The following is a 288,358-nucleotide window of genomic DNA, read 5'->3' as shown; positions in this document are numbered from 1 at the left end:
CTAAAATATTTCTGTTTGCTGATGACACTAGCTTGGTAATAAAGGATGTTGTGTGCAACATTGTCTCGGTTTCAAATAGTGCAGTTCATAACATACGTTCATGGCTTGTAAATAATAAACTAACGCCAAATTACGGTAAGACTCAATTTTTATAGTTCCTAACAGACAATTCAACAAAACCTGACGTTTTAATTTCACAGAATTGGCATATCATTAGTGAAACCGAAGAGTTCATATTTATAGATATTCAGATAGATAGTGAACTGTTGTGGAAAGCCCACGTTCAGGATTTTGTTCACAGACTTAATGGTGCTATTTATACTATTTGAACGGTATCTGAAGTAACTTATCGTTCAACACGGAAATTAATGTACTTTGCTTATTTTCATTCGCTTATGTCGTTTGGTATTATATTTTAGGATAACTCTTCCCATTCTAAAAGGATATTTTTGGCTCAGAAACGGACGGTTCAGGCAATAAGTGGTGTAATTTCGCGAACTTCTTGTTAACCCCTGTTCACTAGCATGGGTATTTTCAAATTGTCTTCTACATATATATATATATTCTTTACTGTCGTTCCTTGTTAAAAATATCAGCTTATTCCCAAGAATAACCAGCTTTCACTCAGTTAATACTCGGCAGAAATCAGACCAACATTTGGATCGGAATTCCTTAACTCTTGTGCAGAAAGGTGTGCAGTATACTGCTGCATCCATTTTCAACAAGCTCCCACAAGAATTCAAAAAACTTAGGTGTAACCCACGCGCTTTCAAATCAAAACTGAAGACTTTCCTCATGGGTCACTCCTTCCATTCTGTTGAGGAGTTCCTTGAAAATTTAAGCAGATTCTTATGTTATATTGTTGATTTCGTTTACTTAAACTTATGGCCTGACTTTTCTTGGGTTCATAAACATTTTATTTTCATTTGTTAGTACTTTTATGTTATAACCTCATGTACTGACACGTTCCATGATCTTGGAGGTTTGGTCCTGCGGAACTTGCCGTGTAAATAAATGAAAAAACAAATAAATCGGAAGACATCGTTAACTAAAATCTAGAAGCTTTACAGGGACTCTTGAAACTGCTGGATACCAAGATTATGTTGGCGAGACTTTTGAAAGGAGAAGCGACAGCGTGTTGGGCATGCAGAGAGCAGTGACGAGACTGCAGGATCTTTCCTCACGCTTTATGCGGGCCGCTAGGTACTAATTTGTTATTTACGGGTTGGTTCTTGCTGGGATTACGTAAAGCGCAGAAAGGACTGCAACCAGGGTTGAGTTTGGTAATGGCATCCAGCAAGCAGAACCTTCCATTTTGCTACCACTTGGTATCGGTGGAAGTAAAGGCTGACCGAGCATGAGTATACATTCCGGTTGGATTTCCAGAAACGCGAAATTCTAGAGTTATATCATCAACCTGTCGTATCCTGTAAAGTGAAGTGGTTGGGGGGGGGGGGGGTGGTTGAGGAAGTTCGTGGAAACGAGGACTTAAAGGATATTGCTAATCACGGAAGATAGAGGGAGGTATGATGAAATTTCAAGGGAAGAATTTCAAAATTTCCATAGAGGAGGGACAACTCCGTGCCCATCCAGGGAGATACACATCGATCCGAATGCATATGTGGTGCAATAATGTCAGGGGTCAGACAATTGAACATCTCACAGCCACAGCTGCACTGGCCAGAGTCAACGTTAGGATTTTTGCCCGATCGCAATATAACAGTTCTGAATCGGACTTCGGAGCTAGGCCTAATACTGCCCGTGGATCAATTCGTCGCCGAGCAAGATGGGCGCTTCTCAGCCGAGCGGCTGATGCAGCACGTCGCGCGTTTCAGAGGAGGACAGCAGCGAGTAACAGTCCTTCTGAGCCCCACCGTACCGAGCGCTATAGTGGCCCTGGTCCTGTGTTGCGTTGCTTTCATTCTTATAAGGCGAAAAGCCAGCAAACAAAAGGAAGCATCAGTGGTGAAAATCCAAGTGGACTCTGTAACCTCCCCCTCACTTATCGACCTTAATGACAGTGAAAAATGAAACCGCGTGTACCTAATGGGAATTTTGGAAAAGCAATCGTCACCGAAGTTAACCTGTCGGTAAAGAGGGAGGAAAGGGTTACATCTAAATGAAATGAAAAATGCAAGTGAAACTGGTGGAAATTAATTTTGAAATAGGGATAAAGTTAATAAAGAAAGTAAATGTGCGGCCGTTACGTTAACAATCAACTAACGGTAATTAGATATTTGAGATTTGGGGGAAATTACGGTCGCCAGTCCTATGGACAATTACTATAATAACTAAAAAAGAAAGGTTATTACACATATAATTAGCACTAGAAGCGTGGCAACTGAAGGTTGACACGTGTAGTGTGAAAACTGAAAGTTTGTCAGTAGTAATAAATTTCGCTACACTTAATTTAGCAAAAGAATTAATGAAACCGGAAAATCGAAAGTTAATTTAGTGAGCTTTCTTTCTGAAGCACATCGAAATACAGTTAGTCTTGGACTACCTCAACAATCATTTCTAAAGCTACTTGAATCTACGCAATTTAGAAAGAAGAGATTTAACTTTGAACTTGAATTAAACGATTCTGAACAATTAACAATAGTAAAATTTAGTACGTACCAAGCTGAGCTGCAGTCACAGGTAAGCTAAAATACGGTAACAAAACTCGCACTCTTAATTTGTGCTTGTGTAATCTAACTATTGTAGCCAGCTATGAATACTTAAATTGAACTTTGAAATTAAAGCAGTGAAATGGAATTGTGCTGGCGTTTGAATTTCAACGACACTCGGGTTCCTTTCGGAAAAGGAAGGGACCCTGCTTGGCAATGCAATTGGGACAATGAGCAACAAAGGTTTATGCTAAGTTGCTGTAATTTTGCGAGGCAAATGGAACAATTTGAAAAGCTGAGGTCTGCCATACAGTTCTGAAACTTTACGTGCTTTTAGTCTTCCTTGTTGGTTGATTGAAGGTTTGAAGCCGTCGATCGAGGAGGTGGCGACAGTCACTCATTGTCGGCCGTCGCTGTTGCAGAAGCTGGATGTTGGCGCGCCTTCTTCTCGACACGGTCACCAGGCGAAACGGGCTCTTGATGTGCGCCAGCTAATGCTTCCCGTCCGCGACACCATGTCAGAAACTATCATCGCGAGTCGAGCGCAATTACATGCTGCCAAACCCCGAAAGCGCGGCAACTCGCGGGAGCGTCATACAACACACCTGCTCCACTCGCTACTCCAGCCAGACTCCCACAGCTCTGCCCGCGCTCCACGCGGCAGAGTTAACACTACCAAAGATCCTACACACTTTGAGTCTTCACACGACCTATCGATGTAATCGTTCGATAGCAGTTTTCCCTAGGCAAGACCCAGCGTAAAAATACAAATAATATTTACGAAACAAACCAATTATACATCGACATAAATGCATAAATATATATATACAAATAGTAAAACAATTACAATATGTAAAGACACAGAAATGTCATATATTCAGGTAACAAAAATAAGGAAAAGAAATTATAGTACAATAGATGGAAATAGGAGGATATGCATTTCCGGCGTTACAACTCGATACCAAGGGCGTGTGAGGAGAAGGGAAATCCAGAATTCCTGGTGCTCAGTGCTTAAGTAACAGTGTAACATCAGGTCCCGTGCGCGGGTGGGTGAGACAAAATACCTGAAGTACCACGAAATAGAATACGTTATTATGAACACTTATCGCGGCAGTTACGGTTCGACTCCGGAATCGGGTCTTCCCACGGCAGAAAATAATGTAGTGCCGTCACCGTGGGAGTTTTAATGAGAATTTACGGCAGTGGATTGCAACCATACCCGCAAATCAAGCGCGAATTGTCGATAATAATATTGTGCAACGTGAAGTAGCAAAGTATGTCGGGCCGACATGGGGGCAAGATTTGCTCAGCGTGCGCAGAGGGATTGAAAGCAGCTCTTGCCGCAAGCCGCCATCGAAACCAGCGGACTGGCGCTAAGCTACTGTGTGTCAGTACGTGACCTGAAGAGGTGCAGTCGTAAAACGTATGCACTTTGCCGAGTATAAATAGAGGCAGTCAAATAATACGAGAGTCTGTAGTGCCATAGCTACTTTGGACGACCGCGTTGTGCTACACGGGCGCCCACATGAAGCTTCCGAGGGAGGACCACAGTACGAGTCCTTGGCGGGGACTCAGTGAGACCGTCTGAGTTTGCAAGGGAATTGGAGCCAGGCAGCAGCGCTTGACCAAGCCTTCCAGCAACACGGTCGACTTCTGCTCGAAGGCAGGGAGGTCGCGTCCCAGCTGCTGCAGAGGACTCCCTCCCACCAGCATCCGCATTCCGCTGTCGCTGGGAGCGAATCGGCTTGGCGGAAGCACCATTTGTCACTGGAGGTCGGCGCGAAGCCATCACCGGAGAGTTCGCTGCTGGGATAGCGTGCCTCGTCGTTGCTGTCGCAACTGGGCCACGGGCAACGCAGCTGCGTCCTCTGAAAAGCAGAGCGACTAAACCGCAGGGTGGGCCGAAACTGACGTGAGCGGGACAACGGACGCCTGCCTGAACCAATGCAAAATAAAATGTTAACAGATGCTGCAGCGTCTCTCCCAGCTGTGAGCTACCTGTGGCCCACTCCACAGGCTCCCATCCAGCTTCCCCGTATCTCTGGTGACGTCAGTGGTTATGTGGAATAACAACTCTCGATTGTCGTAGGAGGTAGTCTACTCTTCGGTAGAATAGCAAGCGCGTAATTTGTCAGGCGATGAATCGTTAGCGCTCATCGACGAGTTCTGATAGTCGCTTATTCCTGCTGTCTCTAAATGCCAAACATCTCGGACTGCGTTTTCGAATGACTCAACGGCAGTTTGATGATGTTAACGAAGGCATGATTTAGTGAACGCTTGAGCGGCTTCCGCTAAGGACCCAGCCGTATTTCGAAGAGGGTAAATCCAGTGATAGGGAGACGAATATGGGCGCAGCGTCCTCGACAGTTATCCAGTAGTGATCCCCTCCAATCCGTAGCTCAATGAGGACCTCATCTTATCCTGTTACGGTATCACCGAGTTGTGAATTACTACACTACTGGCCGTTAAATTGCTACACCACGAAGATGACGTGCTACAGACGCGAAATTTAACCGACACGAAGAAGATGCTGTGATATGCAAATGATTAGCTTTTCAGAGCATTCACACAAGGTTGGCGCCGGTGACGACACTTACAACCTGCTGACATGAGGAAAGTTTCCAACCGATTTCTCGTACACAAACAGCAGTTGACCAGTGTTGCCTGGTGAAACGTTGTTGTGATGCTAAGGAGGAGAAATGCGTACCATCACGTTTCCGACTTTGATAAAGGTCTGATTGTAGCCTATCGCGATTGCGGTTTATCGTATCGCGACATTGCTGCTCGCGTTGGTCAATATCCAATGACTGTTAGCAAAATATGCAATCGGTGGGTTCAGGAGTGCAATACGGAACGCCATGCTGGATCCCAACGGCCTCGTATCACTAGCAGTCGAGATGACATGCATCTTATCCTCATGGCTGTAACAGATCGTGCAGCCACGTCTCGATCCCTGAATCAACAGATGGGGACGTTTGCAAGACAACAAACATCTGCACGAACAGTTCGACGACGTTTGCAGCAGCATGGACTATCAGCTCGTAGGCCATGGCTGCGGTTACCCTTGACGCTGCATCACAGACAGGAGAACCTGCGATGGTGTACTCAACGACGAACCTGGGTGCTCGAATGGCAAAACGTAATTTTTTCGCATGAATCCAGGTTCTGTTTCCAGCATAAAGATGGTCGGAACAGTGTTTGGCGACATCGCGGTGAACGCATATTGGATGCGTGTATTCGAAGCGTGTATTCGTCATCGCCATACTGGCGTATCACCTGGCGCGATGGTATGGGGTGCCATTGGTTACACGTCTCGGTCACCTCTTGTTCGCATTGACGGCACTTTGGACAGTGGACATTACATTTCAGATGTGTTACGACCCGTGGCTTACCCTTCATTCCATCCCTGCGAAACCCTACATTTCAGCAGGATAATGCACGACCGCATGTTGCAGGTCCTGTACGGGCCTTCCTGGATACAGAAAATGTTCGACTGCTGCCCTGGCCAGCACATTCTCCAGATCTCTCACCAATTGAAAACGTCTGGTCAATGGTGGCCAAGCAACTGGCTCGTCACACTACGCCAGTCACTACTCTTGATGAACTGTGGTATCGTGTTCAAACTGCAAGGGCAGCTGTACCTGTACACTCCATCCAAGCTCTGTTTGACTCAGTGCCCAGGCGTATCAAGGCCGTTATTACGTCCAGACATGTCAGTTCTATTATAATATATTTGCCTAATGAATACCCATGAATACCCGTTTATCATCTGCATTTCTTCTTGTTGTTGCAATTTTAATGGCCAGTAGTGTAAAATGTTTCATTTTGATTTCTTGAGATACAGACAGTTGTCCCGAAATGTAAAGAAAACTCTTGTATGCGGTAATTGTAGCATGAGTGTTGTTCCGTGCGATTCTCAACGTTAGGCGTATCAGCCGTCGTCAGTGTGACATAGTGAATGAAGACTCATATTTACTTTTCAATATGTAAATAGTCTCTTTTATAGATATTTCTGATTCATTCACATAATTCTGTAACGAGATCAGCTGCATAGCTCAGAGCGCGATTTACTACTTGGCAGTCATTTACAGATTGTAGCAGTGGTTGTAATAAGATATCCCAGAATGCAGAGCCTGCTGTTGAGCCTTATGGACAAACTTTATTGATCATTCAACTGAATGTCGCCAAAGTAGCCGATCACCTAATTACGAGATCTTTACACTAATACAAAAATGGTTCAAATGGCTCTGAGCACTATGGGACTTAACATCTATGGTCATCAGTCCCCTAGAACTTAGAACTACTTAAACCTAACTAACCTAAGGACAGCACACAACACCCAGCCATCACGAGGCAGAGAAAATCCCTGACCCCGCCGGGAATCGAACCCGGGAACCCGGGCGTGGGAAGCGAGAACGCTACCGCACGACCACGAGATGAGGGCTACACTAATACAGAAGTGAGGAGTGAAGACTATATGAAATATTCGTATGCTTCATTTTTTGGAACAACAACTAAATTTCACTCTTGAAACAAATCTTCCAATTCATGACAATGTTCATGTGTTAAGAGATGTCGCGTTGAAATTGATTCTGAAAATTTACACATTTCAGTTACTTCAGATATGGACGAATCGGTGTTACGTTAAATCCGTAAGCGGACCACAACCATCTGTCCAGACACTCTGTGGTCATAATGAAAGCGAAACGGAGAACACAAAAACGGCCGAACTACTAAATGGCTTTTTCCAAAACTGTATCACAGGGGAAGATCGCACTGTAGTGCCTGTTTTAAAGCGTCCCGATATAAGGAACCGTGGGACAGCAAAATAACATTGCTCAACAGAGCGAAGGCCACTGGACCTGACGCGATACTAGTACGATTCTAGATAGAGTATGGGAAGGATCTCGCTCCCACCCCCCACCCCCCCTCCCCCATTCTGGCAGCAGTGTACCGTAGGTCGCTGTAGGAGCGAAGTGAATCTGATGATTGGGAAAAAAGGACAGGTTATTCCCTTTTTCAGTAAAAGTCATCGAACAGATGTACAAAACTATAGGCCCGTATCTCTGATGTCGTCGTTTGAAGAATTATGGAACATATTGTATGCTCGCGTATTGTGATATTTCTGGAGGCCTAGAAACTCTTCTGTGGAACCAATATTGGTTCCGAAAACAACGATCGTCTGAAACCCAGTTCGCTCTGTTCGTCCAGGAGACCCAGAAAGCAGTAGATACAGGTGCCCCAGTATATCCCATGTTCCTTGACTTCCAGAAGGAACTCCATACAATATCGCACTGTCGCCTAATGAACGGCGGAATATCAGACCAACTGTGTGACTGGATTGAATATTTTCTAGCAAGCACAATACAGCATGCCATTCTGAGCGGAGAGGAGTCTTCAGAGGTAAAAGTAACTTCGGGCGTGCCCCAGGAGAGTGATAAAAAAACGCAGTATATACAAATGACCTATTAGGTAACGTCGGAAGTCCCATGCAGCTTCTCGCGGATGATGCTGTTGTATGCAGGGAGGCTGTGACGGTTGATAATTGTAGCGAAAAGCAGAAAGATGTGCAGAGAATCGACGCTTGGTGCACAGAATGCCAATTGACCTTCACCATGAACAAATGTTATGTATTGTGAATACATTGAGAGATGGACCCTTTATGAATACGCAGTTGCATAACAATGACTGGAAGTAGTTATTTCCGTAAAATACCTAGTTATAAGCGTGCGGAACGATTTGAAATGGAACGACAACATAAAATAAACAGTCAGTAATGTAGACGTCAGAAGGAGATTCATTGGAAGGATCCTCGTGAAATGTAGTCTATCAACAAAGGAAGTCGGTTACAAATCACGGGTTCGATCCACAATCGAATATTGCTTATCAGTATAGGATCTGTACCAGTTCAGACTGATAGAGGAAATAGAGAAGATCCAAAGAAGAACGGCGCGTTTTGTTACAAATTCGCTTAGTAAGTACGAAAGAGTCACAGAGATGGACTCCAGTAGCAGACGTTGGTAGAGAGGTTTCCTGCATCACGTTGTGGTTTAATGTTAAAGTTACGAGAGCATACGTTAATGGTAGAGTCAACAATATATTGCTTCCACCTACTTATATCTCCCGAAGAGACCATGAAGATAAGATTGGAGTGATTCGAGTCCACACAAACTCTCACCGGCAATAGTTCTTCCTGACTGGAACAAAAAAGAGTGCTAGACAAAGGACCGTCCGTCATACACCGTAAGACGATTTGCGGAGTATAGATGTAGATGTAGATAGAGATGGAGATCCAGACGAAAGGCTTCTACAGGCGAATACAGGTTAATGCCACGGGGGACATAAATTTGATCTTCTGTTGGACGTGCAGTAGTAATCGAAGGCACCATGACAATTGTTGTGTAAGTGAATGCTATTGCGGACTACATGCACCTCATTCTTAATGTCTTCCCCGAGGGCGATGACATCTTCCAGCAGTATAATTGTCCGTCTCACTAAGCTTCTTCAGTGGTTACAGATGCACGATAGTGGCCTTATGTTTATATCTTGGCCACAAACGCGCCTGATCTGATCAGGTGGGACACATATGGGACGCTATGGGGCGCCAGGTCTGCGCCCACGAACGACTGGCCAGTAGGTTACGGGAATTACGAGTACATGAGCTGCGTGTAGACATCTGGTGCCACATACCTCCGCAAAAGTACAAATGACTCGTCGAGTCCACGCTAGTAATCTGGTTGAAATAAGGTTTTCGCTCACTAGTGTATATTTACAACTACGTATTCATATGTTCTCTTTATAGTGAAATTTCGATACACTTCTTTCTTAACTTTATATTATCACTCCAAATAAAAGAAAAACTTGTAAACTTTCTTACTCATACGTTGTTGTTGTTGTTGTGGTCTTCAGTCCAGAGACTGGTTTGATGCAGCTCTCCATGTTACTCTATCCTGTGCAAGCTTCTTCATCTCCCAGTACTTACTGCAACCTACATCCTTCTGAATCTGTTAGTGTATTCATCTCTTGGTCTCCCTCTACGATTTTTACCCTCCACGCTGCACTCCAATGCTAAATTTATGATCCCTTGATGCCTCAGAACATATCCTACCAACCGGTCCCTTCTTCTTGTCAAGTTATGCCACAAACTCCGCTTCTCCCCAATTCTATTCAATACATCCTCATTAGTTATGTGATCTACCCATCTAACCTTCAGTATTCTTCTGTAGCACCACATTTCGAAAGCTTCTATTCTCTTCTTGTCCAAACTATATATCGTCCATGTTTCACTTCCATAAATGGCTACACTCCATACAAATACTTTCAGAAAGGACTTCCTGACACTTAAATCTATACTCGATGTTAACAAATTTCTCTTCTTCAGAAACGCTTTCTTTGCCATTGCCAGTCTACACTTTATATCCTCTCTACTTCGTCCATCATCAGTTATTTTGCTCCCCAAATAGCAAAACTCCTTTACTACTTTAAGTGTCTCATTTCCTAATCTAATTCCCTCAGCATCACCCGACTTAATTCGACTACATTCCATTATCATCATTTTGCTCTTGTTGATGTTCATCTTATATCCTCCTTTCAGGACACTGTCCATTCCGTTCAACTGCGCTTCCAAGTCCTTTGCTGTCTCTGACAGAATTACAATGTCATCGGCGAACCTCAAAGTTTTTATTTCTTCTCCATGGATTTTAATACCTACTCCGAATTTTTCTTTTGTTTCCTTTACTGCTTGCTCAATATACAGATTGAATAACATCGGGGAGAGGCTACAACCCTGTCTCACTCCCTTCCCAACCACTGCTTCCTTTCATGCCCCTCGTCTCTTATAACTGCCATCCGGTTTCTGTACAAATTGTAAATAGCTTTTCGCTCCCTGTATTTTACCCCTGCCACCTTCAGAATTTGAAAGAGAGTATTCCAGTCAACATTGTCAAAAGCTTTCTCTGTGTCTACAAATGCCAGAAATGTAGGTTTGCCTTTCCTTAATCTTTCTTCTACGATAAGTCGTAGAGTCAGTATTGCCTCACGTGTTCCAACATTTCTACGGAATCCAAACTGATCTTCCCCGAGGTCGGCTTCTACCAGTTTTTCCATTCTTCTGTAAAGAATTCGCGTTAGTATTTTGCAGCTGTGACTTATTAAACTGATTGTTCGGTAATTTTCACATCTGTCAACACCTGCTTTCTTTGGGACTGGAGTTATTATACTCTTCTTGAAGTCTGAGGGTATTTCGCTTTCTCATACATCTTGCTCACCAGATGGTAGAGTTTTGTCAGGACTGGCTCTCCTGAGCCCGTCAATAGTTCTAATGGAATGTTGTCCACTCCTGGGGCCTTGCTTCGACTCAGGTCTATCAGTGCTCTGTCAAACTCTTCGCGCATCTCCCATTTCGTCTTCATCTACATCCTCTTCCATTTCCCTAATGTTGTCCTCAAGTACATCGCCCTTGTATAGACCCTCTATATACTCCTTCCATCTTTCTGCTTTCCCTTCTTTGCTTAGAACTGGAGTTCCATCTGAGCTCTTGATATTCATACAAGTGGTTCTCTTTGCTCCAAAGGTGTTTTTAATTTTCCTGTGGGCAGTATCTATCTTACTCCTAGTGAGATAAGCCTCTAAAGCCTTACATTTGCTCTCTAGCCATCCCTGCTTAGCCATTTTGCACTTCCTGTCGATGTCATTTTTGAGACGTTTGTATTCCTTTCTGCCTGCTTCATTTACTGCATTTTTATATTTTCTCTTTTCATCAATTAAATTCAATATTTCTTCTGTTACTCAAGGATTTCTACTAGCCCTCGTCTGTTTATCTGTTTACCTACTTGATCCTCTGCTGCCTTCACTACTTCATTCCTCAGAGCTACCCATTTTTCTTCTGCTGTATTTCTTTCCCCCATTCGTGACAATTGTTCCCTTATGCTCTCCCTGAAACTCTGTGCAACCTCTGGTTTAGTCAGTTTATCCGGGTCCCACCTCCTTAAATTCCCACCTTTTTGCAGTTTCTTCAGTTTTAATCTACAGTTCATAACCAATAGATTGTGGTCAGAGTCCACATCTGCCCCTGGAAATGTCTTACAATTTAAAACCTGGTTCCTAAACCTCTGTCTTACCATTATATAATCTATCTGATACCTTCTAGTATCTTCAGGATTCATCCATGTGTGCAACCCTCTTTTATGATGCATGAACCAAGTTTTAGCTATGATTAAGTTGTGCTCTGTGCAAAATTCTACCAGACGGCTTCCTCTTTCATTTCTTACCCCCAATGCATATTCACCTACTATGTTTCCTTCTCTCCCCTATCCTACTATCGAATTCCAGTCACCCATGACTATTAAATTTTCGTCTCCCGTCACTATCTGAATAATTTCGTTTATCTCATCATACATTTCATCAATCTCTTTGTCATCTGCGGAGCTAATTGGCATATAATCTTGTACAGCTGTGGTAGGCAGGGGCTTCGTGTCTATCTTGGCTACAATAATGCGTTCACTATGCTGTTCGTAGTACTTTAGTCGCACTTCTATTTTTTATTCATTATTAAACCTACTCCCGCATTACCCCTATTTGATTTTGTATTTATAACCCTGTATTCACCTGACCAAAAGTCTTGTTCCTCCTGCCACCGAACTTCACTAATTCCCACAATATCTAACTTTAACCTATCCATTTCCGTTTTTAAATTTTCTAACCTACCTGCCATATTAAGGGATCTGACATTCCACTCTCCGATCCGTAGAACGCCAGTTTTCTTTCTCCTGATAACGACGTCCTCTTGAGTAGTCCCCGCCCGGAGATCCGAATGGGGGACTATTTTACCCCCGTAATATTTTACCCAAGAGGACGCCATCATCATTTAATCATACAGTAAAGCTGCATGCCCTCGGGAAAATCACGGCTGTAGTTTCCCCATGCTTTCAGCTGTTCACAGTACCACCACAGCAAGGCCGTTTTGGTTAGTGTTACAAGGACAGATCAGTCAATCATCCAGACTGTTGCTCCTGCAACTACTGATAAGGTTGCTGCCCCTCTTCAGGAACCACTTACGTTAATGATGTAAATAATGTTTACTCGTTTCGTGCACGTTATTAAATTCGGTAAAGTAGTTGCAGTACATAGCAGCTGTTTACGCGACGAAGAACTTTGGTTCAAGTCAATCGCTATGATCTTAGAGAGCTGTAAAAGATATACTAGCGTAAACCAGTGAGCAGGGCATTACAGCTTCTCGGCCAGGCTGTACACCGTTGACCATTCTTCCCAGTGGCTTTGTGTCGTGATACTTTTTTCACAGGAAACTGGAGACGATCGCTAAGCAAGACTGGTTAGAAGACAAGTAAAGATTTAGAAGCACACATCACTGGGGGAAAGATACTGCCTACAGCAAAATTAGAGAGGTCTTTGGAGGAAAGAGAGTTGTATGAACATCAAGTGCTCAGAACGAAAACTATTCCTAAGCAAAGAAGGAGAAGCTAAAAGGTGGAAGGAGTCTTCAGAGGGTCGTTGTAATGGAGATAAACTTGCAGGTAACATTATAGAAAAGGAATAAGAGGAGATGAGAGACATACTGCAAGAATAATTTGACAGAGGACTTAAAGACCTATGTCGGAACAAACCCCTGGCAGTAGACGACATTCCGTCAGGCATACTGATAGCCTTGGGAGAGCTAGCCATGGCCAAACTATTCTATCTGGTGTGTCAGATATATGAGACTGGCGAAATACCCTCAGATTCAAGAAGAATGTAGTAATTCCAATTCCAAAGAAAGCATTTGCTGACAGCTGCGTGGTATGAAAATGACCGAACTATCAGTTTAAAAAGTCATGGTTGCGAAATATTAAGACGGATTCATGACTGACGAATCGAAAAACTGGTAGAAGCCGATCTCTGGAAAGATCCGTTTGGATTCCGGAGAAATTTGGTCACACTGACGCTTATTTTAATAGAAATCATTCGTAAGCTTATAGAAACCTTTTGACAATTTTGAATGCAATACTCTCTTTCAAATTCTGAAGGTAACAGGGGTAAAACACAGGAAACCAAAGGCTATTTTCGTTTTGTACAGAAACCAGACGGCAGTTATAAGAGTCGATGGGCACGAGAGGGAAACAGTGGTTAAGAAGGGAGGGAGACGGGGTTCTAGCCTGACCCTAATGTTATTCAATCTGTACGATGAACAAGCAGTAAAGGAAGCCAAAGAAAAATTTTGGGTGGGAATTAAAGTTCATGGAGAAGAAATAAAAACTTTGAAGCTTGCTGATAATGTTGTGATGCTGTCAGACACAGCAAAGGACTTGGAAGAGCAGTTGAACAGAATGGACAGTGTCTTAAGTGGTGAATATAAGATAAACATCAACAAAAGAAAAACAAGGGTAGTGGACTGAAGTCGAACTGAACTAGATGATGCTCAGGGTATTGTATTAGTAAGTGATGGATGAGTTTTTCTATTTGTGCAGTAAATTAACTGATGATGGTCGAAATAGAGAGAGTATAAAATGTAGACTGGCAATGCCGAGGGAAGCGCTACTGAAGAAGAGAAATTTATTAACATAGAATTATAGTTTTAAGTGTTAGGAAGCTACTTGTGAAAGTGTTTGGATAGACTGCAGCCACGTATGGAAATGAAACATATCCGATCAACAGTTTAGACAAGAAGAGAACAGAAGGTTTTGAAATGTGGTGCTACAGAAGAATGCTTAAGATTAGATTGGTAAATCACGTAACTAGTGGGGAGGTACTAGGGAGACAAGAATTTGTGGCACACGTTGACTAAAACAAGAGTTGGGTTAACAGGACACATTCTGAGACTTCAAAGGATCACCAATTTCGTGTTGAAGGGAAATGTGGTGCTTAAAAATCGTACAGGGAGACTAAGAGATGAAGCATAATAAGAAATATGTAGATTGCAGAAGTTATTTGGAGATGAACAGGCTTGCGTAGGATACAGTAACATGGAGAACTGCATCAAACGAGTCATCAGAGTTAAGACAACAACAACAGGTGTTTTAATTCCCGCGTACTTTGGAAGAACAATAATAATATTATTTTACTGGTTAAAATTGCCTAACCACCTTTTTAAGTTTTATGCCTTTCCTATAGCAGCTGGCGTCCAGATTATCGGATGAAACGGTTCCATATTAGGCTGAGTACTTATATCATCCCTGCAAAGTAATAATTAAATTGACAAGTACATTTACTGTTAATTTTCTGTTCCTCTTTCAAATTGCTGTGAAGTAAACTCTTTTTCAGATATATTAAACATTCCTTTGGGGAAATAAATAAATAAACTTATGCCTTGCTTTCTTTTATGACACTTTGATTTTTAATTTGTCCTATTCTAGCACTAGTAATGTATTTTGTGGGATTTTTTCTTCCTGAGACATTTACTCCCTCCTCTCATTAATACAATCGCCGTATAACTAACATGAATGAAAATTATTTAATAGTTTTCATCTGTGACCGCTAGCAGAAGAATGCAATTTGTTCTGATGTAACTATAAAAAAGGCTCTACTGCACTGTTGTACATTTTTTCGGTGTACACACTGAAATTCTCTCGGGTTTCCAGGTAGGTAAAAGTGCTGAAACGATAAGGTTTCGACGTACGCCAGCTTGAATCTACCTCATCTCGTAACTACACCCTTATATATACAGGATGTAATGGGTATAAGTACGGATATTTCTATTGGTGACAGAGAACAGTGTGTTGAACAACATTAGATCAGTACTTACTTAATTTGCAGACTAAGAATTACAGCTATTAGTTGTAGTGTGCTTTTAAGTTGGTTAGTACTACAAGTACATGTGTGAAGCGTAAGCCATTAAGCTTTCTTTCCCCTGACTCTATACTGACAGGCGTAGTCCACTTCGTGATGCAGTTACAACGGTGCAGAAAACATTAGGCAGTAAATTATATGATACATTTGTGCGAAGACTGCTCGACGCAGAGAAAAACCCAACACCCTGATGTGTGCGCATATAAAGGTAACACATATAAAAATATCTCCACTTATATCAGTTACATCCTGTATGTGTATTTGCCTCAGTGTGTGTGTATGCGTGTGTACGAGCGAACATAACGCAAACTGCTTTTACAAGAACTACACTCCTGGAAATGGAAAAAAGAACACATTGACACCGGTGTGTCAGACCCACCATACTTGCTCCGGACACTGCGAGAGGGCTGTACAAGCAATGATCACACGCACGGCACAGCGGACACACCAGGAACCGCAGTGTTGGCCGTCGAATGGCGCTAGCTGCGCAGCATTTGTGCACCGCCGCCGTCAGTGTCAGCCAGTTTGCCGTGGCATACGGAGCTCCATCGCAGTCTTTAACACTGGTAGCATGCCGCGACAGCGTGGACGTGAACCGTATGTGCAGTTGACGGACTTTGAGCGAGGGCGTATAGTGGGCATGCGGGAGGCCGGGTGGACGTACCGCCGAATTGCTCAACACGTGGGGCGTGAGGTCTCCACAGTACATCGATGTTGTCGCCAGTGGTCGGCGGAAGGTGCACGTGCCCGTCGACCTGGGACCGGACCGCAGCGACGCACGGATGCACGCCAAGACCGTAGGATCCTACGCAGTGCCGTAGGGGACCGCACCGCCACTTCCCAGCAAATTAGGGACACTGTCGCTCCTGGGGTATCGGCGAGGACCATTCGCAACCGTCTCCATGAAGCTGGGCTACGGTCCCGCACACCGTTAGGCCGTCTTCCGCTCACGCCCCAACATCGTGCAGCCCGCCTCCAGTGGTGTCGCGACAGGCGTGAATGGAGGGACGAATGGAGACGTGTCGTCTTCAGCGATGAGAGTCGCTTCTGCCTTGGTGCCAATGATGGTCGTATGCGTGTTTGGCGCCGTGCAGGTGAGCGCCACAATCAGGACTGCATACGACCGAGGCACACAGGGCCAACACCCGGCATCATGGTGTGGGGAGCGATCTCCTACACTGGCCGTACACCACTGGTGATCGTCGAGGGGACACTGAATAGTGCACGGTACATCCAAACCGTCATCGAACCCGTCGTTCTACCATTCCTAGACCGGCAAGGGAACCTGCTGTTCCAACAGGACAATGCACGTCCGCATGTATCCCGTGCCACCCAACGTGCTCTAGAAGGTGTACGTCAACTACCCTGGCCAGCAAGATCTCCGGATCTGTCCCCCATTGAGCATGTTTGGGACTGGATGAAGCGTCGTCTCACGCGGTCTGCACGTCCAGCACGAAAGCTGGTCCAACTGAGGCGCCAGGTGGAAATGGCATGGCAAGCCGTTCCACAGGACTACATCCAGCATCTCTACGATCGTCTCCATGGGAGAATAGCAGCCTGCATTGCTGCGAAAGGTGGATATACACTGTACTAGTGCCGACATTGTGCATGCTCTGTTGCCTGTGTCTATGTGCCTGTGGTTCTGTCAGTGTGATCATGTGATGTATCTGACCCCAGGAATGTGTCAATAAAGTTTCCCCTTCCTGGGACAATGAATTCACGGTGTTCTTATTTCAATTTCCAGGAGTGTATTATTCGTTTTTGACATCTAAGAAATTGTATCAACGCACTGTTATTGAGCCACACATTGATTGAAACACTGAGAAGATGAAACTGGTGGAAAATATTTAGAGCTTAGGTCAGGATAATTTGTAACAGATGAACCTATTAAGACTGCAACGTTGGGAATTAATAATCAATAAAATTCGTACCAAACGTGTGATTCTCCCACAACATTTTTGACATGTATGAAATCAATAATCAGTTGTGAAGGAAGTTTATTTTACCTATTTACGTTACTACGTAAAACATTTCTGACTTCATTGGCATTGCATTATTAAACGTATGATGAAAATAAATGTATATGTATAAGATCCACTACTACAGCACACGCTTAAATTAGTTTGGTGAAAACGAAAGCCTCTGGACAGTCAGTCCGTCCACAATAATGAAACCTCCTTATTATTCTGAATGAATTTTCGTGGATCAACATAGTTTCACGTCTTTTTGTCATTTATTTATGAAATACTGTCTTTGTTCCTTATAACCAGTTAGTGCACCAATTCATCAAAATGAGCTAAAGTTTTGTATGCAGCAATAAAATTTTTAACCACAAAAATTGTCGTAATTTAATGTCACTTGCTGCAAAGGATATTAACACAACCATCACTCTATCAGGCACTGAAATACATTTAGTGAGTTATCGAATCTGGTTTGACGATTGATGCACCAACAACTGTCCAGTAAACTCAGATCAGGTTAAAGAAAGAGGGAATATGCTCATATGCCCAAATTTTTGGGAAAACTTTTAAAGCTGCTGAGGGCGTTAGAGTGAGGCTTTTCCTTGAGAGCCTTTCAGTTTAAATAAACAGCAACATATTTTCGATAGGAGTGGTTTTTCGCTGATTCCCTCCTTTTCCCTGCTGCAGCAGGGCATGTATAGGATATGAAAAGAAACGTAGTGGTCAGGAAAATTTAGATGGTTTGTATACGTGAAACTTAAATAACGCGAAACTAATTTTACACCTCAGATCGGGTTTTAAGTGCGTGTTTTACGTGTACAAGCAGGCTAACTGGGTATCTCGAAAAGATGAAGATGTGAAGAAAATTTTTAAGGTTGTTCGAAATCAGATCATAGGAATACGTCGTAAAAATTACAGCCATTTGCTGTGCATAGCGGTCTCGGAATCCATGGATGGGTTTTGGTACCCAAAAAACAAGTCCTTAAGTTGTTTCTCGATAAATAATAAACATTTTTCAAAAATTAGAGATGGGTCTTCTAGAGAAGATACCATTAAAATTTTAGCAATTTGCTGCGGTTATTTATTATTTAGATTTCACTTCCAATAGGATTTTACGTGTAGAAGTTAGGTAATTTCGAACCTCTGTATCTTGGAAACTGGAAAATATCTCAAGAAAATTTTCAGGGTATTTCGAGGTCGGGATCTTAGGAATAAATCCTGAAGACTTTAACCATTTTCTGTGCATAGCCATCTTGGAATCTTTGGCTGGGTTCTCGTCCGCTATGGCGGCCGAAATATGGTAAAAGAATCTTTTTTGGGATTTTACTAGGAACCGTAGATGAACTAATGATGCCTCCAAAATTCACATTAAGCGACCGAAGCCCACATCAAATGCAAAAAGAAGCAAGCAATTTTCTCCTTTTGCCTAAGCAGGAGAAAGTGTGTAATATTTATATCTTACTCCTGTACCGCAGGATGGTGACACTAAGTTGGTCCTTGTGTAGGTATACATGCTGTCGCACGCATACCAATTACCACAGATTTTTTTTCATTCAACATTTTCTATTGCAAGATGAGGTTTTATTTGCCACAGCAGTTGTAAGATATCTCTCGTGTGAACTCGCCTCCAGAATTCTGCCTGGGGGACAAGGTATGGAGCCCTCGGAAACACTTCATGTAACGACTTAACTAGATCTCAGCAGCAGCTACTCTGATGTATGCCAGGTCATCACTACCGCGATGCTCTCTCTCTCTCTTTTTCTTTACCTTTCCTATGACTGATCTGATGTGGCCTACTACGACTTCATCTCCTATGCTAATCTCTTATCTCAGAGTAGCACTTTTACTCAACAGCCTCGATTATTTGACACATTACAATCTCTTTCTTACTTTACATGTATTGTCCTCTTGTGGCATTGAAATTATTCCTTGATATCTTAACAAATTTCCTATTACCATATCTCTTCTTCTAATCAGTGTTTACACACATTCCTTTCCTTTCTGATTCTGTAGAGAACCTCTTCGTCTCATATCAGTCCACTGGACTTTGAATACCTTTTGTAGAATTGCATCTCAAGAGCATATAATTTTTATGGCTTTTCCATAGGGCATGATAAACTTTCATTCAGTTCTGTGCTCACCTTACATACTCAGAAGCATCTTTTTCAAATTGAGGCCGAAGTTTAATGGCAGTATGTTCAAAACTATCTAGACATGTTGTCTTTATCTGTGCTAACCAGGTTCTTACACGTATCTTTTTTATATCGTCCGTTAAGCGTTAGTTTGTTTCCAAGATAGCAGAATTAGTTCCTCTACTTCTGGGTACCCCATTTTTGATGTTAAGTTTACCACTATCTCATTCTTGCTGTGTCTCAAACTTTCGTCCTTCTTTGGTTTACTACTCTCAGTCCATATCTGTGTTCATTAGACTGTTCATTCCAATCAACAGATCCTCTAATTCTTCCGCACTTTTACTGAAAATAGAAATTGATCACCAGATATTGTGTTCTCCGAATAGCGTATAAAAACAAATACATGATACACATTGTGCTGTCTTATAATACATTTATTTACTACTGGATTTGGTTATGGATCTTCTTCACAGTGCTAGCACAAAAATGAAAACGAAGCGAAAACTGTGGATCTCAAAACAAATTACATTTTCATGAGAATTATTTGTCGGAAACTAAGTGTACTTACGAAAAATATCTAGTGCAACAACTTCACATGACATACAAGCTATTTATGCCGTTCTTGACTTGAAAACGTAAGAGAATTAATTCTTAACACCATAGTACAGGCTTAACCAAGTAGAAAATAGCGTTGAAAACATGAAAACATATAAGAGCAGTAAGTATACAGCGCCACTGCACAGGCACGACAAGTCCCAGTACACTAACACAAGAGCTGATCAAATAAGCTACAGGCTGAAGTCAAAGACCTTACATCAAAGAATAAGGCACAAAATATGTGTACACTATAGTACAGCAGCACAGAGATACACATGCACTCTAATTAGAATAATGGAAGACAGAGTTGCATAAGACTTTTTTCAGTATTATGTAGTATAACGTTACATGATACTATTATAATGTCACATGGTATTACAATGGCAAATAATAAAAACGAACCAACCATTTGGTGAAGATGATCACATGTGAAAATGTACATAGACATGTACAATATTATGCAATACAACAGCCACATGACACAATGTCACATGATAAAAACAAATGGACCATTTGGTAGGAACTACAAAATATACATAGACATGTAATGTTGAAAATTATATGACACAGTTCAACTACTATGAACCGTTAGGCCAGCAGCAGCAGCAAAGCAATATATACATAGACACCTAATGTTAAAACATTATGAGATGGTGCCTCTAAAAACAAACAGCATAAAAACTTAACGACATTAAAAACAGTTCCAACATCAAGTCCATTCCAGAAGTTATAGGACACGTATAGTGCAAGTAATTGAGATAGTAAGGCTAAAATAATTGTTAATGGTGTTACACAGAATCTGTTATTAATCATACTATTACAACATGTGTGACCCTGCCATCAATCACTATCCCATGTTATTGAACTAATTTACCAGAAATCTGAACCTGGGATATGCCCAATATACCTTTTATAACCCGAAAGCATCAATGTGAAAAATCTAACAGTGACTTTAACTATCAGAAAATTTGAACACATCTGTGATCATAACCAAATGACCCTCTCTGTGAAATCATTCCTACATCTTAAAAGTGTAAGAGTTTTAAAAAAGTGGGTGGTAGGGATATGAGTAACATAAGCTCAATGTCTCAATGGCCTATCCCATAGTACGTAAATTATTTAATGTATATGAACCCATTGTAGTACTATGTTCCTAATGACTATCAAGATACATATGAAAAGTAGCTAAAACATTCCTACATCATGACATGTAGATGTTTAAAAAGAGGAGAGAGTGTAGAGGCGTATCCATAGCATAACCAGCAGTGTATACATTATTAATAACTTGCAACACGTGTGCAGAACAAATCTGGTATTAAGTTCTTAATAATAGAAAATGTAATATGCTATAGTATCTCTGTGTGAATAAGGTGTAATAAAAACATCATGTAGATACCAATAGAAGTGGTAACTTGGTTAAATGTCCAGATAATATTTAGGTAGAATCTGATATCAGCAGTTAACAATGATGTGACAAGGGGGACCATTTTATAAACATTTATAAAATGTAAATCTAAATGTAAAATATTTACAAAGTTGGGAGGGAGGTGTGTAGAGTCTGAGAAGTTAAGTACATACCAAAGAACTATGGCTTAACCCTATTAAGTACCTTATATATATTGTACTTCAGAGTATAATCATTATAATATTGCTGACGATGCACCATAGAAAACATTGGATGACAATAACAAAACACATTTGCTACTAATTAATAGCTAATTATGTAAAGATACACGATAAAAACTGCATAAGTAAAAAAATATGTGGTGGGTGAAAAGGGGAAAGGGTGTAAATTAAAAATAAAACTATATTTGGGTCATTATCGTGGCTTAGATAGTCATAAGTTAACTTTTGAATGTGTCAGAAAAGTTATTCAAGTAAGTTTTATTTTTTAAAATGATTTGTTCATTGAGAACTTTATCAGGATGTACAATCAAGTTTCCAAAAATCTAAGTCTATTCAAACAGGTTCATGATACTAACTCTATCTACTCTGTGTAATAATCTATCTGGAATGAGATGTTCCCTAAAGTGTGATTATTTTCTCTCAAGTGGGTACCTAAAGTTCTCATCAAACGGTATGTTTGTTGTTATTGTGTGACATTGTATCACTGGATTTTTTAGTAGTATCATGTGTCAATTATATTACAGAACACTGTTTGCAGTATGGAAGTCCTCATTTGGTTACACTACCCGTATCCTTGATCCTCTGATATGAATTTGATATTTGAGTTGTTTTGCTGCTGCTAGTCTGAATTATTCGTGGTGGTTGGATTGTGTCATGCAAATGTTCAACATTAAATGTCAACATATATTTTCATATTTTGTTGTTCCTACTAAATAGTCCATACGTTTCTGTCATGTGATACCGAATACCATCATGTGGCTATTGTATTGCAGAATATGGCACATATCTGTGTACATTTTCAAATGTGATGACTTTCACCAAGTTGTTGGTTTGTTTTTATCATGTCCCACTATAATATCATGTGACATTATAATGGTGCCATATAACATTATATTACATAATACTGAACTGAAAATTCTTACGCAACTGTGTCTTCTTTATTGTATTTCTTTTATTGTAATTTGAGTGCATGTGTATCACTCTGTGACTACACTATAGTACACAAATAGTTTGTGACTTGTTCTTTGGCCTATGATCTTTGACTGTGGCTTGTAGCTTATTTGATCAACTCTTGTGTGTTAGTCTACTGGGATTTATTGTGCCTGAGCAATGGTGCTGTATACTTACTGATCTTACAAGTTTTCATGTTTATAGCGCTATTTTATGCTTGGTTGACCCAGTATTACAGCGTTAAGAATCAATTCCTTTCCGTTTTCAAGTCACGAATGGTATATACTTTCCTGGTTAAATAGCTTGTACGCCTTGTGAAGTTGTCACACTAGATATTTCTCGTAAGCACAGTTAATTTTTCCGACAAATAATTCTCATGAAAATGTAATTTGTGTCGAGATTCACAATTTTCGCTTTGTTTCCATTTTTGTGCTAATACTGTGAAGATGGTCCATGCTCAAAACCAGTAGTGAATAAATGTATTGCAAGACAGCACAGTGAGTATAATTCATTTCTGTAAGTATATCGATGCTGTTGACAGTTGCCTGATAAACAAAATAGACAAAACAAGAACATGCGAAAAATGAGTTAGAAAACTCTCGATAGTTCTGAGTGTGAAGCTGGAGTGGAGCCCGGTTGCACTTCAGTAATACTTCACTACGTTGAAAGCTGCCTGTTCCTGTCCTCCGGCACGGCAGTTTCCATTTCTTCCCAAACACCGTAGCAGCCTCTTTGCTTGTAAAATGAAGCAATTTTAGACCTCTAGCGAGTCAGTTTCGACCAATGGGAATCATTCGCGGTTAGCAGCCCGTGTGTTCTTTGTTTGAAAAGAGAATTCGGCATTATTTACTTAGTTTACATTCGAGCCTGTGTGCTGTTCAGTGTCTGGTGGACGCTCGTCGGAGGAGGTATGGTTGGAGAGAAGACTACTTTTATCTCTTGGAGGTCTATGGTGTCTTGTAGATTCTACAGTACAATGAATCAAGAACTGGGTGCGACCATTTCAGTTCACTTGTCATAGTGAAATTTAGTTATTGTTTGGTGGTTTTATTGACATTGCTTCGTTATGATAAGAGCTGGCCACATGCCCGTGCACAGAAAAGTGGAGGCTTATAGGTTTTTTTAGCTCTAGTCTGAATGTATCTTGTCGGATGACGTACAAGATCGCCGTAGTTCTAGTTAAAAAGTTACCTTTTCCTGAAGTATCAAACAGTTTTTAGTTTTTCAGGAAACCTAAGATAGGAGTAATATGTTCTTTTGCTTTTTGTGACTCTTAAGCTTTTACTAATATGTTTTAGTGTCCCTGCGGGAACGTAAAATAATTTTCTTGTATTCATTTACAACATAATTATTTATATTTTTCGCTTTGTGTTAAGCCACTGAAACGTGTGATGTTGCATGGCGCCATCATGTCAAACCTTGTAATGTAGCTTTACGATCCACAACCACTAATGGTGTATTGGTTCATATGAACTGCAATGGAAAAAAGTATCATGTAGATCTTTCCATTGCCAAATATTCCGGACTAGTCCATGTCTGTATTCCGATCTCACACGCTATCGACAATAAACGACTTTCCTTTGCATGATAAAAGGGTTTCAGGTCCAGTCAACGTTGGTGATCGGAGCTGTTACGACGGTTTCTGTGCTATCAGATTTCACTGCATCATGTTTATGCTATGTGAAAGAAACATTAATTAATTTTTTTAATGTCATAAGATTTACAGATTCCTTGTATTCTGAGGCTACAACTACTAAACTGATAAAACATCCTCTTTCCACATCTGGACGCTGCAGGCAGAAAGCTTACGCATGTCCAGTGTAATTCACTGTCCTTTACGAATCAGTTTTCACTGTGAGATATTCAGAAACAAGCTCTGCAGGCCCTATGTATTTTTCGTTGAGCTGAATTTATGACAGTACGTCTGTGTGTGACTATTTCTCTCGATATTCAAGAGTCAGATGACGTTTCCAGATGTTTTTCCGCAACATGAGAATGGTGGATTTTATGCAAAAAGCTTGAAGACATCAGGTCTTGATAATCACTAATTTTGGGAGCATTCTAGGCTATTTTATCACACTAGCGGCATTCGCCATGTAAAACAGAAATCACAGCCAGGCTGTGATAGTAGCACAATTTCTTTTTGAAACTTCTTGAGGACTGAACGTGGGAGCTCAGTGTGGATTCCAACACGGATGTTTGCCTTCTCGAGCAATGCACTGATTTATACAAGCTTGACATACGATTCTGCCAACAGAGTGGAACCGACAAGGAATAATACGGCTCGCAACGAGATCGTTTAGTAAGCAATAGGACGTTATAGACTTGCCCAAAAAACTATGGAAGCAGATGGGACAAGAAAGACATTGTGTATCTCGAAGAAGCTTAGTGTTGAAATTCCGAGAGTGTTCCAAGGAAGAGTCGGACGAAATATTACATTGAAGGTGAAATCGTGTAGGATGTTACTGTGGAGGTAAAACCAGTGAACCATGAAGAAGGTCCAAACAGAGAGATCGAAACGCCGATTGTGTAGAATGAGTTGAAGACATGACACAGCCAACCAACCTCCAAGATTTACCTTCTATGACGATGGCCACGAAACCCTGCAGACTTACATGAAATATTACTTGCTTCCGTATCTGGCCATGAGAAAATAAGAGATGGGTCCATTGATACTGGTATCAGTAGTTCACTCTGTCACTCACCTAAATAAGGTTTGCGGAGTATAGATGTACCACAGAGTAAACACGGGCTCTAAAATGCATACCTTGAGAGCTATGATCACTTCTTCATCTTCGATACTGTCAAAGAAATCTGTTTCACCAAAACCAGAGAAAATTGCATAATCGTGGGCTCTGTAGCGATTACTGTAAGAGCTATGAGCATTTCTTCGTCTTCGTTACTGTGAAACATCTCTTCTACTGAACAGATGCTCGCAGCTGTTACTGTACCAATTTAAAAGTTCATATTCCTAGACTATTATTCTGTTATTTTGGAAAGCAAAGAACCTGTAGCAGAAGAGATTTGAAAAGATTTGTTTCTCATGTTTACTACACTTTTTTGCTTCGAATGGTCCTCCTGTCATGTCCCAGAATATGGCCAATTCTCCTGGGACACCACATATATGAAGTTATCCTTTATATCTCGCTGAAGAAAAGCAGTTTTCTGTTGGTACTGGGAAACAGTATGCAATACCAGTTTCTTCACATTATTCTGGGTTCCTGCGTATACGGAATGAGATTTTTACGTATTGCAGCACTTGCTTCTGATGATGCACGTTTCTGGTGACAGGGGAGTGCAGCGCCTCCTGATAAAACCGGGTCAACTGTGCGCGGACACACGGGGGCTGTTAAGCGGCGCCCTCGCAGTACAGAGCCCAGGGGACGGCGCGCACCGCGTGCGGAATGAGCTGCCGGCCGACCAGCCACAGGACTGAGAATACGAATGCGGGCCGGTGTTCTTCTCGCACCGCGCGACACGCGCCCCCAGTAAATCAACCGAGCAGCCTGCGACTGTGTCGGCACGCCGCGCCTGGAGCGCTGCAGCCCACCACGCGGCTTTATAACGCACCCGGCCGCAGGGCAGCGATTACCTCAGAGATGGATTGCTCCGTCTGTCTTCACAGTGACAGTCGGCAGAAAATCTTTACTATGTGAAACTACAGTTCTAGAGAGCTTTTCCAACAGCAAGCTCATAAGTCCAGGTTATACTGATTTTTCTCATTCTTAAAAATTTTAACGTTAGTTGAATTTTTCGTTGTTGTTTTCCAGAACATGTCAACAATATTGGTTAGGAAGCATTTTCTTAATTTTCTGCAAAATTATATTTATTTGCTTATAGGTTCTTATGCCATTGTCAGTTGACAACTAGATGTTGCAAACACAGATAAAATGGCGTGTGACTTACACAGATATTACTTGTAAGGAAGCTACAATAGTGATGACATGTAGAGAGTTTAAAGATAAAAATCATTAAATTTTAAAATCACACAGAAATAGTTATCTAACTAAAAATGAAAGAAAAACCCTGTCATTTTATGTAAATAACTTTAAATTTAAAAGAGATGGAAAATAAGATTCAGTGTAATACTTGTATATAAAAATTTAATTTAACAAATGCCAAAAAGAAAGCTAAGGTTGTTCATTTAAGACTACGCTGCCATTCTGTGTCAGATGATTGTTGATTTAAAGTATTTCCAATAGATTCAACTTTCTGCTTTTCTTAGTAATAGGTAAAACTTTACAATCTACATATTATGAGTCGTTTTTGGTAAACGTTCCGCAAAGGCTGAACTTGTCTTTCTTAATCTGCAGCTTCCTCGCATTCAAATAAATTAATTGCCACACCTCTGCCGATTGACATAGATATACTTTTCCCCAGAGTGATTATATACACTGTGCTGAAGGTTGCAGTCTCAAGCCTTGTAACACAAGAATGCTTAAGATTAGAAGGATAAACTTTCAAAAGCCAAGTTCACAAGTAAAGCATCTATCAGATTTAGATAACAAATTTTGGCAAGGCAGTGTGCCGTCTTTGGTCTTGTGCTTTATAACATAACATCATCTTTCTTCTTTTTTCAGTCAGTTGACAGCTGTTGATGTGCGTGAATGCAGCATATTTCTATCATGTTTGTAGTTATTACGTTACGGTCGCAGGTTAGAATCCTGCCTCGGGCATGGATGTGTGTCATGTCCTTAGGTTAGTTAGGTTTAAGTAGTTCTAATTTCTAGGGGACTGATGACCTCAGAAGTTAAATCCCATAGTGCTCAGAGCCATTTTGTAGTTATTATTTCTTTTATGTTTGACATGCCGATTTCTAAAGAATTTTAGGACGCCAGTATACGTGGTGTAACATCACTAACAGTATTGATAAAAAAAGGCATTGTAACGTTATAAAACGTAAGATGGCCACATAGCCTTGCTGAAACCCATTATTAAAATTTAATAAATGCTTTACTATCTAGCCTTAGTTCTACAGTATTAATTGCCTCCTTTCCGAAACTGGAAATGGTCGGCCTGGAAAGGTTTGATCTCTTTGTAAACGAGGGATAGACGTTTTTTGAGGGGTAGATGCTTTTTGCCAAAAATACGGCATGCTTACCGAGAGAACGACGCCTCCCTAGTCTAAAATCTTGTTTTTTCTGACAAGAGGGATTTGAAGTCACTCATAGACTACTCTCAGGATATACAAAGCGGAGGCTGAATTGGCTAGCAGAGCAACAGAACAGTCAAGAGGGGTTTTTGCAATGTGGGGACGGTTTGGTTTTTGCTAATTCGGCTCCCGTACCGAGGCTTGGTGGAAAGTAGTTGTGATTCTTTGCCTTCTTCGTCTTCTGGCCCTCCTCTGATGGTGAACTTCATGTCTTTCCTTAGTAGGTGAGATTTGTGGTCTGTATCTCGTGTGGACTAAGAGACAGTGGTAGTTTCCAACTGTACCAGCAGTGGAACTGCATCTCATATCGGACATATCGTATGTCACGATGGTGAACTTATTCGCCCTGAGCCGGCCATATGACGTTTAAAAATTCTAACACGCAACGTCGTTCCTGTGAGTCATATTGGTTTGGCCAGACCAGCGAACGGGTGCACTTAACATTGAAATCTACCGGGATCTCAGAGCCGTGATAGGGAAGTTTCCCGCGCTCTGATAATCAGAACTCCAGACCGCCTAGTTTGCAAATTTTCGTGGATACCTCAGAACAGTACAGCTGTCGCAGCGCGCTGCTCCTCGTTCGCAGTGGGCTGTTTTCTGCTGCCGCCTGAATCAAGGTGAAAGCATAAAATCCTGCTGCACTGGCGGATGGTCGTTAAACGATATCCGCAGCTCCCTGTTCCCAGGTGAACCATAGTTTGTGGTATACTTAATCGTAGTTAATTCCATTTGAATACAGGTCCAGTCTTATTAAATTAACTAATTTGATTATTAATTTCTGTTCTGACAGTGACCAAATGCATAGGAAACAAAAGTGCCACAAGTAACTTTACTAAGTTCATCTATAAAAGTTAAGGGTGTAGCTCACTATTTGAATGTTATTGACAAGATAATAATTTTCTTTATGTGAAGATAATAACATTTGACATCACTCAGACATATATTTATGATCAAAGCAAGCGATGGATTGCTGTCTTTGTTCATTTGTTGTTAGTTAAACTAGTAAGTACTAAAACCTCTGATTACTAGTCCATGTACACATACATCTTTCGGAACCGAAAGAACGGACATAACACATATACGAGTATATACGACTTGACAGCCATTAAGATCATTTCAGTGTGAATGCACTCTCTCTCCTAAATTTTCGGGGGAATCCAGCGTGATGTGGCGCGCAATGAGTGTGGTGGATAGGGGGCGCTAGATAAGTAGTGGGCGACAGAACGGGAATTTTGGTTGCACGGAAAAATGCTAGGAGAGCTGAAGCGGTTAAGGCGACCGCTCGCGAAACCCGGTAAATCGGGTTCGTGTCCCGGTCCTGCACACATTTTCACTTACAGCCATTGGTTTCACTTCAACATCCATCTGCGGCCGATGTCAGAACTTATTTCATTTCATCAATAAAATACTGTTAGAATCCAGATCTGCAACAATTTGTCCATCCTTCATGTAATGTATCTTAAACGTTCCAGCTGTGTAGGTGCAAAGAGAGACTGGTGAGCGTAGTCAAACTGGTGAGGTCTTTTGTTGTGTGTCATCAGTCTTGCGACTCATTTGACCCTGCCCCCCACGACTTTTTGTCCTGTGCCAACCACTTCATCGCGGAGTAAACGTGCGCTCTACGTACAAAATTATTTGTTCGTGTATTTCAGTCTCTGTATTCTCCTATAGCTCTTACCCTGTACATCTCCATGGAAGTTATATCCTGCTGTCTTAATACGTAACTTACCATCCTGTCCCTTCTTCCGTTAAGTTTTCTCCGTATGTTACTTTCTTCGCCCATTATACGGAGCAGCTCCACATACCAATCAAGCAATTTTCATCATGAGAATGAAGTCTGAGAATGTCTCAAACAATAATCAACTTTCTATAGTTCCAAACCTCGAAGACTGATTATCTTCTTTTATGAATATCCGAAAGTACTACTGTACTAGAAACGTACATTGTCAGAAATTTCTTCCTCAAATTAAGGCCTGTGTTCGATACCAACAGACATCTTTCGTCCAGGAATCCCCTTTTTCCCAGAGCTAGTTTGCATTTTATGTCGTCCTCGCTTCGTCCCTCATTTGCTTCCATGGTAGCGGAATTCCTTAATTTCTTCTACTTCGTTGTCACTAATTTGATGTTAAGTTTTTCGCTAATCTCATTTCTGCTACTCGTCATTACATTCGTCTTTTCTCAGTTTCCTCTTAGTCCATATTCTGTAAATTGTTCACTCCTTTGTACAAGCGTTGCAATTCTCCTTCACTTTCTCCGAGGATAGCAATGTCTTCAGCGAATCGTATCATTGATTTCTTTTCACTCAGGATTTAGAATCTCTCTCTTTGCTTTATTTAGATAGTTTAATTTTCCATGTATTCACTGATTGATTGGGGCGGAAGAATGCATCCATGTCATAGAATTTTGAAAATGTTATACCGCTTTACATAGTTACAAGCTTTTCCAAGAGGGTGCCTTAATTTTTCTTAAATCTTGCTTCCGTTATCATGCTAATCTTCAGAATATTTGAAGGGTGTTATAAGACTTAGGTTCTTATGAAAGGAAAGGAAGTTTATTCTCCATGCGGACGCACACATTGGTTTGTAAGGTGATAATCAGATATGGTGGTTCGAGACTTGTCTAGTTAGAAATGTAAGAGTCATGGCGGATCAAAAGCCTGGAAAGACTTTAGGAGGGTAACGTACGTCCTAGGTTGCTCGGAATTGGTTCTCAAGGGATAGCTTGTGTCTTGAAGACGACGCTCATCGGTAGCGGCCAGAAGTAAACTTATAACTACCAGCAGTCCTATCTTTCCTGCCTCGTAACTTACATGCAATAATGCATGACGTTAACACGTGTATCTAGTGTCTACTACTCGAATCAAACTTGCCACAATGGTTATACGTACGTGATGAAAACCAATGTTTAAAGAAGTTTCCAGAATGAGATTTTCACTCTGCAGCGGAGTGTGCGATGATTTGAAACTTCCTGGCAGATTAAAACTGTGTGCCGGACCGAGACTCGAACTCGGGACCCGCGAAAGGCAAAGGTCCCGAGTCCGAGTCTCGGTCCAGCACACAGTTTTAATCTACCAGGAAGTTTTTAAAGAAGTTGTCTAATGTTGGCACTTACCGATAGTCGCGTCAAAGGGCGATGACGCATCTTCAGGCTGGGCAGCTCCGGAGATTCTCTGGCGCGGTGGTCGGCCGCGAGAGACAGAAATGGGGTAAGCCATATGAGTGGTACGCACAGCCCTGCTGGTGGGCCGAGGGAATCGACCGGGAACAAGTGGTGTACTTGGTGACCTGCTCAAACAGTGGTATTTAAGAAGTAACAGTGCTTGATCGGAAGAAGTGATAGCTGCAATTTTTGGCGATGTAAGCACATACGAAGCCGATGATTGAATTAAGCCATGATTGTACTGTACCTCTGCTGACAGTTTACTGAAGAAGTCTCGTTGAAGTGATCACGCTGCTAAATACCTAGTATTATTATTTGTCGTTCAGAGACAAGGTTCTGACTTTAACTGTTGTCAGTCCTTTTCAGTGTGTCAGTGATGTTTCAAAAGGAAACTGAAGTCGTTTTATGAGGCTTCAGAGTAACAGCTGGTGTTTCTCTAATAATTTTTGTAGCAGTCTGACATTACTGACCTCACTACCGGTGCTTGCATATTATAGTTTTGATGAAATGTTGTCGTGTCCAATATGCACTTGTTTCAGGTTAACAAACCAGTGTCTAAACCCTATGTATTTGTGGGCACAGTCTGCGCCGATGAACTCCATGTACTGTTGCTTCTGCAAAAGGAAAACACGCGATATACACCATCTATTCTACTTAACTACTGGACAGGATGGTGGCAGCGGCTGAGCAGTGTCACAGAAGAAGAGAAGCATCATTTTGGTATTCTCTACAGATTTCTGTATTTCTGTAAAGGGTATTCAACTATTGGCTTCTAATCTGAATCGAGAGACTAGTGCCGGCCTCTGTGGCCGAGCGGTTCTAGGCGCTTCAGTCTGAGACCGCGCTGCTGCTACGGTCGCAGGTTCGAATCCTGCCTCGGGCATGGATGTGTGTGATGTCCTTAGGTTAGTTAGGTTTAAGTAGTTCTAAGTTCTAGGGGACTGATGACCTCAGATGCTAACTCCCATAGTGCTCAGAGCCATTTGAACCATTTTTGAGAGACCAGTGGGTTGTTCACTAGAGGGAATAAATGAAGAAGATTGTATTATGATTTTATAAAGGTAGTGATTTTAGATCTTGTATTTGTTGTTTTAAAATATTATTGTCTTAACATACTTGTCTTTCATTATCAAAAATGGTTCAAATGGCTATGAGCACTGTGGGATTTAACATCTGAGTGCATGAGTCCTCTAGTACTTAGAACTACTTAAACCTAACTAACCTAAGGACATCACACACATCCTTGCCCGAGGCAGGATTCGAACCTGCAACCGTAGCGGTCGCGCGGTTCCATACTGAAGCGCCTATAACCGCTCGGCCACCCCGGCCGGCTCTTTCATTATCAGAAACTATGTTATGGAAGTTGAAAAATGAAATGATCGTATGAGATTGTTGCCCGGGAGAAGTTAAAAATTGGAAACAGTTTTTTTTTCTGCAGTAATTCAAATTTTTTGTAGCTTTATGCTGTTTTGTCATTCTTACATTAATTTGCAGTCATTAGGTTGTACTAAGTATGCTATTTATACCTGGAGTCAGTATTGTGTAGTTTGATAAATGAATTTCACCTTGTATTGTATACTCAATGGACTCCGAGAGTGATTATTTGGGGCCACAACTTCCTGCTTCTGCACCAAAGTCAGACTGTATCTTCCGGATGATCGGAGGATAAATATTCGTATAAATCGAAATATTAGTGAATTTTTGAGAAACGATCTGCAGTAGTAGTCATTAAAAGCACAAAAGAGACAATAAAATCACTGTTCGAAGCATTTCTCTTACTTTTGGGAAGAAACCTCACTCCGGATTCTCCTGCTGGTTTGGTGGAGAGTGTTCCCTGAAGGTGATTAAGAAGTTTCTGTGGGAGGAGGCAGCCTTCTGCGAGAGCCTCGCCGCGCCGGAAGGCGGCAGAAGATTCCCGTCACGTCGGCCACCGGCGCTTCTGCAGCTGCGTCGCCGGACCGCCTGCTGCAAACGGCGAAAGTCGGGCGAGCGCAGCCTGGTGCGCGTGCGCGACTGCGCCTACCGTGACGTTCCCGCCTTCACAGCGCGGCTGGCTGAGGCAACCGCCTCCTCGCCGTCGTTCAGTCTTTTCTCAGGACTGTTGAGAATTCAGGTTATGTTCGAGGTGCAGTCATAGAGTTTAATTGCCGTCGCGAAAAAATTAAGAGAGGTAATTAATTTTTTGTTTGCACGTACTCATCTGCAGTCCTGTCAGACACTGATATTCCCCTGTTAAAGTACCGTAGCACGTCGCTGGAGTAGCCAAAACAGAATGGCGTAACCCTCTAAAAAGTGGAGCATCTTGCGTTTATTCGTTTCCAGCATTTGAAGGGAACCACACTGCAGAGATGGTGTCAAAAATGTGTAAGTTTTTAGATGCGGCCTCCAGCCTGAATTAAGGTGAAGAGGTTACAGAGCGTCTTTTGGGGACGAACTGGGAACAGCATGATGTTCGAAGACCGGCATATCACAATGGAACTAAAAGTGCCCTCCCGTCGGGTAAACCGTTGACCGGGTGCAAGTCTTTCGATTTGACGCCACTTAGGCGACTTGCTCGTCGATGGGTATGAAATGATGATGTTTAGGACAACAGAACACCCACTCCCTAAGCGGAGAAAATCTCCGACCCAGTCGGGAATCGAGCCCGGGTCCTGAAAAGTGACAATCTGTCGTGCTGACCACTCGGCTACCGGGAAGCTGACACAATAGAACTGGTATGGATGAACTTGAAAGTCGGCAGTGAATCAGTCTTCAGTATCTTGCACTACCTTTCGGATGCGGCTAGATCATCAAGAGCGGGATTAAAATTCAAGGTGAAAGGATATCAGTGACAAGGTGCACTGATGACATTGCTATCCTCAGTGAAAGTGAAGAAGAATTACAGGATTTGCTTATTGGAATGAACGCTTTAACGAGAACAGAATATCGATTCAGAGTAAATCGAAGAAAGACGAAAATAATGAGAAGTATGACAAATGAGGACAGTGAGAAACTTAATATTAGGGTTGCTGATCACGAAATAAATAAAGTTAAGGAATTCTCCTTACCTGATGAGCGGAAAAAAGGAGGTTCTCTGCAGGATAGGCGTAGAAAGTAATATATGGAACAAATTGACAAGAAGCATGGGCGGGATGATACGACATGTGTCACAACATCGGTATATAATCCCCCTTGTTTTAGAGGGAGTTGTAGAGGGAAAAACTGAAGGGAAATATATCCAACAAATAATTGAGGACGTAAGTGCAAGTGTTATTCGGAGATAAAGAGACTGGTGAAAGATAGGAATTCGAGGGGGGCCGCATCAGACTAGTCAGAAGACTGATGACTCAAAATAAAAATCTTGAGCACCTCTAGTTCACTACTTGATATTCTGACAAGAAATGCAATCGCTATGACTTACAGAAGCACAGATAGAGGTCTACCTTGCCGGAAGCCGGAGTAGATCGATGGCTCTCGTGAAATGCCCGTTAACGAATATTTTTGCTGTCATCCCAGTAACTATATTTCTTAACATTCGTAGAACTGTATCCGCGAAACCCATTGTCTCCACTGTTTTACAGAGAAAACGGTGATTAACCCTGTTTAAAAAGTTTCGGAAAAATCGCTAAATAATAGGGAGCCCTTAACTTTAAATACTGAAAATACTGATATTATATTTCTGTATTCATAAGAGCTCTAACTATAACTCAGTCAACAAACACCAAAATAATTTCCTCTGGGAGAAATATAATTCGTGTAGCCACAAATTTTTGTATAGTGGCAGAGGGAGTGTCAAGAACAACGTGCTAAGCATTCTAACCGGTGGGGCGTGAGCGGCACGTAAAGGTTACTTTTTAAAGTTTTTCTTCAATATCTCGAAAACTGCGGCAACTGATGAAAATGTTTTCCGACAGAAAATTAAACTACATTAAATTTCCTAGAAAAATGTTCCGGTTCATTATATCTCTAGGGCTAATAATTCCCGAAGCTGCAGCGTATGGAAAAATCTTAATTATTAATAATTGTGTTTTAATGGTATAACGTTTATGGTTATTGTTAAATGAAATGGGTCAGTAAAAAATATTAAACTTCGTATAAATATCTAAGTGCTACAGAACCGTATTATGGAAGAAATTGTGTTCTTGGGGTGTAACATAGCCGAAAAGTGGAGGTGGAGGTTAGGAGTCAGAGGGAACCTAGGTCGCTGGATTTTTGTCATGCAATTTCCTGCTTCATAGATCTGCAAAATGAAGAGCGAGCAGGTAATCCCCCATTCTCTCTGTCGCACTACGTCAGAAAAAGCAACTATAGGGTATTTCACGACAGTATAATTTCGATGCATCTATTCGGGACTTAGAAACTATTTAACCAAATGAACTATATGTCTTCGATTCAGTTTGAATGATCTGGATACACACACAATTTCCTTTGCTTACGTTTGTTATTGCCTGCGAATACTTTTCTAAGTAAGTCAGGTAATTTATTATTGCTTTACTGTGTTTAGACAGTAGTCTGTATAGGGTCACCATTCGAAGTCACCTTGCGAATGAGTAATTGTGAACATTAATCCTGTCGTTAGGCTACATTTTTTCCTGGGGCGTTATTCTTTAACTATCTCGTTTATTTATAAATCTATTTATTTACATACGTTGTTTCATAAACATTTCATCGATTTTCTGCTGAATGTATCTGATAAATTATAGATGCTTTATTCATTAACTATCTCGTTTATTTATAAATCTATTTATTTACATTCGTTGTTTCATAAAAATTTCACTGACTTCCTGCTATATGTATCTGATGAATTATAGATACCTGTATAAGGGGTAAAAGCAACAATGCATGACCGAACCCATAGTTTGTAGATGAGCCACATACAAATTTAAGGTCGTGTACGCGTCGTCTGCTGTTTTGGTGGTAATAAATTGCGCCAACTGGCGATAAATTTCACATAATTTTTCAAACCCCCAGTGAAGTTGCAATGTTATCCTGTCCTGCGGTTGTTCTTCCATCCCTCGTTTTACTGCATTCCATAGACGTAAATATTTCGTCGGTGTTACTGATTTCTGACGTAATAATATACACAATCACCTTTTTAATAACTTTCCTTAGTAATTTTCAATTTTTTTAGTGTGCAAGTAAAGAAGTACTATTACGTGTTCTTGCAAAGAGATACATTTCACTTTTCTTTTCAGAAGATACTTCAATCTGTGTAGTGACACATGGTTTTTTTTTACATGGCTGTTTAATAGCCTTCCATATTAGCTTATACAGAAAGCTGTTTTCAGATAATGACACGAATTTGTCATAGAATAGATGAAATTTTATGTCAGCAATTGGGTGATTACAAATTTCATCCCTGGTCATCTCTTACAAACTATTCATAAAAAAAGGCACTTGTCTGGTAGTGATTAATTATTCTGACACCCATTGAGGAGTATATGTAGTGTAAGGCAATATCTTATTTATACTAACTGTGCATCATGATCAGAGAGACCATTTGATATGGGGTTTACGGTTATTTTCCTGCCTTGAGTTTAATAAAAGAAAACATTATTAATTAACGTCCTGTTGTGTTTATCCAGGCGTGTTGGAAGTTACTTGGTGAGTTCAAATTGTAGGGTCTACATAATGTTTCCATATAATTTTTCCTACCAGAACAGAGAATGTATACTGAAATCACCATAGTCATTAACTGCTTCCTGCTGTCTAACAGATGGCATAGTAAGGAATCCCTATTCCTCATGAACATTACAACAGTGGGGATCTGTATAGAGCTTCAATTAAAATATAAGTATTTTTCAGTATTAATTCACTAGCACACACTTCTACGTGATCACCAACACAAAATATACTTATTTTGATCTTGTGTTCTACCTTAATAATGGGTCGGTGCATAAGGTGCCTGAGTTCGTAGTGTTTTTCCATAAGTTTAATGAACGCAACAGATACACTTAAAAGAGACTTTGGTAATCGATAATATATTCTTCTTCACTACTGACAACAATCTGCCAACGCTGGGGTATCTTTCGATTCTACGACTGTAGAAATCACGTGGTTCTGAGGCGAAGAACTCATCGAGCCATGTTCGGAGCCCATTTTCATCTGGAAAGTAAGTTCTTTGAGGGTTGTTCGATAGAGAGCAGAAAAGGTGAAAATCCGAGGGCTCAAGATCATATGACTAATATGGGTGCGGAATGACTTTCCAACTCAACTCCTGTGTAGCGTTCTTCGTCAGTATATCAGAATGCGCGCGGATATTATCGTCGAGTAGCATTACTTCAGGCAGTTTTCCTAGCCGTTATTCTTGGACTGCGTCGGCAAGACTTCTCAGTCGTGGACCATGAATGTCAGCAGTGATGGTTATACCTCGGAGAAGCAATTAGTAATACACCACAACTTCGTTTGGGTTCAGCTATTCCTTATTTTTCCTTTATCACTTTGTTCAAAAACCATTTGATGACGAGCAAGCAGAGACGCACATATGGTCGTCAGCTGATTTTTGTGATTTTGCCTTAGAGCATGTGGAACTCATCACACCTACATGTTCTCGAGCACACTGACTGGATAATTGTGAATTACTGCGTTTAAACGATCTTAGCAAACCGCGAAGGTTTTTCTGAACGTGGAGAGTCGCTAATGTCGAAACAATCCTCCTTAAAACGAGAAAATCATTTTCTTCTGTCCAATGGCATTGTGCCCATACACAGCGCAAATGTTTCTGGCTGCCTCTACTACTGCCACCCCTCTATTGAACTCAAACAGAAGAATCTGTCGGAAATGTTCCGGTTTCTCCTTTTGACGCTCCATTTTCTAGCGTCCATGGCGCCATTCAATATCTTCAAATGACAAAATGATAATATCTAAGCTCAAACAGCAACAGTAAAGTAAAAACAGAAAATGGCAATATATAAATAAACCCTTAGTAACCGGAATACCAACATGCAAAACAAAAAAAGCTAAGAACTTATGCACCAACCTAATACATATAACAACTCCTCCATTGCCAATATTTGTTCCCCACGAGTAAGATGGTAGAGTGCTAGAAAGCAGCCAGAGCTGTAACTAGTATCGACATAGCGCCATCATCGGGCATACTTCAGAACTGAAAGTGGTATAAAACACGTGTCTATGGTCACAATGTACTTCTGATATACGTGATATTTCAAGTAAGATGTTTTTATCTGTAACTTACAAAATAGTAAGTGTAAGTAATATTTATTTATACAGGTAGACGAATGAAACGTTACTTTTCCTGGGGAGCCACGAACATTGTTTAGTTATTTTCCATAGATTCGCAGATATGAGTTATGATTTCATTACATTTATGCGCGTGTAGAGATCAATTTAAATTAATTTTCTATCAATTTCATTAGGGGAGCTAGAAACGCTCCAAGTTTGACTGGTGTTCAGACGGATGTTATGACTGCGGAATGTTCATTTAAATGACATGTCCAACAAACGAGAGCTCATTTTCCTAGTCTAGATTACAAAGTTACTTTTAGACAGATCTATTTTACAAACTTCCTGGCACTTTAAATATTTCTACCTGAAAGGAATTCGAACCAAGAACCTTGCCTTCCATGAGCAATTCTCTTACACACTGAACTATCAAGATACGATTAAGGACCCGCCCCTAAAACTGCAATATATAAATAAACCCTTAGCAACCAGAATACCAACATTCAAGACAAAAACGCTACGAACTTATGCACCAATCTAATATCTGTCACAACTCCTGATTTTCCCATATTTGTTCCCCAAGATGGTAGAGTGCTACATCTTCCTCCTACTTTCGAGACTCTGGAATACTCCTACATACCCCCCTGCTCAAGGACCTCTGGAAGAGGATTCAAACCCTCGTCGGGCCATCCGGATTTAGGTATTCCGTGATATCTCTAAACCGCTTTAGGCAAATGCCGTGATAGTGCCTTTGAAAGGTCACGGCCGACTTCCTTCCCCTTCTTTCTCTAATCCAATGGAACCGATGACCTCGCTATTTGCTCCATTCCCCCAGATCATCCAACCAAAGAAGGCATAATGCAGAAAAATGACAGCTGCCGACCAAGGAACTGTTTTAAAAATGAATCTTAATCTCTGAAATGAGCACTGATACGAAATTTTCTTTCGGGTTGAAACTGTGTGCCAGACGAGGATTCTGTTTCAGAAAGAAAGCACTGTTAGGAAATTTTCCGTCGGGTTGAAACTGTGTGCCAGACGAGGATACGTATTTTTCTTCGTGTTGCGTTTTGTAGTTTTAGGGTATATCCCGTAGTGTTCTAGTGTAGCTGCAGCATGCACCGAAATGTTAGTAATTATCCACATTACTTTGTGCTGGAGGTTGTCATCCTCCTTCGTAAGGCGATAATTTAAATTATACCCTGGGAAAAAGGACGAGTTATTATAGCAAGAGAACGTGCGCTGTGGTAGAAACGTGTCGGATTAATAGACCCGATACGCAGCTTACTCGGCAGACCACTCAAAGGAATTGCAACGACGGTACTTGCGAAACGGTTCCTCTGCGCGAATTGAGGAGGTCTTCGCCATCCGCCTCACTCCCCCGATTCCGTTCATTTCATTTGACAGCGCTCCGCACTCCTGTGAAATATAAAGGGAGCGAACAAAGCATCTGAAGGCAATATTTCAGCGGCCCGTTGCAGGGGAATCACTGAAGTTGTTAACAGGCTGATTGGTGGTCGGCTGCAGCACCCTCGGCACGCCCGCCTCCGTTCCTCGGGGCTGGGGCGTGCGACACCGCCCCCTCCGCATCCTCCATCGCAGTTTGTCCCACCTCACCTACACCGCTTCCCACCCCGGCGTTATCCCGCTTTGTGGGACTCCCCGGCCCTTTCATTTTGCTTCCTTTGTGCGCTACGTTGACAGCCCGTGCTATGTTATTTCCGAAATGGAGACAAGCGTTAACGACTGTTCAACGTGTGGAGTACGTATCCACGGTTGTTTTTGCTATTCTTTTGCTAGCTTTTATTGAAATGTTCGTTATTTCCATTATGCACAAGTTCAGTGAAGCGAAATTATTGGCGGCAGTTGCTATGATTTTCGTTATCTATATGACTCTAAAATTGTTTTTTGACGTATTTTTTTCGTTAACAACATATATCACTTTCGTAACTTCAAATATCCCCGGATTACTTGTAAAAAATTAGAAAAGTAATTAAAATGAAGCGCAATCGCTAAACAGGGCATTTTCAAAATTTATCGTCAACTTTTCATTGCCTACGAGAGTAGTTTCACGCTATTTTCCCTGCATCGAAAAGAAAGATGGGTTAGTGTGTTATTATCATTTATTGTTATTTACTAATTGATATCATGGGATGACGAGAACCATTCCAGTAGACCTCTTTTAAACGGTGTATTTTACGTTGTTGTTGTGAAAAAGAGAGAGGATGAAACCTAGAAGTGAAGGCCTTCGAAATTAACTTCTCCGGTTGGTGGAACACAACAGTGCCAACACTGCTTGTGAGTCTCTGGAGATGTTTGGAACTTATTTCAGGATCCAACGACAGTGTAATACCCAATTGTCATTGTAGCTGATATTTGTGTTTTATCCCAGAAGATTAGGACCGTCTCTCCACCACGGCGATTAATTGAAGAGAAAACTATCTTTTGTCTCACGTTTGAGGCAAAGGTCTGACTGAAGAAGGAAACAAATCGTGTCGTTTTGAAAGGAATAATTCCGGCATTTTGCTTTGAGCGATGTGAGGGCAAACGTAAATATGGATGGCCAGACTGGAGCTTCGATTTTCTTTCGAGGGAAAATGTGTCCAATGTATTACTACATTGCTATCTTGTGTCCTAAAATGTTCTTAAAAATTTTTCGTTTGGAAGTTAAAAACGAAAAACACCTTTCTGCTCTAATAGTGTTTGTTACTAGCCAGTTTTCAGATTATCACGGCATCTTCATGAAAAACTGACCGCGTTGCCGAAAGCACTGTGGTGCATGAAAGGAACCTTGAAAACGTAGATATTATCAACCGTAAGGAGTTCTTCGTCGTCAAAGTAGGCAGGAAATGTATGAGTGCTTCCAATTAGTATTAAGGTCATATACATTACAAGCAGTCGGTCGTTTCCTCTTACTTTACTGATAGTGTGCTACTGGGTTGTGATTATTGAAGTACAGCTACCCACAGAGGTACGCCGTGGACTGTAATTACTGTATGACAGCGAAACTTGTTAGATATGCTAATACGTTAGTGCGAAATTGACTTACACTGGAGAAAAGTAACTCGAATTTTCGCCACCAGGGCCAAATCTGGCGCTACGAGTGCAAGAAATGTTTCCATACGTAATGGACGTTGACCTTATTATTGACTGACGCTTACAAAATTTATTCTAAACACATCGATGAAATGCTGCATCCCTGAAACAACGTGGTCAACAGTTGCTCGCAGCAGTTCGGCTAGAATCTACGCAACGTGTTCCTGTATACTGGCCCTCAGATCAGAGAGCGAACGTGTCTTTGGTAAACGCGTTCTTTTAGATACCCCCAGAGCCAAGAGCCACTTTGATTCAGATAAGGTGCTCTTGCAGGCCAAGCATCTGGAAAACCTCTGGAGACAAGACGTTCGAGGAACGATGCATTACCAGATCTCTCAGTGGGCGAGCAACATGAAGTCTTCCCCTACCTTCCATCAAAAGAGTGGTTTCCACACAGTCGCGCTCTTCCAACGCAGGAATCGCATCCTGTACAAAGAGGTCTCGATCACGTCCAAACGTCACGTTACACCAGTCAGGCCCTCTGTCTTCTCTTCAAAGATGAACAGCCCGAGAACAAAGGTGCTTATGAATCTACACACACAGTCACATAAGGCGAGTGCAGTGGTTCTTCGTGCACAAAACGCGGTTTAACAGTACCAAAAATTCGGCAGCTGTGTGTATTCACTGCGATCTGTAGTGTAGAATGTGTGTCGTTAATCCACAGAATGTTTCCCGGCCACATGTCATCAACTTCGATCCGTGCCAGATACAGAAGAGAAATTTGAAAACGTTGCTGCGGATCATGAGGTTTCAGTTGTTGCACCCTCTGGAACTTGTACGGGTACCAGCGTAAAATAGAGAGCAAACCTTTCCGTAATGTTGACCACGGGATGTACAATTCTCGTTACACTGCACAAGCACTAGCACTAGCCGGGCATGTGCTGCATGGTCAGCTACAGCAACAGCAAATTCGTCAATAAATTTAGACAACATTGTCCCTGGAGAACTGCGACCTGGTGCTATATTTAGCTGTAGCAAAAATTTAGTACAGTGCTATTACATATGGCATTAAAAGAAAATATAGAAAGGTAGTAGGTTCATCCGCCAGCACCAGCGATTGGGGTAAACGCTACAACCGTTCTATATTTTCTTTAAACGACGTATGTAACAGTAATATTTATAGCATTTGCTACAGTTTTTTTCTATATTGTTTTAACGCCATATGTACACTACTGGCCATTAAAATTGCTGCACCACGAAGATGACGTGCTACCGACGCGAAATTTAACCAACAGGAAGAAGATGCTGTGACAATCAAATGATTAGCTTTCAAGATCATTCACACAAGGTTGGCACCGGTGGCGACACCTACAACGTGTTGACATGAGGAAAGTTTCCAATCGATTTCTCATACACAAACAGCAGTTGACCGGCGTTCCCTGGTGAAACGTTCTTGTGATGCCTCGTGTAAGGAGGAGAAATGCGTACCATCACGTTTCCGACTTTGATAAAGGTCGGATTGTAGCCTATCGCGATTGCGGTTTATCGTATCGCGACATTGCTGCTCGCGTTGGTCGAGATCCAGTGACTGTTAGCAGAATATGGAGTCGGTGGGTTCAGGAGGGTAATACGGAACGCCGTGCTGGATCCCAACGGCTTCGTATCACTAGCAGTCCAGTCGAGATGACAGGCATCTTATCCGCATGGCTGTAACGGATCGTGCAGTCACGTCTCGATCCCTGAGTCAACCGATGGGGACGTTTGCAAGACAACAACCATCTGCACGAACAGTTCGACGACGTTTGCAGCAGCATGGACAGTCAGCTCTGAGACCATGGCCGCGGTTAACCTTGACGCTGCATTACAGACAGGAGCGCCTGCGGTGGTGTACTCAACGACGAACCTGGGAGCACGAATGGCAAAACGTCATTTTTCGGATGAATCCAGGTTCTGTTTACAGCATCATGATGGTCGCATCCGTGTTTGGCGACATCGCGGTGAAAAGCACATTAGAAGCGTGTATTCGTCATCGCCATACTGGCGTATCACCCGGCGTGATGGTATGGGGTGCCGTTGGTTACACGTGTCGGTCACCTTTTGTTCGCAATGACGGCACATTCAACAGTGGACGTTACATTTCAGATGTGTTACGACCCGTGGCTCTACCCTTCATTCGATCCCTGCGAAACCCTACATTTCAGCAGGTTAATGCACGACCGCATGTTGCAGGTCGTGTACGGGCCTTTCTGGATACAGAAAATGTTCGACTGCTGCCCTGACCAGCACATTCTCTAGATCTCTCACCAATTGAAAACGTCTGGTCAATGGTGGCCGAGCAACTGGCTCGTCAGAATACGCGTCACTACACTTGATGAACTGTGGTACCGTGTTGCAGCTGCATGGGCAGCTGTACCTGTACACGCCATCCAAGCACTGTTTGACTCAATGCCCAGGCGGTGGTTGTCCTGGGTACCGATTTCTCAGGATCTATGCATCCAAATTGCGTGAAGATGTAATCACATGTCAGTTCTAGTATAATATATTTGTCCAATGAATACCCGTTTATCATCTGCATTTCTTCTTGGTGTGGTAATTTTAATGGCCAGTAGTGTATTAGTATTGTTTGTAACTTTGTTGTTCCTAACATTGTAAGGCCAAAAACTGTGAAGATGGCTTTAACACATGCCGAAACTGGTAACTAAACAGTTATTATTGGGATCTCGACTGTTGATGTTAACCTAAACTTCGTCAATAACTTCCACCGGGAAAACACGCCTTCCTCTTCCAAATGTCACACCAAACTCACCAGTGTTTTCGAGATTCCTTATAATCTTCTCTAATCCATTTAATGATGTCGGGTGTCTCCTTGTACCTTCCAGTCGGCGATGCTCTCTCAATGCAGCACTGTAACTGATGCCGTTCGCATAAGACAGTTTCACCAACAGCACATGACCCATAGTCTTGATAGCCATACTCTTCACTCACGTTACTGGTTGTCAAATGGTAGCGTGGATGTTATACAGTTATACAAGTAGTCTACAGCGCCAGATTTGCACGTGGTGGTCACAGTTGAAACTAATTTTGTCAAGCGGAAACTGGTTCCGAATTAACGCATTAGCGTATTTCCCAAAGCTCGTTGCCAATCGCTGATTACAGCTCACACTGAACGTCCATGACAAGCTGCACTTTAATTATAACCACTCTGTACAAGTGTATATCGAAAAGAAATGGGCATAAAACCACAGCATAAATACAGGGAGCACAGAATAACCGGAATGTTTGAAATGAGTAGTGGCTGTCATAGGTAGGTGGCAGCACTGCGGGTTCGTGACAGCGAGTAAACAGTCCACCATTTTAATAATAATGGATCAGTAGAACGGACAACGGGCGTGCGTTAGCCATAAAAATTGTTTTATAAAAACAGTAATAGTTTGGTAGCGATGCAGCGAGAGTTTCGACGTTTTTATAATTTAGGACGTCATGATGCTGTTCCGCCGAAACACGCTATAAAATGTTGGATTAATAACTTCGAAGAGACTGGATCTGCCCTCAAGAAGAAACCAACAGGACGACCAAGAAGTGTGCCTTTTCCAACGAACATTGATGTTGTACGCGAGCCTGTCTTATGGAGCCCATGCCGTTCAATTCGTAAGCAAGTAGCAGTGATTGGAATGTCCCGTGAGAGTGTTCGCAGAATTCTTCACTTGATTTAAAATTTCATCTGTACAAACTACAGATGTTGCAACAGTTGATGGACAACGATTACTGGTTACTATTAGGATTCTGTCAACAAATGACAACAAAAATAAACATTGATGATTAATTTTGTAAACAAATTGTGGATGTCAGATGAGCCACATTTTCATCCCACAGGTTATGTGAATAAACAGAACTACCGTTACTGGCAAACACAAATCCTAATGTGCCCTTTACACACTAGTAAAGTGACAGTATGGTGTGATGTTTCACCACATGGGATTATCAGACCGTATTTTATCGCAAATGAACAGGGAAGCACAATGCCGATCGTTACGTGGAGATGTTACGAACTTTCTCTACACCTGCAACGAACAACTTTCCAAACGTTCAAGAAGCCTGGTTCCAACATCACACATTCACAGCAATCAATGGCATATGTGCCAGAATTGTTTGTCAGCTGTGTGATCTCACGATTCGATAACATTCCCTGGTCCCCTAGATCGTCAGGTTTACCCGTTTGTGATCTTTTTCCTTGTGGGGCTACCTCAAGAGCAAAGTCTACACGACTCAACCAAGATCCCTGGATGAGTTGAAACAGAGAATTCGGGATGTAATTCAGAGTGTCCCACCTGAAATGTTGCAACGCTCAATGAGGAATCTCAACAGCAGATTTCACGAATTTATTCTTATAGGAAGAAACCATCTAAACGAAGTAACTTTTAAAAAATGATAAATGCCATCAATGTATCGTAAATCGCAAAGTTGTAAGGTTTTAGTTACTACGAACGCAATTTCTTTCCTTCGTCATTCCTAGTTTAATGGATTGTGGAAACGTTCCAGTTTTTCTGTCACCCTTTAAATACCCAGTCTCTCTCCTACTACTAGTCAGCATGTTTTTCATGCTACGCCAACTGTTGGCAGGAAAAGTCATACAAGAGAACTAGCTGCAATAGGTTAATTATTACTGTTAAAAGAGTTTTTTGAGTATTGTTTAGAAAAATTTTATTTGTTTATTTAGTTTTAATTTATCACTGTCTGTTTTATACAGTCCAGTGTATTGGCGTATTGGTTTGGCGTTGAATAACGATCTAACGCTGGATGTTTTAGCTGTCGTCGATTATCCCTACGATTTCGATGACTTGATGAGCAGTGAATCTTCGTTCATGATCGTTGCTTGCTGTTTTGTCGTACCGAATGATGATTTTAGTTGTCCAAAACCATTCGTCCCAGAGAAATCCTTGGACGCAGACGACGGATGTTGGTGCAAAGCTGATTCACTTCGAGTCTTTCATGGGTGACATTAATAATAAGGCCGTGTGATCCACCGCCCTACTGCATGTCCTTAAACTGGACGTCACTTCGGCGACTTGCGTGTTCCTGGGCCAGATGGTCACCGATCCAAGTACCAACGATGCCCAACGTTGTTAATATTGGTACTTGCTTAGCTTCGGTGATCGGACGGGACGGAACCTGTGTTTTCAACGACGCAATGCCGTTGACACTATGGACGAAAATAGCTGCTTGTATGAGTTGAAACGTTTCTTTTGATGTTAGCTGTAACATACCCACGCAACAGGGGAAAATTTGTTAATGTGGGTATCAAGTTTTATTTTTCACGTAATGGTACTTTCTTTTGGATTATTGATCATTGATCTCCACTGAGAACTGTAACAAGTTTTATAAATGATGCATTCGGATCTCCGGGAGGGGACTGCCAAGGGGGAGATTACCATGAGAAAAATAATGAATAATCAACGAAAGGATAACGTTCTACGGGTCGGGGCGTGGAATGTCAGAAGCTTGAACGTGGTAGGGAAGCTAGAAAATCTGAAAAGTAAAACGCAAAACCTCAATCTAGATATTGTCGGTGAAGTGAAATGGAAAGAAGAAAGGGATTTCTTGTCTGACGAATATAGATTAACACAAACTGCAGCAGAAAATGGAAGAACGGGAGTATCATTTGTTATGAATAGAGGGGGCAGGGCACAGAGTGTGTTACTGTGAACAGTTCATTGATAAGGTTGTTCTTATCAGAATCGACAGAAAACCAACACCGACAACGACAGTTCAGGTATACATGACGATGTCGCAAGCTGAAGATGAAGAGATACAGAAAGTGTATGAGGATAGTGAAAGCGTAATACAGTATATACCGTATATGGAAATCTAATAGTCATGGGAGACTGGAATGCAATAGAGGAAAAGGTGAAAGGAGAATATGGGTTCGGGACAAGGAATTAGAGAGGAGACAGACTAATTGAATTCTATTATAAATTTCAGTTAGTAATAGCGAATACTCTGTTCAATAATCACAAAAGCTGGAGGTGTACATGGAAAAGGCCGGGTGATACGGAAGATTTCAGTTAGATTACATCATAGTCAGACAGAGATTCAGAAATCTGATACTGGATTGTAAGGCGTACCCAGGAGCAGACAGAGTCAGATCACAATATAGTAGTGATGAAGAGTAGGCTGAAGTTTAAGACATTAGACAGAAAGAATCAATACGCAAAGAAATGGGATGCGGAAGTACTAAGGAATGACGAGATAGGTTGAAATTCTCTAATGCTATAGATATAGCAGCAATAAGAAATAGCGCAGTAGGTAGTAAGGTTGAAGAGAAATGGACATCTCTAAAAAGGGCCATCACAAAAGTTGGGAAGGAAACCATATGTTGACAGAAGGTAGCTGCGAAGAAATCACGGGTAACAAAAGAAATACTTCAGTTGATCGATGAAAGGAGGAAGTATAAAAAGAAATAGATAAATATAAGTCACTGAGGAATGAAATGAATAGGAAGTGCAGGGAAGCTAAGACGAAATGGATGAAGGAAAAATGTGAAGACATCGAAAAAGAAATAATTGTCGGAAGGACAAACTTAGCATACAGGAAAGTCAAAGCAACCTTCGGTGACGGCTGGCCGTGGTGGCCGAGCGGTTCTAGGTGCTTCAGTCCGGAACCGCGCTGTTGCTACGGTCTCAGGTTCGAATCCTGCCTCGGGCGTGGATGTGTGTGATGTCCTTAGGTTAAGTTAGGTTTAAATAGTTCTAAGTCTAGGGGACTGATGATCTCAGATGTTAAGTTCAAATGGTTCAAATGGCTCTGAGCACTATGGGACTTAGAACTACTTAAACCTAACTAACCTAAGGACATCACACACATCCATGCCCGAGGCAGGATTCGAACCTGCGACCGTAGCGGTCGTGCGGTTCCAGACTGTAGCGCCTTTAACCGCTCGGCCACTCTAGCCGGCAGATGTTAAGTCCCATAGTGCTTACAGCCATTTGAACCATTTGAGCCTTCGGTGACATTAAAAGCAAGGGTGTTAACGTTAAGACTGCAACGGAAATTCCACTGTTAAATGCAGGGGAGAGATAGTACAGGTGGAAAGAATACATTTAAAGTCTATATGACAGGAGAGATTTGTCTGAAGTGATTGAAGAAGAAACAGGAGTCGGTTTAGAAGAGATAGGGGATTCAGTATTTGGAGGACTTAAGATCAAATAAGGCAGAAGGGATAGAATCAGAATTCCTGAAATCATTGGGGGATGTAGCAACAAAACTACTATTCACGTTGTTGTGTAGAATGTATGAGTCTGTCGTCCTACCATCTGACTATGACAGAAGCATCATCCACACAATTCCGTAGACGGCAAAAACTGCCAAGTGCGAGAATTATCGCACAATCAGCTTAATAGCTCATGCATCCAAGATGCCTACGAGAATAATATACAGAAGAATGGAAAAGAAAATTTAGGGTGCGCTAGATGACGACCAATTTGGCTTTAGGAAAGGTAAAGGCACGAGAGAGGCAATTCTGACGTTGCGTTTACAAAGGCAGAAAGACTAAAGAAAATTAAGGCACGTTCATAGGATGTGTCGACCTGGAAATAGCGTTCGACAAGGTAAAATTGTGGAACATGTTCGGAATTCTGTGAAAAGTAGCGATAAGCTATAGGAAGAGACAGGTTATATGCATTATGTACAACAGCCAAGAGGGAATAATAAGACTGGACGATGAAGAACGAAGTGATCGCATTAAAAAGGGTGTACGACAAGGATGTAGTCTTTCGCCCCTACTGTTCAATCTGTACATCGAGGAAGCAATGATGGAAATAAAAGAAAGGTTCAGGAGTGGAAATAAAATTCAAGGTGAAAGGATATCAGTGACACGATTCGCTGATGACATTGCTATTCTGGATGGAAGAGAAGAAGAATTACATAATCTGCTGAACGGGATGAACAGCCTAATAAGTACAGAGTATGGATTGAGAGTAAATCGAAGAAAGACGAAGGTAATGAGAAATAGTAGGAACGAGAACAGCGAGAAACCTAACATCCGGATTGATGGTCACGAAGCAGATGAAGCTAAAAAATTCTGCTACGTAGTTAGAAAAATAACCAATGACGGACGGAGCAAGGACGACAACAATAGCACACTGGCACTGGGCAAGAGAAGTTTTCTAATATCAAATATCGGCCTTAATTTGAGGAAGAATTTCTGAGAATGTACGTCTGGAGTACAGCATTGTATGGTAGTGAAACGTGGACTCAGGGAAAACCGGAGGAGAAGAGAATCGAAGCATTTGAGATGTGGTGCTACAATGAATTTTGAAAATTAGGTGGCCTGTAAGGTAAGGAATGAGGCGGTTCTGCGCTATATTGGAGAGGAAAGGAATATGTGGAAAACACTGATAAGGAGAAGGGACAAGATGATAGGACATTAGTTAAGACATAAGGGAATGACTTCCATGATACCAGAGGCAGCTGTAGAGGGCAGAAGCTGTAGAGGATGACAGAGATCGGAATACATCCAGCAAATAATTGAGGACATAGGTTGCAAGTGCTACTCTGAGATGAAGAGGTTAGCACAGGAGAGGAATTCGTGGGGGGCCGCATCAAACCAGTCAGAAGAGTGATGACCAAAAAAGGGAAAGGATACAAAACAACCAATAATATTTATTGTAAAACGAAGATTCACAAAAAGCTCATAAAATGGAACGAAACGAAATGACGTGCAAATATGGGCCTCCACAAAAAACCACAAATGTTTGCTAAAATATTTTAATAAACTTTGATAAAAAATACAAAACAGTTGAATAATATGAAAAGTGCAACTTTTATATATTTAAAATTTAAAATGGTTAGCAAATCTAAAATAATTCACGGAAATCTCAAATGTAAAAAGCATCTTTAGCCCTTGTAAAATGTATTTGTGTCCTCACTTAGCACGTAACAGATTTAAACCAAACCTCTCGTCAACTACCTTGGGAGATCTTTGCATCACAAAAAATGTAAGTTGCATTTGGTGTAGCCTCATAGTTGATATAAAGATCATAATCGGCGTCCGCTAGTGGAGGATAGCAGGAGTCTGATGATGAAAGATGTCATTTCGTGGAATAAATTTTTTGTTTGTGAAGGTGTTTGGACTTTCCCCGTCTGCCCACAGGACTAACTGCAGCCCAATAAAAACTCAACGATCTTTCCTTCATAGCACTTTTGTTAAGTGACTTGCTCTTCTGAACCTTGTCTGGCGGTCCAGTGATAGGCAGCCGGTTCCTGCTTAGCGGCCCGAGTGTTGATTTGTTCTTAAGGCTGGGAGCAGTAGATGTGTCCGACAGTGAAACTATTTTTCATTCTTTAACAGAAAGGATGTTGTAATTATGGATCACTTTTAAAAAGGGCCCCATATTTACCACAGCCGAACTTAAGCAAAACGGTCACTATCTCATCTAACTTTAACGCGTGTGTAACTATAGTCGTGCTTCTAAAAGCAGATAAGTATTATGTTTTTCCGGATATCACCGAGAAACTATTTGAAACTAACCAACAGGATATGAAAAATAAGTCTGCAGTCCAGAACAAACACGAATTCGGAAACCATGGTTACAACTTCTCACGCCCCGCTGGGTAGCTACGCGCAGTCTGCGGATCCTTGCCACGGTTCGCGTGGCCCCACCCCCTCTCCCCCCCGCTCCCCTCCCCCGTAGGAGGTTCGGGTCCTCCTTCGGGCATGTGTGTGTGGGTTGTCCTTAGCGTAAGTTAGTTTAAGTGAGATTATGTAGGGTGTAAGCCGAGGGACCGATGACCTCAGCAGTTTGGTCCCACAGGGACTACCACAAATTTCAACTCGTCACCTATCTTCTACCAATAATAGGCACAGTAACGTCCTGCAGACTGCAACACTTCCCATACCTCCTTGGGGTGTGGCACCCATATTCACACCTGCGTCCGTTTTTACAACTTCCCCTCTGAATTTAGCCACGAACCTAAAAAATTGTTCTGATGTGTCTTCTCTACGTATAAGTGCAGCCCTGATTTCATTGGGGAGCAGGCATTTTAACAGCGTATATTTTGTAGAAAATTATTTGATGCCACTGTCTTCCAGATCATAAGCGAATAGGCCACGTGATAAAGAAGAGAAAGCTGAAGCCAGAAGCTATGTAGGTCGCTAGCTGCTGCGGCAAGTTGTCTCACTGCCTGTTGCGTGGAGAAAGATCAATGGTAATGTAAGTCAGAAACTGAACTGTTAAAGCAAAAATTATCTTCAAGAAGATCTTAATTTGAGTTAGCGCATAACCGACACGACCATCAACCATCGAGCCGTCAGTGTAAACAATGCCAGAGCCCTGATACGTTGCAAGGATGGAAAGAAAGCGGCGGCGGAAAGCCTCCGGAGGGAGGCCAATTCCAGCTGAAGGCGAGGGCGAGGCACACACCACGGGGATGTACGCAGAGGTGCCCGGAAAGGAGGCGGAAGAGGTAAAGCCCCAAGCCCGGAGAGAAGCTCTCAGACGCGGACCGCGATTGTACATCCAGCCCTGGGCCGGCGTTCTGGAAGACGAACGTGCGACTGTGGGAATAGTAGCCGATAGTTAGGATGCCCGGGCAAGCTGAAAACATGGGCAGCATAAGAAGCCAGCAAACGTTGGCGGCGTAACCGCAGCGGACGGACACCCGCCTCCACAAGTATGCTGTCCACTAGGCTGGTCCGGAAGGCACCAGTGGCAAGGCGTATCCCGCTGTGGGGGATTGGGTCCAGCATCCGCCACGCAGATGGGGATGCTGAGCCATAAGCCAGGCTCCCATAATCCAGACGGGACTGGATTAACGCCTGGTAGAGCCGTAACAGGGTAGATCGGTCGGCGCCCCAGCGGGTGTGGCTCAAGCATCGCAGAGCATTTAGATGCCGCCAACACATCTGTTTAAGCTGCCGAATATGAGGCAGCCAAGTCAACCGAGCATCAAAAACCACCCCCAAAAACCTATGTGACTCCACCACTGCAAGGAGATCGCCGTCAAGACAAAGCCGCGGCTGCGGGTGGACAGTGCGTCGCCGGCAGAAATGCATAACGCAGGTCTTGGCTGCCGAAAACTGGAACCCATGAGCTACAGCCCAAGACTGCGCCTTACGGATAGCGCCCTGTAGCTGACGTTCAGCAGCTGCAATGCCAATAGAGCCGTAGTTCCCACAACCGCAGCGAGCCCATTAATCGCTATTAAAAACAGGCAGACAAAACAGATCCCTGTGGCACACCGTTCTCCTGAACTCGGGAGGAACTATGGGAGGCCGTGAGTTGCACGCGGAAGGTACGATACGACAGAAAATTTCTGATAAAGATCGGCAGAGGGCCCCGAAGACCCCATCCATGAAGCGTAGAAAGGATGTGATGACGCCATGTCGTATCGTACGCCTTCCGCATCTCGAAAAAGACAGCGACCAGCTGCTGACGGCGGAAAAAGGCAGTACGGATGGCCGACTCCAGGCTCACCAGATTGTCGGCGGCGGAGCGGCCTTTACGGAACCCACCCTGAGACGAAGCCATCTGTTCAAGCAACTTGCAAAGAACGTTGGTGAGGCTAATGGGACGGTAGCTGTCCACCTCCAAAGGGTTCTTGCCCGGTTTCAGAATGGGGATAACAATACTTTCCCGCCATTGCGACGGAAACTCACCCCCGACCCAAATACAGTTGTAAAGGTCGAGGAGCCGTCGCTGGCAGTCCACTGAAAGGAGTTTCAGCATCTGACAGTGGATGCCATCTGGCCCAGGAGCGGTATCAGAGCAAGTGGCTAGGGCACTGCGAAATTCCCACTCACTGAATGGAACATTGTACGATTCTGGATGGTGGGTGCGAAACGAAAGGCTCCGACGTTCCATCCGCTCTTTAATGAAGCGGAAGGGCAGGGGGTAATTCGCAGAAGCGGAACTCATAGCAAAATGCTCTGCCAAGCGGTTTGCAATGACGTCGGAGTCAGTACAAACTGCTCCATTCAGTGAGAGCGCAGGGACGCTGACAGGGGTCCGATAGCCGTAGACGCGTCGAATCTTGGCCCGACCTGCGATGGAGTAACATGGAGGCCAATGGTGGACACATACCGCTCCCAGCACTCCTGCTTGCCTTGGCGGATAAGGAGGCGGGCTCGCGCACGCAGCCGTTTGAAGGCGATAAGGTGGTCTATGGAGGGATGTCGCTTGTGCCGCTGGAGCGCCCGCCGACGATCTTTAATCGCTTCAGCGATCTCAGGCGACCACCAAGGCACAGTCCTCCGCCGAGGGGACCCAGAAGAACGGGGAATGGCAGATTCGGTGGCAGTAACGATGCCGATGGTGACCGATTGAACCACAGCATCAATGTCATAATTAGAGAGAGGCTCAATAGCGGCAGTGGAGGAGAACAAGTCCCAGTCAGCCCTATTCATAGCCCATCTGCTAGGGCGCCCAGAAGAGTGTCGCCGTGGCAGTGACAGAAAGATCGGAAAGTGGTCACTACTACACAGGTCGTCATGAAACCTCCATTGGACAGACGGTAAGAGGCTAGGGCTGCAGATCGAAAGGTCGATGGCGGAGTACGTGCCATACGCCACGCTGAAGTGTGTGAAGGAACCATCATTTAGAAGCGAAAGATCGAGCTGTGCCAAGAAATGCTCAATGGTAGCGCCTCGACCTGTCGCCACCGACCCACCCCACAGAGGGTTATGGGCGTTGAAGTCGCCCAGTAACAAGAAAGGTGGCGGCAATTGGGCTATCAGCGCAGCCAGGGCATGCTGCGCAACATCACCATCCGGTGGAAGGTAAAGACAGCAGACGGTAACAGCCTGTGGCGTCCACACCCGAACAGCGACAGCCTCTAAATGGGTTTTTAGAGGTACAGACTCGCTGTGAAGAGAGTTAAGGACATATATGCAGACGCCACCAGACACCCTTTCAAAAGCTGCCGGTTCTTATAATAACCCCGATAGCCACGGAGGGTGGGGGTTCGCATTGCTGGAAACCAAGTTTCCTGAAGAGCAATGCAGAAGAAAGGGTGACGGCTGATAAGTTGTCGGAGCTCAGCTAGATGATGGAAGAAACCGCTACAGTTCCACTGGAGGATGGTATTGTCCATGTCTGAGAAAGGCGTGACGGGACTTGGAAGGCAGATCACGCTGCTGGGTCACCTGCTGCCTCCGATTGAGCACCTGTGCTAGTGCTATCCATGGTGTCTGAGAGACTGGCGAGATGGAGGTCCTCAGCGGACGCCAGAATCTCCACCTCGTCCTCAGACGCAGAGCTGGAAGGTTGCGGTGGGGTGGCTGCCACCGAGAGTTCCTTGGGCTTAGAGCTCTTCTTCTTGGGTTTATCACGCTGCTCCTTGGGTTTCACTGGCTGGGAGGGCTTCACCGATTCAGTCTCTGGGACGGTACGCCACTGTCGGTCGTCAGCCTTCCTGCTGGTGGAAACCTGGGAAGGGAGGGACGCAAGGGACCCCTTGCGAGCCTGAGAAGCCGAAGAAGTTGGACACTTCTCCGGCTTAGAAGCGGGGACGGACGTCCCCGATGGGTGGGATGGTGTTGCTCCTGAGGCAGGTGGCGCAGGAGCAACCCGGTGGGTAGAGCAGGAGGAGTTGTACTACTCGTCGATCCGGCCGGAATTCGAGAAACTGATGGGGCTAGCACAGATGTAGCAGCGGCGAAGGAAGATGTCATTCTCACAGGATGGAGTCGGTCGTATTTCCTTTCTGCCTCAGTATAGGTCAGTCGGTCCAGGGTCTTGTATTCCATGATTTTACGCACTTTCTGGAAGATCCGGCAGTCTGGCGAGCAAGGTGAATGGTGCTCCCCGCAGTTGACACAGATGGGAGGCGGGGCACATGGAGTATTGGGCGTCCGCATTCTCGACATGTGAGGCTGGAAGTGCAGCGGGAAGACATATGGCTGAACTTCCAGCACTTAAAGCACCGCATCGGGGGAGGGACATAGGGCTTGACGTCACATCGGTAGACCATCACTTTGACCTTTTCCGGTAATGTATCCCCCTCGAAGGCCAAGATGAAGGCACTGGTAGCAATCTGTTTTTCCTTCGGACCCCGATGAACGCGCCGGACGAAATGTACACCTCGGTGCTCTAAATTGGCGCGCAGCTCGTCATCAGACTGCAAAAGAAGGTCCCTATGGTAAATAACTCCCTGGACCATATTTAAACTCTTATGGGGTTTGATCGTAACGGCAACATCCCCCAACTTGTCACAAGCAAGTAACCGTCGTGACTGGGCAGAGGATGCCGTTTGTAACAGGACTGACCAAGAGCGCATTTTGGACAAGCCCTCCACCTCCCCAAACTTGTCCTCTAAATGCTCGACGAAGAACTGAGGCTTTGTGCAGAGAAAAGACTCCCCATCAGCAACTCGTACAAACTAAGAATCGGGGCGAATAACTGCTACTGCCATCCTGAGACTTACGTTCCTCCCATGGTGTGGCCAGGGAGGGGAACGTTTTCGGATCGTACTTCTGAGCATTAAATTGAGCCCGAGAACGCTTAGAGACTGCTGGCGGCTGGCCACCAGCGAGAGACGATGTACCACGCTTCATTGCGGGTCATCCGCCCTGATGCCACCTACTCCGACCAAGGGCCCTCCCCACGGGTGCCACCCAGACGCAGCAAGAGCCACCTGGCAGGATGGCCGTTGCCGGGAGTCCCGATACCCCAGGAGGATAGGCATCTACTCCTTGGCAGACGTGGGAGTTAACGGCGCAGGCATCAGTAGAGCGATCCCTGTGTTGTCAGGGGGCTATAACCAACAGGGTACATGGTGGCCCCACCACAACGAACTAGCTACCGTGCTGGATGTTAGGTAACATGTGGTCCATGGTCGCCGTCAGTGCAGAAAGAGGCACCGCACAGCGCAAGGTGTAATCTGCACGCAGAAACGTAGTCATGCTCAAGAGATGGAGAGCGGGCAGGACTGCAGTTCAACGGCGAAAAAGCTGGCGAAAGGTCTGATCGCAAGATGGACAAAGTGCACCAAATAAGGCGCCCTTCCCCAATCGGCTCGTTCTTCGAAAAATGTTGAGAGATGGAGGTCAAACCCAACAGGGGACCATCACATAAGGCCGAAAAGTTTGAGACTCCTTTTAGTCACCTCTTACGACAGGCAGGAACACCGCGGGCCTATTCTAACCCCCAAAACCGCAGGGGGGAATGAAGGGATAGTATCGTGTAAACCAGAGATATACGAATCCCCGTTATTTGATATGGTTATGGCTGCACACAAGATTGCATTCCTCTCAATTCACATTGCTCAAGGAGCCTGAAAACAATGTAACGGAACGCTGGAACTGGTTGCGTAAAAAAATTAAGTGCAAAAGAGGCGGCTGTAGGTGTTACAATTTTCATTTTATTATGATTTTTTCGCGTCAGTGAACGCTCACATGAATGCTGTGAGTCGGGACTAACTTCGGAAATACGGTGCGTACCTGGCAGTCGGATAGATTTGTATTATTATCTTTATTATTATTGTTATTATTGTCGCGTGTAGACCTGGTCTGCTCTTGGGACTATTTTGGCAGTTTTCAGATCCATTCAAATTTATAGTTATCTTGAAACAGTATACTGGGGCTCAAGTCATATTCTGGTCGGAACTGCAACAAAAATTAGGTCAGTCTTCACCAGTTCAATCTTGGGTGTGTAGAATTGACTCAATAAACAGTGGGGAATATAAATTGCTAATCACTCTGTTGCGTGATATTTATAGGTCACACGTGCGTGTATCCAACACGACAAACTTATTTGTCTGATGAGGCACATCAGTGAGAGATAATTTAAATATTATTGAGAGGGCTGGTCATCGATCAGTGCTACACGTCTCCGATGATGTATGTGAGCCAAGCACTTTATTTACTGATCGCACCAATGCAGCAAGAGAACAGCTTAAATTTATTACCATCTCATCAGACATGGAAAGTTATAAGAATTTCAGGCCATGACTACGAGTCTTTTAGAAGGATTACGTTATGCCAGACCCGTCATTTGCAAACTGGAGAAGGCCACGTTCCGTGTAAAACGGGACTCGGGTCCGGCATTGACAGCAGCGGAAAGGTGAGTCGAGATTGCGGCCAGGAATTACATGTTCCAGTATGTACACTGAGGCGACAGTAGTCATGGAATAGCGATATCTAGCCATACAGATGGTGTTAGTATCGTGTACACAAGGTATAATAAGGCAGTGCAATGGCGGAGCTGAAATTTGTACTCAGGACATTCATGTGAAAAGGTTTCCGACGGCCGCACGACGGGAATTAACATAATTTGAACGAAGAATGGTAGATCTAGACGCATGGGCTATTCCATTTCGGAAATAATTATGGAATTCAATACTTGGAGATCCACAATCTCAAAAGTGTGCCGACAGTAAAAACTTGCTCTCACCACGGACAGGGTAGTGGGCGACTGTTCACATAACGACCGATAGCAGCGGCATCTGCATATAGTTGTCAGTGCAAACAGGCAAGCAACACTGCGTCAAATAACTGCACACATCAATGGGAGACGTGCAACGAACGTATCCTTAGAACAGTGCCGCCAAATTAGGCTTTAATGGGCTATGTTAGCAAACGACCGACGCGAGTGCCCTTTGCTAACAGCACTGTGTGGCCTGCAGCGCCTGTACTTGTCACCATATCGGCTGGACCCTAGTCGACTGGGCAACAGTGGCCTGGACAGGTGAGTCCCGACTTCAGAGGGTATGGTAGTGTTCGAGTGGGGCGCAAACCCCACGAAGCAGTGGACGCAAATTGTCAATAAGGCACTGTACAAGCTGGTGGTGGCTCCCTAATGGTGTTGGCTGTACTGAACTCGGTACTTTGGTTCAGTTGGGCCGATCACTGACTGGAAATGGTTATGTTAGGCTACTTGGAAACCATTTCCAGCCGTTCATGGTCTTCATGTTCCCATACAACATGCTCTTCGTATTCCCATACAACGATTTTTGGGGATGACAATGCTCCATGTCAGCGGGGCACAGTTGTTCGTGACTGGTTTGAAGAACGTATTGGTCAATAAGAGAGAATGATTTGGGTGTCGAGATCGCCCGACGTGAAGCGCATCGAACATTTGTGGAACATTATCGAGAGAACAATTCGTGCACAAAATTCTGCACCGGCAGCCCTTTCGCAGAGGCAGCATGGCTCAATATTTCCGCAGTGAACTTCCAACGACTTGTTGAGTCCATGCCATGTGGACTTGCGGCACTACGCCGGGCACAACGAGGTCCGGCACGATATTGGGAGGTATCCCATGGCTTTTGTCCCCTCAGCGTCTAAGAGGAAGTTACATCGAAAAATAACTACATTGCAATACTTTTATTGTACCTTTAATGTATCAAAATTCCTTTGATGCAAAGTATTATATGACTATAGCTTATTAGTATTACACTAGCATAATTGTGGAATGAATAATAATTAAACTTTCCTGCAGCGTTCCCTTTGAACCTGCGCGGGCAATGTGCTTATTGAAACGCCACGTATTTCCTATGAGACTTCCGCAGCGGCTCTAGAGATTCAGCCGCCTTATTAGCGGTCGGTCCCGAGTGTTAATATTTATCTAACGATCCACGATGGGCGGGGGGAGAGGGAGACCTCGCCGCATGGGTCAGCGGCCGCGACGTAAGCTGGCATAGCGCCGAGTGCTGCCCGCGCTTAATGAGAGAGACTGCGCTAACCGGTGTAATTTGCAGTCAAAGAGAGCGCCCGTCTGACGGCTAACGCGGAGATTTAAATTTCCCGTATAATTAGAGGCCGTCACAAAGGACGCTATCAGTTCGTGTAATTAATTTTCGCGGTTTCTTTGTCGGGCAAGAAAGCCGCCTTAATTTCGTTATAACGACAAGGCCGAAGATTGATGAGTTCTAGAGTCGTGCGTCGGCGCTCCCGCAGCGGTGAGAATTTTTCACCGCTGGCTTGGTGGAGGGGTGGCTTGGCAGGCGCGGCCGCCCGGGCTCTTGGACGCAGCATCAGCGGCTCCGCGCGCACGGCTGCGGTTAGTTATGGCCTCTAATGCGGCGTGGCGCTGGCAGTAAACGGCAATAACACGTTATGGGCCTTCCTAACTCTCGCTGCGTCTCCCCCGAAGGAATAACCGTCTATATATTTGGTGCCTGCTGCGGCTGCTGTACGATAACACCAGTTTGCTCCTCTCAGAAGAATGAGAAATCGATGCGTTGTATGCATCCAGAAACTCCCGCGATATGTGACTGCTTCCCTACGTATCACTTTAACCAGAATATGATGTACTCTGAGCAGCAGGAAGAAAGATTACAATTCAAGTTCCGTTGACCCACGCCATCCGAGTGGGAGCACAGTACTGCGGAGCAGTCGAAACGTCGATCTGAAGGGTCACGAGAGGTCTTGGCACTCCTTTGATTCACTTCTGCAAAATATATGTACAGAGCAAGACTGCAGTACCCCGTGTCACGTTTCTGCTTATCGGACACTGCACAGTTTCTGCACGTAACATACCGAAAAGGAAAGTTTTTAAAGATTCTGGGACGAACAGGATTCTGTTCCGCTTCCAAGTAGCTACAATTACTGTGCATTTCTGGAGTCGCTCAGTCACTCAACTGATTGCAATAATTATATCAACTGCGAATCTCCGTCCGCGCCTGCCAACGTGGCACACTGTTATACACACCCTCTTTTACACATTCCAGTAATAGAAGTTCTTTTACAGAACAGGAGAAAATGCCAAATTTTACTTTGCTGTCTGTCACATGTTTCCTATCCCTGGCTAAATCACACACATATATATATATATATATATATATATATATATATATATATATATATATATATTCCAGCATTATGCGCCCTTTTTGTGCTAAAGACAACCTTAACGTGGAGTAATGAATGTCATTTTTCCTTCTAGTGTTGTAATTATGTCACCTTTGTTCCGTTTGAACTGCACTGGATTATTCTACATTTACATGATTACTCTGCAAATCACAATTAAGTGCCTGGAAGGGGGTACATGGAATTACCTTTAAGATATTTTTCTGCCGTTCCACACTCTACCAGAGTGCGGGAAAAAGAATATTTAAATCTTTGCGTGTGAGTTCTGATTTATTTTATTTTTAGTATTTCCAACGAACTTAGTAAGGGAATAGGTATACTCTGAAGCAGTAGAGAGAATGTCTCACCTTTTAAAACAGCTGTCTACATGGTGATCGTCGGTGTGTACTACATATTACTCTTACACAATTTTTCCAGGAATAGAGGCTCTCTTAAAGATGTGTCGCCCCAGAACGTTATTCCGTATGGCATTACTAGATAGGCATTCTATTAGTAAAAGTATTAATGTCCTTTCAGATCACTATTCACAAATTTTAACACTAAAAGTCTTTTTCTACTCAAACAAATGTCGTATATAATTACAAACTATGTAGGAAAGTTAATTCAACGGCAATAGAGATTTTTTTAAAGCTCGTCAAGGAAAAAGAGTGGCAGGATGTTTATAGTGCCGATAATATAGATGACAAATATAATGCTTTCCTTAAGACATTTCTCACTAGCAGTAAAAGGCAGCCTGGGTGGCTGACTAGTGGGATAAGGATATCATGTAGAACAAAGCGAGAATTACATCAAAATGTAAGTAGTCACAATCAAGCTACAGTAGCCCATTACAAACAGTATTGTAAGATGCTTAAAAGTGTTATTAGGAAGGCAAAGAGTATGTGGTAAGCAAATAGAATAGCTAATACACAATATAAAATTAAAACCATATGGTGACCAGAACAAGGTCGACGACATAAGGTCAGTTCGTAGTAAAAATATTTCTGTTACTGATAAATCATATATGTACAGTATTTAACAATAATTTTCAGAGAATTGCTGGTGAATTAAATAAAAATTTAGTTTGTACCGGGAATCATATAACGCTCTTAGCAATTACCTTTCCGGGACTGATGTATTCCAATCTCTGTCTTTCTCTACAGTTTTTGCCCTCTACAGTTCCCTCTAGTACCTTGGAAGTTTTTCGCTCGTGTGTTAACAGGTGTCCTATCATCATGTCCCTTCTCCTTATCGGTGTTTTCCACATATTCCTTTCCTCTCCGATTCTGCGTAGAACTTCGTCATTACTTACCTTATCAGTCCATCTAATTTTCAAAGTTCGTCTGTAGCACCACATCTCAAATGTATTGATTCTCTTGTGTTCCGGCTTTTCCAAAGTCCAAGTTTCACACCATACAATGCTGCTCTCTGTTCTTAGAAATTTATTCCTCAAATTGAAGCCTATGTTTGATACTAGTAGACTCCTCTCGGCCAGGAATGCCCTTTTTGCGATTGCTAGTCTGCTTTTGATGCGCTCCTTGCTCCATCCGTCAGTGGTTATTTTACTGCTTAGGTAGCCGAATTTCTTAACTTCATCTACTATGTGACCATCAAACCGGATGTTACGTTGAAAGGGTCCTGTAGCCACCTTTCATTGCCAACTCTCGTAGTGGTCAAGTCGGCAAAGAGGTTTCCGCTACTTGTGAGAAATCCACCTGCGTTAGGTTGGTGGCGGAAATGGCATCCTGGGGTTTTCCGGTCCACACGGAGCGTGGAAGAGGCTGGAGAAGCGGGAGGCTGTCTGCCGCCGGTACGGGAAGCGTACACAGCTGTGCTCCAGTCGAAGAAGGGTGAGTTGGACTGACCGCGTGGCGCGTTGTCACATAGAGAGGGGAGCTTTTAGCTTTTGGTCTCGAATTTCGTCTTATAAAGATTTACTTGTTGGGTTGCAGCAGCTAATGCAAGGCTTTTGTAGACTTTCAGTTTGATTCCCAATGCAGTCTTGACTGATCCGTGAGAGGAACGCAGCACAAAGGAGTTGCATATGTTGAAGTGCCCTCGGTTCAGTGTGAATGTTTATGTGCCTACAACTGTGTGTGTATGCTTCTAATCTTTTCCGGATCTTGGTAATTTTTGTGTATTTGTGAATTTTCTTTGTATCATGTGATTAAAATTTGGCCACGGTCCATAGAAATTGTCTCCGCGGACCGAGTGGGCACGCGAGTCTGTTATGAAACGTGTAGTATTTCACAAGCAATTGTACATAGTTAGCATGCAGCAGCAGTCTATAGATGCACTACATCAATGTTTTAAGGAATAAATAATTTTGCCTTCAATCTTATCTTGTGTACCGATGTTACGTCGCCGTTACCTTCGCCATTTACCTTGTAGTTTTCCTTGTTGGCCCACCTATAGCGTTTCCATGTGCACATGTGTAGTGATTAGTGTCCTTTTTATCTGAAACAAATGCTCTGGAATAGATCGTGTTTTCACGAATCTTGCTGCAGGCTGCACTTACGCATGGTGTTCACGCCCTCTTTACTTTACTCAATATTTGATTCACGGGAAGAATGCCTGGATCATATTAATAACTACATCCCAGTCTTTATCAATGACTTTACAATGAATGTTCTTTTGTGAGTTTTTCTTATTAATAAATTAAGTAATCTTCCGACTCAGTGCTACCTCTTCTTTGTCGTGTGGCTAGAGTTGGTGGCGACCCTATCTTTTATATTGATTTCAGTGTCAAGTAGCATTTTCTTATTCAAAGTGCGCGTGGCTCTTTTAGCTATCAGGATACATTCAAAGGGCGCTTCATGCTTCTTGCACATAGCGTCCTTTTATTCACGCCACTTACAACGTTTCTCGCTGTTTTCATTCCTACTACTTCTCATTACCTTTACCTTTGTCTCTCTTCGATTTGCTCTCAGTCCACATTCGGTACTCATTAGATTGTTCATTCCATTCAGCAGATCATTTAATACTTCTTCACTTTCACTCAGGATAGCAATGTCATCGGCTAATCGTATCATTAATATCCTTTCACCTTGAATTTTAATTCCACTCCTGAACCTTTCTGTTATTTCAGTCATTGCTTCTTCCATGATTAGACTGAACAGTAGGGGGGAAGGACCTCATCCCTGTCAAACACCCTTTTTAATGGGAGCACTTAGTTCTTTGTCGTCCACTCTTATTATTCCCTCTTGGCTCTTGTATGTATTGTATATTAACCGTCTCTCCCTATAGCTTACCTCTTTTTTTCTCAGAATCTCGAACATCTTGCACCATTTTACATTGCCGAGGCTTTTTCCATGTCGACAAATACAATGAATGTGTCGTGATTTTTCTTTAGTCCTGCTTCCCTTATAGACCACCACGTCAGAATTGCCTCTCTCGTGCTTTTACCTTTTCTAAACCCAAACTGATCGTCGTCTAGCAAACCCTCAATTTTCTTTTCCATTATTCTGTACATTATTCTTGTCAGCAACTTAGATGTGTGAGCTGCTAAGCTGATTGTGGGGTAATTGTAGCACTTGTCAGCTCTTGCAGTCTTGGACTTGTGTGGATGATATTTTACACACCATCTTTAATAGTCGTTTTGTTTTCATTTGCCCCAATGATTTTAGAAATTCTGTAGGAATGTTGTCTATCCCTTCTGCCTTATTTATCTTACGTCCTCCAAAGCTCGTTTATATTCTGATTCTATAATTGGGACCCCTTCTCTTCTAAATCGAGTCCTGTTTCTTCTTCTATCACTCAGACAAATGTTCCACCTCATATAGGCTTTCAATGTATTGTTTCCACCTATCCGCACTCTCCATTGCATTTAACAGTGGAATTACCGTTGCACTCTTAATGTTACAACACTTGCTTTAAATTGTTTTGACTTTCCTGTATGCTGAGCCTGTCCTTCCGACAGTCATTTCTTTTTCGATTTCTTCACATTTTTCATGCAGCCATTTCATCTTAGCTTCCCTGCATTTCCTATTTATTTCATTCGTCAAAGACTTGTATTTCTGTATCCCTGAATTTCTCTGAACACTTTTGTACTTCCTCCTTTCTCGATCAACTGAAATATTTCTTCAGTTACCCTTGGTTTCTTCACAGTTTCTTCTTTGTACCTATGTTTCTCTTTCCAACTTCTAGTTGGCCCTTTCCAGAGATATCCATTCCTCTTCAACCGTACTCCCTGAAGAGCTGTTCCTTATTGCTCTATCTATAGCCTTAGAGAATTTCAAGGACATCTCGTCATTCCTCAGTTCTTATATCCCACTTCTTTGCGTATTGATTCTTCCTGACTAATGTCTTAAACTTCAGCCTACTCTTCATCACCACTATATTGTGATCTGTGTCTATATCTGCTCCTGGGTACGCCATACAATCCAGTATCTGATTTCGGAATCTTTGTCTGACCATGATGTGATCCAACTCAAATCTTCCGTATCAACCGGCCTTTTCCGAGTATACCTTCTTTTGCGATTCATGAACAGAGTATTCACTATTCGTACTTATAATAGAATTCAAATAGTCTCTCTCCTCTCCAGTTCCTTGTCCCAAGCCCATATTTTCCTTTGACCTTTTCTTCTACTCCTTCCCCTACAACTGCATTCCAGTCTCCCACGAATATTAGATTTTCCTCTCTGGGGAACTTTTCGGGGAAAATTTAAACAGCTTCAGGGTGAAGATCAGTATTAATATGTTCTTAGGATTTGTACAATCCATAAGGAGTGTTACCTGCTACGCCAGTCACACAACATAGAGTGCTAATAGGCAATCCTCCGCCAGTATTTAGAAAACAGTAGAGGCTAGCTAGCATTTACAGCCTTTAGTAGAGGAAATGGTGCATCAGCAATTATCAGATGGGATTACAGAGCGATAATCCATGGTCGGAGGGTATTGATTGTGGGCAAGAAGTTACCAGATAGAACAAAGAAATATCGGCTTTGTTACGACTATAGATTCTTAACTGAAAAAAGCAGTAACAGGTACGTACCCGATCCCTGATATTGCTGACGCATTAGATAATTTGCAAGTTATTTTTATCCCTAGATTTAAGAAGTTGATATCATTAAACTCAGGTACTTCCTGAGGATAGACCTAAAACAATATTTACCACGACTCCTGATCACTGCTAATATTGTAACATGTCATTTGGGCTGAAAAACGCACCAGCTACATTTCAAAGTTTATTATATGGAGTCCTCGGAGGTTTAAAACCAAATTCATGGTGCATCTTGACAATATAATTATATTGGAAAAAATCCTCGAAGAGCATTTGGAAACCGTATTTCACGGGCTGAGAAAGGCTCGACTTACACTAAACGTTAATCACTTTGCACAATCACTAGGGAACTATCGGGGGAGGGGGGGGGGGGGGGACATATAATTAGCCAAGATAGAGTAAGGACAGATTTGCGCCTTACATCAGCAGTGCATGACTTATGACTTTTCGGTCTCTCAGACAGTTGAACAATTACAATCTTTCCTTGGATTAGCAAACTAATATAGAAAATTAATGAAGGCATTTTCTGAGGTGGCACGATCATTAACAAAATTACTGTGGAAAGGTATTACGTTTACGTGGACGCCTGAGAATTTAAGAGAGCTTTGGTGGGCTAAAAATGAAATAAGTCAGTAGAGATAGATAACACTCCATCAGAATTTCTAAAATCATTGGGCGAAGTGGCAAGAAAACAACTATTCACGTTGGTGTGTAGATTGTAAGAGCCTGGCTGAATACCATCTGACTTTCGGAAAAATATCGTCTACACAACTCCGAAGACTGCAAGAGCTTGAAACGTCCCCTTCGAAAAATTTATGAATTACTGTGCTGATAAATCTCTTACGTTATTTGATTTTCAAACAGCTGAGCAGAACTGAACGTACTCAGACATTTCTCTCTTTACTTATTCTGATCAACACTAAACGGACACACAATATTTTTAGCACAACGAAATCTGATTTTCAATAATCCCTACAAAAGAATGGCCCTGACTAACAATAACCTACACCTTTCATGAATGACTTACCTCACAAAAATCTTCGTTACTCGAACTACTGCAATACAGCGAGCGCCAATACTGCCAGCTAAATAAAAGATTCTAACAACTGAAGGCACTAACTACCGATAGGCATAGTTAGCAAATGAAAGATTTTGATAGAGAACAAACAAAGTATTTACCTTAATAATATTCAAAAGTCATCATATATGTATCAGTTCATGATATACAGTATTACAAATTTACTCTTTCTGATGGACACACGTCCAGATCGTCCGCTCTCAAAATTCTGCCATCTCTCCCCCCACATCCACCACTGCTGGCGGCTCACCTCCAACTGCGCAACGCTATGCGCTGTTACATCCAACTGCCCAACACTACAATAGCAATATTCCAACAACACAAATCAGCCACAGGCTGCACACAGCACAGTCAGTGATTTTCATACAGAGCGCTACGTGGCGTTACCAACATAAAAACCTAAACAGCCTACTTAAAAGCTGACAAGGGCGAGAATTATCGCACAACCAGCTTAACAGCTCGTGTCCTAGTTGTTGACAAGAATAATATACAGAAGAATGGGAAAGAAAATTGAGGATGTGTTAAATCACGATCACTTAGGCTTTAGGAAAGATAATGGTACCAGAGAGGCAATTCTGAAGTTGCGGTTGATAATGGAAGCAAGACTAAAGAAAACTCAAGACACGTCAGTTGGATTTATCGACCTGGAAAAAGCGTTCGACAATGTAAAATGGTGCAGAATATTCGAAATTCTGAGAAAAATAGGCGTAAGCTGTAGGGAGAGATGGGTAATATACAATATGTATAAGAGCCAAGAGGGAATAGTAAGAATGGAACACCATGAACGAAGTGCTCGGATTAAAAAGAGTGTAGGACAAGAATTTAGTCTTTCGCCTGTACTGTTCAATCTGTACATCTAAGAAGCAATGGTGGAAATAAAAGAAAGATTCAAGAGGGGAATTAAAATTCAAGGATTCTCTGATGACATTGATATACCGAGTGAAAATGAAGACGAACTACAGGATATCCTGAATGAACAGTTTAATGAGTACAAAGTATGGACTGAGAACGAATCGAAAACGACAAAGGTAGTGAGAAGTAGCAGAAATGAGCAAAGGGAGAAACTTAACACCAGGATTGATGATCATAAAGTAGATGAAGGTAAGGAATTCTTCTCCCCAGGCAGAAAAATAACCAATGGCGGACGGAGCAAGGAGGACATCAAAAGCAGATTAGCACTGGCAAAAATGCACTTCCTGACTAGGAGAAGTATGCTAATATCAAGCTTAGGTCTTAATTTGAGGAGGAGATTTCTGAGACTGTATGTTTTGAGCACTACATTATACGACCGTGAAACATGGACTGTGGGAAAACCAGAACAGAAGAGAATCGAAGCATTTGAGGTGTGATGATACAGACGAATGTTGAAAATATATGGACTGATAAGGTAAGGAATGAGGAGATTTTGGGCAGGAACGAAGAGGAAATGAATGTGTGGGAGACACTGGCGAGGAGAAGGGTCAGGATGATACGACATCGGTCAAGACTTCATGGAATGTCTTCCATGGTACTAGAAGGAGCTGTAGAGGGCAAAAACTGTAGAGGAAGATAGGGATTGGATTGCATTCAGCAGATAATTGAAGACCTACTATGAGATGAAAAGTTTGGCACAGGAGAGGAATTCGTGGTTGGTCGCATCAAATCAGTCAGTAGATTGATGACTCGATAAAATAAAAATAAAAGATAGGGTGACGTGTTGAGTTCTGTTTGCAAGGAAGTCTTGAATGCAGTCGCAAATCTGCTCCCATACTCGATAAGCTCGTATTTTTTTTTTCATTAAACGGCAGTGCAGGACGTAGTCAAATGCCTTCCTTAAGTCAAGGAACACGCTATCAACTTGAGCGCCATTGTCTACGACACTGTGGATCTCATGGAGGAACAGGGTCGCTGCGGAATCCATGTTGATTTTTATAGAAGAGAATTTCCTTGTACAATAACGTGATAATTCTTGCGCGTCAAACATATTCCATTATTCTACAACATATTGACGTCTATATTGTGTGGATCTGTCCTACCATCTTTTATGAAAACGAGAATGACTTGCGCTGTCTTTTAGTCGCTAGGTACTCTTCGTTGCTCAAGCGATCTACGATAAATTACTGCTAGAAGGGGAGCAAGTTGTTTCGTATAATCTGTGTAAAATCTTATAGGTATCTCATCTGGTCCTGGCGCCTTTCCACTACTAAGCGATTGTAATATTTACGGAAGGCAAATGATAGTTTATAAAGTAATGAAAATGCTCAACAAACATAAAAAAATAGATAAATAACATCCAACAAGAAAAATGGGTAGAAAATTACAAGAAATAGTGATTTGAAGAAACATGCTTCACAGGGAATAAAGAGGATGGAATTGAAATATGATGCGTAGATGATTTATGTATGGATGAAATAAGAGAATCTCTAAACTCCACAATGACTAATACGGGCTGGAGAAATGGAGCTATACAGGAAGCATGGTCACAGCCAAAGGTCATATCACTATTTAGAAAAGAAAACAGCAATAATTGCGAGAACTGATAAACCACATCCAAATTTTATGCAAGAATAGTAAAAAAGAGGTTAAAGGTTATATATGAGAGTTTATTAGGCGAAGTACAAATGGGAATTCGGAGGGGACGGTCGACAACAGACACACTATTTATAATTAAACAAATAATCGCAGAAAAGAGAGTGTGAGAAGGAAATCCTTTTGGTATTCATTGACTTTATAAAGGCATTCGATAATGTTGATATGATTTTAGAGGATTATGAGGAAGAGAGGATATCCAAAGCAACCACTAAACGTTTTAAAAACTATTTAAAAACGCAATACTGTGAGTTTAGATATAAATGAGAAGGGTGCAGCATTTCGCCCACATCTTTTAATATTTATGTAGAAGACGCTATCTAAACATGGAGGGAGTCTTTAAATGGGAAAGTAGAGATCATCAGAAATTCCCGCTTGAACTTCCATTTATGTGCAGACGAAACCAAGCTGACAGCGGACAATGAAGATGACCTACAAAAGGAATACATTTAACAGGCAGGACATTTGAACATTGTAATTTGACGACTGCAGAAAAGACGACAAAATCAAAGGCTTTTATTTTATTTATTTATTTAGTCATGGTTCTTCTGTCTGGTTTGATGTGGCCCACCAAGAATTCGTCTGCTGTGTCGCAGGAAGCAGCTACGCGGCTTGCAGGGCCTGTGTGTCTTGGAGTGGGCACTTTTTTAGGTTAAAGGGCCTTAGGGAAAGAAAAGGAGATCTTCAGTCTTAAAGGGTGCAGATCGAACATATAAGAAACATAGATCTAGGACACAACGGTATAACAGTAGTAAATTGTGGTGGCTGTGTTGGGGGAGTACCAGAGCTTCAAGCGCTTATAGGAAACACTGATGCTCAAATCGTTATAGGTACTGAAAAGGTCGCTAAAGCCGGAGATAAGTTCAGCCGAAATTTTTGCGAAGGATCTAACTGTGTTTAGAAAGTATACCCTAAACGCGATTGGCGGTGACGTTTACTTCAATTTACCCTCGTTATGTTGGCGAAATTGCATGTTTAAGTCCGGAGGTACCATTAAAACGTCATCCGAAATTGTGCTACACTCATTCTCGGAAAATTATTTCGAGCAGTTAGTTCATGAGCCAACTCGAATTGTAAACGGTTGTGAAAACAAACTTGACCTCTTTGCAACAAAAAATCCTCAGCTTATAAGAAGCATCAAACGGTTTACTGAACAAGGGGTTGTCATAGCGAGACCTCCAGAAATAAACGAAAAATATAACTATTCAAAAAAGGAGATGAAAGTTCACTTGACGCCTTCCTGAGAGACAATTTCCACTCCTTCCAAATTAACTATGTAAGTGTAGGTCAGATGTGGCTTGGATTCAAAGAAATAGTATCGACAGAAAGTGGGAGTTTTGTACCAAATAACACAACAAATGATGGAGCTTATCCCCCTTGGTATACACAACGGGTCAGAACATAGTTGCAGAAACAACAAAAAAAGCATGCAAATTTTAGTGAAAGCAGATTGGCCATCTTTTACAGAAGCTCAAGTTTTTGCTCGCACTTCAATGCGACATGCCTACGATAGTTTCAACAAGAAAACTGTGACTCGAAACCTGGCAGAAAATCCAATGATATACTGATCGCATGTAAAGTACACTACCGGTAAGACACAATCAACGCCTTCTCTGCTCGTTAGCAATGGAAATACTATCGATGACAGCGCTCTTAAAGAAGGGTTACTAAACCAAGCTTTCCGAAATTAATTCACCAAAGAAGACGAATAACCTTACCTTGGAACTCTTCCATTTCGTCCGTGGTTGCATATAAAAACAATTTGGGAACAAAGAAGACGAAGTAAATATTCCAGAATTCGAATCAAGAACAGCTGCCAAATTACGTAACTTAGAAGTAGATATCCTCGGAGTAATGAAGCAACTTGAATAACTTAATAAAAGCAAGTCTTGCGGTCCAGACTGTAAACCAGTTAGGTTCCTTTCAGAGTTTGCTGATGTTATAGTTCCATACTTAACAATCACATACAATCGCTCGCTCAGCCAAAGGTGAGTACTCAAAGTCTGGAAAGTTGCACAGGTAACACCAATATTCAAGAAAGGCAATAGGAATAAACCACTAAATTACGGGCCCACATCATTAATGTCGATATGCAGCATCGTTCTTGTGAAACAAAAGAAGTGCTGAGTGCTATTGATAAGGTATTTCAAATTGATGTAATATTTCTAGATATCAAGGAGGCTTTCGATACTGTATCCCATAAGCGACTTGTAATAAATCTGCCTGCTTATCGAATATCGTCTCAGTTATGCGATTGGATTCGTGATTTCCTGTCGGAGAGGCTACAGGTCGCTGTAACTGAAGGAAAGTGATTTCTGAAGGAAAGTGATTTCTGAAGGAAAGTGATTTCTGAAGGAAAGTGATTTCTGAAGGAAAGTGATTTCTGAAGGAAAGTGATTTCTGAAGGAAAGTGATTTCTGAAGGAAAGTGATTTCTGAAGGAAAGTGATTTCTGAAGGAAAGTGATTTCTGAAGGAAAGTGATTTCTGAACAGAAGTGATTTCTGAACAGAAGTGATTTCTGAACAGAAGTGATTTCTGAACAGAAGTGATTTCTGGCGTTCCCCAAGGAAATGTTATCGGCCCTATGCTATTCCTTATCTGTATAAACGATTTAGAAGAGAATCCGAGCAGCCGACTTTGGTTATTTTAATATGATACCGTCGTTTATCGTTAGTTAAGTTATCAGAAGATCAAAACAAATAGCAAAACGATTTAGTAAAGATATCGGTATGGTGTAAAAATTGGCAGTTGACCCTAATTAATGTAAAATGTGAGGTCATCCATATGGGTGTGAAAAGGAACCCGTTAAACTTCGATTACACGATAAATCAATGTAAGGTCGTGAATTCAACTAAATACCTAGGAATTGCAAGTACGAACAACTTAATTTGGAAATACCACATAGAAAATGTTATGGGGAAGACGAACCAAAGAATACGATTTATTGGAAGAACACTTAGAAGGTTCAACAAATCTACTAGACTGCTACACTACGCCTGTTCGTCCTCCTCTTTAGAACTGCTGCTCGGTACGAGATCCTTATCAGAAAGTATTAACGGAGTACATAGTGAAACTCCAATGAAGAGCAGCACATTTTGTAGTATCGATAAATGAGGAAGAGAATTTCACGGACATAATGCAGGATTTGGGCGTTTCTCGTTGCGGTGGTATCTTATCACAAAATTTCAATCACCACCTTTCAACTCCGAATGCGAAAATATCTTACTGACGTCGACCTGCAAAGGGAGAAACGATCTTCATAACAAAACAAGGGAAATCACAGCTGGCACGGAAAGATATATGTGTTCGTTTTTCCCACGCGCTGTATGAGAGTGGAGTAATAGACAATTATTCTGGTTCGATGAACCCTCTGACAAGCACTTAAGTGTGATTTCCACAGTATGAACTAACATCACACAGATCCATGCCCGAGGCAGGATTCGAACCCGTGACCGTAGCGGTCGCGCGGCTCAGACTGTAGCGCCTAGAACCGCTCGGTCACACCGGACGGCTCACAGTATCCATTTCATCTCCGAGTAGGAATCTAAACCTACTTTCTCAGTTATTTTCTGGATGTATTCCAATCTCTGTCCACCTCTACAGCTTTTATCGTCTACTTCTCCCTCAAGTAACATGGAAATTATTCCCTGATATCTTAACAGATGTCCTGTCAATGTGTTCCCGTCTTGCCAAATTTATATGTATATTCCTTTCCTCGTCGATTCTGCGGAGAACCTCCTCATTCATTACACTATCAGTCTAGCTAAAGTTGTAGATTCTTCTGTAGCATCACATCTCAAATCTCCGATTGTCTTCTGTTCCGGGTTTTTTCCACAGTCCATGTTTCATTTCCATTGAAGTCTGTGCTCCAAACGTACATTCTCAGAAATTTCTTCGTCAAATAAAGGGAAGATATCGTTTCGACATTAGTGGCTCTCCACTTTCAGGAAAGCTATCTGGGTTTGATCAAGATCGTTTACACGGATTAATCCATAAAGATCCACGTCATTGCATTCGTCAACTGGCAAATGTGTTGAACTGTGATCATTCCACGATCGTGCGACATTTGCATTAAATATGGAACATTCAAAATCGGGTGTATGTGTACCGCATGCTCTAAGCAAAAATCACAAAAATCAAATTATATGCATATCTGATTGCTCGTTACCAATCGGCTCGTGAGTGTCACTGACCATTCCTAGCCTGTAACGTCACCCGTGACGAGAAATGGTGTCTTTATGCTATCGTAAAGAAGAAAAAGGAATGGATGAGCCAAGACAATGCAGAAACTCCCAGTACAATGACCAGCGAACATCCACAAAAGATGCGACTGTGCGGTGTACTACGAATTGCTTCCCAATGGTGCACTGCTGACATTTATTGTTGTGTCTAGGCAAGACAGCCTAGACAATGTGAGGAAGCCGAAAAGGCACGCGCTAAGCTCACGCAGGATGGCGTGAGGTCTGAAACAGGATACGTAATGAATGCTATAAAGAAAAGTACGTAGCTTCTGGAATACTTAACTTTAATCCATCCTTGGTACATCGCTATTGACGAGACAAGTGAGACTCTTTAGATACAAGCTATGTAAGGCTAATGGCGCCTTGCTAGGTCGTAGCCATTGACTTAGCTGAAGGCTATTCTAACTATCTGCTCTGCAAATGAGCGAGGCTTCGTCAGTGTGAATCGCTAGCTACGTCGTCCGTACAACTGGAGCGAGTGCTAGCACGTCTCTGTAGATCTGTCGTGTGGTGGCGCTCGGTCTGCTATCACTGAAAATGGCGACACGCGGGTCCGACATGTACTAATGGACCGCGGCCGATTTAAAGCTACCACCTAGCAAGTGTGGTGTCTGGCGGTGACACCACATTTATCGTCAATAACTAAGACGTCTTTCAGACGCAATCCAAGAACAACGCAAGGAAGACTGCTTGAAGTGATGGTACTCTAACATCCCGCCGCATTCTTCTAGACTGACAAAAAGTAATATACAGTAGTTGGATTGGGAAGTCATTCCTCGCCCACCTTCTACACCTGAGGTAGCGCTCTCAAATTTTCACCTTTTTCGCTCTCTATCGAAAACCTTTCATAGAACTTCCTTTAGGATGAAAATGCGCTCCGATTATGATTCGACGAGTTTCTTCAGTCGTGGAATCGAAAAGTTTCCAAACTCCTGTAAAAAGTGAAAGAGAATATATTATTGATGACTAAAGTCTCTGTTATATGTATTTCTTGTGGTTATTAAATTTACGGAAAAACGCTACGAACTTACGCACAACGCAGTACAAACTAATGAGTCAAGCGGTGGACAATGAAACAGTCAAATAATCCTAACAAACGTTAAGTCCGAAAACCAAAAGTTTTCCCCGAAACAACGTACTTGCAGATTTTTTTCGGAAGCTTATGTTTCTGTTATCATGTGCCGGAATGACCCAACTACTAAAAACTGTCGAAGCCCTCCCGATGCTGCGGTCGGCGTTCAACATATATCTGATTGGTTTTTCTACTAAACCTTAAAAAACTTCATCTGTATTCCACATGCGGTAGTAGGCGCCGACCGCTACTTGGGGACGAATGTGTTTGGCGGTAGCCTTGTGTGTGGAGTGCGGTCATTCTGGTGTATATGACAATGACAATGCAAATATAACTTTTAGTAATCAAACTGCGAATAAAGTTACAAAATATTAAACGTGCTGTGGAACTCATTCCCCTGTGAAAAGAACCATACAGCAACGAACGCAATCCATGCAACCAACACGTGACAATGCATCGAGACATGGAGGTAACCTGTTATCAATGGCCGGCCGGGGTGGTCGAACGGTTCTAGGAGCTACATTCTGGAAACGCGCGACCGCTACGGTCGCACGTTCGAATCCTGCCTCAGTCATGGATGTGTGTGATGTCCTTAGGTTAGTTAGGTTTAAGTAGTTCTAAGTTCTAGGGGACTGATGACCTCAGAAGTTAAGTCTCGTAGTTCTCATTGCCATTTGAACCATTTTTTGTAATCGAAGTTTGTATTTACTGTTTTTCTGTGTGGTCGTAGGTGGCGGGCAAAACTGATTACACGGTTTTATACTGTTCGGTGCTTTTCGGATCTGTTTTAGAAATTTTCTGTCACTGAAGTAAATCTGGACGACTACACAGCGTAAGTGTAATAAATACCAATAAAGATTAAAAGTACTGCGATTTTTTGGAACGTGTCGGAAAATGTAATACAGCTCCATACTGTGTGGATTCTAATTTTTATGCAGTGGTCTAGATCGCTTACACTGTCATACAAAGAAATTTCTAAAGGTTCTCCAAAATACTACTGAAAATTTACCCACTGGTAGCATGGGATAACAAAAGGAATCTGCTATACAACTACGATAATTCCATTTAACTATTGAATACCTAAAATATTTAACAAATGAAATAAGTTTGCGTATGATGAAATATTTTCGTAACAGAGTTTGAGCTAAATACAAAGTATGATGAAATGCTTGAGAAAAGCAGGCAAAGAAAAATAGAGCAACAGATTAGTGTCATCTAGAAATGAAAAAAAGGCACTGTAATTTACTACCTCAGTTTTCAAAAAGACGGTTAATGGTAGGGTGAGCTAAAAGATGTAGTACAACATAATATATTTAAAATAGTATCGAAATTTTCTAATTCGATGGAAGACCTGCTTTTCTCGTCAGCGTTTGTTTCTCAGCATCATAGCCCGCTAACGATGGAAAATGTTCCATCCGTGATTTGGATTCTTTATATTTCTAATTATACTGCTGGACGGCCTTCCGTATGTCACAATCATATGTTAACTTACGGATAATCGCACGAAGACTTTCTTTTCCGTGTATATTTAAATATTTACATTTTATATATTATGTTTCTGCATGGGAACGAATCAAGCACTTGCCTAGATGATTTTTAGAAGATCTCGTAAAAAATAAACACCGAGAAATTACGGTATACTAGGCCACAAGCAGTTAAGCCGGCACCCGGGTTCGAACCTGATCTGCTCATATTTTCTGTATTACATGCTAGTACGCTGTGTGTCTGAAGCTAGACAAATGGGTTAGTGCTTGCAAAGATTTGTAGAAAATACCAGGGTCGAGTAAAAAGTCCTTGTCACATGTAGATGGACAGACACGTTAACTTCTTATTTATAATAAAGTCATATAACAGCACATTCATATTATTCTGAAACATGCCATTTTCTCTTCCAAATACACAAATTATTTTCTTTCATGCATATCGTTTAAATTTCAATCGATTATATTATATTTGAGAACGAAGACTGTTTTGCTGAATATTTTTCGTCAACTGCTGAAATTTTATGAAAGAATGTGTATCTGTTTATCGGAAGCCGACGGCAACGAGAACGTTGTTGGAAAAACGTATGGAATGTGCGAATAATATTGACAGTCGGAATTATTTCAGAATTATTTTTAATATACATTCGAAGACCCATGACTGGAATGAAACTCTGAATATTGCACACGGATAATAAAAAAATCTTTTTAGTATAATTTCAACTAATTTATTTTCGAAATAGTGAAAAGTTATGCTGTAGCTGAAAGAACGGCAGTTAACATGCACCTAAGCAGTAATTTTCGCTGCTGTTGCCGTGTCATGACGTAAATGGAGATGGCGTGGCTTTGCTTTTAGGCCCTTCAGTATGCAAGTGGTAGCGATTTTGCGATGAACCAGTAATATAGTAAAATTACTGCGTCCTGAATTACTTTGGAAGATTGAAGTTACGGTAGTTATTACATCCGCAGCGTGGCACAACATTGTAACTGTACCTTAGTACTGCTCGTCAGTCTCGGATCCCTACGAGATTCATAGAGGAAATAGAAAACATCCAAAGAAGAGCAGCTCTTTTCGTTACAGGTTCATTCAACAAACGCTAAAACATCACAGAAATCCTCAGTCAACTCTAGTGGCAGACGCTCCACGAGAGGCGTTCTACAGCACGGTGGGGTTTACTGTTAAAGTTTAGAGATCATAAATTCCTGTAAGAATCGTCCTCCCACACATATCTTGCGAAAATACTATGAATGCAGAGAGATTCGAGGCCACACGAAGACTTACCAGGAAATTTCTGACACCGGTACATAAATTACCCCGCGCCACACACCATAAGCTAGCTTGCGGTGTACTGATGTAGATGTAGATGCAGTGACCTCTGTTGTGAAGTGTGTGTACTAAGAAACGTTTTTGTAGTATGGCGATAATTAGGCCGAATTCGCTGTAGTGGAAGAATTAGGCGCACACATCCTGTAGTAATAAGCGCAAGTCGTCGCGTTGTTAATGTTCCTCAAGCAATATGTCTCATACAAATCAGCCGTTTGGGTGCGTTAAGTGCGCAGAAGGGAGGTGGTTGGATATCCGGTATTCATCTGGCAAGGAGGGAGGTGCACTGAGAAAGCACCTGTGTAATGCCCTATGATTTCAGGTTCACTGCAGTATAGCCATTACTCGTCACAAAACGCACAATGCTCATGTTGTTCTTTTCCTGCGAGTTTTTTTATAATACAAAATAATAGTACGGTAATAAGGTGGAAGTGTTCCATCTGAGAGTTCGCATGTTCACAACGAATCGTTTTCCATATTTCTCGTTGCTGCCAGAGGAACGTCCGTAGTGATGGTTAATGTGATATCTTAATTCAAGATTACAATTCACACATATTCAAAAAATCTTGTTGTTGGAGAAATTTCTATTTTGATACTATTATTTATCGCAGCCCTCACGTACTTTCTTGTCGCCAAAGAGACATGGTTTAATTTTTAATATTTTGTACACGCAGTATACGAGGGAAAGTTCCTTAAACCAGAAGTTTGTTTTAAGAAAAAGATTTAATAGCTTGATTCTATTGGAGGTTAAATGCCATTCCCTTACTCTGACCTTTTGACCTAGCTTGCCTAGCTAGTTATAGGGGGATGGGGGTGGGGGTGGAGCAACATTTTAACGTAGACACCAGACCATGGTAACCTCATCACCTCAACACTTTTCACGTTATCACATAATTGTCAGAAATGAAGGAAGAGATAAGTGAGAGAAAAAGTAATTCTAGGGCATGCGTATTGACAAATAGTAAATAAGGGTGCCATCTGTTATGAACAACACAGTGCAAAAGATGGACGTAAATGAATGATATTATATAAATTGAAGGTGCAGGAGGGAAAAAGGAAATGAAAGGGAAGGGACATATCGAAAAGAACAGACACAACGCATTCATATAATTAATTCACCTCGATGGCCAATGAATCCACCTCCTTTAGTGCGGATGCACAATTACGTCCCACCTCCCGCGGGAATCTCAAAGTAGTGAAGATGGAGGATATGGACGGAGTGTGTAGGTAGGTGGCGCTGACTGGGAATGTAGGTTGGCCGAAAGGCGCGCCGGGGTAGTCCGCCCAGTTGTGGTAAACACTGTGTCCAGGTGGCGCAGTGGTTTACGCAACTGTCTAGCAAGCAGGAGATCCCAGGTTCGAATCCTGGTCTAGCACACACCTTACGTCGTCGCCGCTGATTCCGCGTAATGTCCCGATGCAACAGATATCAGTAGCTCCTTCCCTTTACTTTCCTATCTCTCTCCTCCACCTTCAATTTACATAACATGTATCACAGCTGTGGACTGGGCGTGGACATGTCTGTTCTTTTGGACACGTCCACAAGAACAGACACCATGAATTCACATAAAAGTAATTAAACCTGCATCTGCCATATGACAACGCTGCCAACCCAGACCTTGATCTAAGGACGTGCTAAGAATCTGGTCAGTCTTAAGTCAATTTGTGTTCTTTATTTGTACTTTTGATTTCTAGTCTGTCACCTAAATACTAAGCTAAAAATGTCGGAGATTATTTATGGGTTCTGGCAGATGGTTTGACTTGCTTAAACTGTACAGCGTTTCAGATGAAAGTGGAAATGCCGTGTGGCTAGGGCCTCCCATCGGGTAGACCGTTCGCCTGGTGCAAGTCTTTCGAGTTGAAGCCAATTCGGCGACTTGAGTGTCGATATGGATGAAATGATGATGTTAAGGACAACACAAAATTTAGTCCCTGAGTGGAGAAAATCTCCGACCCAGCCAGGAATCGAACCTGAGCTGTTATGTATGACATTCCGTCGTGCTGACCACTCAGCTACCAGGGGCTGACAGCGTTTCAGATAATTACTGCTGCTCTGACACTACTTTTAAAAATTCTCAGTCTGACATAGGTGCAACATAAACGTGACCAAAACACTGTAATTATCAAAATTTCGGCGTTTATGTGGCGCTCTACGAAATTTAAGATATGTATGTTTGCTTTCCTGTTTATAGAGAAAGTGTAGAAAGTTCTGTGAAAAAAAAGAATAAAATTGTGTTACAAGAAGAGATAAAGTAATCTTCAGAATATTGTAGCCATGGCAATGTATCAGAAGTCCACATAAAGCTAAAGAACACAGTGGGCGATTGGCATAGCACTGAAGTCACATGCACAAGTTAGAAGTTGGCCACAGTATTCAAACACTCCAGAACAACAACACTTAGAAACCACTGCTCAAGACGGAGCACACATGACAAAGAGTAAAATCTGCTGGGAGGGACCTGACAAGGGAGGGGAGGTCTGACAGAGGCGAAAAGAGGGGATAGAGGGGGCAGAGGGTGGGAGGAAAGGCAAAAGGCAGATGAGTCGGTGGGGGGCGGGGGGGGGGGGGGGCACCAAGGGGCAGGAGACGGGTGCACTAGGAGATGAGGAGGGAAGGCAAATCAGGAGGGAGTGCAGAGGCACACAAGGACGTACTGGAAAGGGTGGGGGTGGAGAAGGGAGGAAAAAGCCACTCAGGGGAACAGAAGAGTAGGGGAGCCCTGAGGGGGGAGGGAAAAGGTAGGTTTAGAGTTGGTAGGAAAGGTAGCTATCAGGGTGAAGCTCATCATCTGGGAGGGGTAGGTGCTTTGAAGTCCTGTATCGTTCAAGAACTGTGGGAGGAAAGGAGTAATCAAACGGGGATCGTTGGGAATGCAGAAGGCCTCAGAGAGGTGGGAAGCAAAATGGTTAGCTTTATTGAGGTTGTCAGGGAAGGGGCTGTCATTGTAGAAAAGGGGATAGTGCAGGATGGAATGGCTACCAGTAAGGCGGTGGAAGGCAGACCAAGACTTGGACGAGTTGACTGGGAGGGTGGAGTTGAGGCACGTACATGTCTGGCGCCAGTCACAGCGTTTCTTTGCTGTTAAGAGGTTTCGGATGTGTCATTGTAATTGCCAGTGGCAGAGGAGTGTATACCGATCATGGGTGTGGAGGAAGGAGTGGCAGAGCCTGCAGGATTCACTGAGAAGAAGGACAGCCTATGGAGGAAGAACAGGGCAGTAAGGGTGGATAAGTGGGCCTCCATGGCGTTAGTGATGGACTTCTGGAGGAAGGACGAGGCATGGGTGACATAAGCAGGATGGTGAAAGGTAATGGGCAGCTTTCAATCTGTGATGCAATGGATTCCCATTAGGGATCCCCATTGGCGGAGCGGCATTCATGGACGGACTTCAGTGGGGCATCAGGTTGGGGGCAGGAGGTTTTTGCTGCCAGTGGGGTCGAGGACATCCGCAGCAATACGACCGAGGAGGGTGGGGAAGTGAGGACATCCAGGGTGGAATTACTTTTGGGACAGTTGGGCTGTGGGAGGCGAACAGGATCACCATAGAGAGTGGCGAGGAACTGATACCACTGCCGAAAGGTGGCAGGGTCATGACTGTGGATGTTGAGATCTGAGGCAACACGTAGGTGGAGAGGTGTGCGTAGGGGAGAGGAGTTGTGGAAGGGAAAAAAGACACTGAGGATGAGGTGTTCGGTTGGGTCATTGAGCAAGGGTTGTTGCTAGACAGGGATATTCCGTGGCCAATAGCGACCCCAACTCGTGCTCAGGGAAGGGGATTCTCAGTGCAGTGAAGGAGGTAGTGAGAGGTGTAAACGTTTGGAGGAAGGTTTCGTTATTCAAGTACATCATGTCCTGCTGCAGTCCCACATTCCTTGATGCAGAGCGCTGAATAGCGGATTATTTGTACCGCTACCAGCCTCCCCCCCTTCCGCCCCCGCCACCTATAAGTGGCGACGGGGGCGAAATAAAGTCAGTTTTACTCCCTGACGAAGATGAAGATGGATAGCATCGAAGGCTTGAAAATTTATCCGAATTAGACGCTGAAGGTGAACCAAGAAATTTTTATAGAAGGACTCAGTCGCGAAAAACTTTGTGCCATAAGAGGAGATACCTGAAAACGGTGCATTGAAGGCCTCTACGAGATGGAAAACTTATTTAATGGCGTGTCAGAAGACGAAATGAGAGTCGATGTCAAAGGTATATGGAATCCGCCATTACTGTCAGTGTTATATATAGTTTTGGAAGACTTGCGTTCAATAAGACAACTCCGTTGGATTTTCTAAAATCGTTGGGGTGGAGTGGCAACCAAACGACTGTTCATGTTGGTTAATAGAATCTATGAGGCAGGCTGCATAATATGAGACTTTCAACCACGCAATTTAGAAGACAGTAAGAGCAGGTGAGTGCGAGAACTATCACACCGTTAGCTTAACATGACAAGAATAATATGCACAAGACTGGAAAACAAAACAGTGGATCTGTTGGATAAGGATCACTTCTGCTCTAGGAAAGACAGAGGCACCGGAGAGGCAATTCTGAAGTTGGTCTTTATAATGGAAACAAGGCTTAAGAAAGATAAAATCTCGAACATTGTCGCCATATAAAAAGCGTTAGTGTAAAAAGGCGCATCATATTCGTAATTTTCAAGAAAATGGATCTAAAATGTAGTGAAAGATGGGTAATATATAACAACTATACGAGAACCAAGACGGAAAATAACAATGGAATACCTAGAACTAAGTGGTCAGATTAAAAGGCTTCAAGACAGGGATGTACTCTGTCGCCCTCACAGTTCGATCCATACATCGAAGAAGCAATATCGGAAGTAATAGAAAGGCTCAGGACTGGGATGAAAATTCGGACTCGAAAATATTAATGATGAGATTCGCTGATGTCATTACTATACTGATCGAAAGCAAGGAAGAATTACGGGACATACTAAACGGAACAAGCAGTCTAGCAAGTTAAGGACTATGATACCCTAGCAACAAAATTACGCATAACGGACGAAGCAAGGGGGGCATAAAAAATAAAGTAGAAAAAATATAGACGGCACTCCTATCCAAAAGAATTATTAAACATAGTACATGTTTTGAGGACGAAAGTTCTGGGAATGTGTCTTTTGAGAAGAGCACTGTATTGGAGCGCATCATCTGCTGTTGGAACACCGGAAAAAAAGTAATATCGAAGTGTTTGAGTAGTGGTGGTATAACAAGACCCTAGAATTAGCGTAAGCGATAAGAAATCAGGAAGTCCTCCACAAGCTCGGAGAGGAGAGAAAAATATGAAAACATTAGCAGAAAGAAAGGACAGGATGGTAGGATATGTGTTAAGGCACCAAGTAATAATGTCCACGGTATGTGAGGGAGATGATGAGTGTAAAAGATGTAGCGGGACACAGAGACTGGAATACCTCCAACAAATAATTGAAATGGATGGGTGCAAATACTGCTCTGAGATGAAGAGGTTGGTGCAGGAGAGGAATCCGTGGCGAGTCACATCAAACCGGCACAGAGACTGATGACGGAAAAAAGAAAATGCTGTAATATTAAAAAGACGTTCTTCTAAAATTGGTGATAAATTTGTTCGGCCGTGACAGGTTAAACGTTTTCATACTGATTGAGTAAAAACATCTCTGGAAGTTTTTTTAGACCAGACTGTTACGACCTGCGGAAAAAAAGCTTGAGATATGGAGTTTTTACTCCCTTGATCAAATGTAGGTACACTGGATTAAGAGTTTCGGCAGGGACAAGCTGCCATCTTCAGATCCTCTGTGTACTGGATATGAAACCATGCTGTACCGGTAACTGCACGTTTGTTTTTGTACCCTAAACGCGCGGTTTATTGCACAGTATGAATGCATAATCTGTACACCGAGGATCTGAAGATGGCTGCTTAGTCCTGCCGCAACTTGTAATCCAGTGTACCTACATGCGATGAAGGCAGCAAAGACTTAACAGCTTTCTTTACACAATTCATGATCGCTCTCCAGCTCGCAATGCCAGGTATTTATATTAATGTTATGAAATGTATTTATTGACCGACGATCGCTATTTTAGCTTTGTGCCATTAAAAAACACAGCAGAATCCACTTAAGATGAATGAATAGCACTAAGGCACTCTATAGTCAGCTGTTACTGGGGAATAGCAATATAGGCGAAATCGTGATCTTTAGTCAGTAAGTAGATTTAACGACATGCAGGCGGAAAATGTTCTCATGTTTAAAATATAGCAGAACTATGTACACAGATAAACAGAAAAGTTAATAATAGGTATATTTCTTGTAGTTACGAAAAGATCAACACGAACTGAGAGTAGATTGGGTACCAAATCGAAGGGGCCTATACACTGGTAAAGTTATATCTTCTGATTATAAATAATTACAACCACTTGTATTACATTTACCTCAAAGATACACGCATTTAATTGGTTATGTGGATAATTTTAAACACTTCTTAAAGCTCTATTTGTAAGCAATTACTTGTAAAGCTAACAGATCAATTCTTATGCGCATGATGGAGAAAGGTGCTTTAGTCAAACCATATATTTAGTTAAAAAAATACGAAGTTAAAATGGAAACGAATTTGATGAATATAAGCCGCCAGAGGCGACCTTAAACAGATGAGTTAGGGGGTAAAATGTGTTAATTAGCTGTTAGATAAGGCGGTATCTTTGTTGCGGAATAACAAAGTGGAGCGAGGCAGCGACGCGGGCGGGCTGAGTTAGCATCGCTCGTTAGGCGGAGTGCCTGCGCCGGAGATTACCACGGTAAATACGCGCCTCCCGTGAAAGCGCGGGGGATGCCGGTTAACTTCCCCCGGGGTCGCACCGCTCCCGCAGGATTTGCGAATATAAAAGCGAGCAGTGGCTGCGGCATCGCTCCTGCGTAGGAGGCGCGCCAGGTAGGGACCATTAGGTGCTGCTACCTACCTCACGGGTCGCCTAGGCGCCGACTAGAGCCATACTTACACAAGCGACTCTCTTGTCTCAGTTGGTTACTCTTCGCAAGTGAGTCTACTACAACACCACCGGAATACTCTCTGTGCTGAATGAAACCTACAATTGCGCTCTACCAAAACGACAGTTCGGTAGTTTTGGTACAGTTCACAAGAAACATAGAAAACAGAGGATTACCTGTAATACTGGTAGCATTGGTAGGGAAAGAAACGACTTCTCTTCGTTTTTTGTTTGTATATGATTAGAATCACACACCGTTCAGTGTTAGTGCATTGTGTACACTACTGGCCATTAAAATTGCTAGACCAAAAAGAAATGCAGATGATAAACGGGCATTCATTGGACAAATATATTATAGTAGAACTGACATGTGATTACATTTTCACGCAATTTGGGTGCATAGATCCTCAGAAATCAGTACCCAGAACAACCACCTCTGGCCGTAATAACGGCCTTGATACGCCTGGGCATTGAGTCAAACAGAGCATGGATGGCGTGTACGGGTACAGCTGCCCATACAGCTTCAACACGATACCACAGTTCATCAACAGTAGTGACTGGCGTATTGTGAGGAGCCAGTTGCTCGGCCACCATTGACCAGACGTTTTCAATTGGTGAGAGATCTGGAGAATGTGCTGGCCAGGGCAGCAGTGGAACATTTTCTGTATCCAGAAAGGCCCATATAGGACCTGTAACATGCGGTCGTGCATTATCCTGCTGAAATGTAGGGTTTCGTAGGGATCGAATGAAGGGTACAGCCACGGGTCATAACACATCTGAAATGTAACATCCACTGTTCGAAGTGCCGTCAATGCAAACAAGAGGTGACCGAGACTTGTAACAACCCCATACCATCACGCCGGGTGATACGCCAGTATGGCGATGGCGAATACACGCGTCCAATGCGAGTTCACCGCGGTGTCGCCAAACACGGATGCGACCATCATGATGCTGTAAACAGAACCTGGATTCATCCGAAAAAACGACGTTTTGCCATTCGTGCACCCAGGTTCGTCGTTGAGTACACCATCGCAGGGGCTCCTGTCTGTGATGCAGCGTCAAGGGTAAACGCAGCGATGGTCTCCGAGCTGATAGTCCATACTGCTGCAAACGTCGACGAACTTTTCGTGCACATGGTTGTTGTCTTGTAAACGTCCCAATCTGTTGACTCAGGGATCGAGACGTGGTTGCACGATCCGTTACATCGTGTCATCTCGACTGCTAGTGACACGAGGCCGTTGGGATCCAGCACGGCTTTCGGTATTACCCTCCTGTCCCCGTCGACGCCATATTCTACTAACAGTCATTGGATCTCGACCAACGGGAGCAGCAATGTCGTGATACGATAAACCGCAATCGCGATACGCTACAATCCGACCTTTATCAAAGTCGGAAACATGATGGTACGCATTTCTCCTCCTTACACGACGCATCACAACAACGTTTCACTAGGCAACGCCGGTCAACTGCTGTTTGTGTATGAGAAATCGGTTGGAACTTTGCTCATGTCAGCACGTTGTAGGTGTCGCCACCGGCGCCAACATTGTATGAATGCTCTGAATAGCTAATCATTTGCATATCACAGCATCTTATTCCTGTCGGTTAAATTTCGCGGCTGTAGCACGTCATCTTCGTGGTGTAGCAATTTTAATGGCCTGTAGTGTATTTTATACCCTTACAAATATAAATTGCGTATTATAAGCAATAAAAATTAGTTGATCGCTTCTCCGTTTTTATGTAACTGAAGCAATTACATTTGAAGCTAGTACAGGCTACATGTACCAACATAAAAAAATCTATACAATTAATGTTGGTATTTTGTACTCATGATCAAAGGCAAGTGTTTCTGTTATTGATGATAAGTGTGAAAGCATTTTATGAATAACAAACACACGTTTTGTATAAGCTCGACGAAGAAGTGAAGCAATGTTTTGTGTGGCGTTTTTTTTAAATATTACCCCCCCTTTTTAAAGGATATTGCGTCTTCTAGCACTGCGTAATAAATATTCATTTTTTTTCTTATTTTTACTGAAACATCCCTCTCTTTCACGTTGCAGATTAGCGATATTTTAAAATAATAGACGTGAGGATAGCTATCTAGAACAAAATTGTCCCGTAGGTTACGCGGCCGTTTCTAGACCGTTCACTGCCTCCGATTTCTAGGGGAATCTGGTAAGGCACTGATTGCTTATGCAAACAAAGCGATCCAAATGAGGTGACACCCAGTACGTATGCAACACACCTAACGTGCAGATAACGCAGATACGATCTTAACTGACCAAAGCTGCTAGCAAACTACTGTTGCCTACGCTTACTTACGACAGTCTACGGTAGCCTCCATTAGTTTTACAACTCTGGTCCCATCTCTCATTTTTGTTTACATGTCGGCGTCAAAACTATGTGGCTGTGATTGCTGCCTACTATGTAGTTTGGGTTCTGAATGGTGAAGGTGAGTTAATTAGGAACCACAACTCTTAAGAAAAATCCAAATCTGGTAACAGAATTAAGGGATTTTCAACTTAAATAGGTTCTGTTAATGACCACAGCAAAATTAATTGTAGGTGTTCCTGACAAAGGTGTCATGGTAACTGAAGGAAAGGAAAAGTTGTGTCCGAAAGATCTCAAAATATCAATATTTATTTGCTCGAAAAAATATGTACTTACTAAAACATCAAACAGTAAGACTTTCGTAACCGAAGTCCATTTCAATAAAACTCTCCTGTGTATGTGACCGATGGTTTGATTGTTATCTCCAGTAGCCTCAAATAGAACTGAAATGTCTGTAATTTTACTTGATATGTGACGCAGAAAACTGTGGTACTGCAAAGTGGATGGGGGTTGTGTGGATCCATATATTTAACAAAGCTTAAAAAAAGTTATGTAGCAGGAGGCAATAAATCAGATTGCTCGAACAAGGTTAAATACAAGTAAAATGTCCAGTGTTCAACCACTAAATATATATTAATTTAACAGGTAGTAAAAGCATGATAAAGAGTAAGAAGTTCCTTTCTTTTGGAGTAATTTTAGCTTTACTATAACACCAAGCCCACAAAAGAATAGCAAATCCAAACCACTAATAACTACAAAAGCTGTGGCAAACAATAATGGATGGATGGTTTTAAAACTGTTGGGCGTTATGGAGCGTGGCCATCAGCGCTCTTTATTAAGATCGTGGTACTGGAGTACGAGTTGTTTTGTTAAAACGAGAAGCAAAGCCCGCAGAATTAGAGCTATAGTAATAAAAAACTTTCAAATACCATCTCCAGTACCCCTATCCATGCCGTTGTCAGACGTTAACAGTGTTAATGAGAAAGTATATGGCAGTCAGGTGGCTGGATGATCGAGGAACTAACAGGATGAGGCAATCACCGTAAAACACCTTGAAACGTTCGTCCAATAAAATTGGGCACGAGTTCAGACGCCACCCAAAAGTCAAAAATTTACTTCTTATTGCTTCGTCATTGCCTAAAACTGAAGGCAAGTCCCTCGGTAGATCAAAGTCCTCCCTCCTGTCAGCATTCAAACCAAACGACGTTAAAATATGATGCACCATCTTTTTGTGTGACGGTACAAACACTGCATTCCGGTGGAGAGTCATGCCGCAAGGTATAAGCATCCGTCATTGCGGTGTCCAATATGAAGCCGAATGAGGATCATTCCGTCCCCCATTGGACTTCGAAAGGAAGTGCGCACATGCGAATAGTTGGTTTGATTGACCGCAGCATGTTGTTGGCTTTCCTACTCAGCCAAAACTCTCTTCGTCATTCAGAACTTGTCAGCCCGTAGGGGACACCAAGGTGAACTTTGATCTTTTCCTGGCTGGCTGCTTTCGCTGCTCTAGTCCAGTTCTTGGGCCTCATCTTTGATCAGGGCTTAGCTTGGGTTCCGCTTCTCCATGATATGAAGTGTAGATATTTGATGGCACTACAAGCCTTAAAATGTCTTAGCGGTAAGAATTGGGAAGTCCAGTTTTTCATAACTTTCGCCTGCCCACGACTTGGCTATAGCATCATAGTTTATGGCTCGGCTAGACCTTCCTGTTTCGAGATAATGGATGCTGTCCACCATGCAGGCATTATACAGTCTACAGGTGCCTAGGAACCAGTAAATTCTTAGCCTGTGCACAGACTGTGATGAGCCGCCTCTTACCATGTGGTGAGAACTCCTGATGGTGTGGCATTTATACAAAGTGAGATCCATCTACGAACATCCTGTTGTCGTTATTGGAGCTGAACAATCCATACAATTAAAGTTAACAGCTCGCTGGGCAACTAAGTCTTTTTCTATCCTTGTGAAGGAATATCTCGTGCAATTTGGTGTAGCCGATATATCAGTTCTTAGGAAGGGATGGAGCAAAGACACTTCCCGGATGATCGATAGCCACATTCTTAGCATGATGGAGCTATGGGCACTGGAACTCATGTGATTTCTTGGTGGAGAGAAGTTTCTTGCCTGCACGTATTCTCTTAGTGCTCTGTAGGCTATTACCCAATGTTTACACCATTTGGAACAGTTGAGACGGTCCGGGAAACGAGCCACCTTCTCCACAGGCAGCAGAGAGATGTTGCCTTCTGCCGGGGCCATGGATACATGGGAATCGAGTGGAATGAGAAACGATATCCAAAGCTCAACCGAATACCAATAAGACCAATTAACAAGAGAAATAGTAAACAAAATCAAGGCACATTGAAACAATTTAAACAGTGCTGGCTACAGGCGAAGGGAATGTTGTCAATAATTCAAACAACGCCACAAATTTAAAGGCACGTAGTGCGTCGAGTACACGTGACGATAAAGCTGTGATTAATTAGGGTTTAATTTGCTTTGAATCCATTCCTGTATAAACTTGTTGCCGATAACACACTAAGCCTTGCAGTGGCCTCGTCGTCACGGTATATAATACCTCGTACAATTTAAACAGAAATCAGACTTGTAGAGCCGACACAACCAGAATTTCTTCCGAACACAACTGTCATAACATTCTTCTAATGAACCCCCGCGTCCGAGCACATACCACAGTAAATATCTCCTTATATCTCGTCAGCAGGATCTTCCAGAGCCAAAACGCCAAACACCGTCCGTTCACTTGGGACAGGAAGCTGTGCCCTGTGTTGATAAGTTGCCGCTAGCTCACACGCAACCTCCAGCAGGTTACCTCCACTGCTGGTTCCTTTCCTTCTGCCAACTACCTCTTCAGATATTCCTCTCCATTGCGCCTCCTCATCGACCCACTCCGAAACTGTCCACGTTCCTCTTAAGGCTCCCCGCAGTTCCATCGTGGCGGCGCTGGCGATCGACTGCCATGATTCATGTGATCCCTGCTCTACTTGTCGGTAAGTAGGAGTACGCGATAGATGCGCCTCACTAGCGGGTGGGAATACAAATACGCCGGAAACCACAGCACACATACCGGATGGTTATAATTAACGTGCCGCTACTCTCGGTTGTCGAATGTGCTCTGTAATTAACGTATGGCAACGAAACTCGTTAGATATGCTAATGCGTTAATGCGGAACAGATTTATGTTAAAAAAAATCAGTCCCAGTTTTGACCACCAGGTGCAAATTTGGCGCTGTGTATTGTTCTTATGATGGTATGACATCCAAGCTGTCATTGGCCAGCCATAACGGGAGTGTACAATAAGGATATGAAGGAGAGCTGGTTGAAGCCAGAGATAAATTCTGCCGAAATTTTTACAAAGGTACAGACGGTGTTTAGAAAGGATAGATTGCATGCAACCGGTGGTGGAGTGTTCGTCGCTGTTAGTAGTAGTTTATCCCGTAGTGAAATAGAAGTGGATAGTTCCTGTGAATTATTATGGGCGGAGGTTACACTCAACAACCGAGCTAGGTTAATAATTGGCTCCTTTTACCGACCTCCCGACTCAGCAGCATTAGTGGCAGAACAACTGAGAGAAAATTTGGAATACATTCCACATAAATTTTCTCAGCATGTTGTAGTCTTAGGTGGAGATTTCAATTTACCAGATATAGACTGGGACACTCAGCTGTTTAGGACGGGTGGTAGGGACAGAGCATCGAGTGACATTATACTGAGTGCACTATCCGAAAATTACCTCGAGCAATGAAACAGAGAACCGACTCTTGGAGATAACATCTTGGACCTACTGATAACGAACAGACCCGAACTTTTCGACTTTGTATGTACAGAACAGGGAATCAGTGATCATAAGGCCGTTGCAGCATCCCTGAATATGGAAGTTAGTAGGAATATAAAAAAAGGGAGGAAGGTTTATCTGTTTAGCAAGAGTAATAGAAGGCAGATTTCAGACTACCTAACAGATCAAAACGAAAATTTCTGTTCCGACACTGACAATGTTGAGTGTTTATGGAAAAAGTTCAAGGCAATCGTAAAATGCGTTTTAGACAGGTACGTGCCGAGTAAAACTGTCAGGGACGGGAAAAACCCACCGTGGTACAACAACAAAGTTAGGAAACTACTGCGAAAGCAAAGAGAGCTTCACTGCAAATTTAAACGCAGCCAAAACCTCTCAGACAAACAGAAGCTAAACGATGTCAAAGTTAGGGTAAGGAGGGCTATGCGTGAAGCGTTCATTGAATTCGAAAGTAAAATTCTATGTACCGACTTGACAGAAAATCCTAGGAAGTTCTGGTCTTACGTTAAATCAGTAAGTGGCTCGAAACAGCATATCCAGACACTACGGGATGATGATGGCATTGAAACAGAGGATGACACGCGTAAAGCTGAAATACTAAACACCTTTTTCCAAAGCTGTTTCACAGAGGAAGACCGCACTGCAGTTCCTTCTCTAAATCCTCGCACAAACGAAAAAATGGCTGACATCGAAATAAGTGTCCAAGGAATAGAAAAGCAACTGGAATCACTCAATAGAGGAAAGTCCACTGGACCTGACGGGATACCAATTCGATTCTACACAGAGTACGCGAAAGAACTTGCCCCCCTTCTAACAGCCGTGTACCGCAAGTCTCTGGAGGAACGGAGGGTTCCAAATGATTGGAAAAGAGCACAAATAGTCCCAGTCTTCAAGAAGGGTCGTCGAGCAGATGCGCAAAACTATAGACCTATATCTCTGACGTCGATCTGTTGTAGAATTTTAGAACATATTTTTTGCTCGAGTATCATGTCGTTTTTGGAAACCCAGAATCTACTATGTAGGAATCAACAAGTATTCCGGAAACAGCGATCGTGTGAGACCCAACTCGCTTTATTTGTTCATGAGACCCAGAAAATATTAGATACAGGCTCCCAGGTAGATGCTATTTTTCTTGACTTCCGGAAGGCGTTCGATACAGTTCCGCACTGTCGCCTGATAAACAAAGTAAGAGCCTACGGAATATCAGACCAGCTGTGTGGCTGGATTGAAGAGTTTTTAGCAAACAGAACACAGCATGTTGTTATCAATGGAGAGACGTCTACAGACGTTAAAGTAACCTCTGGCGTGCCACAAGGGAGTGTTATGGGACCATTGCTTTTCACAATATATATAAATGACCTAGTAGATAGTGTCGGAAGTTCCATGCGGCTTTTCGCGGATGATGCTGTAGTATCCAGAGAAGTTGCAGCATTACAAAATTGTAGCGAAATGCAGGAAGATCTGCAGCGGATAGGCACTTGGTGCAGGGAGTGGCAACTGACCCTTAACATAGACAAATGTAATGTATTGCGAATACATAGAAAGAAGGATCCTTTATTGTATGATTGTATGATAGCGGAACAAACACTGGTAGCAGTTACTTCTGTAAAATATCTGAGAGTATGCGTGCGGAACGATTTGAAGTGGAATGATCATATAAAATTAATTGTTGGTAAGGCGGGTACCAGGTTGAGATTCATTGGGAGAGCCCTTAGAAAATGTAGTCCATCAACAGAGGAGGTGGCTTACAAAACACTCGTTCGACCTATACTTGAGTATTGCTCATCAGTGTGGGATCCGTACCAGATCGGGTTGACGGAGGAGATAGAGAAGATCCAAAGAAGAGAGGCGCGTTTCGTCACAGGGTTATTTGGTAAGCGTGATAGCGTTACGGAGATGTTTAACGAACTCAAGTGGCAGACTCTGCAAGAGAGGCGCTCTGCATCGCGGTGTAGCTTGCTCGCCAGGTTTCGAGAGGGTGCGTTTCTGGATGAAGTATCGAATATATTGCTTCCCCCTACTTATACCTCCCGAGGAGATCACGAATGTAAAATTAGAGAGATTAGAGCGCACACGGAGGCTTTCAGACAGTCGTTCTTCCCGCGAACCATACGCGACTGGAACAGGAGAGGGAGGTAATCACAGTGGCACGTAAAGTGCCCTCCGCCACACACCGTTGGGTGGCTTGCGGAGTATAAATGTAGATGTAGATGTAGAGATGTCATGCGCTGCTATGAAACTCTTTTATGTGAACAGCAGCAATTGCGATGCTGCATTGATTGAGTATCGCCGACTTGAAGGTCTGAGAAGAAGTCCGACGCTATTAAATGGTTTAACGAATGTGATAATGAAATTCGAGTACAGGAGTGAGTTGAGTGTGACTACCAGGAACAGCAAGCAGCCCTATCCCGGTGAAAGATATTGACAAATTGGCTGCTGCTGTAACTGACCATGCCACATCAGTGCCACTAGAATTGTGATCAACAGTGCAGAACGCTTTGCGATCTGTTTGACAATGGTACCTGTACCAGATCCAGAGGATGGAGCGACTGGAACCTCATGGTCCACAGCAACGTGCTGAATTTGTTCCTAGGTTACTGGTAGGTATCGAAGTTGATTACATGTGGCCAGGAAATATTGTGAGAAGCGACGAGACAAATTTTACAGTAAAGGGGGAAGTGAATACAAAGAACTGCGGAATATGGGTTACTGTTTTGCACTAAGAGTCATTGCTTTGGCCGTATGTGACTGTTGGTGTGGATTCTCGAGCACTTTTATTCTCTGTTCGTTCTTCTTTGAAGAGAATACTCACGGAGGGCCTGTCGGGTGTATGGTGACGTCTGCACATTATAGAGCTCCCCTGACAAAACATGTGCTTCTTGCTTTGGAAGAGCGCAGCTGTGTGGGAATCACTGTTTTCACGCAACTTGGGGCAACACTACATGTCGCTCGCCAAGTAAAAGTTCTGCTTAATTGTAGCTTCCACGAACGTGTTATCTCCAGAAGTTTACCAAATGCTTGGCCAGCAAGATCACCTGTCCGAGTCCGTGTGACGTATGGCTCTAACAATGCGTTTACCAGGAACACGTTCGGTTTCTACCTGACCTGAAGGCCACAATACAGGAGCACGTTGCTCGGATACCACTGGAACTGCAGCGAGCAATTGTTGATCACGTTGTTTTACGGATGCAGCACCTCGTCTACGTCTCCGATGCTCATTTTGAGAAAAAATTATGTAAGGGATGGTTATTAACGAAATCAACATCATATCTTTCTCACTTGTTTGACCTTTTGTGCCCAAGTTCCGCTGCTTATCCTTTACATATGGATACATTCCTGTATGTCTTTCTTGCATTCACACTTCCAGATTTGCAACTGATGGCCAAAATTGGAACTAATTTTTTCCAACATTTTTTCCAGCATTAACGCATTAGAATTCGCTGCCTTGCGACAATTACAGCCCACGTAGGACCTTTGTGAGTAGCTGCACTTGAATTATGACCACTCGGTATGATGCGGTCACACTATCGCAAGATTTTCGTTGAAACTTACAGCATTTGGAAGGCAGTAAATGACGCTTTGAAACGTTCATCCTCGCCTGTCTTCTCGGAGCTTCCATAGCGCCGGACTCGCGGCCCTGGCTCATCCACGCGCTTCTAGCACCGTGCTTTACCTGACGCCACTCACACGACGCATTTCTCCGTAGTGTTTCTCCGAAACGTTTATTGATGGACACATGCCACACATGCACTGTCATTCTAAATAAAAGTTGCCAGCCTTACTTTGACCCGAGAGGTAGGGTTACAATAACCACTTCTAATTTAGTACTCTGCAATAATCCAGTTATTTTCCAAAGATGCTCATATCAGATCTCTGCATTGCAAAAAAGCACTGCAAACCGTCACTACACGGTTCCAAACCGGTTTACAGTGTTGTGTCCGTCAGTTTAACGTTGTGGATGCTTACTATAGAACACATCAGACACTGTTGAGTGATTAAAACCTAAATGCATTTATTTTTAATATACGCAATATTAAGTATACTTAAGGTTTGTATTGTGTATTCTTTCTGTGGTTTCTCTTTCTGTTCTACTAGGACTGGTCCCCTGCCAAACTCTTTTAAGTCCCGCGCTACGGGAGACGTGCAGCTCTGTGTTGCGCATGCGCAACCGAACATCCGCGCCGGGCCACTGAGCAACTGAGGGGTGCCCCTCACACAGAGACTGTACCTTGGCAGCCTAGAGAGCTACAACACCAACAAGAACCGCTTTTCGTCTTCTGTCAAGGTCAGTATTTCTTTTTTAATCATGAGGTTCAAGATCACGTGTAATGATGATACTGAACAGTACAATCCCCAATTACAGCAACATTTTCACAAACCCCATGTCCTTTAAATCAAATACTAGCGATTACTTTACGTCTTTAGTCTGCTACGGAAGTGGAGAGTCAAGTCGTATTGAAAACATAATACGATTACCAGCCGAGTTCACCCAGCGAGTGGCTAGCACACTGGACTCGCATTCGGGAGGACGACGGTTCAATCCCTCGTACTGCCATCCTGATTTAGGTTTTCCGTGATTAACCTAAATCGCTCCATGCAAATGAAAAGATAGTTCCTTTGAAAGGGCACGGCCGACTTCCTTTCCCGTCCTTCCCTAATCCGATGAGACCGATGACCTCGCTGTCTGGTCTCCCCCCCCCCCCCCCCAAACAATACAATCCAGCCAAGTCTTTATTCGTCAACTCGCCAATATGGTAAGTGCGATAAGCAGTCGCATTACGAGAATCAAAACTCTCCAACCCGGCATTACCAGAGGCAGTACTACCTGTTCATATAATGGAAACTGTCAGCGAACCATTTTTTTAGTCATCTTTCTTCTGACTAATTTGATGCGACCTGCGACAAATTCCTCTTCTGTGTCAACCTCTTCATCTCAGAGTGGCACTTGCAACTTACGTCAAAAGAAATGGTTCAAATGGCTCTGAGCACATCTGTGATCATCAGTCCCCTAGAACTTAGAACTACTTAAACCTAACTAACCTAAGGACATCATACACATCCATGCCCGAGGCAGGATTCGAACCTGCGACCGTAGCAGTCGCGCGATTCAGGACTCAGCGCCTAGAACCGCTAGACCACCGCGGCCGGCAACAACTTACGTCATCAATTATGTGCTTCGTGTATTCCAATGCATGTCTTCCTCTACCGTTTTTTCCCTCTACAGCTTCCTCTAGTACCATGGAAGTCATTCCCTCATGTCTTAACAGATTTCCTATCATCCTCGCCAGTGTTTTTCACATATTCCTTTCCTCTCCGATTCTGCGCAAACCTTCCTCATCTTATCAGTCCACCTCATTTTCAAGATTCGTCAGTAGCACCACATCTCAAATTCTGTTCCATTTTTCCCACAGTTTATGTTTCACTACCATATAATGCTGTGCTCCAAACGTAGAGTATCATAAATTTCTTCCTAAAATTAACGCCTATTTTTGATAGTAGTTGACTTCTCTTGGGTGGGAATGCTCTTTTTGCCAGTGCTAGTCTGCTTTTGATGTCCTCCAAGCACCGACGGTCATGGATTATTTTTCTGCCTAGGTACCAGAATCCCTCCATTATTTCGTGATCACCAATCTTGATGTTAAGTTTCTCGCTCTTCTCATTTCTGCTACTTCTCATTACTTTCGTCTTTCTTCGATTTACTCTCAATCTATATACTGTACTCAATTAGACTGTTCTGTAGAGGATTTTTAGCCCCATCTTTTCGTTCCTTGCTGAACGTGTCAGAGTTTCCAAGCCCTTCGTCACCTTCGATATCTCTCCTTCCGAAAAGATTTACCATAAATGAGAGAGGTAGTAGGGTCCAGAATTACTGTTTTCTCAGTCCAGACAAAAGAAATGAGACTAAGAAGGAGCACTTCATAACACCAAAAACTGATAAATACTGTCACAAAAACAGTACTCTCTGGCACTACTTTGACATTTCACAATATTAACTCAAGGTGATAAAAGTAGGACGTGCCTCCCCTACGAACTGTTATTACTACAACCCATATGAGTATTTTCCTGAAGTTCAAAACTTCATAGATTTTTCCCCTATTTGCTGTTTTTCTTACTAATTTGCCTGGGTTAACATGCAACATGAAACATCCCCGTTTAAATTTCTTATTGTGTTTTGTGTAATTTATCGTAGCCGCCAAACAGTTAATTACTATAATTTTATGACCGTGTGATTAATGGAAGAAAGGCTATCGGTTTTTCTGCTGGTTTCAGGGGATATTTCAACCGAGTGCGGCTGTTCTGAGATTGAATAGTGGAAGTGATAGAAAGTTTGTCTATTATTAAGGACCGAAAAGGTTGCGATGTACCAACTGATATATATTTCCTACTAACACACAAATGCTGAGGCAGTTGCTACCTTCGCCTTACACGTCTAATCACAGTTACATCTTTTTATTGGTTGTTGATTTTCAGTACTTCGTCACACGCAATGCTGATGGTTAACATTCACAACAATCCTCACTGCAATCCATGGTTGTTGCTGGCCGACGCGGTTGACGCGAAACACGTAATTCGGCACTTGTCACTTTTAGTTTCATATCATTCGCGAATCGGTATCGGTGAGGGTCCACCCCACGACGATCAGGGGGACGCGCTCACTCGTCATACTCCGGTGAATTTACTCGACCACCATTCTTGCCCGTCTCTCCAGCACCATAGCTCACTCGACACTCTCCCGTGCTACTTCGGACTCGACACTCGTCTCACTGCCTACTGCAGCGCTTGACAATCGACTGCTGTCTATTATCGACCTGGGCGTCGGATACTAGCATCTATGTTCGTGGAATCACGGATCCCTTACACATTGCATATTCAAAAGCCTTGCAACCTGACGTATCCTGCATTTCAGATTACCTTAGAGTACTGTGCAATAGCCGTTTGCTAAGCAAAACAATTTAGTCTAATCAGGATCATCTTTGGGCGGGGCCAATATTGTATCATGCTGCTTGTAGAAAGAACATTAGAAACATTTTGCCTAAAATTTAATGAAGTGAATTCCTTAAATTAAAAATATAATATCAATTGCCATATGAGAACATTAATATCGTCATCTTACTATGTGTACATTATGGAAGCTTCTTAAGTAAAATTCACGTAACTGCGTAAGTCACAAGCAAGTGAATTATTATCTTCTTATTCATTTTATTTTAACTACCAAAATTCTGAAGAAGGTTGCAGTCAGTATCAATCTAACAGTTACAAATTCTAAGAATACGAGGTGAATTCAATAAGTAATACAACACAGTTTTTTTCCCCAGCCAGTTTCGGTTAAAAAAGGTTTAATTTGTTGTGGTACGTCTAGGAATATTCCCGCATCTGCCCCTATAGTTTCATGAAATTCCGATAGGTGGCGACGCTATATTTAGCCTTGTAAATGACGTCTGTAACTGAGGTGCATTCCTAGCAGAGAGCTGTCACTGAGTTTCTTTTGTTGAAAAACGAGAGCATCGCAGTTATTCTTAGGGGCTTGCAGAGAGTCAGTGAGCAGTGAGCACATTGAGTTGTCGGAAGAGGTGTCTGTCATGATCGCAACAAGGGCGCGCAAAGCCACCATCGCTTTAAATCTAATTGACTGTTTGAATCACTGGTGTCAACAGAATGCGAAGAATGAATGCATCTTCACCTGTATGAAAAAACGATTAGTTGCGCCATCTATTGTTACACTTCGCGATAAGTATCTGGCTCTGAGCACTATGGGACTTAACATCTGTGGTCATCAGTCCCCTAGAAGTTAGAACTACTTAAACCTAACTAACCTAAGGACAGCACACAACACCCAGCCATCACGAGGCAGAGAAAATCCCTGACCCCGCCGGGAATCGAACCCGGGAACCCGGGCGTGGGAAGCGAGAACGCTACCGCACGACCACGAGATGCGGGCGATAAGTATCTCACTGAGTTTTTAGAGAATTCGTCTTTTATTGTTTCAGCTCAGTTTTCACGCTTCTAAATAGGGCTGTGTTGGAGCAAGACTCGAACTATTAGAACAGTATACGTCACAGCTCGGGAAATCTTGGCTTCTGTTCGACGTTTTGATAGATCCGCGACTAGTGATTTTCGGTGGTACTACATCCACGACCTGTCTTAGCGTTTGTATGGCCCTTTGGATTTTAATAACAAAAATAAGAGTGAAACATGCATTAAAATACCTTCTAGGTTCTATGTCATATGTAACAACGACAACTAATCAACAAATAAGAGTTTTAAATCAGATTTATATCAAATTCTGAATCTTTCGCTCATCCCGCGGTCTAGTGACGTCCGATGGTATTAAGTCTAAGACGTCATAATTTATTCTGTCGATAGGAATAACAGTCAGTTTACCACACTATGCCCGCATCTCGTGGTCGTACGGTAGCGTTCTAGCTTCCCACGCCCGGGTTCCCGGGTTCGATTTCCGGCGGGGTCAGGGATTTTCTCTGCCTCGTGATGGCTGGGTGTTGTGTGCTGTCCTTAGGTTAGTTAGGTTTAAGTAGTTCTAAGTTCTAGGGGACTGATGACCATAGATGTTATGTCCCATAGTGCTCAGAGCCATTTGAACCATTTTTTTTTTACCACGCTATATTTTGTTTGTTAGCCATTTAATTTTTCTGTAATTTATTTCACTTTTTCATCTGAATGTAGATCTATGAAGTAAATCGCCCAAGAACTTTTCGAGATGTCTGGTAACAACGCCTTTATATACACTGCATATATTAAAAATATATTCAGGTCATTCGGAAATAGCCATTAAAAACTCTAGGGCTTGTAGAGGGGAGTGAGTATATAATGTTTTGAATAGGAAGCCATGCTCGGAAACGTACCGTTTCCGTTCTACTACGATTTCATTTCATATGTGGAACACGTCCAATCTGCTGAAGGAAAGACAAAAGTCTCAGAGTTGCTCGTCCTGGTATGCAGTAGGGTAGACAGGACGACGTGCACTACTTCAGACGATCACGTGATGTCGCTTAAGGTCTGCCTTGCTGTGAGGCTTCTTCGATGCCTGTGCGGCTCCGATGCAATAAACGTAATGTTGAAGTGTTAGTAGAAACAAGTGTGTGTAAGCGGTAAATGGATATTTCGTTATCTTTCCTTTCGAATTGTTAGCTAATAAATGTCCTGCGTCACGTCTAATGCAGTTGCTGAAGAAGAAGTGAATGAGTTAAACATCTGAATTGAAACAGTTGTAGGAAGCGTTACGTTTCCAGACACGGATTCCTATTCAAAATATTATGTATTCAATCCCCTCTACAAGTCCTAGATGTTTGTAATGGCCATGGTAACGTCTTATGGGACCAAAGTGATCGTAATGGGAATTTTCGACACCTTGTATATAGCCTATATCTGCCCAAATGTTCATCGGGGTTCGTGTAGAAATGTGAATAAATCGGCCAAGAACTTTAAGAGATTTTTGGTAGCAACGTTTCCCAAATCTTATGCAGACAGCGATTTTTCTCTTCTCTTGAAAGTAAAGCCGGCTGGTGTGGCCGTGCGGTTCTAAGCGCTTCAGTTTGGAACCGCGTGGCCGCTACGGTCGCAGGTTCGAATCCTGCCTCGGGCATGGACGTGTGTGATGTCCTTAGGTTAGTTTGGACCAAACTGCTGAGGTCATCAGTCCCTAGGCTTACACACTACTTAATCTAACTTAAAATAACTTGCGCTAAGGACAATACACACACCCATGCCCGAGGAAGAACCCGAACGTCCGAGGGTGGGGTGGCGGGGGGGGGAGAGGAGGTAGGGGGGAGGGAGCCACGTGAACCGTGGCATGACGGCCCTGACCGCGCGGCTATTTTCAATGAATTAAAAAAAAACTGACACTCATATGTATATATATATACACTGCTGGCCACCGTAAATGCAACACCCTGAAGGAAGCATCCGAATCAAGTGAAATTTACACCATGGGTTTTCAGCGATGAGATATGCAACTGATTAGAATTTCAGCGCAGACGCACATCACGCGCGCCTGTGGCGCCACCTCATAGCGCCATTTAAGGCTTGGCGATTTCGACGAGTGTACGTTCGGCACGTGTGTTTACTTTGTGGTTGTTTCACAAGACGATCAGTTATGCCTCGTAGACAACAGCGAACATCGTTTGATCAAGTATCCGAGTTCGACAGAGGAAGGATAGTGGCTTACCGAGATTGTGGATTATCATACAGAGAAATCGCTCGTCGTGTTGGACGAAACCAAACAACTGTAATGCGGATATGTGACCGTTGGATACAGGAGGGTACGACGAACCGACGTGGTCGATCGCATTCACCTCGGTGCACCACTGCACGTGCTGATAGGAAAATTGTGCGCATGTCAGTGACGGATCGCTCAGTGAAATCCCGAACCATAGCACAGCACATTGCGTCTGGAACGCATCATCCAGTGTCTGCGCGTACCATTCGACGCCGTTTACAGCAGAGTGGTCTGTCCGCAAGACGTCCATTGCTTCGTCTACCATTGACGCAGAACCACAGACGTCTCCGTCGCCAATGGTGTGATGACAGACGGATGTGGACGGCAGAATGGAATGACGTTGTCTTTACTGACGAGGCACGCTTCTGTCTGCAGCACCACGATGGTCGGATTCGAGTGTGGAGACACCGTGGAGAGAGGATGCTGGACAGCTGCATTATGCACCGCCACACTGGTCTTGCACCGGGTATTATGGTATGGGGCGGTATTGGATATTACTCTCGCACGCCTCTAGTACGCATTTCCGGTACTTTAAATAGCCGGCGCTACATATCCGAGGTGCTGGAGCCAGTTGTCCTTCCTTACATTCAGGGCTCGGCCACAGCCATATTTCAACAGGATAATGCGCCACCACACGTGGCACGCATTGTCCAAAGGTTCTTCGTCAATAACCAGATTGAAGTGCTTCCCTGGCCGGCTCGCTCTCCGGATCTTTCGCCGATAGAAAACATGTGGTCCATGGTTGCTCAATGAGTGACCCAGATTACATCCCCAGCTGCCACACCAGATGATCTTTGGGAACGTGTGGAAGCTGCTTGGGCTGCTGTACCCCAGGAACACATCCACCGTCTCTTTGACTCAATGCCGAGACGTGTGGCAGCGGTGATCTCCAACAATGGCGGCTACTCTGGCTACTGATTCTGGCAGGAACCACATGTCACAGACGTCTGTAAACGTAATCATTTGATACTTGGTCAACATGTTATCTACAAAATAAATGTTGTTGTGCTACCTCTTGTCTTTCTTGGTGTTGCATTTACGGTGGCCAGCAGTATATATATATATATATATATATATATATATATATATATATATATATATATATATATATATATATATATATATAAGGTCACTCCAAAAGAATGCACACTATTTTTTTTTAATCCATCTTTTATTCCACATGTTTGAAAGTTACACAGTGTGTAGATACATCCTTTAGGAACAATATTTTCATTTCTCCACATAATTTCCATCCCTCTCAACTGCTTTACGCCATCTGCGAACCACCGCCTTTATGCCCGCACGGTAAAATTCTGGACCAACCTGTTGGAGCCACTGTTTAGCAGCGTGCACAAGGGAGTAATGATCTTCAAACCTTGTCCCACGAAGAGAGTCTTTCAGTTTCCCAAAGAGATGATTGTCACATGGAGCCAGGTCAGGACTGTAAGGCAGGTGTTTCAGTGTTGTCCAACCGAGTTTTGTGATCACTTTTATGGTTTTTTGACTGACATGCGGCCGTGCATTGTCGTGGAACCGCAGAACATCCTGCTTTTGCCGATGTGGTCGAACACGACTCAGTCTAGCTTGAAGTTTCTTCAGTGTCGCCACATATGCATCAGAATTTATGGTGGTTCCACTTGTCCACAAGCAAGAGTCCTTCGGAATCGAAAAGCACCGTAGCCATAACTTTTCCAGCTGAAGGTGTGGTTTTGATTTTTTTTTGCTTGGGTAAATTTGCATGCTGCTACTCCATTGATAGCCTCTTCGTCTCTGGTGAAAAATGATGGTGTCATGTTTCATCACCTGACAAAATTCTTCCAAGAAATTCATCTCCAACATTCTCGTACTGTTCCAATAGTTCTCTGCATACCGTTTTCCTTGTTTCTTTGCGAGCCACTGTCAACATCCTGGGAACCCCCTAGGCACAAACCTTTTTTAACGCCAACACTTTCAGTATTCTGTGAACACTTCCTTCCCCTATCCCAACGTAGCGTGACAGTTCGTTCACTGTGATACGTCTGTCAGCAGTCACCAATTCGTTAACTCTCTGCACATTGTCTGGAGTGTGTGCAGTACGAGGCCTGCCGCTGGGAGGACAATCCTCAATACTGCCGTGCCCGCTTTCGTCACGTAACCTGCTTGCCCACCGACTAACCGTACTGCGTTCGACAGCAGCACTTCCATACACCTTTTTCAAACTCTTGTGGATGTTTCCCACTGTCTCGTTTCCACAGCACTGGAATTCTATGACAGCACGTTGCTTCTGACGATCTCAAGTGTAGCAGCCATCTTGAAGACATGCTGTGACGGCGCCACTCACGGGAACAGGTTGAACTAAGTTTGAAAACAAGCGGGAAGGATGTTCCTACACACTGTAAAACTTTCACACATGCAGAATGAAAACTGTATTTTTACAAAAATAGTGTGCATTTCTTTTGGAGCGACCCATGTATACAGGGTGTAACAAAAAGGTGCGGCCAAACTTTCAGGAAACATTCCTCACACACAAATAAAGAAAAGATGTTATGTGGACACGTGTCCGAAAACGCTTAATTTCCATGTTAGAGCTCATTTTAGTTTCGTCAGTATGTTCTTCTACCTACGCTCAATGGAGCACGTTATCATGATTTCATACGGGATACTCTACCTGTGTTGCTATAACATGTGCCTTTACAAGTAGTTCATGCACGATGGAGCTCCTGCACATTTCAGTCGAAGTGTTCGTACGCTTCTCAACAACAGATTCGGTGACCGATGGATTGGTAGAGGCGGACCAGTTCCATGGCCTCCACGCTCTCCTGACCTCAACCCTCTTGACTTTCATTTATGGGGGCATTTGAAAGCTCTTGTCTGCTCAACCCCGGTACCAAATGTAGAGACTCTTCGTGCTCATATTGTGGACGGCTGTGATACAATACGCCATTCTCCAGGGCTGCATCAGCGCATCAGGGATTCCATGCGACGGTGGGTGGATGCATGTATCCTCGCTAACGGAGGACATTTTGAACATTTCCTGTAATAAAGTGTTTGAATTCACGCTGGTTAGTTCTGTTGCTGTGTGTTTCTATTCCATGATTAATGTGATTTGAAGAGAAGTAATAAAATGAGCTCTAACATGGAAAGTAAGCGTTTCCGGACCTATGTCCACATAATATATTTTCTTTCTTTGTGTGTGAGGAATGTTTCCTGAAAGTTTGGCCGTGCCTTTTTGTAACACCGTGTGTATATATAAGAAGATACATATCGTGTGTAATAGCTGACTGCACATTGTGCATTTCGACACCAAACGTGCGTAATGTGACAAAGCCAGTTTAGTTTGCTGTAACGTGAAGCATGTATTTCTGCCCGTAACTCAATATCGTTGTCATAAATTTGGAAACGACGTTAAGCTGGATTTTTAGGCCACGCAGTACAGACGTCTGCGTTCAGTGTTTGCGATACTCCTCCTCCGTAAGCGAAATCCGCAAATTGGAAGCCTGTTTCACTAGACGGGATGCCTTTCCGACGGCCAGTCGCTGCCAGTGTCATATTCGATTGGACAGTTTACGGATGCTTTCAGGCAGAATGCGACATGCACGCGGAAAGCTGTACACCCCGTAGCTGCGCGGGATTTGTGAAATTACTTCAGAACGTGTACGCGCGTGTCGGTAATCCTGTTTCGGCCGCGGGCTATGATCAGCGTCCGGATCGCGCAGTGTATCGCGGCCGGCGGGACTGACTGTATAGCTTCAGGAGGGACGCGAGCAGAGCTGAGCTGCGCTACGCTGCGTCGCGCCGCATCGCGCCGCTCCCTAATCCAATGGTGACCCGCGGCGCATCTGATTCTGCGTGGTGATTGGTATCCGCTGATACCCAGGAACGCAATTCGGCGAGCGGCGCGCTGATTGCTACTGTTGGCGGCGTGCGCGCAGACCTATCCAATAATGCGGCGGTGGTGGGTCTGCTCGCCGCCACACCAGCCTTCCGCCCGCCTGTGGTTGCCAGGGCCGCAAAAGTGGGGATCAGACCAGTGGTGGTGCGGGGCTGACGGCTGGGGGAGGACACTAGCTGCTGCTGTAATTTTTCTGCGGGAATCCAGCGTACACATCCAAAAAGTGCAGGGCAAAACAACTACAGGGGCCCTACAAAATACTGCGATCTCTATGATCAAAAAACATTGTCATCGGAGATTGTAACGAACTCGTTTTTAAGAGTCACTGTGTGTCCAGAAGGACTGGAAGTAGAATGACAGAAATTGAAAGACTTGCACTACGATCACCCTGAGCGTACGCTACCAAACTGAAACTTCTGTATTTCCACGCCCATGGAATGTTGTTCTCGTTGTGTTCTTCAGTCCGAGGACTGGTTTGAAACAGCTGTCCACGCTACTCTATACTGTGCAAGCCGGTCGGTGTGGCCGAGCGGTTCTAGGCGCTTCAGTCTGGAACCGCGCCACCGCTACGGTCGCAGGTTCGAATCCTGCCTCTGGCATGGATGTGTGTGATGTCCTTAGGTTACTTAGGTTTAAGTACTTCTAAGATCTAGGGGACTGATGACATCAGATGTTAAGTCCCATAGTGCTCAGATCCATTTGAACAATTTTTTGAACTGTGCAAGCCTCTTGATCTCCGAATAACTACTGTAACCTTCATCCTTTTGAGCATGCGTACTGTATTGACCTCTTGACCAGTTCTAAATTTCCAAATACGCAGCAACGAGTCGCAAAATCATGTTTTATTTATTCACTTTTGCAAATCGATTTCAACTGATTAACAGCCATCATCGGTGCTTTCAACTAATATGAGCCCTGAGTAGTAATACTGTTTTAAGCAGAGGTCAAACATAAAGTTAACGTTTGACCTCTGCTTAAGACAGTATTACTGAGTATTACTAATCAGGGCACATATCAGTTGAAAGCACCGATGATGGCTGTTAAACAGTTGAAATCGATTTGCAAAAGTGAATAAATAAAACATGATTTTGCGACTCGTTGCTGCGTATTTGGTAATTTTATGGTTTACGGTCGCAGCAAGACTTGGGAACCACGTGGAGCCCACCATTCATGAGTTCTGAATTGATCTTCCCTGGATGGCTCAGAACGTGCCTTGTCAAGTTCTGCCACACATTTCTTTTCCCCCTAGTGTTTTCAGTATCTCCTTAAAAAATGGTTAAAATGGCTCTGAGCACTATGGGACTTAACATCAAGGACATCACACATATCCATGCCCGAGGCAAGATTCGAACCTGCGACCGTAGCGGTAGCGTGGTTCCAGACTGAAGCGCCTAGAACCGCTCTGCCACACCGGCCGGCCAGTATCTCTTTATTTATTCATCATTCTTCTGTAGCACCACATTTCAAACGGTTCTATTTTCTTGTTATCTCAACTGCTTATCGTCCACGTTTCATTTCTATGCAAGGCTCCAGTCCAGATAAATTACTTCAGAAAAGAGTTCTCTCTACTAAATCTATATTTGATGTTAACAAAGCTCCCTTCTACAGAATCGATTTTTTTTGCCATTGTCAGTCTATTTTTGTGTCCTCTCTACTTCCGGCATCATCAGTTATTTTAATGGCAAAGCTACAAAACTAATACACAACTTTTAGTACCTCGCTTCCTAATCTGATTCCCTCAGCACCGTGTGATTCAATTCGAGTACGCTCCACTGCACTCGTTTTCCTTTTATTGATGTTCATCTTATATCCTACTTTCAAGAGGGTGTTTGTGTTGTCTTCCTCATTTCATCATCATTCATGAAAGTGGGGAGATTGGGCTGAGAAAAGATTCGGAATTTGTACGGGCGCTGATAACCGCGCAGTTGAGCGCCCCACGAACCAAACATCAACATCATCAGGATCATCCTTTCAAGACACAGTCCATTTCGTTCAACTACTGCTTCAGGCCCTTTGCCTATAGAATACGGTCATTAAAATATGATCCTTATGCTTCTTTTCAGGCGAAGAATAATGTGAGTACGTGAAGGTTTTGTACTCTGGTCCACTTTTCAGAGGTTTGTTGTTCCATTTTAAAACGATGGCATTAACTTTTTATGCACTGCGGTTTTTTTCTAAAATTACGAAAATTGCTACGGAAAAAGAAGGTTTTTTCAAATTGGAAAACATGCTTCAAGGTACAGCATGACATTGTACCAGTGAACAAGTATTGTATTAAAATTTACAAGTGTTACAGTCGATAAAATCTCATGGACGTCGTATTTAACCACCCATATGTGTTAGATTATTATTCTGTTATGCACAAATAATCAGTAAGTAAAATAAAAAACCAGTTACAAGTTAAATACGTTTGAAATAGAAATAACTATAATCTGAAACCAGTTGCCATGAGCAAGAGAGCTAAAATTATTAAGACATTACAGAAGTAAAGTAAATTTGCAAGTATTCAATGTTTCAAGTTAAAAGCCCGTCTTCAAATCAAGGCACAAGATGGTGCACGACCAATAAAGTATCGCTCAACTGCCGACATGTTACATAACTGGTTCTAGAAATATACAGAATCTTACTCACCGTAATGAAATAGCTTTAATGTATTATACAGCACTTATATGTGTAGAATCCGAAATACACTCATCAAAAACTGTTTTGATCACTTCGGTTCCAAGAGTTCCAGAAACTGTACAGAAAATTGGAATAGACATCAACATATACATCATTTCCACCCTTCTTAATGCTCACGAAAACCGCACATTGGATGTTGTACCAACATAGAGCGAGACCTTCAGAGGTGGTGGTCCAGATTGCTGTACACACTGGTACCTATAATATACAGTAGCACGTCCTCTTACATTGATGCATGTCTGTATTCGTTATGGCTTACTATCCACAAGTTCAAGGCACTGTTGGTCCACATTGTCCCACTCCTCAATGGTGATTCGGTGTAGATTCCTCAGAGTGGTTGGCGGGTCACTTCGTTCATAAATAGCCCTTTTCAATCTATCCCAGGCATGTGCGATAGGGTTCATGTCTGGAGAACATGCTGGCCACTCCAGTCAAGCGATGTAGTTATCCTCAAGGATGGGGGCGCGAACTGTCGTAGACGAATGCCTTGCCAGTATGCTGCCAATATGATTGCACTATCAGTCGAAGGATGGCATTCACGTTTCGTACAGCTGTAACGGCGCTTTGCCGCACATAATGCCATCGCAAAACATCAGGGAATCTCCACCTTGCTGCACTCGCTGGACAGTGTGTCTAAGGCGTTCAGCCTGACCGGGTTTTCCCCAAACATGTCTTCGACGACTGACTGGCTGAAGGCATATGTGACACTCATCGGTGAAGACAACGTGATGCAAAACCTGAGCAGTCCATTCGGCATGTTGTTGGGCCATCTGTACCGCGCTGCATGGTGTCGTGGTTGCAAAGACGGAGTTCGCCATGGATGTCGGGAGTGAAGTTGTGCATAAAGCAGCGTATTGCGCACAGTTGAAGTCGTAACACGATGTCCTGCGACCGCACGAAAAGCATTATTCAACATGGTAGCGTTGCTGTGAGAGTTCCTCCGAGCCATAATCCGCAGGCAGCGGTTATCCAGTGCAGTAGTAGCTCTTCGGCGGCCTGAGCGAGGCATGTCATCGACAGTTCCTTTCTCTCTGTATCTCCTCCATGTCCGAACAACAGCGCTTTGGTTCACTCCGAGACGCTTGGACACTTACCTTGTTGAGAGCCCTTCCTAGCACAAAGCAACAATGCGGACGAGATCGAACCGAGGGATTGACCTTCTAGGCATGGTTGAACTTCAGACAACATGAGCCGTGTACCTCCTTCCTGGTGAAATGACAGAAACTGATCGGCTGTACGACCCCCTCCGTCCAATAGGCGCTGCTGAAGCATGGTTGTTTATATCTTTGGCGGGTTTAGTGACTTTTCTGATCAGTCGAAGGACTGTGTCCGCGGTGCAGTATCCACAGTCAACGTCTATCTTCAGGAGTTCTGGGAACTGGGGTGATGCAAAATTTTTTTGATGTGTGTATTTTCACGTTTCACAAAAGACTGTCTCATGTCTGACAACAATTAAAACTGTAAAAAACAGTGCAAACTACTCATGGGGCTCTCTAGTGCGCACCCTCTCATATGGTTCTAAGACAATCGATAGGCTGCAGCACCGACCAAAACACATCACGTGTTTCTGTGTAACTCATCTGTAGATAAGACACCGTCCCCTGCGTTATAGCTGTTGTTAGAGTCTACGGTCGCTGGAACTTCCCAGGTGGGAATCTCTGCACAGCATTCCCAGAGGCAGGCATGTGCAGCTTATCGCTATTTTTCTGGCTTTGGGAAGGGTCATATCTTTGGCGTGTAGGACGCAGGAAAACATGTGAACGGGTCCCCCAGACAGCTGGCTACAGTGCAGTGACCTTAGAACGACTGGTGTATGTTTTCCAAAAGCCAGGTGGTATTTCACTAGTCTCATACATTTTTTACACCAACATGAATAATTATTTTGTTGGCACTTTCCCCACTGATTTTGGAAATTCTGATGGAAAATTATCTATCGCTATTGCCTTATTTGATTTTAAATCATCCATACCTCTTAAATTCTGATTCTTATATTGGATCCCCTATCTCTTCTAAATCGACTCCTCTTTCTTCTCTGTCACACTAGACAAAACTTCCCCCTCATAGAGGCCTTCAATGTCTTGTTTCCACCTATCTGCTCCCTCTTCTGCATTTAACAGTGGGATTCCCACTGCAGTTTTAATGTTACTACTTTGCTTTTGATGTCGCCGAAGATTGTTTCGACTTTCCTACAGGCTGAGTCAGTCCATCCGACAATCATTTCCTTTTCGATTTCTTCTCATATTTAGCAACCATTTCGTCTTAGCTTCCCTGCACTTCTAATTATTTCATTCCTAAGTGACTTGCATTTCTGTATTCCTGCCTTTCCCTGATCGTTTTTGAACTTCCTTCTTTCATCGATCAACTGAAGTTTTCCTTCTGTTACCCAAGGCTTCTTTGCAGTTATCTTCTTTGTATCTACGTTTTCTTCTTCAGCTTCTGTAACTGCCGTTTTTAAAGATTTTCAGTTCAACTGAACTGCCAAATGAGTTATTCCTTATCGCAGTATCTATAACGCCAGAGAACTACAAGCGTGTCTTTTCATTCCTTAGTACATCTATACCGCGCTTCTTTGCGCATAGTTTCTTCCTTCTAGTCCATTACACTTCAACCTACTCTTTATCATTACTAAATTGCGATGTGAGACTATACCTATCCCTTCGGAATCTCTGTCTATCATGAAATGTAATGGAAATCGTCCTGCTTCTCCCCGCCTTTTCGCAGTATGTCACTCCCCTTGTGATTCTTGAACACAATACTCGATATTACTAGCTGAAACGTATTGCAGAACTCAGACAGTCTTTCTCCTGTCTCATTCCTAGTTCCAAGCCAATATTCTCCCGTAACCCTTTCGTTTCATCCTTCGGCTGCAACCACATTCCAGACCCCACAACTATTAGATTTTTGTCTTCATTAACGTATTGGATTACTCGTTCAGTATCCTCATATCCTTCCTCTACGTCTTCTACAGCTTACGACATCGGCATTTGTATCTGAAATGTTGTTGTAGATGTTGGTTTGCTGTCAACTCTGATAAGAAGAACCCGATCACTGAATTGTTCACAGCAACACAGTCTCTGCTCTACTTTCCTATTCGTACCGAAACATATTCCAGTTATACCATTCTCTGCTGTTGTTGATATTAGCCTATACTCATGTGACCAGAAATTCCTGTCTTCTTTCCATTTCACTTCACTGTCCCCCACTATATTTGGATTGAACCTTAGCTTTCCCCTTTCCAGGTTTTCCAGCTCCCCTACCACATTCAAACTCCTGACATTATACTTTACGTTAGAACGTTATCCTTTTGTTGGTTATTCATTCTTTTTCTCATGGGAACCCGTCTCTTGTCCCATGGATCTGAATACAGGTCCGGAATCTTTTTCCTATGAAGGGTTAATGAGGACACTTTTTCAATTACAGGCTACGTGCCCTATGTATACATATTATGTGTCTTTAATGCAGTGACTTGCTTTGCCTTCTGCACCCCTATACCGTTGATCATTGCTGTTTCTTCCGCCTTTAGGGGGAGTTTCCCACCCCAAGGGCAAGTGAGTGTCCTGATCCTATGTCCGCTCTTCCTCCATCTTTGACAAGGATATTGGTGAATGAGGGTATTTTCTTACGTCAGAAGTCTTCAACTGCCACTGAGGATGATTTTTATTCAAAGTTTAAGCGTGGTTGGATTCTAACCATGAATCGAGGACGTTTTGATTGGTAAGCAATGACGCTACCCATATGTCAAGGGTGCACTTTTTTCCATGCGACCCTATGAACGGAGTAATTTCGCACCTTGTACGATCGATCGGCGATAGATGAGTCTCTATGATGCAGGCGAAATCTATGGTGTGTCGGTCTAGAACAAACTGTAACTCAAGGAATTTGGAAGAAATGCCATCGGCATTCGATGTTAAATTTCTGAACATCCATCACTTCATTAAGTTCTAGCTCAGAATATGTTTTAACGTTCTATAACGGATGGATTTCAAAGATATTAGTACATATGTAGATCACTGCTGCTGCCCTTCTTGTAAACGGTTGTGCTTTACATTAGACACGGTTTACTGTTCGTATGTTCTTGGCCAATAATTCAGCTGAAATTCCTTATACAATCTGATGTGGGTTCCGAAGGACCTTGGAGCATTGTTTAGTTTTGTCAATTTCACCTGTTTCTCAACACCATTGACAATAGTAAACTGTTGTGCATGAAGTGTTATTATCAAGTAATATAGCTCGATGATAGTTGGACCAGACATTGAAGGAACTGGTACAGTATAGTACAGATGGACACTGAAAGAAATCCTCAATGAGACGAACAGAACAGCTTTATTGAAAGACGACAGTTACACTGAAGTCACCGCGATACATGATTGGGGAACGGGCACTCTGGTCCATTCGCCGAATATCCTCTCATTCCAAGAGCTCATCCACTTGAGCAGTTGCAAGCGGTGGCACATTGTCATCGAGAAGAATCAAGTCAGAGTCGAATGCACACCTGAAAAGACGCAATGAGGAGGAAGTCTAGCGTCACGATAACGTTGACGGGTGAGTCTACCTCCGATCTGGAGGCCACTACACCCACGTAACGTTATGCCTCCCTACAACATAAAAATGGACCACCAAAACGATCACGTTCGAGAATATTCGTGGGTGTTTGAGAGTGGAGGCTTTCTCAGCGAATCTCGATGATGAAATTTCTCGAGTTGACAGCCGAGTCAATCTGTGGCTCTCCAGCAACGTTGCAGCAAGTTTCTTACTTGCTATCTTCAGGTCAAGTGTCGGGTTCACGTCTCGTCCGGATCTTGGTGTTTGTCTTTCGTCATATAAGGATACGCCTATCATTATCGTTTTTGTGGTCTCGGTGTAGGGAGGCATTATGTTGCGTGGATCTGCTGACCTCCAAATCCTTGACTGCGGTACACTCATCGGTCAAAGTTATTGTGACACTGTACACTTTCGTCATTGGCGTCTTTTCAGGGATGCATTTGGTCCTTGCTTCATTCTTAGGGATGGCAGTGCATGACCGCAACAGACAACGCAGATGGAGGGTCTTTGGAAGGTGAAGAATTTAGCCAATGGGCTAACCTGCTGGTCCCGCAGCCTTATATCCCATCAAGCGCTTGTGGGTTGCATTGGACAGTTGGGGAGACGCAATGCAGCGCTTCCAGAGGCATGAAGGGCTGTCCAGAAATTGTGAACCGTGGTGATGGCGGAATGGAAGGTCTTGCAACAAGAACTCCTTACCAACTTGTGGTCAACGTGGAAGCACGTTGCACAGCATCCGCTGCCGTCTGTGGTGTTCACACACCCTGTTACCGCCTTCTGTAATGTCAAGGAGATCATCATAAATCACGATGACTTCAGTGTAGTTGCTGTCTTTGAATGATACAGTAATTTCTATTTGTCTAGTTGCGTATTTCTTTCGGTTATTTTCTGTACTTCGCAGTAGCTGTTCTTTCTATGTATGGTCCCAGTTTCATAGAGCTATGTTACTTGGCAGTGACGTATCACGCGAAAGCTATTTCGTCCTTGCATTTTGCACACCAATATATCTACCTGCGCTTGCCTGCAGATTCACTATCCTATATATTATGTTTTCAGTCTTTTTAATCTGCCACACAATTTTAGTGTGATCGTCACCACGATCTTTGACTTGTCTACCCTCCTATTAGGCATATTAGCTTTCAGGCGCATCTGTCTTAAGCATTTCCAATTCGAACTTTCTATTTCACTGAACATCTACTCATGTATCTCAGAGATGGCAATTAATTTAGCTCACGTATCGCCTTCTGTAATGACATAATAAACACATTCAGAAAAGGCAATTTTTCAGTACTTTCAAAAACACTCTGAAGACAAAGGCTAAAAGAAGGTGTGTATGTGTTGAAAAGGATATGAGATCGTCTTCTTCCATGGTTTAATTGGTTTGCTACAGAAGGAAGGCATTAACAGTAAGCAACAGTAAACAGTTACAAAAATTTTAGCGAATTTTAAACAAAGAACTGTGTTGTGTAAAACAGAAAAAAAACTCTTAATATTTAGAAACTAGGATTCGTTATGAATAGGAAGGTAGGGCAGAGGGTGTGTTACTGTGAACAGTTCAGTGACCGGGTTGTTCTAATCAGAATCGACAGCAGACCAACACCGACAACAATAGTTCAGGTATACATGCCGACGTCGCAAGCTGAAGATGAACAGATAGAGAAAGTGTATGAGGATATTGAAAGGGTAATGGAGTATGTAAAGGGGGACGAAAATCTAATAGTCATGGGCGACTGGAATGCAGTTGTAGGGGAAGGAGTAGAAGAAAAGGTTACAGGAGAATATGGGCTTGGGACAAGGAATGAAAGAGGAGAAAGACTAATTGAGTTCTGTAACAAGTTTCAGCTAGTAATAGCGAATACCCTGTTCAAGAATCACAAGAGGAGGAGGTATATTTGGAAAAGGCCGGGAGATACGGGAAGATTTCAATTAGATTACATCATGGTCAGACAGAGATTCCGAAATCAGACACTGGATTGTAAGGCGTACCCAGGAGCAGATATAGACTCAGATCACAATATAGTAGTGATGAAGAGTAGGCTGAAGTTCAAGACATTAGTCAGGAAGAATCAATACGCAAAGAAGTGGGATACGGAAGTACTAAGGAATGACGAGATACGTTTGAAGTTCTCTAACGCTATAGATACAGCAATAAGGAATAGCGCAGTAGGCAGTACATTTGAAGAGGAATGGACATCTCTAAAAAGGGCTATCACAGAAGTTGGGAAGGAAAACATAGGTAGAAAGAAGGTAGCTGCGAAGAAACCATGGGTAACAGAAGAAATACTTCAGTTGATTGATGAAAGGAGGAAGTACAAACATGTTCCGGGAAAATCAGGAATACAGAAATACAAGTCGTTGAGGAATGAAATAAATAGGAAGTGCAGGGAAGCTAAGACGAAATGGCTGCAGGAAAAATGTGAAGACATCGAAAAAGATATGATTTTCGGAAGGACAGACTCAGCATACAGGAAAGTCAAAACAACCTTTGGTGACATTAAAAGCAACGGTGGTAACATTAAGAGTGCAACGGGAATTCCACTGTTAAATGCAGAGGAGAGAGCAGATAGGCGGAAAGAATACATTGAAATCCTCTATGAGGGTGAAGATTTGTCTGATGTGATAGAAGAAGAAACAGGAGTCGATTTAGAAGAGATAGGGGATCCAGTATTAGAATCGGAATTTAAAAGAGCTTTGGAGGACTTACGGACAAATAAGGCAGAAGGGATAGACAACATTCCATCAGAATTTCTAAAATCATTGGGGGAAGTGGCAACAAAACGACTATTCACGTTGGTGTGTAGAATATATGAGTCTGGCGACATACCATATGACTTTCGGAAAAGCATCATCCACACAATTCCGAAGACGGCAAGAGCTGACAAGTGCGAGAATTATCGCACAATCAGCTTAACAGCTCATGCATCGAAGCTGCTTACAAGAATAATATACAGAAGAATGGAAAAGAAAATTGAGAATGCGCTAAGTGACGATCAGTTTGGCTTTAGGAAAAGTAAAGGGACGAGAGAGGCTATTCTGACGTAACGGCTAATCATGGAAGCAAGGCTAAAGAAAAGTCAGGACACTTTCATAGGATTTGTCGACCTGGAAAAAGCGTTCGATAATATAAAACGGTGGAAGCTGTTCGAGATTCTGAAAAAAGTAGGGGTAAGCTATAGGGAGAGACGGGTCATGTACATTATGTACAACAACCGAGAGGGAATAATAAGAGTGGACGATGAAGAACGAAGTGCTCGTATTAAGAAGGGTGTAAGACAAGGCTGTAGACTTTCTCTGCTACTCTTCAATCTGTACATCGAGGAAGCAATGATGGAAATAAAAGAAAGGTTCAGGAGTGGAATTAAAATACAAGGTGAAAGGATATCAATGATACGATTCGCTGATAACATTGCTATCCTGAGTGGAAGTGAAGAAGAATTAAATGATCTACTGATCGGAATGAACAGTCTAATGAGTACACAGTATGGTTTGAGAGTAAATCGGAAAAAGACGAAGGTAATGAGAAGTAGTAGAAATGAGAACTGCGAGAAACTTAACATCAGGATTTATGGTCACGAAGTCAATGAAGTTAAGGAATTCTGCTACCTAGGCAGTAAAATAACCAATGACGGACGGAGCAAGGAGGACATCAAAAGCAGAATCGCTATGGCAAAAAAGGCATTTCTGGCCAAGAGAAGTCTACTAATATCAAATACCGGCCTTAATTTGAGGAAGAAATTTCTGAGGATGTACGTCTGGAGTACAGCATTGTATGGTAGTGAAACATGGATTGTGGGAAAACCGGAGCAGAAGAGAATCGAAGCATTTGAGATGCGGTCCTATAGACGAATGTTGAAAATTAGGTGGACTGATAAAGTAAGGAATGAGGAGGTTCTACGCAGAATCGGAAAGGAATATGTGGAAAACACTGTTAAGGAGAAGGGACAGGATGATAGGACATCTACTAAGACATGAGGGAATGACTTCAATGGTACTAGAGGGAGCTGTAGAGGGCAAAAACTGTAGAGGAAGGCAGAGATTGGAATACGTCAAGCAAATAATTGAGAATGTAGGTTGCAAGTGCTACTCTGAGATGAAGAGGTTAGCACAGGAAAGGAATTCGTGGCGGGCCGCATCAAACCAGTCAGTAGACTGATGACAAAAAAAAAAGTTCGAAGGATAGAACGAAAGATTTAAGGATGACCACATCAAGAGAAAAACAAGTGAAGGCTTTCTAGAAAGAAGAAAATTAATACCATCAAATGTTGGAAGATGTGTAAAATAGAGATTAGCTGAAAGAATAGAACTACAAGCAAAATTTCGACTCCAGATTGCAAGGGAAGAAAAGAGAGAAAAAGAACTCGTTGGGTTTCAAATATGCTACTTCAAAAAAATGTTAAACGTGGTGGTAGATCGACAAAATTCCTGACGAAAACAGGATGAATGAAGAAATCCAGGCCCTAAAATTAAGCAGAAGAAGAAACAGGTAGCTGGAAAATTTGCTAAGGCGTTGTTGATCAGTAAATCTGTCAGTGGAGGGTGGGAAACAGAGGTATAATTGCTAAGATATTCATCTATACAAAAGTCAACAGGTTACAAAATACAGCCTGAAGAAGCTCGCCTGTTTCTCTGCAGATACCTCGGATATTCTGCAAAGTACAGAGATCCCCCGGCTCACTCACGAACGCAGATCCCCGCTGCATCAGACGCGGTACATCTAGGGGTCAACTCGGCGCCCGTGGCGCTGATTCCGGCCGCTGATAATATTTATTTTCAATCTCTCCTACAAACATCGTTCATCAAGCAGGTCGTCAGTGGCGCGCGATGGGAAATTTAAATTGCCCAGCGGCGACATCCCGGTAGGCTGCTGGCGTTATCTAAATGAGCTCAGGTGCCTGCCGTAACTGATGGTGAAAAATGAGATCACCGTGTGGACTTTTGAGCGCAAACATTGTCACAAAGTTGCGTGATGATCACGTACTACTTACGTGATATAATTGTCGAAATACTGAGCGAATTTGTATGAAATATGTTTCATTACCTATTGGGAGATTTCCTAAACTTGCAGTTGTATATATGGAAGGTTTAAATATCAAAAATTCTGTAATCAGTGAGACATAAAAAGTCGCAAACTCTCTCTCGATTGTTGCTGTCCGTCTGTAGCAGAAGCTACATAATAGCAATTAAGAGAGAGAAAAGCACTTACTATGGTCAGTCTCATACCCTTCCCTTAAAAAACTGACGTATGTGAGTAGTGAAACGAAAACTCACACCTTCTTCCAGGCACACACTTCTTTTGTTTCTCAGTCATGACGTTGATCCTGTGTCACTGTTCACTCCATCCCTTGTGTTTTATCGAATTCGTGCTTCTATCCTCTCATCCCTCCTGTCACGTACATAATTGCCAGTGCCCAACCTGTCACTAATCCATCTGTATATTCTACGCTTCGCAAAAGTACATAAAATACATATTTCTGTAAGTATAGATATTTCCGTTTTCATAAGTCATGTTATAATTGCTGGATATTATATTAGATGCAATAACTCCTGTAACATAAAATACGGCAACGGAAATGTAGCCCTAAACCACGAACGCCTTGATCGAACGCTACCCATTTGATACTCAAATATTTCCATGCCTAAGGAGTACGTTGACTGAAATTTAATCCGTATTGAAGCTTGTGTGACTATGTAGACTTTCTCGGCGTATTAGTTTATCAAAATCTTGTCGGGTTTCCAGCCGGATCAAACTGTCATCTGAGCACAATATTTCAGCGGTCCACCTGGGACCGCTGAAATATCGTGCTCAAATGACAATCTGATCCGGCTGGAAACCCGACAAGAATTTGACGTATTGAAGCTTCTTTCCGGTACAGGGAAAACCATTTCTACCGATAAAACACGGTGTGAGTACATGACGGCCCGTGTATGTGTGTGTGTGTGTGTGTGTGTGTGTGTGTGTGTGTGTGTGTTTTGTTGTTGTTGTTGTTGTTGTTTTTGTTGCTGGAAATTTAACGTGGTAATCTCGGCGCAGTATGCGCAGAAGACGTGTAAGTGCAGCTTAACGCCGTCTTTCAGACTATGAGACATATCGGAACACTGACGTGGAAGACATGCGAGCACCATACCGGCAGGTCGCACAGACAACTGGATTTAGTAAATGAAGAAAGGAGATTACGATTTAATGTCCCGTCGGCGACTTGCAGATCAGAAATGAGCTCTGAATATTCGCTTCAATCTCGCCAGTGAGTCCTATAACGTCGTCTTGTAGATTTATTATTTAAGCAAATAAATTTATTCTTCATAAATAGGATTTATTCGGTAAGCAATATAAAAACAGAAATGAAATTTGTAATATTAACTGGCGGTTTCCATGTGCCCGGAGACTCGAGTCGCGATTCTCCGACGCCGCCTACTCGTCGCTTTTGCTGGCGGGTACAAGCGGACTCGTCCCGCGCACCAAGGAGAGCGAGTACACGATTTCGCACGTGTAACTGCAAACTCGCGGCATTCCCGCTACAAACGCAAACTTTTTGTAGCTTTATATCCATATGTCACAAAATGTCCTACCTGCCTAAATGACGTAAGCAATAATTCGGCATGACGATTATGATATAGTAATACAGCAATTCGTTGATTAAGAATGAACACACATATGTACTCATACATGAACTTTTTCGAAAACTGCTGTAGATTTATTTCAGTATTTAGTATCTGTTCCGAGAATGCATAACAATTATGCTCAAATCTAACACTTTCGAGACGTTAGCGAGTATGTGAGGTACCAGTAAACATGACGTCAGGATGAAGTGCTGTCTCTAAATAGTGATTATTATTATACAGACTGATTTTTTCCACTGTGTACAAACTCTAGAGATTGATCGACGGGAAGATACGGAACAAAAAATGTCTAATGAACTTATGTCCGGAAATGCATTGTTTCCGTGCTACAGACCATTTATTTAATCATACTTTGTTACAGAGACTGCGGTCTAGTACGTGCTGTAGCATGCAGCCTCAACTACAGTATATGTCTAAAATTGTTTTCATGTGCCTCAACGCATGCATGTACGTCCCGTAGTATGTTCTGTCTCACAAGTTCACATCGTCCAGGCTGCATTCGAACAGTGTCAACGACAGCATGAATACGCTTCTCTATTGTCACCCCATCTTGAATAGGCTCTGCATACACGATAGTTTTGAGATGGCCCCATAACCAGAATCGCACGGGTTGAGATCCGGTGAACGAGCGGATCGTGAAACTGGACCCCCCGTCCGATCCATAAACCATGAAAGACAAGAATGAGATGCGTCCGGACGTTAAGTACGAAGTGGGCTGGAACACCATCATGTAGCAGCCACATAACCCTTAGAATCATCAATGTCACTTCGTCCAGCAAGGGAGGCAGTCACCCGCTAGAAACGCCGATAATTCCGGCCTGTTAGGGGACGTGGAAGGAGGAATGGTCCCAAAACACGGTGGCCAATTACCCCGGCCCAAACATTCCGAATGCAACGAAGCTGATGATTCGTCCTCACCATGCAGTGGGGGTTCTGCTTACTATCCCACAGATAACTGTTGTGAAAGTTGAAGATACCACTCGGCGTAAAGGTTGAAACATTTTTTAAAGATGTTACTCGGACTGAAATAACTGAGACGATAAAACTTCAAAAAAATGGTTCAAATGGCTGTGAGCACTATGGGACTTTGAGGTCATCAGTCCCCTGGAACTTAGAACTACTTAAACCTAACTAACATAAGGACATCACACACATTCATGCCCGAGCCAGGATTCGAACCTGAAACCGTAGCGGTCGCGCGGCTCCAGACTGAAGCGCCTAGAACCGCTCGGACACAGCGGCCGGCTGTGAAACTTTTTGATAAAGATTTTACCTATATTGCTGAGTGCTTAAACTGCTAATTAAAATTGACGTACTGTCTCTTTGCTTTTATTTATCGTTTCAACACTGACCTACTGAACTTGCCCTGACAGACAGAACTCAAACTTTTCCTATTCATGAATTACTCACAATACTCAAGGATAACGCGATCTGACTGCTTTAAAATTGATAATCTGACTTCAAATAATTAATACAAAAGAATGGCCCTGAATTAGTAGAAATCCTAACAATAACCTATACATTTCACAAACTACTGCAATACAGCAATACAGCAAGAGCCAATACAGCCAGCTAAATAAAAGATTCTAACTACTGAAGGCTCAAACTACAAATAGGCAAGTGGTTAGCAAAGGAAAGGTTTTGTTCCAGAGCAAACGATGTATTTACTGCTACAATGTGACAACCAGTTCAAAAATAATATAATCTTCAGTAATAAATCTCAGTGACGGATATACATTCAGACAGTCTGCTCGGTCTAATACTGCAAACCTCCAACACTGCTAATTATTAACCTCTAACCTCCATCGCTGCTGACTACTCAGTCCCAAGTTCCATCACTGCTGGCAGTTCAACTCCAACCGCGTCCGACCAGCCACAGAGTCTCTTACAGAGTGTGCGCAGCGCTGTCAGAGTTATTAATGCAGCCTATCGCGCTGCCAACATACAGACACATAAACAGGCTACTTACAAGGTGGTCTCATTTGTGAGTAGGATGGATGACACAAACCCTGGAATCGCTGTTGCCTGGTGAAGAAAGCAGTGACAAAACTGCTGTTGATGTCGATAGTCTGTCTCTGGTAAGCCTCGCACAAGCTGAAAGGGTAGTAACAGTTGTCATGGAGAATGTTCCACACGATAGTCTGGCTTACCCTGTACTGGCGGGTCAACTACCTGGTACTGTCACAGCGGTCGCTATCCACAGTGTTCACATTTTTCTCCAAGTCTGGTGTCCGAACATTTCGGCTAGGTGCTCCACGTTTTCTTGCTTTCTGGAACGACCCTGTCTCAAACAAACGGTGAAAAACTGTTGCAAACATTGAATGCTGTGGTTGTTGGCGGGGTTACGTCTCCTGATACAACCTTGTTGCCCGCCTTCCGTTGCCATTTGTCTTTCCGTAAGTAAACACCACGTCGGCAAGCTCTCGATGCAGAACCATTGTCAACAACGCTGTGTCACATCCACTACAAGGTGAGTCAGCAAGATAAGTGAATCGAACACAACATTTCAATTACTATGGCAGGAGAGGGCGCTAGGGAATGACGTATGAGGAACAGTACCATCCCCTCTAGGAGGAAACCGTGCATACTGCAACTGTGGCCGCATCGTACAGAGCGTATTAGACTGCAGTCTCTGTAACAAAGTATGATTGAATAAATGGTCTCTAGCATGGAAACCATGCATTTCCGGACATAAGTTCACAAGATCTCTTTTGTTCCTTATTCTCTCATCGACGAATACCTAGAGTTTGTACAGGGTGGGAAAACCTCCCTTTATGACGTCTCTGCAAAAATGTACAGACATGAAAGATAAGATACATAACTAGCTGTTGGCTTATAAATGCAAGTTGTCATGGCCAATAAAAAACAGAAATAGCCCACATTTTGGTCGCAGGGATATAATAGATAATTTGTGGTGTGTTCAGTTTTTGTTTGACGCTGAACATATGTTTGCTCATGATGGAGACCGAATAAACAAGAATTAACCATTTTGTTTGGAATGGACCACATTTGTATTTTTTTCGGCTTAAGCATGGATTACAGCATGAGACTTATTCCTGTCATCGCTGATCCTCTCATGCAACAAATTTGCGGTTGTATAAACGGCATAAATTAATTTTCGTCTTATGCCCTCCAGAGTCTCCCCAAACATTGCTTCGTTAAAAGCCATCCGATACCGACAATCGGTGGTTTCATCATGTCATTGCTACTTCACAGCAATGTCGTGTACTCGTCTTTCACATTAACAATACGTCAGGACTAGTCTTACATGCTTTAGCGTGAGAGGATTAACTTTATTTACAATTTTTATACGTTTAGAGGATTCTTGGGCACCCTTCGGCTTATTAGAACCACAAGGCGAGGAAAGTACGGGGTGAAAAGTCGAATTCATCATTGAGTTAAATGGATTTCTAAGTGTCCAGACACCTCTCTTTGTACTTCTACAGGACTTTTCTGCATTTAAGGCGGGTGCCAGTGCAAAATGGCTATGGCCACTCAGTGTTTATACCACCATTGTGAATGAATGGTGCCAGCTTAATTGGAGGTGGCGCAGAACGTTCCTTGACACGTCGATCTCCGTGAAAACCTTGGCAGTCTTAGCCTGAAGGTATGGTTTGTTCAATTCGTGGATTATCCTCGTCCATCGTGGTGATCCCAGTTTACCGCAGGCACCCGTTTTGGAGTGTCTGAACAGATCGAATAGGGACCCCACGTTTTTCACCCACACATAAGTTATAGTTGCATCATAGAGTGATATAACTCAAGCTTTATTCGGACATTGACTTCCCTGCTGATAAGGAGAGGTCTTATACGTGGCCTTTTTTCCGTTCCTGTGTGTGCAGATTGAAGGTAAGCGATTTATCCAGTACAATTCCCTGGTACTTTGTGGAGGGCGAAGAGAGAATATGTTGACAACGATCTGGAGTCGGTGTCCCAATATTGGCTGCCGCTTTTTCGTAAGATACACTGATCTCTCAAGAAGGAAAACACCCCGAGAATGTAGCACTGTTCGACTGGCTGTGACGAAGAGACGTTTGACAGCAGCTGAAAATGGGGCAGATAGAGACACTATGACCGTCAGGAACAGTTTACTGGTACTTAGATTGAGATCTCGAGTCGCTACGCTTTACTAATTGCACCATACCACAGACAACAGGGACGTGCATGGCTTTGAACCCGGGTCAGTAGGGGCGCTGAGTGGCATTCTAAGGTGTACAGCGATGAGTCTCGCTTCTGTCTGTGGCAGTCGGATCGACGGCTAAGTGTATGTAGACGACATGTTGGAAGGTCACAGAAAACAGCAGTTCTCTTCATCTCTTAGAATCGTGGTGTGATGTGTTATTGGTTATGAAAACAGACTGATTTTATGATTATTGCAAGACAGTGGAAAGTGTGGTATACCTGTTGACATACATTTCAAGATCATGGTACAAAACAGTATATTTCAGCAGCATAATGCAATACTACAAACTGCAATTCACTCCATAGACTCCTTGAGTAATATATGGATTCTTATAGGGCCTGCCTGGTCCCTTGATTTGTCACACATACAGCATATTTGGGATCCAGTAAGTAGTCGTATACTTTCAAATTCCTGCCGTCATTCGTCATGAAGTGACACAGCACTTCTTTTAGTCACGGCAAGAAATCCCTCGAGATAACATTCGGAGGCTATTTGAACCCACACCAAAAACCAATACAGGAATGTATTCATCCTATTGTGGGCCACACCTCTGCTGATATTGATGATGTACATGAGTTCCAGATGCAAAGAAAGTTTATTCATTTAATACGTGTTATGTGGTGACCAACCCCAAAAAGTTTGATAAATATCGAACTGATGATTCCTTTAGTGTGTGAAGAATGGCGAATAAACTGTAAGAGACGATAAAAAAGTAGTTTGTAAAAGAAAACATAATCGTTGTTGACTGTTGTTCTTTATTTAAATCATGCGATTAGCTAATTTCGATCGTAAGTCATTTTCAAGCAAATGTTTGATGTCATGTATTACACACCGTAGCTACCGGATTCTTCGCCTTTACGAATTCAATGTCATATTACATAATTATGTTAGTACTGAACCCAAATCAAAAACGTTACGAATCACATATCACATATTGGTGGTTGTACCTCCATCCTGACAACAGCAGCTTCCATTGTGTGGTACATGGGCATATGCCACTGCATCCTCCCACAAACGTGCACCTTGGTACTTCAACATCAGTCCACCTCAGCATATGGAAGATACAAGGCGATACAACAGACTAACCTGAAACAGATCAATACCAGAAACAGAAAACAACCAACGCTGAATTTGTTAACATACACTACTCGTAGTGCCACCAACTGGTTTTACAGCAGCGTTAATCACAATGTAAAAACCGAAACAAATAATAAAACAAAAAATTAAAAAAGACCAAGCCAACCACCTATCCAACTGATCACACACAGTCATCACTAGATCTGTATCTTATATGGCATATACAGCTAACAAAATACACCGTTGACGGGGCTTAATGCCAACAGTAACGAACATAGTCCGGCGGCACACTGTTCACGGACGGTTGTCAGACAATGTCGATTAAACAAACAGCAGATTACAGAACGGTACCTGTTCAGAAGAGAAAGGTGACTAGCACAGCTAGCCACTTACACAGCATGTATACACGATGTCCTCAGTGCGTCTAACATAGAAGGACCACTGACAGATTCTAGTGGCTTAAGTCTGCTCGGCTCAGACGGCCCACAGCCGCTGCTGTGGGTCCGGCGGCCTCGCACAAACAAGCCCTACTCTCGGCTCGTGGCTACACTTTCGCATTCGACCGAACAGCGCCGTGAAGCCAGCTCGCAGTGCTCAGCGTTCTCTCATCCCTCCATTCGCGCCGGCAGGTAAACATTCCATCAACCAAAGTACCATGTTACACTCGTCAGTGGCAAAACGCAGGCATGATGTAATGTCAGTCTGGGAACCTGGGCAAAAAATTGCCACACTTGGTACAATCTCCTCCCTTAAAATGTTGGTTAGCGGAGTGCACCATTCCTAAACTTAATGTGACGAAAATTCTATTTCTGTAGCACATGTGGAGCATAATCTGTGCTAGGCCTAACCTTGGAGATAATGAAAGTAGAATAAAAAGCTATATTAGCCAGTCAACAATACCATGCTGCGGTGTGTTTGGGAGAGCTGAATATTTGTTTACTGTAATGCAATTTGCTTGGGGGCTCTCTAATTGGCCTATCTGCAAGAAATTAAATAGAGAATTGGGGAGGACGGGGGAGGTGTGAGTGTGGCAGAGGGGAAAGCCCGAGGGACATGATGACATCATGGCGTTGCCCTGAATGTAGGCATCCACAGATAAAATAACGCTATTACCCTACTACTGACAGCAATTCAGAGTGTTCTACTAAGGAAATTTAAAAAAAAGGACTGATCCCACAATGTGTGTGAGGGTACTGGGTACTGATGTTGCAGAAGCTACGAGAAGGACATGTCACTCGTTAAAGAACGCGAAATCTCAAAGCTTGGCAACGGTTTAAGGAATGTCGAAACAGTGCGGACTTCAATATGGGATGCTTGTAACATTTTGCACGACGTACCTGGCAGAAAATCTGAATACATTCTGGTCGTATGTAATGCATGCGGTAATAAATAGTTAACAGGTTCATTGCGTGGTAGCAATGGAAATATTTCCAACAAAATCGCCACTAAAACTGAGTTGCTAAACACATTTTCTCCAAAGAATTTCATCAACGAATGTTCCACAAATTTTCCAGGATATGAGTAAAGAATAGCTGTCACTAACGGTAAATTGGAGATACGTAACCTCGGAGTGTGATTAAAAAGGGTGTAGGACAGAAGTATGGTCTTTGTTGGTCCATTTTGAACATGGGACGGCAGCTGATCAAATATTTAACTAGGAAATTCACTACTGTTCGATCTATACCTCGAAGAAGCCATTAAAAATGTAATATAGTTTCAAGAGAGAGATATCAAGGATAAGATTGCAGGATGACGTTGCTGTTCTCAACGAAAGTTGGTTGGTTGTTTCGGGGAAGGAGACCAGACAGCGAGGTCATCGGTCGCATCGAATTAGGGAAGGACGGGGAAGGAAGTCGGCCGTGCCCTTTGAAAGGAACCATCCCGGCATTTGCCTGGAGCGATTTAGGGAAATCACGGAAAACCTAAATCAGGATGGCCAGACGCGGGATTGAACCGTCGTCCTCCCGAATGCGAGTCCAGTGTCTAACCACTGCGCCACCTCGCTCGGTCAACGAAAGTGAAGAAGACTTAAGAGACTTGTAAAATGGAATAAATGGAAAGAATATTCTCAGATGTGGTGTCACAGAAGCATACTGAAAATTGGGTGGACATAAAATATGGACTGATGATGGTCTCTGCACAACCGACGAGAAAAATAAGCTGTGTTTGCAGTGGTGCTGTGACCGGGAAACACGGAATGCCGATGAATGGCGTCGCATTGTGTGAAGTGAAATCGACAGAAGATAAGGATTTCTGGTCAGATGAGTATAGGGTAATATTAACAGCAACAGAAAATGGTGTAATGAGAGTAGGACTCGTTATGATTAGGGAAGTAGAGCAGAGAGTTTGTTACTGTGAACAGTTCAGTGATAAGGTTATTCTTATCAGAATCGACAGTGAACCAACAACGACAACATTAGTTCGGGTATACATGCCGACGTCGCAAGACGAAGATGAAGAGATACTGAAAGCGTATGAGGATACTGAAAGGATAATACAGTACGTAGAGGGAAATGAAAGTTGAATAGCCACGGGGTCTGGAATGGAGTTGTGGGGAAAGAATAGAAGGCATGGTTACTGGGTTCGGACAAGGAATGAGAGAGAAGAAAGACTAATTGAGTTCTGCAATAAAATTCAACTAATAATAGCTAATACTCTGTTCAAGGATCACAAGAGGAGGAGGTATAGATGGAAAAGGCCACGTGATACTGTAAGATTCCATTTAGATTACATCATGGCCAGATAGCGATTCCGAAATCAATATTAGATTGTAAGGCATACCCAGGAGCAGATATAGATTCACATCACAATGTAACAGTGATAAAGAGGAGGCTGAAGTTTAAGAGGTTAATGAGGAAGAATTAATACGCAAAGAAGTAGAATGACGAGATACGCTTGAAGTTCTCTGAGGTTATAGATACAGCAATAAGGAGCAGCTCAGTAGGCAGTACTGTTGAAGAGGAATGGGCATCTCTAAAATGGACACTCACAGAAGTTGGAAAGAAAAACATAGGTACATAGAAGGTAACTGCAAAGAAACCATGGATAACAGAAAAAAATATTTTGTTGACGCTGACCTACGTAGAGAGAAACAACCACCATAATAAAATAAGGAAAATCAGACCTCGCACGGAAAGGTGTAGATGTTCGTTTTTTCTGAGCGCTGTAAGGGACTGGAATAATAGAGAATTAGTGTGAAGGCGGTACGATGAAATCTCTGCCAGGCACTTAAATGGTATTTTCATAGTATCCATGTAGATGTAGAAATACTTCAGTTGATCGATGAAAGAAGGAAGTAAAAAAAAACGCTCAGTGAAATTCTGGAACACAGAAATATAGTTGATAAGAAATGAAATAAATGGGAAGTGCAGGGAAGCTAAGACGAAATGGCTAAACGAAAAATCTGAAAAACTCGAAAAAGATATAGACTGACTCAGCATATAGGAAAGCCAAACAATTTTCGGTGAAATTTAAAGTAAGGGTGGTTTAAATTAAGAATGCAACGGGAACTCCACTGCTAAATGCAGAGGAGAGAGCGAATAGGTGGAAAGAGCACATTGAAGGCCTCTATGAAGGGGAAGATTTGTCTGATGTGATCGAACAAGAAACAAGAGTCGATTTAGAAAAGATAGGCGATCCAGTATTAGAATCACAATTTAAAAGATCTTTGGATTACTTACGATCAAATACAGCAAGAGGGATAGATAACATTCCGCCGGAATTTCTAAAATCATTAGGTTGGTTTGCTTGGTTGATTTTGGGTGCGGGACCAAACAGTGAAGTCATCGGTCCCTAAAATCGTTAGGGGAAATAACAAAAAAACGACTATTTACGATGATGTGTAGAATGTATGAGCCTGGCGACATACCATCTGACTTTCGGAGATATATCATCCTCAAAATTCCGAAGACTGCAGGGACTGAAAAGTGCGAGAATTATCTCACAGTCAAGCTCAAGTATCCAAGCTGCCGACAAGAATAATATACAGAATGATGGAAAAGAAAATTAAGGATATGTTAGGTGACGATCGGTTGGGCTGTACAATAGGTAAAGGCATCAGAGAGGCAATTCTGAAGTTGCGGTTGATAATGGAAGCAAAAATAAGGAAAAATGAAGAATTTTCATAGGATTTGTCGACCTGGAAAAAGCGTTCGACAACGTAAATGGTGAAAGATTTTCGAAAGTCTGATAAAAGTAGGGACAACAGCCAAGAGGGAATAACAAGAATGGACAACAAGAACGCAGTGCCTATGAGACAGGGATGCACTGGTTAATCTGTGCAGCAAAGAAGCAGTGATGGATATAAACTCAAGGTTCAAGAGTGGGATTATAATTCGTGAGGATATCAATGATACGATTCGCTAATGATATTGCTATCTTGAGTGAAAGTGAAGAAGAATTACATGATTTGCTGAATGGAATGAACAGTCTAATGAGTACACACTATGGAGTGAGAGTAAATCGAAGAAAGACGAAAATAATGAGAAGTAGTAGAAATAAGAACAGCGAGAAACTTAACAACAGGAATGACCGTCACGACGTAGATGAAGTTAAGGAATTTTGCTGCCTAGGCATCAAAATAACCAATGACGAACGGAGCAAGGAGGAAATCAAAAGCAGACTAGCAATCGCAAAAAGAGCATTACAGACCGAGAGAAGTCTACTAGTATCAAACATAGGCCTTAATTTGAGGAAGAAGTTTCTGAAAATGTACGCTTGGAGTACAGCATTGTTTGTCAGCGAAACATGGACTGTGGGAAAACTAGAACAGAAGACAATCTAAGCATTTGAGATGTGCTGCTACAGACAAATGTTGAATATTAGTTGGGCTGATAAGGCAAGGAATGAGGAGGTTCTGCGCAGAATCAGAGAGGAAAGGAATATGTGGAAAACACGGACAGGGAGAAGAAAAAGGATGATAGAACATCTGTTAAGATCTTTGTAGTAACATCACTTTTATTTCTCTTTTCTCGCTTCTCTTATGACTATTTAAGATTTTTCTGTCAGGCAGTGTACTTGGAAGTATAGTAAGTATGCTCTGACACATACTTATAGTGATTTGCGTAGTTTTGGAACTGGGAAGACTATAATGTAAGCTGGCCAACGATAAATAGAGGCCTCAGAGCACGTCTGCGTGACATCAATAATGTAGAATGAAATTAAAATGAATTCCAGACCATTGGCTGCTTACAGGCTTTGATGAATATCAACGAGGAGAGTTGAACATTCGTGGACCGACCGGGACTCGAACCCAGGATCTCCTGCAGACGCTCTATCCGACTGAGCCATGAAGGACACAGATGCTAGTTCGACCGTCAGTCTCACATTTCCAGCTTACTGTCCACTCTCTACAGTTGTAGTGCCCCTGCCTACTATACTCATTACTCGCCACAGTCAATCTGCCGATTCCCGTAAGCGTTTGAGCAATGTGAGTGCATCTGCACTAAAGAAGATCACTGGCCGGTAAACCTTATCTATATTATGAGGATAGTGTCTATTCTTTCGGACATGTCCGAAAGAACAGATACCATCTTCATTTATTCATATATCAGTAATGTAGTGTTCATGGCCAACGATAAATACTTTTCAAACCCGTGGTAGAATCTTTGAAAGCATAGTAGGGAATCTTTTAGCAAAGATCTTTGATAAAAGAGCGAGGGCCATTGTTTTCATATGGTGTCACATTGTTTACATATGGCGTCACTTGCTTTGGTGCATTTAAGCTGTAAAATGAGAAAGTATATAGCTGCATGGCTGACACCACCGTGATCACTGCAAAGTATGAAAAATATGAAATTCTGAACAACACAAAGCTGTCTGCCTACAAAAATCGTAATAAGCTGTTGGAATCTCACAAAGAAATAGCTGCAGTAATCAGCTGCATTTGAAGTTGGTGCACTGTGGATGAACTGTAGTGCACTGTGGATTTTAAGCTTATATATGAAAAGAATGGTTGTGGAGGGTTACAGAGGTGTGAAATGCCAAGTGTGTTCAAAGCGGCCGGCCGCTGGTGGCCGAGCGGTTCTAGGCGCTTCAGTGTGGAACCGCGCGACCGCTACGGTCGCAGGTTCGAATCCTGCCATTTGACCCATTTTTTGGTTCAAAGTGCACTTAAGTGAAACAAATGTATTTATTTGTACTCTGAACTGTGCTATCATAGATCGGTACCACCCTCAACGACGTCTCAAAGTTGGCAACGAAAACGCACGTTTCCGACAGATGGGGACTGTGAAATGTAAAACCAAGTAGTATGCAGTGCGATTGCATTGCCATTCAAATACGAGTATCGTGCATTTCCCCCTCTTCTCCTTTGTCGCTGACAGACGGCAAGGGGAGCGGTGGGGGAAATGTGCCAGCCAGGTTGAGCTCATGCCAGGTCATCATTATTGAGCCGAATTCTTGGCTGCCACTGGCATAATAGCTTTAGTGAAGTAATTTGGTCAAAGTATTTGTAGTTGGCCACGAATCTGAGCAAACGACAGGGTCTGTGGCCGGTAGCATGTCTATATTGCATGCATGCATTCACTGAGTGCCCCGTGCTGTGCGGCAGACAAGTGCTCAGCACAACAGCGCTGCCACTGAAAGGAACAGCGCCGCTGCCGCCTCCGCTGGCGCCGCCGCCCACAGCGTCCGGCTTAGACCGCCCACAATGAGGCGGCAGCCACCCTAAGCCCGCACCGCCGGGAGTTAGCACTGCGCGGCCCACGCGCCTCGCCGCCCTCATTGTCTATTCCATTAAGCGCGGCTCACCTCGCCTCACCTCAGTCACCGCCGCGGTATTGCGACATTCCACCTGCTAAACACCCGCCCACCGCCCGTTTAATTGCTCACTCGCCCAGCAAGTCTTCCACCTTTACTTTCCCCACGCAGTTAATTTTTGGCTAGTGCCAACTACGCAGTACAATTACTGTGTAGTAGCGCTCTTAAGTATTCAGTTCAATTACGTTAAAATTATAATTTTCTTGAGTCACAGTATCTTCTCTAACTTCACGTTGACCTCCATTTGCTCCTCCTCACATATTCTTTATGGGTACTCCAAATTTCCCTTGAAAATGTGCTTAATTTTTGAACAACTCTAAAATACACTGACGGAGAAAAATCGTAACGCCAAGAAGGAGTTGTGCGACATCTGAAAAATGCGTTGATAATCTCGGCGTTGTGTGGTATATGTACAACTTGCTAACATCTGTGGATGCAAAAGTGTCATCATTCAGTACTTCTCTACTGCTGATGACAATAATTAGTACCAGATTATTTTAAATAGAGAAAATCCTTTGCAATAAAGTTATATTTATATCATTGAAAGTATTTTTAACGCTTTTGCGATAGTATTAATACATATTTATAATTCACAATATTTAGCAGTGGCGTACTTTAACGAAATCGCTGTTATTTTCGTTAAAGAATAATTATTAATTATTATTGCTTTTAGTTACTTAATTTGCCTCTCTCTTTAACTGTCTTCTGTAAGTACGAACTTTGTTGTAGAACCTCTCTCTTATTTACGTGTGGTAATAAAAAAATTCACTTTCAAAAGAATTACGTACATTTAAGAATTACGTGAACTCATATTAACTGATTAAGCATATTTAGTTGAGAATTAAATCCTTTACATAATCCGGCCTTGGCACACATTTTCTAAATGCAGTGGTTTTTTTTGTTAAATATTTACTGAATTCTATCTCGGCGTTAGCTATGGAACACAAGATTATCTCTATTAGCAGAAAATGGTTAATTATTGCCAAGCCGACATTTAATTATCGCTGATCAAACCTACTTCTCTATACATTTAAGTTATTTGAAAGAACCAAAATTGTTAAATTTCAATGTTAACTAACATTAACTATCCGCCTACGAATGCACAAACGTATAATTAGTTTAAAAATTCATCAGTCTCAGGATCACTGTAAAAGAAGAACATTTTCTTAATTCACTGTTAATTTTTAACTGTTCCCGATTTACGGGTTTGGTTGATTTTTCCTTTAGCGGAACAATTTTTTAAATGTGCCGCCGCTGCAAATCGATCGGTCGCGGCACAGCCCAGCAACACCGCTAAAAATGCTGAAAATTCTTTAAAGAAATTTTATAGATGACATGGGCAAGCTAATTTACATTAATAATACACACTTTTGATAAATTCTGATATATTTAGATCCAACAATAATTCAACTCACATTAATTTGTAACGCCTCCTCTAATGGCGGCTAAATCTAGACAGAGACAAAAGAAGTCTACCCATTCATAAATCGCTTCGACACAGTTTCCTCTCGCATTCAGCTCTACACAGAGAAGACCAAAGAATACGCTGTACATGGTTCTTTTATACTACTGCTGACTATTAACATTTCTTGGTAATTTGACAATATTATTCTCCTCTGGCTAGATTTCACATCTCTGTTATCGCAGATACTGACACATTTCACAATCACATAATAAATATAGAAAAATTACTATCCTAAATACAGAGAGAATATTACTACAAAAAATATTACGATAATAACAAATGTCTTTTACACAAAATTCAATAATATTTTTTGTTCAATAATTACGGTATATACAACTTGCTCAGAGCGGCGTATATGGTACAAATAAACTCTTGTTCATTAATAGCGTGAGTTTGCCAGGGAACGTTACAGTACTCGTTGCATGAATCTTGCAGCCACAAAAGGGGTGTGATCAGTTTATTAGCTACGACCTTCTTTCAGCCTGTTCAAATAAAAGTTTCTTATTTACAAGATGTCCTTCAGTGTTCCAGTATGGTTGATGCAAGTCTTAAGAATGCAGTTATTAAAAATTTACTTTCTCTTTCTCAAATATTGTTTAGGCTTTTTCTCTTTCAGCTTTCAAAATTAAAGCCTAGTTTCCATATAATCTCAAATTATTGGATTTAATAATCCACAAAAAATTTAGGTATTTATGCAGGCATAATTATCCAAAGAATTGCAGCGTATATTATCCTGTCATCACTATCGTTATTATCATCATCCTCATCTTCATGATCATACATCAACAACAGCAAAACAATAACAGCAGCAGCAGCAGCAGCAGCAGGAGCAACAGCAGTTTTTCACACACTCCTCAGTAAAAATCTTCCCATGGAATTTTTTCGTCTTATACTATTCAGTTACACAATTCCAGTTTGATCCTGCTTATGTTCAATGTATCAAACGCAACTACGGTTAGGATGTTTTATTATCTCGTGGAATCCTGCGAAGAACACGGAGGTGAGAGTTGGCACTCATGGACAGAAAAATATGTAAGACTAACTTATTTAGACGCGCAATGAAAAGGTATAATAGTTTAAACAGCGAGTAGTTCGCCTTCCGTAGTTCGCACATGCATTGACAATGGCCTGACGCATGTTGTCAGGCGTTGTCGGTGGATCACGATAGCAAATATCCTTCAACTTTCCCCACAGAAAGAACTCCGGGGACGTCAGATCCAGCGAACGTGCGGGCTATGGTTGGTGCTTCGACGACCAATCAACCTGTCATGGAATATGCTATTCAATACCGCTTCAACCGCACGCGAGCTGTGTGCCGGACTTCCACCATGTTAGAAGTACATCACCATTCTATCATGCAGTGGAACATCTTGTAGTAACATTGGTAGAACACTACTTAGGAAATCAGCATACATTGCACCATTTAGAATGCCATCGATAAAATGGGAGCCAATTATCCTTATGCCGCACCGTACATTAACCCGCCAAGGTCGCTAATGTTCCACTTGTCGCTGCCATCGTGGATTTTCCGTTGCCCAATAGTGCACATTATGCCAGTTTACGTTACCGCTGTTGGTGAATGACGCTTCGTCGCTAAATAGAACGCGTGCAAAAAATCTGTCATCATCCCGTAATTTCTCTTGTGCCCAGTCACAGAACTGTACACGACGTTCAAAGTCGTTGCCATGCAATTCCTGGTGCATAGAAATATGGTACGGGTGCAATTGATGTTGATGTAGCATTCTCAACACCGACGTTTTTGAGAGTCCCGATTCTCCCGCAATTTGTCTGCTACTGATGTGCGGATTAGCCGCGACAGCAGCTAAAACACCTGCTTGGGCATCATCATTTGTTGCAGGTCGAGGTTGACGTTTCACATGTGGCTGAACACTTCCTGTTTCCTTAAATAACGTAACTATCCGGCGAACGGTCCGGACACTTGGAAGATGTCGTCCAGGATACCGAGCACCATACATAGCACACGCCCGTTAGGCATTTTGATCACAATAGTCATACATCAACACGATATCGACCTTTTCCGCAATTGGTAACGGTCCATTTTGACACGGGTAATGTATCACGAAGCAAATACCGTCCGCACTGGCGGAATGTTACGTGATTCCACGTACTTATACGTTTGTGAGTCTTACAGTGCCATCTGTCACAAAGCGAAAAAAGTGGTCCAACTAAAACATTCCTATTTCTTTACGCACTACACGAATAGGTAATAAAAATTGGGGTTCCTATTTAAAAAAACTCAGTTGATATCCGTTTGACCAATGGCAGCGCCATCTTGCTGGCCAACCATAGCTCCATCTGGTTTCCCCCTTCAAGCTAGACGAGTTTCGTTCTTTGTAGTTTTTTCGTTTGATGCTTATTTCGTGAGATATTTGGCCCGGTCACTATCAATGGACCACCCTGTATATATATTCGTGCCGTAGCACGTAGGGGATCGAGCCAAACTATTCAAACTTCAGTGTGTAGAGCCCAGTACCGTCTTACCTTCGAACTTTGTTGCACCGGGTATATGTTGAGTCTGGTTGAGACAGCTTATCAAAGGAGCTGGAACACCTGGAATCAGTGTTCACTACAACAGGTCAGGACAGCTTGAAATGAAAAGAAACGTGACCACCCATTAGATCAAGAGGACAAGAAGCGGTTTGTCCAGGGCGGTCCTTCCGTACGTCGGCAATGTTCCGTCGAAATTAGGCAGAATATTAGGAAAAATAATGTCAATGTAATTGCGGAGGGCTGTGTGCCAAAGTCTACATTGATCATACAAAACGCGCGATACGTGAAATACGCATAGAATATTATCGCTACACTCGCTCTTCTCAGCTCAGTACCCCCAGCCATTATCGAGCATTGTATCCATTTCATGGATTATTCTGCCATTGAAATCTTGACTTCTACGAGATCCTTCTGGGATTCAGTTATTAAAGAATCGGTGGAATCGCGTGTAGCGAAAAACTTTATTAATCGCGATGGCCGCTTTCAACTGGATAGGGCGTGGGGCCGGGGAATTCTTTAACTTCTTCAATTTCGTGACCAATGACACATCTAATGAGAGTTAATTTAATTGATTTTGACAGTTGAATTTGAACTCTGCGAGTGTGCATTTCGACAGAGAGTGCGCATGCAGTGTCATCATTACAAATGAGGATGCTTCTCATCGACGGAGCAGTATTCGAGGAGGGTGCAAATTCGACAGAGGCTTTGTGCATGGGTCTTTGCATAAATTTTGGTGTGAAGTTAGCTATGTGAACTAGTGATAATGGTTTAATGGTTGTCAGGCGAAATATCGTGACAAGAAGTGGACCTTATCCGATTGCAATCCCGAAACTTCATGGAATGCTCTTCACACCAAGGAAATTTCAAGAAATAGATTTATTGTATTACTTCCTTAATTCCAATTTCTTAATGTCGACTGGAGTAACTGAAGATGAACAAAATGTATGTCGAAAGCGATCGTTTTTTTGTGTTTGTTAGGTAAACTACAACCTACGGTCAGTATCCGACTAGATAAATGTGACAAATCTTCCAAAACCATTCTCATATTTGCCAGTAGAATCAACTCTTAGCAGCCTAGTCCTGCATCGAGGTAATCCTCGTCTCTCCAGTTTGTCGCATTATTATGCAGTAAGCCAACTGGTATGCAGGTTTCGTAGCTGCCTGGCTTTGTATGGCGCTGTGTTGCACTCATAAATTTTCACAAAATTCCAATCCCGGGAAGGAGATAATAAATGAATAGCACCAGTTAGCTTTTGTTTTACAATATTACTTTTATTGTTAACCGGTTTTCCTACAAGGCCATCTTCAGACATTTACTGAGTACGAATACCGTCGATGATGCTTTTGACCTTGAAATTTCAAATTTGTTTTCTTCTCTTCTGGCGCAGATAATGGAACAGCTATTTTCTTTTTCTACTGTTGTGTTTGGCATTGGGTATAGAATTACATATCAGAAATACAGGTTGTTTTTATGAATGTGCCGACCGCTGTGGCTGAGCGGTTCTAGGCGCTTCAGTACGGAACTGCGCTGCTGCTATGGTCGCAGATTCGAATCCTGCCTCGGGCATGGATGTGTGTGATGTTCTTAGGTTAGTTAGGTTTAAATAGATCTAAGTCTAGGGGACTGATAATCTCAGATGTTAAGTCCCATAGTGCTTAGAGCCATTTGAAAAATCTTCCGAATGTACTGCAATACGTAGGTCATGAAAAAGCGTATGCAGAGTCAGTAACCCATCATAAGTTTAGTTTTTCCACAACCGTTGTTGTTACTCTGTCATGCATCAAGGAGAGGGAGTGACCTTGTAGGAATTGGGGACAGATAACTGGTATGTATAATGCTGCCATATCTGTGTTAGCAGTCAAAGACGGAATCAACGCGCCAGGGTGGAAGACCGACTCCTTCCTGCAACTCGGTAAGGGCTGAACGAGGAAGCGATAGAAAAATATTGAAGAGATTATTCCGGCTCGTTTCTGTAAAGGTTCGTATCTCTCTTGACTGAACTTAAATTGCACCAAGGAGTAAATGTAATTGGGCATGAACAGAGTTACAACTAATAAAACCCCAAATATATAGTGATCACTAGAGTACAGTATTTTTCATCTCGTTAATTTGTAGTTTAGAAGAGCTGCCGACAATGACACCTAGAAATTCCAGAGAATTGTGTAATGAAAATAAGTCTGTAATCAGAGTCTAGGAGTAGGCAGGCGCCACCTCTTGAAACCCTTAGCGGATGCCTATGATGGTGTGCAAAATTGACGAACCGTGATTTTTTGGTTTTAGTCTCAAGCTAGTTTTAGGTGTCTTGTTCAGAGTATGATCGTTAGGCCCCGAGTGCCTGTCAGGATCCGAAGATGAAAGATTTTATTTGTACAGATATTCTAAATTCCTCCTACGTGCAAGTTACTTATTCATTTATTCATTTCGTCAAATTCAGTTGGGGTTTTCTTTATGAGACTAATTGATTCTGGTCACCCGCGGTCATGTGCTCTCAATTTCAATGGTAGTTTGTTTAACCACGATAACTGCGCAGATCTTTTGTCCCTGAAATTGATGAGCCATCATGCAACTGTCGAAACTGAATATTTGAGGATGTTATACAAACTTGACGTAAGTCATAGATTTTAGCGACCCGCGACTATGTGGTCTACAAATTAACAGCAATGATAAGGCAGCACCTTCGTCTAGCAATAATTCATGAGATAAATTTTCTATTCGAGAAATGATCATTATATGGGTCCCGCACACTTGAGCAATGTTGTAAGATTGGTGATAAAGTTGATGTGTAAATAGCCTCTTTTCTAAACTGACTGCATTTTTGCAGTATCCTGCCCGCGAACTGTGGTCTTCCATCTGTCTTACCAACAAATGAGCTTATTTGATTTTTAGTTTTACATATTTGTACAAATTAGTACACCTGAGTATTTTTACCATTTGAATGATTCCATTGATGACTCATTGATACTGTAGCCTCACAGGATACCTAGATGCTCGTGTGGAAAGTATGGCGGTAAAATCGTGCGATGGTTTCGTATTAAATTCATAGATCACTCACGGAGTAAAAGATTGGCCGTATCGACTGAGGAGTGACAAACAAAGTGATCAAAGCAGTCCATACATGACACATTGTTAGGGAGCATTTTCTACTAACTATGAACGACAAAGTAAAGTGCCGACTCTGCTAAGAACTGGACTTCAACAAAAGAATGTGGAATTCGCGTTAACGTGCACCCATAAGAGATAGAGCTCACCACCTGATTGAATTATGAACCGAAGTGAAGTTTTCGGAACCACATTCAAATAAATCATCCCAGTACCCGTGTCAAACAGTTGGGGAAACCACACCAATGTTACATTTTGAAGATCTGATAGAGGTTTGAACTGAGAGATTTGAAATCTTCTAGAATGCTACTCCAGTGACTTTAACTTCTGCGTCATCTCGCTTAGAAAAATTGCACTTTTATTGTGGTAATGGAGCTCTGAAGAGAATCATTCTTTCTAGAAGATTTTTGCCTTTGAAAAAGTGCCAGTCCAAGCAATTAATCACGTTAGAACGACAAAATATAATTATGATTGGCGGATTTTGCTTTATTTTGGTCTTTAGCAGAATTAAACGACAAGCAGTTCATTTATAAGCTTATTGACGAATCAGTGGCGTTCAAATTTTAATTGCTGCTAGGCGTTTGATGCGACTGCACTTTTATGCACATTTGTAAGAATTTCGGAGTACATCCTCCTCATACATCCATATGTCTTTCTTTTGAGCTTAAACATGACAACTCTGAAACACTATCTGGCAGATAGGTGTGCCAGGTCATCCACACCAATGAAAGGTGCGGGAAGGTTTTATTTGCCAATTATAAATGTCGGGAATGTATATTCCTAGTATTTGTCTTTTTTGCTCGTTTCCTTCCTGTGAGGCCCATTTAAGCGCAAAGACCTCTAACATCCAGCATAAGAGTAAAACTGACCAATTTAATTGATAATTCAGATATTTAATGTAGTGCAAAATAATCGCAAGTGTCACAGACATGTGGAATGAGTTGTGGCTGTATTAAGAAGCCGTAACACCTTCAATTTAATTGTTACAGTGATCGCAGCAAGTCAACATCTGTACAACTACCTGAACTCCAGGTGTGTAACCAACATTACTTTTCCTCCCACTTCTACTATTGACTTCTCTAACTTCTGGTGTTATGTGTCATAGTCGTGATGATAAAGTGACAAAGAATGAAGTAAAAGATGAACCACAGTTTCTTGTGTGGCTGCACTTGTCGCACTTTTATTTCTGAAAAGCAGATCGAAGTTTGTTTATTGTCTTCACTACAGTATCACAGTGTAATTCTTCAGTTGTAAATAATGGGGCAACAGGGGCATCAGCACACACTGCGCTTTGCCTACATCAGGGAGCAGGTATACATTTAGAGACAAACCTATTGTTCTCCTTTGATTGACAGGTCCTTAACCTATTGTTCTGCTAAGAGGATTATGACCACCTGGGAATAATCCATCCTTTTGATTGGCAGGTTCTTAACTATTTTCGTTTAAGTGGTTTCCCAGGTCACCTTTCCCCTCCCCCTCATTCTCTCCCTCCCCCTCGTCCTTTCCTCCCCTTTGGGAATTTCCGTCACTGGTACAAGCACACCTTTGATATCACCTGTTTGACTAATTATTTAAATCAATCAGTTAATTAAATCCCCACACTGAGAGACTCCCCAGCCCTTCCCCTAACCTCCCCCACCCAAAAACTGGTGGGAAAGGATTCAGATGATCGGTCATTCGAAGTGAAATCGATTGTAGTGTATGGAAAGTTGTTTAAAAATTTAGACAATATAGTTTATTTGTTTATTTAAGGAATGTGGTGGGAATCGATTCCATTGTATTGTTTAAATAATTTAGACAGTATGTGGAATATTGTTTATTTGAACAATATATGCAGTTGAAGGTGAGTTATGGAATATTTAAACAATTGCAATGTTTTTTCATTCTGATCATGCAAGGAATACCATCAAGAAACACCCATCACACATAGTTACACTGTTAAAAATCTGTCGAAGCACGCACTGTCCACCATCCCACACCCAGTACTGGCTCACACCACCATACGCACAGGTCAATCAGGGTCTCACATTGCGGCGTGTTCGTCAGCAAGAGTATCTGCTTGGGCGCCACGACTGAGACTGGATGTGACGCTAATCCCCCCCCCCCCCCCAAAAAAAAAGCATTAGGAGGCGGCACCTATTTGATACTTGACACCTGAGAAATTCCTGCTGAAACAGCTGCTCTCTTTCCCTCATATTGTAGCATGGCATTGCCGGGCTGGTTTTGGTTGGACTGAACCACAAACAAAGCAGCATTTGCCTGGTAAACTCCTATGGAGTACCAAAGCACGTTAGATGCCTTCCTTCCAAGGCAAATTTCTGACTGAGAATCGATCCAGAAATATTGCTGAAGTTAATAAATTATTAATTTCTGGTCATGTGATCACGATGCCGTGCGGGATTAGCCGAGCGGTCTGAGGCGCTTCAGTAATGGACTGTGCACCTGATGCCGGCGGAGGTTCGAGTCCTTCCTCGGGCATGGGTGTGCTTGTTTGCCCTTAGGATAATTTAGGTTAAGTAGTGTGTAAGCTTAGGGACTGATGACCATAGCAGTTAAGTTCCATAAGATTTCACACACATTTGAACATTTTTTTGATGATGATGTTGGGAATATAAGGCGGACAGAGTAGCTATCTCTCCCACACAAATTGATGATGTAACGAAACTAGTAGCCGGCTGACTCGGAATACACTTTAAGAAAGATCATTTCATACAGAGAGAGAGAGAGAGAGAGAGAGAGAGAGAGAGAGAGAGGGAGAGAGAGCTGTTGTTTGTTTTGCAGATGAGATAGGAACTAGCATGGCATATGGCATATATAATTCAGCCATGGGCTCTGTTCTGTCCAGACTTCTCCGATCACATTCTTGTGTTACGTTTCACGATCTGCTTCAGGAGTTATATCATACCTTGAAGATGTCACAAATTGTGCTTCAAAAGATGTGGCACAGGACTGACAACTGGAATTTCAAATTTCGATATGAATTTATACCGCCAAGGTTATAGAATTGCCGACCACTACAGGTCTGCTAAATATATATTCTTTTTTAAAGTATTATAAAATTTCTAAATTGGTTCTCCCCGTTACATTCGGTAGGAAAAAGCCTACTGCACGGCAGGACAGAGACGATAGCAAATACCACTGCAAGGCAGAATCCATTGTAAAGTACTGAGAAGCGCTAAACGTAGCACACTTAAACCACTATCTATCCATAGCAATAAGTTGTCATGGCTATATGTCAGAGATCGTTATCTGTCGGCAATCTGACGTCGTGATTGGGATTTTAAAGCACTATACAATTCCTAAATTGGTTCTCTCCACGACATTCGTACAGCGTGATAGACAGAGTCCACTGCGATGTACTGAGAAGCGATAAATACGACGCATTTAAACCACGGCCCAGCCTGTAGCAGGAGTTTCCATGAGTACATGTCAGAGATCGGGGTCACACTCGGACATCCTGTGCACTCACCTCCCAGACGCCCACACACGACACACCCGACCCTCGAATAACGTCACCACCAACGTTTAGGAATTGGAAGAAACTACTGCTGCGGCTGCAGCTGCAGGCATGGACACATGTGTATGCCAAAGAGCATCACCTCTGGCCCTTGAGGGCATCCAGACATAATTGGAGTGGTAAGAATTCGGATATTATCAATATGTCCAGCTCAGACATTCATCATTTTTAATCTTCTCACAGAACACACGTACTTCCGCCTCTGTCTCGCTCACCCAGGCGACTTCGCTCGTCCTCGCTCCGTGGGCGATATCAGACAGGTCTGCCCATTCTTCGTACCCGGCCCAGGCTGAGCTAATCAAATATTTCCGGTTGCCTGCTCCTCACGACTGCCGCTGCAGCCAGTCGAAGTGCACTGCGAAACAAGCAACTGCAGCTTGGACATATGCAGTAGGTCTAAACAAGTCCACCCCGACATACATCCACCAGTCTAGAAAAATTCACTTTACTCAATCGGAGACAGCGATGTTGTTGACCATACACTTCGAATTTCTCACGCAAAATGTAGATTCCTCCCGTTAATACTAGTTATTTTCGAAGATAGAAGAAATTGAACAATACACACTTTTTCGCATCACTAAAGTACCGTTATTGTTGTGAAAATCCTGTACGGGCTGTATTGGCATAAGCTATAGTCCCTCCAAGTATTCTTTCATCAGGTAGAAAAATTTCTTTCCCTATCTGTCATGTCCTGCATCACAGAACTAGAATATTAAACATACTCTTGGCTCATGATAGAGTGCTGAGGCTCACCACTGCCACGGAATGCCTCCTCATATAGGTAGGTTACTATAGTTCCAACGACCTAGCTTCAACTACTTTCTAGGTCACCCGACTACATACTTTCCCCATCCGAAATACATGCACATGGATCAATGTACACTATGTAATCAAAAGAATCTGGACACCTGGCTGAAAATGACTTGCAGGTTCGTGGCGCCATCCATTGATAATGCTGATATTCAAATGGTGCTGCTCCATCCTCAGCCTTGATGACAGTTCCCACTCTCGAGGGCATACGTTCAATGAAGTTCTGGAAGATTTCATGGGGAATGGCAGCCCATTCTTCTGGAAGTGCTGCACTGAGGAAAGGTATCGACTTCGGTCGGTGAGGCCTGGCACGAAGTCGGTGTTCCAAAAGACCCCAAAGGTATTCTATAGCATTCAGGTCAAGACTATGCAGACCAGCCCATTACGGGGATGTTATTGTCGTGTAACCACTCCACCACAGGCCGTGCATTATGAACAGGTGCTTGATAGTGTTGAAAGATGCAATCGACATCCCCCAATTGGTCTTGAACAGTGGGAAACATGTAGGTGCTTAAAACGTCAGTGCAGGCCGGTGCTGTGATAGTGTAACGCAAAACTACAAGGGGTGCAAGCCCCCTCCATGGAAAACGCGACACCATAACACCACCGCCTCCGAATATTACTGTTGGCACTACACACGCTGGCAGATGACGTTCACCGGGCATTCGTCATGCCCACACCATGCCACCGGATCACCACATTGTGTACTCAACGTTTTCCCACTGTTCAATCGTCCAATGTTTATGCTCCTTACACCAAGCGAGGCGCTGCTTGGCATTTACCGGCGTGATGTGTAGCTTATGAGCAGCCGCTCGACTATGAAATCCAAGTTTTCTCACCTCCCGCCTAACTGTCATAGTACTTGGCAGTGGATCTTGATGCAGTTTGGAATTCCTGTGTGATGGTCTGGATAGATGTCTGCCTATTACACATTACGACCCTCTTCAAATGCTGTCAGTCAACAGTTGAGGTCGGCCTTTACGCTTCTGTGCTGTACGTGTCCCTTCACGTTTCCACCTAACCATCACATTGGAGTGTGGAAATCTCGCGCACAGACATATAACACAAATGATACCCAATCACCTGACCACGTTTGAAGTCCGTGGGTTCCGCGGAGCCGGCCGGAGTGGCCGTGCGGTTCTAGGCGTTACAGTCTGGAGCCGAGCGACCGCTACGGTCGCAGGTTCGAACCCTGCCTCGGGCATGGATGTGTGTGATGACCTTAGGTTAGTTAGGTTTAATTAGTTCTAAGTTCTAGGCGACTGATGACCTCAGAGGTTAAGTCGCATAGTGCTCAGAGCCATTTGAACCATTTGAACTAGTTCCGCAGAACGCCCCAGTCTGCTCTCTCACGATGCCTAATGACTACTGAGATCGCCGATATGGAGTACCTGGCACTAAGCGGCACTACAATACACCTAATATTAAAAAAGTATGTTTTTGTTGGTGTACGGATACTTTTGATCACATAGTGTACATAGGTTATACATTAGGATTTTTGGGAGGATAGTGAGTAAAACAACTAAACATTCTAGTATAAAATCTTTATTAAATTTTGCATGTGCATTTACATAGAGAAAACAAGTCTCTTTATTTTTTGTCAGATGTAGTTTTAATAACGTACAGTTTATTTTTTAACTTGTAACTTAAGTCCTCATCTGAATCTATTTCTTTCTCCAGCCAGTAATTTGACAAATACAGAGAAGGTATGTTCCCGAATTCCAGTACGTATCTAATTTTTTCCTGTAAGCTATCTCTTTTATGGCTTTAACAATTAGTTCTGTTCCTTCTGGCAGTTCTTCTAGACGAGAGGATTTGGTGTTTTTAGTTTTTCCTCTCATTTTCTGCTGTTGTTATAACACTCCACATCTTCCACGGTGCAGGCCATTCCTTCTTCTGTTATACATTGCAGTAGAATTTTGGTGTAGAACTATAAGTTCAGACTTTTACAAACGAACTGCCATTAAAGGTTGCCATTGCGTTGGTTTTAAACTATGCAAGCGATTGTCCTGTTGCTAAGTGCATGACATCAAGCACACCTTATTTCGATATAATTTAACCATCATTATTAAGCAGATCCTAGGAGGAATGGAATGATAAACAGACTTTTTGTGTGTCTTTTAACATACACACATCAAGAAATGTTTTGCATCACCCCAGTTCCCAGAACTCCTGGAGATAGACGTTGACTGTGGATATTGTATCACAGACACAGTCCCTTTGACTGTTCAGAGATGTCACTAAACCCGCCCAAAGATGTAAACAACCTTGCATGAGCAGTGCCTATTAGACGGCGGGGGTCCGACAGCCGATCAGTTCCAGTCATTCCATCAGGAAGGAGGTTCATGGCGTGTGTTGTCTGTAGTTCAACTATGCCTATACGATCAATACCGTGGTTCGATCGCGTCCGTATTCTTACTTTGTGCCAGGAAGGGCTCTCAACAAGGGAAGTGTCGAGGAATCTCGGAGTAAACCAAAGTGATATTGTTCGGACTTGGAGGAGGTACAGAGAGACAGGAACTGTCGATGACATGACTCGCTCACGGCGCCCAAGGGCTACTTCTGCAGTGGACGACGGCTACCTACGGATTATGGCCCGGGGGAACCCTGACAGCAACGTCACCATGTTGAATAATGCTTTTCGTGCAGCCGCAGCACGTCGTGTTACGGCTCAAACTGTGCGCAATAGGCTGCATGATTCGCAACTTCACTCCAGAGGCCGGCCTGTGTGGCCGAGTGGTTCTAGGCGCTTCAGTCTGGAACCGCGCGACCGCTACGGTCGCAGGTTCGAATCCTGCCTCGGGCATGTATGTGTGTGATGTCCTTAGGTTAGTTAGGTTTGAGTAGTTCTAAGTTCTAGGGGACTGATGACCGCAGCAGTTAAGTCCCATAGTGCCCAAAGCCATTTGAACCATTATTTCACTCCCGACGTCCATGGCGAGGACCATCTTTGCAACCACGACACCATGCAGCGCGGTACAGATGGGCCCACAACATGCCAAATGGGCCGCTCAGGATTGGAATCACGTTCTCTTCACCGATGAGTGTCACATGTGCCTTCAACCAGACAACCGTCGGAGACGTGTTTGGAGGCAATCAGGTCCAGCGAGTGCAGCGAGATGGAGGTTCCCCGCTGTTTTGAGGTGGCATTATGTGGAGCCGACGTAGGCCGCTGGTGGTCATGGAAGACGCCGTAAGGGCTGTACGAACGTGAATGCCATCCTCCGACCGATAGTGCAGCCATATCGGCAGCTTATTGGCCAGGCATTCGTCTTCATGGACGACAATTCGCGCCCCCATCGTACACTTCTTGTGTATGACTTCCTTCAGGATAACAACATCGCTCGACTAGAGTGGCCAGAATGTTCTCCATACATGAACCCTATCGAACATGCCTGGGATGGATTAAAAAGGGCTGTTTATGGACGACGTGACCTACCAACCACTCTGAGGGATCGCCGTTGAGGAGTAGGACAATCTGGACCAACAGTGCCTTGATGAACTTCTGGGTAGTATGCCACGACGAATATAGGCATGCATCAATGCAAGAGGATGTGCTACTGGGTATTAGAGTACCTATTTTGGACGGTATTGAGGAGAACAATGTTGTACAGAGAAAAATAAGTTTCTCCTGCTTTAACATAACACTTCCGTGTATTAGTTATATCGTGTTTATTGGAGTCAGAGTTAAGAACCTTCACGTAAAAGAGGAGCACATTGTAAATACTGTTTGTTGGCGTCTCATACACGTAAACACTCTTGCACAGAGTCGAATACACGACCCATTCTGTAGCTATATTGTAGCCTCCAACCTGGTAATGCCATGGTGCTTAGCCAAGGAAGACCTACAAGTTTCTTGTAGACGCATTTATGAACACTTTGTAAAATCTGTAATTTGGTTACCAATATCCTTATTCACTCCCGGACTTGTGGCATATAAATTTATTATATGTCTTTACTGTTGGAACTTACCCACGTTAGACAGTCTATTCCAATTGTCTTAGCGTTGTCCACAATCGCATTGCAGTCTCCCAGGCGATCTCCTTCCATGCACAAGTCATGCGTTGACATGAAATAGTGTCACATCTCCATGTTGTTAAAAATCTCGCCAAAGTCTTACGTTATGTCCAAATCCTAAAGGTAATAGTCGTCCTCACGTAGCTGCTGCAAAATTCCAGGCAACTCTTCCATTAGAGCATCCATTTCAGCCAATTCCACTTTATATGGTAAACCACAGTATTTTAATATTTCCTAGAAATAGTTTCCAATGCTTCCTTGCTGACTTCTTTCCCGTATCCTTCTTGCCGTCACACTGTCGTTCTAGCGTAGGAGAAAATTCAGCCTTGCCTTGACGCAATGTGTCGCAATGAACGAAATTGTAGAATTTACTATGTAGGTATTATTTAAACGAGCCACACATCTCCTTTAACGTTACAGACAGTCCTCTTTCTAATTGTTCTTGACAGTTCACTTGACCACAGATTTTAACCACCATAATGTTATAGCAAAACGGATCTGTAATAGGGATAAGCCTATTTATACTCTTATTGCTAAGCAGTATACCATTTTCGGTATAATTTATGTTGCCAGTGTCAGTAACCGTATTATCCAGGTTTTGCTGTAATATCCACTGAGAGGCACCCACATACCTTGCTCATACTGTGGCATCAAGCAGTCAGGCCTGCAAGATGAGTGGTCTGCCAAGCGAGTGGATTCATTCTTATTTATCGAGTAACATGAACTCTCGTACTTACAATTAAGTTACGAATTATCCTCCTACATGAATAATACGCAACGGATACGCACCCCCGACTATCAGTAATTTACAGAACTCTGACTGTTCACTACGCACTGGCAATACCACATTTTCTTTTTTTTATTTAACGGCTTTTATCAACACGTGGCCATCGCACTGAATATGAGTGGCGCACACATTATAAATTCTGGATATCATGACAACATACAATTCGAAGGAAAGGGCCACCAATCTTTTTCTTTTCACTATCTTATTTATTATGATAAATTCTATAACCTAAACACACAAATTCTATAACCTACAACAATAACACATGAGAAATTCCCCCAGTGGGCATGGCTTTACATTGGTGATTCTCTACCTTATGGTCTCGTAATTATTTAACGCTACAGTGCACTTTCTGGATAGGATGGTGGATCTTTTGCTATATCTCACACTTCGACTCTCACAACCATCATCACGAAACTTTCCTCCAGACCGAGCAGTACAAAAGGAACACGCATAACCCACTACCTCTGAAACTACCTTGCTACTCTCCCATGCAAACCACACATACTTAAATTACATAACATACACCACACTACATCATGAAATACAACACAGGGAATAGTCACAACATTATCACTTTCAGCTTTTCCACTTCAATTAATATTTATCCCAGTTTCACACGACACTGCCCCACTTCGTAATTCTACTTTCCTACTATGGACTCTGGAGATATATGCACGTCTTCCTGTGCAATGCAAGCCAAGTGGCGTTGCTGGATAGACGGCTGACTCGCCTTGCTTCTCTCTCAGAGTATTATAGTTTGAATCAAGCATCACACGGATACATATCACGCAAAGTAATATTAAGAACATATTCATCACACACACGAGTCCTCAACTGATACCATGGACGAGCACTTCTCTTTATCCTTTGTCTCATACACAGATTGAGACTCACACAGTACTCACCACGTGGAAGTACTCGTCTCTAATTTCAAGTCCTGCACACGCTATTTCTTAAATATTTCAACTTATAGTACACACACTAGTAATTCAGCTTAACTTAAGCACACGGAAGTACTTCAACTTATTGCTACACGTGGTTTCATTGTGACCGTTGGTCACTTCCGAAGATTACTACGATCCCATTAATATTACCTGCCTGACATTTAATTCTCCCCACAAAAGTTCCTGAAATAGGGAAATTATTATTTCAAAGTACTCTTAAATATTCCACATGCATACCATGTCTCCACTCTTTTGTCTTTACGGAGCACACCTATGACAGGTCTTAACAGCACAAGATCCAGTGGCAGAGTGCCGAAACATGGCCGTTCTTCAGGTTCTCTCGCACCTCTGCCAAAGTGGGGGAGCACCTTGCTACCGTATTGGTCAGCCACATTTCAGGCGCTCAAAGCTCAGGTAAATTTCATCTCTTTGGTCCCACCAAAGGTGGCCAAAGGATCGTCTCAAAGATGATCATATATTCACATTCACTATCTGCGGTTAGCAGACGACCATACATTCATTCATTTCACAGATCTCACCAAACTGGATGTAGGGATTTATTTTGTGGGAGTGCACATGTGATCAATTAAATAAATTGTCATTCTTTCCCACACTGGTATCTGGCTTCACTGTTAATTGAAATTGAGCTATTATTAGAAAAATGTGTTGTTCTGACAAAAATAATGAAGTATGTTGTAGCTATTTTCAATGTCGGGCGGCACTGTATCCTTTCACCACAAACCGAAGCGTTCGTCGACGGCCGCTGTGGCCGAGCGGTTCTAGGCACTTCAGTCCGGAACCGTGCTGCTGCTACAGTCGCAGGTTCGAATGCTGCCTCGGGCATGGCTGTGTGTGACGTCCTTAGGTTAGTTAGGTTTAAGTAGTTCTTAGTCTAGGGGACTGATGACCTCAGATGTTAAATCCCAAAGTGCTTAGAGGCATTCTGAAGCGTTAGTCCGTTGGTCTTGTTTCCTCCCTGATAGCTGAGGGATCTTTAGCACTTTGGAGGAATCCATGTTGAAACTTTCAACTACCATGGAAGACCTATCAGCTGCGGCTCTCAGGCATTCTTTTATAGCGGCACTTACTGTCACTTGTCTTCTGGTCGTATACTCTACTTAACTCCTAGCCCAGTTCGGTATCTTGTCTGCAACGTGTCCATGGATGGGAAAGAGACGGGACTGGGTCATGGTTTAAGTGTGTCGTGTTTAGTGCTTCTCAATACATCGCAGTGGATTCTGTCTTGCGGTGTTATCTGCTCCTGGTTTGAGTGTATCGTGTTTAGTGCTTCTGAATACATCGCAGTGGATTCTGTCTTGCAGTGTTATCTGCAGTTATCTCTGCCCTATCAAGCATCTCCTCCTTCTTCCGAAGAACCAATTTAGGAAGTCTGTAGTACCTTTAGAAACCCAGTCACGACGTCAGATTACCGACTGATCAATTTATTGCTTCTGATAGTTGTACTACGTCGACGCATGCGTTCGGCATAGACGGGCATGGCCGGGGCGGATGTGGGTCTCTCTCTCTCCCAGCCGGCGCGGCCTGGTCTACCCTGCAGTTGGCGGACAGTGTGCTTCGATATTGTGAGTTTGTGTGACCGTCAGGATTATTTTTTCATCAGATATGTTTAGTGGAAACGTTGTGGTGGACAAGAGTGTTTATGCTCTCAAACATTGGTGTATAAAGACCTCGGATATATTTAGCGCTACGATCGTATTTGTGACGGAAATTTCGTTACTTGTTTTGCATAATGTTTGCGTGTGATACTCAAACGTTGAAAATACGTTTAATTATTATTACGAAAAAGGATCAACGTTCGGTGGAAGTGAGTGTTTAAAGCTATTTGACTCCTGTAAATTGTTAAACAGTTAATTTGACAAGGTAGTGCAAATGGATTATTCGATTCTGTTTTTGATATCGAAATTGCGTCAGCTTTCCTTTTGTCTCCAGCATTAGTCAATAGGGATACAATATTCTGAGGGGTGGGGAGGGAGGGGGCGAGGGGCAGGAGGTGGGATGTTCTCTGTGATGGCACTGTGCACTAGTTCAGTCGATCCCCGCATATGAAGGTGAGTGCACACATGAAAATATCCCAAACTGCAGCAATGTAATTACATAATTGGAACATGTATTTGCTAGATGTGAGCTTTTGCCACCAAATAAAAGTGAGATCCAGCCCGTGCGAGTTGAATTTTATAAATAAACAGTAAAGCCTATGCTATATAATTAAATTTTCTGTCGTGAGATCCTTCCTTTCCTTCACAGACGGCAGCTTGGAGCCTATGGCGGAATCCATTCTCAGCCAGGCATTTGCCTTGCAAGGAGTTCTCGCTTGTGTTGGTATTCCGCAGGGGTTCACTGGGAAAATGCTGTTTTATTTGGAGTTTGGTCTGACCATGACCGACAGTACGTGCAGGCTCGTTAGTGGACGCTACAGCACGAGTAAGAAACAATTTTTGATAGGAGTTTCTCTGGTGTCAAGTATAAAAGGGTTGCTGCCACATGATGCTTTTGTTCAGGAATCAGCGTGACATCTGGTCTTTCAGTCGCGGATCCCGAGCAGACCAGTAAATCGCGCGAATACTGACAGACATGTCACTTTGAAGGGTCTCTGGTGCACCCTGACTGTGGGCAACTTGCATGGGTGGCATTACATATGGGCAGTTGGTTGTTGCATTGTTCATGATTGAAAGATTTTTTTAACACTGTAATTATATATGATGGGTGATTCATGACAGTATTCCTTTTGTGATTGGAATAAAAAAGTGATCTATTTAGTTCTTTTATGTATTTTACAAGACCTGCATCTTCCCAAACTACAGTGAATGATGGGCAAGAGAGATCCAAACACTGCAAAATGATTTTTTTAATAAACAATATATCTTCTGCTATATAATTCAATTTCCCGTGTGAGATCTTTCCTCTCCAGCACAGAGCCGCCAACATCCAAGTAGAGAAAGGGGGGGGAGGGAGGGGAAGGGGGAGGGTGGGGAGGGGAGGGGAGGATCAGGGGTTTACCAGAGAGGTAGGGGCTAATTAATTGATCAATTTGATTAAGTAGTGAATCTAATTGACATAAAAGTGTGCTTGTATCGATGTGGTGGAGTTCCCAGAGGCATGGGAGGTGAAAGAGGGGGAAGGGGTGTAGGAGGGGGAGGAGGATGTGTGGGCAACAATTGGTTATGAACCTGTCAATCAAAAAGAAGGATTATCCCCAGGGAGTCATAATCCTCTTAGCAGAATAATAAGTTAAGGACCTGTCAATCACAAGAGAAGAATAGGTTTGCCACTGAATGAATACTTGCCCCTGAATGTAGACAACCTGCGCTAACAAAACGCCCTGTAACGAATTTTGTCCCACTATGGCCACAGCCTTCAATAAAAATCAAATACCTCTTTTTATTCACAGAGAATACATGATGACTCCAACTAGAAGTTTAAGTGACAGGAGATTACTGCAGAGAACTGTGTTGTTTATCGCCACAAAATACGAGCTTAGATTATTGCTAGACGAAGGTGCTGCCTATGCATTGCTGTTAATTTGTAGACTGTGTGAACTGTCAATGATATTCGTACAGTTTATTGCTCAGATATGACGTCTGGTGCGACAAACTGTGCAGTTAAAATGAAGATTTCTAGCCCCCAATAAAGATGTCAATATGAACCAAAATTGAATGTATCGGCCCTTGGTTCAGATGGTTCAAATGGCTCTGAACACTATGGGACTTAACATCTCAGGTCATCAGTCCCCTAGAACTTAGAACTACTTAAACCCAACTAACCTATCCAACTAACCTATCGATGCCCGAGGCAGGATTCGAACATGCGCCCGTTGCGGTCTTGCGGTTCCAGACCGAAGCCCCTAGAAACGCTCGGCCACACCAGCCGGCCATCGGCCCTTGAATTGGCTGATGAGGTTAGAGGATGTGCAACATTTTGCTTATTGGTGTAGAATTACACAAATGGTATAGGGAATATAGTTTATTTTTGGACGAAAAGACCTGCATGGTACCACTCTAACGGTCGACGTCGGCGCCAACGTGTTGCCGCATCAATAATCTCCTCATCACTCGTGTACTGTGTCTCGTGAAATGAATCCTTCATTGGGACAAACAAATGGATGTCGGAAGATGCGAGATCTGGGCTGTAGGTTGGATGAGGAAGAAGAGTCCAATGAAGTTTTGTGAGCTGCTCTCAGGTGTGCTGGTTTGTGTAAGGCCTTGTGTTATCATGGAGAAAGAGAAGTTTCATGTCAGCGCACACTCCGCTGCAGAGTGAAAATCTCATTCTAAAAGAGAAGTTTGTTTGCATTTTTGTGGCGACGATCACGCTGAAGTCGTTTCTCCAATTTCTCGTGCATAACAAAATGCTCTTCAGAGTTGATCGTTGCACAATTAGGGCGGCGCACATCAAACACAATAACCCATTCAGTGTCCCGGAAGACCGTCGCCATGATTTTATCGGCGGTGGTTGTGGCTTTAAACTTTTTATTTGGAAGAGGGGTGAGGTGGCGCCAGTCCAGGGGTTGCCGTTTTGTTTCCGGTTCGCACTTATGAACCCAAGTTTCATCGCTTGTGATGACATTCGACAAAAAATTGTCAAGATCTGTCTTGTAAAGAGTAAGCAATTCAGCACAAATGGTCTTTCGTTACTCTTTATGGTATTTTGTTAGGCGGTGAGGAAGCTATCGGGCACACAACTTTGGTTATACCAACTAGTGGGTGACAGCACTACCAGCAGAATCGTGCAGCTGACCCACGAAGTCGATCACATCGAACAAAAGTGTCCACACTTTCCAAAACTGCAAGAGGCACTATTGTGTACGGCCGGCCGGCACGCTGTAGATCGGACGGGCTTGCGCGACATTGTTGCGTTGACCACACTCGCCTGCCGGCTGTTGTGGCCGAGCGGTTCTAGGCGCTTCAGTCTGAAACCGCGCGGCCGCTACGATCGCAGGTTCGAATCCTGCCTCGGGTATGGATGTGTGTGATGCCTTAGGTTGGTTAGGTTTAAGTAGTTCTAAGTTCTAGGGGACTGATGACCTCAGATGTTAAGTCCCATAGTGCTCAGAGCCATTTGAACCATTTTGAACCACACATGCCTCGCCCAAAGACTCATCGCACTTTTATTCACTGCCAGGTTTCAGTAGACATTGTGCAAGATCCTATGAAATGAATGATAGTTCCCTACTTGGAACGCAGCTCCGTTACAGACGCCAATTTGAAGGCTACGTTTGGTGCTGCCACCTGTCAGAACTTCATGAAATTATAGGGGGTGAAGCGGGAATATTTCGCGACGTTCCACAAAACTGCCTAATTTTTCCAACCGAAAGTGGGCGAGAAAAAGTATTCTGTATAATTAATTAAACGCCCCTCATGTCTCTGGCATTCCAGTTGTTGCATTTGTATAATCTAGGCAACGTATTAACAGTATGGAAATGAGTTATCGCTTTTGAGATAAACATTGTGATACATGAAAATCTTTTATCTTTTATAACGAGCAATATGAGGCGACTTCCTTTCTAGTTTTTCCGGGTGTTAGAGCAGCCGCGGATCGGATGTCACCTGCTACAAAGGATCCTACAGAAACGAGACAAGAGGTAAGGATTTAATTAATTTCCACCGAGGTGTGATTGCCTTAGTGCGGAATAGGGATCGAGAGCCCACAGCAACGAGAAGCATGAAATTGTGCGTGTAGCTCCGTGTATATGGTTTCTTCCAGTCAGCTGGTGTCAGGTTGGCCGTCGCTCGCGCTCCCGCGCACGCCCTCTCTATGTCGTGTAGTGTGGCGTCGCGGCGAGCTACGCAGGCATACAGGCAAGGGTGGCGGCGACCGCAGCTCCGCCATCACCGGGCGGCGCGCCCTGCAACTTGCCGCGGGAGCTCCCCGGGGCCTGCAACTAGGGTCCCGAGTTTCTCGCAGTTCGCCTCCCGCTTCGGTTTTGCTTTGTTTGCCTGCAGCTGCGTCTGGGAAGACATGTTCACAAACAAGTTTTAATTGACAAGGTTGGCAACTCTCGGAAGCCCCGCTTCTCGCTGCCGCGCGCCGGATTCCAGGCCGGCTGGCTGATGAGGCGTGCGACGGTTCATCTCATAATGTGCCGAAAACAGCGGGGGTGTTCGGAACTTAGAGGCTCACAGTTAAAGTGCGCAACATCTAGAACATTCTCCTTTGTGATGCTATGATATTTTACAGAAACAAGTTCCTCATAGTATTCGTCTGGTGCACAGGATTTCACGGTACTTGGGGAAAATGCGGAGAAGAGGAATCTGGAAACATTTCAGGCATGTGTATGTACTGTCTGTTCTTTCGGACATGTCCCGTAAGAATTCGAGCTTGGTGTGCATCTGCAGTGAAGGCATCATTGGCCGTCATCGCCTTAATTACAGAAATCGGCGAGATGGAGCGAATAATGAAGCTAATGAGCAGTGCCACTACATCATTAGTGTCTAGTTTAAAGTTGAGAAATTTGGTATAACGGGAGGCGTGCTCAGGCAGTCCCTTCGGTTGTGTAGACCGCTGTGATCGGATGGTGTAGTGGTCAGTGCAGCTGTCTAATAAACAGAAACCCGGGTTTGAATCCCAGTCCAAGATACCAGAATGAGATTTTCACTCTGCAGCGGAGTGTGCGCTGATATGAAACTTCCTGGCAGATTACAACTGTGTGCCAGACCGAGACTCGAACTCGGTACCTTTGCCTTTCGCGGGCAAGTGCTCTATCAACTGCCAGGAACTGGCAGTAATCTACCAGGAAGTTTATTATCAGCGCACACTCCGCTGCAGAGTGAAAATCTCATTCAGGAAACATCCCCCAGGCTGTGGCTAAACCATATTTCTGCAATATCCTTTCTTGCGGAAGTGCTAGTCCTGCAAGGTTCGCAGGAGAGCCTCTGTAAAGTTTGGAAGGTTGGAGACGGTGTACTGGCGGAGGTAAAGCTGTGAGGATTGGACGTGAGTGGAGCTTGGGTAGCTCAGTTGATAGAGCATTTGCCCGTGAAAGGCAAAGGTCCCGACTTCGAGTCTCGGTCCGGCACACAGTTTTAATCTGCCAGGAAGTTCCAGTCCAAGATACATTTTCCTCATCTCCTACTGATATAAATCAATTCCCATTGACAATTAATGTCTTTAACTTCTTTGTGTCTTGATTTTAGATGTTGTTTTAACGAATAATATGAAAAAAATTGCTCTGAGCACTATGCGACTTAACATCTGTGGTCATCAGTCCCCTAGAACTTAGAACTACTTAAACCTAACTAACCTAAGGACATCACACACACATCCATGCCCGAGGCAGGATTCGAACCTGCGACCGTAACAGTCGCGCGGCTCCGGACTGAGCGCCTAGAACCGCTAGACCACCGCGGCCGGCCTAATATGAAAAGGTTGGTAAACATTTACTGTGAGAAATAAAGGAGAAATAATTGCTGGGGATATGAGTTTATGTAAGACACTTATCAGAAGAACGAGAGAGTTAAAAGAAAGTTCAGGAACAGGTACACTGTCGGTGAAAGGATCAATAGAGCGGAAAATAGCAAGGCCAGGTGAACGTACAAAGCAGATTATATACGAAAATTGTAGAAGACGTTGTGTTTAGTTAATTATGTAGACTTGAAAACATTCGCACAAGATTGTAAACTTTGGAAGACAAAAGAAAACACTTGTTTTCTCATTTTCTTTAAGGTTAACAGTAACATATAAAGCTAAAGAATATTAAAATGTTCGCGTAATAACAGGTGAAGTTGCTTTATAATTTAACAGATGAGCAGTGCTAGTTTATTTTGGTATATCATACATAAAGGTTGATTCAAAAAGAAAGAACAGATTTGAATTGTTTATCACAAACTATGAAAGGCAGAAACACTTGGCGCTAGTCATTGGATGGAGGAAGATTCAAAGTATTACCCACATCATATGAATTCGCAATTGCGAATAATGACTACCATCAGCTGTAGAATGGAATGACGACAATGAAAATTTGTACCGGACCGGGACTCAACGCGGATTTCCGGCTTATCGCGAGCGGTCGTCTTACCACTTGGCTATCCGTGTGCGATTAACGGTTAAACCAAGACTTCCTTATGTCGTAAATCAAATAATAGACGTATGGTTGACGACCTATCAGTCGGCTTTCAGCCGCGATACGGTGCGGACGAGCTCGGCGCACCGAGCAGCGCTCCGCAGGCGTTGTTGTTTACCCGCTAGTGCGCGGTTACGTCGTTGTATTGCCATATAGTACAGGTACCGACCTGTCATGGTGTTCTCATACCGACAAGCTACAATCAAACTAACGTTCAACGCATCGTACACGAGACCGAAGTCCCATGAAACTGAACCGTTTCTTCGAGACATCACGCACATAGAACCGCAAGATCTGATAGGCATTCATTTGTCTATTGTATCCAGCACAGTGTACCTCAAACTGATTGACGGAGCGGCCTGCGACAGACTCCTACAACGATCTGCAAACCGCTTTCGCTTCTGCCACGCAGACGGTAATGTGAGCGTGGTAGCAAACGGACCTTGCTGGCTTGGGGATGCGTACCGTGCGCATCTTTGAACTACCGTTTAAAGTTCCCGCCAACCTTGTCGTTGATGCGCTGCGGCAATATGGAATACTTTCGAAACGTATGCTGCTCTTAACGAGTTACAAGTGCGCATAGGACTTAAGATGCACCTTCCATCATATGTTTTCGTTAGCGGCTGCCGAGCAATTGTTATATATGACGGCCAACCGAGGACCTGCTCGTGCTGCGGCCAGGAGGACCATATTAGAACTGAGTGTCTGCAGCACCGGCACGTTCAGGTGCCCCGCAATGAACTTCCCCAACGATCCACGATGACCTCTGTCTTACTAACGTATGTGGAGGCGGCACGACATGATGTGACGGATGATGAAAACCTGCTACCACCTCAAGCCGCTGCGACTTCCGTTGGAGAGTTAGGGCCGACGACGACGACGAGGACACCACCGTAGCCAAACGGTGCAGAGGTTCCTGCAGCCTCTGCCCACCGCGGCGTTGTGGGCACCCAGCCGCCTTCACTGTCGGGATCGGACACAGGGATTCCCGATGACCGAGATCGTGTCGAGCGCCGCCCTCCAGTGGATGTCGAATCTCGGACCCGCAAGCAAATATCACCCAAGTGACACAAGAAGAGGCGATTGTCAGCTGAAGAAGGGGACAGGGGTGTGAGACTGGCGGAAGACATCGATTCCGTCGACGTGTCTACATTTGCAACGGATTCCAGTGGCCTCATGCAGCAGAAGGCGACTGAAGATAAGGAACACTCTCCTACATCTGGTGGCCCTGAAAACGAGGCGCATCGGGTCGGCTCCCAATAGTGGGCTCATGTGAAAGTGGCCAACCACTACTGAACTCCCAGTCCTCTCCTAGTGGTTGGACAGACAACATGGAGACCAATGATGCACAGCACACATCGATATCTGCTCCAGAACCCATGGCTGACATTGAGCCTGGAGTGCTCTGCCACTCAGGGGATCATTTGGCACAGTAATGCACGTCATGCAGCTAGATGGCTGTGTGGTGTGCTAGCTCACCGTGGGCTTACACCAGCACACCGCCTCTACCACTTGCTATGTCTCAGTCATACCACGTGGGAACAGTCAATGTCAGTGGTGTCCACTCGACTGTCAAGACCCGCATGTTACACGACATGATCAGAGTGGCAGACTTGGACATTGCCCTTTTCCAGGAGGTCCATCCCGAGCTGCGTTTAGACCTATGTGGCTACGTCACCTACAGCCTACCCGCTGGTGGTGGCACAGGAGGAACGGCCATCCTTCTCCGAGATGGCATGGAAGCGACTTACGTGACTTACTTGCAGAATGGGCGAGGCATCGCTCTCACACTTGGCCCAGTCTGTCAGCTCGGATATACGCACTTTACCAGCCACTCTGTCAGTCGTGTGGACCGGATATACGTCTCGCGTGTCCTCCGCACAGCAACCTGTGATGCAGAACTCTGGCCGACGGTCTTCACAGATCATCTCGCGTATATCTGCACTTTCACATTACCCCGACAACTCACAAGACGCAGCAGAGGCCCGTGGACGCTGAACGCCACCCTCCTTCACGAGGAAGCGTGTCGGCAAGCAGTTACTGACAAGTGGCGTCGTTGTTTCAGGCGCCTGCCCATGTATGCTTCCACGTCGCTGTGGTGGCTGGGATGTCTCAAACCTGCACTCCGGAAGACCCTGATGGCCTACGGGCGTGACAGAACTAACTGGCAAAGGACAACTTAGAATTTTACTTTACAGCGTTAGATGAGCTGGCGACCCAACCGCCGTCTCCCGAACATTAGATGTCCGTACAACGCATCAAAGCTCGTCTACTTCGCATCAGGACACAGCAGCTAGAAGATGTCCGCATCCGTGCGCGAGTACAAGACTGGATCCCAACGAAACGGCATCAGTCTATGACATCTTTCGCTTGGCGCCACCGCAAACGTCAGCTCATTAAGGCGGTAAACACGGAGGAGGGCGGCCGCGCGGTGACGCAAACGGACATAGCGCATACGTTCCCCCAACACTATGGGACGTACATGGAAGATCCGCGAAAAATACGTGATTATGACGAGCTCTTGCACGAATTTACCGCCCCTATGGATGTGGCACCCGATAATACTCTGCTGTTGCCCATTACATCCGACGAGCTGACTTCGGCCTTGGCACGTGGAGCACCGAACAAATCGCCTGGACCAGACGGTTTACCCCTGGAATTCTACCGCACATTTTATAAACTCCTGACAGACAAGTGTCTCCAAATGTTTGAAGAACTGATCCGCCATGATTGCACAGTCTCCACGGAATTCACGGACGGCATCATGATTCCAGTACCAAAACTGAATGGTGGCTGTAGGTGGGAGGACTCTCGCCCAATCACACTCCGCAACAACGACTACAAGATCTTCGCCCGCATCGTCCGCGCGTGTCTCCACAGCGCTATTGGGAAAGCCATCCACACTGATCAGACATGTTTAGGTGGTGTCAGCTACATTCATACAGCGTTAGGAGCATACCGCGACGTAATTGCTTTGAGGCGGCCTGCAAGATACGAGGCACCCTTGTTACCGTCGATTTTGACCACGAATTCGATTGCGTCGACCATGGCTTCCTACCCGCAGTATTGGAACACATGGGCCTCTCTACAGAGTCTGCACAGGTAGTCCTTTGACTGGTAGACGGAGCGAACTCCCGCATTATGGTCAACAGTTACCAGTCTGGTCACATTGTTGTTGGATGGTCAGTGCGACAAGGGTCCCCCTTGCCGGGTATATTATTTGCGGCAGCGATAAGCAGGCATTTCCATGCAGGACGTGGCCTTTCGAAGTGGTTCATTCGCCGATGATATAGTGTTCCCGGCCAGATCAGAGGACGAAATTCATATGGCGCTTCAGTGGCTGCGCCATTACGGGGCGGTCGCTGGGAGCGTCATCAACGTGAAGAAGACAAAATACATGGATGTCGGAGGGGGGCTTTCCCACGCAACGGCGGTGCCCTTTGATAAGGTGTCCGCACTCAAATGTTTAGGAGTCCAGTTTCTAAGTAGGCTGTTTAGGTTCTTATATTGGTAACGCAACCGCCACGTAGCGCTCTGTATGAAAATCACTGGCTGTGCTGCGTGCAGTCTGTGGCTGGTTTGCATTGTTGTTGGCTATTGTAGTGTTGGGCAGTTGGCTGTTAACAGCGCGTAGCGTTGCGCAATTGGAGGTGAGCCGCCAGCAGTGGTGGATGTGAGGAGAGAAATGGCGGAGTTTTGAGTGCGGATGATCTGGGCGTGTGTCCATCAGAGACAGTAAATTTGTAAGACTTTTGAACACTATTAAGGTAAATACATTGTTTGTTCTCTATCAAAATCTTTCATTTGCTAACTATGCCTATCAGTAGTTAGTGCCGTCAGTAGTTAGAGTATTTAGCTGCAGTAGTGGCGCTCGCTGTATTCCAGTAGTTCGAGTAACGAAGATTTTTGTGTGTGACAGGTGTGTGTGTGAAAGGTATAGTTTAATGTTAGTCAGGGCCATTCTTTTGTAGGGATTGTTGAAAGTCAGATTGCGTTGCGCTAAAAATATTGTGTGTCAGTTTAAGCACAGTCATGTGTAATTGTTGAAAGCGGATGTTTCATATGTCGACCCTTAGCCGAGGATACCTCACTGGAATCTTCTGATTTTTTCTTGTAGTTTGTGTAATTAGTGTAGCTATTGTTTATTGCTAGCATGTAATTATAGAGAGAATTTCCTTTGTAGTTGTAGTTTTTCATTGTTGCACAGTAAAACAGTTGTGGCATGCATGTAGATTTGCACCAAGTATTCCGCAGCTGCGCTTGCAATTAGGTAGATATTATTTTCAGTGCTATGTTCTTATTCTGCTCTTCAAATTGTGCTTTTCTGTGTTATAGTGTGAAATATTGTGACAATGGCGTGTGGAAAACGTAACACTAGGCTCCAAAGTAAACTGAGAAATAATAGTGACGATGAGCGTAGCTCATCAGCACCGCTGTGTAGTGAATTAACAGACATTCAAAATAGTAATTTGGTAATTGTGCATAGGGAAATGGAGTGGGCGGCAAATAATAGCGTAGACAGTGAAACAATTAGTGAGCAGGGAAGCATTATCGATCGATCGGTCGGCAACAGCTCGCCTCAGGAATCCGAAATGACACGACACAATCTCGCAAGTACTGTAGATTCAGGTTTTGGGTCCTCACCGTTTTCTCAAATAAGTCAAGACACATTTTCTGCTTGTCAAAATGTGAATGTTGGCGGTGCAAATTCACTGCCGAAAAGCACTGAGGAACATGTTTCAGACACCAGTGCATTGTTATTACAATTAATACAACAAATGGGACAAAATCTTCAAAAGTTAGACGCAATGGAACAATACCAGAGACAAACACAGCAACAGTTAGACGCAATGGAACAAAATCTTCACACCACGCTTGAACAAACACGTGAAGATTTAACTACTGAGCTACATAAAATCGAATCGAAATGTCAAAAAGTCTGTAATGACGTAAAAACACAAATTTGTGAGCATTTCCAACCTATTTTTTCGCGGCATGAAAATACATTACAAAATCACGAAGCAGCCATAAAGGAACTGCAAACTATTGTTCACGAAAATCATGAGACCTTGCAAGCTAAAATTGACTCAGTTACATCTACCGATTCGGTTACGCAACTTGCAAAAACTCAGGAAAACTTAAAGGACACAGTAGATACGATTTCAACACAAATTGACACTCTGAAACTTGGTTCAGAAAAACACACTGTGGAAATAAGTACACTATCGGAGAAAGTAGCCGAACTTTCGGATCAGTTCACTAACTTATCTACAAAGGTAGATGATGATCTGAGTGACAAGACCTGTAGCCATCACTGACCCAGAAGAGTATGAACAAATTAAGAAATTCAAACAAAATCAGAATCAAATTAATACGCAACACAAAAGAGAAATTCGGGAAGTACAAGATCAGTTGGCACAAGTAATACAAAAATTACATCTTTCAGAGGAGACTCGCGCTCCAACACGGGAAGAGGGACTTAGAAATACGGAAAAGCCGCAAAATAATAACACAGGACATTTCGGAAATTATGAAAGAAATTGGCAAGGTGCGCCAAATTTTGAGATGGAACCGCCAACACGGCGTAACAATGACCGACATGCGACTCGCCGACACGATGATTTTGACTATAAGCTGTTCATTACTACACGTAAATTCAAAACATTTAAGAATTCTGGCAACGACATTCATCCACAAGCGTGGCTCCATCAATTCTCTCATTGTTTTCCTCCCAACTGGTCATTAGAGCACAGATTAGAATTGATGTGTGGCTAGTTAGAGAATGAACCAGCTGAAAGAAAGCGATCGGTCATTCACGATTGTCACAGTGAAGGAGAATTTTATCATGCCATCCTCTCAGTATATTGGTCTCAAGCTACACAAGACCAAGTAAAACATAGTATCGTAATGATGATACATTTCGAACAATCTGAATTTTCCAGTCTTGTGAAATATTTTGAAGACACGTTGCACAAGAATCAGTACCTGTCAAACCCTTACAGCCCCTCAGAACTCATTCGTATTTGCTTAATCAAATTGCCTGAACATTTACGACATATTATTTTGGCAGGACGTTGCAAAGACGACATTGAAGCTTTTTAGGGACTGTTACAAGAATTGGAAATTGACACTGACAATCGCGGAACGCGAAAACAGGAGCACAACAATTACAGGTAACATCCGTCACAATTCCGCGATGACAGAAATAATAAATGGACACGACAAGGCTATTCTTACAACGTAAATCGTGACCAAAACAGACAACACCCGTATGACAACCGTTGGCAGAGTAGTAATAATTACAGGGAAACATCACCTCTCTGCTGTAATGACTATCACAGAGACAATCAGAGAAACAGACAATATGGGGACCAAAATAATTATTATCAAGGGAGACAGAATAACTTCAGATGCAATGGTCCAGCGCGCAGTTACGATTCAGGGAGAAATTCTCCACCACGTGACCGACAAGAAAGAAACTATGGAATCTACCGATATGACGACAGACGATATGATCGTAACGACAGACCTGAATTGCATCAGAACTGGAGGGATTCAAACAGGGCAGGGCCCTCTCGACAAGGTGAATTTGTATAAGTTAGGCCTCCTAATGCCAATAACGATGCGCGCCAACAAAGAGACAGTAGGCAATGACTCACACCGCTGATGACGTAGCTGCCGTGGCTAGTAATTACGTAAAAATGGAAGAGATTAGGGACATCTTACTCCAGGAACACGACGTAAAACATAACATTGCATATCCTGTGATACACATTACAGTAAATGACGCAAACTTTACGGCAGTACTTGACTCTGGCAGTCCCATTTCAGTAATTAATGAAACAGCTTTTAGCAAATGCAACAAATCGAACGATTGCCCCACACTTCCTTTGTGTAAGATTAAATTACAAGATGCAATTTTTGGAAAAAGTGTAGATGTACGCCAACAAACTAACTTAGAATTCTTTTGTCAAGGCCAAAGCTTCTCTATGAACTTTCTTATTGTTCCATTATTGTCGACGGAAATTATATTGGGAGTAGACTTTTTGAATGAATACAAAGCAATCTTAAACTTTCACGATGCTGAAGTAAGTTTAGAGAAAGAACGTATGTCAATTGCTTTGACATTTGAAGATTGGCTCTCAAACCATGACGAAATTAATCGGCTTTACCTTCTGTTAGACAACAGAGCGGAATTTTCGACGGACCTTGACACTAACAATCACTCTGCAAGTACTGACAGGGATGATATCGACGGCGTATTTGATACTAATGAGTTAATTCAGAATAAAATTCAAACAATTGAGAAGTGTAATGACATTGATAGGCAGGACCTTTTCGAGATTTTACAAGCACATTCCACAGTTTTTACTCACAAAACAGGAACAATCAAGGGATTTCAATACCAATTTCGTGTTCGTGAGCATACTAATTTTTGTGTTAGACCATACGTAATTCCAGCACATTATAGGGACCGTGTTAGAACAGAAATACAATCTATGCTTGACGAGGGCATTATTGAGCCTGCAGTAAGCTCATACAACAATCCATTACATGTTGTTGAAAAGAAAAATGGATCGATAAGACTTGTCTTAGATTCGAGACAAGTCAATACTATCATCATTCCTGAAACAGACAGGCCGCAAACGGTGGAAGAAATTCTTCAAAATTTTAATGGTGTAAAAGTGTTGTCTTCTATTGATCTCAGATCCAGCTTTTATCAGATCGAACTTCATCCAGAATGTAGAAAATACACTGCTTTCCTTTGTTTCGGCGTTTGTTATCAATTTCGGAAACTTCCTTTTGGTTTGAACATTATTTCGGCAGCGTTCATTCGCGGGCTAAATTCCATATCATCTCATTTCTTAAAACGTCACATCACCTTATATGTGGATGATATTCTAATAGCAGAAGCCTCATGGGAACAACATAATCACATCCTCAACAGTTTGTTACGTATTTTTGCAGAATCTGGAGTTACAGTTAACTTGGAAAAGTCTGAATTAGGTAGGTCAAAGGTGAGGTTTTTGGGACATTATTTCTTGTGAAGGCATTCAGCCAGATCCTGAAAATTTAGAAGCAATTAGAGCCATTCCAGTTCAATCCACAAAGAAACAAGTCCGCAGTTTTCTATATCTCGTAAATTTTTATCGTCGTTTTCTGAATATGCAAATTCTAGTGACACCAAAACTTTGTTCTCTCACTGCAAAAATACTACTTGGAACTGGGACGAACAAGCACAGTTTGAATTCAATTCTTTGAAACAATCGCTACTTAACGCGCAAATACTAGCTCATCCAGATCTGTCACAAGATTTCTGCCTTAGCACGGATTCTTCTAAAGTCGGTCTTGGTGCCCATTTATTTCAAGAAGCCATAGAAAATTACACAACTGTTCAGAAAACCATTGCTTTTGCTAGCTGACGGCTAATAAAATCTGAAAAAAAGTTATTCCGTTACTGAATTAGAAGCTTCAGCTATCGTTTGGGCATTTAACAAATTCCGTTTCTTTCTTTCTGGTACGCACGTAAAAGTATACAGTGATCATCGTGCTTTACAATTTCTTATGTCTTCAAAGTTAAATCATAACAGGTTAAAACGTTGGGCATTGTTTCTGCAAGAATTCCACTTCACAGCAGTCTACATTCCCAGCAAGGACAACATTGTTGCGGACGCACTGTCACGCGCACCGGCTGGGCATGAGAAAAGTAACACAGAAGGCAACCTCGAGAAAAATTTCAGTATTCTTTATGATGTGTCGACAGAAGTGCCGACACAGTGTGGTTTGAGGAGACCGAAATACACGCTATAAGCTCACGCAGGATAGCGTGAGGTCTGAAACAGGATACGTAGCTTCTGGAATACTTAACCTTAATCCATCCTTGGTACATCGCTATTGACGATACAAGTGAGACTCTATAGTTTCAGACAATATACTACTAATGGCGCCTTGCTAGGTCGTAGCCATTGACTTAGCTGAAGGCTATTCTAACTACCTGCTCTGCAAATGAGCGAGGCTTCGTCAGTGTGCATCGTTAGCTACGTCGTCCGTACAACTGGGGCGAGTGCTAGTACGTCTCTCTAGACCTGCCGTGTGGTGGCGCTCGGTCTGCTATCACTGAAAGTGGCGACACGCGGGTCCGACATGTACTAATGGACCGCGGCCGATTTAAAGCTACCACCTAGCAAGTGTGGTGTCTGGCGGTGACACCACATTCCTTCCCCGCAAATCGGCGAACGGTTGTATTATAAGGCTTCCGCCCGCCGTGGGGAGGACCCGATGTTGACGTATGCGATGAGGTGGGGAGCCTAACAACATGCGAGGCTGTGCCACCAGCACCCTGCCATTCGGTCCGAGGGGAGCTAGGAAACCCCTGAAAACCTAGCCCAGGGTCTCGTCAACATGCGGTGTATGCGTCCGTAGAGAGACAGGAAGGGCCGAAGGGTCGACCTCCATTTGGTCGGGGCACCCGACGGGCGAAGACGACATCTGGTCCGGAGCGGGCAAAAGTTCCATGGCGGAGGACATCTGGTCACGGGAAGCGATCGGCGGCGCGTGACCCAGGGAGGCGCCAGGCGGTTGCAGCGACGCGTCCACTGCGGGCAACGCCGGCGGGAGAACAGGCGGCGGCGGCGGCGGCGGCGCGTCGCCATGGGGCAAAATGGAAGGCAGCGGCGGTAACACCTGGGGATGAGGCGAGCCAGTAGATGGGTCCCCAGGGCGCAGACCGGACGGCACCGTCGCTGAAAGCAGACGGGGAGCGGCAGAACCCGTGCGACGACAGAGGCGCAGCTGATTGAGATGCCGACGCACCTCACCAGAGGCCCCCAAAACCAAATACATCGCGCGCCGAAGGCAGCGAAGAATGCGCCCTGCGAGCCAACGCCGTGAACCTCGATAGTTGCGATAGAATACAACGTCGCCTGGAGCAAAAGCGGGAGGCTGCCGCTGCACAGGAACCTGAAGCGGCGGATGCAGCAAAGACATCAAGGTGCGATGAGGACGACCGTGGAGCAACTCAGCCGGCGAGCGACCATCTCGGGGCTGAGAGCGATACGAAGACAAAAAGAGCAACAACGCGTCCTCCCGAGAATGCGACTCTTTCAACTTCAACATCTGTGACTTGAAAGTCCGGACCAATCTTTCAGCGGCATCGTTTGACTGAGGCTGTAAGTAGGCTGTTTATGTTTTCTCTATGTAAGTAGGCTGTTTATGTTTTCTTTATGTAAGTAGGCTGTTTAGCTTTTTTATTGGTAACGCCACCTCTGTATGAAAATCACTGGCTGTGCTGTGTGCAGTCCGTGGCAGCTTTGCATTGTTGTAATACTCGCCATTGTAGTGTTAGGCAGCTGGCTGTGAACAGCGCGTAGCGTTGCGCAGTTGGAGGTGAGCCGCCAGCAGTGGTGGATGTGGGGAGAGAGATGGCGGAGGTTTGTAATGTGTCATGAACTGATATATATATTATGACTTGTGATGATATCAAGGTAAATACATTGTTCGTTCTCTATTAATATCTTTCATTTGCTAACTATCCCTATCAGTAGTTAGTGCCTTCCATAGTTTGAATCTTTTATTTAGCTGGCAGTAGTGGCGCTCGCTGTATTGCAGTAGCTTGAGCAGCGAAGATTTTTGTGAGGTAAGTGATTTGTGAAAGGTATAGTTTAATGTTAGTCAGGGCCATTCTTTTGTAGGGAATTTTGAAAGTCAGATTGCGTTGCGCTAACAAAATATTGTGTGTCAGTTTAAGGACAGTCGTGTAAGAATTGTTCAAAGGGGACGTTTCATATTGCTGTTTGCCAGGCATAGTGCTACTGAACTTTAATTTGTGTTACTCTGCTAAGCCAGATTTATTTTTTTGTTGCTGCACATTGGCTCATATTAGTTGTAATGTTGCATTGCTTGGTAATTTAGATTTACTGTAGCTTGCTTTGCAATTTTCCAATTTTTTGGTCATTGCTGTTTGTGTTACTTATTTTGTGCTGCTGCATTGCCTCGCCCCTTAGTTTAGCATCTGAGCTCAGTAGATTTAAGTTAGCTTAAGAGGGGGTAGCCTCTAAGAGAATGAGTTGCGATGAATTGGAAGAAATTCATTGAGAAAACAGGTTTAGGTAGGATTTTCTTGGAAATAAATGTTGAGGTAAGAAATGTGTGAACATATAAATACAGAAAGCATGCTTAGATAGAATTTTTTTTGGTGGAAACAAAGGATGAAATAAGAGGAAAGATATATGAAGTTTTGGGTTGGACTGCAGTACCAAATGTTACACTGAAAACGAACCCTGTCCTTTCCTTTTGTGTTATCCCAGTACGTGTTTGTGTACCCTTGTGTATTTGTTTTCTTCCTGTCTCTGTGTAGTTTCATAGAATTTTTTTCTTCTTTTAATATTAAGCTACATTCACTATGGTGAGGAATACTGTTATCCTCGAATATAATTGGCATTAATAATATGTTATTTACTTTGTAAAGATGTTTAGACATTATTTACTCTGTTTTGTGTTAATGCTAATGTGTGAAGTTGATGTTTCAAAAGTTATTGTGATCTTTTTTGTATGTACTCATGTCATAATTCCTGTAACACTGACGTATATGTCTATTTCTATTCTATTGTAACGCCTGTTTTACTACAAATGTTATCTGTATTGTTATGTTCTTTAATGATGTATTTTGTACCTTTGTAATTGTATTTTCATGTTGTAAATTTATAATGTGTACAGACACCAGTTCTTCAAATTAAGTTACATTTCACTGCACACGTTTCTGTTGGTCATAGTATATGGACAATATGTGAGAAGTAGGGACTGATAGTGTTTGCATGTGTGTTAATGATTCAGCAAGGGACTGGATAACAGCATTGCTCGTTCTAAGGACAATTAAAAGAAAAACTTTCTGAGTGCACAAGTGGTGGTTTATGGACTTGCTATATTCTCTGCAAGAATCTTCGATGGTGATTGTGCACCTGCACAGTCGCAACGGATGGCTGCTGGCCGTCTATACCAGGACTACAGTGGGTCTGCACCTCAGATGGCCCACCAATACCATTATCTCTACCAGGACTACAGTGGGTCTGTTCTGTGATGACCTACCTACCAATATTCTTCCAAACTACGACTGACTCTGCTGTGGGTTTGCTCTGTTGTGGCCCATTATCTGTCAGCATGTCAAGAGTCAGCACTGTCTTTCCGTTGGAAGGACAACACTACTTCTTCAAGACTGCATGGAAATCCACTACTTCTGTGTGCATTTTCTTTTACTGCTCAGACTTTGAGAAAAACACTGCTATTCTCCTGTTATGTACGATTAGGACTGTCTTTATGGACTGTGAGAAAATTTGAGCTTTTGACCAACATAATATCAATAAGTGTGTGCATTTGATTTCTTTGTTATTGTAATTATGAAAAATTTTATCAAATCATTATTGGCCACTGCCCAAAAAAAAAATTTGTAAAATTTTTTGTGGGGAGCATGGGGGCTATGTAAGTAGGCTGTTTATGTTTTCTCTATGTAAGTAGGCTGTTTATGTTTTCTTTATGTAAGTAGGCTGTTTAGCTTTTTTATTGGTAACGCCACCTCTGTATGAAAATCACTGGCTGTGCTGTGTGCAGTCCGTGGCAGCTTTGCATTGTTGTAATACTCGCCATTGTAGTGTTAGGCAGCTGGCTGTGAACAGCGCGTAGCGTTGCGCAGTTGGAGGTGAGCCGCCAGCAGTGGTGGATGTGGGGAGAGAGATGGCGGAGGTTTGTAATGTGTCATGAACTGATATATATATTATGACTTGTGATGATATCAAGGTAAATACATTGTTCGTTCTCTATTAATATCTTTCATTTGCTAACTATCCCTATCAGTAGTTAGTGCCTTCCATAGTTTGAATCTTTTATTTAGCTGGCAGTAGTGGCGCTCGCTGTATTGCAGTAGCTTGAGCAGCGAAGATTTTTGTGAGGTAAGTGATTTGTGAAAGGTATAGTTTAATGTTAGTCAGGGCCATTCTTTTGTAGGGAATTTTGAAAGTCAGATTGCGTTGCGCTAACAAAATATTGTGTGTCAGTTTAAGGACAGTCGTGTAAGAATTGTTCAAAGGGGACGTTTCAAGGCGAAAACGGCGCGGATGTCAAATGTTGAATACCATTGGCCGTGCAGAATGACCGAAATTCTGCGGACATGAATTGTGGGCCATTGTCGGAAACAATAGTCTGTGGAAGGCCTTCAATGCAAAAGATAGCAGACAACGCTTGGATGGTGGCAGAAGACGTCGTGGAAGACATCCGGACAACAAAAGGAAAATTACTGAAGGAATCCACCACAACCAACCATCGAGCATTCCAGAACGGACCAGCAAAATCGATGTGCAAGCGTTGCCAAGGGGAAGTGGCTTGCGGCCATGCAAAGAATTTCCGCGGCGGTGCTGATTGTTGTTCGGCACACGCCATGCAAGAAGAGCACATATTCGCAATCGCAGCATCGATTCCGAACCAAGTACAGTGCTGACGAGCAAGTTGTTTCGTTCGCACTATACTCCAATGTCCTTTGTGAAGAAGCCGTAAGACAGAGGACTAACGAACGTGGGACCACGACTCTGAACTGATCATTATCAGAACGCAACAACAAAACACCACGTCGTACAAAAAGTCACTCCTTGTGAGCAAAAAATCGGCGAACCAACGGATCCTCGATCCGTGACTTTGACAAGGGCCATTGCGTAGCAACAAAACGCAAAACGGTAGCAAGGACAGGGTCAGCAGCTGTGGCTGTAGCTCCACTACGAAAATCAATCGGAAACGATTCGACCACGTCATTGGTTTCCGCATCAATGAACATGCAAGCAAGTTCGGAAGAACCGAATGCTTTATTCTCAGCAACAGGCAAACGGGACAACGCATCGGCGTTGCCGTGCTTAGCAGTGGACCGATACAAGATATCGTAGCTGTACTGCGAAAGGAAAATAGACCAGCGAATGAATTTCTGCGCTGTACGTGGAGGTACAGGCTTGTTCGGATGAAAAAGCGATGTCAAAGGTTTGTGGTCTGATGATGGTAAAGTGACGACCATACAAGGAATCGTGAAACTTTGTAACACCAAATACGAGAGCCAAAGCTTCTTTCTCTATCTGTGAATAATTTCTTTGCGCAGACGAGAGCAATTTGGACGCAAAGGCAATAGGGCGATCATGCGATCCATCTGTGTGCGCAAGCACAGCACCGATCCCGAAATCCGATGCATCTACCATCAACAAAAGGGGTTTCTGGGGATCGAATGGCGTAAGGCAAGTATTAGAAAGCAACGCCGATTTCAACTGGCGAAAGGCGCGTTCGCATTCCGTCGTCCAGACGAACGGAACACCTTTACGGCGTAAGCGATGAAGCGGAGCTGAAAAGGAAGAGGCATGCGGGATAAAGTTATGATAATAGTTAATTTTTCCCAACACACTCTGTAGCTGCTTCAAATTCTGCGGCGAAGGCAAGTCGTGTATGGCACGGAGGTGCTCTGGACTCGGATGTATGCCTTGTGCATTTATGACATGTCCCAGATATGGTAAGTCACGAGCAAAAAAAACACATTTGTCCTTCCGCAAGCGAAGACCATTTTGTCGTAATACCTGAAATAACGTTCTTAGATTTGCTAAATGGTCTTCTGCTGTCTTTCCGGAGATCACAATATCGTCCAGATAGTTCGCAGCAGTAGGGACCGACGCACAAACAGTTTGTAGGTATTGCTGAAACAATGCAAGGGCGGACACACACCCGAATGGCAGGCTTTTAAAGCGATACAAACCAAGATGCGTGTTAACCACCAATACGCGCTGGGATTCTTCGTCCACTGGTATTTGCAAGTACGCATCTGCTAGGTCCAATTTCGAAAAGTATTTACCCGGGCACAGTTTGTCAAAAAGTTCTTCTGGGCGGGGTAAAGGATAAGTTGCAATCACTAGTTGTGGATTCACTGTAGCTTTGAAGTCCACGCAAAGTCTCAATTTTCTGGAAGGTTTTGGCAAAATTACTAAGGGTGAGGCCCAGAGAGAAGCCTACACACGTTCAATTACACCTTGTGATTCCAAATCTTGTAATGTTCTTGCGACCTCATCATGCAATGCGTGGGGAACATTGCGCGCTCTGAAAAATTTCGGTTGCGCGTTTACTTTCAGTTCCAAATGTGCTTCATAGTTCTCAGCGCAACCAAGGCCCGGTGCTAAAATGTCTGCAAATTCTTCACATAGACGAGAAACACTGGCTGAAGGCACAGTCTCGTTCACTGATAGTACCTGATTGACTATAGACATGTTAAACAATTGAAATAATTCTAAACCAAACAAGTTTACCACAGTAGAAGAACGAAGAACGTAAAATGACACCAGTTTTGTTTGTCCCTTGTATGTTGCAAGAAGGCTGCACTGTCCTAACAAAGGAATAGGCTGTCCTGAATAACTAGTGAGCTGAACATTTGCGGCACACAACGGAGGTTTGCCCAGTTGTTTGTACGTGTCGTGATTGATCAATGAAACTGCAGCTCCGGTATCGAGCTGGAATTGTATCACTTTGCCTTCAAAGTCCAAGTCTACAAAAAGTTTATTGTCCTGCTGACGACAAGAGCGACTTTCACGCGCAATTTGAACCGATACTGGTACAGAAACACTTGCGACCAGACGAGATTTCCGGCGACGTCGATGCACACGTTTTGTGGGACGAACACAGTCACTGTTAGAGAAAGTGGCACTGGACAGAGTGGAATTAACTACATGAATGTCCATGAGCGAAGGTTCACGAGCCTGATTGTCCATGGTTCGATTCTGGCTTGAAGCAAAGGGCCTGGAATGGTTGTGATAGGCCGATCGGAGCTATTTCTGGCAAACACTTTGAACATGTCCTTTCTTATTACAGTAAAAGCAAATAGCTTGGCGTGACGGGCAATGTTCACGCGAATGTCTAGTCGCACACCGCGGGCATGATTTCACTGCATTTGCTCGCTTACGCGGCACACGTGGAGAGCTTGGCGGCAGCTGCGCAGACGAGCTCGAGGGCTGTTTATCGTTCCGTGCAGCGCGCCCGGCGGGCCGGTTAATGTGACACACGGCTGGCGAAGTTTCAAATGATTCCTGTGCAAAGTCAAGTGTGTCTTGCCTATCTAATATGTCTATCACTTGTTGAAGGGAGGGATTGACTAGTTTCAAAATCTGTTCCCGTATACGAACATCAGAAACGTTCTGTGCTATTGCATCACGGGAAATACGGAAGCGTCCGATCTAACCCGTCGGCTTTGACCCATGATGTCACAAATATAGCCGAAACGACAATTCCAATATGGCGGATATAGAAACGTTGCATACGTATCACAAAGACGAAAACACATAGAAAAACAACACACACAAAGGTTTCACAAGAACAATCTGCTAACATTGATAGCAAACAAAGATAATAATAAACAAGTGGTACTCAAGGACAGGCAGGATGGGGGTGCGCCCCCCCCTGACCCCCCCGCCAAAAAAAAAAACTCCCAACCTAACCTCGTATTCAGGGCTACGCTACAGATCAATGTGTAGGTCAATCAAAAGATAAAAATAAGAAACAAATAAAAAAAAAGAAAAAAACAATATTGATTCATTCGACATAACGAGTAGCGACAAAACATATAGACCATAAAGATTGAACAATCTAATGGCAAAATGATAAAAGCCTCATAGACGACGTTAAAACAAAAAGTACAGTAAAAAGGTAAACTATATATTACAGGCCCTAAAACTCCTACTAAGGTAACGTCAACGAGGCAACATCTACAAACACGCCACACTCACAAACCAAACTCCGCGCCGTAATGACGTCACACACCACAACACCCTTACGTCACGGGTCAAAGCCGACGCGTGAGATCGGATGTTTCTGTTGACCCGCATCATGTACCATTGTATCTGAATAAGGGAGTCCACATTCACACTCAAAAGCACAATCCCTAGTAAGGCCTTGCAATGTTGCAACCCACTCCCTATTAGTCTGACCGGCCATACGTTTTGTACGAAAGAACGTATATCTTTTTGCAACGACATTGACTCTTTCTTTGAAATAGGCATCTAAGGCCGACAAAATTTCTTCGTAGGATAGAGTTCCTACGTCGCGTCGGGGAAACAATTTCACTATCACACGGTAGGTGGACACCTACACAGGCCAATAAAAAAGGCTGCCGCTTGTTACCTTGAATTCTGTAGGCGGCGAGATGGAATCCAAATTGGCGTGACCACTCCGTCCAGGATTCCATACCTGGGTCAAATGGCCGGAACAGGGGTGCAACAGCATGTAGTGGCTGCAGTAGAGGTGAAGCGGCGGCTGCCGCATCGTTTTGCATTGCACGTTGACCCTGGACGAGCTGTCCAAGGGCATCCAATAACGCCTGCGTCTGCTGATTCTGCAAGCGATAAAATTCGGACAGTACATCTGGCGAAGCCATGACACAAGTAAATGTAAGCAATTAGAAAGAACAAGACCCTTTTTTGACTCGTCGCCATATGATGTGTCGACAGAAGTGCCGACACAGTGTGGTTTGAGGAGACCGAAATACACGCTATAAGCTCACGCAGGATGGCGTGAGGTCTGAAACAGGATACGTAATGAATGCTATAAAGAAAAGTACGTAGCTTCTGGAATACTTAACTTTAATCCATCCTTGGTACATCGCTATTGACGATACAAGTGAGACTCTATAGTTTCAGACAATATACTGCTAATGGCGCCTTGCTGGGTCGTAGCCATTGACTTAGCTGAAGGCTATTCCAACTACCTGCTCTGCAAATGAGCGAGGCTTCGTCAGTGTGCATCGCTAGCTACGTCGTCCGTACAACTGGGGCGAGTGCTAGTACGTCTCTCTAGACCTGCCGTGTGGTGGCGCTCGGTCTGCTATCACTGAAAGTGGCGACGCGCGGGTCCGACATGTACTAATGGACCGCGGCCGATTTAAAGCTACCACCTAGCAAGTGTGGTGTCTGGCGGTGACACCACACTTTACATTCAGAAAGCCGCCTTTGAAAACTTCATTACCACATCGTTAAAGGACATTGCTTATGAACAAGATAAAGATCCGATTTGGAAAGACATCAAAAGCAAATGGCAAGAAAAGACACACACACAGGTTCGACATTATTATTTGGTTAGAAACAACATACTGTTCAAACGCTGCACTGTTGATTACAAGCTATGGGTACTTTGCATTCCTGACGATTTTGTTAATAAGCTCATTTGGTATATTCATTTCAGCTATGCACATTTTGGCCCACGAAAATGTTATCATATTCTTCGAACGACTTGTTATTTTAACAATATGGAAAAAAGAACTTGAAGAGTCTTGTCTATTTGTAAACTTTGTCAAAAGGCTAAACCATCTACTATCTCCCATCGTGCTCCGTTGTTTCCTATCATTCCTTCTAAATTAAAAGAATTTGCTGCTGTTGATCTCTTGGGACCCCTTGTCAGAACATCGAATGGATTTTCGTACGTTCTAGTCGCTGTTGAACTTACTTCAAAATTTGTTTCTTTCACTCTGTTACATAAAGCCACTGGATGGTCTGTATCCAACGCCTTTGTTAAAAATTTCTTACGTGAAGTTGGACACGTTAGTAAAGTCATTTCAGATAACGGACCGCAATTCAGATCTGCTTTTTGGTCACGCATGCTTCGGAACCATAAAATCAAACCTGTTTTTTTTTTCATTGTACTCACCACATTGTAACCCATCTGAACGGATTATGAAAGAAATCAATAAGCTTTGCAGACTTTACTGTCACAGACAGCATCAGCACTGGGACAGATATTTACACTTATTTCAAAACGTACTGAATGAAATGCCTCATGACTCCACTGTTTTACCACCTATTCTTGTACTAAAGAATGAAGAGCCACCAAACAGAATCAGAGAGCTTGTACCTATTCCGAATACACGTAAACTTCGACACAAAGACATAATCGATTTGGCTATTAAAAATATAAAATCTACAGCAGATGAAAGGAGAAAAATACACGGTAAAGCAAATGCAAAGAAATTATATATTGGCCAGAAAGTTCTCATTAAAGCTCATTCATTGTCAAATAAGAAGAAACACTTGAGTCACAAATTCTTTCTGATTTACAATGGACCTTACAGAATCCGACGTATACCACATGATAATTGCGTTGAAGTTGAAACTCTGCGTACTAGGAAGAGTAAAGGTTTACACCACATTTCAAATCTAAAACCGTTTATTGAAAGATAATCTGCAATGTTTGAAGTTAAATATCCAGCCAAGAACCAAGAGAACTTACTTAAACAGAAATTACGAATGCATTGTTATAGTGAACAGACGACACAGTGTTGTTATTTGTACACTCTTGCTTGTTAGTTGCACGATTACGTAACGACTATAAGGCTTACACACTTAGAACATATACTGCTAATGAGATTTTAATGCAACATTCTGGTTTACTTGAAAAGACATTCCTTATTTGAAGTAGTTTCTGTGAGATTAAAGATGACTTAGTATTTGGTTTCTTTAACAACTACACTATTATATCACGACGCTACTAATGTGTGATACAATTTACATTGTTGCTTTTGTGCTGTATCTGCTTTATATGTGCACTGTTTTTCTGAATTCTTCTGGAAAGTAAAACGCGTTTTAATAGTAACTTTGTGATTTAGCTACAATAAGACAGCCTTTTTTGTAGCACAACAATACGTTACAGTGTAGTACTTTCTTGATCACGGTACTGTACGTAATAACTACGATATCTATACGCATAGCATTTCGCTTTTGTTTATTACGAGGTAAGTACATTGACTTCCACAGAACTTTGGTTACGGCGACGATAATTACGATACTTGGCACATTTTTTACCCTTAAGTAATGAGAGAGATTATGTTACAACACGACGCACAATTTAGCGCTACAGGACACGTATTTGAGTGATTAATTTTGTACTTAAAACATTTATTTTTAAAGATTTTTGAATTACAAAGATACAAAGGTTTTCCGTGGTACATTTCATTCCTTTGCTGTAGTTTGTAACACTTGATGGTATAATTACATTAATCCTCAGGGGGTACACGCCTACTTTGTGTACCATGTGTTTCTCAAGCACAAGGAGCCCTAGCTTATATGGTATTTGCTTATACAACTTTACTCGTCGGTATCATATTTCTCTAACACATAAATTACACAGCTATCTGATCATTTAACTGAGAGATAAACATTTTTTTACCACATCAGTGACACATGTTTACACAATTACACAGCTGAATAACTTCACACTTATGAAACTGTATTTTGTCTGTACTGTGTGAACTGTTCATATTTTTTCGGAACCATTGTGATACTATGAGAGCTTTGAATGATATATTTGGTGTGGGATCATGATTTTTAAAGTACGTTTGAGGTAGATGACACTATTGAAATGAGCAGAGAATTTTTTTAGGTTTTGAAATTATTGCAGAAAGCTACGACGTTTTTGAGATTTGACTGAGGTGTTATGATGTTATTATTATGACGACGATGTGTATTATGCTGTTGAGGTATGTTTATGATCAATAAGCTGATGCTATATGAGGAATCTGATTATGCTACGTATTTATTATGATGAAATATTGAAGTGTCGACACAAGATTGACGTGTCGACGGATATGTATATGTGTAATAAGGTAAGGAATAATGAGTAGTGGTTAGGGACTCTGATTTGTGAAAAAGGGTGTTGGAAACCTATAATCGTACTTTAAGAGTTGTGAAATGTGTGTAAATGCGTGAATGTATCACAATGCCGACGAAATTTTTTGGACACTGTTATATTTATAGGATTTTGTTTCTACACATTAGTAATGCAAATTCTCTACTTGTGAAATTTTTATATGAGACTGTCGGTGTAGCGGGAACTGCTGTCGTAAATATTTCGGCAAGAAAGGTAAGTGACTCTGACGTAATGCGTTTTGGGAGCCCAGCTGAGAGATAGTCATGCGAAAAAAGAAAGCCATTAGGTGGAGAAAGAAAGAGGCCATTATCCTCGCTATTGACATTTCTTTGTAGAAAGCATCGCAAATACGACACGCCCAAACTTGAAAGCATGTGATTACACTGTGGAGCTCTTAATTTATGATATTTACTAAAATGTCTAATGAAATGATGAGAAACATTTTACATCTATTGTCTTTCTAGTTGAGAGATTTTTTTTGCCTTTGGAGACGCCATTTGCCTAGGGAATGACGTTTCATATGTTGCTTTATATATATATATATATATATATATATATATATATATATATATATATTTGCTCATTTCGTTTAATATCTAGTTTCTAGCTGCACTGCAGCATTGGTTGAAATAAAATTTAATAGATATACTAATATAAATATTTTCTGTCTACAGATCCAGTAAATAATAATTTTGTGATATACTTCCAAAAAAATGAGGGAGCACAAAAAGACATTTCCTTTCACAGGAACTGCATACATAATTTTCTTTTCATGTACTTGGTAATTTATTTCGTAAAATAAGTTCTGGTGCACCATTTAATTACATAGACATTAAGATGTGAATAGACATTTCCCTTATCTGCATTGTTGTCTTTAGTGCACTATTTTTTCTGTTTGAGCTTTGTCATGTTCAGATATTAATTATTGCATTTGCTGCTGCTGTTTGCCAGGCACTGCGCTGCTAAATTTCACTTTGTATTACTCTGTTAAGCCAGGTTTACTATTGATTTATTTTTCTTGTTGCTGCACATTGGCTCATATTAGTTGTAATGTTGCATTTGCTTTGCTAATTCAGATTTTCTGCTGCTTGCTTTGCCAATTTGCATTTTTTGTCATTACTGTTTGTGTTAATGGTTTATGCTGCTGCATTGCCTTGTCCCTTAGTTTAGCATCTGAGCTCAGTAGATTTAAGTTAGCTTAAGATGGGGTAGGCTATATAAGAGAACAAGTTGTGATGAATTGGAAGTAATGCATTGAGAAGCTATAAGAAAAATGGTTTGGCCAAAAAAGTATTTTGAAAGAGGATATGAACAAAAAAGTAGGGTTTAGGGACAACAGGTTTAGGTAGAATTTTCTTGGAAATAAATGATGAGGTAAGATAATGGAAAATAAATAATGAGGTAAGAAATACATGAACATATAAATACAGAAAGCATGCTTAGATTGAATTCTTGGTGGAAACAAATGTTGAAATAAGGAGAAAGATCTATGGAATGAAGTTTTGGGTTGGACTGCAGTACCAAATGTTACACTGAAAACAAACCCTGTCCTTTCCTCCTGTGTTATTCTGCTATGTGTTTGTGTACTCTTGTGTATTTGTGTTTTTCCTGTCTTTATGTGTTTAGCTAATAAGATTTATGTTGTAGAATTATTCTAGTACTAAGCTACATTCACTATGATGAGGAATACTTTTATCCTCAAATATAATTTGCATTAATGATATGTTATTTACTTTGTAAAGATGTTTATAGACATTATTAATTCTGTTCTGTTTCAATGCTCATGTGAGAAATTAATGTTTCGAAAACTGTTCTCATTATTTTATATATTTACCTATCTCATAATTCCTGTAACACTGATGTATATGTTATTTCGATTCTTTTGTAAAGCCCGTATTACTACAAATTTTATCTGTATTGTTATGTTGTTTAATGATGTATTTTGTACTTTTGTTATTGTTTTCTCATGTTATAAAATTGTAATTGACACCAGTTAATCAAATTAAGTAACTTGTAAGCATTCATTTCACTGCACATATTTCTGTTGGTCATAGTATATGACAATAAGTGAAAAAAAAGAGGACTGTTAGTGTTTGGACGTGTGTTAATAATTCAGCAAGGGACTGATTAACGCATTACTGGTTCTAAGGACAATTCCAAAAACTTTGTGAGCACACAAGTGGTGGTTTATGGACTTGCTATATTCTCCGCAAGACTCTTCGATGGTGATTGTGCACAGATGGCTGCTGTCCGTCTCTACAAGGACTACAGTGGGTCTGCATCTTTGATGGCCCACCAGTACTATTATTTCTACAAGGACTGCACTGGGTCTGTACCTCTGGTGGCCCACCAATACCGTAATCTCTACCAGGACTACAGTGGGTCTACTCTGTGATGACCTACCTACCAATATTCTCCAAAACTACGACTGACACTGTGGTGGGTTTGCTCTGTTGTGCCCCATTGCCTGTCTGCATGTCAAGAGTCAGCACTGTCTTTCCGTTGGAAGGACAACACTACTTCTTCAAGACTGCATGGAAATCCACTACTTCCATGTGCATTTTCTTTTACTGCTCAGACTTTGTGCATAAAATTGTAATTAATACTGTGGCGAATGATCAGGACTGTCTTTATGGACTGTGAGAAAATTTTGCTTTTGGCCAACATTGTATCAATAAGTGTGTGCATTTGATTTCTTTGTTATTGTAATTGTGAAATTTTTTTTTCAGATCCGTATTGGCCACTGCCCAAAACAATTTGTAAAATTTTTTATGGGGAGCATGGGGGCTACGCAAGTAGGCTGTTTAGGTTCTTATATTGGTAACGCCACCGCCACGTAGCACTCTGTATAAAAATCACTGGCTGTGCTGTGTGCAGACAGTGGCTGGTTTGCATTGTTGTTGGCTATTGTAGTGTTGGGCAGTTGGCTGTTAACAGCACGTAGCGTTGCGCAGTTGGAGATGAGCCGCCAGCAGTGGTGGATGTTGGGAGAGAGATGGCGGAGTTTTGAGTGCTGATGTTCTGGACGTGTGTCCATCAGAGCCAGTAAATTTGTAAGACTGGATGTCATGAACTGCTATATATTATGACTTGTGAAACTATTAAGGTAAATACATTGTTTGTTCTCTATCAAAATCTTTCATTTGCTAACTATGCCTATCAGTAGTTAGTGCCTTCAGTAGTTAGAATATTTTATTTAACTGGCAGTAGTGGCGCTCGCTGTATTGCAGTAGTTCGAGTAACGAAGATTTTTGTGAGGTAAGTGATTTGTGAAAGGTATAGTTTAATGATAGTCAGGGCCATTCTTTTGTAGGGATTATTGAAAGTCAGATTGCGTTGCGCTAAAAATATTGTGTGTCAGTTTAAGCACAGTCATGTATAATTGTTCAAAGTGGACGTTTCAAGTTCTATAGCAATGTTCGCCTCACGGCGGCGTCAAAGTACCGCCCGCCGGCTCCTACACCAGACACATGCTCTGTTGCAGCACAACAAATTGCGTCGCATGGATATGCTCCTCAGAACACTTTATGTCAGCACCTATCTTGTCTACAAACTGAGCTATTTTGCGCCTGTCCTTCCCCTGACGGCTACGATGACCGACAGATTTCAAGCAGCATATGGACATTTCGTGAGCGCCGGCATTGTTTTTAAAGTCCGATACGCCACCCTGACGCTTCCGCAGCGGGCGGGCGGTATCGGTTTAATTCATGTCCTTTACCGTGCGCGATCGCTTTATCTAAACACTATGCGTCGCACTTGGACCTCTGCCCACGCCGCTCTGACGGGCACCCTGATAGCTGAAGTGACACCACGCTCTCTGCAGCCCACAGTTTCCGTGGGACACATTTTACCGGCACATCAGAGGTTTCTTGATTGACCTCAGCTACTTACAGTCAGAGCTTCCGACGACACGTATGCCCAGCACGAAAGACCATTATCGCCTCTATCAACAGAAGCAACCTATTAATATGGTCGCACACAGACATCCAGAAGTTGCCTGGAACACGGTGTGGCGAGCGGTACACACGCCTTTTCTACCTACGACGTCGTTCATTGTGGTAGGTGTTTGTGAACGGGAAGTTTGCTTCTCGTCAGAGGCTACATTTCATTCATCTGACGGACGACCCCTTCTGTCCGACATGCTCAGTCGTTGAATCGGATGCACAACGCCTGAATTGTGCAGCGACGAGTGAGTGCTAGATACTGACGCAGCGCATGCTGGTGTTACTCTTGCGGCGATTATGGAGTCTATCTCCCCTGATGATATATTGCGCCCCGACGGCGTATAATTTCCATTGACCAGGACGAACGCCGTTAAATGGTTAAAAGGCATGGCCCTTTACTACATATTTCGCGATGCTCACAAAGACACACTCAAATTTTGGTTCCTACTGATGATGACCCTTGCAGCTTTCATCCGCCACCCGAAGTACAGAACCCGTTTCGCAAATTATTTAGCTTCCTTATTTGCGGATCCTCCTGCTCACTGGAGCGTTCCCGGTATGAGACGCTGAAAATGAAGAAGAATCTTCGAGCGTACTGATCTTCTACGGACGGAATAGGGGAGAAACCCTCCCAGTAGACGAGAAGACGACTCGGACGCTCAGCTACGGCAGCTGTAGGACTTATTTTTAAGGAAGCAAAAATAAATCTATAAATACAAAAAACAACATAGATAAACCCGCTACATCCTCTCCCTGATCGTTCGATCCTAGAACACGTTGCTTGGACATGGCGGCGGGATGGCCAGGCTTCGTGTGTCGACCTCTGCCCTACCCGTCGTCCTGCTCCTGCAACGGGTCCTTGGAAAAAAAGGATAGCGTCTTTAATTTTTTAAAAAATGGTAAGGCGACCGCTCGCGATAATCGAGAAATTCGGGTTCGAGTCCCGGTCCAGCACAAATTTTCACTGTCGTCGTTCCATTCTACAGCTGATGGTAGTCATTATTTGCAAATGCGAATTCATCTGATGTGTTTCATAACAGCTGTGGTCGCCGCAGTGCAGTGTAATCGGAATAACACAGGCACTCCAACATCGTATCAAAGTTTTATTGTCGCACAGACTCTATTCTATACATTCAACAAGAACATCACGCGTTGCTCGAGAAACAGTGGTCCATATCAGTCCAACACGAACCAACAGGTCCTTGTTTATTGAATCGATAGCTTCAGCAGTTCGATTTCTCATCTCTTGAAGAGTAGTTAGCGTACGTGGAACAAAGACTCTGTCCTTTACGGTTCTACAGAACAAAAAATCGCAGAGTGTGAAGTCTGGTGGGTCTGTTGAGCTGGAAAGCCAAAAGCTATGAACGAGGTAATGTCCACCTCTTCCAATCTAACGTTGTGGGATGGTGTTGTTAAGATAACGCTGCAATTTGCCTTTGCATATGAAACCAACTTACAATAATTTTTGATGCTACTCATAAATACTCTTGTCTAGAGTCGGCTTCTTGCTGAATCGAGGGTAGAAAGCACAATTTAAATAATGGATTGGCTTCGCACAAATTCCAACTCACAGAATGGGAGCACTATGGGACTTAACATCTGTGGTCATCAGTCCCTTAGAACTTAGAACTACTTAAACCTAACTTAACTAAGGACATCACACACATCCATACCCGAGGCAGGATTCTAACCTGCGACCGTAGCGGTCGGCGGTTCCAGACTGTAGCGCCTAGAACCGCTCGGCCACACCGGCTGTGACTAGGGCCTCCCATCGGGCAGACCGTTCGCCAGGTGCAAGTCTTTCGATTTGACGCCACTTCGGTGACTTGCGGGTCGTGGGGATGAAATAATGATGATTAGGACAACACAATAGGCAGTTCCTGAGCGGAGAAAATCTCCGACCCAGCTGGGACATTCTGTAGCGCTGACCACTCAGATACCGTTTTCTTTTTATCTCATTTTGTTCCATATTAAACTTCCTGGCAGATTAAAATTGTGTGCCAGACCGAGACTCGATATTGTTTGTCGTATTTCTTGGGGGCGGACGTCGCATGACGCTTGTTCAAGTTGATCGCTGATCGATTAACTCAGTTTTTTTTATTACAGACGGCAGCTAACCCTCTGACCGAACACGCTGAGCTACCGTGCCGGCTCTACCGGGGGGTTGACCTATTTTTTATAGTTTGTCTGTAATAGACAACTAAAATCTGTTCTTTCTTTTTGAATCATGCTGTATATTGATATGTAGAGGATGCTATTTCGGTAGCTATTTCACTAAAGAGACTTTTCTAGCGTACGATTTTGAAGCTACAACATATTGTTTAAAAGAAGTCAATCTTTGCTTCTGGCTATGAAATTTAAATTGAAAATTATTAGCTGCCAATTTAGTTGGTCATGGCCTCTTCAAGTGAGACTCTTTGATTGGGTTATGCACTCACGTATCAGACAGCACACCCCTTTCATGGCTTCTTTCGGCGGGTTCGGATAGAGATTCGCCGTCCTTCGAGGCGAAAGTTTCCATCTTGTTACGACTGCGGTATAAGGCGAGAGTATACGAGAGGCACAATGGTGCAGAGAAGGTAGTGGGGGTATGTCTTGTGTTTGACTCTCCAACCGCTATTTTAATTTCTACATGGTCTTGTCACAGTTTCATTAAGCATGTAATAACTTTGCATCCGAAAAATTGCTACCACAGAACAATTCTGCTCTTTCCATTACTTCTGTAAAATGTGATAAATTAGGAAATAAACAATTCATTAAGAGCGTCCTAGGTACCGTACCAGGGAACTGACTGATTCTAAGTGCCAGTAAGAAAGTTTTTGCTCTAAGCTCCGTTACTACTGAAGCACAACGTTTTATTTCTGACATTGCAAGTATACAGTGCAGCAATGTTAAACTGTAGTGAAGAAAAACCAGTTCTCATGTCCTTTAAACCTTTGCAAGAGAATAACGTAATTGAAGGAAAATGTCTCCCAGTACTTACTTCTGTATCGTCCACAACAGCATTCTTGCGACCAAATGTTGCAAAGTGCTGTCTGTGCTGCTGGCAACATTGTCAACAGGTCTTTCTGGTTTCTAGCTCATAAACATGGGTGCTTCAACTGAACTACGGCATACTATGGATCAGCCATGGCCTATCTTCTTTTGAGTACATTGACGTTTCTTCATTCGTTTCGGAGTAACATTTCTTAATAGTTACTGGAGCTGGATGAGTATGAGACACTTTGGACATACTGCTTATTACTCTTTTACTGTCACCAAATTCAAATCATTTCCTTCCAATAAAAACAAATGCTTATATGCACTCTGCTTTCCGTACAAACTATGCAGCAGCTACGTGAAGGAGAGCTTTACGCACGACACTTGGAACTCCAGAACTGCTTAGTACACAGACAACACGTCATCTAGTAAGGAACCAGTAATCCTCCGATTCTTCAAAGAATCGAACTCCCAGTTATAAAATGCTTCTGTCGTCTCATTACTTTACAAATGAGATAATGTGCCAAATATTTGGCATTAAGAGTACAGACAAAAAAAATTTAGAAAACTTTAAAATTATTTAAAGTTTGTTGGAATTCTCTGTCTTTTCTCATTATCGACAGCTGTGTGAGTGGAGTCTAAGCAACTTGTACTTAGTTTTAAGAAAATGCAGTTTTTCACGCACATAATTGTTTATAACATCAAATCTCTTGAACTGCGTATGATAGGACGATATGATTTTGCATTTCAGTTTAGTGGTATATGTGGACGCTGTCCGCACTATGTGCCGCAAATAGAGTTCGTAGTAAAGAAGTAAAAAAATAAAATATTATGCTTGTTTGAAAGGAGAAGATAGTAAGCGATAAACTTTCTACCTTTCATTATTTTCTAGGGATGTCAGTGAGAGAAAGTATGATAAAGGTTTTAAATTACGTGTAAAGTTTGTTGCAAGTCGCTAAATGCTTTCATTCTCAAATGCTGGATGAATATAGTCTGGGGAACGCATGACACATACACGTTTTCAACTGTAATACTTGCCCTAGGTCTACTGTGTTAGAATTTTAAGTTTATTACCCCTTAATGATCAGATTACGACAGCTTTTAAATATTTAAATTTTCTCTGTAACTGCATAAAATATTAAAAATCAAATAAAACCTGCAACTGAGAATGGGTGACCTCGCACTGGAGTAGTCGTCTAATAACACACACATCAAAAATGTTTTTCATCACCCCGGTTCCCAGAACTCCTGAAGACAGTCGTTGACTGTGGGTATTGAATCACAAGCACAGTCCCTTTGACAGTTCAGAGATGTCACTAAACCCGCCGAAAGATGTAAACAACAATGCATAAGCAGCGTCTATTAGACGGAGGGGGTCCGACAGCCGATTAATTCTAATCGTTCCACCAGGAAGGAGGTACACGGCTCGTGTTATCTGTAGTTCAACCATGTCTAGACGGTCAATACCGCGGTTCGATCGCGTCCGCATTGTTACTTTGTGGCAGGAATGGCTCTCAACAAGGGAAGTGGCCAGGCGTCTCCGAGTAAACCAGAGCGATGTAGTTCGGACATGGAGGAGATACAGAGAGACAGAAACTGTCGATGACACGCCTCGCTCAGGCCGCCCAAGGGCTACTACTGCAGTGGATGACCGCTACCTACGCATTATGGCTCGGAGGAACCCTGACAGCAACGCCACCATATTGAATAATGCTTTTCGTGCAGCCACAGGACGTCGTGTTACGACTCTAACTGTGAGCAATAGGCTGCATGATGCGCAATTTCACTCCCTACGTCCATGGCGAGGTCCATTTTTGCTACCACGACACCATGCAGCGCGGTACAGATAGAACCAACAATATACCGAATGGACTGCTCACGGTTGGCATCACGTTCTCTTCACCGATGATTGTCACATATACCTTCAACCAGACAATCGTCGGAGACGTGTTTGGAGGCAATCTTGTCAGCCTGAACGCGTAAGACACACTCAATTGCAGCGAAATGGTGGTTCAAATGTCTCTGAGCATTATGGGACTTAACTTCAGAGGTCATCAGACCCATAGAACTTAGAACTATTTAAACCTAACTAACCGAAGGACATCACACACATCCATGCCCGAGGCAGGATTCGAACCTGCGACCATAGCGGTCGCGTGGCTCCAGACAGTAGCGCCTAGAAACGCTCGGCCACTCCGGCCGGCGATGCAGGTTCCCTGTTGTTTTGGGATGACATTATGTGGGGACGACGTACGCCGCTGGTGGTCATGGAAGGTTCTGTAACGGCTGTACGATACGTGAATGCCATCCTCCGACTGATGGTGCAGCGATATCGGTAGCATATTGGCGCCCCCATCGTGCACATCTTGTGAATGGCTTCCTTCAGGATAACGACATTGCGCGACTCGACATGAACCCTCCCGAACATGCCTGCGATAGATTGAAAAGTGCTGTTGAGTGATCTACGCCGAACCGTGGCTGAGGAGTGGGACAATCTGGACCAAAAGTGCCTTGATGTACTGGTTGATCGTATGCCACGACGAATACAGGCATGCATCAATGCAAGAGGATGTACTACCGGGTATTAGTGGTACCGGCGTGTACAGCAGTCTAGACCTCTGAAGGTCTCGCAGTATGGTGGTACAACATGTAACATGGTTATCATGAGGAATTAAAAGGGCGGAAATGATGCTAGTGTTGATTTCTATTCCAATTTTCTGTACAGGTTCCGAAACTCTCGGATCCGAGGCGATGTAAAACTTTTTTTGATGTGTGTAGATGTCTGATACGCCCTGACTGTGCGCTGCCGAACTGGTATTCCAAGATTTCCATGCCTATCGGATACGTAGATTAAAATTTAGTCATTACTCGAGCTTATTTTCAGTATTTTGAGAAACGCACAGAAAAAGGCTATTCATATACATGAAAATGATGTGAGTACATGATGGCTGTTGGACGTGTCTAACATTGCGAACAGCCGAGACTCAGAGGAGCCTGTCGCTGTCTCTCGAACTATGACAAAGGTCCCAACTTGGACATGGGAGCGTCTCACCGACAGACTGCACCAACAGCTGGCTGCAGTGCGACCACAGCAGAACGACTGGTGACGGACTCACGATAACAAGGCGACAAGATATTAGGACTGATCCACTGACTGACGAACAGACGGACGAGAACAGCTGAAATCCGGGAAGAGGTTGAAGGCAGAATCTTACCAATAACTTTCGAGAAGAGATTACTGGAAACTGGTTTGATATCTCAATACTGCATGCGCCGTTTACCGCTTACACCACTCCACGAGACAACTGAGGCTTATAACAGCACTGTTGCCATTTTTAAAAATATCGGGAATCCGATACATCGATATTAAAAAATATCATTATAAGCCCTCAATATACAGGAAAAATTATCGATGTATGTTATATATTTTAATTTTTAAGTGCCGTTTCTGATCATGCCTTGGTGAGGGAGCGCACGGAGAATCCGTTAGCTTTTGTGGCAAAATAACGGACTAGACACGCTATAAAGATGAAGGAATGCCCAACGGCACATTCTTGTGCGGCCCCGGGGGACTCGTGGGTCGTGACGGATGGAAAGAAAAACATCACCGCAACATTTTAAGAGAGGCGTTTCATTGACGCATCAGATTTCTCAGGAGATGCTTGTAGAAACTTCTGGTAGCTTTGTCTCGGAAGAAGGGCGGCAAATAAATTATATTACTGCGCACTTATCTCACAGTCCGATTGGTTCGTTCCGTCGTGCAGATAAGTGTTGCAGAGGACTGGTCGGTGAGCATGTAAGGTGTCAGGCAAATCCAACACCGTCCATGAAAACCCTGACATGATAAGCAAATCCAGTAGTATGTCACATAGCTCCGAATAAATTGTGACATTAAATTAACCAAAGTAATACGAGTAACGAGTGAGCACATGGAATACCACAGACTAACACAAGAATGCCTAAATGCATGTCATACCTTCCCACCGTGAGACAGACGCAGTTCTGAGAGGAGAAACGAAAACAGAAGCCGAGAGCAGAACCGTGTTAAGCTGAAGGCCCTACGATAAGGGACGGACACCCACGTCGCTAGCTAACCGCTAGGACCACCCCCCAGCCCATGTTAAAAGCTAGAGCCCTCCAGAAGAACAGTATAGATTTTACGATAACACAAAAAGGGCTACCCCAGCCGCAAGCTTTAGCGTGAGACTTTTTCGCGTCTCTGTTACGTCAGGACCACCCCCCAGCCCATGTTAAAAGATAGAGCCCTCCAGAAGAACAGTATAGATTTTACGATAACACAAAAAGGGCTACCCCAGCCGCAAGTTTTAGCGTGAGACTTTTTCGCGTCTCTGTTACGTCAGGACCACCCCCCAGCCCATGTTAAAAGATAGAGCCCTCCAGAAGAACAGTATAGATCTTACGATAACACTAAATGACCACACCAGCTGCAAGTTTTAGCGTGAGACTTTTGCGTCGCTGTTACGTTGTAAACTTTAAAAACATTGCCCCACCACGAAAAGTATAACGTTTCTCATTGGATGGACAGAATTGTTGTAGGCGGAGCTTAAGGTTAACATTGATACCCTGATTGGTCAGATGAAAAGACAGCCAGATAGATTTTTTAAACCAACTTCGGTAAATTGCGGTAAGGAGAAGTTAGGAGAGAGTTGCTTCCGAGACGGCGAGGTGAGTGGAGCTGTGCTGTCCGCCGCCCCCTGACGAATACCGACAAGGTAATGAATGCACGCGATGCCACAGAACAGCGCATAAAGCTTCACTCGGAACTGCAGAAGTCTCATCTGTTACACCCCCTTTTTTGCCTAATACTAGTGTCGATCGTCGATTAAAGCTCATGGTGTTCACATTTGCCACTTGAAGTAAAAATCTGAAATGCGATGATTTTTCTGTTATATAGTTATTGAGAAGCCACATGAGCCACTGTAATTTACGACAAGTTAGATAAGTAATTAAAGATAATTGAGGGTCACTGTAGACCATTTTGACAGTTTTCTCTGTTGTGAAACTTAATTTAAACCTAGATTATAGGTGTGATATGGCATAGGTCATCCTTCGATCCATTGTAGAACTTGGAAACCCATTCAGGGAATATTCGTTCACATTTTTGTTGAATGCAGTTGGTTTTTACCATCCTGTATTAAAACACTTCCTTTTATCAATAGTGCAATTTATAAACAATGTTTTGTGAGTAGAATAAAATTTCGAATGGTAAACTTAACTGCTTTTTCGACGTTATTTTACCAGCTAACTAGAAATAGGAAAGCCTTGAACCCTTTCCACTAAATTTAGTTAGTATTAAGATTCTTTTACAGGGAGTGCAGTGGAGCTGACGCTGAAATCAGTAAGTATATGTTTATATCATCGCTAGTCTCACTGAACTCTTCTGAACTCTACATGTCATGTGTGGTCTAGCGTCTCCTTACCAGGAACAGGTCCCAGGTTCAAACTAGTCAATTCCCTAAAAAACACGCTCAGAGCATCGTTGCGCGAAAGTGGTAGGGAGACATGATATAGAACAAACAGACACCACGCAGAATGTTAGAAAATGGCGGCCCTGCCAGGATGGTAAAATACCGTGATTGAAGGTCGACCTCATGCCTAGCTAGGTCAGAAAAATATCCTGTTAATAAATTTTCGTAATAAAAGAAAATTCTTTGAAAGGCGTAAATAGTTGAAAACAGTAGCTGCAGCGATAGATAGTGTGAAATTCTAGCAGAGACAATAGCATAATTAAGTTATGGATTTTAAAAAATGTTACAATTAAGTTTTCTCCTCAATGCAAGCGCACAGGTGGCGGATACATCTTTGACAAGTTGGTTATGACCCAACAAGTAAGTGAATGGATTGTCAAGTCGTGCGAACAAAAAGTTTATGAAACTCGTGAGATCGTATGAGTGCATGTTGACTCGAAGTAGGGAGCGTGAATTGCTTTTAAAACAGAAAATAAGGGATTCGGTAAGATTAGCAATGCAGATGGAGACCTTGACCGAATTGAGGTTGAGACCCAGCATGAAAATGGACAGAGAATAGAGGACAGTACAACAGCCGATGCAGTATCGCGAGAAATAGGACATATAACGCACCATAACGAGGATAATGTTCGTCAGGGCATAGAAAACATAAGTCAACATACGACAGAGGAGCAGGAAAGAAGAGAGACAGCCGATGAGGATTCTAACTTGCGTCTTGAATACGTAGAACCCATGGTACATGTAATCAGAGCTCCCTCACCACAGAGTACAAGGAATGCGAGCAGAAACGTGTCACAGTACAGTTCAATGCAATCGGTTGTGAACCAACACCAGGTCGAAAACACAGGGCGTAGGACATCGGAAGAAAACGCAATAGGACCCACCAATCTGGCAGAATTATTACAACAAATTACGGAAACCATGACAAGGCAAAATAAAGACAAAGCGAACCAAATTCAAATTCAGAATGCAGAAACTACGAGACAAACGCGTGCGATTAAAGAACAAACCAAAAAATTCAGTTACACCTAAGTCATATTGAAGACGAGGCAAAAGAATCTCGAGAAGTGATAGGAAACTTAATAACAGGTCACAATCAATTGAGAACAGACATTGACAAGGTACAAGCGGACGTACAAACATTGCGTAGTGACATTCAGGACGAGATCAAAACATTACGTAACAACACCCAGGGAGAAGTCAAGAAACTAGAGAAACAGATAAACGAAATTACTAGACAGGCAGCAGGTACAGCGCGTGAAGAAACTAGAGAAACAGATAAACGAAATTACTAGACAAGCAGCAGGTACAGCGCGTGAAGTTGTTGAAAACAGTGTGTTACACAAACGTATCACAAAAGCAGCGCTGAAAAGATATGGTAACCGCATAGTCAAAATAGAAGCGCAAACGAAGCTACAATTTCAGAAATTGCGAACAGAGTTGTTGCAAACCATTGAAGAACGTAGTGAACAGGATCGAACAAGCACAGAGTCTGCAATCACATCCGTATCTGTAACAGCTCCGAAAAAACAAGCAATTGACGAAGATATTACGCATTTGCGATTCCAATCACAGGCGGAAAGTAACATACGTGAAATCAGACAGTCTGCACAGCAACAAACACGTTTCGGAATTCTTGATGAACAAACGGCATCACAAACACATGCGGAACCACAAATGTATGTTTCAAGACAGTTTGGATCGTGCAATGAAGCAGGAAGGTTAGCCAGACGAGATACCGAACCAATACCTGACAATGGAAAGCCAGGTAGCGAAGAGTACAGTACAATGCATTCAGCTACACGTTCACAACCGATGGAAGAAAATTATTGCGTACCACTCCAACGATACTACGCAAGGGTAGGCGAAAGTTACAGTGGACAATATCCAGTGGATCTACCACAACCGGAAAGAACGACGGGAGAAATGATCAGAAACAAAAGTGGCGAAGAATCGCGAATTTCATATGGGACTATGACGAAGTACGACAACGATCATTTCCTCACAGTCAGAAAATTTCAACACTTTCGAGAAGGAAACTCATTACATCCACGAACTTTTATTGATCAATTCCGAGTAGGATTATCAGAACACTGGACGCTAGCACACAAATTAGACTTTATATGTGCACACATGTCAGGAACAGTCGCAGAAACCATGCAGAATGTTGCAGCGACATGCCGATCGTACGAAGATTTCAGAGAGAAGTTTCTCTTACGATATTGGTCCAGCGAAGCACAGAACAGAGTGAAGTACGAATTATTAGAGAACCCATATTTTGAAAATTCAGGAGAGAAGAGTCCCGTGAAATTTTTCGAATTAATGGCAAAGAAAAATCAATGCTTAGATGTACCATACAGTGACGGAGAGTTGATTAAATTATGCGCGATGAAGTTATCATTGAAATACCAACAATCGTTAGTAGGTCGCGGAGGCAATGACGTCGAAGCATTTAAAGGTATTCTAAGGGAACTATAGTTCATATTTTCGGAAGATGACGCAATAAAAAGACGAAGCGCACGTGAAAACGAAAGCAAAAAGCAGTGGAATCCACAAGACACAGTACGAAGAAACAATAATTACGAACCATGTGATAACTTCGCACCAAGAAACGACAATAGATTTCAACAAAGAACCGGTTATGGATTTAGAAGAGAATATGGCAATAACTATAATTCACCCAGGAACGGCAACTATTACAGAGGGAACAACGACAACCGGAACGGGTACTGGAGAACCAATAGACCGACAAATTATCAACAACGAAACTACTATCAACAAGCTGAACAAGAAAAGAGAATACAGATAGAAGAGGTGGAGGTAAGACCACCAAACCCCGATAATCGTTCGAACTGACAGCTAAGCGCCCATGCCAAAGAGAATGACGCACCGACTCAGGACAATTGCAGCACCTTGAACAGAGAAGTAAAAATCTTATCCGAGAAGAGAAGAAGGAAGAAACAAATCCGCAGGGACCAGATGAAAACGAAGACAGGAAAATAACAATATCGTGTTAGGACAAAATTAATTGGGAGAATACTGACGAGGAAGATGAATTACCAGAGACATGCACAACGAATGTAGGTGGAAAGGACGAAGTAATGAGTATCGCAGAGCTATTTGAGATGGAAACCAGGGAAAGCGAATTCAATGCGGATAATGCACAGTCGACAGAAGTTGAAAATAAGTTACGAGTGGGCACACAACCCAACGTATATAATGAAGGAAGTTATGAAGCGATAATTAGAGCATTTAGATGCGATTATGTGGAAGTAGCGAGGAGGAAGGAGACGATAGACGAGGATGAGGAAAAAGTAGATGATGTTGAAGAGAGCGTAAATGAAGGAAGAAATAGAGAAGAGGAAATAAAGGAGAGAGAAGTAGCAGTCGAAGCTTATCCTACAGAAAGTTCGAATTCACAAGGGAAATTCCTAAAAAGACTCATGTATGATTCAGTGGAGGATTCGTTGATGCAAGAAGAAGAAGAACAGAACCAACCCTTTCAAATTCAACCAATTGTGAAGGCCATGGTAAAGCATATCCCAGTCAATATTGTAATTGATAGTGGAAGTGAATTGACTGCGATCTCAGAAAATTTATTCATGCAGTATAAAGCCAATGAGGAATTGCCAGTTCTGAAAACATGTAAGATTAAAGTACGAGGTCCTATTAGAAACAATGCTGCGGAAGTTACGCGACAAACAAGGTTAACTCTTTCGTGTCAAGGTCAAAAGATCGAAGCCAACTTCGTGATTATACCTAAACTAACTGTAGATTTGATTATAGGTGCAGATTTTTTAAATGAGAGACGAGCGATAATAGATATGTGGAAAGGTAGCGTAACATTCGGGAACGTCACACTTCTCTTTGAGCAAAAGCTAAAATTAGAAGAAATACCAGTTATAAACAAACAATTAGGAATGACGCGAGACAAAGAGGATGAAAAATTAGAATGGTATGCACAAAAGGGGGAATCGCCTCAACTCATGTTAGAAGTCCATAAAGAAATCGACGAAAAACTGCAAGAAGTTCTAGGTATTTTGGAACACAGTAAAAGAGAATTAGAGGGTATTTTACGAGATAAAACAGAGGTATTTTTACCTAAGACTGGCAGTATTAAACACTTTCAGTACAAGTTTGAAGTAAAGCAGCACAAAACATTTAGAGTGCCACCCTATACAATCCCATTAAGCTACAGGAATAAAGTATTCCAGGAGATATCTGAAATGTTAGATGACGATATTATTGAACCAGCTACCTCCACATATAACAGCCCGCTCCATATTGTACAAAAACGAGATGGGAGCATCAGGTTAGTGCTTGACTCCAGACAGATCAGCACAATCATAATCACTGAGACAGATCGCCCAGAAAAATTAGAGGAATTGATACAAAACTTCCACGGTGCTAAGATATTTTCATCAATTGATTTACGGAGTAGTTTCTGGCAAATAGAATTGGCCCCACAATGTAGAAAATTTACAGAATTTATCGTATTCCGTAGATGTTACCAGTTTAAACGATTGCCATTTGGTTTAAACATATCATCAGCAGCGTTTATTAGGGGATTTAATACTATACTCAGTCCTGAAATTTTACAAAAAATTACTTGTTATATTGATGATGTGATTATAGCAGAACCGTCTTGGGAACATCACAACGACACATTAAATCAGTTTTTACAGATCATGAAAGAGCACGGGGTCACAGTAAATATAACAAAATCCAAATTTGGAAGGCGAGAGGTCAAATTTCTAGGACACATAATTTCTGAGAAAGGGGTAATGCCCGACCCAGAAAAACTAACAGCAATCAAAGAATTCTGTACTCCATATAATAAGAAAACTCTCAGACGATTTCTAGGTCTCACCGGATTTTATAAAAATTTATTTGGATCGACTCCCTCGCAACACCACGCCTATGTGCATTGACTGGAAAAAACACGCCATGGGTATAGGATCAACAAGCCAATGAAGAATTTTTAAAAGTTAAAAACGCACTAACAACAGCACCGACTTTAGCACATCCTGATCTAACACACAATTTTTGTATGGCCACTGATAGCGCGAAAACAGGTTTAGGAGTTGTTTTATTCCAAGAATACGAACAGGCAGGGCTAAGATCATATAGAACAATTGCATTTGCCAGTCGGGTACTCACAAAAAGCGAGAAAAACTATTCAGTCACGGAGCTGGAAGCATTGGCCATTGTATGGGGCTTCCAACGTTTTCGATGCTTCCTATTCGGAAGAAAAACAAAAGTATACACTGACCACAAAGCATTAGAATTTCTGTTATCCGCCAAACTAACTCATGGGAGGTTAGCCAGATGGATGTTAATACTACAAGAATTTGACTTCACTATTACACACATACCAGGACCAGCGAATGTATTAGCAGATGCTTTATCACGATGTCCACAGGGTGCATCCAATAACATAAGTTTCGAAGCAGCAGAAGACCAGTTTACAATGTACTATATGAAACAAGTACCTTTCGGAAACTACATTACGACAGCATTGAAAAACATAGGCAAAGAACAGGACAAGGATCCAGAAATACTAGGAATCAAACGCAAGTGGAGAAGTAAGGGTTTTCCAGACATTCGACAGCACTATCTCGTAAAAAACAATGTTTTATTTTTAGACGAAATGTTGCAACGAATGAATGGTAAATTTATATCCAAGATGAACTAGTTAATAAGTACATATGGTATACACATTTAAGTAATGGCCACGATGGACCAAAGAAATGCTTTTTAAAAGTAAAACAAACAAGCCATTTTCCTAATATGGAAAGACGAATTAGAACAGTATTAGTCAAATGCAAAAAATGTATGAGGGCTAAACACGTCATTTTCCAAACCAAACCACCTATGTTTCCAATAATCCCTAAAAGATTAAAACAAATAGCTGCAACAGATTTGATGGGGCCCCTCCCACGCACAAAAAATGGATATATTTTCATATTTGTCGTTTTGGAACTTACTTCTAAATATGTTACCTTGACACCATTAAAACGGACAACAGGTCTTACTATAAGTAAAGCATTTAGACAAGATTTTCTCAGACAAGTAGGTCGAGTGGAACGAATAATTTCGGATAATGGCCCACAATACAAATCAGTGCAATGGCAGAACACGTTAAAACAACACAAAATAAAACCCATCTACATATCTAAGTACAAACCTAGCGTAAATCCAGCAGACCGATCTATGAAGGACATAGGCACTTTATGCCGATTATATGCAGGCAAAAGGCACAACACTTGGGATATATACCTTGAAGATTTTCAAGAAGTAATAAATGAAATGCCACATAGCACTACACTACTACCTCCAGTTACTGTACTTAAAAATATTGAACCACCAAACGTAAACCACGTAGACAGCACGAACAAGTCATAGCAACAGCACTCTCCAACATCAGAAAGGCAGCCATTAAAAGAAAAGAAAGAGGAGATAGAACAGCAATTAAAAGAACATTCTCAGTAGGCCAGAAAGTATCTGTAAAAACACACCATCTCTCCAGCAAACAGAAACACAAAATACATAAGTTTTACGCTGCATACAAAGGACCTGTCATAATTAGCCGAATTGCTCATGATAATGCTGGGGAACTAATGAACCCAAAAACAGGCAAAACCTTAGGACTTCACCATGTGAGCCATATCAAAAAGTTTGAAGATTAATTTTATTACTGGTAAATAATCAGCACAATAATTCAAGATTATGTTGCAGATAAGATCGTCAGGAGAAAGAAGAATGAAGAGAGAGGCAGGTGGGAAAAAGAAAGTAGTTTCAATAAAAACGAAAACAAAAATAACACCAATAGTACCATAGATTGAGGTGAAGGGATAAAGCGTAGACAGTCTAACAGCATGAAACACTAAAATGCTAGCAACCATGACACTACACAAAAATAAAAAACGAATTAGAGAATTCTTGTAGACATTAAGACTGAAAATATCTTAGAATTGTAACATGGAAAGGGCGCCGAAATTTGTAAAGCTTTTAAGAAGGCGTAAAACAATGTAGGCGCTAGACATATGTTAGATGATTATAAGTAAAACTTTTTGTAAAAACTCCAGCAAGGACAAGATGCAATGACCCACAAGTTGCAACCCGAGAAGTATCAAGAAAGGAAAGGACGTAATGAGCAAGACACGATTCCCACAAGGCAGAAGCATCGAGAGAAGGGAAAGAACAGTGAGACCAACAGAAGGCCCTTGTAGCCAAAGTGGGCAGTAAATAAATCTGCTGCCAAGCTGAACCACAGGGTGGCGGAACCCTGCTGGGACAGAACACGGAACCACACAGTGGTGGAACCCTGCAGAGACACGACAGGATATCGAACGCCAGAAGGGTCTCCGAATGCCCCGACTGAGTGGAGTGAGCAAAAAACGACCTGATGAGAAGACCGCTTGGGCAAGCCACCACTGGCAAAAAAATATGTGTAAAAGTCACACTACTGCTATTAAACAGCACGCTGATGCATGAAACTGAAGAAAACTTCCAAAAAGTAAAAATGACATGCCCAAACAATTTATCAAACTGTTACTAAGAGGAGAACTTCGAAGTGACTAGTTATCAATAAATATTTCCATATCCTGCCCAGAGAAGAACCAAGAAGCAGAGAAAAAAGCAGGAAGAACAGAAGTTGAAGATTCGCAAGAGTGAGACCAAGAAAGAAGATGGGTGAAGAATAGACGACATACCTTCCCAAATCCCTATCCTATTGTAAACTAGTCGTCTGCGAAGTATTACAACGAAAAACGACCGCTTTCAGCGACACATAACGATGACTTTCTCGCATACAAAGTCAGTAAACCACGAGATTCTGCACTCACAGATACATTCCATTATGGGACCTCCACAACAGCAACACACACTTGCAAAGCCAACAGGGAACAACAAACTAAGCTGTACATCAAATACTTGCCAACATCCATGTCGCTCAAGTCCATCACCTTCATGCAAAAAAATAAACATTCGCCAACCTCATGCTTAAACATTCATAGGATTGTGTGAATGTGTGAAATCAAATTATGTGATTTTGGAATTGTGCAAAAGAAATGTGTGAATAGCTAAGTAAGTTAAGCACACCAGACAGCTAATATGCTACAAAATAAGTCATATAAATAACAAAAGTAAGGCATAATAAACACTAAAACTATATGCCACCTGTTTTCTCCTTACAAAAATAAACAAATAAATATATTTTACTTATTTTACTTATTTTACTTATTTTACTTATTTTACTTATTTTACTTATTTTACTTATTTTCTCCTTATAAAAACAAAGAATAAAAAATTATCTTGTTGGCTGTTTTCCCTTTTTTTAACATTTGCACCATTTGTTAGGATACTATCTCAGTACTTGTGTATGTATATTTCTTTGTCAAAGCAATTCTTGGAAATAATTCTTATTTGTTAGTGTAACAATGTTGAAATGAGTGTCTAGAAACAAAAACATTTTACTTGTGCATGATATTTAGAAAATGTGTTAGGAGTAGATTTTACTTAAATACTACATTTATAAATAACAATATTTCTAAGAAAATCGATGTGAAAGACTCCTCACATTCGATAACAAACTTCTTAAAAAAACAAACTTCACAATTAAATAAAGAAAGAAAATAATTGAAAAATAATAATCATAATGGAATAAAAATATTCTTCCCTTGTCAACATAAATATATTTTTGATAATATTGTGGAAGAATATAAAAATATAAGTTAGTAATACAAACTAGCATAGAACAGAATAACGTGGCTGAACAGTAGGCAACAAAATTTAGATAACAGAATAATTTTTGACTGGCTTAGACAAAGATTCAATCATTGCCTAACTTCCTTACATAAATTAAGTTCGAAGGGTGGTGATATGTAAGGTGTCAGGCAAATCCAACACTTTCCATGAAAACCCTGACGTGATAAGCAAATCCACTAGTATGTCACATAGCTCCGAATAAATCGTGACATTAAATTAACCAAAGTAATACGAGTAACGAGTGAGCACATGAAATACCACAGACTAACACAAGAATGCCTAAATGCATGTCATACCTTCCCACCGTGAGACAGACGCAGTTCTGAGGGGAGAAACGAGAACAGATGCAGAGAGCAGAACCGTGTTAAGCTGAAGGCCCTACGATAAGGGTCGGACATCCACGTCGCCAGCTAACCGCTAGGACCACCCCCCAGCCCATGTTAAAAGCTAGAGCCCTCCAGAAGAACAGTATAGATCTTACGATAACACAAAAACTGCTACCCCAGCCGCAAGTTTTAGCGTGAGACTTTTTCGCGTCTCTGTTACGTCAGGACCACCCCCCAGCCCATGTTAAAAGATAGAGCCCTCCAGAAGAACAGTATAGATCTTACGATAACACTAAAAGGACCACACCAGCTGCAAGTTTTAGCGTGAGACTTTTTCGCATCTCTGTTACGTTGCAAACTTTAAAAATATTGTCCCACTACGAAAAGTATAACGTTTCTCATTGGATAGACAGAATTTTTGTAGGCGGAGCTTAAGGTTAACATTGATACCCTGATTGGTCAGATGAAAACACAGCCAGATAGATTTTTTAAACCAACTTCGGTAAATTGTGGTAAGGAGAAGTTAAGGGAGAGTTGCTTCCGAGACGGTGAGGTGAGCAGAGCTGTGCTGTCCTCCGCGCCGTGACGAACACCGAGAAGATAATGAACGCACGTGATGCCGCATAACAGCGCATAAAGCTTCACTCAGAACTACAGAAGTCTCATCTGTTACACCCCCTTTTTGCGTAATACTAGTATCGATCGTCAATTAAAGCTCATGGTGTTCACATTTGCCACTTGAAGTAAAAATCTGAAACGTGGTGATTTTTCTGTTATATAGTTACTGAGAAGCCACATCAGCCACTGTAATTTACGACAAGTTAGATAAGTAATTAAAGATAATTGAGGGTCACTGTAGACCATTTTGACAGTTTTCTCTTTTGCGAAACTTAATTTGAACCTAGACTGTAGATGTGATATGGCATAGGTCATCCTTCGATCCATTGTAGAACTTGGAAACCCATTCAGGGAATATTCGTTCACATTTTTGTTGAACGCAGTTGGTTTTTACCACCCTGTATTAAAACATTTCCTTTTATCAATAGTGCAATTTATAAACAATGTTTTGTGAGTAGAATAAAATTTCGAATGGTAAACTTAACTGCTTTTTCGACGTTATTTTACCAGCTAACTAGAAATAAGAAAGCCTTGAACCCTTTCCACTAAATTTAGTTAGTATTAAGATTCTTTTACAGGGAGTGCAGTGGAGCTGACGCTGAAATCAGTAAGTATATGTTTATATCATCGCTAGTCTCACTGAACTCTTCTGAACTCTACATGTCATGTGTGTTCTGGCGTCTCCTTACCAGGAACAGGTCCCAGGTTCAAACTAGTCAATTCCCTAAAAAACACGCTCAGAGCATCGTTGCGCGAAAGTGGTAGGGAGACACGATATAGAACAAACAGACACCACGCAGAGTGTTAGAAGCACTGTGAAGCACCGCGAGTGATATACCGTCTCGGTCGCTGGAGTGTAGGCAATTAGCTTTGGCGATGTCAGGAGGACAGTCGTGATAACTCTGGAGGCGCTGTAATGGCACTCAGATATTTATGTAGTCGTACAAACTTCAGTCAGTATGCGTTGGGAAGTTATATAGATTATGAAAAATAATTTTATAACCGGGTATGCTCAGGTAAAAGCTGGAAGTGACTGGGAGCAGATTCAGTGCGAGGATCCCAAATGAACTTTGGGCTTTGTCGAGTCGAATGCAGTAGACGAGTGAGGGAAGACCACAGACGTTGCTGTCGTCTGGAGCTGCTCCAACCAGCACGCTGAAATGATAAGGTACATGTAACTGTAAGCGTGGTTAGCGATGATTTGTCGACCCTGGATTAATCGATAGCTTCATCAGTGTTTCATCTTTCCTCTTTTGGAGAAACTGAGACAATTTGGAATCATTGTTTCAGTTCACGTGATTTCCCTGTTAGTTCTGTCAGAAAGACTTGTTCCTGAAATGGTCATTAAAGGATGAGCTACCGAAGCTTTAATTAGCGGAGCTCTAACTTGCCTCCCTCCGTTTGTGTTGTACATGCTCTATAGCTTTCTTTACTAAAGCATCAGTGCTCACTTTCGTCTCCCATAGATTCCTATAAGGAAATATGTTTCGTACTTGGATGTCTGCCGTTCCCTCCAATGCAGTACCCGTTTCGTCATTGCACAGAGTACGCGTCATTCTGATCTTTCCCCCAGTTACCTTTGACTCAGTTGCGAATACATATGAGACAGTTTGACGGGTTAATTTTCAGTTTTTTGTGAAATTCCATGCCAATTGGTCAAGAGAATGTTAACAAATGATGTAGTTTGCAAGGATTCTTTAAAATTATTAGTTGCCCCGTCCCATGTAGCTGTAGTTGGTAGTACAGCTGGGAAAGGTATCAGTTGCTTGCAGAGATCTAGCAGTAGTCATCCTAAGGCTGTACCTTGTTAGCGTTACCTTGTATAGGATGAGATTAAGACTTCTACCTTAAAGTCAAGGCTTGAGCGATTCATGTTTCTGTGGATAGAACGAGGTACGGCCATTGTACTTGTATTGATGGTCAAAAATTATAAGAAAAAAGTTGGGATGTCTGATGAGAAATAACGCGACATACTCATATAGGTCAGGAACGATCCGCCGTTAACTATTCACAACTTCTGTCAACTATAGTCCCCAGACATCTCCAACGATTTGTACTGTCTTCAATTATAATGAATCAACAAATACTGTACTCTACCATTTAGCTGATGTATATAAACCAAGTACATACAAATCGAATTAAATAAGGTCTCTGAGAATTTTTGTTACGAAGCAGGAAATGTTCAGGGTTTTAGGGGTGGATGGATCTTGCTGTATATAAAGTTGCTGGTGTCACGATTCGACGAATATCCTTGGTACACTGTCTTTCTGAGTTATAGGGCCTTCTGTAGAGTAAATCCTTACATTTCCTTATACAAGGCAGGTTGGAATGCACAAGTAAATAAGACTCGATCTGTCACGGATAATGACGTGGCATAAACATGCATCCACATACAACGAATAAGTTGGCATGTTGCTGATGCTTCGCGAACGCCAACACGATGCCAGTGACAGCCATGGCTTACGCCATGAGGTAACCTGATCGAAGAGGTCCATAAGCTATTATGTACGTCTTCATGTGCTGAACGACTTCTGAGAAGGCGCGACGGTAATAGACGACAAGAAGTGCGGGTATTGGAGTTTGGTTTCAGATGCAATTAACGACGCACTTCATGTCAGCTTCTTTGTAATTGCTGCAGTTCAAATGGTTCAAATGGCTCTGATCACTATGGGACTTAACTGCTAAGGTCATCAGTCCCCTAGAACTTAGAACTACTTAAACCCAACTAACCTAAGGACATCACACACATCCATGCCCGAGGCAGGATTCGAACCTGCGAGCGTAGCGGTCTCGCTGTTCCAGACTATAGCGCCTAGAACCGTACGGCCACCGTGGCCGGCATTTGCTGCAGCCACTGATATCGCGTTACTCCAGTGTGGCACATGGTACGCGGTCACACGTATCACACGTGCCACCTGCCACTGCCACAGGAGTTCCATCGGACCGATTTTAATCGCAGACTTACTCGCTGCCGGTGAGCAGTGAATAATTTCACTGAGCACGCAGTGGAAAATGTTATGATCTCTGGTTGGACCACGTTCACAAATTATGGTCCAGCGAACAGTCAAAATATGCGTTATTAAGCCACTCAGTGTCCTAGATTTGTACGTCATGTCGAGCAATGAGGAACATCATAAGGATGCAGAAGGCAATGGAAACCACTGTATTACGTATGCGTAATGTGTAGCCACAGGACATGTGGCCTGTAGTTGGAAAAGTGTCACGACGGTCTCTCCATTGGCAAAAGATTCCGGAATAGACCCCCTGCTCCGATCTCAGGGAGGGTTTGCCACGGGAGAGATGACAATGAGAGAAAAGACTGAATAACCTACGCAAGGATACCGTACTCGGAACCGAGGCTCCGAATGTCAGAACTTTGAAAAGTTGTAGGGAAACTAGAAAACCTGGAAACGGAAATGCAATGGCTCAATTTAGATATAGTGGGGATCGGTAAATTGAAATGAAAAGAAGACAAGAATTTCTGGTCAGAGGATTATAGGGTTATATTAACAGCAGCAGAGGATGGTAGGTTTAGTTATAAATGGGAAGGTAGGACAGGGCCTATGTTTGTGTGAAGAATTCAGGGACAGGTTTGTTCTTATCAGAATCGACAACAAACCAACATCGACAACCATAGTTCAGTTACACATGCAGACTTTGCGGGCTAAATATGAAAAGATACAGGAAGTGTGCGGCTATTGAAAGTGTACTTCAGTTCATAAAGGGAGATAAAAATCTAATAGTCTTGGGTGATGAATGCGGTTGTAGAGGAAGGAGTAGAAGAAATGGTTACGGAGCATTGGTGTTAGGTATGAGAGAGGAGAGAGATTTACTGAGTTCTGCGGTATATATCAGCCAGTAATAGCGAATATTCTGTTCAAGGATCATAAGAGAAGGAGGTACACTTGTAAATGGCCGGGAGAAACACAAAGATTTCAGTTAGATTACTTGAAGGTCAGACAGAGTTTCCGAAATGAGATACTGGATTGTAAGGCGTACCCAGGATCAAATATAGACTCAGATCACAATTTAGAAGCGATGAAGAGTAAACTGCAGTTTAAGAGACTACTTAGGAAGGATCAATACACAAAGAAGTGGGATAAGGAAGTACAAGGCAATGAAGAAATACACTTGAAGTTCTCTAAGGCCAAGAGTTCTGCGATAAGGAATAGCTCACTACGCAGTTAAGCTGAAGAGGAACAGACATCTCTAAAAAGTGCAGTCACAGAAGCTGGAACGTAAAACGTAGGTACAGAGAAGTTAACTCTGAAGAAACCGTGCGTAACAGAAGAATTACTTCAGTGGTCGATGAAAGAAGGAAGTTCAAAAATGTTGACACAGCATATAAAAAGTCAAAACAGCCTTCGCTGACATTAAAAGCAAGCGTGGTATCATTAAGAGTGTGATGGGCACTGTTAAATGCAGAGGAGAGAGCTGATGGGTAGAAAGAGTACATTGACGGCCTCTGTGAGGGGAAAGACATGTCTGATGTGACTGAAGAAGAAACAGGATTCGGTAGAGAAGAGATAGTCGATCCAGTATTAGAATCAGAATTTAAAAGAGCATTGGAAGACTTAAGATTAAATAAGGCAGAAGAAATAGATAACATTTCATCAAAATTTGTTAAAATCACCCGGGAAATTGGCAAAAAAAAACCACTATTTACTTTAGTGTGTAGAATACCATCTGACTTCCGAAAAAATATTATCCACACAATTCCGAAGACTGCAAGAGCTGACACGTGCGAGAACTATAGTACACTCAGCTTAACAGCTCATGCATCCAAGTTGCTAACAATAACAATATACAGAAGAATGGAAACAGTACTTGAGGATCTGTTAGAGATGAACAGTTTGGCTTTAGGAAAGGTAAAGGCATCGTAGAGGCAGTTCTGACGTTACGGTTGTTAATGTTAAAGAAAAATGAAGACACGTTCATATGATTTGTGGACCTGGGAAAAGCGCTCGGCAATGGCAAATGGTTCAAAATGTTCAAAGTTGTGAGGAAAAAGGGCGTAAGCTATAGGAAGAGACGGGTAATATACAATATGTACTAGAACCAAGAGGGAATAAGCGGAAGATAAAGAACGAAGCTCTCTGGTGTAAGGCGGGGATGTAGTATTTCGCCCGTATAGATTGGTCTATCCACTGGAGAAGCAATGATGTAAATAAAAGGAAGTTTCAAGAGTGGAGCTAAAATTCAGGGTGAAAGGACATGACCGAGAAGATTCGCTGATGACATTCCATTCCTCAGTGAAAGTGAAGCAGAATTACAAGATGTGCTGAATTGACTAAATAGTCTGCTGAGTACAGAATATGGACTGAGAGTAAATCGAAAAAATACGAAGGTAATGAGAAGTAGTAGAAATGAGAAAAGCGAGAAACATAACATTAAGCCTGATGCTCACGAAGTTATGGAATTCTGCTACCTAGGCAGTAAAATAACTCATGACGGACGGAGCAACGAGAACGTCAAAAGCAGACTAGCACTGGCAGAAACGGCGTTCCAGGCAATCAGAAGTCTACTAGTATCAAACACAGGTCGTAATTTGAGGAAGAAATTTCTGAGACTGTACGTGGGAAGCACAGCATTGTCTATAGTAAAACACGGTTTGTGGGAAAACCAGAAGAAAAGAGAATGGAATGAAATGAAATAATGTGCTACAGACGAAAGTTGAAAATTATGTGGACAGATAAGGTGAGGAATAAGAAGGTTTTCTGCACAAAATCGTAAATGAATGGAATCTAAGGAAAACACTGACAAGAAGAAGGAACAGAATGGTAGGACATCTGTTAAGACACGGTACTAGAGGGAGGTGAAGAGGGTAAAACCTGTACGGAAAGACTGAGACAGGAATATATTCGGGAAAAAAGAAAAAAAAAGTGCCTTTAGTCGCAGTCTTGATTTTACTTCAGTGCACGATACATTTAGAGTCCTGCTTTGACAGCAGTTTAGGTTAATTCCGGTCCTGGTTGGAGTACATTGGTATATTATAAAGTAGCACATAGAAATCTACATATCTAAGACAAATAGAAAAAATAAAATAATGCTTTCAGTTGTGGATACATGATTCAGTAAAGTGAGAGCAGATATGTTGTGTTCATCTATACACTTTCCATTATGTAGCACATCTGTAAACACAAGACATACCAAGTCAAAGGCCTTCAGGTGTAAAGAAACTCCATTTCGACAAATACACGGGTACTATTATTGCAAAACTAAGTCCCATCGGACTAGGGAAGGATGGAGAAGGAAGCCGGCCGTGGCCTTTCAAAGGAACCACACAGGCATTTGCCTAAATCAGTGGCTGGACGCAGGTTTGAACCATCGTCCTCCCGAATGCGAGTCCAGTGTGATAACCAATTGTCTCGTAAATCATTTATATAGATCAGTGTTATTATTGCAAAATATTTGTAAAAATATATTTTCTTTACATTTGAAGTTCCTTGACTTGTTCTGACTTGTGTTTACAAATGCGCCTTGTAATGGAAATTCCGCGCGGGGTAGCCATGCGATCTAGGGCGCTTTGCCACGGTTGCGCGGTTCCCCTCGTCGGAGGTTCGAGTCGTCCCTCGGGCATGTGTGTGTGTGTTGTTCTTTGCGTAAGTTAGTTTAAGTTAGATTAAGTAGTGTGTAAGCCTAGGGACTGATGACCTCAGCAGTTTGGTCCCGTAGGAACTTACCACAAATTTCCAAATTTTGAAATGGAAAGTGTGTATGTGAGCATAAGCACGTCTACTCATACTGTGCTTCGAACCGTGTGTCTACTACTGAAAACGGTAAGTTAATTATCGATATATCTTAATTCCGTAAATTTATATTCACAATACGCCACTCTTACGAGGACCAGAATTAATATAAATAGAGAGACAAATGATTTTATTACGTGATAAGATACTATGGTGCCAAACTGCTGAAGTTATCGCAAAGGACAACACACACACCCATGCCCGAGGGAGGACTCGAACCTCCGACGGAGGGAGCCGCGCGGACCGTGACAAGGCGCCTTAGACCTCGCGAAAAAAAAAACATATTATACTGTATAAGAACTTCAAGGTGAACCGCCAGGGCTCGAAATGCATATTCCATTGAAATGAAATCTTGATTGTGACTGGAGGCAGTTGTTCATAGTTATATGAAAGTTTGATTTCTCAAATCATTTCTGTAATTGCCTCCCAAATGTATATTTTCTTCAAGTGTAACTGTTGTATCATACTTAGTATTACTGCGCTTATGTTATGCAGCTGCTTGTACATCTGTGTGAGATTGGACACGAAGTTTGAATGACAGCCTCAGAATATACACTTTGTACACGGTGACCCAGACAGCACTTGGCTGGGAGGGCCAACGCTGCAGTATTTGCCGCAGGATGCTGTCTGGCACGGAAGGGGGTTTGTATTTACGGCCGCTATTAGGGCTGGCGTCTGCCTCATCCCCAGTAACGAGCTAATATCGCGTTGCCGCCGGTGCACTCGAGGCGAGGTGCCTCCGCTATGCTCGCCCGCGCCCCTCCCCTGTTGCCCTGAATACATTAGACCTCGGCGTGGCGCCGGTCAGCCTCCATTCTACCCCTACCGCTGTGCCAAACCCCGGCATTCGTTCTCCGCAGCATCTCTCTCTCTACCCTGCGCCCTCGCAGCCAGGCACAAATAGGTTATTTCTTATCCGGGCTGCCTCCAGGCTCCCAGATTTTGCAGAGCAGCTGTATGCGAAACACTCAGAGTGGGATGGAGGTGCTACTTGCGGCCTAGTTCTCCCGTTACCGTACCTTGCAGGCCGTCTTATATTGGTAGGAGCGCGATCGGTATGGTAGAACACACGATATCTTCGAAGAATGCCCATCTAATAAATCTTTTATTGAAGACATGTACGAGACTGGAGATTAGACCTGGCAGTCTGGAAGGGAAAGTAGAAGCACTGTTAGGCGGCAATATTGAGTATTCCTGTTAAGAGGCTATTGCCCATATCCGAAATATCAAAATCAGGTCGTATGTACTAACACACCGACCTGTGAATGTGGATAAGAAGGTACCACAAATCGTGTAATTTTAAGCTGGATTTGTTTCTATGTAGAGGACAGTGAAGACAATTAGATTGTGATTCACACAAGTTGAAAATAGTTTCAAATTTATGATTTAGGGGAGAGGGTTGTATCTAGAGGATAGTGTACCTAAGAACACATGACGATTTTTGGTAGGTACTTTTGTATAGTGGTTGTGTTTACAGTCATATGAAGGCATGCACACTAATGACCGTCGTAAGCAGTTTCCTTCATTTCTTATGGTTTTTGTTTTTGCTAGACATGATGCTGTGTTTTGTTCCTAATTTGTAAATATTTCGCCTTCTACACATTTTAGTGCGTTTCTTTTTTTTTTTTTTTTAATAAAGCTGTTTCTAATACGGTGTTAATTGTTCAAGTACAGAATTTTGAGGTGAATAAAATTCTGGATGTTTTGAGAATTATTTATATACACTATGTCATCAAATTATCCGGACACATCCAAAAACCTACGTGTTTCATATTAGGTACGCTGTGCTACCACCTACCACCAGGTACTCCATATCAGTGACCTCAGTAGTCATTAGATATCCTGAGAGAGCAGAATGGGGCGCTCCGCAGAGCTCACGGACTTCGAACGTGGTCAGGTGATTGGGTGTCACTTGTGCCATACGTCTGTACGCGAGATTTCCACACTCTTAAATATACCTAGGTCCACTGTTTCCGATTTTATAGTGAAGTGGAAACGTGAAGAGACACGTACAGTACAAAAGCGTACAGGCCGACCTCGTGTGTTGACTGACAGAGACCCCCGACACTCGAAGAGAGTCGTAATGTGTAACAGGCAGACATCGATCCAGACCATCACACAAGATCCACTGCAAGTACTGTGACAGTTAGGTGGGAGGTGAGAAAACTTGGAATTTAGGGTCGAGCGGCTGCTCATAAGCCACACATCACGCCCGGTGCACGTCATCTGCCAGTGTGTGTAGTGCCAGCAGTAAAATTCGGAGGCGGTGGTGTTATGGTGTGGTCGTGTTTTTCATGGAGGGGGCTTGCATCCCTTGTTGTTTTGCGTGGCAATATCACAGCACAGGCCTACATTGATGTTTTAAGCACCTTCTTGTTTCCCACTGTCGAAGAGCAATTCGTTAACAGTGATCGCATCTTTCAACACGATCGAGCACCTGTTCAGAATGCACGGCCTGTGGCGGAGGGGTTGCACGACAGTAACATCCCTATAACGGACTGGCCTGCACAGAGTCCTGATCAGAATCCTATAGAACACATTCGGGATGTTTTGGAACCCCGACTTCGTGCCAGGCCTCACCAACCGTCATCGATCCCTCTCCTCAGTGCAGCACTCTGTGAAGAATGAGCTGCCATTCCCCAGGAAAACTTTCAGCACCTGATTGAACTTCTGCCTGCGAGAGTGGAAGCTGTCATTAAGGCTAAGGTGGGCCAATACCATATTGACTTCCAGCATTACCGATGGAGGGTGCCATGAACTTGTAAGTCATTTTCAACCAGGTGTCCGGATAGTATATGAATGGACTGGAACCGGCTGATGTGCGAGCGGTTTTTCCGCTGTCAATGTTCTGTAGTTCTATGTGTTGACAAGCCGACAGAATGTTCCATGGCCATTCATTGTACGTTTCCTTGTGGACAAGAAATTCTGGAGCAAACGTTTGTTTTACTGACAGGTCAGTATTAAGAAACTCGTGCACATGGATAATTTTGTATGGATAGCAATGCAGAATGTTTTGTAAAATTTTATACACCTTTTTCACTGGCACGTTCAAAGTTTGGACTGTTCCCCAGGCTGCATATTTGAACGACGCCGCTCGAATTCCCGCTCCAGCACCTCTCGCTTCCGCTTGCAATGCTGTGGCCGTAGCAGTGAGAGGTTTGACAAAATCGGTTGCCTAAACACATCAAACCAAGAGGCCGCGTTTAAGCACTTCCTCAGGACCTGGGTGGCAGCAGCAGATCATGTCAAGGCAACTCGTTCTCAACAGTCAAAATGTTTACATTTTTCAGTAAAAGTGAACTATTTACACTAATAAAAGAAATATAGTACACTATATGATACTATTTCTACTTGACTCAGTTCCCAAAAAGAAAAATGTAAATGCACTTCAAGTTCAAGTTAATTCTTTAGCAAGTTAGCGCTGAAAGAAATTTCCAATTTATTATTCAAGCAATTTACTTCTCTTCTTCTTTCAACTTTTCTATCAGAACTAGTAAACATATTCCTTAACTCAAGAGAAACTTTAAACCTTGAAACAACTATTTCTTGTTTTAAAAACTTCTTATAATATATACAAATCCATAATGTATGCAAAATGCTGAAACTACTTTACAGTACACATAGAATACCAAAGATTTTTATCTTCTTTTCTGTACCATTTTTTTCTGTAGCCGCGAGGTCTGGGCCACTTGCCACGGTTCGCGCAGCTCCCCCCGTGGCAGAGTCTTTCCTCTTGCATGAGTGAGTGTTGTCCTTAGCGTAAGTTAATTTAAGTTAAATTCAGTTGTGTGTAAACCTAGGGAGCGATGACCTCAGTAGTTTGGTCCATAGGAACTTACCAAAAATTTCCAATTTTGCTTTGTACATTGACAAATATATTTATGTATTGACTCCACAATTCCATTCTCTTTACATGTCTAGCCTTTTATTTGTATTTTATTACAAATAAATTTACTTCAAAAATCACTTGCACCAAATAGAGAAGAATGAAGGTCGATAGCAAAATTTCTCACTGTAAACGCGGCACACTGATAATACGAAACAAAAACTGAAGTAGTACCGACAACAATTGAGGTCCCCTCGTGTTTGCCAAACCTCTGACGTCGCAGAGAGCCCTCATATCCTGAAGCCAGTTAACTGCATCCTACTGCGTCTTCTTATTGCTTGCAGTATCGTACAGGCACATCACTTTTTGATCTGAATCATTACCTACTTCTCCAGCCGACAGATTTCACGTTTACCACGACAGAAAATCTATTTTTCCTTATATTTTGCAAGAAATCCGCTCTTGAGAACATAAGCACACTTAAGGCGCATATAATAAGAAAATTCTGGTACAGTTGTAAATCCTCAATTTTTACAGGTAACGTAACTTCTTTTTTTTACTACATTTTTACTCTTTCCTTTGGGTACAATAATGCTTACTCCCCATACCGTCCTCGGAACTCCTTCTCTGCTATCAGGGAGAATGTTCAAAAAATTCTGTATTGCTGTACATAAATCCGAATCATTATCGAGTAAACAGTTACATTCTGCTCTGCTCATTTTAATCTAGAATCATGATCATGCAAATTTTCACTTACAGGTGTTCTATATTGTGTCAAGTTAGATTTCCTATACACACGCACACCGAACAGTTCACACTCATCCTTTTCCTCCCTAATTTTATCTTCAAAAATGTCGTGTACATTATCATAATGCTTTTGAACATTGTCATTATCGTCAGTTTTCTGCTATATTGGCAGGTTCATTGAGTCTTCAATTCATTGCTTCCTTCTTAATGCTACTGGACGTGCTGCCATCCATCATGCCGTACAGGAGCTGAAACCTCTTCCTCCCTCGCCTTATTTCTGCTTGAACATATGCTCTAAGACTATGTTTATGGGCCCTATTAGCGTACAACCTGTGTGGGGAGATTGGAGCGGCAGTTTCCCGCAGCGCCGACCGGAGTGGCCCAGCGGTTCTAGGCATACAGTCTGGAAGCGCGCGACCGCTACGGTCGCAGGTTCGATTCCTGCCTCGGGTATGGACGTGTGTGATGTCCTTAGGTTAGTTAGGTTTAAGTAGTTCTAAGTTCTAGGGGACTGATGACTTCAGAAGTTAAGTCCCATAGTGCTCGGAGCCATTTGAACCATTTTTTCCCGCCGCAGAGCACGTGGTCGGCGGTTGCTACGGAGCTGTGGCGAGCGGCTAGCGTTTACGTGGCCTTGGAAAAACCCGAGCGGAAGCCTGGCAAGGACGTGTATGGCCGTGCTTCCATGCTTGGAGAAATTTATATGCCAGAGAAAAATTGATAAAAACAAAACTAAGAGCAACATGGAGGTGCGAGTTGGCACTCATGCACGGAAAAATATGTAAAGCTAAATTGTCCAGAAGCGCTACAAAAATATATAATAGGTTAAAAGTTATTGTTGTCTTAAAAATTGTAAATTAATGAAGGTTTAAAATCTAATATCTCGGTAATGCTTTGGCCAATTAATATGAAGAAAGTGTTTACGGATGTAGGCATGTTCGGGGACTAGTATGTATGTATCGACGATCAAGTTGAGAGCGCAATATAATAGATCGGACACCAGACAACAGTGTATTTTGTGAACTGTAAACACACTGTTCAGTGTCGTGATCGCGACGTATGAATTTTATAGTGAAGTGTTGTCTCATCAGTTATTAATGGCCTCTCTTATGTAAAAGCCCCTCAGACTGTATTTTAAGTGTTTAATGAATATATTGAAGACTTTAGTAGAAAAATAGTAATAAACTACTTGTTCAAATTATAAATCAGCATGAGTTTATGACAGGTTTGATGTGGAGCAATATATATATATATATATATATATATATATATATATTCGTGCCATAGCACTTGGGGGCTCGAGCCAAATCATTCAGTCTGCAGCGCACAGAGCCCAGCACAGTCGTAGCCCCATCCTTCTCTCTTAATATATGTCCAATCCAGTTTCGTTTCCTTCTTTTTATTACAGCCAGAAACTGTCTGTGCTCACGCACTCTTCTCAGTGCCTCTTCATTTTTTACTCTATCCCTCCAACTTATTCTTTTCATCCTCCTTCACGTCTAATTTCAGAACTCCGCACCCTCGCTCTATATTTCTTCCTTAGACTACACATTTCATCACTATACAGAAGGACATTCCATACACAAAAAATTACCTTTTCCCAAAATTTTTGTCCACACTGATGCATAAAATTCTCCTTTTTTTATAAAATGACTTTTCCGCCATTGCTCTTCTGATTGTCATTGCAGTGTTGCTCTTTCAGCTAGTTTCTATTCTGCTTCTTTGGTATTTAAATCTTTGTACATCTTCTAATACTTCTTCATTCAGCAATATCTTTCCTTTTTTATTTCCTCTTAGTGCCATTGTTTTTGTTTCCTTTGTATTGACTTTCACTCCATAAATCTTTCCTTTAGCGTCAATGGTCTCCACTATTTCTGCAATTCTTTTTCACTTGTGGCTAGGAGAACCACGTCGTCTGCAAGCCTCAAACACCATTTTCTCATTGTCTTTATCTGAAACGTCCCCTTAGAAAAATTAATGAATTACTGTGCTGATAAACCTCTTACATTACTTGATTTTCAAACAGCTGAGCAAAACTGAACGTGCACAGACATTTCTCTCTTTACTTATTCTGATCAACACTAAACTGACACACAATATTTTTAGCGCAACACAATCTGACTTTCAGTAATCTCTACAAAAGAATGGCCCTGACTAACAATAACCTATACCTTTCATGAATCACTTAACTCACAAAAATCTTCGTTACTCGAACTACCGCAATACAGCAAGCGCCACTACTGCCAGCTAAATAAACTGGAGGCACTAACTTCTGATAGGCACAGTTAGCAAATGAAAGGTTTTGATAGATTACAAACAATGTATTTATCTTAATAGTGTTCAAAAGTCATAATATATACATCAGTTCATGACATCCAGTCTTACAAATTTACTGGGTCTGATAGACACAAGTCCAGATCATCTGCTCACAAAAATCCGCCATTTCTCTCCCCACATCCACCACTGCTGGCGGCTCACCTCCAACTGCGCTGTTAACAGCCATCTGCTCAACACTACAACAGCAAATTCCAACAATGCAAACCAGCCACAGACAGCACACAGCACAGCCAGTGATTTTCATACAGAGCGCTACGTGGCGTTACCAATATAAAAACCTAAACAGCCTACTTACACATCCTCCAATTTTTACCCCTTGTCATTTTCTGCACAGTTGCCAGTCATATTTTCTAAGCATAGGGTGAAAAGTGTAGAAGATAAAAAGCAGCCTTCTCTTATTCCTTTTTCTAGTTCTATCAAGTTGGTACTTTCTCCTCTCACTTTCAGAGATACTTCGGTATTTAAATATAATGAGTTCATATGGCTACCCTCTTTTCCGTCATTCTAGTTGCAAGTTTATGCCAAGCCACATTACAAAAGACCTTTTCCAGGTCTATAAAGCAATGTATGGATCTCTTACCTTTTCAATAAATCTCTCTCTCAAAATTTGCATTTCTTGTGCCTATATTTCTTCTAAAACCAGATAGCTCTTCAGCCACATTCATTTCCATTACATTTTCCAGTCTTCTGTTAGTGGTCCCTAACATAAATTTGTCTGCATGTGAAATGAGGCTACTTGCCCTGTACTCACTGCATTTCTTGGTTCCTTGTTTCTTTGTAACTGGAATCACCACTGTTGTCTTCTGGCCATTCCACCCTGTCATATATTTTGTTAAGTAAAATCAATATTTTTCTTATTGTGTCTCAGTTCAAATATTTTAATATTTATCTTAGTATTGTATCTGAACCCACTGCTTTCCTATTTTTAAGTGTAGCTATTGCATTCTTTACTTTTGCTGTTATGATTGTTGGTCCTTTCTCGTCATCGTTTACACTGTTTACGAATTCAAGTTCCAGAATTGTTGTTTTGTGACCTGTGTCTAGTCTTCTCATCTCTGTAGAATGCCCTCATGAGTTTTGTACACTACATTTTCGTCTTAATTGAGAATTTCCGTAGTAGCACTTCCTGGTCTCTTTTGGTCCCATGTTGCAGTCTTTGTTCTGTTGTACAGTGAATCACATCTTTTCCAGTTCTTCAACTGAGTCGCAATCTTCTTTCAGTCATTTTTTCCTAGTCTGCTATGCTTCTCAACGCAGTTCCTTCAGTACGTTCTTGTTGCATCTTCATTGTTTTTAATTTTTAATTTTACTCTTGTCTCCATCTTCGTAATTATTTCCTGTGTAGCCCAGGTCCGTTTTGCCCGTTTCCCTTTCACGTATCCTATACTTTTCTGCCCTGCTTTTATGATTCTTTATTTCAACATATTCCAGTACTCGTTGACATTGTCAGGGGGGTCTTTCTCTCGTAATATGGTAGTAGTTTCAAGCGATAGCATTTTCGTAATTCTTTTTTCCCTAGATCTTTTTTTAGGTTCGACTTCTTCACCATGGTAGCCTTCTTCAGTTTTTCTTTAATTTTTGTTTTTGTATCTGCCATAAGTAAATTATGGTCGCTGTTAATACCTTCACCTGGTAATGTGTACACCTACTTGATTTCGTTCCTTTTTCTTTCTTCCACCAGTATAAAATCCGTCTGGCTTCTATTTATCACTAGATGATTTTCAAGTCTAAAGTCTCCAGTGATTTCTGAGCCGTGTATTTGTCACTACGTCTTTCTCTGCAGAAGTCAATAAGCCATTAACATCTGTCTTTCCTCCTTCAAAGACCATGACTGCCTACTATGGTTCTCTCCTCACTTTATGTGCAGTGGTATTGCAGTCTCCCATTAGGTCAGCACTTAATTGTTCCCCACATTCTTTGCTCTCTTCAGGTACTTGCTTTATTTGATTTGTTAACTTACTTTTCATTTTACAACAGTATCAGTTCATTCGTTTTTACTTGACAAATGTATCCTTCCAAGCTATCCTTAGTTGTGTCATATAATTTTCCCTTGAATCTCTTAAATTGGATTGTCTATTTTCCATTTCCTCCTGTATTTCTTTTTTAAAAGACTTTAAATTAGTTTTATATACTGCTGATTGTTTAGTAAATCTTCGGTCACTCTCAGAAACTAATCGATCCATTGCAGACTCCACTCCACTCATAATATTCTTCGTCTTTTCATCATTTTTCTCCATAATAATAATATTATTATTTTCGCTAATCTGCTTCATAATATGTTACTGCCATACTATCCATCTGCTCATAAGCTCAATCTCAGGGTCCCCTTTGATTTCTGGAAGAAGGCATGATGCAAACTTCACATCAGCTTCTGCCATGTCATGTTCATTAATTAATCAATAATAATTAGGAGAAAACGAATTTGGGAAACCTCTATCATAGATTTGTAATACTTCAAAACTAAATGCATCACCCACACCATCGTTTGCGAATATTGTCACACTCAAATCTACCACTCCTTTTCTTCCATTATTACAGAATTTTTGGTTTATCAGTGTTCATTTGTTTCTTTACACACACACACACACACACACACACACACACAGACAGACACACCGAACGAAGTAAAACACTACTTAGATTTTCCTTCTCTTTGACAGCACAGCGAAATGATTGTGCGCGTCCGTCCGCTCAGTTCTGCCAACGGTGTTGTAGAAAGTGCATCCTCGCGCCGTCCACTGTTGCCAACAGCGTATGTCTCCCTTCTCGCCACGGTTCGCCGCTACACGCTGCTTTGCTGCTTCTGGCGTAGTCTGTTGACTCCCCCACAGCTGTCATTCGACACACCGCTATTACTATTCACTGCGCAGTATACCTGCACCGATTTATCTACCTTTCATGTCCCTACGTCTGTCTGCATACGTGTGGCTCTCTCTTTTTCAGGTTTTACATTGCTGCTTTTATAGGTCACAGGCACTTGAACACGACTTTTCCCGGCCGCTAAATGCACCACATGCGATGGGACGGATCGTACCTCTGTTACGATTTTACACTAATTTCAGATTTCAGTTCGATGTAAGAGTCAGTGTTTGGTGCAGAAATTGCAGTCCACCAACGTCGACAGACTTCGCTTCACTCTGTGTTAATATATACTGGTTCAACCGACGAAAAGCAGCGTTCAAGAAACGTCGACAAAATTTCTACCAAATAAAAGCCACATAACTCAAGCTTGGAGGCAGGATCTATATGTTCATAAGAAAATATCGGTGTTCAGGATTCTAATAATTTGTATAAAACGTTTGAAGTTCAATTAATTGGGCTTCTTTGTCTCTGAAACAAGATCTGAATGACTTTCAAGTTCGTGTTTACTATCGAAAGCTATTATCGTTCAAAATTTGTTACTGTTGTTATACAAATAGTCACATGAAAATATCTAGAATTTTATAGGTCCGACCTGAATAAATTGCTAGTTCTATGCCTTCACTGGCCCAAAGCTATTTGTGAGTTGCTACGCGCAGTCGTTTGGTGGTTTTCTTAACAGGAAATGCTCGCCATAATGTTCTGAGAATGTTCACGAACAGAAGTAGTTGTTGTACAACAAGAAAGTTCACGCATAAATAACTTCCAAACAAATTCGCTTAAAATTTGTCAGGTCCACTGAAATATTTAAATTTGTGGTCACTTCATACTTACTGTGAAAGAACGAAAAAACGAATGATTTTCTTCATCTTAGCTGAAATTTTTGTGGCTCGGTTCCCCATGTTGTGCACAGTAAGCTGGTTCCTGAACGACTCCTCCAAAGAACTCCAGCACACAGCACTACACCAAGTGCGAGAAAAACTTAATTTCTATTGGCTGATGATTCAGACAGTCCATATGAAAAGATCTTGCTCCCGTACAGCTACTGTAACTAAACAAAAAAGGTAGAAAAACAGTTTCTATGAACTGAATCCCTTTATAATTTCAGAAAAGTTGTTATAGGTTTTGGATATTTACAGCACACTTGTCTGTAAAAAGTATAGTTTTAGTATAAGCAAAAATTGTGTCGGAGTACGAAAAACAATGAATGAAATTCAACGCTGTTTCTTTAGACTCATGGGGAACGCGACTAACGTATCGAACTCACATGACAGCCCATTGTCCAAGCACCAGCGTCATCTGGGTGGAAGTGAGAAAAGAAAACTATTATCTCTCCCAGTTTACAGACGAAAACACACTCTACGATAATTTATATCACTTTGAGGAAGAAAGACACGGAATAGCCTTTCACGTTACAGTAGCTCACTGTCTTCTTCTCCGTACAAAATACAAAACCAGCACAATATTGAGAATCCGCATTCTTCATGGTAGAACAACATATCCTCAGTCCAGAAGCAACACAGTTATCGTTGAATCAAATGAGGGTTCTTCATGCGAACTTTTGTTACAACTTTCTCTGCCACATTGGCGTTGGTAGTAAAGATGGTGGGCTCGGTCCAAGATCCTGAAGGCCATCTTAGCAGAGAGCATGAACTATCGATTATGTTAGAACAAATCGAAGAGCAACATGCATGACCAAAAACCTGTAAGATTTTACCTTCACGTATCATGTTACTTGTATTGAACTTGCAGGTCTTGATGGCATTACGCTGGCTGCAGCGTTGAGGAGAACGCCTGTTTGTGCACTGCCTTTGTCACAGATAACTTTGTTCTTCTTGAATGGACAAGAATTGATTTAGTGGCTTCTAATTATTAGTAGATTATTATTATATATCTTCACGACTAGTTCCGCCCTTTTGCTATTTTCCAGTGGTACACATTACGTAAGCACGCATCATTTAATTGTTATAGGTAAGCTCTTCATGTCATGTAGACACACACTGATGGAAAAAAAATTGATCTTGGCAATGTTGGACATTTTCACAACGCATGCTATCACACAAGGAACATTTTCACAAAAATTACTTTACTTACAACTTTCATGTTGTGTTAGGTAATTCTTAGTTATCAGATAATCAAACGTGTGGAACAGTTTTTTAATATCAGTTTTAGAGCTCCTACAATTTATTTTAAAAAATTATACGCATGAAACAAAGCAATTTCAATTTCACAGGAAAGTCAATTACTTTGACAGAAATATATTTATAAAAATTTGTACCACATAAAGTTGTGATATACTACGAAAAAAGTCTGCAGAAAATTTCACTTTTCTATCGCCAATGATTCAGGAGAAAATGTTCTTTATGCACTGAAAGATGAAAGTTCTGGGAAATGTAGATAAAAGATTTTATAAGGATTTACACCATAAACTAGTACCTTGATGTTGACCATAACCTTACATTTGGTCTTCTTGCTCTTCGTGTACCTGTTTCCTTTTTCTCTTAAGTTTCTGGCGTACACTTCTGGCCGTATCCTTCACAGACAGTCAAGAACGTGCAACAGCGCCGTATCTATCTTCTTCAATAGCGTCTCGGTGAAGCAACCTGCAACAAATCGTAGTCCAGTAAGGGTCCTTATTCTTCCAATGTTACCATCATTAAACACCGGACATGTCTCGTAAGTGGCAATTTTAACAACAGTAGATGAGCTAAATGTTGTTTTTGGGCATCTCTTCCAAATAAGACTGTTGAAGCTCTTATTCGAATTTTGTGTTCCACCATGGTTACATTTCTTTAACAAATCTGGATGAGCTATAAGCTGGAATGTTCGTTTTACGGTGATTAAAACTGCTTCAGGAAGACTGTGTTTATGTGAATAGGTTTTGTGTTCTGCATTTGCCAGCTTATATTTGCACCAGGATATACCACGCAATTCATGTATTGGCTTTTCATCAGTTGACAACTTGTGAAAAAATATTGTCCACACTGCCTTCTGCATTGCCTTCAAATCTCCAGTGTTTTGCCTTATTGCTTTGCCATAATGTATTTGCAAATTGTGGATCTCTTTTGTCAGTCAGGCGTTGTGACCCACCCAGTGGCTTTCCATCTTTGAGTTTTGCACCTTTTTGTTCTCGTTTCAGTTTCAGAAGTCTCCCACCCATCCTCTTCTGAATGTATCCCACACACTCTAGCTTTTCAATGTTGCATCCATTTTCATATGGCTTTCTTTCTACCACAAATTTAAAAGCACTAGAATCTCCATCACAAAGATATTTCACATATCTAACTCCGTGCCTCATTTCACTCCGATGAAATTTTAATTTCATTCCTGCTGGCTCCATACCACCACTAGAACCATCACTATTCTTGCTGCAAATTATTTTGGTTTTATTTGTCACTTTCTCTTTTCTTCCTTATTGTCTAACGTCCTCCTCTGTGCACAAATAGAGCAATGTTTTGACATCACCTGCAAATCCAAACCTTTTCCTGTGTCAGCACTTATAACTGATGAAACAGCGTGTAGGGAGGTGTGGCCCATTTTCAGCCATGTGCTATCACATGAAACACATAGATCTGTAGTAGGAAAGGGGTCATTCACTTCTGCCTGAATGTCTTTGTTAAACAAAACTGCTGCTGACAAACTGCTATTGCATTCTGTTTCCAGGGCGGTTAGAAGATGATTGTTTAGTGTTGAGTAGAAGGCAGACGGAGATGGCATATTCATTAATGCACAATACAAATTGCTACCTTCCCTTCCAACACCAACACATCTCATCCTATAAGCAGAATCTTATGTTGGCTTCATGCGCCCAATTCTTAGTATCAGATGTTTTGAGTTGAATCTCAGATTGACAGCCCTTACAAAAAAGTGTATATTACACACAATACCATCTCTGTCATTGCTGTCATATAATCTTAAAGATTTAGTGCCTCAGTTACCACGTCATACGAATTTCTAATAACAGAACACATAATTTGTAAATCAGTTATTCTAAAACCACTATTCACTTCGTCTTTAGTGGACTGAAATTCTACACCAGTTCCAAGTTTCTTCTGTGAACTGCTCGTCGTTTTAGCTTCACAATTATCTTCCGGTGAATTATGTTGACTCACTTGTAGCAAATGTTTATTCACACATAAATGGCGAACTTTAGCAACTTTCTAAAATACTTTAGCACTATATCTCGGTATTTTAAACGGTAAATCATACATAAAGCTTGGACACTGTCGTAATTCTCACACAAGCAGCAGAACTGAAATGTTTATATTTCTGCACCACAGACAATAACAGCTGCCAGAGGTCGCTGGTGGAAGGTAAAAATAACACCATGTAAACGGGGCCACAGCGTTGTATACTCTTCCGATGCTTTTATGACAGCAGGAAGTAATAAAACATCGCAAACAAGAAGAGTGTCGCCTAGAAAAGTGGGTATGGCGGTGCTCGTTGATTGAAACAAGAAAACTTTTTTGTCATTTGTAGTTCCAATTAATTTCTGAAAATTGGAGAAAATATTTCTAACATTCAACAGAACTATCTGGTGGCAATATTTTTTTATCATTTTTGACCAGTTTTGCCTACGCCCCCCCCTTAAGCGTGAGCGTTAATTACCTTTGGACATAATGAGCTGATGTTAGTTAAGAACGCCTTTAAGGCCAAAGACCCCACTGAGTTTGAATGAGGCAGTGTAATAGGTCTACGAGGTGCTGGAAGTTTCTTCTGCGATATTGCAAAGAGACATGGCAGGAATGTAGCCAATGTCCATGACTGCTAGCAGCGGTGGTCACGAGAATCGACAGTCGCAAGAAGATTGGGCTCTGGACAGCCATTTGATACTGCCAAAAGGGGAGACCACCATGTTGGTCGTATGGCACTGGCACATAGTACTGCATCATCAGCAGCAACTGGAGCAGTAGTTGGCAACACTGTGATACAACGGACTGTTACAAATCTGTTACTTCAAGGACAGTTCCGAACCGGACGCCCTGTAATGAGTATTCCACTTACTCCAAATCGCCGCCGTTTGCGACTTCAGTAGTGCCAAGCGGGAGCTCACTGGAAGACAAGGTGGAGATATGTTGTGTTTTCTGATGAAATCTGGTTCTGCTACGGTGCCAGTGAAGGTAGTGGAGGGCCGCCAACTAGTATGTCTGTGGGCTAGCTATATTGGACCTACACCTGGAGTTATGGTGTGATGTGGGATTTCGTGTGAAAGTAGGAGCACTATGGTGGTTATCCCACGCACCCAGACTGCAAAAATGTACTCCAGTCTGCTGTTCGAAGTGATGTGCTGCCATACATGAACAGCATCCCAGGGGGTATTGCTCAACCGGATAACGCTCGCCTAGACGCTGTTGTAACTCAACATGTTGCCTTGGTCTGCTCAATCACCAGATCTGTCTCCAATCGAGCACAAGTGGAACATCATTAGGCAACAGCTCCAGAGTTATCCACAAACAGCATTAACAGTCCCTGTACTGGCCGACCAAATGCCACAGCTCTGGAACTCCATTGCACAAACTGACATCCAGCTCCCGTCCAACACAATGCGCGCACGTTTGAATGCTTGCATTCAACATTCTGGCGGTTACAACGGTTATTAACGCATCAGTAATTCAGACTTGCAATGGCTTATCTCGAGCTTACATTAATCTGTGATCTTGCAGTGTTGATCAGTTTCATATGTTACCTAGACAATTGTATTCGCGAAATTCCACAGTCTTCATTAATTATTTTTTTGAGGTTGGAATTTTTTCTGTCAGTGTATAAATAACATTTCTGTTTGAGTTAGAATTTTATTTGCTGTGCACTGGTGATACATGCACACATTGTGTGTATCGGTTGAAATTGTTTATGGCCGAGGTGGTGGTGGTGGAGGATTTATCTATCAGGGCTTTCTGTAAAGAATGGGCATAACTATTTGTCAACATATCTTTACTGACTTTCATGCTTTAGATGGTCCTTCTAAGAGTAGTCTCCTTTGCATGTGATACACTTGTCCCAGAGTTCCTGCCAGTTAGGAAAGATGTGCTGGAAACCATTTTTTTGAAATGTCCTTCAGAATCGCCTCCGCTTCTGATAATAGAAAATACGTCCCACGGGTTACGGTATAGAAAAGTGACACATAGATCCTAATCCGGGCTGTAGGAGAGTGAGAAGCGCATTTTACATTGATTTTTGCACGATCTTCAATATCAGCATTTAAAATATGTGGCCCTTGCACTATTGTGGTGCAACATTCAGCCTGTTCAAGGATGTGTGATCTTTTGCGCCTGATAGGACTTGCATAGTTTTCAGGACATCTTTGTAGTATTGTCCGGTTACAGGTACAACACGATGATGAGTCATTCCATGATTATCAGAAAAATGAGATGACTATATGTTTTTCAGCAAAAGCCACCACTTTCTCTTTCTTTGGGCGGTGGTGATGAAGGAGATTTCCAGACTAAGCTTTGCCGTTTGCTGGAAGGATCAAAATAAGTTTATTAAGTTTCATCAGCAGTTATTACCTTCGGCAGAAACTCCGGATCTTCGTTAAAAAGTCTTCAACTGTATATTTACGTCCTTCACCTCCATTGTTGCGATAGGTGGCACTGAAATTGTCTCAGCGTGCCGTCTCTCAAAAACTGGAACCAAGAGCACTGATAATGAAATTAGTACGACTTGTTTGTTACGCATTCATATGGCAAAATATCATAAAACTATATTCTAGTGTGAGAATTTTGACTGTAAAAAATACGTCCATTCTTTATCGAACAGCCACGTGTAGACGATGCATGATTACGTTCTGGGTACTGCTTGAAAATATCATTCAGCAGGGGCAGCACACGAGTGTTCAATTACGATACCACGATGAAGCACTCTTATGCTCTGTGTATCGCTTGAAAATGTGCTACCGACGAGGTGGCATTGGAAAAGCGTACGTACTATAATTAGATGACGCCTGTGTACGGCGCATCACTTCAGAACGTGCATATGGATGAAGTAGTGGTGGAGTGCTTACGCACAGTCCTAAGAGAAAGTCTGCTAGCGTTGCAGGTGTCGCTTGAAAACGTGGCGGTACAGACGTCACCTACGTTACTTAGATGACACTTGATTACGTTGTTTATTTCGCTTCAAAATGTCATAGGGACGAGGCGGTAGTGGAGTGCTTACTTACAATAATAAGATGATGCATCCTTACTGCGTGTGTATTATTTGAAAATATGTATATGACCGAGGTGAGAATGGAGGGCTTGACTACAGTACCTATATGACACATGTTACCGTTGCGTGTAACATCTGAAAATGTGCATATACCCAAGGTGGTTGAGCAGAGCTTATGTAGAATACTTCTTTGCAATACTCAGGAGAAGCGCACTTACAATGTATGCATCACTTAAAAATATGCTTGTGGACAAGGTGGTAGCGGAAGGCTTATTTACAATACTTAGATGATGCAGGCTTACTTTGTATCTATTGCTTAAAAATGTATATCAGTAGAGAGATGATGCAAGCTTTATTGAGCATATCACTTGGCTATGTACATGTTACTGCTACAGTAAACAAACAGTGTTTTCAGTCTGTCTCAATAAGGTTGTAAATATGGTACTGTCATCGTTTACATGAGAAGTGGCAGCTTTGGAATCCAGCATGAATGAAATACTCCGCTGTGTGAGGCATCTCCTGTAGCTTGATATATGTGGCAGCTCTTGTCGTAGATAAACACAAACCACAGCACACTTCTGTCGTGTTGGACAATACTGTACTGGTGGTAGTCTCAGTGGAAGGGACGATTTAAGCTGTAATCAATATATACTTTCGGTGTGTTATGTAATAATCACACACAATATCAGATTACAAAAATTCACTTCAGTTTTAATACACACATAAAAAAAAGTTTTGCATCACCTCGGTTCCGAGAGTTCCGGAGCCTGTTCAGAAAATTGGAATAGAGATCAACATAAACATCACTTCCTCCCTTTTTATTGCTCATGAAAACCACACATAGCATGTTGTACCACCATTGAGGCATGCCTGTATTCGTCGTGGTATACTTTCCACAGGTTCACCAAGGCACTGTTGTTGGTCCAGATCGTCCCACTCCTCAACGGCGATTCGGCGTAGATCCCTCAGAGTGCTTGGTGGGTCGCTTCGTCCATAAACAAGTCTATCCCAGGCATGTTCGATAGGGTTCATGTCTGCAGATCATGCTGGCACTCTAGTCGAGCGATGTCGTTATCCTGAAGAAAGTCATTCACAAGATGTGCACGACGGTGGCACGAATTGTCGTCCATGAAGACGGATGCCTCACCAATATGCAGCCGATATTGTTGCACTATCGGTCGGAGGATGGCATTCACGTATCGTACAGCCCTTACGGCGCCTTCCGTGACCACCAGCGGCGTACGTCTGCCCCACATAATGCCACCCCAAAACAGCAGGGAAACACCATCTTGCTGCACCCCCGGGACAGTGTGTCTAAGGCGTTCAGCCTTACCAGCTTGCCTCCAAGCACGTCTCAACCGATTGTGTGGTTGAAGGCATATGCGACACTCATCGGTGAAGAGAGCGTGGTTCCAATCCTGAGCGGTCCATTCGGCATGTTGATCAGCCAATGGGTACCACGCTGCATGGTGCCATAGACGTCGGAAGTGAAGTTGCGCATCATGCAGCCTATTGTGCACAGTTTGAGTCGTAACACGATGTCCTGTGGCTGCACGAAAAGCATTATTCAACATGGTGGCGTTGCTGTCAGGGTTCCTCCGAGCCATAATACGTAGGTAGGGGTCATCCACTGCAGTAGTAACCCTTGGGTGGCCTGAGCGAGGCATGTTATCGACAGTTCCTGTTTCTCTGTATCCCCATGTCCGAACAACACCGCTTTGATTCACTTAGAGACGCCTGGACACTTTCCTTGTTGAGTGCCCTTCCCGGAACAAAGAAACAATGCGGACGCAATCGAACCGCGGTATTGACCGTCTAGGTATGGTTGAACCACAGACAACATGAACCATGTACCTCCTTCCAGGTGGAATGACTGGAACTGATTGGCTGTCGGCCTCCTCCGTCTGATAGGCGCTGCTCATGCATTGTTGTTTACATCTTTGGGCGGTTTTAGCGACATCTCTGAACAGTGAAACAGATGTGTCTGTGATACAATATCCAATGTCAACGTCTTGTTCTGGGAACTGGGGTGATGCAAAATTTTTTTCATGTGTGTAAATACCCTTTACCGTTACGTAAATCGACAGGTCAGGTAAACGCTGTTCTTGCTGGTACACAGCGTTCTGGTCATCCATCACAGCCACCTTACCACGCTGGCTATGGATGATGGAGGAGTAGCGGAGCTCCCACTAGCAGTGCCACTGTGAGGTATCACTGGCGCTGTCACAGCTCTACTGAGGCAACCTTTCAAACTCTCACGGAGGAGTGAATCCTGGTGATGGAATTGTTTGCAAGCCTGTTAACATATAGCGGCTTAGATTCAATTGGGGCATATGTCATATGAAATCAGAAGTAAAATTCATTGTGGAACAAAAACAAAAGAAGGTCAAAGGTCTTCTTGGTTCTGCTGCAGATGAGTTAATCTTTGACTCCATATCACTCTACTACCATGACATACATCAACGGAAGGGTGAGATGACTCCCCATCGACGCGCAAGTCGCCGAATTGGCGTCAAATCGAAAGACTGCCTCGCGGGATTAGCCGAGCGGTCACGGACTGTACGGCTGGTCCCGGCGAAGGTTCGAGTCCTCCCTCGGGCATGGGTGTGTGTGTTTGTCCTTAGGATAATTTAGGTTAAGTAGTGTGTAAGCTTAGGGACTGATGACCGTAGCAGTTAAGTCCCATAAGATTTCACACACATTTGAACATTTTTGGTGAGATGACTGTGGTCCAAGAGGGAAATCCCAGACCCCAAAATCACCAATAAGGATTTTAGCGTAAGGACTGAACGCCAGGTTTATGGATCGTCATTTCCCATTTATTACACACAAAATTATTTACTCGTGAAAAGTTTCAGAGTTGAAACAAACAAGGAGCTTTGCATGAAAATGTAAAGATTCTCTAAACTCAAAGATTACTATTTAAAAACAAAGAAGACAAAAACATAATAAGATAATTTAAAGGAAAAAATGTTCAAATGTGTGTGAAACCTTATGGGACTTAACTGCTAAGGTCGTCAGTCCCTAAGCTTACACACTACTTAACCTAAATTATCCTAAGGACAAACACACACACCCATGCCCGAGGGAGGTCTCGAACCTCCACCGGTGTCAGCCGCACAGTCCATGACTGTAGCACCTACGACCGCTCGGCTAAACCCGCGCGGCAATTTAAAGGAACTTCAAAATTTGTTTGAATGACTTTAACAACAACCCCTCTGTGGAAAAAGATCAATAAGTAATATTTCATTTCACATGAACCAATAAATAACAATTTTAACAATTAACAATGGCTTGAACAAATAATGAAAATACCCAAAATTTATTTACGACAGCTAACACTCGCCAAGGAGTGGCAGCAATACCAATGACAATTCTCTCTTAGAAAAGACAAGATGATGGTAACAAAGGGCAAGAACTCGATCCAGGAGATTGAGGGGATCACAATTCCTGCTTATTAAAATAATTTTGAAAAATACCTGATAATCGCTATTAGCAGGATAAGAGACCCCCATACTCTTAGTGAGTACCATGTGTGGTGTCACCGCCAGACACCACACTTGCTAGGTGGTAGTTTAAATCGGCCGCGGTCCATGTAGTACATGTCGGACCCGCGTGTCGCCACTGGGATCGCAGACCTAGCGCCACCACCAAGGCAGGTCTCGTGATACGAGAGTGGACTCGACCCCAGTTGTACGAGAACCAAGCTACCGCCCAGTTGTACGCGAACCTAGCTATCGCCCAGTTGTACGAAGCCTTTCTCTCTCATTAGCCGAGAGACAGAATAGCCATCAGAAGTTAATGGCTACGAACTAGCAAGGCGCCAATTGTATCAGTGCCTATAGCTTACTAGTATTCAAGAGCGATGTATTCCAAGGAATAAAGAAAAGATAAGTAAAAAGCATCTACATACTTTTCTTCTTATTCATTCATAAGTTCTCATGTTCCAGACTTCACGCCCGTCTGCATTAGTCTAGCGTGCCTTTCTTTTGGCTACTACCGTGTGGCGTAACAGTCTTGTTACGTCACTACAGATTGGCGACGAGTAAAAACTTCTTTCTGATTGCTTACATTTAATTGTGTCATGGCTTCGCCACATTCTCCAGATGTACTGTCCGAATTTTATCGCTTGCAGAATCAGCAGACGCAGGCGTTACTGGATGCCCTTGGACAGCTCGTCCAGGGTCAACGTGCGCTGCACACCGATGCGGCCGCAGCCGCTTCACCGCTACCGCAGCCACAACCTGCCGTTGCACCGCCTTTTAGGCACTACGACCCGAACCACGAGTCCTGGCAAGAGTGGTCTCGTCAGTTCGCCTTTCACATGGCTGCCTACAGAATTCAAGGTAATGAGCGGCAGCCGTTTTTGCTTTCTTGTGTCGGTGTGTCCACATACCGTGTGATAGTGAAATTGTTTCCCCGGCGCGACGTAGCAACTTTGTCATACGAGGAAATTTTGTCTGCATTAGATGCCTATTTCAAAGAAACAGTTAATGTGGTTGCAAAACGGTATACGTTTTTTCGTACAAAACGTACGGCCGGTCAAACTAATAGGGAGTGGGTAGCAACATTGCAAGGACTTACTAGGGACTGTGCCTTTGAATGTGACTGTGGTCTTTCTTATTCAGATACAATGGTGCGTGATGCAATTGCACAGAACGTTTCTGATGTTCGCATACGGGAGCAAATTTTGAAACTCGTTAATCCCGCCCTTCAACAAGTGATAGACATATTGGATAGACAGGACACACTGGACTGTGCTCAGGAATCTTTTGAAACTTCGCCAGCCGTGTGTAACATTAACCGGCCCGCTGGACGCGCTGTGCGACCCGGTAACCGGGCCTCGCGAACGGCGACACAGCGACCGCCGCGTGCTACGCCAGGTGTGCCGCGCCGGCACACAAATGCAGTGAAATCATGCCCGCGGTGTGCTACTAGACATTCGCGTGAACATTGCCCGTCACGCCAAGCTATTTGCTTTTTCTGCAATAAGAAAGGACATGTTCAAAGTGTTTGCCAGAAAAAGCTCAGATCAGACAATCACGATCATTCCAGGCCCTTTGCTTCGCGCCGGAATCGAACCAAGGACACTCAGGCTCGTGGACCTTCGCCTATGGACATTCATGTCGTTAATTCCGCTTCGTACAGTGACACTTTCTCTAACAGTGACTGTGATCGTCCCACACAAACTGTGCGTCGACGTCGCCGGAAATCACGTCCATTAGCAAGTGATTCTGTACCAGTGTCTGTTCCAATTGCACAAAACAGTCGCTCTTGTCGTCAGCAGGACAATAAACTTTTTGTGGACTTAGACTTTGAAGGCAAAGTGATACCATTCCAGCTCGATACCGGAGCTGCAGTTTCATTGCTCAATCACGACACATACAAACAACTGGGCGCACCTCCGTTGCGTGCCGCAAATGTTAAGCTCACTACATATTCCGGACAGAAAATTCCTGTGTTAGGACAGTGCAGCCTTCTTGCAACATTCAAGGGACAAACAAAACTTGTGTCATTTTACGTTCTTCGTTCTTCTTCTGCAGTGAACTTGTTTGGTCTAGATTTATTTAAGTTGTTTAACATGTCTATTGTAAATCAGGTCCTCTCAGTGAATCAGACTGTGCCTACAGACAGTGTTTCTCGGCTGTGTGACGAATTTGCAGACATTTTTGCACCGGGCTTAGGTTGCGCTAAAAACTATGAAGCACATTTAGAACTGCTGGTAAACGCGCAACCGAAATTTTTCAGGGCGCGCAATGTTCCCCACGCATTGCGTGATGAGGTCGCAAGAACGTTACACGATCTCGAATCACAGGGTGTAATTGAACGTGTGCAAGCTTCTCTCTGGGCCTCACCCTTAGTAATTTTGCCAAAACCTTCCGGAAAATTGAGACTTTGCGTGGACTTCAAGGCCACAGTGAATCCACAGCTAGTGACTGCTACTTTTCCTTTGCCCCGCCCGGAAGATCTTTTTGCTAAACTGTGCCCGGGACAATATTTTTCCAAGTTGGACCTAGACGATGCGTACTTGCAAATACCGGTGGACGACGCATCCCAGCGCGTATTAGTGGTTAACACGCATCTTGGATTGTACCGCTTCAAAAGACTGCCATTCGGGTGTGCATCCGCCCCTGCCTTGTTTCAGCAATATTTACAAACTGTTTGTGCGTCGGTCCCTACTGCAGCAAACTATCTGGACGATATAGTGATCTCCGGACAGACAGAAGAAGATCATCTTGCGAATTTACGAACATTATTTCAGGTCCTGCGGCGACATGGTCTTCGCTTGAGGAAGGACAAATGTGTGTTTTTTGCTCGTGACTTACCATACCTGGGACATGTCATTAATGCCCAAGGCATACATCCGAGTCCAGAGCACCTCCGTGCCATACAAGAATTGCCTTCCCCTCAAAATATGAAACAGCTACAGAGTGTGTTGGGTAAAATTAATTATTACCATAAATATGTGCGCCATGCCTCTTCCATTTCAGCTCCGCTTCATCGCTTCCGCCGTAAAGGTGTTCCGTTCGTCTGGACGACGGAATGTGAACGCGCCTTTCGCCAGTTGAAATCGGCGTTGCTTTCTAATACTTGCCTTACGCCTTTCGATCCCCAGAAACCCCTTTTGTTGATGGTAGATGCATCGGATTTCGGGATCGGTGCTGTGCTTGCGCACAAAGTTGGCTCCCATGATCGCCCTATTGCCTTTGCGTCCAAATTGCTCTCGTCTGCGCAAAGAAATTATTCACAGATAGAGAAAGAAGCTTTGGCTCTCGTGTTTGGTGTTACTAAGTTCCATGATTTCTTGTATGGTCGTCACTTTACCATCATCACAGACCACAAACCTTTGACATCGCTTTTTCATCCGACCAAGCCTGTACCTCCACGTACAGCGCAGAAATTCATTCGCTGGTCTATTTTCCTCTCGCAGTACCGCTACGATATCTTGTATCGGTCCACTGCTAAGCACGGAAACGCCGATGCGTTGTCCCGTTTGCCTGTTGCTGAGGATAAAGCATTCGATTCTTCCGAACTTGCTTGCATGTTCATTGATTCGGAAACCGATGCAGTGGTCGAATCGTTTCCGATTGATTTTCGTCGTGTCGCTACAGCCACAGCTGCTGACCCTGTCCTTGCTACTGTTTTACGTTTTGTTGCTACGCAATGGCCTTTGTCAAAGTCTCGGATCGAGGATCCGTTGGTTCGCCGATTTTTTTGCTCACAAGGAGAGACTTTTTGTTCGACGTGGTGTTTTGTTGTTGCGTTCTGATAATGATCAGTCCAGAGTCGTGGTCCCACGTTCGTTACAGTCCTCTGTTTTACGGCTTCTTCACCAAGGACATTGGGGTATAGTGCGAACGAAACAACTTGCTCGTCAGCACTGTACTTGGTTCGGAATCGATGCTGCGATTACGAATATGTGTTCTTCGTGCCCGGCGTGTGCCGAACAACAGTCCGCACCGCCGCGGAAAGTCTTTGCGTGGCCAAAAGCCACTTCCCCTTGGCAACGCTTGCACATTGATTTTGCTGGTCCATTCTGGAATGCTCGATGGTTGGTTCTGGTCGACGCCTTCAGTAATTTTCCTTTTGTTGTCCGGATGTCTTCCACGACGTCCTCCGCCACCATCCAAGCGTTGTCTGCTATCTTTTGCATTGAAGGTCTTCCGCAGACTATTGTTTCCGACAATGGCCCACAATTCATGTCCGCAGAATTTCAGTCATTCTGCCAGGCCAATGGTATTCAACATCTGACATCCGCGCCGTTTTCGCCTCAGTCCAACGGTGCCGCTGAACGATTGGTCCGGACTTTCAAGTCACAGATGTTGAAATTAAGAGTCGCATTCTCGGGAGGACGCATTGTTGCTCTTTTTGTCTTCGTATCGCTCTCAGCCCCGCGATGGTCGCTCGCCGGCTGAGTTGCTCCACGGTCGTCCTCATCGCACCTTGATGTCTTTGCTGCATCCGCCGCATCAGGTTCCTGCGCAGCGGCAGACTCCTGCTTTTGCTCCAGGCGACGTTGTATTTTATCGCAACTATCGAGGTTCACGGCGTTGGCTCGCAGGGCGCATTCTTCGCTGCCTCGGCCGCGCGATGTATTTGGTTTTGGGGGCCTCTGGTGAGGTGCGTCGGCATCTCAATCAGCTGCGCCTCTGTCGTCGCTCGGGTTCTGCCGCTCCCCGTCTGCTTTCAGCGACGGTGCCGTCCGGTCAGCGCCCTGGGGACCCATCTACTGGCTCGCCTCATCCCCAGGTGTTACCGACGATGCCTTCCATTTTGCCCCATGGCGACGCGCCGCCGCCGCCGCAGCAGCAGCAGCAGCAGCCGCCGCCGCCGCCGCCGACCGCATTCGACGCTTCGTTGCAGCCGCCAAGCGCCTCCCAGGGTCACGCGCCGCCGATCGCTTCCCGTGACCAGCTGTCCTCCGCCATGGAACGCCCGCCCGCTCCGGACCACATGACGTCATCGCGCGTCGGCTACCCCGACGCAATGGAGGTCGACACTTCGGCCCCTCATGTTTCTTTACGGGCGCCTACACCGCCTGTTGACGTGCACCCTGGACTAGTTTTGCAGGCGTTTCCTAGCTCCCCTCGGACCGGATGGCCGGGTGCGGGTGGCACAGCCTCGCCTGTTGTTAGGCTCCCCACCTCATCGCATACGTCAACATGTGGTCCTCCCCACGGCGGGCGGAAGCCTTATCTCACGACCGTTCGCCGATTTGCGGGGGAGGAATGTGGTGTCACCGCCAGACACCACACTTGCTAGGTGGTAGTTTAAATCGGCCGCGGTCCATGTAGTACATGTCGGACCCGCGTGTCGCCACTGGGATCGCAGACCTAGCGCCACCACCAAGGCAGGTCTCGTGATACGAGAGTGGACTCGACCCCAGTTGTACGAGAACCAAGCTACCGCCCAGTTGTACGCGAACCTAGCTATCGCCCAGTTGTACGAAGCCTTTCTCTCTCATTAGCCGAGAGACAGAATAGCCATCAGAAGTTAATGGCTACGAACTAGCAAGGCGCCAATTGTATCAGTGCCTATAGCTTACTAGTATTCAAGAGCGATGTATTCCAAGGAATAAAGAAAAGATAAGTAAAAAGCATCTACATACTTTTCTTCTTATTCATTCATAAGTTCTCATGTTCCAGACTTCACGCCCGTCTGCATTAGTCTAGCGTGCCTTTCTTTTGGCTACTACCGTGTGGCGTAACAGTCTTGTTACGTCACTACACCATGAATGAAATTCTTCATGCCTACCAACATTTTCAGGAAAACGTTGACTATGAACTTTTTTCCTTTCATAAATATAAAAATACGACAAAATTAAAAAAAAAAAATTAGCAATCTCAATATACAACCCGAAGGAACGCTTATATAAAAATTAAAACCTTTTTCTTTAACACATAATATAGTGACCGCTTGGAGAGCACAAGCTATTAACGTAAACAGGCCAAAACTGTGTCAAAGACTTTGTGGGATAGTACAAAAAGAGGTAGAGCATATTTTGTATACGTATTCCGTGCACGGAGTGGGCTCCGGTAACACCGTCGCACGCAACAACATACACAGCTAATGCCCTGCCAGCCCAAATGCTCGACAGCCGGCGGAGGGACAAATAGCGTACCGCTAGACTTCTGGCTTGCGGAACGAGGATCACAAGCTGCAACCAGTGTGGAACACTCAAGCCAGCGCATAGCAGTACAAGGCCCACGAGCAATCAAGTTTAGCTTAGTCACCTGGAGTACAGAGTATACAATGGCAAATATTAAATAACGGAGATTGTTCAAATGGTTCAAATGGCTCTGAGCACTATGGGACTTAACATCTGTATCTGTGGTCATCAGTCCCATAGAATTTAGCCGGCCGCGGTGGCCGTGCGGTTCTAGCGCTGCAGTCCGGAACCGCGGGACTGCTACGGTCGCAGGTTCGAATCCTACCTCGGGCATGGATGTGTGTGATGTCCTTAGGTTAGTTAGGTTTAAGTAGTTCTAAGTTCTAGGGGACTGATGACCTAAGATGTTAAGTCCTATACTGCTCAGAACCACCACCCATAGAATTTAGAACTACTTAAACCTAACTAACCTAAGGACATCACACACATCCATACCCGAGGCAGGATTCGAACCTGCTACCGTAGCGGTCACACGGTTCCAGACTGAAGAGCCTAGAACCGCACGGCCACACCGGCCGGCAAATTACGGAGACCCCACCCGTGTGCACACAAAATAAAATCAACAAAACTACGCCCAGAACACCCCACTGAACTCCTATTAGGTGACGCAATTTCAACTGAGCGTACAAAAGGGCCAACGCAAGTGAACAAGAAACCTGAATCTTAAAAGGCTTGGATCAAAACCACATCAAAATTGCCATTAAACTAGCTTCATCCTTTAAAAAAAAATCAGTATTCTTCAAACTACAAGCTACGTGTTAACCCATCATCTAATACATTTGTGGGTCCTAATATATATACTTATTTACAATACTGCAACTCATTTTAATCAGTAACTAGGAACATTTGTTATTTCTTTTTTTACTGTGGGCATTTCTAAGTTCTACTGGTGTCTTTTTCTACATATTTCTTTCATTGCTACGTCCTCGGAGTTGATATTATTCTGTATCTACTACTTTGGTAACTACTCTACTGTACCTGCAGCGTTACAGGTGTGCCAGCGTGTTATAAACCTACGTTTTGGCCGTGCCCACAGAGCTAATCCCAGTGGGCAAGCCTCTGGCACCGGGCTGGCCCAGAATATTTGAATCGCTGCAGTTCTATGCTAATGGAGTTATTCTGTCTTATGTTACGTCTAACCTAATACTTATTCCCACTGTCAAGTTCGGTGAGTGCCTTGATCAGTTTAAATGTGCACCCTCCCCCTAGGCCGAGACGTGGCGAATCCCAGCCGCGAAGCTGCTGGCCATGTCCACGTCGCGGCGGAACAGGACAGGTGTATGGAGTCTACATCGGGTTTAGTCTGGTTTTGATTGTACCTTAAGAAATCTTTTAAAACTTTGCTCGATATTTCATTCTCAAGTTTGTTTAGGGTTTGAAAATGGTCCTCTTGCCTGGGCGGGTGGTACGTGTCGTAATTTGGTAACTGTAGCCTTAATTGTGCCGCTACATCGTCGAAGAGGTGGCACTCATACGCCACATGGTCTGGGGTGCCCTGTACGGCCCCACAGTCAGACGTTGGTGTAGACCGCTTCCCAAACCGGCATAGGTATGCCGGTAGGGTCCATGTCCGGTAAGGAAGTGCTGCAGTCCTCTTGATGGTGTGAAGTATTTGAACTGTAATCGCTCCATAATATTGGGCAGCAGTTCGTGCGTTGTACGTGCTGTCTCGTCGTTATCCCTCTGTTCCCGCCACGGTTCCTCCGCACTATGTTTAATTTCAGATTTATTCCCTACTTCAATCCCCAGTAGTTCGACTATTTTACCCCTCTTCTCTTTTTTAATCCAGTACCATGCCGCCTGTTCTCTGATTTTTATATCAGGAGGACAGAGTCCCATTAGTACTAATAATGCTACCCCCGGAGTTGGCCTATATGCCTCTACAGATCTCAAGAGCATATAAACTAGTTTACGAAACATCCAGTCATAAAGCTTATCCGATGCAGAGGCAACATCCAAAAGTCCCGAGAAAATATCTGGCGGAATAACAAGGCTGTCGACCACGATCTGTGCTCAGTAATACACAGTGCTTCCTGGAACAGACTAAATTTCAGTACTAACAGGGTCTAAAACAAAAATAACCGCAACGATCACAGACTTTCAAGACAACGAAGTCAGTGAAACACATCAAAACCCTGGCAAAATAACTTGAATCACGATTCAGTAGCTGTCTGTACTTAATGGGCCGTAACACTGGCCCACACAGTAAATCATGAATATGAATTCAGAGTTCAGGAGCAAAGAGCAAACTGCACTTAAAATAAATTTGGTGTCAACACACCTGCAGATGTTGAGGGCAGAAAACATGTTGAAATAAAACCACGAATGCACTGAAAAACACCTTGAAACAGTTCAAGAGTCCAAGTCTGACAGCATAAATTTTGCAATCGGCAGATAAGTGAACCTGATTCACATAGCAATAGCCGTCAACGGCCGCCACGCACCTAGGCTCGGCCACGACACGCCACCAAGTACTGCCGACGCCGGCCAAATCGACGACCACTTCGCGAGGCACTTGTGAGGCTCGTAATGATCTCACCTCTCTCTCCAGCGACCCCTTCTCTCTCCACAAGGGCGCACCACCTCACGCTCGAGTAGCAACCGACTACCAAAGACCAAAACAGATTGCAAGGGTCGATATCCGGGGAGCCGCCGCGGATCATGTGGTACTAGTTCAGCACCTTGGCTCCCTCGCTATGCTGGATTTCAAATAAGGAAGACAGATGGTTTAACTTACAGTCTACGATTGTACTATTGGATCACAATGCCGGAGGGGATTTATCTTGATCGAATAAATCATATCAACTATGAGTTGTGAGGTCAGTTGAGTATTCAAATGAATTTCGTTACCATAAACTGTACGGTGTGTCCATTGTATAAATTTCCAGTATGCTCAGCCGTTGTGTGAACAGTATCAACAACATCCATACGCTCGATTATCAGAACTCATTGTTTCGTTTGTGCAGGCTCCCAGTACCACGAAATTCAGGAAAAAGCTCGCTGTTTGCATAGGCCCTTTGACGGCGGCGTGCTTTTTCCAGCAGTGGCGGGTGTGTGTGAGGTATTCCGGCCCCAGGAATGTGGCTGGCCGCGAGGGAACGCCGCAGCACGCAGCACGCAGCAGGGCTGTGGGGCCCTTTGTGCCCGGGCCGCGATCGCAGCGCTCGGACAAATCACAGGCCCGCCCTCACCCGCACACATGGCCGGATGGACAGCCAGGCTGGCCAGCTGCACAGAGTGGGGCGGTGGCCGGCGGTTTCACACACACACACACACACACACACACACACACACACACCGCAGCTGGCGGAGCGCGCGCGCCTGTGGACGCGTGAAAAGTCGCGAGGCGAGAGCGCTGGGCGCCCAGCCGTGCCCCCCAGCCACCTGCAGCGCTATTTTCGAAACCCACGCGACCACCACCGACGCGCACCGGCGCTCTCCATTTCCAGCGCGAGCTGCGGTCACTTTGCTCCGATTCAAAAGACTGCTTACCTGCTCCTGACTATATTAGTTAGATCGCCTCGGCGTAGTAAATGAACCTTTTCCCGTGTTTTTGCTAAATTTCCACTGTAAACAGACCATAGAAAGGTAACTAACTGCTATAGTCTCGAAAAACTGACAGACGGAGGTAATCTAGGTTTCGCAGCTGCATATAAAGTGCTGTTCAGAAAATTGCAACACCATTAAGGGCCGGCAGCGGTGGCCGAGCGGTTCTAGGCGCACAGTCCGAAACCGCGCGACTGCTATGGTCGCAGGTTCGAATCCTGCCTCGGGCATGGATGTGTGTGATGTCCTTATGCTAATTAGGTTCAAATGGTTCAAATGGCTCTGAGCACTATGGGACTCAACTTCTGAGGTCATTAGTCCCCTAGAACTTAGAACTAGTTAAACCTAACTAACCTAAGGACATCACACACATCCATGCCCGAGGCAGGATTCGAACCTGCGACCGTAGTGGTCTCGCGGTTCCAGACTGCAGCGCCTAGAACCGCACGGCCACTTCGGCCGGCCTATGTTAGTTAGGTTTAAGTAGTTCTAAGTTCTAGGAGACTCATGACCATAGAAGTTAAGTCCCATGGTGCTCAGAGCCATTTGAACCATTTGAACCACCATTGGCAAATTGGCATGAAACGCACTACATGCGAAGGATAGGCGTTTCAGCCCAACCGACCAGAACAGACGGTAGTAACCACGCATTGGGTTTCTCATTCAGAAATGACATTTCAGTCTTGACTGTTTTTTCTAACATCATGTTACGCCACCTGTAAGAAAGATAAACGTCTGCCAGCATATGGCGGAATCCAATTTGAGACTTGGTGGTTAAGGAAGGTAGGATTCGGTTACGATTGTGGACGGGGCCGTAATCAGTTACTATTGGGTGGCTTTTCTTTCAATCACACACAATTTATTTAAAATCAACAACAAATTAAAATAATGGCAATAATTTAAGAATTGTTTCACGGCTGAAGGCCTTAATGGCAATAAATTGATAATTCATTAAACTTGCTGCAACTTACAATTGTTGTTGTTGTTGTGGTCTTCAGTCCTGAGACTGGTTTGATGCAGCTCTCCATGCTACTCTATCCTGTGCAAGCTTTTTCATCTCCCAGTACCTACTGCAACCTACATCCTTCTGAATCTGCTTAGTGTATTCATCTCTTGGTCTCCCTCTACGATTTTTACCCTCCACGCTGCCCTCCAATACTAAATTGGTGATCCCTTGATGCCTCAGAACATGTCCTACCAACCGATCCCTTCTTCTGGTCAAATTGTGCCACAAACTTCTCTTCTCCCCGATCCTATTCAATACTTCCTCATTAGTTATGTTATCTACCCATCTAATCTTCAGCATTCTTCTGTAGCACCACATTTCGAAAGCTTCTATTCTCTTCTTGTCCAAACTATTTATCGTCCATGTTTCACTTCCATACATGGCTACACTCCATACGAATACTTTCAGAAATGACATCCTGACACTTAAATCAATACTGGATGTTAACAAATTTCTCTTCTTCAGAAACGCTTTCCTTGCCATTGCCAGCCTACATTTTATATCCTCTCTACTTCGACCATCATCAGTTATTTTGCTCCCCAAATAGCAAAACTCCTTTACTACTTTAAGTGCCTCATTTCCTAATCTAATTCCCTCAGCATCACCCGACTTAATTAGACTACATTCCATTATCCTTGTTTTGAACTTACAATTACAGTTATTAAAATATAAAAGACGAGTGACCAAGGTCTAAAAGCTAGCTGCAAAAATACAACTGCCAAATTAAAATTTTAAGACAAGTAACGACACTCATAGTTGAAGGCCTTAATGGCAATAAATTAAGAATTTTTTAACTTGTTGCAGCATACAAACTACAGTTATTTGAATATTGAAAACAAATCACCAAGGTCTTAAAGGTTAACTGCTGAAATACAATTGCCACATTAGAATTTTAAGACAAGTAGCGACAGTCACGGCTGAAGGCATTTAACGCCAAGAATGACAATTATTAAAAACAAATTTAACGAACATACTGTCAAACAGCAAGGCAATAGCAGAAGTTAATTTAAAAGACAGGCAAATGATCACTAAACAGGTGAGACAAAATGATAGTAAACTTGGTAGTACAACCGTTTAAACACCAAGAATGGGAATTACATTTTTAAAAATTTAGAAATATACATTAAAACAGGAAATATAATAACAATGTTAATTCAAAAGGACAAGCAACTGACCATCAAACACGTGAGGCAAATGATGGTAACTTGGTAATACAATAATAAAATAATAACAGAATAATAAAACACAAGGACTAGTCACAGACGGTGTTCCAGGAATCGACCTCTGAGTAGGTCAGGCCAAAAACACTTTCGCGAGCGATGAGAAAGACAGCCAAGAGTTAAATTCACTTCACAATATACTAACTCAGTCTAAAGGCAGGCTAACCAATGAATAATGATAATCTTCTGAAGCTACCTAACGTCCAATAACCACCATGCCAAAGCCGGAACTGCCGGTCAGCACTACGTCCTTAGAATGCTGTGTTTAGAGCGTACGAAAGGAGAAAGGAACCACTACTACCAGAGTAGAAGAAACACCAACCGACCTACAGATCTAGGAAACTGTCAAAACTACACCCCTTACCGGACAGCAGCGGCAAGGCGAGGAAACGTACACAGCCGTTAACATACACTAATCTCCAGGGCAGCTCACTGGGGCGTTAGCGAACACCAGACGGGAAAAATACCGCTGGTTGAACTTAACAAATAGTAACATGAGGTCGATGAAAGCTAACAAGGGGAGGCCGCCAATTGTGAAATTCAGATTCGATTCATACTGCGCATAATAAAAGCTCATGGCCAGAGGTGTAATGGCTCTACGCTTAAAAATTTTCTACAGCGTCGTGGCGCAGCGGTAAGCGCTCGGGTTCGTAATCCGAACGGTCGCCGGATCGAATCTCGCGCCATGCAACCTTCTTTTTAGTATTTGCTTTTTGTAACTCAAATATATATATACGTATTCGATTCGGAATATCGTTTCTACGTCTTCCGTTAACTATACGTGGTTAACATTATGAAGACAATTAATAACATTTGTGAAATACAACTTTGTTTGCGGAAAACATAATGATGTTCGAAGTCGCCAGTTTTTCCACGACAACCGACTTTCAACAACTTATTATATGCATAATTGTTGCAAATGATTGCCGGGAATTATATATATATATATATATATATATATATATATATATATATATATATATATATATATATATATAATTCCCGGCAATCATTTGCAACAATTATGCATATAATAAGTTGTTGAAAGTCGGTTGTCGTGGAAAAACTGGCGACTTCGAACATCATTATGTTTTCCGCAAACAAAGTTGTATTTCACAAATGTTATTAATTGTCTTCATAATGTTAACCACGTATAGTTAACGGAAGACGTAGAAACGATATTCCGAATCGAATACGTATAGCGTAAGTCAAACGTTCGAATTAGAATAGAGACCCCACGGACACAAATTTGCTGTGGCAAGTATGAAATATAAACTTCGTTACTCGCTCGTTAACTTGAATGACAGATGTTGAATGGACCGAAACGAGCCACCGCATAACAGCGTAGTTGCCTGCTAACTTCGAAAGAAGTTAGATGCGGTCCCTAGCGCAACTTATAACGTCGTCGAAAATCAGTGCGGACGGGAGAACTTTGGTACATCCTGTTAAAAAAAAACGGAAAAATGGAGGCGGTACAATTGGAGAGCGATCCGCCTTCACCAACATGCATAAGCAATTCATTAATAGTTTATATATATATATATATATATATATATATATATATATATATTTGAATTACAAAAACTAATAATAAAAAGAATTGCATGGCGCGAGATTCGATCCGGCGACCTTCGGATTACGCACCCGAGCGCTTACCGCTGCGCCACGACGCTGTAAAAAATTATTAATCGTAGAGAGTATTTCACAGCAACGGTTTCTTTTAACTGTCGATTTTCTCGACAACGGCTGAGAAGTGCATCTTGGTGCTTTGCCACATTATACCTCTGGCCATGAGATTTTATTATGCGCAGTATGAATCGAATCTGAATTTCACAATTGGCGGCCTCCCCTTGTAAGTAGATTCGCTTTCCCCAAGTACTCCACTCGCTGCTCTTCGCCTCGGCTATACAGCGAGCAGCAACACGAACCCAAGTCACTGGAGAATCGTGAGATCTCACAGTGGTGGAAGTTTCACTGCTAGGATTAAAAGCCACTCAAAGCTTGTTGGATTTGGTTGACGACTCGGTCGTGTACCCTCACGACCACAGCCCTTCCATCCGGCAGTGCAGGCGTGACGCCAGCGGTCCAGACGCGTTTCGCACTGCCCTCTTGGCTCCTACGGAGTCCCCAAGCGAACTGCTCACTCACACGACCCGGAAGAACAACGACGTCACCCCAAAGAAAAGGCCACAGTTACTACATATCGACAACGCCGCTGCTGCCACTAGCGCACAGGAAACGCTTGCGAAACCAAGTGGCGTCAGTCAACACAAGAAGAATGCAAACAACCACAACCATGTCAACTAAAAGATACAGTCTGGCATCGAACAGAGGACAGAAACCTACAACAGCACAAACGTACGTACGGCTCGCGATTACCAGAGCGCCTTATGGAGTCATTAGCCACACGTGAGGATAAATAATGCCACATGGGTTAGAAATTATGGATTACCCACCTTTACTATTTTTGTTGGTATTATAAAAATGGTGTGGTGTTGGTTTTGGCAAATAGGTTAGTAGTCAACAGACTGAAACATTCTCTATGATGATTGTATCAGCATAGTAAGCTGAGAGTGACTAGAGTATAAGAGTGAGGAAAACTTCGGAACAGCCCGATGCTTTATGCTAGTATTATGTGGAGGAGGCAGAACAGAGGATATGTTTTAAGGTGGACTGCTAATATTTTTGTATATTGTTAAATTACAAAATATTTATGTGAAAAATGGAAAAAATGAAGTTTTCCCCAAGAATTATCAAATCTCGATACACCAAATAACTTCTTGAAAGCTTATGATCCTCATAGAAATTTTGAAAGAATAACCCAATGAAATAATGATGCAAATGTAAGTGCATTCCATTTTGTTCTAAATTATCCTATTTATGTAATTAATATGTCTAGAATAATGAATTTTTTAACTGCTCGAAAAACAACAATGAAATTATGTGCATTCGTTAATGAAAATATCCCAATGCTACATTTGCATATATTATAATGTTTGGTAAAAAGAATTTCATGTATGATTCACTGAAGATTTATAGTTGTATAAATAAATAAAAAAATAGAAAAATTAAAGAACCATTAACTCCAAGTTGTCATTTACTTTTGAAATATTTTCAGGAATCTGAGTAGGTTAAAAATTGAAAACTTCAGATTTTCAAAAATTAAAACATATGGAAAACATTTAAATTTCTTATTCCTTAATTCTTTTCTGTATTAATAGAAATGAACATGAATGGTAACATAGTAAATCAATTAGCTGAACTTTACAAATATAGTAATGGTTGTTCAGAGGTGTTCACTAAATTATCACATCTTAAAAAAAATTTACTGGCTACATTTGGTGAGAAAGCTTTATTTCTTTGAGATGATAAATATAATGACTCTTCCTGACTGAAACTTGACAAACTATGATGATAAATTGGATAAAACGTTTGCATTGCATTTTATTTATTGTGGTAAAAGAAACAAATCAAGATTGTCAAAGTTACTGAATCTGAATAAATATTTAAAAGTTTTGTATTTTTATTTAAATTAAAAATTTACTTTACTATTGTTTTAAAATTTTTTTAATTGCTCAGGTTTGTAGTTAATTTTCTTTTGCTTGTTTTTACATAGAATTTGGTTGGGAAATACTGCAAAATTAGATTATTGGTTTGCAACCTGGAATTTTTAACCCAAAATGCTCTTTGCACCAGAATCGGCATGAGTATACTATATTCATCCTCAGCGCCGCTGGTGGCGGTAATGAAACTCGCGCAAGTGGCGAGTCTCTATGGCACTGGCAACATCTTGCATCTTTGCGCCTGTTGTGCTTTTGCCCTGGATTTGTCTTATTCGGATGGCACAGCAGAAGTAGCACGCAGAGAAGTTATCCACAAATCACGTGAACTTGCGAGTGATCCACGCCAATATGAATGGCTATAATTATACAAAATAAATAACATTTTCTCTCTGTACTTCACAGGTAGTCACTGACCTGTAGTTTTCTCTGTTGCACTACTGGTTCTAGAAATGCAGTAATGTTAAAGTTCAAGGTAGCAGTTCAACACAGAGGGAATGGATTCTACTTGACTATTCAGCATAACAACGTTCTGGTGTAAACTGATTTGTTATATGAAAAGTTACTTCACTTGGTTGCACCATTTACTTAAAGTATTATAAACATATTCTAATCCTTATCACAGTCATATCATTGAAGTTCATTAACTAATTTCAAGTGAGTATAATGATATTTTGTCCCTCTCGGCCGGCCGCGGTGGTCTCGCGGTTCTAGGCGCGCAGTCCGGAACCGTGTGACTGCTACGGTCGCAGGTTCGAATCCTGCCTCGGGCATGGATGTGTGTGATGTCCTTAGGTTAGTTAGGTTTAAGTAGTTCTAAGTTCTAGGGGACTGATGACCACAGCTGTTAAGTCCCATAGTGCTCAGAGCCATTTGAGCGATTTTTGTCCCTCTCGGTAACCACTAAACTCTACTTCAGATATCATAATAACAGGTTTCTTGTCAGCATACATCGTAAAACACAATACCTTCGCTGGTAATCCTTATGATTTAGTTCACAGTTTGATGCACAGGGTGTACTCAGCGTGTCGCTCCTGGTATTCACAAATAAAAATCATATAGTGCATGAACTATTACAAAATTAAAACGGAAGTTCGTCGTCTAGTCGTTTCCGTGGCGTTAATTACTTATAGACACCATAACAGGAATTTTATCTCCACGCTCTGCTCCATGATTCGACGAACGAGCTCCAATAAATTTTGAACTGCAGCTATTTGTTGGTTCATTACCAGCGAACTATCGATAGAGGCGTAAGACTACACACTGCTTAATCACTGGACATGATTTGTTACTCTCATGGTTGCTATACTAATAGCTACTGCAAAGACATTAAATTTTCCTAGCTTGTAATGCCGTACAAAGTAATATAGATTTTAATAGCTACAGGAGAAGAGGGGAAAGAATGGCGTGTATGTGAAGTAAGTATAAAACGCAGAGGCTGTCATCAATGTTCTGTCACTATTGCTACTTCTCTATCTAATGACTGCCTTGCAATTTAGGTTAGGTGGCTGGCAAAGGGTTCTGTGAGCCACTTTAACAATACTTCTCTATCGTTCCACTATTGCGTGCGGGAAAAACAAACATAACAGTATTTCCTTGCTAGCTCTGATTTCTCGTATTTTATTACGATGATCATTTTTCTCTATGCAGACGGAAGTAAAAAAAATATTTTCGCATTTAGCTAAGGAACCTGGAGAACGAAAGTTCGTGAAAAGATCTCGCCGCAACGAAAAACGTGTTTGTTTTAATGATTGCCACTCCAACTACCGTGTTAGTTGGATGGCACACTCACACACAAATTTTTTTAATCTTTTCGATGTCATCCGTCAATCTTACATGGTAAGGATGCCTATGCTGTACAGCACTATTCTGTCAGGCGAAGGACAAGCGTAGTGTGGGTAGTCCCTTTAGTGAATTTGTTGCATCTTCTAAGTGTTCTGCAGATAAAATGCAGTCTCTGGTTCGCCTTCCCCACAACATTATCTTTGTAGTCGTTCGAGTTTAAGATATTTGTTACTGATGTCCCCAGATATGTAGTTGATTTGACAACCCTTAGATTTACGTGATTTATCGTGTAACTGAAATTTTTCGGATTCGTTTCAGTACTCAAACTCAATATTTAGGGTCAATTGCCAATTTTCGCACCATATCGATATTTCACCTCAATCATTTGTGTGATTTTTCGATTTTGTTAGACGATAAATGACAACATCATCTGCAAACAGTCTAAGAGGGCCGCTCAAATTGTCTTCTAAATCGTTTATATAGAGTATGAACAGCAGAGTGTCTATAACACCTCCTCTTTCAGATATCAATTTTGTTTTTCTTGATGATTCTCCGTCAATTACTACGAACTGTAACTTTCTGACAGAACGGCACCGATGCAGAAACACAACTGACATGATACTCTATAGGCACGCAGTTTGATTGAAAGTCGCTTGTGAGGATCAGTATGAAGAACATTCGGGAAATCTAGGAATACGGAATCAATTTGACACAGTCTGTTTATAGCACTCATCATTTTACGATAATAAAGGGCGAGTTGTCTTAAACATGAAATATATTTTCTGAATCGTTGCTGATTGCTTGACAAGAGATCGTTTTCTTCGAGGTAATCCATAATGTTCGAACACAGTATTTGTTCTAAAATACTATTGCAAACCGTCATTGACATGGGTCTGTAATTAAATTTTATTTTCATATATACGTTTAACAAACAAATGAAATTTCAACACTTGAAAAATGTATTCTCTTAGTTAATGTAAACTGTGGTATATAGTTTGTCAACTCAGGTAATAAGTCAATAATTTCTAAAATAATATGTCACAGATTAACACTGGAAAGTCTTAATATTCTGTCACAACACTTTCTAAATGAATGAATAATGCTTTTTGGGATGTAATTTCGATTTATAACAGCTTTCAAAAGCTGTTGGACGTTACCAACGATTTTTACGATGTATACAACCCACTTAAGTCTTACATCTACATCTACATTTACACAGATACTCCGCAAGCCACCATACGGTGCGTTGCGGAGCGTGCCCTGTATCACCACTTCCTTTCCTGTTCCACTCGCAAACAGAGCGAGGGAAACACGATTGTCTTTATGCCTCCGTATGAGTCCTAATTTCTCGTATCTTATGTTCGTGGTCCTTACACGCAATGCGTGTTGGAGGCAGTAGAATCGTTGGTCAGTCAGCTTCAAATGCCAGCTTTCTAAATTTTCACATTAGTGTTTATCGAAAAGAACGTCGACTTCCCTGCAGGGATTACCTTTTGAGTTGCCGAAGCATCTCCGTAACAGTTAAGTGGTGTTTGAGCTTACTCGTAACAAATATAGCAACCCGGCTCTGAATTGTTTCGATGTCTTCCTTCAGTCCGCCTTGGTATGGTCGCAGACACTCGAGCAGTATTCAAGAATAGGTCGCACCAGCACCCTATATCCGATCTCCTTTACAGTTGAACCACTTTTCCCTAAAATTCTCCCTATAAGCTGAAGTCGAACATACGCCTGCCCTACCACAGTTCTCACATTGTCGTTCCACCTCAAATCGCTTTGCGATGTTATACCCAGATACAGATATTTAAACGAATTGACTCGACACTACTAATACCGTATGTGAAAGTTAGACGTTTGATCTTCCTACTCATTCATATTAACTTACATTTTTCAGATCAACATCTGAGATTCCCTGATCCTTTCATTAAGTTTTCATCATAAATTTTTTATGAGATTATAGCTGGTGATTGAACTGATGTACCACTAGCTAATATTTTGCAAGGTGTGATGTGTGCTCCGAGTCATCTGCTTGGAAAAAAATATCTGGTAGACCTAATCCCCGACTTTTCTGCAGAACTGTCCAAATTTTTCGTTTAAGGTGTACCACCTTAAATTAAGTGCAGTCAACAAGATAATCTCTCTCATGGCAGATGAGGAAAGACATAGAAATATAAATACAGTTCCCAATTAATACAGTACCCCTCCAATGCTTTTCACAGCACTTTCCAAATGTTTAGCCTGCAACACGTCGTTTCGTTCACAACACTGTAGTAATTCCGTTTGCTGGAAAGTCGTTGAATTAGCGCACATCATTTGCTCTAACGATACGTTAAAGTACTCGAATAATGATAATTGAACCCAACAACTGTATTGCAATCCGAAGTCGTTTGTTTCGACTCCGAAAAGTGTCATCTTCATGGCCCAAAGGTATTCTGCCATCGCCGTACGAATCACAATGATAAAGACCAACGGAGTCTTGAAATTGAAGCAGCACAGCTTACTAAACACGTCACGCCAAAATATACAACAAGCAAAGTCGAGTGCAGGAGGGTCAAATTCAACTGGATTCCGTAACTTTCAGGAACAAGCCCAGCAATGGTGAAACGCTCAGATGACGCTTTTTGGCGTGGAAACTGGTAGCAAGTACTGAATAAACGACGTTTGATTACAATACAGCTGTTGGTTTCAATTACCATGATAGAAGTACTTCTGGTCCAGTTACTATCCCAATGTTCTCGATGGATTACCAGGCATCTGTTAACGTGTTCCATTGCAAACTCCATTGTTTGGCCTTAATTCACTTTGTTGACGTATGGCGCTCCCTTTTCATTTTCTTGTGATTAATCGCCTATGCCTTTGATCTGGTTTCGTTGGCTGTCCTTCTCAGGAATAAATTCTATGCGTTTCTCCCCACTGCACTACTGCCATGCTACATTACTGTTAAGTAAACACATTTGTTGTAACCTGTTGTGACCACGACCGGAAAGGTCGCGTGGTGGCCGAGATAGCGCGGCGGGACCAAACAGAGAGCGGCCCGCGAACAAACAAACGAACGGAAAGATGGTCACGAAACAACGACGGACGATGGAGAGAGACTTTACGACGACAACACGCAAGAAGAAACGGAGTGAGAGAGACAACCAAACGAATCCTAGACGTCCACTAGTAATGAAAACAAAGATCGATAGACACGCTGTCTGTTGTCGAAGATATGTGTCGAGACTCACGCAACGATTAGACTCTGGCTGAGCTTTTTTTTCATTATTGTTAATTTCACACCTGATACAGGTAGACCAGCAGCGGCATATTATGCCGCTCTTCGGCCACATATAAAACTAATGATACAAAAGAAGACAATTACAGGACAGACAGGGTGGATATACAAACGTAGACATACAAAATTAAAACACACTGAGCCGTTCATGGACGCAGAGTCCAAAATAAAAATGTTTAGACACGTGGACACGCCAGAGATGACAAATGGCACACGCGAACGTTGGAGCATAAACGAGTAACACTGGGACACTTGAACACGAACACGACGACACACACAAACACTAGGCGATGATTTCCGGCGAGCGAAAGTTCACTATACGTGTGCGAGTCTGGGGACCTGCCAAAAGGGGAAAAGTGGGGGGAGGAGGGAGAGGGGAGTGTGTAGATGCCAGTGGCAGAGGAGGTGGAAGTGGGGAGGAAAGAAAGTAGGGGGGTAGGGGAAGCCTGGGGGCAGGGGGGTGGGAGGAAGGGAGGAGGCAGAGAAGGTGCCCTCAGGAGAAAACACAGGGTGCAGTAGAGGAAGATCAAAGTTGTTAGGAGGGGTAGATGGAGGGGATGAGGCCATCTGAGGGAGGGGGAGTTGGTGGAAGCCACCTTGGGCGAGGGTATGGAGAGTGGAGAGATGGAGAGCAGGTGGGATGTGGGAATGCTGGCGCAGCAGCGGACGGAGGTGGGAGAGGATGGGAGAGACAAGCGGGTGAGGGGGATCAAGTTTGCGGGAGGTGTAGAGGATCCATATCAGTTAGAGGAAAAAAAGGAGGTGCGGGAACGGAATAATGTCATAGAGGATCCGCGTGGGCGAGGGGAGATAGATGCAATAGGCGAGGCGGAGCCCCTGGTATTCGAGGATTTGAAGGGATATGTAAAAGATAGGAGGCGCGGCGATCCAGGCGGGATGAGCATAGCAGAGGATAGGGCGGATAAGGGATTTGTAGGTGTGGAGGATGGTTGAGGAGTCCAGACCCGATGCGCGGCCAGAAAGGAGCTTGAGGAGACGGAGTCGTGACCATGCCTTGGCTTGGATTGTCCGGAGATGGGGGGTCCAGGAGAGGCGACGTTCAAGGGTAACGCCAAGGTACTGAAGGGTGGGGGTGAGGGCGATAGGATGGCCATAAATGGTGAGATAGAAGTCGAGGAGAGGGAAGGAAGGGGTGGTTTTGCCTACAATGATCGCCTGGGTCTTGGAAGGTTGGCTCAGAGAGAGGCAGGCGCTTAAATTATCGGGGCGCCGCTATTGGCCGCAGGAACCACGTGTTCCACTGTGGCGCCCTCACGCTAAATGCGGCCCAGGACGCGCACGCCGCCACAACTTACGACGCGGTGGTGCAGAGACCTCTAGGGTTCTTCGACGTCCATGACGTCTGGCGGGGATTCAAATTCCGCGGCGCGTGGTACCAGAATATCGAGCAAACTAGCGGTTTCCCTCAGATTTCGATCAATGGCACTGTGAAATATGGCAAGCTGCAGCTTTTCAACGTCACGTTAAACCCCACTCCGACCTTCATAGAGCATGCTACAGAGAGTAACAGTAAAGAAGCGGATAGGGAGAAACGGGGTGTTTTGCGCCATATATATTGCGGAATTATACAGGGCGACGCATGCCATGCTCTTATGTGACAGAGTTAACTAACATTACACACTGTCTCAGTGACAATTTTGCGCAGTGGCGGCTTCCGTGAGTGTGCACACGTGATCCTACTGGCACCGCTTCCGCTGACCCTTGTGGTAGCATCTTTTCTAGGTTATGTCTTCCCTCTGGAGCTGTGTGGTGGTGAGTGGTGTGTCAAATACGGAGCTGGACCGGTGTGCCTGGGTACTCGGCATCCTGGCGATTGTAGCCACTTAAACACCATTGACCGTTGGATTATGGGTGCCCGCGTTTTCCTGCAGCGTTGAACGTTGCCACAAGCACATGCCCTTTAGTGGGCAACGAACGGCTCTCGTCGTGTGCAGCATGGTTACGTCATGCATCAGTCAACTGTGGTGTGCCAAATACGCCGATATGTACTGAACAACTTGTTAGCAGCCACGAGCAGCAGGGCAGTAATATCTGGGGCTTACCTGGAGTACTGAACCTATTGGCCTCCTTGGCATTTGTTTTAAATTGTTTATGAAAACTGTTTACTAAGTACTATACTTAAGATTGTTAATTCTGCTCGGTGTGAGCTGGCGAGGAATCCAGTTTCTTTATGCATTTCGATGATCCCTTTGGGGCTGTGTCTCTCAATATGAAGTTTCTGTATACACAAAACTAGTATTTCGTAATATTAATCTTTTACTCGAACTCATGGTCTGTTACTATTGAGTATTTGTTACTACTGATTGCAATTTCTGTTTGTTATATACCTCATGGTCCTCCTTCCAGGGGTGATTTATAAGATTTGGCCTGTAACTAAAGTTATGTGAACTCAGCCTAAAAGTACGCACGTGTGGGTCACATGTGTGTGTGCGTGCTTGTATTTGTACACTCTCTTATTCCTTGTTGAGGAGCCCTTCGGGTTGTAATTGTACAGTTTAACCGGCCATCTGCCATTTGGTTTTTGCCCCAATTACAGTGTCTGTTAGCTGCCAAGAAGCCCCAGTAAAGGTATACCTCGAATTTTTAAAACCTGTTGGAATTACTATGTAATTAATCTTTTAAAGGAGCTTGTACATTGATTCTTGTTATTGCTGGGAAGGTTAACTTGTAATGTTGTGACCGGGGCTGCTCCAATACTGAAGTTTTAGTTGTTCAATTTTCAATTGCCTGTTTAAGAATTGCTCTGTAGATTAATTTTTTGTTTTGGTGTCTGTTGTGTGTCATAGATTGACAGAATTGCATCGGCAGCGGTTGACGCGTTGCTGTTCTGCTGGTCCGGGGCAGGGACACGTTTTCTTCTGCTTCGGCGGCCTTCCCGCCATCGCACGAGACCTAAGTGTTGGCAAATCTCTCGTTCCACCCTCAAGTTAAGTAGTTTGTTGTTATTATTCTTTTGGTATCTTGACATGGCCGGATTAGGGAATAATTGACAGTATTTCTATTATTGTAACGCCCTTGTGGGCGTGTGATGAAAGTCTTTGGGCAAACTGAGCACTAAGTTTCTTCTTTTCTCAAAAATTTTATGTGTTTAATTGTAATTATCATTCGAATTATGTTTTTGAGTCCTGGTAGCTTATTTACGTACTTAACGTGATTTATGTGAAAAGGGTTGTGGCCAATCAGTGCGAACGACTGTTGCTTCAGTTTTACACGTAGGTAACCTTTGGGGAGCTTGGCCGTTTCTAATCTACATAAAGCAGAATAACCAGTGGAGACCCATACATGTTAATGGTTTTTATTTAATGTTTGTTCAACTTATATTCGAGTCATGTGGTGGGATTAGCCCACAGTTGTGATCTAGTTGCCGGGGCCAGAGTGCCGCCGGAGGTTTATCTAATTAATTAACCGTTTGTAGTCGGGCCTCCATTCTGTTGCATTATTGACTTTTTTGAGTTCCATTTGTAATTATATGTCAAATACAAATGTACTTATATGTTGTAAATTTAATTTAAAAATCCTAATTATTTGCATTTACTTCCAAAGAATCTTGGTAACGGTCTGTTGATTCATTACTGAATTCCTATTAAATAAAAATACTTGTTCGGGAATGATAGATGACGCATCAAGCTGGGCTACCTTTCCACGAGTTTTCCTCATATTAATCTCGATCGTTGTTCTTGGTGTCATGTTTGTTGTTTCATGGGTATCTCTCTCTTAATCCGAGCATATTTTTTACAGTTTGACACGTTATCAATCAGCTGCCTAGGAAATTAGTGAAAACAGTATGTGGAGGAATATTAATGGCAACATCAGTATGTAGTCAAGTTTCGTCCAAACATACATTTTTTCTTGCATCTTAATATTTTATTTATTTATTTTCCTAACGAGCCGAGATTGTCATGCGTGGAGCCTCTAGAGTCTAGAGCAATATTCCTTCCGGAAGCGCCAGTACAAAGGCTGGGAACTTTGTGGCAAACTGGCTGCTGTGAACGACAGCAGAGAAGCGTCCCTGGAGGAGCGTCGCGGGTTGCGGGCCAGCTGCTCTGCAGGGGCGACATTGGAGCGCACGCACCTGGCGCTGCTCTCGCTTTAATTTATTCCGGCGACGCGCGTGCGGTGGCTGCATCAAATATTCACCGGCATTAAAGCCAAGCGACGCCAGTAATTGACACTCGAAGCTGAATAATTAATTGTATCATGCTTAATTGGCTGTTATGGCGCACCACCGAGACGGCGCAACCACCGCGAGCGCGCGAATTAGCCCATCCGCTGCTCATCCCCGCTAAGTAGTGCGCTTTTCATCACGTCCCACAACCGTTGACAATGCCAGCACGCGCCTGCAGCCTTTCTTAGTTCACTCCATTCCACGAGTACTGAGGTACATTCTCATATTGGATTGGTAGATCCCATTTGTGCCAATATTTCTAGAAGAATTATCTCTTAAAATTAAGTGTTCAATAGCCAATTAGCTCTCCAATGACAAACGTGCAATGTTAAGATATTATCCGACATTTCGCGTTCAAAGGATGAAAATTAATGAACATGGAGGACGAATTTGAGAGAAGAAGTTAAGTGGAGTGATCTTCATCGACAGACAACTGCCAGTGACACCATCCTCACACCAGGAAATTCTACGTCCGTCTTTCAGGGAAAAAAATTAGCTAAAGGCTAACTCCAATAAAGCGTTCCGGCACCAACAATTTACCACTCGCACACAAATGACCACCAGTAACAAATCACATCAAATTATTTATGGTATGGATTTTTGACACATTGAAAAAATATACATAGAGTGTAGGGAGTAATATTTATAATACAAAACCTTATACACAAACATCTAGAGCATTTATAGACGTTGGAGTCACCAGCAGGAATTCTGGTCTACCAGCGTATGATTTTATGAGGCATTCTTCTATGATGTATCTGATGGTCTTTGTTTCCCCGCAATGACAAAGTGGTGATATTTGCTTACCCCATCCATGCAAAAAAAAGAAAAAAGTAAGACGCATGTGTGATGTGTTGGGTTCTAATACTCTTTTGCATTGACTATGTTTTGTGTGACAAGTCAGACCCTGCAACTTTCTGGGCTATATACGGCATATTATTCTCTTGTTGTTGAGGCCATTCTTAAATCCATACATTAGCAACGTCATACTCTTCTGACACAGTGATAATTGCTGTTATTGTTAGTGGTGATCTACACCGGAGTTGATTATAATTTGCGTCATGAACATATTCATGGATTAGACCCAGAGCAGAAGATCGTAGGCAGGGTGCTGATTCCCCCTAGGTTGTACCATATAGCTTCTAAATGATGTTTCTCACTCTCAGTTTTCCGGCTGTTTTGTTAGATCCCCCGTGAAAGAAAGATTTGCGTTAAGGGTTACCGCCAGGTACTTTGGTGTGAGTGAGTGTACTGTTTTCAAACTGTATGTCGAGTTTTCTTCCAATTTCTGTGGGAGGGTTTATCCGTTTTGGTGGCTGTTATCTGGAGTTCTAGTTTTTGGAAGTTCTTACTCACTATAGCTAGGTCCTCTGTAGGATTTCTTCTAACTGGTTAGTTTACGTACACCTTGTTGCAAGTACCCATCATCAGCGTAACGAAATGTCCTTGATTTTGTTTTTGGCATATCTACGAATGCAAGCTGAAGAAAAGAACTTATCCCCATGGTACACAGTATTTTTTTATTTCCTTGGGGAGCTGATGCTGTATCCTAAGGCTGCTTGGAACAGTTAGTCGTGTTTAGTACATTGTCGATTAGGTAAGCGATTGGCTTGCAATGAATTATGTGAATTACCTTGTATATCATGCCTTCTGCCCACACTCTGTCGTACGCTGCTGGTAAGTCAATGAATGCAGTTGCGGTTGTAAGTTTTCTTTTAATCCTGTATCATTGTAGGTGGTCACTGTCAGAGATCGTTGAGTGCAGTGGGCAACGGAATGCCTAAAGCCAATATGTAGGAAACCTACCTAAACGCTCTCATTAGGTGCTGGGGCTTTCTGTCTGATATGGATACGATGAAGATGTAATTGGATGACAGACTCACGACGATTTATTGCTATTACGATGCAAACATCCTGAAGCCAGATCCCATTGAGACACAGGTCTACACTATCCACTGAGTACCAAGGCGAGAAATCAATGTCATGTGACAAGGGGAACAACACAATATTGCCCACTGTCGAAATCTATGCGTTAATCTGAATTTAACGATGACATTTGAACAGCACTGGATCAAACCAACGTCAAAGTCTGTGCCAGGAACAACGTAACGGGGTAACTGACGAGCAGGACACGGGGAGCCGATCCACGGCTGTTGGGGACATTAGTTACGGTGCTCTGTGTCTCTGCTGCCAGGTTACTCCCCTCCTAAGTGAAGCGCATCTGCACACGTGAAGAAAGTGTGGATCATCGAGGGCCGAGATAAACGAAAACGGATAGCAACGGAATGCCTATAGCCAACACTAGTGCACACACTCTACCCGCTCACTGGGATACGTTGCTCCGTGACATTGCTCCTGATACGGATAGGACGATCATATAAAAGGATACGTACAACCCAGTGCACGGATTTCAGTGCGCTAGGAGACGCGTACAGGCGAGGAACAGCATCATATAAAAAATGCAGATCTCGAGAATGCCAGTCAGAAACACCGGATGGAAAACGGAAGACGGAACTGGAGATAGTAGACATCCCCCCAAAAAGAGCTGGCATGCGACAGTTGGCTCCTTTACCACGTGAAGCGAACTTGGAAGTGATGAGGGTTCGAGAGCCACAGGTCCAACATGTAGAAGTGGGGCGACTTCTATTTCCACGGAAAGCAGATGTTCTGTGCGAGGGTGTGGAGAGCTGCAAGATGAGGGTCACCTGCTATACTGCTGCCGACTAGATGGACCTTGGATCTTAAAAGAAAAAAAGAGTTGAAATCATCCACTCCATAACTACCGCGGTGGCACTGATGCAGAAGCAAAACAGATCCTTAGATGTAGAACAAACTGTCTTGGTTTCATCCAATTTATTTAATCTTCACATGTGACGCGTTTAGCCTGTTCTAGGTTTCATCACACAATTAGCGAAAATTATAAGTTGATGAAAGTATAAATTGCTATTAAAGATAATAAAAAATTAATGAATCAAAAATTACAGAAGGAAGACAAACATCTATTGGACTATGTAGCACACGACCTCATTTATGTTTCAGCAGTTAGTGAGGGGTATAAAGTACAACTCATAAAATATTCCACCATGACCGCTTACCGATAAAAACTCTTGCTAATCGTGATCGAGGTGTCGAACGTAATTAAAAGTCCCATAGAAACGAGAGGTAACAGCCAGATAGCTGCATTTGATGCTTCATTACATCACCGATAAAATTCTTCCTACTCGTATCCGAAGCGTCAAACGTGATTAAGAGTCCCAAAGAACTGGGAGGAAACAGCAACACAGCCTCTGAGTGTGCTTCTTTACATCACCTAGAAGCAAGACGAAAGAAACCTACCAGGTCGTGCAAAGAGTACCTAGCTTAGAAAAATAGCAACCGCTCAAAGTGTTGTAAACAAATCATATTTGTGTTCAAGGAGCGGTTTCTTCATGGATAAGTTATAAACGTTGCAAGCAATTTTCCGGTTTAGTGTTGCTTATAGGTTTGTATTTTACTAAAAAATGTTTTTGCAGTTTTTATATTATTATTAGTGCCAATTCATTTGCCAAATTTGCATTAGCCTAGCCGTTATAAGGGTCTGTTTTGCACTCGTAGCCTTTTTTTGCTCACTGAATTTGCCTGTTTGTCTAAGCTAGGTACCTTGCCCGACTTCGTAGCTTTCTTTTTCCCACTGTCATTACCTTGCTTCTAGGTGATAAAAAGAAGCACCCACAGTGGCTGTGTCGCTGTTTCCTCCCAGTTCTTTGGGACTCTTAATCACGTTTGACGCCTCGGATACGAGTAGGAAGAATTTTATCGGTGATGTAATGAAGCATCAACTGTGGCTATCTGGCTGTTACCTCCCGTTTCTATGGGACTTTTAATTACGTTCGACGCCTCGGTCACGATCAGCAAGAGTTTTTATCGGTGAGCTGTCATGGTGCAATATTTTATGAGTTGTAATTTATACTCCTCACCACCCCCTCAAAAGCAAATGTGGCCCTGTGCTCCATAACCCAATCGATATTTGTCTTCCTTCTGTAATTTTTAATTGCTTAATTAATTTATTATTATCTTTAGTAGCTATTTATACTTACACCAATTTATAGTTTCCCCAAATTGTCTGATGATGCGTAGAACAGGCGAAACGCGTCACATGTGAAAATTAAATAAATCTGTCTTGTGCAGCCAAGGCTGCTTTTTCTGCATCGAAAACATGAGTGGTGAAAAGAGAATGCAGTTTATAATGTGTACTGCAAAATATTAATAATGATGTTATTTTGCGTGATGGTCTTGTTTTACGCCAACCTCTTCACATCAGATTATCACTTTACCCCAAAGTCCTCAATTATTTGTCCGATATGTTCAAATCTCTTTTCTGCGCTACAGTTTTTACCATCTACAGTTCCCGCTAGTACCATGGAAGTTATCCCGGATGTCTTAACAGATATCGCATTATCATCTCTCCTCTGGTTGTTAATATTTTTCATACATCGCTTTTCTCGACAATTCCGAGGAGAACCTCTTTATTTCTTATCTTATCAGTCCACCTACTTTTCAATTTCATTCTGTAGCAACTCATCTCAAACGTTTCGATTCTCCTCTTTTCCGATTTTCCCACAGTTCACAATTCACTACCATAGCTAATACTTTGTCTACTTCAAGGTCCCCAGCTTTTGTTCTTAATTTATCGCTACTGCTCGTTACTTTCGTCTTTCTTGGGTTTACTCTCATCTTATCATTGATACTCTCTCAACTTGTTTTAATCCTACTCTTCAACGTTTGTTTAATTTCTGCCATTGCTTCATCAATATACTGATTTAAAATTAGTGGCGAGGAAATACTGCCGAAGAACTGCATCGCTACCCTGCGCTCTTTTTAATTCGATACATCGTTCTTGAATTTCGATTCTCAGTTTCCTCTCTTGTACAGATGGTACAGCATATTATCTGGCTTTAGATACAGCTTCTACTTTTTTCATAATTTCGAATGTTGTGCAGCCTAAACTACATTAACTACATATACACATGTTTGTATTTAGTTTGTCGTATGTTTTACTACCAAAGTTTTTGTTAAATCTGTTTATGGAATTTTCTAAGCTTTATAAATACTGGAACATTATTTCGTACTTCGTTTTCTATCACTTAACCCTGTGGAAGATACTGTCCATTACAGTGGATAGCTGTTAATGGTCACTCTTTTGGCATTTTCAATCAGGCCTGAGAGTGTAAATGCACAGAATCTACTCCAGTGCGCACTCCGTACGGGTATTATGTCCTGCATGCATTTAAAGCCTCATAACTGATTAAAAAGGCCATAGACATGACCATTAAAAGCTGTACACGGCAGTGAAAATTGTGCACCATGGGATTAAATTCATATCAGTAGAAATATTCAGAGAATATGTCAATAAAGATATGATTGTCAAACATTAGTACACTCACTCCCTTATTAAGATTAAAACCACTGTATCTTTGGTACAGGGAAACCACTAATTACGTGGAAGCACGCTGCAAATTTTCGCACGTGCTGGAAAGCTTAGCAGTCAGTCGTATACGGTGTGTTGGAACTTAGCAGTGTCGTGTGGTCATGTAAGGTGTGAGGCGAGAAGAATTTTGGAGTAAATAAAATGTAGATGATCCATTGTATAAACTGTAATTGGTAGCCTCGGATGGATATTTTATGTCACATACAGCTGGTGGAATAATAATTGCACATAATGGTGTATCCACAGAAGAAGAACGTGAGCAACATAATTCGCGCTCCTTTAATCTGAGCATAAAATTCAGCGTTTTTAACCATTAAAGGCAAGATTTCAACACTGTATAATGATACTGTTGTATCAGGTTATAGAATCATGTTTTAGTAACTTTGAACAATATAAACAGAAACAAAAATTCAGTTTACTTTAAAAGTTAAATACTTTCCTGTTGTCCCTGTTCTGGAGAGCTATTTCATGTGTACGAGTATTGGTTTCACTCACAAGTGAAAAATAGTATTAACAGTGCACCCTTTACCATTACAAACGCAAATGTACATTATTAAAGTGTCTTTAGCCATGCATTGTGCAAATAATTTTGATTAATGAAGTAAACAGCACCTTTTCAGATGGAATTACAACATATTCTGACAGCGAGAGCAGTATTTTATTTTATTGTGATTTCCGTTGATCCTGATAGCTAAGGAGTGTCAAAAATATGGAATGAATCAGTATTTTTACAGTCTTAACAATACAGCATCACACAATATGGTTAATTCATGATAAGACTCGTTGTAACAACATGGAACCCTAGAAGAAATAAAAACATTATGTACATCAGAATTAACACTTATGTATACACATTCAGATTAACAATATCAAAGTATTTTAGGGACAATATAACACTACAGCAACAAATAGTTTACATTTATTCTTACACTGAATGGCTAGCTCAGTTGTATAGTAAAAACTGGCCCCTATGCACTAAAAAATTCATTAACTGAATAGAATGACTTTCATATAATGTATTCCTTGAGTTTGCTCTTGAGCTTTCGTTTTTCAGATGCAAGACTTTTGATGATAGTGGGTAGAGCTCCTTTCTGTACAAAGGTATAGCTAGACTCGTAACTATGAAAGTCCTCTTTTCACCTTGTGTTGTGACCATGATATTCACTATTGGTTTTGAAGAGAGAGTCGTTTTTATTAATGAAACACACAAGGGAGTAAATGTACTGAGATATCATTGTGAATATTGTGGTTTCCTAAACAGATTCCTGCATGAGTGCCTTGGTTTCACACCACTAATGATGTGCATAGTTCTCAGCAATAAAAACTGTTTTTGCCAAGAGCTGGTTGTCCCGAAAGATGATTCTGTAAGAGAAAAGTACATGGAAATATCTGAAGTAAGCAACCCTTATGGCCGCCTTATGTGTGGTTTATGCAAATATGTGTAAGGCAAATGTTGCAGAATATAGACTTTTTTGTAGATCTAGGATATGGTAGGACCAATTTAGTTCGCAATCTATGCACACACCCACCCTGAGTAGATGTGCTTTATTTGCTGTCCATTACATTATCCTCCAGTTATTTATGTGCCATATGAAACTGTACATAATGAGTTGATTTGATATTCAGAGATAGTCCATTACAGTTAAACCATTTCAGAATGTCATCAAGTGCACTGTTCACAGATGTTTCCCAGTTCTTCCCTATTTCTTTAACAACTAGGAGAGAAGTATCGTCAGTGAATAGGGTGATCTTGCTACTGACATGATGTAGTGTGGGAGGTCATTTATAAATGTAAGAAGCAGTAAGCGTCCCAATACCGAGCCTTGAGGCACTCCAGTGTTGACTGTGCCCCATTTCGTTAAAGCTGGGATTCTATTACCGTCAGTAATTATTACCTCTTGTTTCCCATCTTTGTGGTAGGATTTAATCCCTGTCCCCATTATTGCACTTAACCTATAGTAGCCTGATTTATTTAGCAGAATATCACAGTCAAAACTTTGGATAGGATTCCAAGTGGTGCCAATTTTCTGTTAAGAGGTTCGAGAATTTGATCAGTGAAAGAGAAAACAGCATCATCAATTGACAGGCCTTGCAGGAAACCAAACTGACATTGGCTGAGAATTTAATGGCTTTTCAGGTGATTAAGAATTCTCCTGTATACCAGTTTTTCAAGGACCTGTGAAAACCTTGTTAGCAGGGATATTGAATGGTAGTTTGTTACAACAGATTTTTCACCTTTCTTGAAAAGTGGTTTCACACAGGCATATTTTATTCTAAGTGGAACAATACCTTGCTTTTGGCATACATTAATTGTTGTTGTTGTTGAGGTCTTCAGTCCTGAGACTGGTTTGATGCAGCTCTCCACGCTACTCTATCCTGTGCAAGCTTCTTCATCTCCCAGTACCTACTGCAACCTACATCCTTCTGAATCTGCTTAGTGTATTCATCTCTTGGTCTCCCTCTACGATTTTTACCCTCCACGCTGCCCTCCAATGCTAAATTTGTGATCCCTTGATGCCTCAAAACATGTCCTACCAACCGATCCCTTCTTCTAGTCAAGTTGTGCCACAAACTTCTCTTCTCCCCAATCCTATTCAATACCTCCTCATTAGTTACGTGATCTACCCACCTTATCTTCAGCATTCTTCTGTAGCACCACATTTCGAAAGCTTCTATTTTCTTCTTGTCCAAACTAGTTATCGTCCATGTTTCACTTCCATACATGGCTACACTCCATACAAATACTTTCAGAAACGACTTCCTGACACTTAAATCTATACGCGACGTTAACAAATTTCTCTTCTTCAGAAACGATTTCCTTGCCATTGCCAGTCTACATTTTATATCCTCTCTACTTCGACCATCATCAGTTATTTTACTCCCTAAATAGCAAAACTCCTTTACTACTTTAAGTGTCTCGTTTCCTAATCTAATTCCCTCAGCATCACCCGATTTAATTTGACTACATTCCATTATCCTCGTTTTACTTTTGTTGATGTTCATCTTATATCCTCCTTTCAAGACACTGTCCATTCCATTCAACTGCTCTTCCAAGTCCTTTGCTGTCTCTGACAGAATTACAATGTCATCAGCGAACCTCAAAGTTTTTACTTCTTCTCCATGAATTTTAATACCTACTCCGAATTTTTCTTTTGTTTCCTTTACTGCTTGCTCAATATACAGATTGAATAACATCGGGGAGAGGCTACAACCCTGTCTCACTCCTTTCCCAACCACTGCTTCCCTTTCATGCCCTTCGACTCTTATAACTGCCATCTGGTTTCTGTACAAATTGTAAATAGCCTTTCGCTCCCTGTATTTTACCCCTGCCACCTTCAGAATTTGAAAGAGAGTATTCCAGTTAACGTTGTCAAAAGCTTTCTCTAAGTCTACAAATGCTAGAAACGTAGATTTGCCTTTTCTTAATCTTTCTTCTAAGATTACATTAAAGCATACATTAAAATGTGACACAAAACTTCTTTTATATAGCCATCACAGTGCTTAAATAGCTTAGCTGAAATATTATCAACCCCACAAGAGTTTTTTTGACTTCATCTCTCTGATTGTCTTAGCGCTGAGGCGATTTTATTGCTATAGCAGAAGACACTGCGATTACAACGAAATTAATATTTCTGTAATTATATTATCTATGTAATTTAAGTGAACAAAGACTCGCAACCCTTTGTTCTCTCTCTTCCTGGTCACCCATTGTCTGGTATGGACATAATAAATAATTGCTTGGTCAATGTTATGTAGAGATTTTGTTAATTGTGCTCATTTTGCATAATAATAACTATTTAATTTTACTGTGATTGTTATTACAACTAATCATACATTTTTCCTGAGCTTTTTTCATGAACTTGATAGTTAAATGTTTCTTACCTTGTGTGGGGATGTCTGTTAGTGTATGATCGCATGTTAATGGCACCAGTCAGTGTAATACGTTTGGTTTGCTTTCAGAATAGAACCTGCATCTAAAGTTACATTTTTCACAAAAAAAGTCTGATAGCTTTGAGACGTAAATCATGTCACAAGATTGTATTCACCAACAGACAGTCCCGTTAGAGGAGCCTAACTAAAAAAAGTATGAATCATGATGATGGTATTTACATTCCAATTTCAATATTTAAAAAATATTTTGCATGATTTTTCAAGTATGTAATTTTTGTGAAGTGAAGATTCAATTAGCCAAAGATAATTTTAATTTGACGCAGATTTGCACTGGAGCTCAAACATTTTAAAAGCCAGAATGATATAAAATTAAATAATAATAAAAAATAATAATAGGAAAAGCCACCATTCGAAATGTCTCCCTTACTATATATATATATATATATATATATATATATATATATATATATATATATATATATATATGTGTGTGTGTGTGTGTGTGTGTGTGTGTGTGTGTGTGTGTATTTCTGTTACATGGAAAACCACTGTAACGAGATACGTGACAATTTCAACAAGCTGGGTAATACGAGACGTGGAGCACGATCCTTAAAAGAAAAAACCACGACTAGAGACGTTCCTCAAACGCAGTAAGAAAGGAAGTAAGGAGGACATTACTGTTTTCCTTTGCCTTGGTGTGTAAAAGTCAGTAAGAAGTGTCAAAAAAAAGAAAAAAAGTTGCTCACAATAGCTTGCAAATTTTTTTGGTGAATTATTTTGCACAACGTAATGTCGGCTAGATGGCCGCTTTCTAGAACGCCTGAGAATCGTCGCTAGATTGTTTCATCATAAACCGCAACGCATTAACAGTAATTATTATTAAATAACATTTGACTTGTGTTACATGAGGAGAATTAACGGACGATCTTATTTAATTCTGTGAGGTGTATTTTTTTTTTAATTCATGGCAAAGTCGGTAGAAACATTAAAATGGCTACAACACCCGGAGTAGAGTCAGACGTAGACAGTGACGAGCAAAATATAGCGAGTCACGAAACTCAAAATAATGAATTATCGTCGGGTGAAAATGCACCTACGGCCGGACATACTGAAGAATCCACCCAGAGTGAATCATTGTCTACTAATTTCGTTGAACTGTTCTCATTTTTCAGAGAACAGGTGCTTAGTTTACTTCACGCTGCTCCTGAAAAAAATGCACACTTCATAGAAGTTCAGAAAAATGTGACAGACAGTTTATAAGCAAAACTACAAAATGTGACTGACAACTTAGAGGGAAAACTACAAAATGTGACTTACAATTTAGATGCAAAACTGCAAACAGCAGCCACTGAAATTAAAACTAGTATGGCTGTTAGTTTAGACGCAAAACTTCAAAATGTGACTGACAGTTTTAACAGAAAACTCCAAACTGCGGTCACTAAAATTCAAAATAATATAACCACATTAGTAAACGAAAATTTGAATGCCATAGCCCATCAGAGTCAAGAAAATGTTGTCACACAAATTCGTGACAACCTTGATAGAAAATTCAGTAAAACTGACACTAACTTCAAAGATATTAGTTATGAATTTAAAGAAATGCGATAAACGTATAAGCACTTGCCCGAAACTGTCAATGGTGTACCGAAGCAGGTCGTGCAAGTTAATGCAGCACAAAGTACATCAGAAAATTCTATGCAGCAAATAGCTACACAGGTGCAGGCACTCGCTATCGAACAGTAGAAATATGTACAAGCGAAGTTTGTAGAGAAAGGCAATCAGTTTACTCTTGACTTTATATGCTGGTTGAACATGAAAGACAACCAATTTCAAGATTGCCTGTAACCGTAAAGGAAGCGACAAACGAAGATTTGTCTGCAGCAAACATGTTAGGTGAAAACACCGAACAGGTTTCCGAATGGAAACAGACACTTACACAAGAAGTAGACACGTTAAAAAGGGAGCTGCAGCGATAAAAAACGCAGCAAGCGAGTGTGATTTACGCACCAATAAGTTGCCAGAGACGCAGACTGTGACATCTCGAGTAGCAACACCAATCAGCTGTTCGTCAACAATGCCCAGTCCGCAACACTTTCAGGTAGCTTGTGAACAGGGGGCAGGCAGTTCTCTTTCCAACATACTTGCGGAAGAGAGTTTACTAAAATACAGGCAATTCCAAAGTTTTACACCGGATCGCAAAATAACATGCACCGCCATTTGTATCAAAAGGTTCCGTGGTATACCACCAAAGTCATGGACGATAAACAGAAAATACAGTTTGTCACTACCAATATTCGAGGTGATGGAGCCTTGTGGGAGAGTGAAGTAATAGATTATTGCCATACTTATGAGGAATTCGAGAAAGCTTTTCTAAATAAGTATTGGTCAGCAAAAACACAAGAACGTTTAAGGCGTGAGGTGTATAATCCCGAGATACACAATAGAAAAGAAGGTACACAGCGTAAATATTTCGACAAGTATATAAATAGGACGAAATATTGGGATCAGTCAATGCCCAAACAAGAAGTCATATGGCAATTAAAATCAAAGTTACTAATCTCAATAAAAGAAAAACTACTTCATGTACCAGATTCAGACGTAGAACTTTTCATGTCAACGCATGATTCTGTTGACCAGTTGCATGAAGAAGCGAAATTGAACGGGGGCAGTAATGCTCAAGTATCGAATAACAGTAATCACTGTTACCAATACCACAATAAGAAAGGTAATGGTAATAAAAATGGGAATAGTTCGCCTCAGTCTTACAATGGTAATAATAACCTAGGGCAAAGGGGTGGAGGAAATTCTCCTCCGTTTAATAAGAGGCGTAGGCAAGACAACGGGTATCATCCAAGGTACAGTATTTGCACTAGTAATAACAATAATCAGCCAAACCGCTGGCAACCACTACCACAGCAGTCAAACAGTAATTGGCATCCTAAAACAAGAACCAATACACCATAAGGTGGCGCTTCCGCACCACCGAACAGTGCCGCTAAACACAATAGTTCTGGATAAAACAGGAGGTAACAGCCACCAGTAAGAATTATAAAAGTAGTGGGCAACACTACGCCCAGCACTTCAGAGGCGTTGAACTAAATGCGACGGGGAGGGCAAATGTGAGAGCGTATATTTAATAAGGTATAATAAGGGCAAAAATATGGGTGATGAACTTTCCGAAGAAAACCATTTGTTGTAAACTAACAGAAAAGGAAACAATCCAAGCTTCATTTCACGCAATAGTAGGCGGAATATCAACCACAGTTACTGTTGACACGGGCGCGGCTACAAATTGTATGGCTTTAGAATTCTATAATAAGATTTGTGAAATTGAGACGCCACATATGCTGCCGGTACACAATTGTAGGCTCACTGGTGCGTTTGGAAATAAGTCAAAGGGAGTACGTATGCAGTTTCATATATTAATTGTGGCAGGTAATGGAGCTATGGGGAGCACGTTCCTGGTTTTAGAAGGTTTATCGGTGAGCTACGTATGGGGAGTAGATTTCTTATAAGATAGAGATGCAGTAATTTTATGTGACAGTCAATTTTCTATGTTGCCAGATCAAACAGCCCAGTCAACAACAATTTGATGTACAGTCTTGCAGACTAGAAATACAAACCGAAGTTTATGAATCAGTTTATTTAAGCACGGTACAACAAAACGAACGCATTGATCTTTTAAACAAATATATATATATCTGTTTTTGACGAAAATTCGGGTGTAATTAAAGCATATGTGTGTACAACGCTAGTAAAGCCTCACGAAACATTCTGCCATTCTACCTGTTCTGTCCAGTCGGCCATCAGAGAAGCTGTACCAAATGAAATCCGTCACATGTTAGAATGAGATATTATAGAACAATCCATGTCACCATACAGTAGTCCACTACTTGCAGTGGTTAAACCAGGATATAAAGAAATATTTTGCTGAGTAAACATTTCCTAGAGTGGATAGACCTATGTAAATATTATGAGAATTTGTAAATGTGTTAGTATGTAAGACATTTCACAGTGTACATAGTATCTTAAGACAAATTTATTTTCTCCATGTACATAACTAGATCTTAAGTAAACCTTTCACTGAACAACGATGTTTCACATTAGTAATAGAAGTTCAGGAACAATCTTTCAAGTAAAGTAATTTCATTAATATTATGAAGAGAAAAGTAACAAGAAACTTACTTTGATGTAATCGTAGCAGCATTTTCATGGATGCAATTATTCCATTTCTTTTGCAATCCAATTCTAAGTAAAGAAAGTAAGGCAGAAGCCGTAAAGGTGATAAAGTTTTCCTATCAGTAGATTTTAAGTTTTGTACAGACGCAATAATTTGTAGTATAAAATAATTTTCTGTTTATGCCTAGCATGTAGCTTGCAAACATAAACAGCAAGCTACTGTGGGTCGTGTTTTTAAAGTGAAGTGATAAAACTATTCAGATTTTAGTTCTACATCTACATCCATACTCCGCAAGCCACCTGATGGTGTGTGGCGGAGGGTACCTTGAGTACCTCTATTGGTTCTCCCTTCTATTCCAGTCTCGTATTGTTCGTGGAAAGAAGGATTGTCGTGTTATGCTTCGTTAGTAGTGAAACGACAACGTTGTGCCATTAACAGATTCGTATTCTGCACTAATTCTCGCTACTAATTTTAACGGTACGCACCAGTTTGTGTGAGGTAAAAACGACCAGTGATGTTCTTAGCTGAAGTAGTTATGACTAAAGTCACATTACATACTGAAAAGCACTGTAAAGCTAGGCTTCACTACTGCAAACTGCCACACAACGAAATTAATGTCGCGAAGAATTGTAAGAGGAAATAGTTAGAAAGTTATAGAACATAAACACTATGTAAATCATACAGTTAGTACCTACAAGAGAGTACATAACCTGTGGGATTTTTCTTTGACCACATTTGTAATATGACAAGTACCGACAGGGGATGAGTAATAAGTTGTCAATGGCAAACAGAACTGTCAGTGGTGAAGTAGTGCAGGTGAATTTGCATTTCACGGGAGGATTCTTTATACAAAACCGGAGAGAAATATGTGTTATCATGAGACGTTATACGCGTGATAGTACAATTTCGATTGGTGAAATAAATACAAACACTTTTCATTAATATGCGCGACCCCCTTAGTGACAAGTGAACTTAATTTGTGTACTCACCCAGATGACAGCACTGAAGTGTTGCTACTTGAAACTCAGATAGTGTGTATCGCATCTTAACTGTGGACAGACTATAGCGCTGGAACTTTATGAATGTGAGGTCACGTTTGACTATTACACTCCGACGCGAAGCTAAGCGCTTAAGAAATGAAAACTTTGATAAACAATTTGCAAACATGTGTAATGTACGGTATTCTCAGGGCACTAATGAATGTGCAGAAACCGGAACTAACGTGGACGTATTTGTGCGGTAACGGTGTCGATGCCATCTGACAGTAAAGTGCATTAACATTAGACCTTTTGTGTCACAACGCAAAAATGTATACTATGTAACACGCAGCTATCACCGAACACACTGATGTAAATTACTGTTGCAAGTGATTACAACTACGTACTAATCAAAATTCTTTTTAGGGAATGTGTATTAAAACTTGTGTTACCCGCCCCAGTCTGAGAATGTTTCATGTAATCCCTGTATCCTGAGCTGACTGGATCCCGTCGAGCACAACCGGTCCAGAACTCCACAATCTTCTTGCTCCATCGCAGACACCGCAGATCTTCGTGGCTCACATGCATGCAGATTTTGTCAACATCGCGCGCACACCGTGACCTCTCTACACCACAGCAACGGCGAATGCAGCAGCACGACTGATTTCGCCTACAATGTGTCGCCTTTCCAGCCGTCGAGTAAGAATGAATAAGTTCAATTGGTGATTATTGTAAACTGTTTCAAAAACCACACGTATTTCTGTAACAAAACTCATACGATCATGCCTAAGTATTTAATGTGAACACTTCAAAACTGAAACTAAAATCACAAGGAGGAGTAACTGTCAAAATCGCTAATTCCTACCTTAATGTTTTTCTTTTCTAACGATGTAATTTGTTCATCCTGATTAATTGCACTAAATAATCTGCTTTTGTCAATGTGTAATGTTTTTAAAATTTCATGAGAAAACATAGCATGTGAAAAATGGAACTTTATGCCTATGACTTTCCTGTCGTTTCGCCAAGTTTCGGCAGGATCGCACCCGAATGGGAAAGCAAATTACGCTCCTGGCAAAGCTAAAACAGGCTTCAGCTCAAACTAATAAAAATGATGAAAAAAGGACAATCTAAGTACTAGAAGTTAATGAAGCGAAGTAAATTTTTAAAACTTTTTACAAAGACTTGACAAACTATTAAAAATTTAGGGGGCTGTATAAAGTTTATCCCCAAGTGATAGCGGATTTCGTCACTGGGTGTTTTCTTGCAGTAGCGTTTAGACGTTTTATCGCTATAAAAAAAGACACTGTGATTACAACGAAATTAATATTTCTGTAATTATATTATCTACGTAATTTAAATGAACAAGGACTCGCAACCTTTTGTTCTCTCCCTTCCTGGTCACCCATTGTCTGGTACGGACGTAATAAATTATTGCTTGGTCAATGATATGTAGAGATTTTGTTATTGTTCTCATTTTACAGAATAATAAATATTTAATTTCATTGTTATTATGATTAATCATATCTTTTTCCTCAGCTTTTTTCATTAATTTGATAATTAAATGTGGCTTACTTTGTGTGGGGATGTCTGTTAGTGAATGATCGCGTATTAATGACACCAATCAGAGTAATATGTTTGGTTTGCTTTCAGAATAGAACTTGCATCTAAAGTTTCATTTTTCACAACACGAAGTCCGATAGCTTTTAGGCGTAAATCACGTCCCAAAATTATATTCACAAACAGACAATCCCGGTAGAGGAGCCTAGCTAAAAAAAAAAAATAAATAAATAAAAATATGAATCATGATGCGCTAATTAAATTAAAATTTCAATATCTAAAAAATATTTTTACATGATTTTTAAAGTACGTAATTTTTCTTGATTTAATTGAAGATTCAGTTAGCCAAATATAATTTTAATTTAATTCAAACATTTTGAAAGCCAGAATAATATAAAAATTAAATAATAATAATAAATAATAATAATAATAATAAAAAAGCTACCATCAGACAGCACATCTCAAACATTTCGGCTCTTATATGTTCCAGTTCTCCCACGGTCCATGTTTCACTACCATACAATACTGTGCTCCAAACGTACATTCTCAGAAACTTCTTCTTTAAATTAAGACTTTTCTTGGTCAGAAACCTCCCTTTTGCGAGAGCTAATATCCCTTTTATGGCTTCTTTGCTCCAGCCGTCGTGAATTATTTGCTACCTATGAGGGAGAATTCCTTACTTCATGTACTCGCGATAACCAATTACGATGCCAAGTTTTTCATTACTGCTGTCTTTTTTGGATCAATTCTCAACTCGTATAAAAGCTCATTAGACTGTTGATTCCTTTCATCAGTTCCCTTAATTGTTCTTCCTTTCACTGAGGATAGCAATTTCAGCAGCGAATCTTATCATTCATACCTTTTCACCATGAATTTTAATCACATTCTTCAACATTTATTTTATTGCTTCTTCGATACATAGATTGAATAGTAGGGGCGAAAGACTACATCCCTGTCGTATAAGTATTCAATCCGAGCATTTCTTTCTCGGTTTTCCACTCATATTGTTCCATATTAGTTCTAGTACACATTATATATTACCTGTCTTTTCTTTTACCTTACTCCTACTTTTCTAAGGGTTTCAGACATACTACACATTTTACATTGATATATGCTTATTCGAGATCTACAAATACTATGAAATTGTTTTGATTTTTCTGCAGGTATATCTCCATTATCAACTGCAACGTCAGAGCTGCCTCTCTGATGCCTTTACCTTCCCTATAGCCAAACTGATCGTCGTCTAACAAAACCTCAATTTTCGTTTTCATTCTTCTGTATAGCGTTCTTCTCACAAGGGAACCTCCCCATCGCACCCCCCTCAGATTTAGTTATAATTTGACACAGTGGATAGGCCTTGAAAAAACTGAACACAGATCAATAGAGAAAACAGGAAGAAGTTGTGTGGAACTATGAAAAAATAAGCAAAATATACAAACTGAGTAGTCCACGCACAAGATAGGCAACATCAAGGACAATGTGAGCTGATTCAGCGTGGTGGTCCCATGGTTAGAGTGAAAATTTTACTTTCTCTATTTTCGCAAAGTTACGATCTGTCCGTTCATTCATTGACGACTCTGTTCACTGTAATAAGTTTAGTGTCTGTGTTTTGCGACCGCACCGCAAAACCGTACGATTAGTAGACGAAAGGACGTGCCTCTCCAATAGGAACCGAAAACATTTGATCGCAAGGTCATAGGTCAACCGATTCCTCCACAGGAAAACACGTCTGATATATTCTATACGACACTGGTGACGGCATGTGCGTCACATGACAGGAATATGGTGTCGATGCACTTTACTTGCACACTTGGCGAATGGGTAAAAAGATTCGTCTACATTGCCCGATTTAGGTTTTCTTGTGGATGTGATAATCACTCCCAAAAAAGTGATGGAAACATAAGAGTTTGTCACATAAACTGCAACAAATGAATGCAACATTTCCACAGTGGCACAGTTTTCCCTGTGCTCTGTCAAAACATATGTTTTTTTTTACGTTTTCAAATGTTTCCGTGTATAGACCGTCAAATCCTTCGTATGTCCAAGCAAATCTGAACATGTCCTGGAATTTTGGAGAGCGAAGTTGATTATGTGTGAGTGCCCGAACTTTGATAATTGTCTGAAAATAAAAAATTAAACTTTTCACTCGAGAGAAGACTTGAACCAAGGACTTCAAGTTCCGCAGCTGCTCACGCTAACCACGGGACCACGGCGCTCGTAAGCTCACACTCTCCTTGATGCTACCTACGTTGCGCATGGACTACTCAGTTTGTATATTTTGTATATTTTTTTCATAGTTCCACACAACTTCCTGTTTTCTCGATTGATCTGTGTTCAGTTTTTCAAGGCCTATCCGTGTGCCAACTTATAACTAAATCTGAGGGGGGTGCGATGGGGAGGTTCCCTTGTCAGCAATTTAGATGCATGAGGTGTTAAGCAGATTGTGCAATAATTCTCGCACTTGTCGACCCTTGCAGTCTTTGGAAATGTGTGGACGATGTTTTTCCGACAGTCTGATGGCACATCTCCAGCCTCTTACATTCTACTCACCAATGTGAATATTCGTTTTGTTGCCGATTCGATCAATGATTTAAGAAATTCCAGTGCAAAATTATCCATATCTTCTGAATTAGTTTACCTTAAGTCTTCCAGAGTATTTTAAATTTTGATCCTAATACAGGATCATCCAGCTCTTTTGTGTATAATCCTGATTATTCTCCAGTGACGTCATCACACCTCCCCTCACAGAACCCTGCAATGTATTCTTTCCACCTATCCACTCTCTCTTATGCATTTAACAGTGGAATTCCCATTGCACTCTTAATGTTGTCCCCCCCCCTCCCCCCCCCCCCCGGTTTCTAATTTCACTAAAGGTTGTTTTGACTTCTGTCTGTTGAATCTGTTCTTCAGACAATCATTTCTTTTTCGGTTTCTTCACATTTTGCATGCAGCCATTTTGCCTTAGTTTCCCTACACTTCCAACTTATTTAATTACAAACTGGTCTGTATTTCTGTATTCCAAATTTTCCCTGAACATTTTTGTACTTCCGTCTTTCATCGATCAACTGAAGTACTTCTTCTGTTTCCCATGTTTTCTTCACAGTTACCTACTTCATACCTTTGTTTATCTTTTTAGCTTCTGTGATTGCCCTTGTAAAGACGTCCACTCCTCTTTAATTGAACTGTCTAATGAGCTATTCCTCATTGATGTATCTATATCCTCAGATTACTCCAAGCATATCTTTTCATTTCTTAGTACTTCCATAACAAACTTCTGTGCGCACTGATTATTGTTTACTAGTCTCTTAAACTTCAGCCTACTCTTTATCGCTGCTGAATTGCGATCTGAGTCAGTATCTTTTCCTGGATATGTCTTACAATCCAATATCTGATTTCAGGATCTTAGACGAGAATATGACCGACCTGGTGTCTTCCTATGTTCCCGAACTTTTCAAAGTGCACCTCGTCCTCTTGTGGTTCTTGAAGAGTGTATTCGCTGTAAGAGCCGAAACCTATTAGAGAACTGAGTTAGTCTTTCTCCTCCATGATTCGTATTATTCGTACGAAGCCCATATTCTTCCAGAACTCTCCTCCTTGTACTACCGTGTTCTAATCTCCTGCGATTATTAGACAATCATCTTCATTTACATAATAATTTGCCCAGTCAATATTCTTGTATTCTTTCTCCGTTTCTTCACCTTCTGCTCGAAACGTCGGCACGTATACCTAAGCTGTAGTTGTTGGCACTGTTTTTCTATCGATTCGGATGAGAACAATCCTATCACCTAAGAGTTGACAGTAACTCGCACTCTACCCATCCTTTCTATTTATAGCGTATCCTACTCCCATTAAACCTTCTTCTGCTGCTATTCATATTACGCTGTATTCATCTGAACAGAAGTCACTGTTTCCTTCTACTTTACTACTCTGAGCTTTTCAAATCCTTCAGATTTTCTATGTTCCCTATCGCTTCCAGAAGTCTGACATTCCGCTGCCCGGTTCGTAGGATGTTGCCCTGACGTTGGTTATTCATTTTATTTCTCGCTGTCATCTCCCTTCCCCCTCTTGGAGATGCGAATCGGGATACTTTTGCCACTGAAGAGATCATCGTCACATGTCTTTAACTACAGTCCATATATCACGTTCATACTCAACATGGGTACCGCTTTCCTTTGCCTTCTGCATGAGGATGTTGTTGATTAATGCTGATTCTTCCGCGGTTTTACGTGGAATTTTATAGCCCAAGGGCAATAGCTTGCCCTGAAACTTAATCTTCTCCGACGCCATCTTTGACAAGGTAGCTGGCAGAGGATGGTGACTTCCTGATAACGAAAGTCTTCCTCCGCCATTTTTCATGATTTTTATTCGAAATTTAAACTGCGGCTGTGATAGAGCCTGAGACGCAATGCTTTCTGATGACAGTTAGGGATGGTGACCCTAGACAAGTGGTTAACAGCAATAATAAACGAAAACATTCTGTTCAGCACATAACCAACAATAAATGGAATCAGCCAATGATGTTCACAACAGGGTTGCTAGAAATAGTGTTACGGCGTAAAGTTAACCGCCAACAAGCCAGTCGGAAACGAAAGAGAAGAGATGGCTGTGAGAAGACGTCAGAGAATCGCATGCTAACCGTTCCCTCTCCAGAACGATAACGCGACAGCAGCGGCCCCGATGTGAAGAGGACATAAGCGCAGCGACCGACTGTAGAAATCCGGTTGAATAGCATCTTCTAAATTAGGCACTTGTATAGAAGCATCAACGATAGTTCTTTAGCTTGTATTGTCTATGTAGTACAGACTTGAGATTGTCTATATTGAAGGAAATTGCTTATTTTGTATGTCGCCCTTTGCTTGCGACACGTGTAATTGCGAGTGTTAAGTATTTTATCTTTTCATTTAGTAATAAAACTCATTAATACGATTTCTTTGAATCGTTTATCTAGCGAACCGAGTACGTAGGATTCCTAGACTCCACATATTTGCCGGCCGCAGTGGCCGTGCGGTTAAAGGCGCTGCAATCTGGAACCGCAAGACCGCTACGGTCGCAGGTTCGAATCCTGCCTCGGGCATGGATGTTTGTGATGTCCTTAAGTTAGTTAGGTTTAACTAGTTCTAAGTTCTAGGGGACTAATGACCTCAGCAGTTGAGTCCCATAGTGCTCAGAACCATTTTTGAACTCCACATATTTAACAACAAGCATGGAGATATAATGTTTGGCGACGAGGTGAATGAACACCATAGCGACAATCTGTTAATGCTTCAGAGCCACTACAGATTGTTTCTGTTTGGTTTTGTCGTGGACTTTTGTGTCTTGCTGGTGCCTTAATTCTGCCTTGTATTTTCTTTGCAGGGGTGTGTTTGCATATTTTAAGAGTGTCTCTTACAGTGTTTTTTCCATTCAGTGTTTTCAGGTGGGCATTTCAAAACTTTTCTTTGATTCAGTGCTTATTTGTATTGCTTGCCTTGTCTGTTTATCGCAAAATGATCAACCCACCTCACCCACCCCCTGCTCAGGCGCCTCAACTGCAAGCTACAGACGCAACGCAGCAAACACAGATGTTTCAGTTTCAAACGCAACAGATAGCGTCCCTACTATACACGCTAAAGCAGCTACTCGCCACTCAAGCCACCAGTGCAGCGCCACAAGCAACAAGCTCCGAGTGCCATATCGCCTTTTCACCAGTTTAATGAAGAAGAAGAGGGATGGCTCTAGTGGTTGCAACAGTATCAAGCCCACATCATTGCTCACAATGTACCAGGTACTGTTAAACTACATAACTTTATGTCAACGGTAGGAAGTGCAATTTTTCGCCTCATTCAGAAATTATTCCCTAGCGCCACTGAAATTTCCTATGATCAGGTTGTAGGTTCTCTAAGCAACTATTATGACCAACAAGAGAATGTGGTGGCAGCTGGGTACCAATTCTTTCACTGCCAGAAAAGGTCGGATCAAACTTATCATGAGCGGGTAACAAGTCTTCAGGGTATGACGAGGAAATGAAGTTTCAAATGTGCTTGTGGTACTTTATGTTCAGATGTTATGTGGCGTGATGCGATTGTGAACAATGTAACTGATGTCAAACTTAGATTTTTAAACAGTCAGATCTATCATTTCAGCACGTAATACAAATTCTAGATCAGTATGGTTCAGGTGGCATAGTGGGCGATAAATCTGAGCAGCCACCAATTTATCGGGTTGAGTCGTCAATTGCTCGTGATCAGCCCAGTAGGCAGCAACAGGGTGCACGTACCATGCAACGTAAACAGTTATCTAAACAGGTGAACAGAATTAAGTCATGCCCTCAGTGCTACTCATGGCACAAACGCCAAGACTGCCCGTCCAGACAAGCACAGTGTTACGCTTGTGGCAAGAAAGGTCATGTACAATCCGTATGTTTGCAATGGAACAAACATAAGAATTATGCCCACTCACATCAAATTAGTCACAAGCCCATGTAATAAATGCAGTGTATTGAAGGCCTGCTGGGGGGGGATTAGCAAACTAGTAAGCAAATAGTTTCTTCAGTCATGCGTCAGTCCAACAAACGTTTTGTTCATTTGCAGATTGGTGGAAAATATGTGAAATTACTGTTGGACCTGGGTGCCTCTGTTAGACTGCTGAATCATAACACATGTGAACTTTACGCTCCCCACACCTGTCTAAAACCAGCATGCACATGACGGCTTATAATGGACAAGGCATTCCCGTTCTTAGAAAATGTACCTTGCCTGCCATGTATCATTTACATACGTGAACTGTGAGTTTCAATGTTCTACAATCCCGTAATTGTGAGAAAATATTTGCCCTTGATTCGTTTGGCTTTCGGACTCAGGACAATATGTTTTCAGTGACTGTCTTCAAAGACGAAGACAGTGTAACTAGTTTGCTGAAAAAATTCCCTGAACTATTTTCTGAAGGTTTAGGCAAGCCTAGCAATTTTGTTGCACATATTACTCTGAAAGACAATGCTCAGCCGAAATTTTGCCGGGCCAGAACTGTTCCCTTTGCATTATGGTACAAAGTCGCTACTGAACTTAAAGACTTGGAAAGTTTCGGACATATTGCTCCCATACAAGCTAGTCAAGGGGCAAGTCTGCTGGTTTTGCTCCCCAAACCTCTAGGTCGCATTCGCCTTTGTGTTGACTTTAGTTCTACAGTCAACCCACAAACTGTGATTGATAATTCTCCATTGCCACACCCAGAGGATCTCATGGACAGATAAGGCGCTGGTCGCTACTTTTCAAAAATTGATTTGCGCGATGCATATCTTCAAATACCACTAGATGAAAAATCTCAAAACTCGTGTGCTCTGAACACTCACTGGACTTGTTTAAATATTAGCGTTTGCCTTTTGGCAGTGCTTCCGCACCCACCATTTTCCAACGGTATTTGGAACAGCTGACTGCTCGAGTACCAAACTGTTCAAACTATTTCGGTGATATTGTAGTAGCAGGTCGTACACCTAGGGAACACATTGCAAATATGTGTGAGGTTTCGTGTGTTATCTGACGCAGGACATAAGTCTAGACTGGACAAGGGTGATTTCTTTATCCCTGAGTTGCAGTAACTTGGTCATTTCATAATTGACAAGGTGCACATCTTCTTCAGTGACATTTGTAAGCCATGCGTGATCTGCCAGTTCCTCGCAATGTCACGGAATAGCAGTCAGTCTTAGGGAAAATGAACCATTATATTGGGTTCGTACGAATACTGAACAATTCACAGTTTCATTGCATCGCTTGTGCCGCAAGAACGTCCCTTTTGTTTGTACAGATGAGTGCCACGAAGTTTTTCAAAATCTTAAAGATACCTTCCTCACGACCTCTACGGTCGCAGGTTCGAATCCTGCCTCGGGCATGGATGTGTGTGATGTCCTTAGATTAGTTAGGTTTAATTGGTTCTAAGTTCTAGGCGACTGATGACCTCAGAAGTTAAGTCGCATAGTGCTCAGAGCCATTTGAACCATTTCTGCCTTCCTCAGTGATCGATCCCGACAAACCAGTTGTGTTGCAAATTGGCGCTTCCTCTTATGGAATCGGTGCAGTGCTTTCGCTCAGATTTGGTGATAAAGACAGGCCTATCGTGTTCGAATCAAAACTGTCCAAAGCTCCGTGTAAGCGTTCACAAATAGAGAAAGAGGCACTGGCTATTGTGTATGGTGTCACCAAATTCCACCACTATTTGTATGGCAGAAAATTCTACTTAGTAACGGATCAAAGCCATTGCAGTCCTTGTTTCATCTGATGAAGCCTGCTCCTGTACGAACTGCCCAAAAATAAGAAAGATGGGATCTGTTGTCTCAATACCAGTACGAGACTGTGTATCGTCCGACAGCTCAACGTCTTCGAATTGGCCGTGATACAGACTTTGACGCTTCTGTTGTATCTTGATGTCACATCGATGTTCAGGATTCTGAATTGCTTCAATCCTTTCGTCTGAACAATAGGAAAATTGCACTGGTCACGGAAGCTGAATTTCCTCAAATACATTCGCACACCTTGGCCTCGCTCATTGCATAGAATAACGAACGCTGTAGCGCACCGACACTTTGCACGTCAGATACCCTCGCTGTACAGCAAGATGTGAGTCTTGTTCAAAATGACAGTAGACAGTCACGTGTGTTGATCCCCAAAGCTTTGCAAAAAGAAGTGTTGTACTCACTTCACCAAGGACACTGGGGGATTATTCGTACGAAACAGTTAGCTCGTCGACACTGTAGATGGGAGTGTATGGACGCCCAGATAGAACAGATGACGTCACAGTGTCACGTACGTGCGGAAAATCAGTCGGCTCCGCCACAAAAATTCTCTGCTTGGCCTAAGTCGCAATAACCATGGCACCGTGTGCACATAGACTTTGCGGGAACTTTATGAAACACTCGTTGGTTGATTGTGGTAGATTCTCTTTTGCTGTGCCAATGAACTCGACAACATCACGTAGCACAGTTCAGTCGTTCTCCTCTATTTTTTCCCTCGAGGGTTTGTCTTAAGTCATAGCGTCGGACAACGGTTCTCAGTTCATGTCAAATGAATTAGAAACACTCTGTGAACGCAATGACATACAGCATATGACTAGTGCACCGTTCCATCCACAGTCAAACGCCGAAGCGGAAGGTTTTGCCAGAACCTTCAAGCAGCAGATCTCCAAGCTTCGCACCGCACACGCCAGGGATCAAGCATTGTAACTGTTTCCCGCCTCCTATCGTTCCCATCCACGAGATGGACCATCGCCGGCGGAATTGCTTCACGGCCGCCACCATCTGACACTGCTCCCCCCTCTCCACCCTCCTCAGCATCCGGCGGCGAAGGGAGGTCCCAAGTATCGCTTCGCGCCGCATGATGTCGTGCCTTTCAGCGTTTTTGTGGCAGCAGAGGGCTGGCGCGAGGCCAGATCTTTCGTCGACTTGGCGCATGCATGTATCTCATTTCAGGCCCTGACGGATTGCAGCACCGACATCACAATCAAATTCGCCACTGTCATATGCACGGTGATCCTTCTGTATCTGTTCCCCCAGATTCACGGACCCCGACGACAGCACGGCTACAGCAGCCGCCAGAGGGTATCATCACGACAACGCAGAAGAACCCATGGAGCCTTCGCTTCGTCCGCTTCCTCTCGTCCTACCGATGGAACTGGACCCGCCCACGCCGTAGCAGCTAACGCCTTCTTCATCTTGCTGTGGGCCTCATGAGGTGGACGCGTACTCATTCCGGGCGTTTTACGGGGAGCGTTTCCACCAGAGCGAAGGCTGGATGGCGGGGTACGACTGGCATTCTGACGTCCCCTGCAGCCACAGCTTCCAGTCCATGACAGCGTCCACGCTCCTGCCTCCTCCCCCGTTGTTGCATTCCGTATACGACGATACGACGACCGTCCGTCGCTTTCTGGGGGGGGGGGGGGGGGGGTGAGGGAGGCATGTTATTGCGTATAGTCAAGCCCCAACACGCCAGTCGGGAACCGAAGAGAAGAGATAGCTGTGAGAAGACGTCTGCGAATCGCACACTGACCGACCCGTCTCCAGGACGACAACGTGAGAGCAGCGGCGTGTAGTGTAACGACGTAAGTTTTGTATAAATGATTTTCTTTTGACATATGACCATGTGCAGACTTCGTCACCTACGTCAGTTACAAAACACTCCAAAATAATTTAAATTCTTTTTAAAGTGGTTCTGAATGGTTCTTGAACGTAACTGTAATTAAAACATCCTCATTTGAGTCGTACGCGCAGAATTACGTCACTCAGTCCAATTGGTTTGTGCAAACTTTTTTCAATTTAGATGTCGTTTGTTTCTTCTCAGAAATTATATTAATGCAAGTTATCTGCTTTAATAAATATTAAAACTACATTGAATAAACTTTTAAGACTCAAACTCGCGATGAACGTTGTCAAAAATTAATAATCGTGTTAAATAAACCAGTAAAACTTCTTCCTTAATATAATTATTCATAAATAAAATCTCGGAACACGTATTTAAACTTTTGTAGTATACACTAGTTTACTATCTTCATATATACTACATATAGACGTGAACATGAGCCTTGACAAGATAGGACTGGACATTTACAGCATGATTAAACTTCCTATGACGTCATTGTTGTAGAAACATTACAAATTCTTATTTATTCAGTTTTTGGAAGCACGACGCAACAACTCTGTTTCAGGATCTTCTGTTGCTCTTTGGCTGTCGACCCTCGAAGTATAGTGGCCAGCAATTTTCTCTCTGGTCCCGGTAGTGAAGATTCTGCCTCCGTTCGTTGCGCCGCCCTCTCCGTACATGAAACATAACAATAAATACAAAATTTTAGATAATTCACTAACATTTCAAATATTACAAAATACATAAGCAAAACACTAAATTAAACTTATATTCACCTGCAAACTGGGCAGACACTGGTGGATGGATGACGCTTCAATTTCGCGTCCCACTACAGGCCCCAATGTGAAGTGCACATAGCACCGCGACCGGCTGGCGAAGCCCAGTTGAATAGCAGCTTCAGGATTAGGCGCTTGCACAGAAGCATCAACCCTAGTTACTTCGCTTGTACTGTCTATGCAGTACAGATTTGAGATTGTCTCAACTCAAGAAAATTGCTTATTTTTTTATGTCGCCCTTTGCCTGCGACACGTCAGGTATTGCGAAATTGAGTATTGTGTTTTTTCATTTTGCAATAAAATTCATTAGTACGAATTGTTTGTCTACCGAACTGACTACATACGATTCCTGGACTCTACATATTTGACGACGAGCATGGAAACACAATAAATAGTATTTTTAAATACTGGCGTTAGTGGTTTGGAATCTTGGCGTAGCGCATCAACTTCCTGGAAACTGTATTATATTATTCTGAAGAAAAAGTGCAAGGAAATATTTTTAAAAAAGGGGTGTCCAATGCGTGAGGGATTGATATTCCATAAGTGTACAATAAATTTTTAAGAAAATTATGTCTGCAGCTTCTTGATTATAGGTAGGGAGTATGACTGTAGTGGATCCACTTCATACTCTAATATCATGATCAACTTAACATTATCATAATTTCATATGTTGCTCCGTCCGCCCCCGGTAGCTGAGTGGTCAGCGCGGCAGACTGTCAATCCTAAGGGCCCGGGTTCGATTCCCGGCTGGGTCGGAGATTTTCTCTGCTCAAGAACTGGGTGTTGTGTTGTCCTAATCATCATCATTTCATCCCTATCGACAGGCAAGTCGCCGAAGTGGCGTCAAATCGAAAGACTTGCACCAGGCGAACGGTCTACCCGACGGGAGGCCCTCGTCACACGACATTTCATTTCATATGTTGCTCTGACACTGGTTGCTCACTCACACAAAATATATATATTTTTTTCTTTTTGAAAGTCATTTGACGCTGACCTTTATTTCCTGACATCCGCTAATCTACCTGTACACACATAACTTCAACAGCCGACAAGCTCTATAATCTATTTTGGATATTATAGTGTCTCCTACATTAACTACATCTCGAACCCACAGCACATGTCCGATTAACCTTCCAGGTCCTTCTTGTCCTAATTGCATACATCACTTACAAAGAACACAGGGCTGTATTGCAGACGTAGATTTTCAGGACGTTTTGTTCAGCTTCTTATTGATAATTCATACCAGTACAGCTCTTTTACTGATAAAAGGTTTCGTCACCTGCGCCAGTGTACTTTAGACATCTTTCTTACTTCGACCATCTTGTGCAGTCCTCTAAATGGTACCTACTTCAATTTAAAGTCGGTTTTCGAGTATTCATGTACATTTCCGACACTATTTTGTCCTGATATTCTGCCCCAAAATAATAATATAGTAATCGAATAATCGTACTTTGAATTAGAAGTAGTTTGATAGCACAGAAAGTTACTCATAAATGCGTAACGTAAGCGAGGAAAAGGTCTTTTGCGAGACGGAATCGCACTAAAGTTGTGTCATACCTGAGTAATAATTATCTAGATGAATTACTCCATGATTAAGTAATGGAAAAGTGTTCTGACGTAAAGTCCTAGAAGATACCTCGAAGTAACTCAAATTTCTAAAAGAAAAAGTACGTGAACATGACCTTGCATCGCAGACTCAAGTTACCTGTAGCTCACAGCAATGACTCCACCGGCTGCTGCGATGTATGACTAAAGACTTACCTTATCCGCTGAATATTACCTAGGAACAAAATACCCGTCTTAATCGATCCCCATAGTGCAGTTATTCATATGTGAATGTAATGTTCCGAACAGCGGGGGTGACTCTCGTATTGAGAATACAAAATGGATGCCGTTTCTGATCATGAAAGCCATCTTCAGACAATTTAAATACTGTGATTATAATAAAAAAAATGGTCGGACAAGGGTTACTGTCAACGCACCTTAATTGTGCATTTATTTCCCCAAAATGTAATTACAAATAATCTCTAAAAAATGAAAGACTTCACAACACCCAACTTGAAAAAACTGAGATTCTTGATCACCATGTTCTGTCCAAAAATTATCAAGTGGGCTATTTTCTTGAGTTACTTTTATTGAATAAAATTCTGTAATATTTGGGATAGGCCATGAAATTCCCCCATAAAGAGAACTGAGAAATCACGGATGTTGGAGCAGTGCGCGAGAGAGCGGATCAATTCACTACAAAGAATCGAAAGAACATTTTAAACAGCATTAGGAAAAACTACAATGTCAGTCGAATTGGAAACGATTGGAAGAATTACGAGGCGTAGGCAGCTTACCATAATTTAACCTGAAGTTGGCAGCTCATAATCTCCCACACCAACCAGGGCAAGCAAAACAAACAGACGTCCAGAGTAGAATCGTACACAGAGCAGAATGCAACGCTTCCGGCTCACCGCGTGTTTCACTCTACAGCGAAAACAGGCCGCGTTGCTAATTGGCTGATTTTAATATAAGCCAAAACTAAACGAGAAAGATGCTACGACCTACTCTCGCTACGGAGAAGAGCACACTCGCAATGGTGAACATCGCGTATCGCCTATCGATAACTGACTGAAGTTCACTAGGACGTATTTTACCTAAGTAATGAAAGGTAAGCGTTGTCAGAACGGTTTCCTTTCAGCCTTATTTCCTAAACTCTTTCCCCTGTCCACTAACCGTGTTGTTTCCGAGGTTTATGCTAGACAACTCTCCTCATCACAGGCTACGCTTTTTCTTCGTTCAACCTTAAGCCATTACCTGAGCTAAGCATATTGTCGATTCCTTTCCTTGGGTCACCTAAATTTGTCTTAAATCCTGCCAGAAATTCGTAAAGGGAGTAGAAAAATGGTTTCCATGCCAATTTGTAACCTGTGAATATCTCTTCGTGTTTTATTAGCTTTTTGTGTGAGCATCAATAATTTCACAACGTGCCAATTGCGTACGACGATTTATTAGCCACGTTGCCCCTTTCTGGTTAGCGCTGACAATTTTTCACTTGCGTAAGTTGTAACGAAACTGAAGTTTCTGGTCATAGTACCGACTATGGAGGAAAGCATTGCCACCCTGTCTACGGGGATGTCACTTTTACACAGATTCCATGAGCCACGCACGATGAACAATCGTTCAAACTTAAATCCGGTAGTTCAGTACTGTTAGAACAGTCACATTACAAAATAGAGCACAAAATAAATGATAATTATCTGCAATAAGTAATAGCTCTCTGTCTATAAATTCATCAGTGGCATTTGACGATGTGTGCTACCTGGTGAAATTTAATGTTTCATTATATACACATAAGCGAATGTTGCAGGTTTCGACGTCTCCGTTTACGATTTTGTTATTACTCAATAGTTATTTGACAAGATTTCTCTAAGTTGTGTACATTAATCCTCAATATTAATGATTAAACCCGACATCATGGTATAAATCTTACGGTCTGTCTTTACGTTTCTTCCGTAATAGTCAAACTTTAGCATTCCACAATTCAACAAGTATACCATTAAGTTTATCGGAAGCACGCCTCTCGGAGCACTTGCAAGCAGACACTGTTGTTGGTTTACCTTGGATATAGTTTCGAAAGTAACAGGTGATATTAACATTATCTAGACTGTATTTAGTGAAAAATTTCTTAGGGTTATTACAGTGATTTCTCTGCTCGAGCATATTAAAGACCAACTCTTAACCTTCACTTGTAGAGTCAGTAATCACCATCAAGTATTTATTGGTGCCATAAATAATTTACTGCCTAAGGTTTTCCCTTCTTTTGCTCGATAATATGAGGAGATGTAGTTTCAGAGGTCTTCGGTTTTTAGAGAAAGGTTCTTTTAAACATCGTAAATTGTAGCTTGAAACAGAAAATCATAGAATTGGGTATGGACAGGAGTTATTTGAGCATCTTCCGAAATTCATCGGGCATACTAGTAAAGGGATTTTCTCTTTCTTTTCTCTGATACGCTCTTTTTTTCCCTTTTATCGATACGTGTGAGCAGCAGAAAAATACACGTTCTGTTCATAGCGCACTGCCATGAGCTTTTACGAGTGGTATTTCTGAGCGACGGCGTCGTCTGTACCCCGTAGCGAGAGAGTGTTTGTGGTAGGGTTTTTCTTTCGCATGTTGTGCACTCGCTAGTGACCTGCAGCTCTATGCTCACCTATCCGCTTTTACAGTACGAATGAGCTGCTGGAAGCTCCCCTCGTACCCTCGATGTCGATAAACGCCCCATCGGCGGTGAATTTGCCTGAACAGCGGCACTCACGGCGGGCTGTCCACCTGGTGGACAGTGGAAAACACAGAAGCCAAAGCACATACAAAGTGGAGAGCCCTCCTCACCCGGCCCCATTCATGAGATTGTTATGAAAATCTACGGACATCTGGTGTGTTGCCCATCCGGAACACGGCTGACACTAGACTGACGAACACAGGGTTTGGCGAAGTCACGGTCACCTGTCATAATGAAATATTCCTACACCGACAAAGAACATTGCAACCACAAATTAACGATTAATTATTTATCTACATCTAGTTTCCGAGACATGCATTTCTTTAAACTGAAGCTTAAAAATACTGCCCCAGTTACATATTATTTCTCTTATACTGGAAAATTCAAAATGAATAAGTCATTTACAAACAGCTGTAACTGCTTGAAGCATAGCCCTACTCCGATAATAATTACATAGATAATAAAAGACTGTTCAAAGTTTCGATCATGACTCGCCGAAATTTAAAGTTTTCTGTGCGATCTCAGCGTTAAAACAGTACGATCCATTTCAACAAACTGTTTCAACAAACATGTACCTCGGCATCCTTGACCAATGGCTGATGCCAAAGCTTGATAAAGATTCTACGGATTACATCTTTCAGCACAATGGAGCGTCCCCACTGAGCTAGGGAGGCTCCCAAATTTTTAGTCAACGCTTTCCAAAAATGGTTCAAATGGCTCTGAGCAGTATGGGACTTAACTTCTAAGGTCATCAGTCCCATAGAACTTAGAACTACTTAAACCTAACTAACCTAAGGACATCACACACATCCATGCCCGAGGCAGCATTCGAACCTGCGACCGTAGCGGTCACGCGGTTCCAAACTGAAGCGCTTAAAACCGCACGGCCACACCGGCCGGCTCCCGAGGCAGGATTCAAACCTGCGACCGTAGCGATCGCGCGGTTCCAGACTGTAGCGCCTAGAACCGCTCGGACACTCCGGCCGGCAACGCTTTGCAGACCACTGGATTGATCGTATTGGATATTACGGCATTGCGTTCTGCTCTCGGCCACCTAGATCTTCCGACCTGACAGCTGTTTCACAGAGGAAGACCGTATTGTAGTTCCTTCTCTAAATCCTCACACAAAAGAAAAAATGGCTGACATCGAAATAAGTGTCCAAGGAATAGAAAAGCAACTGAAATCGCTCAACAGAAGAAAGTCCGCTGGACCTGACGGGATGCCAATTCGATTCTACACAAAGTACGCGATAGAACTTGCTCCCCTTCTAACAGACGTGTACCGCAAGTCTCTAAAGGAACGGAAGGTTCCAAATGATTGGAAAAGAGCACAGGTAGTCCCAGTCTTCAAGAAGGGTCGTCAAGCAGATGCGCAAAACTATAGACCTATATCTGTGACGTCCACCTGTTGTAGAATTTTAGAACATGTTTTTGTTCGTGTATCATGTCGTTTCTGGAAACCCAGAATCTACTCTGTAGGAATCAACATGGATTCCGGAAACAGCGGTCGTGTGAGACCCAACTCGCTTTGTTTGTTCATGAGACCCAAAAAATATTAGATACAGGCTCCCAGGTGGTTGCCATTTTCCTTGACATCCGGAAGGCGTTCGATACAGTTGCGCACTGTCGCCTGATAAACAAAGTAAGAGCCTACGGAATATCAGACCAGCTGTGAGGCTGGATTGAAGAGTTTTTAGCAAACAGAACACAGCATGCTGTTCTTAATGGAGAGACGTCTACAGACGTAACTTCTGGCGTGCAACAGGGGAGTATAATGGGACCATTGCTTTTCACAATATATATAAATGACCTAGTAGATAGTGTCGGAAGTCCCATGCGGCTTTTCGCTGATGGTGCTGTAGTATACAGAGAAGTTCATTAGAAAATTGCAGCAAAATGCAGGAAGATCTGCAGCGGATAGGCACTTGGTGCAGGGAGTGGCAACTGACCCTTAACATAGACAAATGTAATTTGTTGCGAATACATAGAAAGAAGGATCCTTTATTGTATGATTATATGATAGCGGAACAAAACACTGGTAGCAGTTACTTCTATAAAATATCTGGGAGTATGCGTGCGGAACGATTTGAAGTGGAATGATTATGTAAAATTAATTTTTGGTAAGGCGGGTACCAGGTTGAGATTCATTGGGAGAGTCCTTAGAAAATGTAGTCCATCAACAAAGGAGGTGGCTTATAAAACACTCGTTCGACCTATACTTGAGTATTGCTCATCAGTGTGGGATCCGTATCGGGTCGGGTTGACAGAGGAGATAGAGAAGACCCAAGGAAGAGCGGCGCGTTTCGTCACAGGGTTATTTAATAAGCGTGATAGTGTTACGGAGATGTTTAGCAAACTCAAGTGGCAGACTCTGCAAGAGAGGCGCTCTGCATCGCGGTGTAGCTTGCTGTTCAGGTTTCGAGAGGGTGCGTTTATGGATGAGGTATCGAATATATTGCTTCCCCCTTCCCCCTACTTATACCTCCCGAGGAGATCACGAATGCAAAATTAGAGAGACTCGAGTGCGCCCGGAGGCTTTCCGGCAGTCGTTCTTCCCGCGAACCATACGTGACTGGAACAGGAAATGGAGGTAATGACAGTGGCACGTAAAGTGCCCTCTGCCACATACCGTTGAGTGGCTTACGGAGTATAAATGTAGATGTAGATGGGCATATTTTTATGATGTTATGTGAAAGAACTCGTGTGTGCACCTCCTTTGCCGGCAACCTTTCAAGTATTCTAATTGCGCATTTCTAATCCACTCTCATCAGTGACTCCACATGTGCATCAGAATATGTGGCGTCAGATAGATTATCGGTTAGCTGCTGTCCGTCTTACAGAGGAGTCATATAGAACATCATTAAAATATATAAAAAAATTGATTTTATATTCCTTGTAATACTTATCAATGTATCGCTGTGCATTAAATAGTCACAGTCGCTTGCTAACAACTGTATCCATTCTGAATTGTACTGTGTTTTGAACATATATCTTAATTATATAAAATACTAAAAATTACATAAACTGAAATGGTACGGCAGCATGTCGCGCAGACTTTGTTTTCTTAGCTTTTAAAATGAAACTGAATTCTGAGCGCGTACGTTGCACAATAGTGATAGACTGACAGCAATATTATGGGTATATTAGCTTCTATGTTCAGTGTTTGCTTTGAAACCGTGTAGACAGATGACGCTGGAAGCAGCTCGGAGAAGACTGCCTTTTATCGAAGTACCAGCTGCGTGTCAGGCGGTACGGCTAGATGAGCTTCTGGTTAAACTTAAAATTTGTATACAAGACAAAATCTAATAACACTTTATGAATAAGCTCACCTACTACTCTTTCAAGGTCAGAAGTTGGTCGTGTCGGAGACAATTCATAGTGATGGGCTTCCTTAAGGATGCGTACTGGCACTATTAGTTATTAGTTTGTATACTAGTGATTTTCCTAACACCACAAGTATTAAATTCTGACTTACTAATGTCCTAGTATCAGCTATTCAAACTTTAGACAGAGAACGTCCATTCGAAGTAGCTAGAATACTCGAATTTATTTTAACACAACAGTGAAATCAGCAGAAAGTAAAGTATACGTCAAGTAAAGCTGTCCCCGACTGGAGTGGAAAACGCCGACCAGAAACTCAACATACTAAAAACCCGATGCCATCTCACTACCGTGCCACTCAGTTCAGCATAGTGTCTCCGGTTGCTGAATATTGCAGTGCTGTATGACATATGGAATTCACGCACGTAAGAGTGACACCCACATTTTGAATGCGGTGACTCAAAGAGTACGCTGAAATCAGCCATGAGCGGGTTCACTTAACGTACTCAACTATTTGTTCATAATCAACTTACATGTAGTACTGTCAGACTTACTTTCTCAGAGAATATCTTTCTCATACTAAGGCCTATGTGTGACGGGGATGGATGTGTTTTAGCGAGGAATTCCGTCTTTACCTGTACTAGTCTGCTTGTTATATTCTCTTAGCTTTGTGCGTCACGCGTTATTTTACCTCTAAGATAAATGAATGCCTGTACTTTGTCTACTACTTTGTCTACTACCATTCAACAGAAGCCATAATTTTCCCACAGTCTCACAGCGGGTAGCAATGCCATCAGCGAATTTTATCATTGATATCCTCTCGCCATGGATTTTAATGCGACTCTTGCACCTTTTTTTTTATTTCCATTATTTTTCTTCGATGTACAGGTTAAGCAGTAGGTGAGGAGAGCTGCACATTTGTCTTGCAGCGTTACGTCTGACTACGCCTTCTTCGTGGTTCTTGTACAGATAGTGTATTAAAAGCCTTGTCAATAACTTATAGACGTTTCTCTGAGAGTTTTTTATATATTGCACCATTTTACTTCATGGTCGCTTTTTCTAAGCCGACAGATCATATGAAAGTGTCTTTTTTCTTAGGTCTTAAATCTATTTCCAAACTCGATGTGAGAACTTTCTGAAAGCCCAACTCCTCATCTAACAGACCCTAACTTTTCTGTCCCTTTCTTATGTATGTGGCTCTTGGATGTCTATTGTATCATAGATTGTAATACTATCTTGAATATTTGTTTAACTGTCATTTCCTCCAGAGATTTTAGACTATGAAGAGATGTCAGTCATCCTTTGTGTCTTATTTGCTGCAGCCTGTGTCAGACTCTGTTCGTAATACTTTTTATTCTGTGTATTGCAGATCGGTAGCAATTTGTGCTTCTTCCGTCAAGTCTGCAGACAGTTCGTCTCCATGCAGATGCCCTGTATGCGCTATTTGCACACATCTGCTCTCTCCTCTGCATTTAACAGTGAAGTTTCTTTGTCACTCTAAAAGTATTTGTTAATTCTCGAGAAAAACTACGTTAATTTGTCTAGAAACTGACGGTGTCCTTCCGACGACTGTCCCGTACATAATTCCTTCAGATTTCGATTTAGCGTCATTACACTTCCAATTTATTTCATTCCTTAGTGACACATCTGTATACCTTCATTTTCCTGAAAATTTTTGAATTTGGATCTTCTGATGATCAATTAAATTGTTTCTTCTGTCACTTACATTTCTTTGCAGTTACCTTCCTTGCACGAGGGCACTTCAAAAAGTTATGCATTATTACGGCAAGTACTTTTTAATGAATGCGGCACGACAAAGTGACATACACGCACATGGTACGGTCACCAAACCTGTAAACAACAGTAGGAACGTTCTCCCAATCGCACAGTTTCCTCGACGGTAGAAGTCCGTCCATAGAGACGTAGGCATTTGACAACATCTGTGTGAACGTTATCATCGTTGGAAAATCTCTGTTCTGCTGATTCCTTCAGACGTCAGTAATTTATGCGAAGAATGTATTTGGTACACTGGTGAAATATGATTAATAATGTGAAGACGAAGAGCACTAGTATTGAATAATGAAGTTATGTCGTTGTGGCAATCGAATCTTTATCAGTCTTACTCAGCGAGCTACCAATTAGAAATAATGGGCTACTTTTATCATGCGCCCCCTGCCACATAGGAATGCGTGGCTACAGACAGCAGGCTCCATTTAGGGAACACAGAGCCTGCAACACACCTGTCATATAAATGAGAAGCATAACTACACGAAGATGTGCTGCCGCCCCTCCTCAACGTCCACGTGGACGGTACTCATTGCTGCTGCATTACATCATAAACTCCACCTCCACCACCTACTACATGTGGGTCACAACTGTGCAGTTTTTAAATGGCAGTGGAACAGCTGCACCTGCTGATTGGCCTCCTGCCCCACGCATCGTGCCTCATGCCACACGCTCATTACCCGTAGAAGCTTTGGTGAATGTTTATCACTATTCTGTAATGATCGTAATTGCCATTGCAGCAGCTTTACATCACATTAACTCTGATATATCACACAATGGTAAGGATTTTTGTTGCTGTGTTTTGTATATCTATTTGAGGGCAACTAAGGACAGCAAATCTGCGCTGGCATGGACCAATAGAAACATTTTCTTGATTTAGTATCTGTGTTTATGAAGTTTTATCACTCACAGTATCTCTGAGAACAGTTGTTAATACACACTTCACAAGTTAATTGTGCTGATCCTTGTCTCAGTTAATAAGGAATATGATTATTCAGACAATGGGTTATATGCAAGTGAACAGTAAAGAACTTGGAATTCGGGACTATCAATACACAGCAACACAACCAAATTATACAGCATAATCAGCCTACTGAAATGCAACCAGTACAATTAAACTTAATTTATTCTTAAAATAGGCTAAACTACATAGTGAGATTAATTACTGGTCTCACTGATATGTCCACTTCCCTTACTGGGACATCAGCTACTCTATACATTTCTGTTGTTTATACTGCTTTAGTTTTAGTGTTGTTGTAATTCCAATTTCTCCTCCTGCGACGAGTCGGGGTTGCTATTGAAGGTTATAGTACATGTTATGGCTGCTTCAAGCTATTGAGAACATAGGATCGAAATTTTCCGAACTGTCGACCTGTGTTGCAATTTTATATTGGTGGGTAGTTGCCGTTGACACTGCCCATGCCTATTTTTACTCTGTTGCTGTACCACTGCTGTTATTATTTTGTCGAAATTAATACCATTCGGCACTACCGATTATCCTGTTACATCTTTGCTCCGCAAATTACTGAAGCATTAAGCTCCCCATCTATTCAGCTTCACTAACCATCACTTCTGTAACTCCGCAGCTAGTTTCGACACCTTGTTGACTTTATGAACTCGAACCCGGAGATATTTCACTGCTTAATCACACATTTGAACCCAGTACTGTACTTTCTTAAAAGAATTCCTACTTGTTTTAAATTTTCTTTCTATTGTCACTGTATCCTAACAATACTGTGTATGTGACTCACCTTATGATACGTGGAAGTATTACTTTTCATACTACGTTACTTCGTATTGGATGTACCCTCATATGGCGAGAGGTGTGAACGCTTATGCACCCAGAAACATTGTCCAGCTTGATCATTTTGATTATCCAGCTGTTATCGTGTGGGTAGGCATATTGTTGCATCGGATTTTGATCTTCAAATATTTGGACAGTATACAGTCACCGTTACACTCAACGTTATTGTGACACTGTACCCATCTCTCATGTTTGTCTTCCAGGGTACACTCGGTTTGACTTAAATTTTGGGGACAATAATGCGGTCATCAATCAGTGCAGCTGGAGGAGCTCTTGGAACCACAGGACTAGAGCCCCACAGAGCACGTGTGGAATGTGGTGGAGAGACGTACTACAGCATTTCTATATGCACCAAGGGCTGTCGAGCAGTTGTCAACAGCGGTGGTGGAGGAGAGATGTAACGCTCTTCCACAGGAACTCCTCACAAACCTTGTGGTCAGCAGGGGAGCACGTTGCAGAGCGTGCACTGCTGTCCATTCTGATCACACACCTATTAGGAGCTGTGTCCCGC

This window comes from Schistocerca piceifrons, chromosome 1 (genome assembly GCF_021461385.2).
Source record: "Schistocerca piceifrons isolate TAMUIC-IGC-003096 chromosome 1, iqSchPice1.1, whole genome shotgun sequence".
NCBI lineage: Eukaryota > Metazoa > Arthropoda > Insecta > Orthoptera > Acrididae > Schistocerca > Schistocerca piceifrons.
This window is presented reverse-complemented; position numbering follows the sequence as displayed.